This window comes from Tiliqua scincoides, chromosome 1, assembly GCF_035046505.1.
Source record: "Tiliqua scincoides isolate rTilSci1 chromosome 1, rTilSci1.hap2, whole genome shotgun sequence".
In the NCBI taxonomy this organism is placed as follows: domain Eukaryota; kingdom Metazoa; phylum Chordata; class Lepidosauria; order Squamata; family Scincidae; genus Tiliqua; species Tiliqua scincoides.
This window is the reverse complement of record NC_089821.1, coordinates 277,586,294-277,832,639: the sequence shown is the minus strand read 5'-3', so window position 1 is coordinate 277,832,639 and position 246,346 is coordinate 277,586,294. Positions and strand designations below refer to the sequence as shown.

General features: G+C 45.9%; 1 protein-coding gene across 2 annotated transcripts; it reads right to left on the bottom strand.

Moving 5' to 3' along the window:
• Nucleotides 1-30,135: 30,135 nt before the first annotated feature.
• XKR6 (XK related 6) lies at nt 30,136-181,625 on the bottom strand. Of its 2 annotated transcripts, XM_066611953.1 has the most exons (4): nt 181,305-181,625; nt 180,859-181,241; nt 33,463-33,659; nt 30,136-31,100 (listed from the first exon to the last, which is right to left on the bottom strand). In XM_066611953.1, exons 1-4 carry the CDS (start codon nt 181,623-181,625, stop codon nt 30,136-30,138), a joined length of 1,866 nt encoding a protein of 621 aa, XP_066468050.1. The 2 variants fall into 2 exon arrangements, with proteins under 2 accessions (XP_066468050.1, XP_066468049.1); XM_066611952.1 differs by having other exon boundaries at nt 180,859-181,625.
• Between the last annotated feature and the right edge of the window lie 64,721 nt (nt 181,626-246,346).

The window sequence follows — 246,346 nt, the reverse complement described above, 5'->3', positions numbered from 1 at the left end:
TAAAAAGTAGCCATGTTGACAAGATGGGTTCTAGTCTGTCCCTTTTCTGACATACTGTATAGTTTTTGGTGTGTGTGTGGGGGGGGGGGGGAATATGCATTCTTCCACATGTCTTCTTTAGTAATATAGTCCCAAGAAATTTATACTTAACTTTTTTTTAACCTGTAGGTAATTGTAGCTTTACACCCTAATTCAAAGCATATTTTTCTTGGAAGCAAGTCCCACTGACTACATGCAAGAAAAGGGCTTTCAATCAGTAGCCCGACACTAAGGTTTTTTCCCCCCTCTTGTATATAATTACTGTAGTTTACAGTTCCAATGGATTGCATCTGGGCTGCTTAAGAGGTCCAGGGAATGTTCACCAGGTGATCAGGACAGCAAAATCATTTCCTTTCAATTTCACAACTTCAATTTACATCAGGAAATAAAAGCACCTTTTTGAAAACATAGTTGAGCTCCCCCCTCCCTCCCTCTGGCCCCACAAATAATCTGGGAACTCTGGTGTCTATCCAACATCCCTAAAATGTAATATCATTTTGACAGAGGAATGATACTGACAGAGTGAGGAAAAAACAAGGATATTGACTCTGGTGTACAAGAAAGAAAACACAGCATTCAGATAGGTCTTTACAACAAAGTGGGCTACCACAACAATAAAGGTTATGACATCTAATGAATATTTCTGTGTTATAGCTTTGAGTTTTATTGCAAAGCAAAAAATATATATTTGTATATATATATTTTATATATATATATATTTTATATCTACAGGTCACCTTCAACATTTTACGCCACACAAACGCACAGGGAAACCAAAGAAATCATAATGAGGTAGATACATAACATTGGGATGTCAGAAACCCTTGGCACAAAAGTTGGCTTAACACAATTGGCTTTCAGCGTACCTCTAAGTACATGGAGAAGCAAGACTGGAATCACAGCCTCCCTCAGTGGTTCTCAGGCGTCTCTGCCTTGATGGAATGCTTTCTGTGTCAGCATGTCTGCTGAGGAACCCTGGCAAGCTTGCCAGGGGATTTCTGTGCCTTTCCGAGGATCCTGAGGGAATTATTCTAGAGCTCAGATCACTTACACTAGGTTGGCAAGACTTCTTGGGTCTCTATCCACTGCTGAACAGGAAATGAGAGTGCACCCTTGAACATATCCTTCTATGGCCATGCATTTGTGGAGAACATCTGTATTACTGGGTTAGCAGGCAGGGATGCTTGTAAGCTATTATTGATCTTCTCATTGACAAGCCCCTGATTGGAATCTCTGAGTTCCTTGGAATGCAGGTTGAAAACCACTGGCTGACCTTAGTGAAATCAGTGAACAGCTACTACCTACCAATTTATTTTATTTATTTAAATCAGGATCTGATTAGATGGCAACTTTCTATAAGTTTGGGTGGGCATTATAGGGTAGTCTGGGAAGTTTCTTGGAAAATGGTAAGTACCTCTTTCCTTAAGCACATTATATCAGCCAATGTGTCAGCAATGCAGAGTGATAGCCCAATCCTATCCAAGCTATCATAGAAGTAAGCCCCACTGACTCTAATGGGACTTACTTTTGAATAGACATGAATAGGATTGGGCTCTGAGGGAGTAGAATTCTGGACTTTACCACTTCAGATAGCACGTGAGTCTCTGTGTCACAATTTTAAAAACACTACTTCCTGCAGATATAAAACTAGCCAATCAGGGATATGGCAATGCTAAAGTGTTCTCTTTCATGTGCTAACATGTGAAGTTTTATTCTTTTTAATGTGGAGCATTACCCCTCTTCCCCCCCTCACCACAAGAGTACACAATTCTGTCACATCTGTCTACCATCCTATTCTATGTAATGGGTAGATGGCTATTCCAGTCAATCTGTTGAGTCATCTGTGGGGAGGAGTGCAGAGCTTCTCAGTGTCTCTGTCTACCAATGACCCAGAATAGTAATAAATGACTCCCCCAGGTCTGGATATAGGGTTTAAAAAGACTGTAACAGCGGTTCAGTGCTGAAGCCATCAGAGACTGCTGGATGAATTAAGACAGTTCAACGGCAATAGGCAAACCAAGTTTGGGGGAATATATTTTTTTCCCCCAGTGGGTTTATCCTATGAAGCTGCATAACATTCCCTCATACTTACAAGTTTTAGTCTTGAAAAGCTGAGAACTGAAATGATTTGGGGGTGGATGGGCTGGGGGAAAAATATAAAGCATATTCTTTTAACTTGAAAGCACATGCAACTAGCCATTAGTTATTTGATTTTCTTCAACTGCTTTGTGAACCTGTGTTGAAAAGCGATATGTAAACACATATTAAATTAAATAAATAAATAATAAATTAAATAAATAAATTCTCCCACTGGATTTTTGTATAGCCTCTTCATCTATGGACACCTGTCAAATCTGGAGGTTTTCAGAGCAATAATATGTCTAACTGGATTTAGTTAATTAAGACTTTCATGTTATTGCTTCCAAACGTTTATCAATAAAGACCTATTTTTTTCGCAGAAATGTTTCTTGACATTACATTTAATCATTCAATTGAAATTTCTTTTAAAAAAAAAATCAGCTCAATTTCAAATGTGGGCAAAATTTCATTCCAGAACTTGAGAACACTCTGTGGAATCAATGTGTCTCAATGCACACTGGCATCCAATCAGAGAAGAGAGAGGCAGGATCTGGCAGTTGTTTATCACGTTATATAAGTTGCATAGCTGGCTGCTGTCAGTGCAGGGCCAAGCAGGCCTGGGTCCCACCACTTCTTGCAGCCATTTTCAGAGTGAAAAGGGGTCGCCATCAGGCCTGCAACCACCTTCATGCAGGGCCACTGAGAGCTGGCATTGTGCCTGGGTCAAGATGCCTAACTGGCTTCCCCCTTCCTAAATTTCCCTACAAACTAGATGCAACTATGTTTTTTAAACAGATTTTTAAATGACAGTTTTAACTTAGCATGTGCAAGATTGATACTAAATGAAAACATTTCTCTGAATGGGATAATTTCCTTACTTTGAGTAGTGCTACTGTGTTTCTTCTTCCTCAGCAAAGCCCTCTTCATTTGCTTTTTCTTCTTCTAATAATGTACGGGCTTCCAAGGACTGGCTTTCACTGTCTTCCTCATTACTATGTGAAGTTTTTGAAACAAAGGCCAGTCTTTTGCCTGGCCTTGTTTTGATTTTTCATTTTTTCTCTCCCTTCTGTGCTCCAGATTTATGTTTGTAATCCATACTGTTAATTTCACCTTCAAACAATGCCAAAACATACATAGACTTGATCCAAGGCCATGTGTTCTAGAGACACATACTAAACTAGAACAAGGGGTGGAGCTGACTATTGGGACCTGGGAATTCTGTGAACTGAACAGGGTGACCTACTGCTGGAGCTTAGCAATTCTGGTCTGAAGATGTAAGTTTCACTTTCCATGTTTGAATTGTACTTAATACAAGTTGGTGCTTATAGAGAGGACCTGGGTTGCATTTCCACTGCAGCTTTAACCCTTCACTTAGGTTTGGCCCCTTACAGGGTGGGGGCAGGGGGACTGCAGTAACACGATCCCCAGGGAGAGAACTGGGGAGAACTACTGCTGCTGGAGAAAAAGGAGGGATGTTCCTAGGTTACCTGAAGCCAGCGATGGGTCGGGGGGGGTGCAGGGAGCCTCGCAGACACCTCTGCAGAGCTCCTGAAGCCTTGAAAATTAAAAAAAAAATGATTGGAAGTCACTTCTGGTTTCATGATCGGAAACTGGAAGTGGCTTCCAATCACATTTTAAAATTTTTTTCCAGGCCTGTGGAGCCCTGTGGAGGTACCTCCCGGACCCCGTCACTGGCTTCAGGTAAGCCAGGAACCTCCCTCCCTTTCCCCCAGCAGCAGCACAACTGTGGGGATTGTGTTACTGCAATCCCCTTGCCTAAGTGCAATCCCCCAAACCTAAGCGCTTCCTTGGCTGGTGTGTCACAACTCACCTGTTTGGGAACCACTGTTATAAGTGCATTACAGCTGAAATACATAACGAATGACAGTAAAACTCCAGTAGTTTGGCACTTTGTGAGCCCAGGTGGTCCTGAATCATTGGGTAAGTGCACGATCAGGAAGTGCTATCTTGCCCTTGATGATCACTGGATCTAGCATCCCTATGGCTAGTGTCAGGGTCACTACTTACATTTACTGCCAAGCCATTTGGCTTTTCCCTGAGGGGCGTCTGTAGCCTGTCTTGGCGACATCATCGCTGAGCCAGACATGACTGCACCTGTGCAGGGGCCAGTATGGTTGAGAGTCTGCTCCTGAGCTGGGAATGCTCCCAGACAATTTTGACGCCATGCCAGACAATTGGAGCTTTACTGTAGCATAAGCACAAATGTGATAAATTAATAACAAGCCAGATGGAAACGTATTAGAGAGATTAGGTATTTTAACCATTAGCTGCCTTGACCCAAGGAGCCCTTGAAAGAGAAAGAAATAATAGTAATAAAGGAAGCAGGAAAATGATAACATTTACATGAATGAGGGAAATTAGGAACATGGCATAGTTCCAGGCACAACAGGCTCACAAAAAGAATGAACTGGCAAGAAAAAGGAAGTTCTCCAAGATCACCCCTTTTTAGTCATTCAAGTCAGTGTTTGCCTGTCTATTGCTTTCAATGAGTTTTAGATTAAAATCCTTAGAGGTAATGCTCATAATTAGCAGTTTAAATGTGCTTTTGATATATCCAGGGATCTTATCCTTGTAGATTTGTCTGGATATTTTTGATATATCGTAAGGCCATTTTTTCTGCCGTGCAATAAAGAAATATTGATTAATTGATTGATGGATGGAACCCTACCTAGTAGAGCCTCAGCAGAATATGATATGAGGGACACAGTGCTAATTCACAAGATGCAATTGATATGTCAGGTTATGGGCGGTGCAGCTTTGCATCACAGCTTTGAGCACGCTTGTGTGATTGGTTCAGTGCGCACTCAACCCCCAGACTCAACCCACGCGTTCATGCTCCATCACAAAGCCTTCAAAAAATGAATTGGTGGTGGTGGTTTGAGGGTGGTGAATACCAAAGCAGTTGCATGTGAGCACATCATGACCTGAGCAGCTGCAACATTGATGCCCTCAACCTACATCTCAACGTGTTGATGTGCTCTTACGAATTGGCTGTCAGGTCCTCGGAGGCAGCTTTGGGACTAAGGTCATGTAGGTGATAAATTTGTTGGACATGCTCAACTATGGATTGATTGCTGCTTTGCATTTCTCTTTCAAACAGAGAAGGCAAATTATATATTTTATAAAGAAATAATATAAAGATACCCTCTACAGTTTATAATTTAGAGACATTTCCTTATGAAAAAAATAATAATTTGGGGATATGCCTTAAGATTGCATGGAATTGTTAGAGCAGAGGAAGGCTATACAAATTTTGGAGTCACTCACTATGCAGAGTAAATTTTTTTTTTTAATGCCAGACCTGATTCCTGCTGTGTGCACTTCTAAACACCAAAACAGTATATTCTCTATATGAGCTTCCTCTTTTTAGCAGTTATTGTAGATGAATATTGGAGAGCAGAATGCTTGACAAATGCAACTCCCCCATTTCAGAAATGGGTCAGAAATTATCTTTCTTAATTGGAGAGTTAAAAGGTTTAGGTCAAAACTGCCCTGTGGCTTCTTTCATTCACACTGAAAGCAGCAAAAGCATTAAAAAAAGAAAAAAAAAAAGAGGCTCTCAGTTTTCCTTAAGGCTTAAGTGGCAAATTGCTAACTGGAGCGCAGGCAGTTTAATATCTGTTTCAGAGGGACACTCCCTGAATCCACTGGCAATGGGGCTGAAAGGAAGAGTGGAAGAGATGTCACTACACTATAAAGAGCAGGGCTGGATTTATAGTACCCAACTAAACCAAGGCAAGATGAACAAGCAAAGACCCATCAGGAATAATGGCATGGTGTGACTCTTAAAGTTATGTTCCAAAAGCAATGACCTGGCCTTGGTTTTGGAAATGGCTCATGATTTGGGATGCTTTATCCTTTTTGACAGCCTCAACTGAAGCAATTTATGGGATCAAATGTGAATGCCCAATAAAATCAGCATCTTTTCAAGGTTGAAACCCAAAGGTCACAGCACAATTTTGAATGGCGAACATTCAAAGATCAGTCGTTGGCATCTCCAGTTAAAGGATTGCTGGCCTTTCTGATAACTGTCTGGATAAAGGAGCTTAGGCAGCACTGCTGGGACTTGAAGTGCCCATGGCCAGTGAGAGTAGATAATCCAGCTCTAGACAGACCAATAGTATAAGGAACATATTATAGGAGCCCGGTGGGTGAGCACATGCTTTGCCTGCAGAAAGTCCAAGATACAGGCCTTGGCATTTCCAGTTAAAAGGATCTTAGATAGCAAGGCCTCTGCCTGCCGCCTTGGAGAGCTGCTACCAGTCAAAAGAGATCAATACCCTCCTTCAGTATAAGGCAGCTTCATAGGTACAATATCTAAAAATAGGGCTCCTGAAGCAGAGACAGTAGGATACAGGACTCACACATCCTGTTTGTGCGCTTCTTGGAATGATAGTACTCTGGGAATTTGGCAGTTCCTCACGTGCCGCAGGCATTTTCCACAGTGTGCAGCTGTAGACCTAAAATGTGCAGGCACCACTTCATCCTGGGATTGGGGGGGGGGGGGTGACAACAGGGCCTGAACAACACATGCTGACTCTGTTTGCTCTTGGTCTTGATGGCTGTGTGCAAAACCTGGGAGACCACTGTGGGCTGAAGCTCTGTAGTGTGTGTGTGAATTATACAGGCCGCCTGCAGAGAAATGACTGGGTGAATTTATATGCCTCATGTGTACTATGGAGCTTAAAAACCTAAAATTACTATACCAGCCGCCTGTGAGGCACCCTGAGCGATTCCCCTGAAATATGTTAGTGTCACCTAGGCTGTTGATGCTGACCCAGTAAGAGCCACTAAACACAGAACTGCTGAGTGCACCTACTTATGATGGCTGTCTCTTTTTGGAGTGTGGCTAACTGGCCGATTGCTCATTTTTTCTGGGCCAAAATAAGAGAAAACATAGTGGCGGTTTAATAATCATAACAACTGGTGGTTCTCCTTTGAGGGCAGGCTGATGTGGAGAACACATGCTAGGATGCAGAAAATGGCTGCTGTCTTTTCTCAGATCTGAGCCATTATGCAGAGAGTGAGAGAGAGAGAGAGAGAGAGAGAGAGAGAGAGAGAGAGCAGTTGTTTAGCAATGGGGCCCTTCTTTTGCTATATAGCCAGGCTGTGTTTGAAGAAAACACCTGGGAAAGGAGTAGAATAGACAGGGATACAGAGGGAAAAAACCTGGCAGGTCAGTAAAGGGAGATAGGAGACCATCCAACAGGAAAATACAAAGGTGACCTGCACAGGGGTATCTGCATGCCCATAGCCCATTCAAAGCTAACCAATCTTTGACAATAAGCACAGGGCATTCATGTCTCCATACCTTTAAAAGCAAGAAACTGTATTCATAACCAATCTAGAGTGTGTAGTTTAAAAGCCAAATTGAGTCTTAAATGATACATACACAATTGAGGACAACAGATAGCCCAGCATGAAAAGAGAAAGACTATCTGAAGAATAAAAGATAAAGCAAGACTCAAGCCGTGGTCTGCCAGAAAAGAAGCTATCTAATAATAATAATAATAATAATAATAATAATAATAATAATAATAATAATAATAATAATAATATGGCGATGCTTGGAACAGCAAGAATCCTATGGCAATATCTCTGTGACACCCAGGAACTTGGCTAGATCCCAAATTGCACAATAAAACCAATCCAGCATAATAATAAAAATAGCAACAACAACAAAGAGGCTGATGATGGGTCTTTACAAAAAGGAAGAGCTAGAGAATGTTACTGACATGCACCTAGAAAGCTGAAAACATTTGTGCTAACCCAGGTTAGCAATTAATGAAGAAAATTGTCATCAAAGAAGCTTAATGTTCTTTAAGCTGTCACTGGGAAGATGAATTCTTTGCCCACATGGATGTAGGAAACATGATCCCTATGCACAGAGCTACATATACAGTATGCATAAACACAGATCCACTGCACTATGTTGCAGATCTCTGATTTGTTTAGGTGTTGAAGATCTAATGAGGAGCCTTCCCATCAGCAAGAGCACTTCCATTCCAGTCAATGGAATGAGTGACTTCCACTGGGGTATATTGAATACTCCTTGAATACACAGGAGCGGTACATGCAGGAGTAGACAAGGAACTTCAGATCTAGGAGCAGATTATTATTGTTGTTGATGATGATGTTATAAATTATTTCATTTATATCCCATCTTTTAACAAAAAAGCACACAACAGCTTACATAAACATCAATATAATATGTAGATAAAACTGAAAAAAGAAGCTAATAAAATCAGACAGACATTTAAATCAGCAGGAGAATGCTTGTTAAAATCAAGATTCTAAGAACGTTGGTTTAATAAAACCATTTTGCACTGCCCACCTGAAAGTAGGCAGTGAAGGGGCCATACCTCTTTTGGGAGGCCAATCCACTTACTGGGTGCCACAACAGAGAAGGACAAGACCGTCTCTGGGATACCCACCCATCTCAGATGACAGTAAGACCTTAAGGAGAGTCTCCAAAACAGAACAAAGGATCTTGACTGGTTCATATGTGGGCTGTGATTCCTGAGATATTCTGGTCCCAAACTCTTTAGGGATGTCAAGGTCCAAGCTAGCACCTTGAATTGAGATCAGAAGCAAACCGGGAACCAGTGAAGCAGGCGGAGAACTGAGCTAATGCGGTCTGAACAGACAGCTCCCATCAGAACCCTCACAAATGTTATTTTTTGACACGCCACACAGCAGATCTTCCAATAACTGAGATCCACTTAGCAGAAAAATCTTACATGGAGGTCAGCTAATATATCTACAGGGAGGCATTTCTTATGTAGGCAATTTATAAAGTGTAGGCTGTAAAGTGCATTTTAAAGGGTGTAAAATATCTTAGTAGCTATGAAATACACACATACATTATGGCATTGGAAGTTAAGCCAAATTTTGCCCAAGTTTTCACATCCCCAATACCTACAATACAAAACCAGATTTTTGTTGTTTAAAAAAAATATTTTTCAAAAACCAAAATGAGAAGAAAAAAAAGAATGGCACAAAATAAAAAATATTTTTTTAAAAAACACTCAACAGAAACTTGAGAACATCAAACAGAACATAAAGAGAAGCACTTCAAATCTCATTTTTTCCTCTTTAAAATATACAACAGAAAAAAAATCCTTTTGTTTTGTCTGTTTAGTTGTTAGCTCTTATAATTTGAGAAAAATCACTGTAGCACTCTCTCACCTTGAACCAGCGCTGGGAAGTTTTTTGTGTTTTGTTTGTACAAAAAGAAAAAAAAGTTTTGTATTTTTTTTGTTTTTTTAAATATGGAAAATTGTTTGGAGAGTTGCAGTTGGAGAGAGAAAAGAGAGACGGAAAGATTGCATAGTTGCGAACAGTGGCTTTTCATCAAGGTGAAAAAGTGCATCGTCTGATAAAATAGCTTCGGAATTTCCTTTTGTCGTTGTTCGGTTCCACACACACACATATATCTATATATCTATACTTTTTTTTGTTTCTTCAGTCAACTGCTACATGTCACACATGAGAAGATATTTACAACATCACATACCCACACGCACACCCACACATGCTCCATAGTTAACCCCTGACAATAATAAAAGCCATTCGTATATGTTCCATCGTGGGATTGTTTTCCCCCATGCAATTCTGGATTCTTTTAAATACATTTGTGTTTTGCTACTTTCTAAGACCTTAAAAATCTCATCTAACCCAGCTTTTGTAGTTTTGATTTTTAGCAACATAAAGACCAAAAAAAAAAAAAAAAAAGTGTGTTGGTGAGGGATGAGGGAGTAAGCACCAGAAATAGTTTGGTTTGGTCACCAAACCTTGAATTATTGTTATTATATCTCCCTTGTTCATTCACGGTGTTGTTTCAATCATTTTTCAGAAATGGGAGGAGGGGGGAGAGAGAGCACAAAGGAACAGATTTGTTTTTTGTTTTTTTTAAATAAAAATATCGCTTTTTTGAGGTAAGAGTTACATGAGAAACACCCATGGCAGACAACAAGGCTTTTTAAAGCAATTGAGAAACGACAGTGCAAAGAGAGCTGATCACAATTCAATCCTTGCAAATATATTAAATATATTAATGTATTTTGCAATCCTTGCAAAACAGTTTGAAAAAGAAAGGTTTCCCTCCCTCGCTGCGTCCCCTCCCTGGTAGCTGAGCCTTGCTTTCCTTCATCTGTCAGAATGGAATAAAGCAGAACAGATACAGTATATCCCACTCCACTAAAAAGATAATTGTTGTGTTTGAAAAATAACAGATGCTTCAGAATCGTCTCATGCTTTGCTGTCTGCCTTGAGCACCTTTAAACACATGTCCAATCATTTACAAGTATATAGGAAAGTTCTCATTTGTTACATTTTCTTAACAGGAGTTCTGCATTTTTTGATCTTTTGTTTTTCAAACTTTTTTGTAATTTTTTAAAATGTGTTCATTTTGGGACAAACACTTGGTTATAACAATCTACAATAAGGCTGCACAGGAACAATTCTGTGTAATTTTTTTTTGTCTCTACAAACCAAAGTATATAAAATGAGATTTGATTCTAGCACCTTGTATACAGAATAATTATTGGTGGTCTTCTCATTAATATAAAATAGCATTTATTCAACACTGTTTCCCCCCCACCTCAGACTCCATTTCGTCAGAATTGTTAGCATAGGTGTCATGACCTTGGAAGGTATTGGTGGGGTAGGATGGGGTAGAGACACAAGCTCAAAAAGGGGAGGGAAGGATGAACCCAGTCATATCCTGTAACTTTACAATGAATAACATGTAGATCAGAGGTGAGGTGGTTGGACTTCCGCTCTGAGGAAAGCCAAACCAGATTCACCTTTTGCAGAACAGAAAATAGAACACTGAAACTGAAGAGTTATCAAAAGCTGTTGTATCCAGTATAGGATTGGTGCCAGGTGAAACAGCTGCATTCTGCAGATCGAACAAAGGCGAAAAGGTCAGCCACATAAAGGCTCGACGGTCAACTGCCATGTTCATCACAGACCCTCTCATATGACAAAATATATTACATCATTTATATCAATGTTATTATTACAGAACATATCCTCACTAGGGGCTAGAATCTTGGAATTTGAGCCGTAAACACCCAACTTTAAATCCCCTCACCCATAAACACTGGATGGCCTTGGGTAAGTCAATGGTTTGTCAGGCTCAATTCCCTGCCACATGGGAAGTCATAGGGACCTTACCTCACAGGGTTGGTGTGAGGCTGTCATGATAAAGACTCTAAAACACTTTTAGAATTAGAAATAATTAAAAGTGCCATTATATTATTATAATTAGTAGTAGTAGTAGTATTCATTAAGCAAGTATTCTCACTAACCCCTGCTGAATTCACTTTGAAATAAACAAAAACACCTTTACATAACAACACAAAACTGGGTTTCGTCTTTTAATTGTATTCTGGCAATGTACAGAAAACCCCAATGGCAAGCTTCAGAAAGCATCTTTGCAGATGAGGCACCCTTCAGACAATGTGCTGGTTGTGGCTTCTTCCCCACAGCACCACAGGAGTAGAAGGAGGATCAAGAATCCTTGACACCCTCACAAAACTAGTTCCCAGCATCTCTTGAGGAGAAGCCTTGGCGGTTTCAGCTCTTTCCTTTTGCACTGCACTTCAAAGAAGGTTTATGTGAGGGAGAAAGTGATGCATTAAAGAGAAGGGTCAACACTGGCCCTCTCACTATGTGGAGGCCTAAGGATCCAGAATGTTCTCCTTCCTGTCGCTTTTGGAGTTGTGCCTCAGTTCATGCCTCTGGCACCTCCTTTCCCAATCAGAGAGACCTTTCCCGACAGAGTACTGCATTCTCTTAGAGATAATGGCAATCAACAGTACTTCACCAGAGAGAATGAATCAAATGTTCAGAGGGAGCACTACAGGATGGGGCACACACCAGTGATTGGCTTTGCCCTTTTGTAGCTCTTTCCGCCAACTGGTGGCATTGTTTTTGGGATGAAACAACAACTCTCCAAAACAGCACTTCCGTGTTGGAGAGGAAGTGGGGATCAGAGCAGAGAGACCCAACCCCAAAAGGTGGTGGGCTTGATTACTGTATTTTCCATTCCTCAGGATGTCAAATACAGCCATGAGCTGGAATCACAGCCGTGAGAAATGGAATCACATTTCTGCAGCCTGAAGGACCCCTGTCCTTCATGGCTGCAATGGAGGCTCACTTGTCCAGGGAGGAAAAAAAAAATAGCTTCCTTCTGTTTGGATCTATTTATATGAATTACATCTATATATGTACATAGTATCATCAATATAGCGCTGGCACACTGGGGAAATACTGGCATCTACTGTTTGTCTCAGCAAGTAGTTGATCAGGGAGCACCATGAGAAAAGGCACCAAGGGATTTTGTGAAGCAAAGTTTCCTTGGCATCATCAGTCCTCTCTGGCAATGATAATTCACCCCCTTCCCCAAACTTACAATAACATAAAAACAAGACCTCCATTGGGGTGGGATGAGGATACCCAACAAAATTATATTCAGGGTAATAAGACCAAGAATGCACTCAGACCTTGCTGTGAGACAAGCATTATAACATGCCACAGTCTGTGCATTGTGGTCATATATGTGAATATACATCTCATTCTCTACAAATAGCTGGTTTCTTTTGTGTAAGGTAATTGCATTATGATTAAAAATTAAAAAAAAAAATAAATTAAGAAAGATACAGGCACCATTTTGCCAAGTTAATAGCACCAATTGTTTGTAGGCATTGGTGTTCATTAGCCTATCCCCTCCAAACAACTTAAGACCTTGGAAAATTTGGCTCAGATTAAAGATATCCCTCTCTCCTTTTAGTTGAATACTCTCCAGGGAGCACTGTCTGAATTCTACAAAACCAGCAGGGTAGCACACTGCAACTGGTGAGGTGATCATATTTTAGAATAGATGCTGGGCTAGCTCAAACCCAAGCAGAAGTGATCACTGATGAAAGCTTCCTCAAGCACCAGAAGTTATGTGTGAGACAGAAAGACAGACAGACACAGAGTGTACAGATGGATCTGAAAGGCCAACATGACAGTACAGTATCTAAGGTGGGCTTGTATTTTGATTTGGCCTTTTATCAGAAGTTGGGTTGACTTTGTGTTGAACCCAGTTCAGGCCTCCATATCTACTGAAGTTCTCCAGAATGCTTCTTACATAATAAAATACAATGCAATGAAGAAAGGAAGTTATCAAACTGGAAGAAAGAATGGAGCAGAAGAAAATAAAGTCTGCTGAAGGCCAAGAGCCTCTTGACACATGATAAATTTTCAACACTGGTATCACTTCTGAGTAGAAAAGTGCATGTTCCTGATGTGTACATCACTCCATGAAGCTATCTGCACCTGCAGACATTATGGGAGCTCACTAGCAACTGGAGCTTCGGACTGTGTGACGCAAGACACATTAGCTTGTCATGCATAATGCTGTGCATGTAAGTTTCTGAAGTGGAAGTCATATATGGATAGAAAATTTGCCATATATGAAGTAGGAAGCACCCCCAAGAGAACTAGATACATAACATGCCTGAAGCTCATTCCCTATCAATACTGACCTGGGGTTACTTTAGTACCTGTCCTTTGGGAACCACTAGGTAGAAACTTGAATTCCTACAAGAAGTCCAGACATGACTTCTGAGTAAAGTGGATAACCCCACACTCGCTCAAGGGAATGCTGATGGCCTAATAAGCCTCTCCCATAAGCTCTTAGAAGATGTTTATTCTACATTTCAGTTATCCCAATTACAATATTCAACTACCCAGGGCCCAATCCTAAGGGTCCTCAGTGCATGTCCTGGGTGTCATAAATGTGCCATAAAACACATTTACGGCACCCTCCAGAGCTGGATGGATGACACCTGGAGCAAGGGAAGAGCTCTGGGCGGCTGTAAGGAATCGAGGTGGAAGGGGTGGGACCAGTGGGACCATGCTCCGCCATATCCTATTCCCTGTGTCGGACTGAAAAGCTAGACCTGGAGGCTCCTAATTCTACACCAGCAAAATAGCTGGCACAGACTTGAGAAGCCCCATTACAAAAATTCCCTTTCCCTGAGGAGAACTCCAGCAGCCCTCGGCGGTGCCACTGGATGCAGCAGCAGCCATTTTGGTGCCATTGCACCCAGCAGCACCGCCAGGGACAGGGTTGGGCTGTAAGACTTTATTGGTCCTAAGCTCTGAAAAGATTATGGTGCCCCCGTATATATGTAATTCAAAACAAAAATAATACCAAACCGTAAAATGAAATTGTAAAATCTTTAAATTTAGAAGGACCTGAACTTTAGCTCACAATTAAATTGTTTTAAAGATTGAATGATATTTTAATTTAAATTCTTATATTTCCTTAAGCCACTTGGTGCTTCAAAACAGAATTTAGTAAAAAAGATAAATCACCCCCCCCAAGAAACTCTGTGGTGCCCCCCTTCCCTTGATGTCCCAAGCATGTGCTTATTTTGCGGGCAGCCCAATCCAAACTGCAACTTGAGCTGGCACAGGCCTCCCTGGCTGGTGCGGATGCGAGAAGCCCCATATGGATGGCTGGAGTGTTACACAGGGTAGGGGGAAATATATCGCCTTATCCCAGTAGTTCCCAAACTTTCTTGACTGGTAGCTCCCTTGACCTACTGGGCCATTGGCCAAGGCTCCCCTTTAGGGCTACTATCCTATATGTTGTATCAGGCAGTGAGAATTCCACGGATCCCTTGGCTGTTTTTCTGCGGCTCCCCAGGGAGTCATGGCTCACCATTGTCTTACCCCTAAGTGTCCTCCAGCCACCTCCTAACCTGTGTTGGATATAGCACAGGCCATGTGGCCTGGCTATACCAGTACAGGGTTAGGATTGCGCTGTTAATGGTTAATCCAGGGCTGGATCTACGCCATCAGTGCACAAAGGGACTGGGACAGAAAACAATGATGTGTAAAGGGGGGAAAATCTTCACTGAAGTTTGGAATGGGTTACAGACTGTTCTGGGGAACACTTGTGGCTCTTGATTTTTCCCATTTTCATACTATTCAAATTCATATCATCAAGCTCCATCATGCTGCCTTGCATATTAGCATTTCAGATCCAAAATGTTTGTGCTGACAAAAGGCACAATCTACTATGGAGGTCTCCTGCACGAGCTGTAGTGAAATGAATGCAGTATTCATTTCAGTGGTGCTGGCATGCATTTCATGGTGGATCATGCCTTGCAGTATAAAACTATCCTTCCTCCCACCTCTCGCCCCCTTTTTATTTTTGCACTTTAAAAACCAAAGCTATTAAAACAATGAGAACAGCAGAGACTGATGAAAAACAAAGCAATCCTAAGACAGTTTTTGTGTGACGGTTTGTTCTATTTTGTAACATGCAAAGCAGTGGTTCAGCAACTGTGGTAGTGATGGATGTTGGTGGTCCTAATGTGCTTTCATTTGGTCCCCAAAGAAAATAAAAGAGAAACTACTGAAGAGTCAGGGGTTTCTTTGATGTTTCCACCATGTACAGAAGAGGCAAGCCATTTCTCTGTTCAAATTTGAAAAGAAACTTGCCTGTTCAGCAGTGCAAACAGGGGCAGCGGAAAATACACTATAAAGAAGCCACCTGATCGTCTTTCCACATTGTGTCAGTAAGAAAAGCAAACATGGTAGTCCATAAAAAAACAAGCAGACCAGAGTACTGGTGGCCATCAGTGTGACACATTTGGGGGGGAAACATTTCCCCAGAGATCTCAGTGAGGAAACAGGAAATAAATACCGAGCTGCCCTACAGATGACATTTTGTTCTAGCTTCTTCTATTCTGAAATTTGCTTTTCTTGGGTTCACACTGTCTCCATTTGGAATCTACACAACTCCCCCTCTCTTTTCTAGGTCATCAAACCCCTTGTAAGGCCAGCATCCCAGGTAAGCATCCAGAATAAGCCAATTCATATACTCTTCTCTACAAATAATTTTCCTCTGGCCTCAGTGAGGTGGTCAGTGTTACTGAGTTGTACCACTTTAGATTGCAGGTAGAAGCACACATGTGTGCATCAGTCCTTCCAGGTAGAAAACTAGCACATCAGGAAAATAGGTTCTATTCTAGAAATCCCATGAAATTCTAGTTTCATATGTAGTTTCATATGTACAAGGAATATTTTTGTATGAAGGAGCATTCCTCACCTGCAGTCTGAACTGGTACAGCCCTGACACACATTTACAACCTTACTGAGAACTAGGTCTTCAGTGAGGATTCCTACAAGGAGACTTTAAGGCAGATAGCATTTAGACTTGTGTTTCCTTTACTTGATCCCTGAAAAGTTTACCATTTCAGTGCCATACCTTGCACCTCAAACTCTCAACTCAAAGTCACGCCTTTTAAAGGCACAGATGGTCAACAAGAATAGTGAGTTAGAGAGGAACAAGGTACTTGCTGGGATTCTGCAAATCACTCTAAAGCGGTATCATGGAGTACCTGTCTCAGACATGTCTGCACTAGCACATACAAGCACAAGCCAATTGCACATGACGTGCACTAATGCTCCATGAGTTGCACTGTGGAGAGGTGCAATGGCTGCTGTGATTGGCTGCATTTGCATCTGCACACCATCAGCTGTAGGGTAAAAAGAGGGATCTGACACATACTCTTTCAACAGGTATATTCTATTAGGGGGTGGTCATTTTGTGAAAGCACTGAAGTAGGCACTAATGAGGACACTGGAGCACTGAAACAGATTCCTGTCATGCTTAACTGTAACCTTAGCATTAGTCAGTCACCACCTTTGACAGAAACAGAACAGAGCAGGAAATTGGGGGGACCGTTGGGACATTCATAGGGTGGCTGCAAAAAAAATAGGGTTCCGTCTCCTGCACTAAGGGAACTTCTCTCTTTTTGGAGGCGGACACTCTTTAAGATGAGTGAATTTTTTTTTTAACCACAATGTGTGTATATTCTCATCTGTAGCACACACTCAGAGATGCTGAATCAAGGGAATAAAGGTTTCCACCCACCCTCCCCACATGACAATCTTCTTTGGAACAACCCTGCCAAGTTCCTGCTCCTCTTCAAGAAAGAATCTCTTGGGACCTCTCTCAGGTTCTGAACCATTAGGATTTGTCTTGACTGGGTGACCAGATGCAGTAGAGTACAGGGCTTCTGTATCTTTAGAAGAGGGAATTTTGGAAAGTGCAGCTTCTCTTGCACTTTAGCACTATGCCAAGGAAAGCTGTAACTCCTTTTCTTAGGTATCATTTTTTTTTTACCCAAAGAGGTCAGGGCAGTGTACAAAATGTTCTCTCCCTCACCAGTGTTACCCTCACCACCCTGTGAGGTAGGTTAGCCTGAGAGATAGTGACCAGCCCAAGGTCACTCAGTGAGTGGGGATCTGAACACAGGTCTCTCTGGTCCTAGCCCAATACTCTAACCAAGGTCTAGGAGAGGGGGGGGTAAAGGGGATAATTTGTACCCGGGCCCAGGGTCTAAAGTGGGCCCAGAAGCCAAAGGAGGGGGCCCAGAAATTTCCTGGAATCTGACATTTTCCTATCTACTCAGACTTCCAGCCCATACAGGATGCTGGGGACACTACCGATGCCAGATGGGTGGGTAGACCTGGGCTCTTAAGACTTTTCCAGCTGTCTCTACCCTCCCTTCACCCTGCTTCGTCCCTCCCCGCTCCTATTCTGCTCACCCTTCACCACCCTTCCCTACTCTGTTTCACCCCTCCCCCTTTGCAAAGGGGCCCAAAAGAAACTTTGTGCCCCCTGATAAAATTCCTCCAAGAAGCCCTGACTCTAACCACAGCATCACCACAGCATCACACTGGTGATAGCTCCTTTTAGAACAGACACATGCTCAAGAAGGTCATGGATTCAGACCCTGGTAAAACAAGGATTCAGACCCTGTTATCTCCCAGTAAAACATCTTAAATACAGGACCTCTGCTTGAAGCCTTGCAAAACCTCTTCCAATGGAGATAGGAGCCACTGACCTGAGCTTTTCAGACAGCTCCTGAAGGTTCAGGGGTCCTGGACTCTGTCAGATATGGTCACCCTGCTCTTGGGACAGCTGACTGATGCTTGGTTCGAATAAAACATCCAGGAATTAGACCCCCTCCTCCCTTTAATGTCTCCATCCTCTGGTCATCAAGGTTCAGCCCCTTCCTGCTCATTCATCGCACCAGGTTGCAATAGATAAATGGGGGGGGGGGAATTATAGCTAGAAATGAAATAATTGGTTTTTGAAGAGATATTTTGAATTTGTTTTTGAAACAATTGATTTTTTTGCGGTGACATCTTTCCCCCCTCCCCAATATCCTTCTTCCTCAGTTCTAGCCAGACTTATAACAATTATTAAAGAGAATTCACAGCATTGTCTCCAGAGATTAAGGATAAAAACTTCACAATACTCAGTTATAACAATTTGATAGGATGATCTAAGGCTGTTCACCACATCCACCCAACATGACCATCATGCATGGCCTGTATTTATCTAAACATTGACAGAAGCTGGATGGCAACCAGAGTTGATTGGGCTTTGCAACAAAGAATCATTTTCCCCTCCCACCCCCTTATTCACAAAGGCCTGGATCCAAAGAGCCCCAAAGCTGCTCCCGGTACATGTTTTGCATTTCTCTCTTTTGAACAGCAGACCTTTCCACATTATACTGAAAAATGATTTGGAGTCTCTGTGATTTCAAATGTGATCTGTTGCAGTGTGGAGAGGTATACCTGTCCAAAAGCTCCTCTGAGTGCATGAAACTAGTTGCAGAATTTATCAAATCTTGGGAAAAATTGCATACACAAGGTGGGGATTGGCCAATCGGATTAGATGTCTCATTTACTTGTTCATGGCCCTCACCCCCCCCATCTAAAATAATATAATTAAACTCATAGTAATAATAACAAAGATAATAACAAATAGAAAAAACAGTTTCATATACATAAATTCAACTGCAATTTGTATACTAGGCAGTTAGGAAACATAAAGGCAATCAAATGAACCCATTTAAGTCAAGCAAAGAGGGCTTCCCTCCCCGCTCCCTCAATGTACCACAGTAAGCTCTGTTTCTCCCACCACACCCTTGAATCAAGGCTATTCCCAAAAGTATGAGCAAGCATTTCACCATGTTCAACAGAAAGATGGCAACTGTAAGAATTAACACAACAGTCATCAAGTATTGGTTAGCAAGCTGCACAGGTTGGAAATAAAGTTCATTTCAGTCACAACTTTTCCATGGTAAGAGAGAAAGTCACTTTTTAAAAGTTCTAGAAAATGGCATGCAGTAAACTGAAAGGCATTATGCAAGAAAGGTGAAAGCACAGAAACCGGTTTTCTGAGATTGAACTAGTGCTCAGTTCACCCACACATCTTCACTACAACAGACACACGCTGAATAAAGGCTTGTGAGGGTGGATCTGGGCCATCTTGGATCAAACACCACAGATAAAACTTTCACATCACCTCTAATGCAAGACTTTTCAATGGAGCTAGTTCACACATGGTGGGGAGTCATCCGGTCAACAAGTGATTACATGCCCGTGTGAATGAGCCTTACAGTAGCATTGTACTTTGACTTTATATGATGGGAGACCATTTGTCAGACCCAGACAGAGAACAGATCGCCCTCTGCAACCATTTCATTTCTAGTTTCAGCCGAACAAAGCACTTCTATAGGAAGTGGTGATACAAAATTTTAAAAAAAGACAACAAATGCTTTTACCATTTAGCACCTTTCATCCACATGCTTGGCAGGTGGTCAGCTGAGCCTCACAACACCCCTGTGAGGTAGGTCATGTTTATCACAACTCATTTACAGGTGGGTACACTGAAGACACAGAGAGCTTAAAGAACAGACTCTGGATCTCACAAAGACCCCACAACATAGCTAGGAAGAGAACCTACAGTTTCTGAATCATAAATATTACAGTGTGTTTGCTCACAACCAAAGCAATATCTTAGCATGGCAGCCAACACAGCCTCCGATCCATATATGAACCCCTAAAAGGATACTGGTAAGTCCTTTGAGGTTCCTGACTTTGCAGTGTGTGTTCCAAAAGGATTCAGTGTAACACATTTTTAAAAGCTGTTTACAAATAAAAAAATAATCCCTCATATTAAACTCATTCTATTAACCTTTTGGGAATGCAGATTCTGCCATACTTGGGGAGCAAGAAAGAGTAAGAGTAGTTTCAAGACTAGATGGCTCCCATTCTATGGATGTTTTTCTTTTTCAGTCTATAAAGGAACCCCTGGGCTGGTTCACCATTGGACACAAGTCATCATTTGACTGCAATATCAAATGATGATTTGTCTATGTCAATGAGTTATCACATATGTAAGACCACATACAGACATTTCATATTTCCCAATGTCACACCAAACACAATGCTTTTATGGAAGTCAGTTTCACACATTCAGCTCAAAGGTGACCTGCATACCGCAAACAAGAGCAGAACCAGCAAGTGATCTATGTCCAGGTATGAACCAGTCCACAGTTCAAAAACCCAGTGGGAACATATCTGGTTGTCATTTCCTCTGCCTAGCGCTATTGTTAGGTTCAATCGACTCTCCTACTGCAATGACCTTGGCACTTGGTCAACATTTGGCAATGCTGCATAGGCTCCCTTTGTCCCTACCAGCCTTTCTAGAAGGCCAAAAAAAAAAAAAAAAAACAACCAGTGCTAGCATCCTCACCATTCGGTGTCAGAACTGAACAAGCAAAGGAAACAATACCAAAAAACTTGTGGTAGAACGCATCAATGAAACATTTGCCCACATTTCTTTGGGGGTAGCCTTGATATCTCTTAACAATTAGCTGAGGTTCTCAGCACCAGAATATACCTGAGACATGAAGAAGAATATTAACCCTCATCCCTCCCCCCCCCAGCACCCTAGTTGAACAGTCATAGCCCATTCCCAAGAACCTCTAGGGTAGTGGACAACAGTGGAAACATCCTCACACAACCTTCAGAAAGGGGAAATGCTGTTCCTTCTCATTGTGTGAAACAGGAAGCACCTGAAACAGGCAGCCCTCGATCTAATATGTGAAATCTGAGAGTTGTGGGAAGGGGCAGAATAACTTGTCTCCACTATTTTTCACTGACTAGGTTCTTGGAATCTCCTGCCACAAGGGCACAGCAAAACAGGCACTAGAAGGTTTTTGCAGGTGTACAGTGGTTGCAAGCCTGCCAAATCATTTGCTCCAAAGTCAGCGTGCACAGGAGGAACCCCACTGTGCATTCTTTGGGGTTGGCAGCCTTAAGTGGTTTATTTCATTCAAAGCATCTCTGGACTTCTGCTGAGATATGTCAGGAGAACGTTGGCCAACCATCCAAATCTTCAAACCAAACAAACTTTTGCCACAGTCAGTCTCCTGATGGCTGGGGAAAGACCAGAGGGTTTGTTTGTTCTTCCTTCTAGAATGTTAAATGTGGCATGTTACTGCCTAATAGTATAGATGCCATCTCATAAACTCTGTGTATTACACTCAGGGTGTTTTCAAAGGGCTTTGCATACATTCCCTCAGAGATCCCTGCAAGTTTGAAAGGCTCCCTCCATACTGCAGATGGGGGGGAAGGATTGAGATTGAGAGATCTTGGCATGCCTGAGACCATAAACTATATCGTTTATCGCCCAAGCAGGTTTGGAACTGAGGCTTTAGTTTTAGTCTTTTGCAGTACAATTCTGTGCATGTTTCCTTGGAAATAAGTCCTACCATCTTCCATGGGGAATGCAAATTTCCTTATGATTTGAGCCTCACAGTGCAAGGCTTGGCACATTACTTCAGTTAGTTCTATGGTTCTCACACATTTAGCACTGGGACCCACTTTTTAGAATGTGAATCTCTCAGGACCCACTGGAAGTGATGTCATGTCCAGAAGTGACATCATCAAGCAGGAAAATTTTTTGCCAACTTAGACTGCAATCCTACCCACACCTACCCAGGAATAAGTCCCATTGAATATCATTGTTAAAAGAATAAACATAGTAGCTTGTTAAAAGTACAGGTCTGTAACATTTCCCCAAATGCAGTCACATTCCATGGTAGCCTCAAGTCTAATATATTAAAAATAAAATATTGAGACGAATGGGGATCCACCTGAAATTGGCTCACAACCCACCTAGTGGGTCCCGACTCACAGGTTGAGAAACACTGTTCTATTCTATTCAGTTGGACTTCCTGCCAGATCAGGACTGCAACCTTGGCCACAATGCTATCATGGTAGGTCCTCCTCTTGTGCAGGTAACAAGTGCATGTAACAAAGCCCTTACTGGTTTTCTCCTATTTTCCATGCAAAATCATACTCCCAACTTCTTTCCATCTTTCAAGTTCCATCCCATCCTCCAGCAATCAGTGGATACCTGAACAACTGCTGGTATGCTCATTCTCTTCACCATGGGTGAAGTAGGTCACTGAGAAAGAGATAACCAAGGCAATGTGGCAGAGGAAGCCCTGGGCTTGGGTGCAGGAGGGCACTTTCAAACTCCACTCATCCAAGAATGACTGTGGGGGGGGGGGGCATGGACTGGTTATTAACAGTATTTATTAACAGTATTTATATACCGCTTTTCAACTAAAAGTTCACAAAGCTGTTTACAGAGAAAAATCAAATAACTAAATGGTTACTCTCTCCCTCAACCAAAAGTACTTCACAGGGTTGTTGTGAAGACAAAGTGAAAGAAAAACAGCAAACTACTCAATGTAATGAAAAAATGTGCTTACAGAAATAGCACATCATTAAACACACAAAGGGAAACTATGTATTCAATGTCCAAGAGCAGAATGTCAGGAATCCAGATGGGATAAGTTGTTCCCCGCTGGCACCAAGCACCATTGATCAAGACAAGGGGAGGGGACAGTGTGGCGTAACTGCCTGAGTTAAAAAGCAAAGTCATCTTATGTGTGCGAATGAATGATGACCTATTTATGTAGTGTTTAGTCTGCTCCCATCCCGAAGGCTTAAAACAGACCACTCAAATTCAACTGAAAAGTCTAACAAAAAGGCTCCTTATTTGTTGATTACATTAATATCTCTCCCTTCCTCCAGGGCCTTTCCTACTATTTCATCTCCCAACAGCTCTGTGTTAAAGACTGAGAGACAGTGACTGGTCCAAGACCACCCAGTAAGCAAAGTGGGGATTTGAACTCATCCATTTTATCTATGATGAAGAAATTCCATGACTGAAGTTTAATCATAGGAACAACCAAGGTCAACCCAGTGTGTGGTGGCTGTGAAGAAGACTAATTCCAGGCTCGGGGTAATTAAAAAAGGGATTGAGGATAAAGCTGCCAATATTAGAATGCCATTGTACAAACTGATGGCAAGGCCACTTCTGGAGTATTGCCTTGAATTCTGGTTGCCACATCTCAAAAAAGATATAGTGGAACTGGAGAAGGTGCAGAAGAGAATGACAAAAAAGATTACTGGGCTGGGGTCCTCCCTTTTGAGGAAAGGCTACAGTGTTCGGGGCTGTTCAGTCTACAAAGAATGTGCCTGAAGGGGGACATGACTGAGAGCACAATGCTAGCTTGCACTGGAACAGCCACGCAACATGGCCTGCGCTTATCAAGCACATGTTAGGTGCTGGCTGGAGGACGTTTCCCCTTACCCTGAGTAAAGCTCCAGCCATCCCTATGGGATGACACCTGCGGTTTTCAAACTCTCCCAGAGTTTGAAACCTGCAGTAAGTCCTTGCGGGGGCGGGGGGAAGGCAGCGACGCAATCCCCAGGATCGCACTGCTCAGGAGGGCTGCAGGGAATGGGATGCACTCACCAGTCCCTGCAGCAGCTGTCCTGGGATGCTGGGAGCCCTGTGCGAGCGTCTGCAGAGCTCCCCAGGTTGTCAAAAGTGAAAGTGGAGCGATCACACTCCACTTCTTGTTTTGCGGAAGTGGAGCACGATCGCTCCACTTTCACTTCTAAAGCATTGGGGAGCCCTGCAGACACTTGCACAGGGCTCCTCGCACTCCCGGGAGGCTGCCGGAGGCTCTGGTAAGTGCACCCAAGCCCCTGCAGCCCCCTGAGCAACGTGATCCTAGGGATTGTGCCGCTGCCTCCTCCCTGCCTCCTGGCTGCCCCCGCCCTTAAGGGGGCAGAGGCCAGGACCCACAGGCTGGGGTGTTGTGACGCCCCAATCTGAAAACCTCTGGGCTACACGGATCTGTGCCAACAATTTCGCTGGCACAAATCCAAGCAACCTGTTTACATCTGCAAGGCCCAAGACTGGGAGTTAGGATCTGGTGTGTGCTGCTGTGGCTGATTCCACCCCCCCAGTCCAATTTGCCTCTTGTTCCACCCCCCCACCCAAAACGCCTCCTCACTGCCCTTTTTCTGCCCTCCTGCCACCTTCTCCCACCCCCTGATCCAGCCTGCCCCAGCCAGCGCAAATGTACCCTGTCCAGGGTTGGATTAGGTCTTCATGAGCTGGATGGAGCCTGCACCAGCTCAAGCCTCCATTTGGATTGCTCTGTGAGACATGGAAAATTTTGCAAGGGATGGACAGAGGGAAGTTTTTTTCTTTTCTCTCCCCCACAATACCAGAACATGGGAAACTTGACTAAATTTGAGTGTCAGGACAGTTAGAACAGACAAAAAGAAATATTTGTTTTCCCAGCAAGCGATTAATCTATGGAACTCCTTGCAACAAGATGTTATGATGGCATCTGACGTAGCTGCTTTAAAAAGGAAATTGAATACATTTGTGGAGGAAAAAATCCATCACAGGTTACAAGCCATGATGACTATATGCAACCTCCGGGTTTTAGAGGTACCCTATCTCTGAATACCAGATGCAAGGGAGTGGCAACAGGATACTAGTATCTTGTTGTCTTGAGTACTCCCTGAGGCATCTGGTGGGCCACTGTGAGAGACAGGAAGCTAGTCTAGATGTGCCCTTAGCCTGATCCAGCAGGACTCTTCTTAAGTTCTTATGGTTTAGCCTTGATGATCAGCTGCCAAGAAGTGTTAAATTAGTTTTGCTCTCTGACTGTTGACTTGGTCACTGTGTCTCCAAGTGAGTTGCACTGTCTGCCAGTGAACGTCTGAGCTCAGTCTGAGGTTGTTGTTTTTAACCTTTCAAGTCCTGAATGGCCTCATGCCATCCAGCATTCCTTCGGAAATGATTCAGGTGTAGAAGCATGATTTTTAGGTGATAATGGAATAAAAACACACAAAACCACTTTCTGCACTTCTCATTTCCGTAAAAAACAACAACAAACAAAAAACGCCAACAAAGGCCGCCCTCATTATCCATGAGGCTTCCGTTTCAGGACCCCCGCGGAGAGGGAAACCCACAGATAATAAAATCTGTGGGTTTGTGGGCCCTGTAATCCTCTGGAGGGTCTTTTGAGCGCCGGGGATGCTTTTTAAGGCCTCTGGGAACACGCTTCTCTGTGCATCTATTTGCCTCTACTGCTCACCTTCTCCTTCCATTTGCTGGATTGGAAAAGGGACAGAGAGGAAGAGGAAATTGGAGGGGAGGAGAGTGCTGAGCTAGAGCATTAGAGAGTGGGAGAAACAGAGACTGGCACATCATTGGGTAAGGTGGGAATGCTGCCTCAGGCATTAGAATGTCTTGGGTCAGCCCTGGACACTAAAGTCATCTTCAGAGGCCAGCCTTGGATTGCCTCACTAGCTGAACTGAAGCAAGTCGTGATTTGGGAAGGGGCATTTTCCATTGAGGAGCCTCACCTATAAAATGCTCTCCTAGGAAAGCTTATATATATTTAATCCAGCACATCAAGGAGAAAGAAATTAGCTCAGTCCCTCTCCCTGCTGTTCCAGTGTTCTCCTTCTAAAATGTTTTTTCTATGGAGAAGCACTGAAAACAAATAAGAAAGAATCCTAAGAGCCGCAAGGCAAAAAGAGATAGATATCTGAAGCCTTACAGGCCAGCAGCTGCCAAGTTCAAGAGCCCTTTGTGAGTAAAATGGCTCACAGTGGGGAGGGGCTGAATGTGAACTTTTATCCCTGGTGTGCTAGCTTTCAACTTGCATGGTGGTGCTTTTTTTTTTGTCTTTTGATGGAGGAAAATTTTTTAAAAAGTTGATCTATCTGCAGTCAGATCCCCCTCAGGACTCAAGCACCTTATTTTACTATATGAGCAGATTCATCCACGGCTGTTTTATTATATTTGCTGTAAAGCAGGGTTTGGGCTGGGGAAGCTGGAAAGAAAGCAGCGCTCTGTCAGAAAAAGACTAGAGGCCGAAAAAGGCTAGAGTTACATGCAGCATTGCACATACTGCCAGCATACACTGAATGCCAACATTGGCCATTGGGCTGCCAAGTAGTCTCACTCTACCATGCTCTGGAGTCACGATGTATCCACACCCCTGCCCCCACTCAAACCCAGGAGAGAGTATTTGAAACTTGAATTTTGGAGACGTGTACAAATGGACACACTGTGAAGAGCATACCCCTAATATTTTCCTAAAGTCAAAGTAGGGACACTGTCTTCTCAAAGATCAAGACCAGAAAACAGAGACTACCTCCAGTAAATATAAAGCTGAGCCTAATCAAACCTTCATATCACTATCCCATTCACAAATGGTGAAATGAAGGAAGCATTTTGGCCAGCAGGCCAGGGAGCAGTGGAAGAAGTGGGGGAACAAAACATACCCAGTGGCAGCAGTACTTCTCCTAATGGCTCCTAACTTGGAACCAGAGTGCCCTTTGGAATGATGCAGCTTCCTTCCGAGGGGAATCTTGGGGGGAATTGTGGCCACTGGTCTATGGGTGTCAAAAAGAACGTTGCAGTTATCGCTGCTAACAGACATGGTGGTGGCAAAAAGGAGGTGATAAAAGAACATCAGTTTTGGCTCCACCTTCCAGCCCCCCCCCCCCCCCGTCCCATTATCAAATTTGCTTAGAGAAATTTTGGCCCAGATACAAATGGCATGAATAACCATAGAAGAGAATTATCGGAAACTAAATTTATAAATACATGTACTACCACCCTTGTGAAAATGCGGTGACTGGGTAAACTGCAAATCACAGCAGGAAGCCCAGAGATGCTAAATGTAAGAGTTATTCATTGCCCTGAGTCTACAGTACCAGCAACAATTTGGCTTCTTGTTTTCCGTTTAGGACCTTTGATTGTGCATCTGGAGTTTGGTGACAGTAAATATTCAACCCGTTTTTGAAGCACACTGAGAAATATTTAAATAATAATAATAATAATAATAATAATAATAATAATAATAATCTAATAACTATAAGAATATTGCCCAAACTGCAACAAAGCATGTCTCTTTGCAAAAGTTAATTCTCCATTCAGGTATATTCAGGTGAAGAAAACTTACAGCTTTAAAAAAAAAAATACAATATCAGTGTGATTGTTTTTGAATACCTTGGCAAATTAAAAAGTATTTGCACATGTCCAACCACTACAGCCCCCTTCCTGCACCCACCCCAGGATGATTTTGTTTTGAGACCAGATTGAAGAGGTGGGTTTTGCAACTTTAGACATTTTACAGTATATCTGATTTTATAAAAATTGCACCTACATACAGAAATACATTAGTTTTTATTGAATTAAAACAAGCTTTTGTGGGTTTGCTTGTTTCCCCTTCTCCCCTCCGTCTAGGAGGCTGGGGACTGAAAAATATGCTGTAAATGAGAAAAATATCCCTTTGAATAGAACTACTGTATGCACAGCCTGCCATTCCAACTCAGACACAGCAAAGAAAGCAACCAAATGTAAACCTTTGGATACCCAATATGTTTAACATGAAGAGTCAAGCTGGTTAGTATTCCTGCGAGCAGAGGCAGAGACGCTGAAGCCGGAACACTACACTAAGTTGCGTTGTTGCCGACCGAGTCGTTGCGATGCTTGTCTCCTTTATATGAACATACAGCGGAGGGCACCACACCTAAAACAGTTTGTATCCTCTGCGCCCCAGCAAGCCCAGTGAGCAGAGTCGAATTATTCTTGGCTAAACCGTCACAACAAGAAACAACAGAAATAGAAAGCACCAAATTGTGGCCAGGTACGCACCAGTGACGAGTGACTCCCATTGAAAAAGGTTCAATCCTCCATTTTTTGTTTTGTTTCTGTTTTCCTTTTTTTCTTTAGAAAATAGGAAAACATAGACAAATGACAGAATGCCATAAGATCACTTTAAGGCTCACACAAAAATGAGATGCGTTGTTACAGATTCAATTCACAGCATTTTCACAGCCTTAAAATGATGCCTGCAGGTCAAAGCTCAATTACCAGTCGAAGCTTTAAAACTGTGCCTTTAAATTGACTCTCTTTTTGCTACTATGCTGAGTTTTATTAAGACTGAAAATGAAGGGGGTGGAGGAGAAGAATCATTATGGAACTTAAAAAAAAATTTTTTTTAAGGTCCTTGTTCTTTTTGGTACATTTTTAAAAAGTTAAAAGCTATCTAAACATTTGTTTCTGGGAATCAAACTGACAAGTTTTTGTTCTTATGGTTATTGATCCCAATAAGAATGACAAAGAAAACCAAAGAAATATGCAGTTTGGGGGGATGGAAGCCCCAATGTCACAATTTCCCACAGGCATGAAAGTACTGATGTGCAGACGGCCATGGAATCCCCATTTGCTTTAATGGATGAGGCAGGTTTGGATGTTTAATTCACCAATTGATTTACAGTATATGTGCATGACTCTTTTCCAAAACCAAGTTGAGCTCAAAGCCGCTGTTTCAGGCACAGTGTGCAGGACTTCCTCCATTTAAATCACTGGTTCCCAACCTGTGGTCCGCGAGACTCTGAGAACTGATCTGAGAGGTCTCAGGAAAGAAAATCACCTTTGCTTGCATGGCGAGACACTGGAAGTGATTAATCTCCCATGGACCACCAAAGAGGGTGGAGAATGGACTCCCCACAGCCACAGCCACTGAAGTGTCAGCTGTGGCTGTGAGCAAGCCATTCTCCATCCTCTCTGATAGTCCATGAGGGAGCACTTGGGAGACGGACCACCAGAGAGGGTGGAGACTAGACTCTCCACAGCCACAAGTGGTCCATAACAATTCCAATTTTTGCCTCAGTGGTCCGTGAGCTTCTAAACGTTGGAAACTACTGATTTAAATGAACTGGGTCACCTGTGCACAAAAAAGATCCCTGTGTAGATCTGAGGGCATGATGATCACTCGGTCATGGTACAAAGATGCCCGCCGACAGCTGGGTTTTCATTGACTTGGAACAAATTGGACTGTCCCCTGAGATTCAAGCTCAGAACAAAGAACCACCCGCTTTCTGCATCAGGGCACCACATTATAACACAATTCAGTTCAGACCGGCCTGTGGAAAAATGGCATATACATGTCAAATGAATATAACCTCCGTGCCAAATTATAATACAGCCATTATCTCTCTTCAAGTTTAGCTTGGTTCTTTTTCTGGTCACGGGTAATTCTTTTGACCATTTTCCTGCCAATCTAATCAGAGCAATGGTATTTCTTTTCATTGGATTTTTTAATATGCTTCATATCTATATATCCATGTATTTATATATTGATATATAGAGATAGCTAGATAGATGGATCGATATAGATATATATATATGTCGTTAAAATCACCAAAGAGTTTTGCATGTGGGAGGTGACAGTACGTAATGAAACTCAGCACCTAAGGGCATAAGGCAGTTGTAGGTTTGTTTGTTTTCTTTTATTATTAGTATTAGTAGTATTTTCAATCAGCACCAATCCCTATGATAATGTCTTACACTTGGTGTAAGGTATAAAACTCAGAGGCGGAGGAGCTTCACTGTTTTCTCCGACCCCCGAAGTGTGGAAGTTTGAAATACTGGTTGGTTTTTTTCTCCTGTGCGTAAAAAACAAAAGAAAGGTTTTTCTTTTTGTTTTTACTTACAAAATGTAAAGGATCTCTCTTTTTTTCTTCTTTTTTCTTTTTAAAATACATCTACCACCAGAAAGAAAACTTATTGGAAGGTTAGTTTCATGAGCTGTGTTGACCGTAAACAATTAACCCCCCCTTCCCACCCCCAAATTCCCTCCATTATTTTTGTTGCTTGTTTGTGACCGTGTGTGTGTGTGTTATGTGTGTGTATGTGTTTGTGTGTGTGTCAAGGAGCTTTTAAAGTGAAGATTCATACTGTAGCAATTCATACAAGAGAGGTCCATCTCGATACCTAATTCCTACAGCGGTGGGGGTGACGTACTGGAGAATGTTTATAGTCCTTCTTAACCTCCTGTCTACAAAATGGGCATCCCATGCCGGGTACCTCTTTCTTGGGATGTCTATCTTAATGAGAGGCCCTTCTGGGTGGTAGGGTCGCCCAGACGGAGTTGATGGCACCATGGCTCTCACTTGGAAAACTGGTAAGCAAGTGTCAGCCGTGAGTTCCTCCTGCTGCTCCGTGGCTGCTCTGGTTGGCGTAGCCTGGGCCGCCCTGTACCCAGGGGTTTGGGGCGCCATGGGTTCAACATCAGGGGGCAAAGGAATGCCCCAGAGCAGCTCGGCGCAACAGGAGCTGGCAAAAATCTTAGCTCTTGGCCCCATGGGATGCAGGACGCCGTAATATAAGAGCATCAGTGCGATCCCAGCAGCGAAGCTAAGAAAAACGCAGCAGAGTGCTGGCACAGCGTATGAGTCAGTGGTGTCGGGATCTCTGTAACAATACCAAAGGAGCGTCAAGGCAGCATTCTCTGTCAAGACTATGGTGTAATAGGCAAACATGCGGTATCGGGTCCGCCCTTCCTTGACATTAAACCAGCAAAAAATGTACACGATCCCTACCACCATGTTGAAGAGAATCTCCTCCCATTTAGACATGCAGAAGTCTGTCCCACCATGGATGATCCAGAAGGCCATGGCGCACCAGTGGACCACGACAAAGATCCCAAAATAGAGCTGGAAGATGGAAGCAAAGAGGGCAAAAGAGATAACTCTGGATGAGATGGTGAAGAGGCGCCAGAAGAGATGGATAAGGGCCCCTCTGTAGCTCATGCTCTTCTTGTCATCCCTAGAGTCCCGAAGAAGCTTGTGATAGGAGGCTAGCACCCAAGCCAGGGACATCAGGGAGGCCACAGAGGAAACACCTGCCGGAAGAACACACACAAATCCACAGAGTTAATCAGGAGGCAGAGTACAGAGAACGTGGTCGGTTACATTCTCCTCCTGGAGGGCAGATGTGGAGCAAGTTTAAATGCAGATCAGGCTAGCCAAAAAGATCTAGAGGAGGAAGAGAGAAAAAATGAGTGGAAGCATCAAGACTCAAACTTCATGTTCATCTGTACTACACCCAGGCCAAAATCTGAGTGATCACCTACAGGAACTGCAAGCGTACGTCGTTGTAGACATCATAATGGATCATGATGAGCCTTGTCGTTGTAACCAATTCTTGATGTGATTTAATTTAACAAAACTTCATTCTTCAGCAGGTGTGTCAAACATAAGGACGCAGGCTGGGTGCAGCCCCTGGAAGCTCTTCATCTGGCCCCCATTATAATTGGGCTCTCCCAGAGCCACCCTTTCAGCAGTTCTGCTTCTACTGAGGATCTGGGAGAGATGGAAGGAGGCAAGGAACGCCACATGGTAGGGGGGCAGACCAAGAGGGGTGAGAGAGGAAGACACTGCCAAGGTGCTGAGAGAGCCCTATTATCACATGGGACACCTTTTAAGCAGCACTGCTTCTGCTGAGGAATCATCTCACAGACCACCTCTCAGCTGCTAAGGCATGAAGTGACTGCAGCAGAAGTGGGGCTGCTGAAAGGGTGGCCTGCATGACGACTGGGCTCTCATATCTTGAAAATATGATCAAGATTTGCACATTTTCTTTTCTGTCATTTGCAACTAATGAGTTTCTATATAACAACTATCATTTGCTTAATGACATTGCTTTCTGCTTAAAGATTTAACTTCCGGCCCTCAGCAGGTGCCATGAATGCTATTTGGCCCGCTGGATGAAACAAGTTTGATACTTCTGGTCTTCAGTTTCTGGTTTGAAGTTCATCTCAGTCCTCCTTAATTGTCTAGGGCAGGCCTGCTGTTGTAAAAGAGCAGCTAAGGGTGCAATCCTAACCAACTTTCCAGCACTGGCAAAGCTGTACCAGTGGGGCATGTGCTGCAATCTTCCATTGGGGGGGGGGGAGGCACGCTGCGGGGAGCCTCCCTGCAAAATTTAGCGCTCTGCCCCCTCTAGTTACACCAGTGCCTGGAGGGGGGCAAGATGCTAAATTTCTTCTGGCTCTGGCTGTGGGTGTACAGTGGCCACTCCCCCTTGCATTCATAGCCAGTCACAGCTGCAAAAGCTTTACACTGGCAGCTAGGAACCTGAAGAAACGTAGTGTCGTTGTCCCCCCCCCCCCCAGGAAAGCCATTGCTGTGACATGAAAGTTCTTCCCACTTTCCTGAAATATTGCAGGTTCTGACCTTCTTCCTACTGAGGCAGCAGCATTGTCTGGGAGCCTGTGTTCTTGAAAGCTCCTCTATATGACTCTCCAGATAGAAATGTAGCACGTAAGGGAGAAAGTTTCTCCTAGCCTTCTCCTTGATATAAAGTTTTGTTTTTGCAAGTACACAAGTGTTCGTGTGAGCTTCCACTTGCAGATGGAAATGTACACCTAAAACAGATTTGCTGTCTCTGGACACGTGGCATGAATGTTTCACACCTCAGTCATCTACAGGCATGCCCACTGCAGCACTGATTTGTGGGCCTCATTAGACACCACCCATGTTTCCACCATTTCCCCTGTGCTGAGGACTAGAGCCTTGCTTCTCTCTCTCTCTCTCTCTCTCACTGGCATTCCTGGAGGAGGGAGTGAAATGCTAAGCTTCTTCAGGTGCCTGGCCATTGGGGTAAAGCAGTCCCTCCTCCACGCCTTCATCCAAACGATGAAGGGGGACGAAGGACCTTACGGACCATAGCATGCTTTAAGGCTCATAAGGGATGTACCCTAAGGATCAATAACAGGGTGATATTCCTCTGACCCTTCTTGAAAACTAAACAAACATGGGTGGAGAAATTCAGGCCTGGTCTACAGCTGGGGCCAGGGCTGGCTCCTCCTAGCACCTGCGTTGGGGCAGCTTCACGGACCTTTGCCTCAGAGGTCTGCCACTGGGGGCAAATAGCTGATTGGGAGGAGGTGTTTCATCAGGGAGAAAACAGTACAAGGGGAGATAATCTTCTCCTTCCCTTCCCCCACAACTGCCTTTAATTTTAAAAAAAAGGCACTGATGCATTTTTCTTAACAACATGTTTAGCAGGCTGTGCAGTTTGGCCCTGAAAGGGAGGATGGATGAGAAGTCTGTCGTCATCTCAGGCCTCTCTGAGGAGGCCTGTCTCTCAGACCGACAGCACTGGCGGGGCAGAGCAAGCCTTGCCCCCAAAAGACACATTCTAGGACACGGAGATGAATCCAGGGAAGTACCCACTGGAGACCCAAGACCAGACTCACTTACATGGTAAGGTTTCTGCACGGTTCTTTTGGATCATTATGCAGAGCTGTAGCACCAATTGGGGGGCGCTCTCAAGGAAGGTCTCCAAGAGACGCAGCATGTTGACGTCTGCATACTCGTACATCATAGCCCAGTAAAAGCGCCGCTGGTGTTCCTTTTGCCTCTGGCTTTGAATCCCCAGGTACATGGTTCGGATATACCTGCAGACAAACAAGGAGAAAAATTAAGAGAAGATGAGCTGATGACAGGGCTGGATGGAAGGACATTCCTTCACCTGAATCCATCTACTGCTTCCCCTTGACTATAGCTATGCATTAGGGTGGTTTATTCAATATGGCTGCCAACAGCACCTCAGCACCCACAACCTTTATCCCTTTATTTGAAAACTTCATTGGACAGTTCTAAAATATTTCTGTTCTTCCTTTTCACGGTTAGTTCCCCACACGGCTTGCCACAAATAGCAGTCAGTTGCCAGAGCACACTGGGCACAGCTTGCACCATGCCACTGACACAGGTGAGATGATTGTCTTATATTGTGGTCTAGTATCAGCACTGATGCAGGGGGCCAAGGCGGAGCCAGAGCCAGAGAACAACCCAAGAACCAGGAAAGGTTATAATTACCTCAGGGAAGTCCTAGCTGAAAAGGAAACCTTGATGGCCTCCTCTGTGGAGAGTCAATGGCCAACTTGGTACTCAGTACCTGAGAACTCTTTGCTACCTAAGTAGATGAAGCCAGCTGTAGCCATGGTGGCTAATCATACAGGAAAACCATGCACAGAGCTCCGAGTTCCTAGCTCTAGCTCTGGCAGCTACTCACACCAGCCAATGGCTTGACAATCTCCTCCTGGAAGGCACCGAACCCGGACTTGCCATGACAAGCCTCTGGCACATTACCTCCTGAGCCCTACTCCTCTGCCCCTGGTTCTTCTACAGGCCTTATAGTTTAAGCCTCTGTGGAAAAAGGACACCCTCTAGGCTAGTGAAGACTCCTTGGCCCCATGAGAATGCAGGAAGACCTGCATGTATTCCTTAGAAATATCAATGTCTTTCCACTTGATATTGAGATGCTCAAGGCAAGCTCACACTGTGAGGTAAAATGTATGAACATGTCACATCAAAACAGAAATTATGATGCCTCTGACTCCAAAGCAGCCCAACAGTCTGAGTAGGTACCCAACTGCCAGTATGGATATGAGTATGTTTTCCCGAGTGGAGCAAACATGGTCTCTCTCTCTCTCTCTCTCTCTCTCTCTGTGTGTGTGTGTGTGTGTGTGTGTGTGTGTGTGTGAGAGAGAGAGAGAGAGAGAGAGAGAGAGAGAATTTATGGGGAAACAACATGTGGGAAAGGACTAACCCCCCCCATGCTCCCCAGAAAGACTAGCTCCATCCAAATCAGCCACTCCCTGCTCCCTCTCTTTGCTCTTTTAGCAACAGCACACTATCAGCTTTTAGTTTTAACCAGACACTATCTGCCCCAAGAAGGCCCTTTTTCTTGGTCACCACTCACTGACCCTTGTCATCTGAGGTACTGCTTAGGACAAAGAACTTGACCCTCTCAGTTGCTGTGTCCTGCTTATAGAAAGCCCTCCTCTGAGAGGCCTGCTCGCCTCCTTCACTGCCCATTTCTAAGAGGCCCCATTAAGGTATTTCTTTTTAATTTGGCATTTTGTTAGCGCGATTGCCGATCTCCCTGCTTACAGTATAGTTATATGGTTGATGCATTGATGTACCCTATTTTGAATTTGCTTTGAAGGATTTGTTGCTTTTTAATGTTTTGTTTCTATTGTTAGTTGTAAGCCACTTTGATGACCCCTTTAATGGGATTGAAAAGCAGCAAATAATGATTCCAAATAAATAATAAATAAACCACTGAAGGAAAAGGCACTGGAGAAGGACGTTAGAAGCAGACACGAAGACCTTCTGCTTGCACGGGTGTTCCATCAAGGAAATGCACAGCTGAGGGGAGGGCAGTGCAAACTGGCACTGGGCTCAGGGCAAGATGCCTGATTGGGTTTCCCCTTCCTAAGTTTTCCTACAAACCAGGTTACTAATTTTTAAACGAATTTTTAGATTCATTTTTGAAAACAAGAAGAATGGGTAGAACTTACTCTTGGGGCCTAGGAATTCTGTGAACTGAACTGGGCGACCTACTACCAGGGCCTAGTAGTTCTGGTCTGAAGATGTATAGGTGGGGCCTTTGTGTCTGCGCATTTTGCATCTGCAGATCTGGCTCCACGTGGTTCTCCCGGACCCACACTAAGTAAGTCTTGGCCCCACCTGAGCCCTCCACAGGTGATTGGAGCTGGGCTCTGATCACCTCCAGAGGGCTTTCTGAAGCCCGCAAAGGAAGCGTGCATCTGTCTGCTGCCTCTGCTGGCTTCAGAATGGCCATTTCTGGTAAAAAAAAAAAAAAATGCTACTTCTGGTTTCCCAAGGGAACCATATGCCATATAAGGCATTTTATGCCTTATAAGGCATTCTGAGGCCCAAGGAAGCCCCTGGAGGGCTTATGGGACCAAAAATCATGGATTTGATTATCCACAATTTTCTGTATCCGCAGTGGGTCATCCTCTGTAGATACCAAGGCCACACTTGTAAGTTTCACTTTCCCATGTTTGTATTGTACTAACACATGTTGGTGCTTATGGAGAAGACCTGGGCTGCATTTCCACAGCTTTAATCCACTTTCAGTGCACTCAGGGGGGGCTGTTAGGAATCAGAGAGCTGTTAGAACTACCCTTAACAACCAGTCTCCCAAATACATTGGGGGAATAGCTGCACATTGAAAGTGAATTAAAGCTGTACTGAAAACGCAGCCCTAGAGAGGCTTAGATTGAGGTACCCAAATTTATTTTGTAATTTGCCTTCCGTTGTATTGTTATGTCATGGCCCAGGCCCCTGGAAACCTGGGCCTGAGGATTTTGCCCCCTGTTGCCCCTCTCCTCTGGCCTCTAAACACATAAAAGAGGAACTATTTTCATAGCCAATCATTCATCAGGCACTTCAATAATTTCTTCAGCTAATATATTTTGAGGTTCAATGGTTGTGCATCATCCCTGCTACACCATCCCAGTGGCAAATCTGGCATGCTGATCTCAGTTCCAGGTTGTTTTGATCAAATCCAGAACCAATATTTGGGTACCAAATCTTTTCCTTCCTGCCAGTCCCACACCTTATCAGAAAAGCAATGGAGTTAGCAAGTATGGACTGAAGGAGCCTGTAGAGCAATGGAGTCAGCAAACATTACTTTTTGAGGGCCCAATCCTATCCAATTTTCCAGCACTGGTGCAGCTGCAATGAAGCCCCAAGGTAAGGGAACAAATGTTCCCATATCTCAAGGAGGCCTCTGTGACCGCTGCCCCACCACAAGGTGCAGCGCATGCCCCATTGGCACAGATGCACCGGCACTAGAAAATTGGATAGGATTGGGCCCCGAGTCAGTTGTGGAAATTCAGCTGTTTTAATTGAATTGCCTTGGTTCTGTGATGATAATTAGACTGTTACACTTTCTTGAGAGAGAGAGAGAGAGAGAGAGAGAGAGAGAGAGAGAGAGAGAGAGAGAGAGTGCGTGTTTTAAGAAAACTCTAATGATCAGTTTATCAATGCATCCAGCTTCAGAAGCCAGTACTGTACAGATGATTGCAAGTAAATGTGTACAACATACAAGGGAGCACCCTTCAGCATTGAACCGCAGTGAGAAAATAGGGGTGTGACAAGAGCTTCGCTGTTTCCATCTGTAAAACTTTGGAGAGTATGTATCACATGTTTCAGGTTTGAATTCCTGATGCTGAAAACAGGTCTTGTTTTAAATGCATGCATCTCTGTCTTGATGTTTTGTACAAAAATGCCCAGGGGCTACTGGGTGGGAAAAAAGAACTGGATGTTGGAAGCTCCCCTGCAAGAGTAAGCAGAAAATAATCTGGATCCACCACAAGATGGCAGGCTGATCTAATGAGACAACACTTCAAAATTCAGGTAGGGAAACATTCTTCATTTTCCCATTCCACTTTCATGGAGCACTGAATTTTTGTGAGAATTGATTCAGCTGGGAAAGTTTCAGGAAGAGAAAGTGTGATGAGACTGCCTGGTTTTCCCCAGTTTCTGTCACTCCCCTGTTTTGGACCTTCCTATCACTTAGACGACTTGTGGGATGCTTCAGCATCTGGAAGAGGCAGCTGAGTCATTCGGATGCAGTGGCCATGTTTCCCTTATTGTTGTTTATTGCTTGCCCTTCTTCTTCCCCAAGTGACTGGCAAACCAAGGCTTTGGCTCTCGGCCAGCTCATTAGACCGTGAACCTCACCTCATTTCCAGAATGTCAAAGGCTCAGGTGACCCCTCCCCAGTATCAAATTCCACAGGTAAAGCCTGGTTAATGGCTACAGGTTATAAAAAGCAGGGTCTTGCAAACCCCTCCCTTCCAATTGCCCTTTTCACCTTGCTGCCTATACTGTTATCTACTTCTCAACTTGTTATCTCCTTTTAATTCTCCATCCATTTTTTGACAATATTTAAACCCCAGTTAACAAACTTCCTTTATTTTACTTGCTCTCAGTTCACTCAGAAGGAAGCTAGTTGCCCCATCTTCTCAGACCACCTGCTAGCGCAGTGGTATTCAAACTGGGGCGTCGCGATGCCCCAGCCTGTGGGTCCTGGCCTCTACCCAATTAAGGGGCAGTGGCAGCCAGGAGACAGGATCACACTGCTCAGGGGGCCTGCAGGGGTTTTGGTTGCACTTGCCCAAGCCTCCTGCAGCTTCCCGGTGGTGCAGGGAGCCCTGCGCAACGTTCGGCAGGGCTCCCCAGGTCAGGAAAAGTGAAAGCGGAGCAATCGCGCCCCGCTCCGCAAAACCGGAAGCGGAGCACGATTGCTCCGCTTTCCCTTCTGACGGGGCTACAGAGACTGGGGTGCACTCTCCAGTCACTGCAGCAGCCGTCCCTGTGCGGGGAGCCCTGCGCGAGCACCAGCAGGGCGCCCCAGATCAGGGAAAGGGAGAGTGGGGCGATTGCGCTCCGCTTCTGCTTTTGCGGAGGCAGAGCAGATCACTCCACTCTCCCTTTCCCTGACCAGGGGCGCCCTGCACGCACTTGCGCAGGGCACCCCGCACATAGGGATGGCTGCTGCAGGGACTGGTGAGTGCATCCCAGTCCCTGCAATCCCCTGAGTGATGTGATCCTGGGGATCACGTTGCTGCCTTCCCCCTGCCCCTGCTCCTCCCCCCCCGCCCCTGCAAAGACTTACTGCCGGTTTCAAACTCCCGGAGAGTTTGAAAACCACAGTGCTAGTGTCTGATGTGAAGGGGAATTCCAGGTTTTGGGGCTCTCTAGTAATCTGGGTGGGACGTTTTCTCAAGGCTGCCTCCTACTGTCTGGACTCTCTAGCTGTGGGTGACAGCAGCAAGAACCACTGTCCCAGTTAATTCCATTCCAAAACAAATTCAAAAGGTGAAGTTGAAGCAAAGAATTACTGGCAAAATTCTCACAATTTTCCATTCTTTTGCACATTTTTTGTCCCCTCCTTACTACGACTTTCATTTTAAAATGAAAGGACTTTTCCATTGCATGATCCCTGCCAATAAAGATCACATAGTGAATATGATGACTTCCTGCTGCCCCAGAGGCTATGTGATGACATTACTGAGGCCACCAAAGCCTTCTTATTACCCTCACCCTGAATAGGGAGAAGGAATGTATCCCACTACTCGAGTAAACAGAGCAGTATTTGCTGACTAATCACACTGGTGGTCACACGTGGATCTGGCTCTATTTGTGTGTGTCGCTAGTTGGGGCTGCATCTGGATAGAGCAGAGCATCCAGATGCAAATCCCACTGAAAGCGATGCAGTGTGGATGGATGACATTTACATTTGGATGCATATCCAGATAAAGAGGCAGTGTTTTCATGTTTAATACTTTGTCTCCATTGGACAGAGATGTCCACTGGAACAAGCATCCCAATCTTCATTTTACTCCAACTCATCAGCTATACCCGATTGGAACAGGGCCAGGGAGTGTTGGCCTGGTCGCTTCAGCAACTGAGATTCATTTCCTCTTCCTTCCCAAGGTTGGCCCTCTTGCCAACAAGTCTGCACCCTTTTGCTAAGGGGTATGATGTGCTTCACGGAGAACAACCCTGCTCATGAACTGCAACCCCTATTTGGCTTAGCATTCACTTGCCGCTCCCTTTGGAGCGCAATTACCCTGGGTTTGCAAGAAGGACGCCCATTATAATAACCAGGTGCCAATGAATGCCAGATTTATGACCTCTGAACAAATTCACTTTGGTCTCTCCTCATACCGTTGAAGTATAAATCAAATGTTATAAAGATAATGATATTTGCAGAGCCGTCTCCTGGATTTAATGGTGCACCATGGTTGCTTGAGCAGGAATGGAGAGGGAGTGCGACAGGTCTTGGGTGCCCAGGGAGCCTTTCTCCGAATGCAGTCAGTTGCTGGAGGACATTGAGAGTCAGGAAGGGGACGACAAGTCCAGAATGTGAATGGACTCATGGGGGCTGGGAATCTTTATGGGATATGAGTGCTCTACACAGAAATCCAGTATGCAGGGATTCGACCTGTGAGCCCTGGCATGGATAGAACCTGAGCTGCGTGCAGCAATGGGGCAGGAAGATCAGCTTGGCGACCAGGGTCTGAGTGAGAAATCCACCTGAAAAGGTGGTCTTCAGAGAGAAGAGTGGCTAGCGACAGAATGGAGGTTGAAGTGGAGGTCAGAGAGGTGGAATGAAAAAGGAAGACCAGACAAGGAGATGTGCATGTAGTTAAATAAGCAAAGCTAGAAAGAGAGACAAGAAAAATGTTCAGACAGGAGAGATCAGGATGAATCAAGGGTTGCCTCTGGGATGGAACTATGCAGGGGCCTGGGGGAATAACATTTCTTCTTCTTCCTGCCTCTGCTGCACTTAGCAGCTCAGCATCAGGATCCACCAGTGCACAGACTTGAAGGCTGAGCCCTAGATGAGCTGGACATTAGAGACTAGAATTGGCAGAATCAGGTTCAGGATAAGCCAGAACTAAGCAAATAGGCAGGGAGTAAGATGATGAGATGATCATGCAAATTTATACTGCACATTTCATAGAATCATCAAATCACAGAATAGTAGAGTCGGAAGGGGTCTTCCACCTGCTATAGCTGCCTGAGCTGAGAGTGTGTTGGACTGGAAGACCTCCTTCTGGAAGACCTCCTTCTAGTCCAACCCCCCGCTCAGCTCAGGCAACTATAGCATCCCTGACAGGTGACCATCAAGTCTCTGCTGGAAAACCTCCAGTAATGGAGAACTCAAGAATCTCTTACCCTTAAGAAATTCTTCCTCATGTCCAGTGTAAATCTACTTCCCAGTAATTTCAACTCATTGCTTCTAGTCCTGCCCTCAGGAAGCACAGAAAGCAAGCCCTCCTTCTATGTGACAGTCCTTCAGATACTAAAAGACAGCTGTTGTGTCTCCTCTTAGTCTTCTTTTCTTCAGGTTAAACACACCAAGCTCTTTTACTCATTTTTCATAGAACTTGGTTTCCAGATCCTCCACCATCCTAGTTGCCCTTCTCTGAAACGGCTCCAGTTTATCAATGTCCTTCTTAAAAGGTGATGCCCAATGCCGGATACAGTATTGCAAGGGAGGAGGTTTGGCAAGTGCAGTACAGAAAGGAATTACTACTTCTTGTGATCTGGACTCTTTACTTCTGCTAATGCAGCCCAGGAATGCATTCACCTGTTGTGCAGCTACATCACATTGCTGGCTCATGTGTCTAGAGTGTTCCCAGAAGTATTTGGTGGGCCACTGTGAGATACAGGAAGCTGGACTAGATGGGCCTTTGGCCTGATCCAGCAGGGCCCTTCTTATGTTCTTAGTCAAGATTTGCATATTTTATCTTCTGTCATGTGCAACTAATGAGTTCCTATGGGAGAACAAAGTGCTTACTTTGTTACTAGTGCAGAGTGCCTGGTCAATGACATCACTTTTTGTTTAATGATGTCACTTCCAGCTCTCAGCTGGTGCCATGAATACTATTTGGCCCACTGTATGAAATGAATTTGGCACGACAGAGCTAGGCTCGCTTGCTGCCAGTTCCCCCCTCCACAAGGTCAAGTTGGTTTGGGAAAGAGGAAGGGGACTGACTTGGAGAGGTTTGCTCTTCCTGAACTTCTTCAACCAACTTCCTGTGAGAGTTTTCCATGACAGCTCAGAAAAATCAAGTTATGAGGTGAGCTGTGGGGAGCTTGCACGTCATTGGTCTCTTAGCAACAATATTACCATAACCCTCAAACAAACAAGCCAAGTGGGGAACACGAATTTTGAGAAAATAAGATTGGCTCATAGAAGGTGTAAGACAAAGAGAATTGGACACCTGGAGCTTTACGGGACAGTAACTACTGGGTTGGAGGATCTTTTTTGAGCAGCGTTGCCACAGAAGGGAGAGGGCTGGGTTGATGTGTTATTTTTCTGCTTGCAGGGATCTTTCATATAGAGGAGCTTCAAACATTTGATTCTCCCCACTTGAGGTTTTAAGGTTGGAGCCACACATTCCCATCTGATGCTGCTACTTGTGAAGATCCACCCTACAGCTCTCTATGAGAAGATTCTTTTGCCTCCATTTGCACTTGGGTTAATTAATGGCCGATTAACTCAAGTTAGCTAACGTGATTCTAAATGTTAGCTAACCTTGTTCCTCAGCACTTTGCAGTAAATGGCAAATGTTCGTGTCCGGAACAAATGTTTGCGGAGTGTCTAGACTCGGCTTGACAAATGTGTTGGTAAACTCAAGTGGATTGGTTGGCAATCAATGAAAGAGGAAAAACAGCAGCAAAGGTTTGAGCGAGGCATGAAGGAGAAACAGAACTCTCTCCCAATATCCAGAAAACTAAGTTTAATTCTAGCAGACCTGTTTCATTCTTCACTGTGTGTTTGCCACCTGTGGTTTACAAAATTGGTGACATCTTGACCTGAGTGCCTCTGAGCACAAGTAGAATTCCTCTCCCCCCTGCAAGAAACTCAGGGGGCTATCTGGGACTGAGAGAATCAAACAGCAACACCTTTCTTAGATGTAAAGAAATGAGTGAGTGAATGTTTTTATAAATGAATATGATTCAGCTGTAGAGAAGAAACCCATTTTGCTAACTGACTTCTTGACAAAGTATATCTACCCTCCTGTGCCTTGGTCCTGCAAGCAGAGACTTTTGAAACCTTGGAAATTCAGGAGTCTATGCTCAGTTTTCCAAGGAAAAGCTTTCAATGCTCTTCCAAGTCCCTTGCCTACACCATAGTACTCTGGCATAGTTTATTCTTGCTGTGATTCTTTGTTCCAAGTTGGCATCTTTTCAGCTTACTCTCCCTTAAAAGAGGAACACATGCTATGAAACTTGGAAAAAAGTATGTAATTGGCAAAACAATCATATTCGTGCTACTTATCGGCCAATCAGAAACACTGGATTTTTTTATTTTTTTTTTTGGCTTACAAATGCAGGGTGCCTGGCCCCCAAATATGGATTGCTTTAGTGAACATGTCTCTGTTGAAAGTGGATCAGCTGCTATTTGAGATGAAGGGAAGTAAATGGACAGAATCCAGGCAACCTGGTATTAGGTCACTGCTGAACTCTTATTGGATTGAAGTGCTTCCTTATTGTCCATTAGAGGGCAGCGGAGAACATCCTTGCCCGTCATATCCTCTCTCCCCTCTCCAGCAGAGGTTTCAAGCAGAGTTCAGGAAAGGCCCCCCCCCCCCCAGAGTTCAAAGGCCTACAGGAGTCCTGCTGTGCGTTCATCATGCCACAGATACTGACATACTGGGGAATCCTTGCCACCAGGTGTCTGCCTAGGATGCTACTTTTGCTGCTGCGGTGGTGGCAGCGTTTAAAGGAGGCCAAGAGATCCAAGCAGGGTTTGGAATAACTTTTCAGCAGCCCAGTGGATGTTGGGGAAATGAATCTGCTTGCTGATTGTTTCCAGAGTGAAGTATGGGGAGTTTGCTTATTCCTGTTTATTGGTCTTGTTGATTTTTTTTAACTGTATATATCAATTTTTTAAAATTTCATAAAGTCTTGTTTTAGATGGCTAAATTTGGAAACTGACATGGGCATTTTTTTCATGGAGGAGTTGTACATTCCAATAAACAATGTAGGAAGATAAACACTATTTAAGATGAACTTGTGTGTGATCTTGACTGTGTACATGTGTACATCAAATCTGAAGAATAAGAGCAGTTCTTTTTTAAAACAGAGCAGAGGACTGACGCAGAGCTTGCCCACGAATCATCCACTGTACATCTGAACAAGTATTTGAACACAGTTCTTTCCTAAGCCCTGCACACATATGAGGTTGTATGTGCATTCACACTGCAGGTATTCAGAGAACCCGCCTCATGCTCTTACTGAACACATAAGGGAGAATTGAAACTGTGATTGCTGGCCACACCTGACAAATATATATTCATTCTTGGTTAGGAAGGGCCCAACACACACACACACACACACACACACACACACACACAGGGTCCAGTCCTTCCACACTTAGGGTCCAATCCTATCCAATTTTCCAGAGCCAATGCAACCACAATTCAGCCCTTGAGGAGGCCTCCACAACCACCCTCTCCACCGCACGATGCAGCACATGTTCCATTGGCATGGCTACATCAGTGCTGAAAAATTCGATAGGATTGGGCTCTTAGGCTGCAAACCTATGCACTCTTTTGTGAGAGTAAGCCCCACTGAACACAGTGGGACTCACCTATTCAGAGGGAGGGCAGTGTTGATCCAGGAAGTATTGCCCTTGCTCCAAACTGGCTTTGCAAATATCCCTTAGCCCAGAGTTTCCCAAACTGTGGGTCAGGACCCAGTGGTGAGTCGCAATCTAATTTTTGGTGGGTCACGCAGTGCTGAGCAGAGCTTCCAATGTAAACACAGGTGATGGCGAGATCAGATAACTAATCAGTTAACTAATACACTGTTGCTATTCAAAAACCAGATAGCTGGTAATTGCAAACAGCTCAGCTCCTCGTGTTTGCAAGATAACTGCTAATTGCTCTGTAAAAGAGCTCAGTAGATGTTTTGCAAACTGCAGCAGCTGGGTTCACTGCAGAGCAATTAGCAATTATGGGGAGGGGGCATATCTGTGGATCCTGTATCTGCAGATTCACTTATCTGCGGATTGGGTCTGGGGCCCCCAGTGCATGCCCCCCTGTGTGCACCCCATCACCTCTGAAGGGGAATCTGAGCCCCCCAGAGACTGGGGACATCTGTCCCCGGCCTCTTCTGGGCTCAGACTGAGCTTGGAAGCTGAAATAATGTGACTTCTGGTTTCTCATTGGAAGTCATGTTATTTCAGCTGCCAAACTCAGTTTGAGCCTGGCAGAGGCCAGGGAAGGATGTCCTCAGCCTCTGCTGGGCTCAGAAGCCTCTCTGGAGGTGAGGGGGGTGGCCCCCAGACCTCGGGAACAGGCATTTGCCCATATCTGCGATTTCAGCTATCTGCGGGGGGTTCCAAAATGGAACCCCCACAGATATGGGGGCACACCTGTATCCTGCAAACTGCAGGAGATAACTGCCCTACAAAGAGCTCAGCTTCTGCAATTTGCAAGGAGTGAGCTCCTGCATTTTGCAAGCATGTGTAAATACAGTAATGAGAGATAAATATGTCTTATCTGTTGGCTCCTAATAAAGCATTAAAAAACCCCCAGAAGATCCTCCCCCCCCCCCCAGAAATGGAAAAGGAAGGAAAGCATTCATTAAAGTTCATGAGGGCGGCCTCATTAAAAGAAATTGATAAATTTTTTGTAAATAAATAATTTCTAGATTTTTAAATGTCTCATAAAGTTAGGTGTGTCCTGATAGAGTGTTGTTTTAAAAAGTGGGTCCCGGTACTAAAAAGTTTGGGAACCACTGCCATAGCCTGATTTGTTACATAGCAAAATGATGTCATAATGCACAGTGAGTGATCCCTGACTGACTACCCATGAAGGACAAGATCCAGTTTTAAGAAATGGTAACAGAGCAGTAGCTGGTTGAAGATTAAATGTTAAGGAAAAAAGATAAGAAAGGAACAGAGGGAGGATTAAGGGAAGATTTTGACCCCTGTAATGCCCCAAATGCCTGAATGTTTGGTATAATTTGCCCTTCTTTTAGGACAGGGGAAAAACTGAGAAATCTAAGGGAAGAGAATGGCCAGAAAGAAATGAAAGTACATGGCTAGGCACATAGTTGCCTTTTTCAAGAGCAACAAGTTGATTCAGAAAACCCAACTCAGTCTCTTCTAAAAGCTGTGAATGTGGTATTGCTCTTCTGAATCCCTCCAGAGTGCATGTGAGTATTCTCTGCCAGCCTCAGTCACTTGGATCTCGTGGCTTTCTAACTGGGCTGGGATCTAGAAGGCCTGGGTTCAAGGTCTACTTCAGCAGTGCATGCCTTGTGTCACTTTCAGAGTCAGTTTGGCAAAGAAAGAAAACATGCTGTATAACCACTTTGGTACTGTTCCACTTCAAATACAGGGCTGATCTGTCTGCTCCCTTGGATGAAAAACTCTCTGCATGCGGAAGGTGAAAACAAAAGGGGGAAGCCAGAATCATCTTGGTTATATGGTAACTTTTCACATACAGGCAGTTTTTGTCATGTGAGAGCATTCCAACATGCAGTCTCTCTGCAGACTGACTTTCCAAAGAGAGGTAATTCATGAAAACTGTTTCATATGAACTAAATTGGTTTTCACTTTCTTCTCCAGTGGGATCTGCTTCACAAGATTGTTGTGATCAAAGCGAAGACCTGAGTATAATTTAGGAGTAGAGCAAACTGTAAGCCCAAGAATATTTTTTTTTAAGGAACCAGACCTGCACTTAAGCCCCTCTCCCACCAATAAAATTAATGCTGCGATACACACAGAAATATCCGTCTTGGAAGCGACGGTGTGAAATCTGGACAGTGCAGCCTCTGATCACTGCTATTTTTAGCTCCTCAGGAGCACTGTATCTATTAGCAAGGGGCCGCCTTCTCCTTCTGGATTCATGGAGCACAGCTAGCAAGCATCAAACAGCAGCATTTCCAGAGGACCTGAAAGGAGGGCTCTTGTCACACACACACAAAATAACTTCCAAGCCGGGTCTGAGAAAATGGCTGCACAAGTGGGGAAGGGGGGTGGAGGTGGGTGAGTCAGAAAGAGTTGATGCTTACATATGCAACTTGAAATTGTTGTCACAACCCCCCCCCCATCCTGATCCTCAGTTTTGTGAATGTGGAGTACAAATACACCAGCATGTTACAAAAAAAGTGGGGGCACTAAACTTGGAGATCTACCTACCTACCTAGTTGTGTTTGCTCACTGGTCAGTCAGTCCTGTCTTTGCATACTCAGGAGCACACCTACTTGTGTTGATTCGTAAGTACCTAAAAGCCCTGCTGGATCAGGCTTGAGGCCTATCTAGTCCAGTAACCTGTTTCCACAGTGGTGAAGTCCACAGGCAGGAAATGAAGGCAACAACCCTCTCTTGGCTGTCATTTTCTCCAGCAGCTGATGTCCCAAAGCACACAGAATGGATGAATATCCAGGTCAGCTGCAGACATCGATCTCCAAACAGGCCAGATTTATATCAACTTCATCATCACCTCGTTTCTCATAGAGGCCAAGCATCTGCCTTGAGGATGCCCACAAGCAGGGCTGGAAGCGAAGGGCCTACCCCTGATGTTTCTCAACCATAGAACTAGTATTCAGAGGTAAACTGCATCTGAATATGGAGGATCCATACCACCAGCATGGCCAGCAAGTGGAGACAGATCTCTGTTCCTCCATGAATTCGGTGAATCTCCTTTTGAGATTGTCTAAACCAGGGGTCTCCAAACCCCAGCCTGGGGGCCAGATGCGGCCTGCAGCAAGTCTCTTTCCGGCCTGCAGCCAACCTCTTGTCCCCTGAAAGCCTCTGGCCCACTCAACTGAACATGACCAGAACTGTGCTCTGATTGTGTCTGGAGGTTGTTCTGAGGGCCAGAGAGATTGAATGAATGAGCATATTTATTCATTTATTCACTCATCTAAATTCCATCTCTAATTTATTTATTTAAATTTTATATTTAAATTGTTTTTCCGGCCCTCCACACCACGCCAGATATTTGATGCGGCCCTCTGGCCAAAATGTTTGGAGGCCCCTGGTCTAAACTAATGTTAGCTAAGCTAAACAAAGATTGTTTCATATGAAAATTGCAGCAGAAACTTCCTCTGAACACACACAGAATGCTTTCTCTCACCACACAGTAAGTGCATCAATGCTGCAGCCTGAGCAACCAGGATGAGAAGGTCAAAAGGTTTGTACCCCTTAGCGAACTTCCTCCCAGTGGGACCTGCCACATTAGAAGCCCAGCTTTCGACTTCTGCCAATACACGTTGCACAGTGGCAGATATTTCAGCCCTGCGCCCAGTGATGGGATTGCAGGGCCATCACTCGACTTCTTGCATGCAGAAGTTTCCAGGGTCACTTCTTAGCATCTCTGGACTGCTTGAGAGCTGCTGCCAGTCAGCGCTGAAGACAGTTCCGAGCTAGATAGACAAGGGTCTGACTCAGGTGTAGGCAGCTTCAGAAAAAGCTGCTGCTTGTTAATTCACTTTCTTCGATCAAAGTGCAACCTGGGGGTTAAAGACCCAGGCTGCAATCCTAAACACATTTTCCTGAGAGTAATCCTTGAGTAGCATAGAGCTTGTGTAGGATTGTGCTGTGAATTGCTACTCAGGAAGCCATGCATTTGAATCTCAGGAGTGTTGTAAGGTGCTACTGTATGGAAAGAGCTCACAGAAACACAAATGCACAGGCACACACACACAAAAGAATGTTTGTCAGCTCCATTACCTAGGCAGTGCATAATATTTTCACAGCTCTTTAATATTTATTGCTTCTGCTGCTTCGTATTAGTCACTGGTTATTCCTGGTCAGAGTAGGTATAGTTTAGGATCTCAAAGCATTTGTAAACAAATCTGCGTGTGTACATGCTGTTCGTTGATGTGCATACAGGTTAAACAATGGTCATAAGAACATAAGAACAGCCCCACTGGATCAGGCCATAGGCCCATCTAGTCCAGCTTCCTGTATCTCACAGCGGCCCCATCAAATACCCCAGGGAGCACATCTGATAACAAGAGACCTGCATCCTGGTGCCCTCCCTTGCATCTGACATAGCCCATTTCTAAAATCAGGAGGTTGCACATACACATCATGGCTTGTAACCCGTAATGGACTTTTCCTCCAGAAACTTGTCCAATCCCTTTTTAAAGGCATCCAGGCCAGACATCATCACGACATCCTGTGGCAAGCAGTTCCACAGACCAACCGCATGCTGATTAAATAAATATTTTCTTTTGTCTGTCCTAACTCTCCCGACACTCAATTTTAGTAGATGTCCTCTGGTTCTGGTGTTATGTGAGAGCGTAAAGAGCATCTCTCTATCCACTTTATCCTTCCCATGCATAATTTTGTATGTCTCAATCATGTCCCCCCTCAGGCGTCTCTTTTCTGGGCTGAAGAGGCCCAAACGCTGTAGCCTTTCCTCATAAGGAAGGTGTCCCAGCCCAGTAATCATCTTAGTCACTCTCTTTTGCACCTTTTCCATTTCCACTATGTCTTTTTTGAGATGTGGTGACCAAAACTGGACACAATACTCCAGGTATGGCCTTACAATCGATTTGTACAACAGCATTATAATATTAGCTGTTTTGTTCTCAATAGCTTTTCTAATGATCCCAAGCATAGAATTGGCCTTCTTTACTGCTGCCGCACATTGAGTGGACACTTTCATTGACCTGTCCACTCCCACCCCAAGATCTCTCTCCTAATCTGTCACAGACAGATCAGAACCCATTAGCCTATATGTGAAGTTTTGATTTTTTGCCCCAATGTGCATGACTTTACACTTACTTATATTGAAACGTATCTGCCATTTTGCTGCCCATTCTGCCAGTTTGGAGAGATCCTTCTGGAGCTCCTCACAATCACTTCTTGTCTTCACTACTCAGAAATGTTTGGTGTCATCCGCAAACTTAGTCACCTCACTGCTCAACCCTGTCTCCAGGTCATTCATGAAGAGGTTGAAGAGCACTGGTCCGAAGACAAGATCCTTGGGGCACACCGCTTTTCACCTCTCTCCATTGTGAAAATTGCCCATTGACACCCACTCTCTGTTTCCTGGTCCAACCAGGTCTCAATCCATGAGAGGACCTGCCCTCTAATTCCCTGACTGTGGAGTTTTTTCAGTAGCCTTTGGAGAGGGACCGTGTCGAATGCCTTCTGAAAGTCCGGATATATAATGTCCATGGGTTCTCCTGCATCCACATGCCTGTTGACCTTTTCAAAGAATTCTAAAAGGTTTGTGAGGCAAGACTTACCCTTATAGAAGCCATGCTGATTCTCTACTTTGCTGGATTCTATCCCTTCCTTAACATAAATGGCCACCCCACCTCCAACCCGCCCCTCCCTGTCCCTCCTGTAGAGTTTATAGCCTGGGATTGCGGTATCCCACTGATTCTCCGCATTCCACCAGGTCCATATAAGGGACATAAGGGTCCATAATGGTCCATATAAGGGACATCCAGTTCCCCACCACCACCCCACGTTGGCTGTTATGGCCTAGATTTAAAGAGCAGGTCCTTACTGCAAACATTAACTGGGTTAACTATCACAGATTCTGGTAACATTTAGGAGTCCACTCAGTTGTCCTGAAGCCATGTTTTGTGGTAGATCACAATACCAGAATACCAGGTACACCAGAATACACAGGAGTTTCAACCTAGCTTATACTGATTACCAGCTCTCTGCACAAACTGGAATTATCCATGTAGCTATGTGACATTCTGATCTTTTATTAAAGCCAGACTTGTGATTACGTTTCTGCATTGTCCTGTACAGCAAGGGTCCCCAACCCCCAGGCCATGGACTGGTACTGGCCTGTTAGGAACCGGGCCACACACCAGGAGTGAGCCATGGGCGAGTGAGCGAAGCTGTCGGGGTGCGGGTGAAGCCCAAGATTGACCTCAGCAGAGGAGACACAGTGGGAAGAGGGTGAGAGAGTACAGGGGGCAGCTGTCAGGGAGCAAGCGTCTGGCCTCCCTACACCTCGCCTGGCCCCACTGCCCTGGTGGGGAAGTGCTGGGGAACTCTGGGGCCTTCTGGGGTGTCTCTGGCTGAGGACACTGGAGGCGAGTGAGGCGGCACTGGGTGCAGATGCATGGCCCCCAGCTATTCCCACCAGGGGGAGATCAGCTTGGGGACCTGCCATCTGTGGGCGACATAAGGTGGGAAGCCTCCCGACGCTGCAGACAGTGGAAGGCACACCCCAGCAAGGAGGAAGTAAGTTGATTGGGGGGGAGACAGGCTGCGAGGGAGGAGGGAGACGCTGCTAGCCACCAGGGAAAGACGGGAAAGGGAGCTGGGGCCCCTTTATGACCCCACCAGAGAGGAAGGGGTGGGGCCAAGGGAGGCTGACCAGTCCCATAAAGCTGGGGGGGCAGTGATGAGCAGGCAGTATGGTGAGGCAGGAGGCTGTGAAGCTAACAACAACCTGCCTAGGACCCATTTCAGGGCTGTAACCCTCGGAGGGATGAAAGCAGGGTGATGTACTCTCTTTCCCCCGAAGCCTAGTCTGAGGCCCCCTGCACCTCATCCCACCAAGGTCCCCCTGGAGAGGACTCGGGAAACCCCCTTCTTCCCAGTCATTAGCCCAATGATCCCCTTTCTTCCCCCAGTCTGTGGAAAAATTGTTTTTCACGAAACCAGTCCCTGGTGCCAAAGAAGGGTCCAATCCTATCCAACTTTCCAGCACTGGTGCAGTCACAGTGCAGCTCCGAGGTGAGGGAACAAATGCTCCCTGACCTTGAGGAGGTTTCTGTTACTGCCTCCCCACCACAGGATGCAATGCACACCCCTTTGGCACAGCTGCACCTGCACTGGAAAATTGGATAGGATTGGGCCCAAAGTTGGGGACCGCTGCTATACAGTATGTAGAATGTATCTTACATATCCTTCCAAAGATTTCTGGGTATTGTAGTTCTTTAAAGGGGCTAAGGATATCTATTTTTTATTTTAAGAATTTAAATCTTTCAGAATTGTACAATATTTTTGTGCAATAACTATAACAATATAGTTATAGCATAAAAGGTGAGGAGTTAAATGCAGCATTCAAACCTCCTAACAACAGTATACTGCAGAAACATTAGCAGGAACAACAAACATACTGTCTTCTGAAATAAAAAGGTTTTCAATCCCCACTGAAATCCCAATGAAAAGATGTCCTTAGTGCAAATGAGAGAAAATTCCAGAGAAACGGTGCCACCACAGAGAAGACACAGTTTCTAGCCACCATACCTGAACCAGAGTCCCTGAGAGGTATTTTATCAGGGAATTCTTTTGAGCCCCTTCCCTTCTCCCTTCAAATGTGAATTTGATTCCCAGGCCATGGTTTGCAGAGCTTCATGTGCAAGGATAAGTTCCTGCTCTTGCTTTGAACCTTAACTCTGCTCATCCTCACGTGAACACCTCAGCACTTCACCAGTCCAATATATTTCTAACTGAAATGAAAGGGAAATAAATGAGGCTTGTGAAAATTCCCTAACTGAAGTGTCATCAGACAGGAATGGCCTGTGAGCTCTGGAGGCCTAAGGCAACCTCCGGGAGGCTGTTGGGAGACACTTTGCATGGGGGCTGACTCCTGTGTAATGATGTCATTGTCAATTGTTGTTGCTCAGAGAGAGACACTGTCAGCTGCTCAATCTCTCATCAGGGGCTATGCAGCTGGTACTTGCTCTTTAAAAGGTCTAGGAGTGAGGCAGTAAGGGGGAGGGAGGGGGGAGAGAGGGGGGAACAGGGACATGTGAAGGAAGAGAGGTGTAAGAGGCAAACAAAGGAGGAGGGAAACCAGAGGAGGACTACTAAGCCAAGGGGGAAATGGAGAAGGGATCCCTAGCCTCTGTAGAGAAATATGAGGGAAACAAAAGGGGAAGGAATGAAGAGCCCAGTAGGGAAAAAGGGGGAGCCCAGCTAGAAGAATGGGATCAAGGAGAAGGGGAACTCAGAGGGAAGCTACTGTAGGTAATTCCATAGAAGAGTGTGACTGGTACTCTACCTGACCACCAAGGCAGATCCAACAGGTCTTCCTGCACACTCCTCCCATAGGGTGGACTGACCCTGCCAGTTAAGTCGGGTGGGTCTTAAGGTATCCTCACTTGCTGATCCTCATCTTAACAGACAGCCAAGCTGGGACTTTAGGAAAGCAAACACCAGATGCCCTGATGATGCCTCTCAGATGAAGCAGCCTGGTTTCTTTGTTAACCCTTCCTAAATAAACCCCAAGAGCATTTCTACGAGTGTCCTGGAATTGATGTGGTTGCCCTGGTGCCCTCTGGAGGTGGAACTCCTGCCCTGGAATGAAATGGAGGAGGCAGCAGTGCCCGCAGGCTCCCAGAAAATACTTGCTCAGCTCCAGAGTTAAGAGGAAGGACAGAAGAGAGGCAGAAAGAAAGGAGGTCTGTCACGCATGGTCCTCATTCTAGCACTCACATTTCCCCCCGATTCCAGTCTGTGCCACTGGGACTCTTTTTTTCTTGCCGGAAGAATCAAAGGTGAACCCGTTTCCCTGTGTAACAAGAAAATTATAAAGCGCCCCGCATCTGTATGCCAGAGCTGGGAGTCATTAGGAAGTTCCAGCTTCCAGTTCCACTTTAATGAGCGGCTTGCGAACTGTATTTTTGGCACACAAAAGTGAGATGAAACCCTTCCATTCAAGGGGGAAACTCTCTCTCTCTCCCTCTCCTGGAGTGCTTGCTGCCTCGATCAAAATGCTTGGCGGCAGAGCTGAACCCAAATAAAATGACAAGGTGAGGCAAACTCCAGCTCGCGGCCAGCTCACGCGGTGCCCAAGTGATGCAAATGCAGAGCTGCAAGAAGAGAAAGACTTGGCGTGCGTGTGTGTGACTGTTTCATCTACCCCGACAGTTATCGTAGAATTGCAAAGTGAGAGTCGGCCTGCATGGCAAGTAATCCGGTATGTGAACCTAGCCTCCTGGGCTACTCGGGCCTCAGAGTCTAGAAGGACATGGGTGCCTACAAGCACAGTTCTTGTCCTGGCAGGGAGTGTAAAGGAGGACTCCATGACAGTGCCTTACTCCCAATGTGGCCGTCCTGTTTTTAGGCAGTGAAACTAGAAGGGTCTCCCTCCATTCTGTCTGAGGGAGATGTGTTATGAAGCATTACTGGGAAGAGTTTATTTCCCAGAAATCCCACTGAAACAACACTGCGTGATGACAGAGCACCATTCCCAAGGGACTGCTGGGAAAGAAGCACTGTGGTCACTGGTTAGCCAGCAGAGTGCTACTGATAAGAGCCCCCCATTTTATCCTTCTAATCCCCATCCTGCTCTGACCATTGCCTCACACTACACGGCAGAAATTTAGCAACAGTGGAAGTGGCCCTCTCAGGGCAAACTCTCTCTCACACCTAGTGGTGGTCTTAGAGGTTTTACCCCCAGAACCCCCCCCCATTTGCCGCCCCCAACGCAGAAGTAATTGGGGTGATGGCAGTAATTGCAGTGCCACCCCTCCAGCGCCTAAATGCACAGCACCAGGGGCATTTGCACCCCTTGCCCCGCATATGCTGCTGCTCACACCTCTGAACTCTCTCCAGAACGCCCCTCCCTCTTTCTGTGGCCAAAGCCTGGGCTCCAAGAACTGCAGCTTTCTTTGGAGTCAGGCCTTTCCTCCAGCTAGTCAGTGCTGTCTACTCTGACTGGTAATGATTTCAGCAGTGATCTCTCCCAGCCTTACTAGAGATGCCGCCAGGATTCAACCCGGGGCTCTCTTACTGCAAAACAGGGGTCTTGTCTCTGAGCCACACTCCCTAGGTGTGTGGGCAAAATACAGACCATGCAGTCAGCAAACCATTGCAGTGGGGAATAATTTGGCCTCAGAGATAACAGGGGAGCCTTGTTGAATGTGACTCCACAGGATCATCTGGGACAGCATACTATGCCCAGGAGTGGGCTGACAGATACAGTTTGCTCTGACAAGCATGACTCTGGAAAGAAAAGGGATGGCAGAAGGGGTGGAGGGGGAAAGAGAGTAGGCAAAGGATGGAAAAATGCAAGAATCAGAACGCTTCTAATCCTATCTGCCAACGTTGTTTGCTCACATGTAATAAAATCATCCAACAGTAGGGAGGGGGTGCTGCCTGCCACCCACTGGCCAGCACTTTTGCTGGAGTAGCCCTGGTAGCCTTCGCTTTGTCCTTGGTCAAGGCCTGCGCATATCTCTTTCCTTTGCTCTTAGTTTATTAGTTCATGAGTTGAAAAGGAGTCTTCCCACTTAGAAGGATCCTAAGCAGCTGATCTGGGAAAGACCTCTCATGCCCTAAGATCTTGGAATGCTGCTGCCAGACCAGGTATCACTGGGCTTGGTGGACTCGGTGGAAGTGAGACTAACTAGAAGGTAGCATCTTGCAGGTTCACACCAGCCTAATGTCTTGTTTGGTGGGAGCCGGCACTGTGGTGGAGACCACATGTGGCAGGCAGAAGGCCCCAGGTTGTGCCAGTCACAGTGGATTGCTCTGGGATAGTTGGACCAGTGGAGTGACTAAGGGCATGGTAAATATATATGCTTGCAGTAGAAAACACAGAAATAACCCAGTGTGGTAGGCAGGGCTAGCCCAAACGTGAGGCCCACTGAGGTGCTTGCATCAGGCTTCAGATTGGTGGGGGGAGGGGGTGTCCACCTCTCTTTGCCCACCTACCTCCACTGCTCCTCCTTCTTGTACCAGGATTGGAAAAGGAAGAGGAGATAGAGGAGGAGGAGGACAAAGTAGAAGAGGAAGTCTGGTGGAGAGAAGAGCTTCCAATACCGTAGCCAGCCACTCTGCTCTCCTTTACTGCTCCATTCCCCTCTTCCTTTCTCCTCCTAATCCAAGGAGTAGGAGGAATGAGACTGGTACCGCACCAGATAAGGGGGGCAGTATTTGGCATGCTGTTCAGATGCTGGGAGATCTTTGGCTGGTCCTTATGGCAGGAAGGTTTTCACGAAACTTGTTGACAGCTACAGGCCTTTGCCACACTTTGAATATCTGTACAAACTTTCAGCTTTGTGTAGCTGTGCAAGCAGACAGTGACCCCATGGTGGAGATGCGGGGCTGGCTAAGCAGTCTAGATGTGGAAAGAATTCCCTGCCTTAAAGGAACAAAAGAATCTCCCGGCCCTACTTCAACACATCCTCCTCCTTTTTCTAGCTTTACACATGGCTTTTTGTTGTCTACATGATGAAGTAGATTAAAAAGGCTTTCTGCAGGCGAATGTTGTTTTAACAGTCATATAGATTGCGAAGTGAAATGTTTGCAGGGAGGGGCTGGGGAGGCAAGCAAGAGCTCAGTTCGCACCCTCTTGTAGTCGGCAAACAAAGGGAACACTGTGAACCAAACCTTACAGAAAAGCTTCAAGTGCTAAGTGGGAGGATCGAGTGCGAAGGTGGCCCGCGGCAGGCTCGCACTTCAGTTCTGAGAGAGAGAGAGAGAGAGAGAGAGATAGTTGCATTTCTGAATGACATATTTCCATTGAACCAGCTCTGGTGTGGTTTCACTTGGAGATGTTCTTTGGTTGGTCATTTTTACTCTGCATCTCATCAACAGGAATTGTTACCAAGATAAAAAGGAAGAACCCCCACATATACTGCCCTGAGCCCCATAAAGGAAGGGTGTAGGGTGGAGAGTTTCCTTGTTACTGCAATTTATTGTCGGCTGCAATGAGGATCATTTGAGCAAAAGGCAGGATATCAGGATTCAAAATTCAAAAATAACTCAACAAATTTAAATACCAGTGAAACAAAAATTATGACTGCTATCCAGAACAGTTGAAGACTGGGGACCCAATTCTATTCAACTTTACAGCACTGATGCAGTTGCAATGCAGCCCCCGGGTAAGTGAACAAACGTTACCTTAAATTGAGGAGGCCTCCATGACTGTTCCCACAATGCAAGATGCAGTGCTTGCCCCATTGGCACAGCTGCATCATTGCTCGTAAATTGTATAGGATTGGGCCCTCAGAGGGACACTGCTAGAAAGGGAATTGCAAATTGTGTCCTCTTCAGCATAAAGTCCCATTTTACAACTGGGGAGCACTGAGGTTCAGTCATAAAATTTGCCCATGGTTCAGGCAAGTAACAAGCTCTTGCTGTCAATTCCAGGAGAATTCAGCCAGAGATTTAGTCGTAGATCCTGATCCTTCCCTTACCCATCTCTGAGTTGTGATTAAAATGTTCTACCCTGCCTTTCCATGTTAAAAGAAGCACAAAGAAGCACAAATGTTCACAAGGAGCAAACATGTCAGCAATTTTCAACCTTTTTAATCTCATGGCATATTGGCAAGGTGCTAAAACTGTCAAGACACACCATCAATTTTTTGACAATGGAGAAGGCACATCATGCTGCTGGTGGGGGGCTCACATCCCTCAATGACCTTACTAATAAATGACCCTCCCTTAAACACCCATGGCACACCTGCAAAACATTTGCAGCGTATCAGTGTGCTGTGGTTGAAAACTGCTGAATTATGTTATAGTACCGATTCTCCAGACCTTCTTCCTACTATAGCTCTTCCTTCTGGGACTTTAGGAAGAAAGGGACAGTTTTTCTGTTTAGATCAGCTTCTGGACTGTGAGCTCAGTATCTGCTTGTCACCTAAGATAATACATTTTAGATTTGTCATGACTTTGTGGTTTAATGTGGTCTAATAATATTTTAATGATATTTTCACTAGGGCTGCACTGCACTCAGTGCATTGCATTTTCAAGGAGAAAAGTGGAATTTCAAGGGTGTGAAAACCCACTTTGTGGCCTTTTGTATCTTTTCCCCACCTCCTTGTAGCCTCGATGTGCTGCTATTTCAATGGCATTTTAAAATCTTTTTTTCTTCCCTGAGTAATCAGCCAATCAGGGATTATGCACTTAATCTGATGCTATGGCACTCCATAGCTAATCAGATGCCGCTGTATGATATCTCTGAGGGCTAAAAACACCCTTACATTGTCCCCACTTTGAATTGGAGAGGGGAGGGAAGTAACACATTCCAGTTCCCAAGGCACCCAAGCTGACTCTCCCCTACCTAGTGCACTGTGCTGGCTGCTTCATTGCCGGCCAAAGCGTCATGACCTCGCTGGGTGGTCTGAGTCACATTCTTTCCCAGGCTTAGCTTTCTATCTGTAATATGGGAAAATAATGCTGATCTACTCTACAGGGTTGTTATAAAGATGATGGGGATAATGTATGCAAAATACTTTGCACACACTCAAGGTAACTCAGTGAGGTTAAGTTGTTTAATAGGCTAGGAATTGGCTTTGACTCATTGCTAGCACAGTAATACTGCATATTGATAGATGAGACAATGTCTGTTAATTGTTCAGTTTTTTGATAATTATTCGTTAGTGTTTTTTAAATAATAAAAACCACCTTTGCCTCTTCTGGAGAATAATGACTACCTGAATAATCTCCTTTGGGTCTGGCAGTTGAAGCTATGAAAGAATTAAGACCCCAGGCAGCTGACACCTACCAGCAAGTAACATCTGGTAAGCAATCTTAGGAAAGTATTAGCTTTACAAATGAAATACTTCACCTCTTTAATCTTACAAGAGGAGAGGAGAGGAGGAAGAAGATGGAGGGCTGGTGCTCAGTGCTTTGCTTTCGCTAAGGAGATTGTCCTGTCAAACTTTCTGGCAAAGCCCATTCGGTAGTGTTAAGCCAAGCATTAAATGAGGTAATTGGCTGGAAAGTGAGCATTGCCACATGCAGTGAAGTTGCTGTCTGGGGTCCTGTGACAACAGAAAACGCAGCAGCTCAGCAAAGCCTGGCCTTCCTGATCTGCTGCCTTTTAATCCTGGGCCTTACTTTCAAATTGGACCAGATTTAAGCTTGACCACAGAGGTGCAAACACCTGCAAAACCTTAGAGCCCCCTGAACGGATGGAGGGAGGAGTGATGGACTCCTGAGGCTACCAATGTGCAGAGTGTGCTTGTACTTGCTGAGCATTCCAATGTGTCCCTCTTCTACTTTAGAGTTCTGCAGCTTCAGAATCTCGGCTAATAGGTGAATGGCTCAACTCTAGAAGTTTCCTCTTAATACCAGATGGTTTTCTTGGGACCTGGGTACGTGAAGAAACAACTCTGTGTGCCCATGCTGACTAAAGTTTGGTGGGTTTCTGCTAGGGCCTTTTCTGTGCTGGTGCCAACTTTGTGGAATGCTTTCATATGAGAGTTGCCAACAGGGATATAGCTGATGGGGAGCAGAGCTCTGGGACTTCTTCCACAGCAGGAGTGGTGATGTCCTCAGAAGGTGCTGCTTTTGAAATGTTTTCAAAGAACCCTATTGAACAGAAGCATTCGGCTCAGCAGGAGACAAACTGAGAAATGTGCCTAGAGGTGCCTGTTAACATCTAGGGCCATCATCTTTCCCAAGAGTAGCATGATAATATCTGGGATATTTTTAAATCCCATTTCAAATTCTGTATACATTTGTTTTAAACTGTTGCCACGCACTCCGAGAGTTGAAATCAAATGTTCTAGATCTCTAAGTGAAGTATAATGCATTTTAAAGTAAGAATATGCTGCAAGTACAGAAAGCACCCTAATGAAAAAAATTCAAAGACTCCAGAAGGGTTGGCAACCTTCCTTTAGACACCTGACTGAGGGCCCAATCCTAAACAGTGCACGCCGGCTCACCACTGGCATGAACTGTTGCAAACATGTCATAAAGCATGCTTGCGGGCCCTCATGCTTGCGGGAGGGGAGAAGGTGGGTCAGCTGGCGCTGGGCTAGCACCAGTGGAACTCCGGTGCCCTGCTGCTCAGTGGTCGCCCAAACTGCGGGGGGGGTGAAGAGGTAGGTGGGGGTGGGGGGGAGATAGGAGGGGGCAGGACTGGTGGAGCTCAGCTCCACTGGATCCTGGGCTCTGTGTCAGGTCATGCGGAATATCAGATTCTGTGTCAGAACTGCCGCAGAATCGACTAGTTCCATTGTGGAACTACTTTCCTTACCTGAAGGAAGGGGACGAATGTCCCCTTCCCCCCCAAGGAGCTGCTGGCAGCTGCCCTGTTGCGTTCAGAATGCTGCGACAGCCATTTTCTGCGCTGCAGCAGCCCCAAACTCCAGGCAGCTCAGGATTGGGCTGTGAGACCTGGCTTTTAAAGCCAGCTTTCAGCCCTGACTGATTTGAATTTTTGTTGGACTTTCACTTGTCTCCTGCTGATTTTCTATGATTTTTAGTAGCTATGTATGTTTATTTTCAAGGTATACTGAATTTTTTTTTAAATGTTGGTTTTTATAAGCTGCTTCAAGTTATTTGGTTAAGGGAGGAGGGTTATAAATAAAGATCATAAGAATGCCTTTAAGCATATGCAGAGTGCTGTTTTCTCATCACTGGGTAACTGCAGTGAACAGCCATTCACTGGAGAGAGGAAAGTCAAAGGCTGCAGTCCTAATCACACTTTCTTGAGAGTAAGCCCCATTGAACAAAATAGGATTTACTTCTGAATAGACCTGGTTAGGATTGTGCCCAAAGGCTATAACTGCCAGGCAGACTTGAGCTCTGGTACCTCTCAGAAATCGGGGACAGCACTCTGCATATACTCAAGACTTTCTCTTCCTTTGTTCATTCTACCCTTTGCCTTTTCTTCATGTCACACTTTGTTCATATTCCTTTTCTTTCCCATGGAATTCACCTATCACTGTTTCTAGGCTGATTAAATGACTGACAGCTTCATATAATGCAAAGGCTTGTGAACATTGCTAGATCTTAATGATATATTTCCAGCCCTGTGAGTTTTGTTCTAATAGACCAATGCATCTACCTGGTTTTGATACCCAGAGGGAATTTCTCCCTGCCCTTCAGCTGTGACTAAGAAAGCCTCTGTGTCTTAAAAAAAAAAAAAATCAATTATTACTCTCACCATGATCATACCTCCAGGGCCGTCAGAGTGGGAAGCTAACGTGAAGTGATGGCTTCTTGCTCTGGACAGTACAAGATCACTGGGCATCCTAATATCTGGAGAACAGAAGTCCCACAGCTGAAGGCCAAGTACTGAAAAGGACTGACCTCATTTGTACTTGAGGAGCTCTCTGTGGGCAGAAAGAGCTGCAGCCTCCTTAAGGAATGCAGCTGTCTTGGTAGATAACCATAATGGAGATGTGACTGTATGATCCAGCAGATCTGAGCAGCTTTCATGGCTGGCTGTACTGCAGAATTTCTGCTACGTTGCATGATGTCCTGGCATGTAAGCCTTCAGTCAGGATGCTGAGGATGTCTTAGGGCATAGACTGCAAGGCCTCTCTGAAAGCACTGTCCACCAGACCACTGGGGCTACAGCCATCCTACTCAGGGGCTTATCAGGTCACACTGTTGTTCTGATCCCTGTATCTCAAGAGGAATATGCAGATCGGAAAAAAAAGGCGCTTTTAGGACCATCATACATACTACATACTGCGCTGATACCTAGTTGATATTTCCTCAGGCTGAGGCTTGTATCAGTTGCTCAATACCAGTTTACAACTGTGTTTCATGTAATTTTTTATTATTATTATTATTATTATTATTATTATTATTATTATGGCTATATGGTATTTCTAAGCTCAGAGGCAGGACACCACTAAACACTAGTTGCTGAGGTTAGTTGCAGTTTAGAAACACACTTCTGCAGTACATATTTACACACTTGTGTGAGTTAGCATCTGTTCCCTACTATGACTAAGCTCAAGGATGTGAAACTGAAAGAAGCACACACACTTCCCTGTTCAGCCTGCCTCCATCCTCTTCCTCTGTTGTCTCTCTTTTGTCAATTTCTAGATCGTAAGCCCCTTCAGTAAGGGACTGAACTTTTTTTAATTCTATGCAAAGCACCAAATATGTTGGTGCTTGACATGAAATAAACACATTTCAGCTACATAAATGCAGCTGGCAATAGCTGTCTCTGAAGTCTTTCTCACACTTGCTTCCTTTGAGATCCTTTAAGAGAAGGTACCAGGGCCTGAACCCGAAACATCCATTGTGCAAAGCATGTACTCTGTCACAGAGTTATGGCCACCCCCCTGCATTGTGCAGCCTCTCATTCACTATGAGAATGAGTCACTATGAGAATGACTATCCTATTCTCCTATTGAAGGGAGAGTACAGTAGTGTGCCAGTTAACAGGGATTGGGATCGCGATCTCCATCGTCAAGTGGCGCTTGACACTATCTGAACCCTCCACAGGGAAGGGGATGCTCCGTTCCCCTCCCCTCCCCTCCAAAGGGTTGTCTAAGCCTCCCAGAGGTAGCGCATGTCTAAGTGCTGCCTCTGTGAGGCTCAGACTGAGGGAAATCGTGCCTCTCATGCAACTTCCCATTTCATGGAGGAAGCCGGAAATCTCATGAGAGGCGCAATTTCCCTCAGTCTGAGCCTTGTAGGGGCAGTGTGCGAACATGCGCTGCCTCAGGGATGCTCAAACAGCTCTCTGGAAGGGAGCTGAGCTCCCCTCGCTTTCGGAGGGTTGGGGTGTGCTGCCCGACAACCACGTGACCAGATGTGGTAGTTGCATATGCAATCCCAGCCGGTAGGTCACTTGTATATTATAAAACAAATTGAATGAAATGTATTCTGTCATGAGACATTTTAGAGACCCCGTCATGAACTGTAGTATGTGTTGAAACTTTACCAAAAGGGCAAAGGGCTGGGAAGCAGGATAACCCCTTGTTCCTCCTCTGTCTTCCAGAGAAGGGTAAGTAAGTAAATTAAGGAATGATTCCTGCTGCCTCAGGAGCAAACACAAACAGCGAGCAGACAACGGAGAATTAAGGGAAGAGCTTTGTGTTGCAAGAACATCAGGGGCTGCAAGAAGGAACGTGCTAAGTTCATCAAACAGTTAAGTGGGAGCATCAACTGATTTTAGGTATTGTTCCTGGAAGACCTCAGAAGGACCCCAGGGAAATGAGATATGGAGATAGTATTAACCTACCAAGGAATACACAAGGGATAACCTATAATCCCTCTTCCTGGAAGGAAGTAAAATAAATGACATGTTTACTAGTGTCGGGGTTCCCCTCTTCCCACAGGTCCCCAACTTACCCAGGGAGAAGACTTCTGGGCCAGAGGATCAGGGAGAAAGCCGGTGGAACATGGGGCCACCTCCCAATATGCTGCCTGGGCACTCCTGTGGGCAGCAAAGTGCAGCAGAGGAACACTGCGCGCTGAACCCCCTGCTTCTCCCTCCGCCTTGGAGGAGTGAGGGGGGAAGACAGGACGCAGGCCATTCGGCTGCTGGGCAGCCACCCCTCCCGCACCTTGGGGGAGGAGGGGAGCACTCCCTTGCCCAGCCAGCCAGGACCTGCCTTGCCGGGCACGGCACCTGGCTATGACATCGGGAGCCCACAGCTGGACCTCCCACAGTCGTCTGCAGAGCTACAGGACCCAGGGGGGCAGGGGCAGCCCACCCCCCAAAGGCAGAGACCAGAGCAGAGGCAGCAGCCTTCCCAGCCCTCTCAGGAACAACCCTGGCAGCTCCAGGTGAGAGGAGGTGGGAGGGAAACAGAGAGAGGAAGGGGAGGAGTTGTGGTAATCCCAGGGGAGGGCAGGCCCAGAGACAGGCCCTTTTTGTACCATCCCTGTGAGGGAAGGGGAGGGGCCAAAGGGGAGGGTTCTGCCCTACATAAACCTGGAGGCCAGGGATGACAAGGCAGTTGGGAGTCAGAAGAGCAGGCAGGAGGATCTGCTGACAGCAGCCCCTGCGCCTGACTCTGGCAAATGCTGTCAACCCAAAGAGGGGGAGCTGGCTGACACAACCCCCCCTTCTTCTGGTGAACTAGTCTGAGGCCTCCACAAGGGGGTCCCCCTCGGAAAGGCCAGGCGGGCCCTCCCCTCCCCCCACAGGGAGGCCTCACAACTAGTAATAAGCAACTCTGTACAAACAACACTTTAAGAATGTGCTGCATGGACTTTTTGAATGAATAAAAAGCTGGTGAAAGTGATGGTTGGTACGCAAGCTTTTTAGGTACCCACAGACTTGCGTCCTTGTATTATAAGATTTTAAAAACCCAGTGCTGGTATTTTTATTTCTTTCTGCACACTGGGCAGAATCCTCAACCTTCTAGGTCCCTCGGTTTCCTTGCACAACACTATCAGAGCCTTGTGCTGCCAGAACTAGTATTCTGGTAGTGCAAGGCCCTTTATGGTGGCACAAAAGTTGGGCCACCGTTATGTACTCCTGGGGCATTGCTGCAAATGGGTAATGGTATGGTGCATGCAATGGTGGCTCCAGAGGTCCCTGTCAAGACCAGTAAGTTGGTGGCAGAGGCCTGTTGTGTGCAGGAAGGAGGGCAAGGGGCAAAGGGTAGGGAGGGGCAAAATGGCTGGTGTGGGTCTGAGATGACCCATAGATGGTCAGGTGTATTTTGAGGATACGTCAAAAACACTGGCTGTCCAGTTGCCCTCTCACCATTGGATGCAGCATGTACTTTACCAGTGTGGCTGCATCAGTGACAATGATGGGGGAATAGGACTGAGGAGTATGGGCCCAATCCTATCCAACTTTCCAGCACTAATGCATCTGCAGTTCAGATGCACAGGTGGCCTCTGTGATGGCCCCTACCCCACATGATGCAGTGCATACCCCACTGGCATGACTACATTGGTGTTGGAAAATTGGATAGGATTGGGCCCTAAGTCACATATGTAGGCTCTCGAGCAGGACTCATTACTCTATGACGGGGTGCTCAATAGGTGGATCGCGATCTACCAGTAGATCGCAAGGCAAAATGAGTAGATCGCGGAGTGCCGACCCCCCCCCTTCAGGTGCCCCTGGGAGGAAACGCCAGGAGTAAGGCCCATTGTACTCAATGGGGCTTACTCCCAGGTAAGTGTGGCTAGGATTGCAGCCTCACAGCCTAATCCTAGGCATGTCTACTCAGGAGTAAGTCCTGTTATACTCAGTGGGGCTCAAGGTACACCAACATACATTGCACACATAAATGTTATATGTTATGATGGCGCGAACATTGTAAAAAAAAAAACTCTGGTAGATCTCTGGGCCTTGCTGGGTTTCAAAGTAGCTCTCAAGCCAAAAAAGTGTGAGCACCCCTGCTCTATGACATAGGGATGGCTACTTTATGTATGTATGTATGCATGTATGTATGTATGTAGGTTTTTATGGCCAGCAATGAGCCAACAATTTAACATATCCAGGCGGGAAGACCATGGTTGTGTTAAAAGATTAAAATCCATGTGGTTAAAAAAGTCCAATGTTTCGTTCTGTAACTTTTTCAGAATTTCTTCAGGGAAACAAGCCTGGATGTCTTATCGTGTCCTATCCAGGCTCGTTTCCCTGACAAAGTTCTGAAAAAGTTATAGAACAAAAAGTTGGACTTTTTTAACCACATGGATTTTAATCTTTTAACACAACCATGGTCTTCCCACCTGAATATGTTAAATTGTATTCATTTATATCCTACCTTTTTACCGGTGAGGGCAACCAAGACACCTTACAATATTAAAACCATAATAAAACATTAAAAAAAACTTTAAAAAAACAATAAAATACAGAACAAGTCCCAAGGATCACAGAAAAACAATTAAAATTGTGTTGGTTAAAAACACCAGCTTATCATGTCTGCTATTCAGCTACCACGTTTTCCAGACTCACAAAGAGAGTCTGGTCCAACAAGAAGCTGACGGAACATACCAAGATCCAGGTCTACAGAGCTTGCGTCCTGAGTACACTTCTGTACTGCAGCGAGTCATGGACTCCTCGCTCACAACAGGAGAGGAAACTGAATGCTTTCCACATGCGCTGCCTCCGACGCATTCTCGGCATCACCTGGCAGGACAAAGTTCCAAACAACACAGTCCTGGAACGTGCTGGAATCCCTAGCATGTATGCACTGCTGAAACAGAGACGCCTGCGTTGGCTCGGTCATGTCGTGAGAATGGATGATGGCCGGATCCCAAAGGATCTCCTCTATGGAGAACTCGTGCAAGGAAAGTGCCCTACAGGTAGACCACAGCTGCGATACAAGGACATCTGCAAGAGGGATCTGAAGGCCTTAGGAATGGACCTCAACAAGTGGGAAACCCTGGCCTCTGAGTGGCCCGCTTGGAGGCAGGCTGTGCAGCATGGCCTTTCCCAGTTTGAAGAGACACTTGGCCAACAGTCTGAGGCTAAGAGGCAAAGAAGGAAGGCCCATAGCCAGGGAGACAGACCAGGGGCAGACTGCACTTGCTCCCGGTGTGGAAGGGATTGTCACTCCCGAATTGGCCTTTTCAGCCACACTAGACGCTGTTCCAGAGCCACCTTTCAGAGCGCGATACCATAGTCTTTCGAGACTGAAGGTTGCCAACCGAGGTCTTCCCACCTGAATATGTTAAATTGTATTCATTTCGTATATCCTACCTTTTTACCAGTGAGGGCAACCAAGACACCTTACAATATTAAAACCATAATAAAACATTACAAAACTTTAAAAAATAAAATAAAATACAGAACAAGTCCCAAGGACTTGTTCCCAAACCCCTGCTAACTGGGTAAGAGGCACTTTTTCAAGTGGGTGCTCCTCTTTTTAGCAGGGGGAGAGTAACTGGCCCACCTCACCCAAGCAGTGTCTTTTCTAGTGGCTGTCTGTTGGTGTTCTTTTGCATCTTTTTAAATTGTGAGCCCTTTTGGGACAGGGAGCCATTAGTTATTTGATTTTTCTCTGTAAACCGCTTTGTGAACTTTAGTTGAAAAGCGGTATATAAATACTGTTAATAATAGTTGATAATAATAATAAGGATCACAGAAAAACAATTAAAATTGTGTTGGTTAAAAACACCAGCTTATCACGTCTGCCATTCAGATGGCTTTAACAAAAGCCATTTTTGATGGAAAGGTCTATGATGTTCGATGATGGCTACTAACTACAACAGCTACATGGAAACTCCATGTTCGGAGGCAGAATATCCTTAAGCAGCAGAAACTGGGGACAAACAGGAAGGGAAGGCCTTCACTGTGCTGCCCTACATATCAGCATTCCAGAGGAATCAGACTGACCTCCATTGGAAAAAGGTTCCTGGGTTAAACTGAGTTTTGATATGAACAGCATCACTATCTAATGTACTTGACCAAGTGGGGCTCACAATACTTGCCCTGCCACATTTTATGCAGCATTTGACACAGAATTTTCTGTACTATATCAGAAGGAAGACTTGCAGTTTTGCTGGAACTATATATTAGGGGTTGATGGCAGTGAAAATCCAACACACTCAGCCACAAATGAGGAACAGGAGATTTCCTTTGTGCAAAGAAATGATTGTGTGGAAAAGGCCCCAAGCCAGGGTAGCTAAACTAGAGGCAAAATGCGGTTAGGGAAAATGAGAGAAACCCCTGATGGGAGGTTAACAAGGCTGACAATAAACCCAACAAACAAGATTATCTATTACACAATTAGCTGCCCAATTGCATGCTGTGAGCAGTCAGTTAACAGCTGAAGGGAGGATGATGGAATCAGAGTGGAGTAGGAATGTGGGGTTTTAGGAGGCTCTTTTGGGCCAAACTAGATGTTCACCAACAGATCTAGACCACTCCAAGTGGTGGGGTGAGGGGGTGATGTGTAGCAGAGAAACACTGGGTGAGAAGGGGTGTTTAACCCTTTCTCATTACCACTTTCTTCCCACCTCCTTCCCCAGATACGTTTTCACATGTGACATGGCAAATAAGTGCTTAGAACCCCAGAGGTCTGGCAGGGGTCACTTATGGGTAGAGACTGTGGAGTGGGGAGGGGATGCAGAAGGCAGGGAAAAGACTTTTGGCGGTGATTATCTTAGATGACCTTAAAAGAGAATTAGGGCACAATCCTAACCAGGTCTACTCAGAAGTAAGTCCTATTTTGTTCAATGGGGCTTACTCTCAGGAAAATGTGGTTAAAAAAATTCATAGGTCTATCAATGGATGCTACTCATGATAGCTCTCTGTTTCCTCCAAGTCCATAGGCAGTCTACTTCTGAATACAAACTGCTGGGGAGAAACCACAGAAGAAGGATGTTGCCTCCATCAGCACTGCCGCATCTGTGCCCCAGTTGTAGGGGATAAGATGGAGCAGTAAGTGTTGGAAGTTGCCTTCATAGTCTCCTCAATGGGACCAGCCACCTAAAAGGGTTTTTAAATAAGAATAAATATCTTTTTACCAGGTACAGAGGAGTTATTGGGAGGCACTGCAGTTGTAGTAAAGCTTCCCAGTTTCCTTGTTAGCTGCCCCACTACTGTAGCACTCCTTTTCCCATTAAAGGCTCATTCTTACTGAGTGCATAAGGCACGTTTGCGGGCATTAGTGCCAGCCCAGTGCCAGAGCCAGCCCAGTGTCGATCCGCTGCCTGGTGGTCACACAGAGTCCCGGGCGGCGGAAAGGTAAGTAAGAGGGATGTGGCAGGCTTGCAGTTGAAATGGAGAAAGAAAACAATTGATTCTCTAAGTAGTAATTCTGTAGCCAGCTTGAAATGCAAACATGCACACACGAGGACACGCACAGTATATTATATCTATCTTTTCCACACACACATAATCTGCAGCCAATTTCCTTACTCAGCCATGAGTATTTTGGAAGCAGATGCAGTGGGGGGAAATCACCCTCCACCAAGTGTTTCCTCGGCACTGGGCCACTTGTGCCATTTGTAGAATGGCAGCTTTGCAAAAGCAGCAGCCGCCTGAGCACAGTCGAATGGGAGCACAGCCAAGGCTCAAGCACTGCATCCTTATTTAAGCTCCCTCCTCCACCGGAGTGTGGCTGCACATTGGAAAACAGAGAATCCCCCCTGCAATTGGCTTCATGGCTGTCAGGAATGCTCAGGGCCTGAACACATGAAGTTGCCTTATACTGAGTTAGACCAGTGGATCATCAAGTCAATTATTATCCAATCTGATTGGCAGTGGCTCTCCAGGTCTTCCCCATCACCTTTTGCCTGATTTGGGACACCAGGGATTGCTTCAGCAGGGCTCTCTGCATGTACTGATGGTCCCTCCCTGAAGTTAAATGTGCAGCCTCCTTTTCCCATCTGGGACTTAGCCCAGCAGTTGGTGCAACTTGAAAAGTCTGTATTGCCTAAACCTCCACTCATTTAGGTGCCTGGTGCTGTGGTTGAGGAATCTAGCAGGCCATGAGGAGAGACCATGATGGGACTTACTGCAACATTTATATTCCACTTTTTGACTTGAGATACAATGATAAGCGCAGAACATAAAAACCAAGAAACAGCTAGCAGCAATCCTAAGAAGCAGGTATTACACTGCTCCACAGCACATCCCTAAAAAGCTTAGGAGAACAAGAGTTTCTGGTGGGCATAGAAAAAGACAGAGAGGGCTCGCTAGATCTCCCAGGTGCTGCAAGGCATTCTGTGATCTGGCATCACAACTCAGAAGCCCTGCCAGAGGTCATCCTGGTGTCTTCTGCTGGCTACACCACTGCACTATGATCCTTCACAATTCTGCCCTCTCTATGGTTGAGCGTAAGCCTCAAGGGGCAGAGATGGGGTCATAGCTATGTGGTGTTCAAAAAAAGCTCAGTAGTACAGTAGTAGTAGGAGTGGAATCAAAGGAATGCTAAGACAAAACCAGCATCCAAGAACTCTGAAGCTCAAAAGCACAGGCTTGATGAATCTCTGTATTCAACCTCAGAGTTAAATTTGGATACAACCATATGGTTAACTTCAAACAATATGGCTTACAGATTCTTGTAACTCTGTTGCACTTTCCTTGAGATTCCCAGTGAATGTGAAAAGACCATGATACAGAGTCTCCTCCATAAGCATTAACCCTGTAAGAACCCTCCAATGCCACCTAACTCTTCTTTTCACCCACAGATCAATTTGCACATGACAGTTAGAGGTACCCAGTTAAGAAGTTCCCACTATGAATCTCACTTTGAAACTCATTAGCTGGCCTCAGGAATCTCTTGCTCATTCCCTTAGTCGGCAATATATTTACTTAACTAAAATATTTATACCCTACCCTTTAGGACAAGCCCTCTAAGAGGGGTCAACAACAATGAAATGCGACAATTAAAAATATGAAACCAACATCTTAAAAAACAGACAAAAGAGTAACACAATAGCCAATCAAAGAGATCAGTTAAAATGAGCAGTTAAACATGGTGATGTTTTTACTAACTGGCTAAAAACAGAGAGGGGAGGGATTTGACAGATATCCCTGGAAAGTTCCAAAGGTGAGGCACCACTACCAAAAAGCTCTGCTGCTGATGAATGCCAAGCAAATAGGTATCAAAGGTCGGCCAGAAGTCAAGGCACAAGAGGTTGATTGCTTGTGCCTAGGAGCAATAATACTGATCTGCTTTAAATTTGATGCTGTAAGGATTGCTGAGCTCATTTATGAGAGACCCTCTGAACATTTTAATGTGCAATGTCAATGCAAAGTGCTATCTTCATCACTCCAATCTATCAAATGGAGGAATTTGCCACATCTGGACAGGAAGGGAACATCAGATACACTTTCTCAGTGGTTGCCCTGCAGACACAGGTGATGGAGAACCAAGGGTGGCACTGCAGGGTGCGTTCCCAGGTGCAAGTCTGGACAAGTTGGCTTTTGACAGGGTTTAGAACTTGCTTATTTCTGGCCTGTTTTGGATGTGGTGCAAAACCAGCATGGCAGGCAAGGTTCATCCTGGGAAGATCATGCACCCTGCCTAGCACCAGGGGTCTTGACATGAGAGGACTAGCAAGAACTAGTATGCCCACGGCTGTGCTAGGGGGCGCTGTTCATGCTCCAAAGTGCATCAAGTAACTGGTGACATCATGACATGCCATGATATGCTGGGCTCATCCCTATTTACATACACAGCCTTTTCAGAGCCTAAGGGAGCAATCCTAACCAGCACTTATGCTGGTATAGGAGCCCCTGAGGAGTTGCAAACGCACCGTAAAGCACATTTGCACCTCCTCAGGTGGGAGCCATGTCGGTGCATCCAGATGCGCCGACGCACGGACAGAAGCAGGAGACTCTGCTGCGGCTCCCATGCTATCGCTTGTGCCAGCGCGAATGCGCCGGCACAAGTGGCAAAGGTAGGCATGGGGAAGTGTGGGGAGGGGGGACCTGTGGGCGGGCATGCGGGGAGCTGGGGGTAGGTCTGGGACCCGGCATTTAGGCTGGATCCCAACCCCCATCCCTGGGGTGAGCGGAGTGGCTTCAAGCCGCTCCACTCTCCTCGGACTTGTGCCACCTCCGGATGGGGTGCGGGTCCGAGGAGACCCATAGGGGCATGCAGCCCTTACCCACAGGTAAGGGGGAGAGCTTCCCTTTGCCTGTGGCTGAGCCGCTGCCTGCTGCAATCCCGCGTTGGATGCAGCACAAGCCTTTTGGCTTGCCTACTCCAGCGCAGGTTAGGATTGCGCCCTAAACTGGATTATCTAGTGCCTCCTGTTGGATGAGCCTGTTCAGGCTGCAGGCCCAATCCTGTCCAACTTTCTAGCACCGGTGCAGCCACAATGCAGCTCTGAGGTAATAGAACAAATGTTACCATACCTTGAGAAGGCCTTTGTGATTGCCCCACCTTCACAGGATGCAGCGCATGCCCCATTGGCACGGTTACACTGGCACTGGAAAATTGGCTAGGATTGGGCCCTGTGTCATTGGAGCTTTTCCATGTAAGAACATCAGAAGAACCCTACAGGATTAGATCAAAAGTCCTTCTAGATCACCATTTTGTTTCCCACAATGGCCAACTAGGTGCCTCTATGAGCAGCCCACAAGCAGGTTATGAAGGCAGTGCTGCCTCTGATGGCCCCTGGCAACCAGTATTCAGAGGTAAACTGACTCTGAACATGGAAGTTCCAAAAAGCCATCATAGCTAATATCCACTAAGAGACCAATTTTCATCAGTGAATTTGTCTAATTTCCTTTCAAAGTCATGTATGCCTATGGCAATCACCCCATTTTGGAGCACTGAAGCCCCAAAATTAAGTCTTCTCTGAGGAAGCTCTTTCTTTAGCCTGCCCTGAATCTACTGCCCATCCAATACATTTGGGTGACATAGAGTTCTAAGCTCTTAAGCATCTGAACCATACCTCCATTCCTGGACTGCACCCCTTCCTTTCCTCTGAAATCAATGGAACACATGCTCTTCCAGGTAATGTCTTTGGAACTGGAATGCCAAGAATTTGAGAGGCTAATTACTTGACATGCCTGTTTAATGAAGCTTGGAGATCGCTCAGTAAATACACAAGCATTAGCAGCATTTAATATTAAGCATTAATTAATAATCCCTTTAAGGAAGTCAGACATTGGGAGATTCAAGAACGCAAAGTCACACTTGGTACAGTTGCGCTACATTAACATTTGAAGTTGTTTGCCTTACCAAGTCGAATCTCTGGTCCACCTAGATCGTTAATGCCTGCTCAGACTGGCAGCAGCCCTTCAGGGTTTTCAGCAGGTCTCTTTCTCAGTCCTAGCTGGAGCTGCCAAGGATTGAACAGAAGCCCTTCTGTATACAATGCATGTGTTTGGTTATGGAGTTACCACCTGATCCTCATATGTAGCGTCCAAGACTGATATAGTCTGAACAAATGGAAGAAAGAATGCAGAGCTCTCTTTTTTAATTAAAAAGAAAAGAAAAGAAAGGGAGACCATTTAGGGAAGTATGTGTGTTAGGTGTGTTACTTCCATTTAGGGTGGGCCAGGAATTAGCCAGCATAATGTGAAGCATGCTGGGGCGTTACCCAGCAAGTGCCGCCACCAACTCAACCAGGCATGGAGGCTTCCAGCAGCATTAGGTGCCAAGAGGGCCAGAAGCGAGTACCTAGTGCTTTGCCACTGTGCCATGGGGCCAGCTAGTACAGTACAGGGGACCTCTCCCTTGGACCAGCTACGGGGCAGGTGATGGATGGGAGTGGGAGGGTGATTGGAGGGTGAGAGACAGGGGTAGGGCTTCTCTGTGGTCAGGGAGATGGCCAAGCAAAATCAGACAAGATTATCTAATTCAAAGTGTTTCATAATTCCCTAGACTCAGCATATTGATGGGTCATAGCAAATTTTGTGATTTTTGGCTCAAAACCTACCCTCAACTTATCTATGAGATCAACTAATAGACAAAAATATATGAGTAAATATATTTTACTTTCCTCCCGGTAGGCCACCTGATTGCCAATGGGTCTTCTTGGGCAAACACTAATTTTGCTGGCATAAGTCTAAGGAGAGTAAGGGGGCAAGAGAGTTTTGAACTGCGAACACCTCCTTGAGGTAAGGGAACATTTGCCATGGGGTAAGCCTTCGCTGCCCTGCTGAGTCTACTTGAATCGGTGCCATCAATTTTGCTAGTGCAATCTGAGTGGACATGGGTAGGTGGATTGAGAGCAGGAAGGGGATAGGATATCTGCAGCTCTGCTACTGCCAATATTGCCCCCGTCCCTGCCCTGGTCTCCATCCCATTTTTGTTTGCATATCTGAGAAAAATCCATGATGTTTCCTCTATATTTTGCAAAGTTTTCTCTACTTTTAGGTCTTTTAACGCCCCTCCCCAAGGTTTCTGGGATGCCACAGCATCATAAACTGGGATGACCAAACCCATTGTAGGTCATCCATCATAGCAACCAAGGCAATTTCAGTCCCAGATACACCTTGCCCAAGAACAGCAGATGGGAAACCAATAGCTGTCAAATATGGTAGGATGCAAGGAGGATATTTTAATAATGACTAGACCACTGCCATTTTAAGGCAGGATGAAACCATCCCCTCAGCCAATGGGCCATTGTTTACATTCCCAGCCCACTCAGCCAGCTCCCTAAGAAGCCTGGACAGGCAAAGGTTGAGAATGCAAATAGATGAGCACATGTTTCCAAGGATGTTATCCTTGTCCTCAAGTGAAACAAACTGCAAACTGAGAAGAATCCCAAAGTACAGGATAAACGGTTGCTGGAAGAATATCCTTAAGGCTATGAGAGCCAGCATACTCATGTGAAAGACATGAAGACATGAGTGATTTTATCTGCAAAGTACCTTGCATATTGGTCATAGCAGGCAACTGTGTGGTCCTCTTCAGCCCCTTGAGGGCCCAGTCAAAATAGGCCCAAGACCACACAGAACAATTCAGCTGACCAACACTGAGAAGATGTGATGGTAGCCAAGAAGTTAGATTCCTTCAGTGTCACCACACCCAGGTGGCAGGCCCAAAAGTGGGATCTTACCAGTATTGAATCATGTTGTCATGAGCTGCCTGCCACTTGTATCTAGCAATCTGCTTTGCCATTTCATCACATGAAGCTTCACAGAAAGCCACCTTGGCTCCATGGGGGGTAGGGGGTGGCAGCATTTGGAAGCAATCAAGATAAGAGCCCTTGTCATCTCTAGATTCCAGAGACCAACCTAGAGCCTCAACATTGTCCACAGCAGAAGTGGTAGGAAACTCCCCCAGAGCCATCAGGAATGCATCGAAATACCTAAGCACCTAGGCTGGAATTTCCTCATTCATTCATGCACTTACTTAGGGCACAATCATAACCCCTTATGTCAGCGCTTTCCAGCACTGACATAAGGGCAATGAAGCACCAAGCTAAGGGAACAAATATTCCCTTACTTTGAGGAGGCCTCTGTGAGTGACACCCAACTGCAGGATGCAGCACATGTCCCACTGGCACCGCTATGCCAGTGCTGGAAAGCACTGACATAAGGGGTTAGGATTGCACCCTTACTTACTTAGGGCACAATCCTAATCAACTTTCCAGCACCAAGGTAAGGGCAATGCAACTCTGAGGTAAGGGAACAAACATTGCCTTACCTTGAGGAGGCCTCTACCTTGAGGAGGGCTATAAACTCTACAGGAGGGACAGGCAGGGGCGTGTTGGAGGTGGGGTGGCCCTTTATGTTAAGGAAGGGATAGAATCCAGCAAAGTAGAGATTGAAGGTGGGTCCGACTCCACCGTAGAATCTCTGTGGGTTAAATTACCAGGCTTGTGCAGCGATGTAATACTGGGGGCGTGCTATCATCCTCCAGACCAGAAATCGGAAGGGGACCTTGAAATGAGGAAACAGATCAGGGAGGTGACAAGGAGGGACAGGGTTGTAATCATGGGGGACTTTCCTGGGTCAATTTGTGTTCTGGTCACGGTAAGGAAACCGGATTTCTTGACGTGCTAAATGACTGTGGCTTAGAGCAGCTAGTCACGGAGCCCACCAGAGGACAGGTGACTCTGGATTTAATATTGTGCGGTACGCAGGACCTGGTTAGAGATGTAAACGTTACTGAGCCATTGGGGAACAGTGATCATGCTGCGATCCGTTTTGACGTGCATGTTGGGGGAAGAATACCAGGCAAATCTCTAACAAAAACCCTTGACTTCCAACGGGCAGACTTCCCTCAAATGAGGAGGCTGGTTAGAAGGAGGTTGAAAGGGAGGGTAAAAAGAGTCCAATCTCTCCAGAGTGCATGGAGGCTGCTTAAAACAACAGTAATAGAGGCCCAGCAGAGGTGTATACCGCAAAGAAAGAAGGGTTCCACTAAATCCAGGAGGGTGCCCGCATGGCTAACCAGCCAAGTTAGAGAGACTGTGAAGGGCAAGGAAGCTTCCTTCCGTAAATGGAAGTTTTGCCCTAATGAGGAGAGTAAAAAGGAACACAACTGTGGCAAAAGAAATGTAAGAAGGTGATATGGGAGGCCAAGAGAGACTATGAGGAACGCATGGCCAGCAACATTAAGGGGAATAATAAAAGCTTCTTCAAATATGTTAGAAGCAGGAAACCCGCCCTAGAAGCGGTTGGCCCTCTGGATGGTGAGGGAGGGAAAGGGGAGATAAAAGGAGACTTAGAGATGGCAGAGAAATTAAATGAGTTCTTTGCATCTGTCTTCACGGTAGAAGACCTCGGGCAGATACCGCTGCCCGAACGGCCCCTCCTGACCGAGGAGTTAAGTCAGATAGAGGTTAAAAGAGAAGATGTTTCAGACCTCATTGATAAATTAAAGATCAATAAGTCACCGGGCCCTGACGGCATCCACCCAAGGGTTATTAAGGAATTGAAGAATGAAGTTGCAGACCTCTTGACTAAGGTATGCAACTTGTCCCTCAAAACGGCCACGGTACCAGAAGATTGGAGGATAGCAAATGCCACGCCTATTTTTAAAAAGGGAAAGAGGGGGGACCTGGGAAACTATAGGCCGGTCAGCCTAACATCCATACCGGGTAAGATGGTGGAATGCCTCATCAAAGATAGGATCTCAAAACACATAGACGAACAGGCCTTGCTGAGGGAGAGTCAGCATGGCTTCTGTAAGGGTAAGTCTTGCCTCACGAACCTTATAGAATTCTTTGAAAAGGTCAACAGGCATGTGGATGCGGGAGAACCCGTGGACATTTTATATCTGGACTTCCAGAAGGCGTTTGACACGGTCCCTCACCAAAGGCTACTGAAAAAACTCCACAATCAGGGAATTAGAGGACAGGTCCTCTTGTGGATTGAGAACTGGTTGGAGGCCAGGAAGCAAAGAGTGGGTGTCAATGGGCAATTTTCACAATGGAGAGAGGTGAAAAGCGGTGTGCCCCAAGGATCTGTCCTGGGACCGGTGCTTTTCAACCTCTTCATAAATGACCTGGAGACAGGGTTGAGCAGTGAAGTGGCTAAGTTTGCAGACGACACCAAACTTTTCTGAGTGGTGAAGACCAGAAGTGATTGTGAGGAGCTCCAGAAGGATCTCTCCAGACTGGCAGAATGGGCAGCAAAATGGCAGATGCGCTTCAATGTCAGTAAGTGTAAAGTCATGCACATTGGGGCAAAAAATCAAAACTTTAGATTTAGGCTGATGGGTTCTGAGCTGTCTGTGACAGATCAGGAGAGAGATCTTGGGGTGGTGGTGGACAGGTCGATGAAAGTGTCGACCCAATGTGCGGCGGCAGTGAAGAAGGCCAATTCTATGCTTGGGATCATTAGGAAGGGTATTGAGAACAAAACGGCTAGTATTATAATGCCGTTGTACAAATCTATGGTAAGGCCACACCTGGAGTATTGTGTCCAGTTCTGGTCGCCGCATCTCAAAAAAGACATAGTGGAAATGGAAAAGGTGCAAAAGAGAGCGACTAAGATGATTACGGGGCTGGGGCACCTTCCTTATGAGGAAAGGCTACGGCGTTTGGGCCTCTTCAGCCTAGAAAAGAGACGCTTGAGGGGGGACATGATTGAGACATACAAAATTATGCAGGGAATGGACAGAGTGGATAGGGAGATGCTCTTTACACTCTCACATAATACCAGAACCAGGGGACATCCACTAAAATTGAGTGTTGGGCGGGTTAGGACAGACAAAAGAAAATATTTCTTTATTCAGCGTGTGGTCGGTCTGTGGAACTGGCATCACGCCTAGACGCCTTTAAAAGGGGATTGGACAAGTTTCTGGAGGAAAAATCCATTATGGGGTACAAGCCATGATGTGTATGCGCAACCTCCTGATTTTAGAAATGGGTTAAGTCAGAATGCCAGATGTAGGGGAGGGCACCAGGATGAGGTCTCTTGTTATCTGGTGTGCTCCCTGGGGCATTTGGTGGGCCGCTGTGAGATACAGGAAGCTGGACTAGATGGGCCTATGGCCTGATCCAGTGGGGCTGTTCTTATGTTCTTATAATAATAATAATAACTTTATTTCTACCCCGCCTTTCTCCCCGAAGGGACTTCTTATATTCTTATGTTCTCTGTAACTGCCTGCTAACTGCAAGGTGCAGCACATGACCCACTGGCACAGCTATGCCAGTGCTGGAAAGTTGGTTAGGATTGCACCCTTACTTACTTACTTTCTTACTTACTTACTGTATTTATACCCTGACTTTATCCCTGAAGAATAAAGTCCTGCAGATTTTGCAATGAAGCAAAATCTTGCCATTGTCATCTGTCCATGACAATGGAGTGATGGTGATCTCCACCAACAGATCACTAGACAACTGCTAGGGTGGACGGGACAAATCCAAGTCCAGTGCATGACCAACCTAACGTGTGAGGGCAGATATCACCTGAGGGCTCAATCCTATCCAATTTTCTAGTATCGGTGCAGCCGTGCCAAAGGGGTATTCGCTGCATCCTATTGTGGGGAGGCAGTCACAGAGCCCTCCTTAAAACAGGAACATTTGTTCCCTTTCCCTGGGGCTGCATTGCGGCTGCACTGGTGCTGGAAAATTGGATAGGATTGGGCCCTGAGACAGCCCGTGGTTGTCATGGCAGCCATGAAATCTTGAGCCACACCATTACCAAAGGTTTGGCATGGGTTAAAATCCCAGGGATGCCAGCGCTGCCTCTCAGATCACCTCAACCAGTGCATACATGGAGACTGTTGGGCAGCAGCACAGGTGGTTCACTAACAGAAGCCCTATTCTGTCTCTGCCCCCCAGCCCTGGGAGAAAACTATCCAAACCCGATGATCTTTGGGTAAGGCACCCAAATAGGAAAATGGAATCATGCTGGATCACTACATGCCCTCTTCCCATCCCCAAAGACTGAGCTGTTGCTGTACCCTGAAACCTGGAGGGCAGAGCTGGGAGAAGTTCACCCCTTCCCATTTTGTCTAAGCAGGTTTCTGTAACGCAAGCCAGGTTGGTACCTTCACCCAGGATCAAATCATGGATGATGGTGATCTTCTCTTTGGCCAGCTTGGCTCAGCAACCAAAGAGAGTCTCAAACTAAAGGGACTGCCACCCACATCACCTGGATCCTATTGGCAGGGACAAGGACTTTACATGTAGTCATTACAGTCATTACAGTTACAGAAAGTAAGAATAAGTATCCCCATATTGCAGATGGGGAGTTGAGTCTGGCCTAAGGTCACCTAATGGTTTCATGGCAGATATGAGATTCCAACAGGGAATGCTCTGATTGGCAGCCCAGTCACTTTGTAGCCACAATGCCTCACCAGCTCACATGGGGGGTAATGGAATGAATCTGTGCATTTCTGTGGATGCATTATTTGTATGATGGAAAGGGGGGGGATAATCTTCTAGGTTTCTATAAGAAGCTTGAATTCAGTTTCACACTTTCATAGTTGGTTGTTTTCCAAGCGATCTTCTGGCCTTTCCTTTTTTTGGTTTTGCTTTTTCCTCTCAAGGAAAGTCCCTGGAATGAATGAGTGGCTCATAGGCATTGCAGGAGAGTAATTGTTTCTGACATGATGTCTGCTTCCTTTGATCCTGGAAACCTTTAACATCTGCTCCCTAGAGAAACGCAACAAGCACCTTTTTTTCAATGCATAGTTGGCTCACCAAATGAAATTTGCTGCAGGATTCTAAATGGCTGGGCAAGAAATCTGGGGTGGGCTCAGGTCGCCTTATAGAAAGGGCACCAAGTAGAAATTTTTCAACCTGTGTCCTGCTAGTCCTTTTGGGTTACAAAAGGGGGAAGGGAGGAAGGGAGGAGATGGAATTACAACAGCTCCAAACTGTAATACCGTCTTGCCATCCAACAATGCAAGATCTGAATTTCACAACTTTAGGAAATCAAAACTTCAGCAAATTAATAAGCTTGCCTCCATTCTGTGGTGAGCCTTATGGCCTCGTAATTTCTATTAGAAATCCTAACTCCCACCCTATCTACTCACATGTCTCTCTCTCAATATCCCTGGTTGCCATGGCAGTGGACAGTCCCCAGGGCTGGCCTTAAGAGCTGTGGGACTCAATTGGAAACATTTTTTGTGGGGCCCCAAGTTCACAGTCAAGGTCTGCAGAATCTTACAGCACTATCCTAACTTGCACTGGAACAGTCAGGCCAGCAGGTCTGCGCTGTATCCAGCACAAGTTTTGGGCGCTTTGTGACTCAGCCTGGGGCAAGAGGAATTGCTTCCCCTTACCCTGGGGAGAGCCACTGCAGCCCCAATGGGGTTATTTGGATCTGCGCCACCTTCAGAGGTAGTGCAAATCCTAGCAGCTCAGGGCTGGCCCGGGCTGCCTGGGAACAAGGTTAGGATCTGGCAAAAAGGCTGGATCCTGGCCCCAACTCCTGCTCCCCGCCTGCCCCTGGGACCACCCACTGCCCACCCTTCCCCTGCCCCAAAACGCCTTCCTCCTGCCTTCTCCCCAGATCCCACGCCACTCGGCCAGTTCCCTCACCTTCCCCAGGGCCCGCAACGGCATGGGGAGGCTGGTGCAAATCCCTTGCACCTGCCTAATTGCCTCCAGAGTGTCGTGAAAGTGCTTTACAGCACTTTCACGACACTCCTGGACCAGCGCAAGGGACTTTGTGCCGGCCTAACATCATGTAGGACTGTGCCCTTAGAGATATAAATCAAATTTTATTATAGACTTTATATCTCTATGATAGAATGGAAAGCAATCAAAACATATGCCTAAAATGTCCATAATGGACCAAATGATAAGCACATTTTAATATAAAATTGTATGCAAAACTAGATTACTCTAGTGTGATGCCCCCTTAGGCACAGGGCTCATTGGGAACAAAAGGTCCAATTGGCTTAAAGCCAGCCCTGCAGGTCACTTCCTTCCCTCTCTCACTACTAGGACCCCAGACATCCCAGGAAATTCTGTTTTCCTTTTGCACCTGCTGCAGCAGCCTGGTAAGGGTATGTGGAGAGTGAGGGAGGAAGCAGTAGCAGTGGGAGGCAGCCTGGGAATGATGCCCACCCTGAATATGCAAGCAAAATCCATCCCTTATGGTTGGCAACCTTCAGTCTCGAAAGACTATGGTATAAGCCTACAGCACCTGGTATTCCCATGTGGTCTCCCATCCAAATACTGACCAGGCCTGACCCTGCTTAGCTTCCAAGATCAGACAAGATCAGGCATGTGCAGGGTAACAGTTACCATCCACTTGCTTGTTGTTCCCAGGACAGGAGGGATTTCACTGGGCTTACCCATAGTGGTGGTTTACCTCTGGGAAGCCAGAAGGAGAAAGACATTCTTGGCCTTCGTCCCTTGAGATGGGTGGTGGGGTGACATAGGGGACCATGGTTATTGGATTTGGGTGACTGACCTGAAGACCTCCAAAGCCCAGGTGTGAGCTGGGTAGTGAGGTAGAATTTTTGTATAGAAGAGCCCACATGCATCATTTCCTTTACTGTTGTTTCTAGTGGATGCGAGGAGGAGGTAACACTCCTGTTCTGGGGATGTGTGTGTATGGAGTGACTGCTATGATTGTTGTGTTGTGGGTGATCAGGTTCTATCTGGACAGTGGTTTAAACATGTGTCTGTTTGGGGCCAGAGGAAATGAGGGACCTGGAGATGCTCCATTAATAGTGTGATGGGCAATGCGAGGCATGGTGTATATGTGTGTGTGTGGGGGGGGGGGGAGGGAGATGAACTGTTAAACTTATTCAGTGAGTCCAATTACACCCTTAAGACAAACTGAAATGATTTTACTGAAAGAGTACCAGCTCTTTCAGGATATTTTTTGTCTAGGATCCAATGAAGTAGTTAACGCCTGCAAAAGCTCATACTCTTTCAATAAAATCATTGCAGTTCTTCTTCAAGGTGCTACTAGATTATTTTAATTACTGTCAGGCATGATACACCTATGGCTTTCACACTTTGTTCTGGGGAACACCCAGTTCTTTGAAAGTTATTGGGAAATCCTCAATGAAAAGCTCAGGAAACATCAAAGCACAACCTCAAGGCAGTCTTGGGAATGTGTCTCAGGGTACATACTCTCTCAGTGGGCAATGGCAAGGCTTAAGAATGCCCCAACTAGACATGTTCTCCTGAATATGGGTGGGCATAAAGTGGACCACTGGTCCATTTCTGGTGGCTCATTCGGTATCAGCTTGTTCTAGGGATTCATGCAAAGAATCCTTTACTAAGATGGACCTTGGTTTCATCCAGCATGGCACTTCTTATTCTCTTAAAGAAGAGCTGCACGCTCAGGGTCTCTTAGTGCTGCGTAGTGGTAGTTTAACTGTTAAGAGTGCCTGATTGTGCCCTCTTGCTATTCAGTTTAAAAACACGTTGTTGGATCACAGGGATTCTCAGGAAAAATAAGTAGTTGACACAAGGTTGACGTCAGCTCATCCCTGCCCTAGGACATGCCTCGAGAATCCTCTGCACTGGGCGAAAGTTCCTTGGCAAACAAATGTAGAAAGCGTGAAACCAACTGTGACACACCATTGACAATACTGCTGCCAAATGCTAAAGACCCTGTATGTCTGCTGTCAAATGCTGTCATATATCAGTTGTCAGATGTCAGATATGGGAACGTCACTGGGTGTCAAATACAGATATTGAGTGAACAAATATTCAAGTCTCTGAAGAAAAGTTTTTCAGAAATATTCAACATCAGAATTTGCAGAGGAGAATTTTAGGTCACAAAGTCATTCCTGCACTTTGAGGGATGAGAGCACCTTTTGGAGGGAGGAGAGCACCTTTGCTGGAACCTGGTTTGAGAAAGTGCAGCTCTCCTTGCTCTCTCCAGACTGGCAAAGAGGGCTCCAGGTTGCAGAGCTCCCCTTCTGGTCCAAAAGGAGACTACACAAAGGGAAGAACTGAAAGCTTCCTTGAACTGCTGCAAGGGCAGCCTTCCTCTATAGGGGTCTGCCGGTGCTGTGTTCAGCAGTGGAAGCCCCACTGATGGTCCCTCTGCTGTCTAGTACTGCTGGTAGGGATGCAAGATAGGCCTTATTGACCACAACACCATGAAATATCCTTCCTGAACAGTTGCATGTGTCTGCTGCTCACTTTTTAGTGAGCAGACAAAACTAGGCTTCTTAAGAAAACTTTGGTGAAATTAATTGTGGTGCTGTCAGGCTTCTGGCTGTAGTGATCGGTTCTCTTGTTGGCTGTTTCCATTCTGTTATTTTTAGTTTTTGGTTTTGATTTTTTAAAAAAAGCTCTGCAACAGTGAGCTGACTTGAGAGTTGCCAGTAGAAAGGGAGAACGTACACCTTTTAATATATTATTGAAATACATTTAACAAATATGATTGGCCAGGAAATTGGTTCCGATTGGCTTTCTGCCTCACCTTCTAATTGGCCAGCAAACTCTGGTCAGAATTCAGTCCTGGAAATCAGAATCCGGGACCCACATTCTAAGGACTGCTGTTTCCCTATAACTTCCAAAAGGGTGTGTGGACAACAGGATTGGGGGGGGGGGTAACTTTCTTGTCTAGACAACACCCAGAAGCCTTTGCAATATCAGAGGGTAGGGGAAAGACTTCACAAGGAAGGAAATAGCACAAAACAAAATGGGACTTACTTCTGAGTAGAACTGAACTGGATTGGGCTGTAAGTGATGAAAGGGAGAAGGGAGGGGAAAGGCAGAAGAGGGAGGTTGCTATTTTAAGGACAAGCTGCACTAGTATGGAAATCATCTTCCGAGCAAAGCTATTTTCTGGCTTTGTGCCCCCAAGCCAGCCAGGAGCTGCTGTGTTTTCTATTCTGGTCACACCAGATGCTTCTTACCAATCTATCCATCTTAATCAGAGGCCACCATTTCTCTCTGCACCATCCCAGCCTTGGAAGCAGTGTACCGGGGGGGGGGGGGGGGAAGAGAGCACATGTTTGAGGACTGAGACTGGGAAGGGGAGCATGTTGACTACAAAAAGGAACCAGAAACTGCTATTCCGATCAGAAAGGATTAAGACATGCACACTTGTGCCAAAGACCCCAATTATGAGTAAAGGATTCTCATCATGATGGGCAAAGATGCGAAAGGGTTGGTTTTGTAAAGCAATGTCAAGTTGCTACCAAGAAGTGGAGACATTGGGGGACACACTCCAAGGGGCAATGGACTGTAATGGGATGCAGCAGCAGCCAACTCTTTATGCAAAGTCTAGTGGTCTCCAGAGAGAAGCATTTCTGGTGTGCTCATCTGACTGGCTCCGTTCAGCCACATTAGCATAAGAACAGCCCCACTGGATCAGGCCATAGGCCCATCTAGTCCAGCTTCCTGTATCTCACAGCGGCCCACCAAATGCCCCAGGGAGCGCACCAGATAACAAGAGACCTCATCCTGGTGCCCTCCCCTGCATCTCGCATTCTGACATAACCCATTTCTAAAATCAGGAGGTTGCGCATACACATCATGGCTTGTACCCCATAATGGATTTTTCCTCCAGAAACTTGTCCAATCCCTTTTTAAAGGCGTCTAGGCTAGACGCCAGCACCACATCCTGTGGCAAGGAGTTCCACAGACCGACCACACGCTGAGTAAAGAAATATTTTCTTTTGTCTGTCCTAACCCGCCCAACATTCAATTTTAGTGGATGTCCCCTGTTTCTGGTATTATGTGAGAGTGTAAAGAGCATCTCCCTATCCACTCTGTCCATTCCCTGCATAATTTTGTATGTCTCAATCACGTCCCCCCTCAGGCGTCTCTTTTCTAGGCTGAAGAGGCCCCAACGCTGTAGCCTTTCCTCATACGGAAGGTGCCCCAGCCCCGTAATCATCTTGGTCGCTCTCTTTTGCACCTTTTCCATTTCCACTATGTCTTTTTTGAGATGCGGCGACCAGAACTGGACACAATACTCCAGGTGCGGCCTTACCATAGATTTGTACAACGGCATTATAATACTAGCCGTTTTGTTCTCAATACCCTTCCTAATGATCCCAAGCATAAAATTGGCCTTCTTCACTGCCGCCGCACATTGGGTCGACACTTTCATTGACCTGTCCACCACCACCCCAAGATCTCTCTCCTGATCTGTCACAGACAGCTCAGAACCCATCAGCCTATATCTAAAGTTTTGATTTTTTGCCCACATTGTCCCTGCTCCTGCCGCAGTTGGAGAAGATGCCTGCTATGTAATTCATTGCCTTGGCTTCTTGGTTTTTGTTGCTCTCCTCATCCCTGTACTGCTTTTTCCCTGAAACACATCGCCCTTGATTGACAGGTGAGTGACAGGTCTCCTATGGAACTCAGGGGCCTACTTTAGGCAATGAAGATGTCTTTTGGGCATGACATTCATGCCCAATCCTATCCAACTTTCCAGTGCCAATGCAGGCACAATGCAGTCCCTAAGTAAGGAAACAATCATTCCCTTACCTTGAGGCTGCCTCCGTGACTGCCCCCTTCCTCAGGATGCAGCCCACACCCCGTGGGCACAGCTGCATCAGTGCTGGAAAATTGGATCGAATTGGGCCCTCATTCATGCATTTCATTGTGGCAAAAGTAGCCCTGAGAAGGAACATGTTGTCACATTTCTGTCTTTTACAAACTTCTAAAAGAGCCGCTTCAGCAGCCTTGATCCAGATCAGGACCATATGAGAGAAGGGAAGGGTTTGTCCTTCGCCCATACTGTTTTTTGAGATGAAAATTGCATTGCCCCCAGCTTCTGTCTGCTCTGAAAGAAAAACTGCATCCCAAAGCTGTTACATCTACGTCATTTTCATCAGGAAAACATGAGAGAAAGGGTTAAACCCACCCTTTCCACACTGTGGTTCAGATATGGATTGCTTCCATCCCCCAAGGTTTTAAAAAAAGGTTTAGAAAGACAGAAATGTGACAATGTATTTCTCAGGCTGTCATTTGGCCCAACCAGAAGGCCAGCGAGTGAGGGGATGTGTGCAATTAGGCATAGGGCACTGTGGGTGCTTCACCACTCTCCATCTTGTTCCAGTGGGGCAAGGGGCTGTTTTCTAAGTCGTAGGGCATGGGAAATGCCATTTCAAGGGAAGGCCAAGCAAAAAGAGATGCAGAGTATTGGAACTGATAAAGATAAAGGGGCTTATTGGGCAGACTTACAGGGGATCTTGTTTGTACTGGGAGAGGATCCCTGTCCAGGGGCTGGCTGCCTATATCATTGCTGTTTTCATGCAGTGAGACAAGGGCAGTGTCTCCCAAAGTGCATCTTTGATGAAATGGATGCCCTTCGCCTGCTCTCTGTCCAGCTCCCAAGGTTGTCTTTCCTGGGGGTTGCTCAAATGTCCTAGGAGCTGAAGTCCAGGTGGGGGCTGGCTCAGGGGACTGATCAAGCTGCCCTTTGGGCACTAATGGTAATAGGCTCTCCTTTACACCTCTTCCTCAACTACACCTCTTTGCTCTCCAGCTTCCAGCTCTGCCTCCTCCATCTTTCTTGCCAGACTCCTTCCAACCCTTCCTCACTCCCTGCCTGAGCCTTTTGCTTCTCCTTCTAAACCTCCCCACTCCCTGCCTTCCTCCCAACCAGTGAGATCCCTTTTGAGATGCCTTGCAAGCCTTTGTTGCCTGGCCACCTTTCTTTCCAACTTCTCCAGTGCTGCAGGCCACAGATACCCATGACATGGCCTTTTGCCAGCTCAGCCCATTGGTCCATCAAGCAGCTCTTATTACCTAAACTGACTGGCAACAGCCTTCCAGGGTCACAAGCAGGGTAGCTTGATGAGTGTATTGAGCACCACCACCCTCAGAGCTACAATTTCCAAGGTTCCCAGGGGAGAGGGAATGACTCATTAACATGTTTGTTTATGCTATAGATATAACAAGGTCCAGCCCATCAATTGGGCACCAAATTCCTCTGCCAGTGCTACTGCTGCTTTACTTCCTCTACTGCTGCTCCTGCGGCTTCTTGTAAATGGGTTGGGTGAGGAGGATTCTGGGAATGGAATTTCTCTGGTCCCAGCCTCCTCCCACCTGGCCAGTCTACAAGAAGCTGCAGAGGAGGCAAGGAAGAGCAGAGTAGCAGAGGACGTGGCAGTGGTGCCTGCCATCTCTTCCAGCTTCACTGCTATAACCCTCAGCAGTGCTGACAGAGGAGGAAGAGATAAGCTGTGCTCACTCTCCAAGGAGAGCAAACAAGGAGAAGATGGGGCAGCAGCTTGGGGAGGTGGTGAGCTGAGGGAAGTGGTGGGCTGGCACTAGATGCAGGGCACCCCCTCCCCGTGAGTTTGCTGCCTCCTCTAGGCAACCATGTGAAGCAGGAAATTCAGCAAGACTCATGGATGGTTCACTAGTGAGAAACACCACAAACAGTACTAAAACTGGGGAGGCAGACACCGCATCTTCTTTGTCAAGAGCAGAAATGAATTTGAGCGGAAACCGTTTTCATGAGAAATGCTTCAGACTCAAACCCACAAACCTTACAATTTAAACGGCAGGTTGCCAGAAGGTTTTTTGTTCCATTTTGCCAAGCCTCTGATTTTTTCTCCTTTGCTCTGCTCACCTTGTAGGCACAGACTTCTTGTGCTGCTGCTTTATTTCTGCTGTTGTATTATTTGAACGGTATTTATTGATTTTTGATGTGCTGTATTGTTTTGGTTTTTTTTAATGTACACCGCCTTGAGCTGGGTTGGAAAGTTGGGGCATAAATATTCGTAATAAATAAATATAACATCTTGACTTTCCAAATTTAATTTGTGCATAATAAAAAAAAATGATGCTGTGATTGCCTTCTCCCCTCCCAAATGCTGCACAATCATTTACCTTAATGTTGTATTCAAGGATGTTTTTCCAAAAGGGTCTTCCTTTAGGATCCTCAAAATCAATAATGTTTACACACTCATCTATTTTACAAGCACAGTGAGTTGCAGAGGGGGTAGTACATGATTAATGCAATATATTACTGTCTGGGACAGACGTTCCCTCTCCAGAAGTAATGTCTGGATACTGGTGTTGGGTGTAAGAAGGGTGTAAGCAGTGGGGATGCTCTGTAGAAATCAGGGTACAAAGGGCAGGAGAAGCCAAGTATAGTCAGCAACACAGGTGGGGGCGAGGCCAGAGCGCTCCAGTCCAGCAGAACTGTATTTAGGCAGGTGTAAGGCTTGGGCCTTTTCTTAGGAAAGTAAATTTTAGCGAGCCATTGGGGAACAGTGACCAAACATGTAGGGGGAAGACTGCCAAGCAAATCTGACTCAGAAACCCTTGACTTCAAAGGGGCAGACTACCCTCAGATAAGGAGACTAGTCAGAAGAAGGTAAAAGGGAGGTAATGCATGGAGGAGGTCCCTATGTCAGTGGAAACCATGGCCCATACAGAGGATGTGCTGCTGGATTATCTGCCAACAGTTGCTCCTTTGAGGGTGAGGCAGCCTGTTTTCATATTGATTGCCTGCCCTCCCACACTGAAATCTCACCTCCTGACTTTGTTTTTCAGCACATTTGCTTTAAAGGGCTGCAGGATACTCCAAGGAAAGGGCGCCACTATGATGATCCCCCATAAGAGCTGGCAAGCAGAGGGACGAAGTGTGGGCACTGAGACGTCCTTGATCCAAATCCTGCCCTCTGCCACAAGCTCACCGAGTGGTCCTGTGTCAGCCACTATCCTTCAGCCCCAGCTTCATTCACCTGCATCCTGGGCATAATACTGACCTTCCCGGTAGGTGTGTTGTTAAGAATTGCTGAGGTTATGTGTGTGTGTGTGTGTGTGTGTGTGTGTGTGTGTGTGCAGGGGTGGGGGGATGTGCTTTCAACAACCGAAATATATGACAGCTGCAATTCTTTCCATAGTGGGTGAAAGGAGAGTGTGATCCTCCTTTAGGGTAGAAATTTGAGCCTAGAACAGCACGCTTGTATCTGAACATAAGATGGGTCACACCAGCAGCCAGGTGAGTCACACATGAGGGAAGGGCCATTGTTCAGTGGGAGAAGGTCCCAGGTTCACTCATTATTTCCACATTAATTTCCACATTTAAAAAGATGCTAGGTAACAGGTCACCAGCCTGAAGCCTTGGACCAGTAGCGTAGCCAGAGGGGGGCCAGTGCGGTGAGTACTTCACACACTGCAACATGCTGTGTAAGCGGCCCCTCCCACTCACTGTCGGAGCCATTTGGGGCAGCGACAGCAACGAGCAAGTGCTCACGGATCAGCAAGCACTTGTGTGCTGCCATTGCTACCCTGAACAGCTCCGAAAGTGAGTGAGAGGGGGCGGTTACACAACGTGTTGTGGTGCATGCAATACTTACCATGCCACGCCCTCTGGCTATGCTACTGCCTTGGAGAGCTGCTGCCAGCCAGCCAGCCAGAATGGACAACAGAACATGAACTGGGGCAGTGTCCAACTTGGTACAAGGCTATTTCATCTGTTCTACCACAGCATCACTTCCTTTTGGACATGTTTTTTAAACAAGAAAGGAGAGAGAAAAGAGGGAGGGAAGAAGGCAAACAGAGGGAGATGAGCATACATGACAATAAATGTGAAAGTGAATCCCAAGCTGCAGGTCAGGTTTGAAAGCCACAGGTGGCTGAGCTCGATGAGAGGCTGGGACTATAGACCGACACTAATGTACTGTAGATGCACCAATGTGGCAAAAGGGTATTGTTCTTTGACAACTGCAAAGCCTCTGATGCCTTCTGAAGACAACGTGTCAGTTCAGTGCTGCAGTTTTTCCTAAGCCTGACTGAAAATGGCAGGTGCCAAAAAAATTGCCAGAAAGGAAATGGGGGGTGTGGGCAGGAAGGAGAACACAAAACTGGTGCATGAAGCATGGCAGGCGTGATTGTTATGGCTCTATCCTTTCCCCACAACAGGATACAATTTAGTGGCATGGATGGACTTGGGTCTTGCCTCCAGGAGTTCACTGGGGCAGATCGTGCCTGCCAAAATACATTGTTGGTCATGTGGCTGGCAGCCTGGCAGCTGAGAAGTGGAAGGCACCTGAGGATGTAAAGGTAGTCCTTGACTTTAAGGAAGTCCCAATTTAGAGACAGCCATTTGGCACTTTTGCATAGGCTCACTGTCAGCACTGACATTTTTGTGCAGGTCAATAGCATAGGTTTTGGAGATGGATAGAGACGCTGGTTTGTGAGAGGGAGAGAGACACACTGCATTTTGGAGAGGCAGGAGTAGAGGGCAAAGGAGAGCCAGTACTGTGCTTCATAAACTGTACTCATGTTCCTCTCCAACTAATACAAATGCATATTGTTAATATGTTGTAAAATGCAAAATACAACTTGTAAAGTGCAATGAATACAAATGTAGCCCCCATCAAGTGCATTTTGTACATTACACAACCAAAAAAAAAAACAACAACCAACAACACACTATGTTACTACAGTGGGTACATTCACTAGGGAGTAAATTATCATCATTTATTTATAAAAATAAATATTTCTATACTGCTTTTCAGTCACTACAGAACTTTGTTCACAATTTTGTATATGTCACGCGAGTAAGTAACTAAGTAATATTTCAAGTATAGAATGCTGGAACCTCAGTTGGACTTCAGTAGGGGGCTACTTGTACACAGAATCAAGGAAGAACTGAGCAATAGAAAGGGATACCATCCTATGATACCAGAGTGGAAGTCGACTGAACACAGAAGTAGCTTCTAGTGGTTTCCTTAAAGCATTCCGAGGCCTGTGGAAGCCAATGGAGTGGGTCGCAGGCCCAGGACAACCCGGAAGATGACATAGGACATAATCACCAAGTGTCTGCAGTTGTGCAGTCATGGAAAGGCTTCTTGCAGAAGCACAAACAATAAGGGGGAGCACTGTCCTCAGTGCTTCCTCCAAGGTTCTGTTCCTTCTATTTTCAAATTTATACTTCATTTAAGGACCTGTCTCATTCCAAACTCTTGGAGTGGGTCTGTTTTAAATAGTTTTAAAACAAAGGTATAAAAACCAAAAAATGGGTTTTAAAGAAACTCCAAATAAAGGGCTAGTTTATGCATGCTTACTCAGAAGTGAGACTGTGTTGAGTAGAACTGACACAGGATTGTAGCCTTAATGTAACTTGAGATACTTACTACTTTTCAGGAAACCCTTGGGAAAGACTTCAACCTAAATGCATATGCCCCTGGGGCAAATTTTCCAATTTGCCTCTTCCTGCTGAGCCTTTTACTTCTTTCTTCTTCTCTCTGAGCCTTTGAAAAAGGTTTCAAAGGTAGCACCTGATTGCTGCTGCTTAAGACATTCTGGGAGTATGAGAAATCCACACCCTCTGCTTCCCCTTGTCTATGCCATCACACACGCAGTGCTTGTGAGCGGCTAGCAGGTGCAGTCCATGCATTCAGTGTATGTACCCTGCACATGCTAAGCAGGGTCAGGCCTGGTCAGTACTTGGATGGGGGACTGCCTGGGAATACCGGGTGCTGTAGGCTTGTATCATAGTCTTTCGAGACTGCAGGTTGCCAACCGTGTGTGTACACGCGCATGTGTGTTCAAGTACAAGGTTTAAGTACATAGAACATAATTTGGAATTGGGTATCAGACATATAATGTTATTCTTTGTGATAATTCCTGAGGTGCTTATTTTTTCAAAATGCTACATTTCTAGTCCTTTCTGTGAAGCTGAGGTTCAGTTGGCGAAGTCCCTTCCCATTTGACTCTGGGAGATCATTATTCTACCTCTACACACCAACAACGCTTCATATTCCTCCTATAACCTTCCAGTTTTCTAAAAATCAAAATGATCCATTTGAGGTTTCAAAGCATGCACACTGAGCAGTTATATGTATGAACAAATGTATGTTTTGAGCCTAGAAGTTGCGTTTTCATGAAGTGCAATGTGGGTCACTTTGGTTCCTCAGTATGCCAGCTAGTGGGTTGCAGAAGGCATCAGCATCAGCTCAATACCAAATGGCACGAGAAGCTAAGGAAAGGACTAGAACACGCCAAAGCATGTCGCAGGCTCTGTACACACCACAGGGAATAATGTGTACCGCTGCAATTAAAAATGAAGAACAAACTCTTTTCCCACCCACCCCTCATGCACACCCCCACACTCTTGCATCCTCCATCAATGTGGCTGCACAGTTGCCGTGGCAACTAATGCACTGAGAGGGCCTCAGGATACAAAGCAGTCCTTTTCACCCAGCCCAGAAGGATATCTGGGGAGCCTTTTGCAGCTTGCTGTAGTGTCTAACAAGAAAAACTGACACCTGCTGAAAAGACCGCCTTTGATCTCCAAGTCCCAGGGCTGGAAGAGACTAAACATGCAACTCCCTGAGCATCAGCATTTGTGGGAAGAGTCACCTGCCCTCCATTGCATCTCTCCATGTGTCACTGATCTGGGCATGCCACATTTCAGAAAGGGCAAACCCAGAGTGCAGTCAATCTGCAGAAACTCAAGGGTGTGTGGGCTCTTGTTAGGGTAGGTCATTTTTTTCTTATGAGTGCATTCTTTTTGAACGAATGGAAAAACTAACAGAGCCATTTTTCATTCATTCTGAGAGGAATGTAGAAAGGCCATGAATGGAAAGAATGGTATGTGTGCCAGCTGTGGTGTTATATCTATTTGTGATTCTGTTTGTCTTTCAGCCCAATCCTAACCTGCACTGGAACAGGCAGACCAGTGCAGGGTTGGGGCTGGCTGTGACTCAGCCAGGGGCAAGGGGAACTGATTCCCCTTACCCCAGTTAACTTGGCAGCAGTCCCAACGGGGTTACTTGGATCTGTGCCACCTAAAGAGGTGGCACAGATCTGAGCAGCCTGGTGCTGTGCCAGGTCACCCGGGAGTGTGATTAGGATCCAGCTTAAATGCCGGATCCTGGCTCCACCTCCCTCTCGGCCCTAGGCCACCCACAGGTCTGCTCACTGCCCTTCCTCCCCCAACCCTGGAACGCCTCCGTTTCACCCTCTCCTTGCCCTATCCAGATCCCTGTGCTGGTTGGACACAGCCAGCAAAAACTTCGGTGCAACAGCTCCAGAGATGGCCTTATTGCACTTTATTGAGAGTATTGCACTTTTGCAACACCTCTGGGTCATCCCTTGCACCAGCCCAAGGGAGGGTGAGGATTGCTATCTCAGTTTTCAGGCAGGCTTACCTTGTAGTGTGATAGAATGATAGACTCCACCCTTTTTTCCTTTAACCATTCAAATGGAAAAGGGGCCTTTGGTGGAGTCCCAGGACATGTGGTGGTGGGGGGAGAGATCATGGCTGCTGCCAAAAGGAGCTCTGCTGGCCTCTATCAACATGAAAAGGGGGGAACCCTGCTGCTCTGCCACACTACAATGTAAGTCCTCCCACCTCCCCCCAAATGAATGCAACACAGCTTTCATTCAGAAAAAAAGAGCCCAGCTATCAGAAGTTTGGGATACACTGGATTCAAGCTGTCCTCATTGAGCCTGAATCACTCCTGCACTGTGACATCAATGAGATGTGGGAAATTTGAATGGGGAAACGTGGTGTGCAGTGGATAATGGGGAACTTGACAGCAAGGCATGGGGTGGGAGAGTATTTTGAAACAGAAATGTGCTTAAGATGGGTTGAGGTTTTGAGAGCCTGCATTCGCCTTACAAGCAGAGCCCTAGAGCCATTTCTGTGTTTTAGGATGAGTCTATATGTGATATATAATTGATAATAGTTATTCCTGGTACACCCTTCTCTGTAATGCAGTTTTAATGAGAACGAAAAGTGGCAGGAACACACATGGGGGGGAAGGTCTTTATTTTACATCTCGCTCTCTCTATAAATACACTGCATTATTAAATGCTGACATTTCCTGGCACTTGGCTCTGACCAGGGACAAAAGTTGGACTTTTCAATGAGCTCCTCCGCACTGTGGTTTGCCATGCTGCTTGCTCAGCACAGCTGTACCAACTGGAGGCTCTGGGAAGAACTGGTAACTGTTCTCCCAACTGTCATGGTCCCAGCCATTAACTGAGAAGATACTGCTGCTGCTATCACTTCCCTAGCCTGGAGCTTTGACCCAGGCACATAAGAACAACCCCACTGGATCAGGCCATAGGCCCACCTAGTCCAGCTTCCTGTATCTCACAGCGGCCCACCAAATGCCCCAGGGAGCACACCAGATAACAAGAGACCAGCATCCTGGTGCCCTCCCTTGCACCTGGCATTCTGACATAGCCCATTTCAGGGCTATGCCCTGGTAGGCGCACAGACTAAGACTCATGGGATCATGGGAGGAACAGATGATGGGCTCCAGTGCAGAAGTGGACTCTGTGATCAAACACCCAGAGGGAGAATCTCAGCTCACTGAGGAGTCATCTTACCAATTATCCAAAACTCCACATTCATCTGCACTCCCACTAGCAAAAATCCTAATGAATCCATTGAGCCCAGTGGTTGAGGAGGCTGGTACTGTGCTTGGACAACTCTCAGATGTGTGTGCACATCCCCCCCACCCCCTTAAGGGTTACAAATACAAGATGCGGGGGAAGGGATCCATGCTTTTAGTGTATGGAACACTCCAATCAAGCTGGGGGTCATGTGTGTGTGCAGCCTCCTCTCCTTTAGTGCCTTGATCCCAATCTGAACTGGGCACACATCCCTGTGGCTATAAACATTTTAAAACAACAGACTATGTATGGATCTCCCACATCATCTGGAAATTAGCCTTGGGGGACATCATTTCATCTACACACTTCCAAACATATGTATTCCCCCAAACCCTGCCCCCTAGTAATGTCACCCATACTTTGGACTATTCTGTAGGATTTTGTGCAGTGTTTCTGCTGCAGATTCTTTGAGACGCACATGCATCAGAGCTTGAGTCAGAGCTTGCCTCACATAATCCACACAGGTGGGCTTGCCGCACTGCCTCCCACCCCCAGTAACTTTCTTTAAAGGTCTCCCTACGACAAATTTCTCAAGCCCTCCTTTGCAGAGCTAAGATTTCCCTCCCTCCTGATTGAAGCCTAGCAATATGAGATAATGACAGGCTCACTATGTTGTAATAGCGGGGGTTGGAGGGGTTGTGTGACTCAAATCTTAATGTTTGCGTGGTGATGCGTTAATCAAATTAGCATCCCAGGCTGGATGATGTAACAGCTTGCTGAAAAGCCCAATGCACACTTAGTAAGAGTAAAGAGGGTGAGTCACTAGAGGAGAAGCAGCTTGTAAGTGTGTTGTGTGCGTTTTGTTGTGGGAATCAGAGGAGTGTTGCTCTGTGTGTTTCAGAAGAAGGAAAGGAGAGAGAATAGCAAAGGCATCCAGCAGAGGCCTGCGTAGTTTGAGAGCAACACACACACTTGCCCTAAGGAGGAGGTTGAGAGAAAGCCCTGGCTAAATGGGTTTCTTGTAGGCCTTCTTTCTTTTATTTTACCTCTAGCAAGGGTGGGACAGAAGGATGACCTGTAAGAAAAGGAATCATATGAGAAAAGGTTGTAGAAACTGGGTTTGCTTTGCTGAAGAAGGGAAAAGGTGTCCCTGAGGGCACTGCCTTGCCCTTTGGTGCCTTAGGGTTCAATCCTATCCAATTTTTCAGTGCCAGTGCAGCTGTGCCAATGGGACATGCACTGTATCTTGTGGTGGGGCAGACAAAATGGGCAGGACTATGTTTGATGGGCTTGAGTTACAGGAAAGCTGAACATTAGGAGCAACTTCTTAATGGGAAGAGGAGTTTGGCAATGGAACCAATTCCCTGGGGAGGGTGGATGCTCCTCCACTGGAGGTCTTCAGATAAAAGTTGGGCAGCCATCTGTTGAGGATGATCTAGTTCTGCATTTTCTGCATCAAGCATTGGGTTGGATTAGATGGCCTTCAAGGCGCCTTCCAGATCTTCAGTTCAGCAAAAACGGAGGACTCAAGAGTCAATGGCTTGACTCTTTTTGTTCAAGAGGCAAGGAAGTCTAACCCCAAATATATCGAATGCATGCCTCTGAAAAATGTAACATGAGCCGCCCAATCCCACACTCTAAATATGCCAGCATATCTCTACATACACTGGTGCAAGAAGAATCCTACAGGATTACTTACCAATGGATATGCCATAGGCACTAGCACAACACTGGAAAAGACCACTTGGACAAAAAAAGTGAAAAAAATGTCACTTGGATGCTGAGGCAATAACATGGGGCATAACATGGAGAGACATATGAAGGACATGGGAGTGATGAAGAAAAGTTGCCATATGCCATATCCTATCTCCCTTTCAGAAAATGAACACACCTCTGACTCTGGAAAAATGCTACACCAACAACACAGCTGGTATAGATAGGAATAACCCCGTAAGAAGTAATAAAGAGGAATGGAAAACAGCAGAAAATTGCATCTCCTTCCACTCCCTGACCCACTCACATTCCTACCACAGAGCATAGGTTACAGACTACATTTGGCAGCCAATCGTAACACATCACCCCATATACTAAAGCCCTTGCCAGCTCAGATGATCATATGTGCAGCATCTGGGAACTCAAATGGGAACATGTGATGGAAACCATGATGAAAGAGCACTTCATGCACAAGAGAGTTCTTTGTAGAAACATTCTTCTATCCTTCACAGCATGTTTGGTAGCATATTTTGTTAATTTTTGACTTTTCAGAAACCTTATTGCAGGTATTCACCCCAAGGACGTCTCTATACACAAACCTGATAGGATCCTCTACCTTACCAGCCCAACAGGGGATGGACAATATAGTACACAGGTAAGCAATGGCAGAGGGGAGGGAATTCCATGCAGCAATCTACTGATGCTGATTTCCCTCTCTTGTCTCTACTCCCTCCATTCTGACCCTTCAGGATTATCACATGTCTCTCCTATCAACTGCATTGCCCAGCCCTCCCTTCTTTTTGCAACAGCTAAGAGCAGAAGCTGAGTTGGGGGGAGGCAGAGACACAGTAAATATGGCAAGCTCCACAATGCGCTGGGTAAGCGGCCCCTTCCCCTTGGAATCAGGGTCATTTGGAGCAGCGATGACAATGTACCATTGCTGCTCTGAATAGGTCCAATGTTGAGGGGGAGGGACTTGCTTACACAGTGCTTTGCGGAGAGTACAGTACTTACAGCCCACCCCCCAGCTCTCCTTCTAGCTAAGAGCAAGGAATACCTGCTCCTTTTTGATGGATGTGCCCTCTCTGGTAGGTCCACATTCTGTAGCCTAGCAAGCACTGAGGCATTTCTGTGTCCCCTATAGCCACAGCCCACTGAAAGTCAGGCAGCTGTATTCTAGGGCAACTGCAGGGGACTCTTTTGTTTCCCAAAATGATAGCACATCAACACATAGAATCATTTCAAGGGAACTTCCCTGGACACAGTGGTAGCCACTGGCCATTCATAAAAACACCACTTGATAATGCAGGTAAAAAAGGTGAGCTGGTTGGAAGAGCCAGGGTTAAAACAACTGAACCTAAACATGAGAATGCAAAGCAAAGTTGAGGGGTAGAATGAACCTCTGTTGAGGGGGAGAATGAACAGATCCAAGAAAGGGATGGAAAAAGCAGAGAGGATAAGGAACTACTGTCAACACTGGGAAGATTTTTTTTATATATATTGGAACTGATACTCTAACAAAAATGTTGAAATTATTACTCTGAAGTGCATGTATTAGGTACATTTAGATCCAAAGAGATTCTCAGTGGTGTCTACATCAGGACAGGGTGAGAAGATTTCATGCTTATGGGACGTACTTTTTTACTGGAAGTGTGGTGGGGTAAACCTTAACCAACCAGAGCCAGGTGCAAAACAGGGACTTGGAAGAAGGGTGGCACTAGCTGCAAAGTGGTGGCTCAGGGACCAAGGCCAATGAATTCCTGCATGGAGTCCATGAGTCACACAATCAGATCACCTGCTTCTACTAACATAAATCTGCATCTGAGTTACTTTAGATCAAAGATTCTAAAACTAAACTCCAAAACTGGCCAGCAAAGCTGCACAAAGGCCTGGATAGGGCTGGGGAGGGTTCACCAAATCCGGACCCCCTTCCCAGGCTGATATCACTGGCACAGTTCCAAGTTGCCCCATAGTGGTTGCTTACCCTGGGGCAATGGGACAAATGTCTCCTTACCCCAAGACCTCCAGCAGCCAAAAATTCCATGTGAGTTGCAGTGGAAGCAATGCCGCATGGGAATTAGGTAGGATTGGGCTGCCCTTCAGAAAGTAAACATGTGGTTTTTCTGTTATGCGACTGGAGGGGCTGAGGCTGTCTTTGTTGTTATTATGCTGCAATTGCTCATTTCTATGCTATTGGGGTTTAGGGTTGCTTGGTTCTTTTGTGCTGTTCTTGCCACCTTCCTTTTGTATACGATGATGTTTCTCAGTTATGAGAGTATGTCTTATCCATTGTTGTAAGCTGATGTGGGTTGCCTTGGCAAGAAAGAATATAAATATTTAAAATAATAAGAAGAATATAAATATTTAAAAGGAACAAATACGTATACGTTTAAAAGGACACAATTTTTTAAAAGTGAACTTAGAGTGTAATTTGGGGACAACTTCCTCCTCCCAATTTCACAACAAAAGTTCTTATGGGAGAGCCTGCATCTCAGTTCAAATTGCAAGGACAATTCAGTGAAGAAGATGAAATACGATAAAGCGCTTTTGTGTGCGCTTGCCAGACAGTGTTGTTGGGTGGAGGTGCTACCACGGAGCCTGTGGATAGGTGTGTGGTTGGCTTGTGACTTCCCTGCTGCCTGCCGAATACAGGTGAAGGCATCAGCAACCTCTGAGCCAGTGACCTCTACAGTCCAAGGTATTAAGCAGCAGTAACAGGACCTCCCTGTGACTCATCATTGCTACTGATCCGACAAACTGTTGATTTCATTGATAAAAGCTTTTAGGCACTCAGCCAAATCCGTTTGCTTCATTCATAGAAAGCAGGGCTGGGGAAAAAGAAATCGACTGGGCAGCATTCCAGGAAACCGAATCCTTGCCAGTCTCCGGCGACCAGACAAAGCTCTTGGTTATCCAGGGAGGAATCCAAATAGGTTGTTGGCAGTGCAGTAGTAGAATATGAGCCTTGTATGTTGAAGGTGCCAAATTCAGTCCCTGCCTCTCCAGGTAAGAGAGAGGTCAGACTGGAGGATACTGGAGGATGCTCTTTCTGAGAGCTTAGAGAGCCGCTGCCAGTCAGTGAAGGCAATGAGGGGTTCTGGGCTGACTCTACCTTCACCAAGAGGCAGTGTCTCAGGAACCCCAAGTTAAGCCCAAGGCAGAGTAGGAGAAAAAAGGATCACTATTTTTATGATATTGACTGCTTCTTAGGGGTGTTGGATGAATTACTGATATAATCTAGGTGAGGCCCTCTATGATATATTATTACTTCAATGAAGAGTGCCTTTATTTTGGGGAAAATGTTTGTCAAAACAAATCCAGCAAGTGTTTATGGGATAAAAGCCAGGGAGGGGGGGAGGCAACCAGGTGGCCCAGGAAAGGTATGTAAAAATATGTTTTACTTACCTCTCTGTAGCTTGCCTGGCCTCTAAAGATCTCCTTGGACCCATACCAACTATTTAGCTGGCATAAGCCTGAGAAGAATCGGGGGGGGGGGGTCTGTCAGGCTGGGAAAAGGGGGAAAGGATACTTGCACGCGCTATTGCAGCCAAGATCTTTTCCCTCTTGCCTCTGAAGCTCCCCCAGTTCAGCCTGATCCCTGCCCTGAATTACCCACAATCCCCTCCTGTTCTGACCCTACCTGCTGACTTACTGACAGCAGCATGGGGCACAGGAAGTTCAGTGGGATGTTGTCATCCATGAGCGGCCACTGGCCATTGCTCTTATGACTGTGGCCCACAGAACTACTTTCATGCCATTGTTCTGGGACTTGTGCTGACAGATCACAGGATGTGTAAGAGCAAGCCCTGTGTAGGACTGGTCAAGTGAGTGAAAACTCAGAGTCTTTCCTTTTTTGTGGAATGCAACTGCTAGTATGTTTTCCCTGACATGCTGTTTTAAACTGTCTTTTGAGCTGTTGGTTTATTGTGATTGTTTGCGATTTCTGTAAGCCACCCTGAGAGGAGCAACCGTTATGGGTGGGATATTATTTATTTCTCCAATCAATGAATACAATAAAGGAAGGAAGACAAGAAGGGGGCTGACTTCAGAGGAACTGAGATTCCACGTGTAGGAAAGAGCAGAAGGAAGCAAGTTGAAGCAAGGCATGGGCAGAGTCCTGTATTCAGTGCTGAGACCCATGAGGAGAAGCTGCCCAGTTGCAAACGTAGAGCTGTGTACTCAAGTCTCAGCAGTATCTGGGTTCTGCTTGGCAGGCAAACAGCAAAGGAGAGCATCCAGTGAACAGTCAGGACCATGGACAGAGCACAGTTTGATGCTGTTTGATGAGTTTGATGCTAGTCTGTGGCCAGCACAGCAGCAGTTGACTTAAGTTTAGAGAACTGCTTCAGATTGATCAGAAGTTTTAAAGACCAAGGTTGAAATCAGACACAACCCAAGACTCTTAAGTGTCTCCATAATGATTGTTACAAGGATGAACCAGAGGAGGTGCAGTATTTGATGTTTAGGGAAACAGTTCCATGGATCGGGGCAGCAAGGAAGATGGGGCAGGATGAGAGAGAGAGAGAGAGAGAGAGAGAGAGAGAGAGAGAGTGTACCATGTGGAGAAGAGGCACACCTTGTCAAGTACCCCCTGCAGAAGTACCAAATACCAACTTTGTACTTTTTGAATGTGCCCCGAGAGTCAACACCTGGTCTCGGGAGAATTCTGACTTGGCATGAGCGGCAGCTCTTACCTTCTTAAGTTCTTAAAAGAGTCTTTCCCTAAGTGGGAAATCTGCATAGGATTTCTTTTCAGGCCCTGACACAACAGCTAATGGAATTTCAGCTTCTCAGCCTGAGATTAGACACTGGTGATCCTCCTCCTCATAAAGCAGCCAGCCCTCAGCGCCAGCAGTTTACGAGTTAAACCCGAGAGGAGGTCGCACCTCCATTAATAATGGATTCTGACAAGCCGTTGGGAGCCGTCCTGCTGCTACCCTGCCTGCCGCCTGCTACTAGGTGCAGACTAAGCCGTGCCTGATTAAAACTCTTAACAGCTTGTCCTCTGTTACTTATTTATTTCACACACTCTGCAGAAGGATCGATCTTGCAGTGGGATCTCGCTCCAAGTGGCTCAAGCAACAGAAGCATGGCCTAAGCATTCTTAGCTAAAGCAAAGAACCACAGGTCTTGTTTAAAGATTAGCAATGGGTAGGCCCAGGGTCACAGTCCCCTCCTGTAAGAGTCTCACCAATCACCCATCTTCAGTTACCAATCCAGTGACAAAAGAGGTGTGTGGACAGAGAAGCATCCATGACAAAAGGGAATGTCAGCAGGCTAGATGTCCTGAGCACACAATTCCAGGTAGCAAACATCTCAGACACAAGCTATCTCCAGGAAAATGGAAAAGGAGGACTCTTCAGCAACACCCAATATTCTCTCCTTGGTTGTGGCAGCAGCAGTTGTTGTGGGGAAGGTCAGGATGAATGTCATACTGCATAATCCTAACCATTGCACAAACCATTGCACAATGCAGCTCTGAGGTAAGGGAACAAACATTCCCTTACTTTGAGGAGGCCCCCGTGAGTACCACCCAACTGCAGGAAGCTGCACATGTCCCATTAGCACCGCTATGTCAGTGCTCGAAAGCACTGACATAAGGGGTTAGGATTGTGCCCTTTATCTAACTAGCTCACTACACTTTAAGATCATAAAAGAGCCCTGCTGGATCAAGTCAAAGTCCCATCTAGTCCCACAATGGTCCCACAATTTTCTCTGGGAAGTCCACAAACAGGAAAGAAAAGTAAGTTTCACTCCCATCACTGCTTCCCTACAATGGGTATTCAGAGGCAAACTACTGCTGCTGTACATTACCATCATGTCTAGTAGTAACTGATAGACTGGTCACACATGAATTTGTCTAGTCCCCTTTTAAAGCCATACAAGCTAGTCACATCAACACAACCTGTGGCAGTGAATTCCATAAACTAATTGTGAGCTACATGAAGGCACACCTATTTTAATCTATCCAAAATCTGCAATCATTTTCAGTGGAAGACTCCTGATTATTGCATGAGAAGGAGAAAAACCTGAATCCACTCTCTTCACACCAAACATAGTTTTATAGGCCTCAGGCTTGTCCCTCCTTATCACATTTTTCCCCTAATAAAGCTCCGACTCCTACAGCCTTACCTCATAAAGGAAGTGGTCCAGCTCTCGGATCATTTTGGTTGCCCTCTTTAGCCCCTTTTCCAGCTCTACAACACCCTTCTTGAGATGGGGAAACCAGAACTGTACATAGGATTCCAAACATGGCTGCACCATAGATTGATACAGGGACTGAATTATTGGGCAGGAGGTCTGGTCTAGAGGGTTAAGCCTCCGTTTGCCTGAAGATAACATCTGAAAGTCGCCAGTTCGAGGCCACTGGCACCGTGAACGGCGAGACCTTGAAGCAGCTGACAAGCCCAGCCGACTTACTCTACCTGCTCTTGGAGAGATGAAGGAGCTGCCTGTCAGCCTGCATGAGAGGAATCCGCAGGCCAGAAAGTGATAACAGACCATAAAAGATCCATCTGAAATGTTGTGGTTCTTGAAAGATAGAATCTTTCTTCAATTGTAAAAATCCCTACGGGGATTTAGAACAGCCTGCCCATGTAAACCGCCTTGAATTAAAGTCTGAGGAGAAATCTGACGACCAAGAAAGGTGGTATATAAATGCCAGTATTATTATTATTATTATTATTATTATTATTATTGATATAGGGACTGACTATGTTATTAGCAGTCTTATTCTCAATCCTATCTCCACTGCTGCCGCACATTGGGTTAATGTTTTTACTGAGCTCTCCACCATGATCCCAACATTACCCCAAATGGGGTGCCATTCACCACATGATTATTGTCTGGCTTGGATTATAATTGGATCTGGGGAAGAATGTTTCCTTCTCCCTCCTACCTTCTAGCTAACTAGACTGCATTGGTGGAAGGGAAGGAGGGAGGGAAATCTTGTTCTCCACCCAGTGACAAGGACACTGCTATATCAGCATCTACTTCTCTCCAAGTCCCTGTGTCAAGGGCATGGCTATAGCCTTGATCCAGGTGCCAGGGATGTAGGTAGTGTGTGGCCTCAATTCCTGCCAGTTACAAGGAAGCTTACAGCCCAATCCTACGCTTGTCTACTCAGAAGTAAGTTCCAATGTATTCAATGGGGACTACACCCAGGGAAATATGGGTAGGATTGTAGCCTAAAAGTCCAGTCCAATCATGCACTATTGACAGCAGGTCACCTTCCACAGAGGAGTGGGGACTCACAAGGTGTGAGTGTTGGGCCAATTGTACTCCTGATGTTATCCTTGTGAGCATGATGGGTTCTGAATTAGGCTTGGGATAAACCAAGCTATTTTCCAAAGTTCTGAGAAAGCAGCTCAGTCTGGGGAGCCTAATTCAGAATTGAGTGGGGGTGCGTGTAATTTGCCCCTCACAGCCAGTCGTTACTTAGGGTCATTTTCTTTATGTTAGACACCTTTTGCCAATACAAAGGAGAATTAAGTATCATACTAATAGGTAATACAACTACCTGAGCAGGCAGTTGGATTATACATGCCAATGGGTATGTGGCCAGCGCCGTGTTTCGATCTGGCTCCTTTTCGTGGCTCCCTAGCCCAGCCGCTGCCTGTCAGTGGCAATGTTCCTTGTCACACTATCTTCATATAATGTTATAGTTAAAAAAGGGAATGCTATAGAAAAACATAACAAGGACCTGTCATCATAGGGAAGGTTTGTAATGGTGAGGGGGAAGAGGCAGCTGCATTAGCCATCTGCCAGGCTGTTGTACTCACTAAAGAACCTGTTTACAACACTGAGTGGGTTGTGATAGCCAAAACATAGACAGCTGGTCCAGAGGGAACAGCCTGAGAGATGCCAACATGGAGAATCTAGAAAGGGGGAAGCCAAGGACCTCTTTGGGGCAAACTGAACTAGATCCTTCACTCTCAGGATTAGTGGCTGGACGTTCACAGGAACTGTGAACTTGGGCATCTTGGAAGCATCTAACTAGAGATGTTTGTGAAATCTCCTTGTGCTGTATTCTGCCCCAAAGTCAAGAATACATTCTTATCCTTGCATGAGGATGTGGTGATGGTAGCTGGCCTAGATGCCTTTAAAGAGCGATTGGACACATTTATGGAGGAAAAGTTACAAGCCATGATGGGTATGTGCAACCTCCTGGTCTCAGAAGTAGGCTACCTAAGAATGCCAGATGCAAGAGAGTGGCAACAGGATGCAGGTTGTCTTGTGTGCTCCCTGAGGCATCTGGTGGGTCACTGTAAGATACAGGAAGCTGGACTATGGCTTGATCCAGCAGGGCTATTCTTATGTTTTTATGATACATCTTTGTGTTGAGGTTCTACTTAACCATCATACATTGAGCAGGAGGCTGAACTACACGGCTGCATAACCCCATCCAGCCCTGCAATTCCGTGATTCTGTTTTGTGCAGAACTCAAAATGATGGGATCCATAATTCTTCTAAAGATGTTGTGCTGAAATTTTGCAAGGAATTTAAACCCAATAAAAATAGTTTGTGGAAAAGTGATAAACTACTTTAAATAGTTATTCAAAGACATTCCAAATAGTTTGATGTATTTAAAATTGCTGTTCTGGAGCAATTGTGGAAAGAAGTTCTTGAAAAAAAATAATTTTCTATATTAAAAAACATACATACATACATACATACTTCAAATTTAAATATGTAAGGAAGTGGCAACAGGATACAGGCATATAATAGGCCACTGTGAGATCGAGGATGCTGAATTAGATGGGCCTTTGGCCTGATCCAGCAGGGCCCATCTCATGTTCACAGAACAACTGTGCCTTGCAGAGGATTCTGGGCAGTGTTATAGAGTAATTCATACAAGGTGTTTGTCAGACTAGGCTTTGCTTTGTGTGAACTGAGAGTGAGTCCTAGATGATTTTTCTGTGGCTGAACTTTAGAAGGAAGGATTAGTGGTAGCAGACAAGATGTTTTTCAGGGGATCCAGCCTGCTCTTATTGAGGAAAAACAACTGAGGAGATTCCCCATGATTTTCCAAGATACAGTTTAAGGGTGCAATCCTAACCAACTTTCCAGCACTGACCTAGCCGCAATGTAGCTTCAAAGTAAGGTAACATTTAAACCTCTATGGTCTTCTAGTCTGAACTGTTAGGTGAAAATCCCCCTTTTTTTCTTTTAGTTGTAATTTTATATCTGGTTATGTTACTATGGACTAAAATATCACGCAGGCCAAACTTCTCACACAGGCCCAATTTCCAAAATCCTGGTCAAGTCACAAGCTCATGGTTATACAACCTCTACCTCCCTGTGATCACTGTATTCATTGTATTGTTCTAATCCAATCACTGTTTATGCAAACACATTATAGGAGAAAGTCTGGTATCTTAAATCCACCTCCTTAGGAAGAAGTCTGGTATCTTAAATCCACCTCCCTATGGTTATCATCGTTGAAGTGTCTCCTGCATTATTGTTTTAACCCAGTCTCCTACATTACTGTATTCATTGTATTGTTTTAGCCCAATCACTGCTTAAGTACTGTATGCAAATCTGAACTGCCTTCTGTGTGTTGCTGACTCTTTGTATTGTTTAAGTTCCCCCATCTAGGAAGCCAGCCATTAGACCCCATTGAATTTTGCTGATAATCCTTTCACACACTCCCAAGTACCCTGCTGGTGGTAAGCAAGCTACCATACAGCTCAGCTCTTTCTGAATAAGAGAGGGCTTCCCCTCACTCTCTCTCTGGCTCCCCCTCCAAGGACACAACACATCTGTGTTGTGTCAGAGGGTCCCCTACACAGGACTCCCTCCCCCCCATCCAACTGCTCTATAGACAGGTAACTATCTGGTGCCTGAAACTCTTTCCCTTCTTCCCCCGCTTTTCTCCCCTTCTCTCCCCATCTTTAGTTAGCAACTGGGTTTGGCAGACCAGGGACCCCTAAAATCCTTCCCTACAACCTTTCCTTTTTCTAATTTCCTCGGATGCACCAAATACTCTCCACACACCACCACCATAAAAGCTAGGTACATTGGATTCAAGTATTAGAACCAAGAAACATACATTTATCGTATCTCCATGTGCTTTATGTTTACCTTTGTGCTTTTTGTAATAAAACTATAATCTTTTATTAAAAGTTATCTTTCTCCCAGTCTCCTCTTTACGCTAAAGGGAATTTCTCTACATTATGCCGTCTTGTTATCTAGCCTGCGATCCTGAGGTTCCAGTAAGGGTAGTGTAATAATTCCCCTATACAAAACAGCCCTTTTGGTAACAGAACTGGTGAACACATCTTTGATTTCAGTATGGTAACCAAGGTCATGCTTTCAGTATGGCAACCCAGCATGACCTGCCCGCACAAACATTTTAGATTTATGCTGCCTTTAAACAGTTCAGGCCTGAACCAGAAAAGGAAACATTAATAGATTTATGTGTTCTACTTTTATCAGCTATGTATTCTATTGTTTTAAACTATTTGTTTGATAGGCATCATGGAGTGATAATTGTTGTTTGTTCTTTATTTGAGTTTCTGTCCAAATCTGACAAGGCCTCAAGATAAATAATATCTTGAGGCCTTGTCAGATTTGGACAGAAACTCAAATAAAGAACAAACAACAATTATCACTCCATGATGCCTATCAAACAAATTAGAATAACAGGATGTTAGCACTGGAAGGGGTCTCAGAGGTCATCTAGTCCAACCCCCTGCTAAGTACAGGCAACTATTACAGCAATTATCTACCATTGTTTTTGAACACCTATTAAGTCTGAACTGTTTGTAATGCCATAACCTTTTTATGAAAACAAAGCAATTAGAAAACATCAACAAATTCTGACAGTTTCTGGAAGCCTGGTGATAATAAATGATTGCAGCCAATTGGGCTTCAGTGTCAATACATGTAAATATGTACAAATCTAAATACAATTTTAAAGACTCGCTATTGACTCCTGCATAATTATGCCTTTCTTTCAACATCTGTAGAACAAGTGGACTAGTTAGACATTAAATATGCCTGTGTCAATAGATGTGAGTAATTTGGGCTTTCACATTTTTAATGTGCAGTACTATAGTCAGGTCTAAAGCCCTGGAGCCTGCAGGCAATGCATGGATCATTATTCCTAAATAAATAATCACATTTTTACATATGAGGAAACTGTATCTGACTGAACCCAAGTGCTCCCTGAACCATTGCATATCTTCAGACAGAACTCTTGGTGAAATGAGAAGACTAGAGATACAGTAACCTACCTCACGTTGCCCTGAGCAACCCTGAAGAAGGGGAGTGTATAAATGTGACAAAATAAATAAGTAAATAAATAAAACTATAAGATTAGCAATATAATCATTACACTGTGGGGATGCCCTCGAACCTTGTTCAGGAGCTTCCACTAATGCAGGATCCAGCAGCCTACCTACAGATGTGTCAAGACTAACATCCCTATGGTACTGATCTTGAGCTGATTGTACTGACTACCCATTGATTTTGGGACCCAAAGTGTTGCTTTGACCCTGAAAGCTCTTACAGGTTGGGTCCAGGATCCAGACTATCTGCATTCTCCTCTTGTATTAACTCTCCAGAGAATTATAACCTTCTGAAGAGGCCTTCCTTCAAGTTCCATCTTACGTGGTGGCTAGGTTAGCCTCTCAATAAGGAGCAGGGGCTTCTCCATTACAAGCCTAAAACTGGAGGAAGAGATGGGATGCTGTTACCTCAATTCTATTCCTGCTTACTTTCAATAGACAAAAAGCAGTTAGGAGAGTGAACTGAAGTGGGGGGGGGGGAGCCAGAATGTGTGGCAGGCAGATGTGGGGTGCAGAGTACTCCTTGTCAGCTTGCCACTTCCCGCAACCCACTGTTCCAAGTAGCTGCTTTAGTCAGGGCCAGTCCTGTTAGTGATAAGGTAATATTATCTGGCAACAATAAACATAAGATAAGCCACCACAACTGATGAATAAGCCATTTCTGCCCAACTTTGCATTTACGCCACAGGAATCAAATGTGTACACCTGTGGGCTGGGCAGAAATGGGTTAAAGGCAGTCTTCATGGATCACACAAAACATCCTGTGTGATCCTGAAACCCAAGGTTCATTGCCTGCGATGATATTTCATTAAATCATAAATAGCAGGGTTTACGTCTTCCTCCGCATTCCACCTGTAAAACAGGAATAATGATATTCTATCTCAAATCATTGTTAGGGTAAAGCATGAAAGGGAGCAAAATTGGACCCCACTGTGTGCTGCCATTAGGTTAAGCCATCAGCTGTGTGATGGGTTCTAATCCCAACCTCTCCAGGAGGCTTCCAAGTCCCTCCCTCCCACCTGCTGAAGCCTCCTCTCTCCTGCTTGCCCGGCTGCCAGCTCCAGCAGCAGCAAGGACAAGAGAGAGGACTCCCCCTCACTCTGGCAGTGTGCCAGGTGCAAGAAATGTAGCATCCCCAAGGGTTACTGCAGATGTCAGCAGACCAACATCAACTGTGGAGTCAGAGTGGATTAAAATCTGAGAGGAAGAACTGGGGGTCCTAATGCTCACTTTGTATTTGAAATGAGTCCTCTGAGCCTCTAAACTTTAAATTTCCATGCAATTCAATTTGATTTTCCATGACATCACTAAACACTGATGTACGCAGTAAAAAGTATAGTAGGAATGCTTTCAACTAGGGCTTCAAATAGCCCCACGCTCATCTTCACCCCCATTTCACAGCTCCATTCATGAGTTGTAAAAGGGAGAAGGTGGTTCAGGGATTTTGAAAGCAGGAGAAAAATTTGATAAGGGGGGTGGACTCCTTGCTTCTGCTACAAGAGTTTCTCCTGGCGGTCTCCAGTTTGCAGATACCATTCTCCCCCTAGAGCCCCAGAATAACACTGTGTGATAGTGCAGCGCCATTCTGAGGTGGCTTGTGGGGAAAATGGTTCAGAATGGTAGCTGCCATTTTTCTTGGGAGTACCTGCCCAAGCAATTCTGCATCATCATTCAACTCCCAGACCCCCCCCCCCCCCAAAATTAACAAGGGTTTTGCTCCCTTCAATTTGAGTTGAAAAGTATCTTTGGAGAACTTTCTGCTCAGCCTTCAGTTCTGAACACACATTCACTGCCCTGAAAGTGCAATACTCAGAAAGCAGCAAATGTGTGTTCACACCATTTCCACCACATTTACAGAGCAAACCTAATGAGCTGGAACAGGCATGTCCTGTGCTGTATCCAGTGCAAGTTTGAGGCTGGCTGAGGTTCAGCCTTAGGCAAGGGGGAAAAATTACCCTTACTCCAGGGAGAGCCGAAGCGGCCCCAACAGAAGCCAGTCCATGCCACTTGGGAATAGGTCGGATCCGGCCAGATCCTGGCCCTGCCTGGCCAGATCCTGGTTCCTGCCACCCACAGGAACTCCTCCCTCCCAGAAACACCTCCTCTCCGCCCTCCCCACACACCCCCAGAGCCTCGCACTGGCGAAGTTCAGCTGGTGCAGTCCTACCTGTCCTCATTGGCACAGAGGCTGGATCTGGCCAGCGCGCATCTCTGTGCCGACCCAGCCAAAACACGAGGAAGCATAAACGTGCATTATGGCTCGCTTGCGGTTTTCCCAGACTGGAACAAGAGACTTGTGACAGCCGAGCGCTCCTTTAGGATTGCGCTCTCAAAGTGCTACATCTGTCTTCACCTTATAGAAATTAGAAAGCATGAAAATATTTACAGTTTTAAAGTGAGACACTGGGAATGCCTCTGCTGCTAATGTAAGCCAGACCTGTTTAACTGTTGTAGTTTCCAATTAAAAACACCTATGTAAAATGGCCAGATATCTCTAACAAAGAACAATTAGCACTCTTGTAAAATAGAATTTCTGGGTGTTTCTGAGAACAGCGATGACAATTCAACTGGCCTGCAACTGCAAACACAAATACACAAGTAATATAGAGGATGCAATGACAAGTGTTCAATTACAGGATCTCAGCTTCTCATGATTCAAACAGCTCATTTCTCCTTTTCTTGCCCTTCAAAATCTTTCTTGCCTCCATTTCAATAGATTTGGCAGAGGCAGGAGGATTGTCCAAATCCACATCATACAGTACTGGGGAGAGGTGCGGGTCAAATCCATAAATAGTCACAAATGTTTCAGATGTCCCTGAGCAAAATTACACCCTCTGGTCCTCATTTGGATGAACGGAATAAATTGGGCCTACCTCACAGGGCTGTTGTGAAATCAAGTAAGGTTAAATACTTTTCAGTAGAAAAAAATGCAATGGGCATTATTAAGAAAAGCCTCTTCTGAAACTTCAGACTGGATTCATTTTCCCTGCTTTTTAATTTCTTCTTGCTAAACCATGGCTCTCACCCTGATCGTTGCTAGATGTTATTTATTGAAATAGCATGGGGGTGGGGCCATGATCAAGGTGAGAACCATGGTGGGGACAAAGAGCTAAGGACTGGGCTGTGATAGTACTTCCCTAACAAAAAGGCCCTAGATTTTTCTTGAACATTGGAAGTTGCAGTCTACTAAGTCAGACCATTGGTCTAGCTGGCTCAGTGTTGTCTGCACTGATTGGCAGTGACTCTCCAGGCTTCAGCTCTACCTAAAAGTCCTGGGGATTGAACCTGGGACCTTTTGCATGCACAGCAACTACTTACAATATTCCTACCCTACTCTTTTAAAGAGGGCCTCCCACTTTGCCATCCAAATTCATCGTGGAAGTGCCATCGTGAACTTTTCCTCTAGGCAGACAAATCCCCACTAACCAGCCCACTGTTTTCATGAAATATGAACAACAAAGATAATACTAAAGATCACCAGTAATCTCCCACAAACTCATGATACAAGTCACAGGCCTGTTTTGAAGCAAAGTCTGGAATCAGTGCCCCTGGCTGGTTTTTATCCCTGTCTGAAGAGGATACCCCCCTCCCATGTGATGTGTGAATAAATGTTCATTTCAGAAGGAAGAGGGGATCCAGAATCCACTAGTGAGATATGGAAACACACCAACAGTAAAAATGCCTGGCTGGAATGGGATCTTAGGGAGAGAGATTCTGAAGGGGCATTTTTCATCTCTCCCCTCAGTTCAACCTTTCATCTCCAGTCTTAAGTGTGTCAAGATCTGACTGGCATCTGCTAACCAAAGTTTAGTACTGCTCTGATTGATGAGGGAGAGGGAGGCCAGCAGCTTACCAAATGCATAGAAGAGCACAAAAGAATGAGGAAGTGTCCAAGGCTAGAGCAGCAGAATTGGGACTTGGGGAGAACCTGACCCATAGAGCCAGGATGCTAAAAAGCCAGGATGGCATCCGGGTTAGAGTGTAGGACTTGGGTTCAAATGTGCTTCTCAGCCATGAAGATCTCTCACTGAATAACCTTGGACCAGTCACACAGTCTCTCCTTCAGCCAAACCAACCTCCCAAAAAGCTGCCATTTTCTTTCCCAGAGAGCCTGGCGAATACTACTATGTAATGGCCTCTCTAGGGCTTTGAATCTTATCAAATTCCAGAACACTGTTTGATCTCAGCAATGACGTGGCTGTTGTTATTGAACAGTCACAACTCAGACACATTGAACAGAATTGTTTCACAATTACCATCAGGATAGGCAGGGACAGGTGTGATGAGAGATTCAAGGGCCACAAGTGTGCACAGCTGTGCCCTCTGTTTTTTAAAGGCACCCCTCCCAAATCTGATAAACAGGGACAGCTGCAATGCATGGACTCATCTGAGGCCTTTATCTTGCACCCTGGAGCCTCTCAGAGGCCTTAAATCAAATCTAAGGACATGTTTATTTGGTTCGGCTTTTCACGTCTTATTTTTAACCTCACTTCATTTGATTGTAAAGGGCTTGAGACTGTAAGCAAGAAAGAAGCTATTTAAAGTGTGAAGCAGATTAGCCTACATAAAATTAGCATTTTTACAGAGCTGTCGTGGGCCAGCCACTCAACGGTACATGTCCTCAGAGCCCTGATTTTCAGCACCAGGGGTTGGCAAGCTCCAGCATCAAAATACGCAGGAAGGAGGCAGCAAAAGCAAAGTGCCAGGAGGCTGGATTGGAAAGCAGCTCTCCAAGCTAGACTTCCAAACTTCTCTGCTTTGGAATCTAGTTTAGGTTTAGTGAGAATGGGCCTGTGGCTGGACAAGACATCTGCTAATGTGTAAAGGAGAAAAAGCTCACAACAACCCTGCTGCAGGGTTTGGGGATCCCTTTAACCTGGAAGAGAAGGGCCAAGCAAACTAATTATTCTGGGTAGGACTTGTGCTGCATGTGGCTGACTGATAACCACTTCCTTCTGTTCCATGAAAAGGAAGAAACAAACTCTAATGCTCTGGCCCCCTCTCTGCTTTCCTCCACCCTTCCACTTCTATTCCGTGCCCGTCTTCTTTTTCCAATCAAGGGAACGGGATAAGCAGAGAATGGCACATCATCAGGGATGGGGGGCAGCATTTGGCTCATTGCCTCTAGGGGCAGGAAGATTTAGGCCACCGTGCTGTTTGCATCCACCCCATGAAAACTCATACAAAGTGGGATCTCTTGTGTGGATGAGGCCTCCCTTGCTACCTATCTGTGAAGAGCAATACTTGAAAGGGGTTCATTGAAGTACTGCCAGTCCCAGAATGGTCATCCAGAGCAACATGTATCTTCTGACCATGTGCCATCAAGGGGAACAGGAGCACTTTTAAAATGGAGACAAGACTGCCAGTCACAATTACAGAAGAAAATTCTGACTTCCTCAGTGTCAGTACAACAACTAGGCAGCACGACCCACAAACCAATTAAGCCAAAGCTCTTGGTTTTAATCCTTCCCTGATCCCATCAAAGCCACTAGCCCAGCTGAACACTCAGCAGCCATTAAATGTGTCCAGTTTGAACACTGAAAGGAGCGCTTGGCATTCCAGTGTGTGCACTGCAAAGCTTTGTGAAATTAATTGAATTTGAAGTTCACTGCGAATACTCAGTTCATCTCTAAGAATGAAAGCTCGTGCAATTTAAAGCTGCAGGGGAGAAAAGGAGAAAATCCATGTCGGAAGAGAAAAAGACTCTTCAGAAGTAAATCATCAGGGACTGAACCGGGAAGCAAAACGCTAACCCAGAAACAGCATCAGCAGACACATCAATCACTCAGCTCTGCCAGCAATGTAAGGTGGCGAAATAAAAGTTTTTAATTATGGCCTTGTGTTTGAGCACACTTGACCTTAAAGTGTCCAATATGTTATACAAAAGGGCTTAATTTGCAGAATGTCCCCCCCCAAGAGACCATGTGTCATCACCCATCACAGCTAGCTTTGGATGTAAGTGCTATAGGTGGCTGCCAAGGGTTCCACTAGGAAATGGGACCCCCTTGTTGAGGCTCTGAATCAGGTCCATAGAATGGGGGCCTGACTGTCCACTGATGACAGAGAGATGATGGATTTGGGCCTCTGAAGTCTATGCTTTTTCAGTGAAAGACTGTCGTCCCGTCCCGTCCCGTCCCGTCCCCCCCCCCCGCATCCAGGGGGCTGACCTTATGTCCAGGCACACTACAGGTCCATTGAGCTCAACATCAGAAGCACTGAGCACTCTTCAAGGTTTCAGACAAAAATTTTTCCCCCTCTGCCCTACCTGGAGATTGAACATGGGGCTTCCTGTGTGCAAAGCAAGGACTCTACTACTGAGTTACACTCCCTAAAAATACTGGCTAAAGACTAAACCATTTGCAAAATAGTGGCTCAAGGGGTGGAACCAATTCACAACTACACCCCATAAGCCACACAATGGGGAAAGATTGTGTAAAAAGGTAGCAATGTGAATTACTACAAAGCAGGGATTTGTGACACAACACTTCAAAATTGGCAGCAGTCAGGAGACTGGCACAAAGAACTGGTCCAAGGCAAATATAATTAATGCTCTGATTTTACAGGGGAGAAACACTGAGGCTGAAAGAGAAGCCATTAGCACAAGGCCAGCCATGCCAGGGAATTCTGATGTATAAGCAATTTTACTTGTTAAACTAACAAGAAGCAAAGCCCCTTTGCTGATCTATTACAAATCACCCAGAGATCTTCCAGTAGACTCTGATGTCTCTTCCGCCTCTTCAATGTATAAGGCCTTAAAAGACAGCAGGCATTGGGAGTCATTTGCAGAACAAATCAAACTGGATGAGAATGGGGTCTGCTCAAATGGGGTTCCATTCATTCTGAAATTAAAGGGAACTAATGGAGGTGAATTTTCAGAACCAAGATTCACTTGAATTTTTGAAAAGCAACAGTCTTACTGGAACCACTGGGCTCTGCCCAAGCCTCTGAAGCGTAGCCACTGCCTGGCACTGGCTATTCCTTTTCACCCACATTAGCCCAGGACACATTACCCCAGGAAGCAGTCAATCTCTTGACTAAAATATGCAACTTGTCCCTTAAAACGGCCACGGTACCAGAGGATTGAAGGATAGCAAATGTCACACTATCTTTAAAAAGGGAAGGAGAGGGAACCTGGGAAACTATAGGCTGGTCAGCCGAATGTCTGTTCCAGGTAAGATGGCGGAATGCCTCATCAAAGATAAAATCTCAAAACACATACGGCGCAATCCTAACCCACTTTCCAGCACCAACATAAAGGCAATGCAGCTCCAAGGTAAGGGAACAAACATTCCCTACTTTGAGAAGGCCTCCTTGAGTGCCACCCAACTGCAGGATGCAGCACACGTCCCATTGGCACAGCTAAACCAGTGCTAGAAAGTTGGTTAGGATTTAGGCCATAGACAAACAAGCCTTGCTGAGGGAGAATCAGCATGGCTTCTGTAAAGGTAAGTCTTGCCTCGCAAACCTTTCAGAATTCTTTGAAAAGGTCAACAGGCATGTGGATGCAGGAGAACCTGTGGATACTATATATCTGGACTTTCAGAAGGCACTTGATACAGTCCCTAACCAAAGGAAACTCCACCGTCAAGGAACTAGAGGGCAGGTTATTATTATTATTATTATTATTATTATTATTATTATTATTATTATTATTATTAACAGTATTTATATACTGCTTTTCAACTAAAAGTTCACAAAGCGGTTTACAGAGAAATATCAAATAACTAATGGCTCCCTGTCCCAAAAGGGCTCAAAATATAAAAAGATGCAAAAAAAAACACACCAGCAGACAGCCACTAGAAAAGACACTGCTGGGGTGAGGTGGGCCAGTTACTCTCCCCCTGCTAAAAAGAGGAGCACCCACTTGAAAAAGTGCCTCTTACCCAATTAGCAGGGGTTAGCAGTTTCTCTCATGCTTTAGGAACTGGTTGAGGACTAGGAAGCAAAGAGTGGGTGTCAATGGGCAATTTTCACAATGGAGAGAGGTGAAAAGTGGTGTGCCCCAAGGATCTGTCCTGGGACCGGTGCTTTTCAACATAAATGGAGACTGGGTTGAGCAGCAATGTGGCCAAGTTCGCAGACAACACCAAACTTTTCCAAACGGTGAAGACCAGAAGAGATTGTGAAGAGCTCCAGAAGGATCTCTCCAAACTGGGAGACTGGGCAGCAAAATGGCAGATGCGTTTCAATGTGAGTAAATGTAAAGTAATGCACATTGGGGCAAAGAATCAAAACTTTACAAATAGGCTAATGGATTCTGAGCCATGCTGGCCTGACTACTACCTGATGACACACTGCATGCAACCACAGCCATTGGTATTGCAGGTTCAGGTATCGGCCTGAGGCGCCTCTGATGAGCATGAACCCTCAGCTTATACCAACTGAGCCGACCCTGTTGCCATCCCAGGGGTTGTGAGACACGATGGGGCAGCCATGATAGTGGTTCACATAATTTATTTTATTTTTAATTTTTCACAACTTTTCCAAACAGTGAACAGTCATTTTTCACAACTAGACCCAAGGAAGGCTGCTTATAAGTGATTATGCCCCATTCAGGTGTTAAGAGAGTGCGGTCTGAACTTTTCATCAGAGGGGACTTGATGGTGAGAGGTGCTGAGTCTTCCCTCTCCTTTTTTCCCCATGCTCCATTGTTTTTCTTCCAGCCCGGCTGGCTCCGAAACCAAAACTGAGTCAGAACTAAGTGAGAAAGACCTGAAATTACAGAGGTAAAAAGGAGAGAGAAAGCTCAGCTTCCTTACCCATGCACCTCTTTTGTAGTTAAAAGAAACCTCCTCCTTTGCATAAATGGGGCACAGGCATGAACAAATATAGGAGTTCCCATCATACCTGGCTCATACATACAGGTGCAGCCTATTCATACACGAATTTGACTCAACGCGAATGGCCACTGTAAATGAGAAGGAATGTGCTGATCCCTGGAGAAGGGGAAAAATGCATCCCTTTCAAATCAGTTTAAAAAACTGAACAGTCCTTTAGCAATAGCCTCCTTAATGAGGGGGGGGGGCAGCTGGCTGACAATCCATCAGTCCTTCTCTCTACAGCGGACCCCTCCCTTCCCCCCTGAAAGAAAGGTTATCACTTTGCATTGGTGAAGGGATGGGCTGAGTGAAGCGTCTTTCTAAGCGTTTGGAGGACCACTGATTGATGGATTGTCTTCTTAAGGACTCATCTTACATCACAAAGGTCAGCAAGGCTGTTTTTAAATCACCGAAGCAAAGAAACTTTGTTTTTTAAATTGATTTGCTATAGGGCGTTTTTTGCCATCCACTTGAGTGCTTGGAATGGAACCCATGCAAATAATGAGGCTCAACCTGTAGTTTGAAATCCAGTCAAATGCTGGATTGGTAAAGCGCTTCCCATGCAAAGAGGATGTCAGCTCCCAGTTTTGTGTCGATTCCCCCTCCTCTGCATCAGAAAGGTGGACCAGACTTCCTAATTGCTTTAAATAGTGCACACACATTAAATGCAGATACACAAATCCTTTCCTTACCCACCCACCCTGCAGTTCACAAACATAAGAACATAAGAAGAGCCCTGTTGGATCAGGCCAAGGGCCCATCTAGTCCAGCTTCATGTATCTTCCTGTATTCCACCAAATGCCCCAGGGAACACATAAGAAAACAGGCACAACCTATGTCCCATCCCGGTGCCCTCCCCGGCTTCTGACAAACAGAGGCAGCCTGCCTCTAAAACAAAGAGCTTGCACATGCCTACTATGATTTACAACCCGTAACCCGTGAACTTTCCTCCAGAAATTTGTCCAATTCCCTCTTAAAGTCAACCAGGCCAGATGCCATCACTACTTCCTGTGGCAAAGAGTTCCGCAAACTAATTGTTGGCATCCTTCAGTCTCGGAAGACTATGGTATCGCGCTCTGAATAGTCGTTCTGGAACAGTGTCCTCTCCAGTGCGCGAAGCCTGGGCAAAGTAGATATGGAGGATAGGCTGTTACCCATGCAGCAAATCCCCCCTCTCCACGTCGCTGAAATGGTCCAATGGAAAGGCAGAAGCCAATACGTTTGGTTCCAGCGGCGTCGCAGGAGTTGGCAGAACGTGACTGTGTTCAGCCGCGAACTGCCTCAGGGACTCCGGCTCCGGATTTTGCCTCAAGGTTGACTCCTGAAGCCTTTTCCATAACTGGATGTAGCTGCAAGGCAGTGGAGGTTTGGGATCAGAGTTTTCCTTCTCTCAGATGAGCTGCCTTCCCAGGCTAATGAGTCCCATCTACCCGGTGGCTGTTTAGTCGCCTCTTACGACAAGTACAGCCAAACTGAGAGCCTATTCTTATCCCCAGCCCCAGCCCCGCAAACTAATTACATGCTGGGTAAAGAAATATTTTCTTCTGTCTGTCCTAACTCTCCCAGCACTCAACTTTCGTGGATGTTCCCTGGTTCTGGTGTCATGTGAGAGGGAAAAGAGCATCTCTCTATCCATCCCCTGCATGATTTTGCATGTCTCAATCATGTCCCCCCTCAGGTGCCTCTTTTCTAGACTGAAGAGGTCCAAACGCTGTAGCCTTTCCTCATAGGGAAGGTGCCCCAGCCCAGTAATCATCTTAGTCACTCTCTTTTGCACCTTTTCCATCTCCACTATATCCTTTTTGAGATGTGGTGACCAGAACTGGACACAATACACCAGGTGTGGCCTTACCATCGATTTGTACAACGGCATTACAATGTTAGCTGTTTTTTTCTCGATGCCTTTCCTAATGATCCCAAGCCTGGAATTAGCTCTCTTCTCTGCTGCCGCACATTAGGGCGACACTTTCATCGAGCTGTCCACAAGGACCCCAAGATCTCTCTCCTGATCTGTCTCAGACAGCTCAGAACCCATTAGCCCATATGTAAAGTTTTGACTCCTTGCCCCAATGTGTCTCAACTTTACACTTACACATTTCAAATAGTTGCAAAACTTCTCTGGAGAATCAGGAAGGAAGGTTACTGGTGTCTTGATAGGCACCTGTCAGTCATTTCTCAGGTTCAGACTGAACCACACTGAAAAACTCTAGTGTGGTTCTGTTTTACATGTGTTTGCAGGGCATTGACAGTGCAATGGAATGAGCCACACCATCTTCCAATTTGACATCTGTCTTTTTCCTCCCTCTGTGCAGCTGGAGGCCTTTGAGGAGAGGCAGAGTTGGGAGCACAGGGGGAGGGAAGGCTGAGATTGGATAGCCCTGATCATCCTCTCCAGAGAGTAAGGAAGAATCCAGCAGGCTCTTCTGAAATTAGATACTCGACAGTGAACACGTTTCTCACACAACTCACCCAGCTTGGTTACCATGGAGATGGCTACAAATGTGTGTCAGCTGCAATGCGCTCTGAAGTCACTACAATGAAAGGGGGAAGGAGGGAAACCCTCTTGCTCCTTTGCTGCTCAGCTATGTTTTTAGGGCACAAGGGAGCTCGAACGGCATAAGAGATGAACGCGGCAAATGGCAGCTCCGCAAAGCTGTCGTGCGCCAGGCCACGGCATAACACATACGTGCAGCGGCCTCCTCTTAAGCACTGATTTATGCATGCATGCCAAATTCACTTGATGACCACAATATCCAGTGGTGGCTTGCATATGAATTGGGCAATCACAGAGATGGAGCTTTCATTTCGTTTCAAATACTGTGTTGTTCAAAGAACTGAAGCCCACAGGTCAAACAGACCTGGTTCACACACACTCACTCACTCACCACTTCAAAACTGCACTATCAGGTGAGGACTGGAATGGATGAGTTGGCCATAGTACCACAGGTGCACCTCAGCTCTTTGCACCATATGAAACACAGTGGCCCTGTTTTCATGCTCCCCATGAGTTCAATCAATGTGTGCTGACTACTCCCATGAACATGTGGGTACCAACACCACCACCTGGCCTCTGCATCTTGGATAGAAGCTACATACTACATACTGCTGACATACATAAGGCTGGTACATGCAATCAGGAACCCTGGCACAATTAGGGTTCCTGACTGTGCATACTGGCCCAACCTTCATGTAGCTGCACATGGATAGTCTGTTTTTATGCTATGTTACAGTAAGGAAAATGAAACAGAACCCCAGGATGGGAGGAAACTGGACAGACAGAGTGAAAGAAGGCAAGAGGAGGCAGAGGGAGGAGAAAGCTGAGTAAAGAAGAGCAGGAAGGAATGTGGAATTCTGACGTGGAGAGAAGTTGTAGGCTGGTGGGGGAAGAAAGGAAGGGGTGCCAAGGGAGGTGCCACTTCCCAGTGTAAGGCAATACTGAAGGAGGAGCAATAACCCAGCCAGGTGGGGTGAGGACTGCATTCTCACAATAAACTGAAGAATTCACGAGAACACTGATCTGACTCATTCTTTAAGGCAAGTGACACTGGGAAGGAAGAATGTCAGCCCCTAACCCCTTTGATGCACAGGCACTCCACTGAAATGACCCCTCAGAGGCTGGGGTGGTTGCAGTGAACAAACAAGAACTCAGTTGTAGGAACAAAATTTGCAAATGCCACAAAACCACACAGTGTCACAGGTACACCAAAATTCAGTGTCATTCCTTGAGGCAGACAGAACGAGTTCAGAGACAAGGTACATATATGAAAGGATCACATCTGCTGAAGACAGTTTGCTCACTGCTATCCTGCATGGGAACATTCTATTTTCCTTATGCAATGGAGTCCTTCTCTGAACTCCAGGGGGATTGTATTATTATTAACAGTATTTATATACCGCTTTTCAACTAAAAGGTCACAAAGCGGTTTACAGAGAAAAATCAAATAACTAAATGGCTCCCTGTCCCAAAAGGGCACACAATCTAAAAAGATGCAAAAGAATACCAGCAAACAGCCACCAGAACAGACACTGCTGGGGTGAGATGGGCCAGTTACTCTCCCCCTGCTAAAAAAAAAGGAGCACCCACTTGAAAAAGTGCCTATTACCCAATTAGCAGGGGTCAATACTGCTAATTAATACTGTTAATAATAATAAATTGTAGTGGTACCTCAGCTGGGCACCTCTCAGGCTCCCATCTGCTCAAGTGGTGTTAAATCAGGTACGTCCAGGCCTCAGCCCAAGAATAGCTCTGCTGGATCATACCACAGGCCCATTCCAACCCCCCACAGCAGAAAATTAGAGCTTTCTGGAAGTGCACAAGCAGGGCTTGAATGTCAAGCCTCCCCTCCCCTCCACTCCTTCCCTTGGGAATTGGCATTCAGAGGCAGGGAGATTTCATAGGACCATCATGATTAATAGCTAGTGACATATCTCTATCTTCCATCATCATCATCATCATCATCATCAGAAGAAGAAGAAGAAGAAGAAGAAGAAGAAAGATGAAACAGTTGACAATCTGGTCAGTGCCTGTAGTAAGATCACCCAAATGGAACTTCATGATAGGGTTGCAGCCGTGATTCACTGGAATTTTTGCAAACAAAATTTGCCTACACACCAAAATTCCTGGGATCATCAACCTGATAAAATCACTGAGAACAACCAAGCAGAGATTTTTTGGAACTTCAGATTACAGACAGGCAAACAACTAAAACACAACACTCTATAGTTATAGAGTAGTTATACTGAAGACAGAATAGTTATACTACAATAAACCAGTAATTCTAGTAGAAAAATCAAGTTTGGATAATTGATATTGCAATCCCTGGTGACATTAGAATTGAAAATAAGGAATGTGAGATTACAAGATATCCAAGACCTGCAAGTAGAACTTGGGCATCTCTGGGAGAAGAAGGTCAATATTTTGCCAAGTGTCACTGGAGCCCTTGGAATAGTGACTAGAAGAAACTCTGCCTTGAATAAATTACATTTAAGAAAACAGCATTGCTTAGAACAGAACATAAGAACAGTCCTGCTGGATCAGGCCATAGGTCCATCTAGTCCAGCTTCCTGTATCTCACAGTAGCCCACCAAACAGCAAGAATCCTTGAAGATATCTCTGCAATTCCCAGGATCTTGGCTAGATTCCAAAGTGCAGAATATAATCAGTGCAGCATAGGTCGTAATGAAGTATAATAATAATAATAATATTTATCAAACTGTCTGCTCTGCCCAGGTGGCAGAAAGGAATGGTAAAATCCTGAGATGGTGGACTAGACTGTTGTTGTGAGATGCCAGTTTTGAATGTTCTCCCTGGAAAAGAAAACTCCCTGCAAGTAAAACACCTAGCATATCAGGGGAAATCTTTTTAGCCCAGCCCTTTCCCTACTGTGACAGTTTCTTACCATTCTACTTGAAGAGTCGTCTTCTTCAGCACAGGACTACTGTCTATTTTACCACCTCAGGTCTCGACCACCTCATTCCCATCTCATTTTGCTCCACATGTAGACCCGGCTTCAGCCCAACAGTTAGCAGCACACGCACGTCCTCACTGACCAAAGATGCCTGCAACCCAGGGGAACTGCAATGGAAGCACTGCCACGGAAACACTAGCTATCAGCCTGGCCTTAATCTTAAAAAGAGACATCTCTTGTGAGCTTGCTGCCCCGATTAGTTCATTCATTTCAAGCAGCTCAGCAATAAATCATCCTTAGATGTGCAGTGGGAGCAAAGGACAATATAAATCAAAGAGGCTGCGCTGGAGATTGAAGGACTAGGCCGCCATCCGTCCGCAACTCGTTCTAGCAATCTGTTCCCTCCAGAGCAGGGCTGGGAAACTTCAGGGTCATGCCGGCAATGTGTCATGAACGGAGGCTGATTTGCACCTTTTATTTGCATGTTAATTGGTGCATTTTCAAACCACTTGGCGCAGATGGCAGATTACAACAGGTGGATCTAGTGAACTTATTCTACAGAATGTTTTGGGAGATCTTGCTCAAGATGAGAGTCACAGAGACAGTAAACGAATTATTTTACTGAAAAGAAACAAGGCTCATAATCAGGTGGGCAGATGTCTGAATTGCACAGAATGCTTCTTCAAGCTGGGTGGTTAAAAAAAAAGTCACTAAAGGAGGAATAGTTTGCAATGGTGCTCAGCAGTCTGCAAAGCATTATCTTAAGAAAACAATAACAGCCAAGGCTTGACCTAAGTGTCAGGCTGCACAGGGACATGTTGAGAAATGGTCCCCTTTCCAAGACAAACCAGCAGTTCTCCAATGAGTCCCAAGACCTAGGAGGAACTGGTATGTAGAGCAGAGAATGTTAGGAAAATGCAGCAGTTCCTTTATTGGTAAAGGTGGGTTAGTTACAGAGCATGAATGCTGCCTATTCTCCATGCTCAAGCAAAACACAGTACGATGCTGGATCAAAGGCCTCTCCGTTGGTGCCATTAAGTTGGTGGTAGAGGTGTGTTGTGGATGGGGAGATAGGGGCAGCTCAAGGAGGGGGCAGGGGACAGGGAATGGTGGATCTCAACAACACTGGCATGCATCAGATCCTATCACCTCTTTCCCAGGCCTCTCTACCCCTTTTTTCTCCTTGGATGTATGCCAGCAAAATGGCTGGTGAAGGTTCGAGGAGACCCATAGGCAACTGGTCAGCCTACCAAAGGGTAAGTAAAAAAAATTTACTGATTACCTGTTGGCTGTCTGATCAGCCTCCTGACCATTGGCCAATTAAAGGGGATGTGTGTTGGTGTGGTTGCATTGGTGGAAGGGGACTTAGTTTGGATCCAAGTGTTATTCATCTTTAAGAGTAGCACCACTTAAAACACATTGCAGTAGTCAGTGGACTGCTGACAAATTTGGTCTAGCTGCACCAAAAGAAGAGCATTTTGAAAGGTCACTTTTGTGACTTTCAGCCACAGGGATAATAAAATTAGGGGCGGCCCTTGGTTTGCTGCAGGTTCTGCTCTTTCAACAAGAAAATCCATCACATCGAAGGGCAGCAGAAGCAGCGTCCCCAATCCCTGCTTGTCTGGCTCTTGCAGGTGCTGTTTTTGGTTCTGAACTGCACTGGAGCATCATACAGCACCACACAAGTAAGTAATCCCCCCAAACTGATAACTGTCCTGGGTTTACCCATAAAAGTGAGAGAGGTTGACGTCCACCCCAAAAAACCAAAAACAGTATCAAAAAATGGTCAAAAATGCTGGGGCTGAAAATTTGGGCTCAGCATGAATTTAAACAGTTGGTTTAGGGAGGACCAGTTTAGCTGTTCCTACCAGATTACTTCTCAAACTGTGGGTTGGGACCCACTAGATGGGTCACAAGTCAATTTCAGGTGGGTCCCCATTCATTTCAGTGTTTTATTTTTCATATATTAGACTTGATGTTACTGTGGTATGTGACTACATTTGGGGAAATGTTACACATGTGTACTTTTAACAGGCTACTATGCATATGCTTCTAACAATGATAGTAAATGGGACTTACTCCTGGGTAAGTGTGGGGAGGACTGCAGCCTACAATTGTTAAAAAATTTCCTGCTTGATGATGTCACTGCCAGATATGACATCACTTCTGGTGGGTCTTGACAGATTCTCATTCTAAAAAGTGCTAAAGGTTTGAGAATCACTGTCCTGCCACATGTGATAATGCAAGGCTCGGGCCAATAATGCCAGGTGTGCTTTTAAATCTGTGTAACATGCGCATACAGTGGAAAACTACTTTATGTATTGGAATCTTGCGCAAGAGCTGAGATGTTGCAATCTCTCTTTGGCAGGCTGCAGGAACTAGAGGAGAGAGGGTGATCCCCGTCTCAGACAGGATCTACTGAATTTTCACCCTCCCCAAACTCTCCCTGACATTCCTATTGCCCAGGACTCCAACACATCACTACACATCCAACTCACTGCTAAGTCTAATAATCTGTGTTTGCAAGATATGTAGCTGCTTGGGTCCCTTGCAAACCGCAACAGAGGTTCTGATGCACTCTGGCAGAATGCTGGGGGTCTTCACTTCCTGGAATTACAAGGTAGGCTGTTTTTTTTTCTGCCACTAAAAACAGTCCCCTGTCCCCCATCTCCTGTCTTGATTAGTTCAAAGGAAACAGGCCAGGGCATTTTCCCATCATTTTCTTCCTTCATTATGCTTCAGTTGAAGAATTATGATGATGATATGTAAATATATAGTATATAGCATGTACAGGCACCACCCATATCTATGGAGATTCTGTTCCGCTCCCCCCCCCCCCGAAGATACAGAAAACATGGATATGGAAACCCTATATAAGGTACAATACTTCAAACTTTTCCCCCTCCTGCACACATTACGTTCGGTTTTCTTTACTAGCAGTGGAAGCATGCATTTTCTTGCTCAACAGAGCAACAGTTTCTTGCTTAACTGATGACTGTGACATGTAAACAGGCAGCTTGTATGCTAGAGGGGGGAGACAAACCGACCATTAACAGGAAACAGGAACCTTCCTGCTTCCTATTAATATTCTGCTGTGTCCTTCTATCACTCTCTGTGTGTTCTGCTCTTCCTGTTGGTTTAAAGAGTGGTGTCCAAAGATTTTGGCAGGAGGGCCACATCCTCTCTCTGACACTGTGTTGGGGGCAGGGGGGAAAAAGAATTTACATTTAAAATTTGAATAAATTTACATAAGTTTACATAAATGAATGTATTAAAGATGAACTTAAATGAATGAATGAAGGTCTTGCAATAGCTCAAGGCATCGGGCCAGTGACTCACTGGAGACTCAATCTCAGGAGGACCAGAGGCTCATTGGAGACTGGGGACTCCTTGAGGGCTGCATTGATAGGCCTCAAGGGCCGCATGTGGCCCCAGGGCCGGGGTTTGGGCACCCCTGGTTTAAAGGGTCCATGTAAGGAAAGAGCAAGGTGGAGGTGGCAAGATTACTGTGTTCGGATCCTTGTGGATGGAGCATGGCATTCTGCTCCCATGGACTCTCACCTTGTTCCTTCCTTTATATGGGCCCTTTAAACAAAGCAAGACACGCAGAATATGTCCGGGTCGCTCCCAGCATGCCAGGCCTTTCTTGCTTTTTCTAAAGAGCCCATGTGGAGGAAGGAGCGAGGAAATGGGGCCTGCTCCATTGGCAGCAGACTGGAGGGAGGCAGCAGGCATGTCTTTGCTGCTCCCCCCCCATCTGCCACTCAAACCAAATGGCATGGATAGGCTGGCTGTGGAAGAGAAGAACATGACATAAGGTTGCCTTTGTCACACAGGGCAGACCTGCCTTTTTGAAAGAACATGTTGAGTCGTTTGTCTGCAATTCGTACATTTGACCCGACCATTGAAAGTTTTCCTGCCACAGCCAGCGATATGGAGTGGGGGCAGGGAAAGGCACGGTGTAGTGATGTCAGGATGTAAGGGATGTTGTCCTATAGACCTGTTCAGCCAGTCCTCTCCATGCATACGGGGAATACAAGGGGAAAGTGGGACCGAGTGTGCCAAAGACCAACATTAGCACAGCCAGAGGCATCACTCCTGATAGCAGCGCGTCTATAGGTTGTGACCTTGACTTTCGTGCATTCTGCTTGACTGGCTTCCACTCATTCACAACCATTGCATGATTAATTTTTCAAATAGCATTCAGCTGAATACCTGCAACGGCCCTTTCCATGCATTCAGATGACCATACAGAGGTTGAGATGTGGCCAGAGGAGCCAGTCCTGTGACGCCTGAACAGTTCTTACACGTTCCTGGGTGGAAGGAGCTGGGGGGCTGCCATTTTGTTTCCTATCATGAGCAATTCCGGCTGAAGAGTATTTAGGGTCATCGTGGCATTAATTGCTCTCTCGTAAAGAATGGGAGATGCACTCAACTGTTGGCGAAGCTGCCCTAGAGGAGTTCCCAATGGACTGTACTATATTTAGAAAAAATGCATTAAATAATAAAGGCAGGAGATGGAATCTCTTAGCCAGTAGCCCCCAACAGCAAAGCTCAAGAACACGGTAACTGAAAGGGAGAAAAAGAAGCATCCTTTGAAATAAATTTCAATTCTACAAAGTCATCACTTTTATCTTGGTAATTCCCTTCTGGTGACGACAAGAACTAGCATTGCAAGGCATGCATCTGCCTGAGATTTAGTCTGGATGCTTTGCAAGGTAACACATCCTAAAGGACAATTGGTGTGTAAAAGAGAGAAACCTCCAAGAAACACAGAGCTACTATGTATGGTCTTTGCCTCATCTGCCCACACAAACAACTTCATAGTGTAGCTAAAGGGAAGCAGAATAATGTCTGGATTTGATCCATTCTAGATCTGAGAGAGGACTGGGGCCCTAAATCCTAGCAGACCAGTTAAAAATGTATGAATTGTTTTACAATGGTTATTGTTATACCAAGTGCTTAAGGCTCTGCACTGCAAAATATCAAAGCACAATCGAAAATCATTCTTAAAATCACATTAACAAACACAGGCCGGTAGCATAGATTCTGGCTGCCAGTTCCTTGAAAACCCCTTCGCTCCTTTGTCTCAGTCATGCTTCCAAAAAAGGAAGGACCACTGAGTCTTGATGGTTCACCACCCATTGCCAGTGGGCGGTGCTCAGTTTGGAGTGTCCAAAGTTTCTGATACAACTTCTTAGACCCCCTCACCCTACTGTAATTGAGCCATTTCTGCCCAACGTTGCACATACGCCACAGGGACCAAATGTGTACACCTGTGAGCCAGGCAAAAATGGGTTAAGCCTAAACACAAGTAGCTGAAATAAGTGGCTATTCTTCCCAATCCATGCATTTTTCTCCCCTCCTTTTTTGCTTCTCTGTGTTGAGGTTTAAATTGTAAGCTCCTCGCAGCAAAGATCTGACCTGTTGTACTTTGTAAAATGCTATACATGTTAAATGCACATGTTATATACATGGTGCTATCTAGCTAGATTAGGGGTCTCCAAACTTTTTGGCCAGAGGGCCATATCAGATAACCGGCATGGGTTAGAGGGGCGGAAAAAAAATTTAAATATAAAATTTAAATAAATAAATTAGAGATGGAACTCAGAGGAGTGAATGAATGACTGAATGAATGGGCTCATTCATTCAACCTCTCTGGCCCTCAGGACACCCTCCAGACACAATCAGAGCACAGTTCTGGTCATGCTCAGTTGAGTGGGCCAGAGGCTTTCAGGGGACAAGAGGTTGGCCACGGGCTGGATAGAGGCTTGCCGCGGGCCGCATCTGGCCCCCGGGATGGGGTTTGGAGATCCCTGATCTAAACAACAGTCTGTAATTTAGGTATGCTATGCAGACTTGCACTGCAACAAGAAGAAGCACTAGTTATTAAAAGCTGGAGTTGATTTTAGAGAAAGCAGCAGGAACCCAGCCTGGAAGTCCTAGCTCAATTCTGAATTTGAGAGCAGAACTGAAGGTTGTCCATGACTCTGTGTACTGTGGCTCAACAATCTCCGACACTCTTTCTCTCGATACCGAGCTAAACAGACGCATCGGCAAAGCAGCCAACACGCTTTCCAGGCTCACAAAGAGAGTCTGGTCCAACAAGAAGCTGACGGAACATACCAAGATCCAGGTCTACAGAGCTTGCATCCTGAGTACACTTCTGTACTGCAGCGAGACATGGACTCTTCGCTCACAACAGGAGAGGAAACTGAGCGCTTTCCACAGGCGCTGCCTCCGACGCATCCTCGGCATCACCTGGCAGGACAAAGTTCCAAACACAGTCCTGGAACGTGCTGGAATCCCTAGCATGTATGTACTGCTGAAACAGAGACGCCTGCGTTGGCTCGGTCATGTGGTGAGAATGGATGATGGCCGGATCCCAAAGGATCTCCTCTATGGAGAACTCGTGCAAGGAAAGCGCCCTACAGGTAGACCACAGCTGCGATACAAGGACATCTGCAAGAGGGATCTGAAGGCCTTAGGGATGGACCTCAACAAGTGGGAAACCCTGGCCTCTGAGTGGCCTGCTTGGAGGCAGGCTGTGCAGCATGGCCTTTCCCAGTTTGAAGAGACACTTTGCCAACAGTCTGAGGCTAAGAGGCAAAGAAGGAAGGCCCATAGCCAGGGAGACAGACCAGGGACAGACTGCACTTGCTCCCGGTGTGGAAGGGATTGTCACTCCCGGATTGGCCTTTTCAGTCACACTAGACGCTGTGCCAGAACCACCTTTCAGAGCGCGATACCATAGTCTTTCGAGACTGAAGGTTGCCAATACAATGTGTCTATTTTGCAAACATGCTCCAACACCAGTTATGCAAATGTCCTAGAAAACATCCTGTCTTTTTCAGCTGTGTTTAGGCTGACTGAGCAGATTTTTGAGCTGCTGTAGGGCAACAGCTACAAGCATCAGCTACAAGCCAGGAAGTTTCTGGTTCATATCTCGCTCATGAACTTCTTGGCTTGCTCTTATCCCACTATAGAGATGCAAAATCATCATGGCCCAAATTGTTGCCAGGTTACAGTTACAAGAGATCTTTGTGAATGCCTAGAAAGTTCTCTTTCCCCCCCCCCCTTTTCCCCAAGGGTTCTAATTTTGTTCACATGTGTACTTTCATACTGCCATGTGGTTTCCTCTTATCCAAGGTGAGGTTTTACTTACATGTCAGGAGTTCTGGAGCTCTGAGAAAGGTGCTTGGGCAGAATCTGACCAGCAAACCTAATCCACAGTCCTCTCACCTCTACCACAAAAAATACAAAATCCATACACTGAATAAAGGCAACATGGCTGGAAGCTCATTAGAACCAAGCTTATGACAGAAGAAAAAAGATGATTTCTGAGGCCAAGCGATGGGTTAAAGTCATCAAGTTCTGAGCATGGGTGATCACTGGCTCCCACCTTGCACTGATGCACAAGGAACCCACTGGTATGAAGACTCATCATTCTTTATGACCAAAGCAAGAATTTCTGAGTAAGGGTGTCGTAAAAGGAAGTGCTATGAGCAATGAAAATTTCCATTATGAGTCCATCATTCACAAACTTCTTTAGCATCCCAGCTGGCAACTTATCACTCATCCTCCATATCCCCACCCATCAATCAATCAATCAATCAATCAATCAATCAATCAATCAATCAATCAATCAATCAATCAATATCACTCAGAGACGTCAGGCTGAGTTCAGCCTCTGACTCCAGTTTAGGCCACAGATGATCAACAGCCCAGTCATATTGAGAATTGGGTTACCAGACAGAGCATGTTATGACAGAAGAAGTCACTTCTGCTGTCACAAAACGGTTGCAGATGGTGCATGCAAAGCTCCATCGGTGACTAGTAGCAGCAGCAAGTGTCAGGAGCACTGCAATGCTGTCACCAGTTCCTGCCGCACCCCCTGAGCCAGGTAAGATAACAGTGAGGATGGGAGACAGGGAGGGGGAAGGACCAGGGGTGCGAAGGCAGTTGAAGGGGGGGATCAGGTGGCAATGACATGTGCCAGATGTTATCCCCTCCATTTAGAGGCTCTCTGCCCCTTTCTTTTCCTTGGACTTGTGTCAGCTAAAGAGCTGGTACACTGGTGAGTGAGAGGAAATTCCCCTTCCACTCCAAAGCCTCCCAGTTGCCGCCCTCACTGGATATATCATGCACCTTTTTGACACGGCTGAATTGGCAAAGGTGGAGGATAGCTCTATAAAGCAAATATTTGAGCAAACTGGAGGAAGCCCAACAGCACATGTGGACTTATTTGCAAGGTAGCAATGCAGGACTACCTTCCAGGAGCATTAAAAGAATCAACAAGAGAATCTATGCAAGGGGAAGGGTGGAGTTCAATTGATTGGCTCTGCCATTTATTTGGTTTTTCTTCAGTTCATTGTTAGCAGGGATATTGTAGCCTCTGGAGTCTAATTAACTTCCATGATTATTCCTTCTGTGCAGGCCAATTTATTTGAAGGATAACAAGTTAACTCACCCCACAGGGGGCGTCCTTTGAGAAACTGTGGCCAGTCTGTCTGCAAGGAAGGCTAATGCCACAGAGAGGATAAGTTAAAAAAAAATACATATAGAAAAGAAGCACATTCAGCAACTCCTGGATTAATCCTCGTTCGAGAGTCTGGGTAATTACAGCCGGGAGGAATGAAAGCAACCTATAAATATAGGTTAACGCATAAGCGATCCCGTTTGCAAGGGGGTTTATCCATCAAGTTGCTCACAAGCAGATTTCTACATTTCATTATGGAAAGATTACAAAGCAGGTAATACCCTAAAGGATCATGGAAATCATTTTATTTTAAGGGCAAGTACAAAAGAAAGCAAGCACGAAAGAAAGACAACCCCTCTCCCCGCTAACCACTATGTAGGAGCAAAGAGTCCATCTGTTTTTATTTGAATATCTGTACACATTTCAATGATTCAGGGTGTCATTATAAAATGAAGCAGATTCTGTGTGTGTGTGTGTGTGAATGAATGACAGTTATCTTCGAAGTTGACCATTCCTGAAGCTTAAGCCCTGATAGGAAACTACCACTATGTGTTAAAACATAATTTTTAAATTTATACTTCTGTGCTGCCTGTCTTCCCATCCAGGAAGACTCCACATAGCATAAACAAAGCAAGATACAACAACCAACATAACAGATTACAAAGAAAACTTAAAATAACCAAATGCCTGATGAAATGAAAATTGTCTTCACTTTTATAAGAAAGTGAAGGGTAGAGGTGGTATAAATCCTTTATTTAAGGGCACAATCCTAACCAGGTCTACTTAGAAGTAAGTCCTATTTTGTTCAATGGGGCTTACTCTCAGGAAAGTGTATGGTTAGGATTGTAGCCTAAATCAGTGTTTCTCAAACTGTGGGTAGGGACCCACTAGGTGGGTTGTGAGCCAATTTCAGGTGGGTCCCCATTCATTTCGATATTGTATTTTTAATATTTAGACTTGATGCTACCATGGTATGTGACTGCCTTTGGGGAAATGTTACAGATATGTACTTTTAACAAGCTACTATGTATATTCTTTTAATAATGATAGTAAATGGGACTTACTCCTGGGTAAGTGTGGGTAGGATTGCAGCCTAGGATTGTTAAAAATTGTCCTGCTTGATGATGTCACTTCTGGACATGACATCACTTCCAGTGGGTCCTGACAGATTCTCATTCTAATAAGTGGGTCCCTTAATAAATGTGTGAGAACCACTGATTTAAATTATTCATATCCTGCCTTTCCCTCTAAATAAATGAAGGATAGCTTCCTTCAGGGCATGCCATAAGCTGCGACACTATTACAGAGAAGGCCCTCCCATGGTCACCACCAGTCATACAGTTAAAATGATGGCATATGCAGAAGAGTTTTTCAGATGATCTCAGGGGATGGGCAGACTCATATGGGTCAAGACAGTTCTTTAAAGCCCATAAGGAGCATTAAAAGTAATCACCAGCACCTTGACTTGTATCAAAAAATGAACTGGCAACCAGTGCAGATGATATAGCAGGGGTAAGACATGATCATGTGACCATGAGCTCCAGTCAGTGACCTGGTATTTGTATTTTGAACCAACTGAAGCTTCCAAGCTGTTTTCATGGGCAGCTTCATGGACAGCATGATACAGCAATCTAATCTTGAGATGACCAACCCATGGATAACTGTAGCCAGGCCTGGATGATCCAGGAATGGATGCAACTGGTGCACCAGCCACAATACTGGTGGAAGTGGAAGTCCCCTGGTTCTGGTGTTATGTGAGAGGGAAAAGAGCATCTCTCTATCCACTTTTTCCTTCCCATGCATAATTTTGTATGTCTCAATCATGTCCCCTCTCAGGCGCCTCTTTTCTAGGCTGAAGAGGCCCAAACGCCGTAGCCTTTCCTCATAAGGAAGGTGCCCCAGCCCAGTAATCATCTTAGTCGCTCTCTTTTGCACCTTTTCCATTTCCACTATGTCCTTTTGAGATGCAGCAATCAGAACTGGACACAATACTCCAGGTGTGGCCTTACCATTTATTTGTACAACGGCATTATAATATTAGCCGTTCTGTTCTCAATACCTTTTCTAATGATCCCAAGCATAGAATTGGCCTTCTTTGCTACCGCCGCACATTGGGTCGACACTTTCATCGACCTGTCCACCACCACCCCAAGATCTCTCTCCTGATCTGTCACAGACAGTTCAGAACCCATTAGCCTATATGTGAAGTTTTGATTTTTTGCCGCAATGTGCATGACTTTACACTTACTTACGTTGGCATCTGCCATTTTGCTACCCATTCTGCCAGTTTGGAGAGATCCTTCTGGAGCTCCTCACAATCACTTCTGGTCTTCACCACTCGGCTCAGTCTCTAATGGCACTCGGCTCAGTCTCTAAATAACTAATGGCTCAGTCTCAAAAGGACTCACAATCTAAGAAGATGCAAAAGAACACCAGCAGACAGCCACTAGAAAAGACAGTGCTAGGGTTAGGAGAGCCAGTTGCTCTCCCCCTGCTAAATAAAAGAGGAGGGAAGGGAAAGAAGGGGGAAATGGACAGTGCTCAGTTTCTAAGAAGATTGGACATTTGGCCTGAATGGGGGTGGGGAAACCTTCCCCACAGTCACTTTTCCACTCATTGCTGCCCTCAGTTTCACAGCAGTGTGCTACTCTGGGTGCCTCCAAACTGCCACCCCACAAACTCCCTTGAGAATCATGCTTTATCATTGAAAGCTCTTTCGGACAACATCTCTGTGCATTCACTGAATACATGGAGGGGGAAAGGGCTACAGGATCACACTGGCTGGATGGACCCCATACAACAACTGGCCACTTTCCCTATATCCATGCGTTCAGCAGACTGTACATATGTACAGCTGTAAGCATAGAGGCGTCCATATGTTTGAGCACCCCAATCACACTTGGTTCCCAATTATGCGGAAGGCTCACATGCTGAAATCAAACTAGACTTAACATTAAATGCATCATTGCCCTAACATGTTCTAATATTCTTTGATAAACAGCAGTTGGATCAGGCTCCACAGGAGCATGAAGAGGCAGAGGTGCTTTAACTTTGCCCTAGAATTCTCCCCCCCCCCATGTGTGCTATTTGTCAAAGAAATAAAACTTCAACTGGCACCAGTGCAAATCCACTATAACAGGGGTGTCCAAACTTTTTGGCAGGAGGGCCACATCATCTCTCTGACTGCATCAGGGGCTGGGGGAAAAAGAATTAATTTACATTTAAAAATTGAATGAATTTACATAAATGAATATATTCGAGATGGATCTTATATGAATGAATGAAGGTCTTACAATAGCTCAAGGCCTACAAAAGGCACCCTTAACCTAACAGTTCTGTTTCTGTTCGTATGAGCAGGAAAAGTCTGTGCTTACAGAGAGGAGCTCTTACAAGGAAGCTCCTACAAGGAACTCTGTTTCTATCTAGCAGTTGAGCTCTTGCAGATCTTACATTGCTGCTTTTTAATATAATTTAACTAATAATAATAACAATAAGAACAACAAAATTACAGAGGAGAAACATCCATGCGGCCTCAAATGCTTCTTTGGTATTAGGCAGATGTAGAGCTTTATTTATTCACTTATTTATCCCATCTTACCCTGAGGCTCAGGATAAATTACAATTACAAATTTACATTAAAAATAAGAACTCGGGGTGTGCAAGAATGTTGTTTTCATTTGGTTATTCCATTCATTTTTGTTATTTAAAATCTGATTTGTTTAATTATTGACTCTGTTCTGCTCATATTTGGTTCATACCAAACACAAGCAATTTTCATTACTCCCATTCGCTTTCCTAATGCAGCGGGGGAGGGGGAGTCTTACTTGTAGTGTAGCAGCAGCAATGAGCTTTTCTCTCTTTTTGAAAGCTATTTAAACTTTTGAAAGGCAGTGCAGAGTGCTTCTTGGCAGCTGCCAGCTGGCAGACGCTATTTTGTTCTCCCACATTGCCCTGGGTGTTGCATGGTCTGAGGCACTATAGGAAAAATGGCAACCACCATAAAAACAAAGTGACCTAAATTGGTAGACACCATGTTTTCCCACAAGGTCCTGCAGTAAAGCAATATTTTGGGCATTGCCAGAACACCAAATATCAGCATGCCTTCTTGGAGGTGCTCCACCTCTCCTTGTCAACTTAAAGCCATTTTAAACAAGCGAGTCCATCATTCCTTCTGTGCTACACGTAAGCTCCCATTACAAAAACAAATAGCAGTACCAAATAAATATCAATATAAAAACGAGCATGGATTTATCTGGAGCTCTCTGTCATTTATCTTGTAATGCTTGAAAAAGGAACCAAGTTGGCCCAATTTGATGAGCAGTTCAGTCCTAAGAGGACATGCCTGCATGGGCAGGGAAGTGGCCAGAGGTCTCCTTGAGGTAAGGAAACATTTGTTCCCTTACCCCATGTTGAGCCCCAGCCTGCCCAATGACGCTACTCAGACCTGAACCAGCTCAATCACTGGTGCAGAATCAAGTAGGGTTTTCAGGTTCAAGACAGGGGATAGGATCTGGCAGCAGCATCTGCCCCTGCCCCCCTCCCAGGCCCTCCCCTGCCCAATTTCATCCCTCCTTGCCTTCTCCCTGTCCTTCCCCTGCCCTGGAACACCCCTGCACCACTTGGTGGCAGACTCACAGCTAACGGCACCTGGGGTCTGTCTAACCAGCACAGAGGCCCAGTGCCCACCCACACTGGTCTCAGAACTGGTGCCTCTCACCTTCTGGCTGCCATGAAGTGCTTTACGGCACTTTCACATTGGCCACCTCCCCGGCAGCGCATGCAAGACCAGCACTGCCAAAGAGCAGGATTAGGCTGTTATTGTTTTATTTGTTCTGAAATTATTGCAGCCACAAAGAACTCAAGCAGATTTCTCCTAATAGGTTCATTAAATGTTTCAAAATTACCAGAGTCTCTTGCAGCAACAACCTTAACTTACTTTTAAAACACTTCAAGCAGTATGATTAAAACTTTGTTCTCTGTCTTAAAGAAAGATGACTTTTGAAACCACAGGATACTGCAGTTATAGTGAAGCTGTCTGAAGAAACTATCTGTCCTGACACACTTCTGTGCCATCACCTCTGTGCAGATCTCTGCTGCCAAAAAGGTTAAGTTCTCCTTTCTCTCAGATGATGCGACACCTCTCCTCAGATCTCAATCCCAGCTTTGAACTGGCCTTTCTTGCTTACCATAACAGCACTCCATGGCTTTAGCTGACCTCATCCATGCACTGGTACCATTATTTCCATGATGCTTCTCTGCCCCTTTGGTGAGCCACTCAAAAGCCGCTTCCCAGTTGCAGGGGAGCAATGATGATTCATCATCCACCTGTGGCCTACCCAGAGGCAAAAGTTGGGCACTGTGGGAAACTGGAAGCTGGGGTAGGTGAGCTTTTGGCTTGATCCAGCTGTCCTTCTTATGTTCTTATAAAAATCACGCCCCTTTTAGGAATGATTTTCTCCTATTTCCCTGGGTGGAAGAAACTAGCAGCAGGAGATAGGAAGAAACATGGAGATCTTTTCCATAGAGCCCTTTGACATGTTCAATAAACTACTGCGCAGCTAAGGTCTTGTAAAACAGAATTCAGCATGGCCAGCCTAAATGAATGCTCATTTTACAAGAACTTTTATTAACTCTTAGTTACAAACTGCCCCAGATGGTAAGCCCATCTCTCCCTCTCTCTCTCTCTCTCCAGGAGTTGTAAGGCAGCATCAGCTTCTAAGTACTGTGCATGCACAGAGATTCAGATGTGAAGAGATGGGCAAGAGCAGGGAGGCCACTTTTCCAGAGACAACCGGAGGAGAAGCCACCTGGAGTGAACACATTTTGATGGCAACAGGCCAGGTGGCCCCAAGCTACAATCCTATCTACACTTTCCTGGGAGTAAGCCCCATTGACTATAATAGGGTTCACTTCTGAGTAGACAAGCACAGGCTTGGGCTCTCTCAGCTTCTCATCAGTAATTGAGAGAAAAGTATGGGGCAAGCAAGCAAAGCAGGAAGGAGAGAAGTCACAGAAGCTGGTGGGGAGAAGGACTAGAGAGACTAGAGGGCAAAAATGTGCAAAGTGGAGAGATGATTCAAGATGAAGGAGGAAGGATTCTCCTCCCCCCCCCCTTCCTTTCTCTACTGGAAGGTGCTGTTCAAACAGCCTGGGATCTTTCTTTCTTTCCCTTCCCAGGTGGGGAGCTGCCATGACTGGGCTCTGATGAAGTGGGAGTGAAGGTGGGGAGTGCAGCTGCGGGGGGGGGGCATGAACAGGAGCAGACAACAAACGAATTCAAGCTGTACCTGCCTTGGACAAGGAAGGAGGGGCTGCTGTAGCGTGGAGGCTCCTTTAAACTGTTGAGTGCAGCTTGCCTGCCTGGCTGAGTGAGACTGGAGGGGTGGGCTCTGGAGCCAGGCAAGCCACATGTGCACCCTTTAGCTTCGCAGGCGGGCACACGCAGAGTCTGTGGTATAATGCTGAACCAAGATTACTGTACAATCTCAACCCCCACCCTTCTCTTTCTTACTGTAAAGATTACTGTATACTTTGAACCATTAAAGGAGCTACATAAACTCCAAGCATGATTACTACTTGAATTTAGAGCCTAATTCTCACTGAGGTTGTCACCTGCATCTGGCCTGTATCACTTCAGGCAGCAGTTGTGAGTTTGTGCGATAGAATTACCCTCCAAACCCCATGCCACACACAAATCTCTTCACAACCAACATGTCTGGTAGCAGGTGAACCTGGAGCCCTTTCGTCTGACAGGCGAGTGACAGGTCTTCAGAATCAGCTGACAATGCTCAGGTAGAATGTTAGCTGGCACCCTGATATCAGTGGTATTGCTACAGGGTACAGGCTGCCCAGGTGATGTGTCAAGGGGGGTGACTCGTAAAGAGGGGTGACACCACTAGTGACTGAAATTGGTAAAATCATGGTTTCTAGGAACAACACCATCAGGTTATACACCATTTGATGCGTAATTTACAGCAGATGCAATGGAAAAAGCCAGAGTGAAATATCTCCATTCTATCATGGTCAAAATATCGTCTTATGTAACTGTAACAAAAATCCAACTGTCTTATGTAACAAAAAAGTATGTTTCCTTAATTCAAAATGGACCAATGAGACTGATTGTTTGAAGAGCCAACGAAGATGTTACTATGACACAGCAAGGAACCAATAAGGTGTTAGTAAGGTGACACCCTCGGAGGGATTTTAGTGACCAAAATAGCTAAAATCATGGTTTGCAGGAATAATACCATCATGTTATATATCAGTCGATTCGTAATTTCATGCAATGAAACAAATTGCGTTGAAATACCTGTGTTCTATCAAGAGGTATAGAAAAAAACCAGCAGGAGCAGGGCGATGGTAAATCACCACGCCTACCAACTGGGTCATTGCCCCACCCACTGCATGGGAGAAGGTCCATCATGGGGCATGATGCATTGGCCTCCTGCAATGGGTGACACAAACCCTAGTGATGCCACTGCCTGAAATACAGGGTACAACATACCTGGGGGGACTGTGCAGCCCCCTGGAGGCTCAGAGCCTCCCCTCCACTGCAGTGAGCTCTAATCTGCAGACGGAGCCCACTTCCAGTTTGCGTCAGAGCTCCAAAGCACAGAGTTTCCGAAACCGGAAGTGGGTTCCAACTGCAGATAGGAGGCCACTGTAGAGGAGGGGAGGCTCGCGGAGGGAGCCGTGCACCTCCAGGACCCTCCAGGAAGCTACACAGTCCCCCTACGTATGTTGAAATACGCTTGGGTGCCTGCGGTGCCACAATCACTTTCCTTAAGGGGAAAGTGACCCATTTAGGTTCCAATGGTGGGTTGTGACCCACCATTTTGAGAACCACTGTTTTATGCTATTCTGAATGATATTTTAAAACTGTGGTTACAAAATTAGATTTTTAAAAAATTATTTTCTCGTTGCCTTTAAAGAATAGTGTGCAAGTCAAGAATTTTTCAGATACATGTGACCATTTTCATCTGAATATCTTTTTGGAAAAGAAAAGAAAAAATCTTTGCATTTTTGTTTGTTTGTTTTACATTTGGAATTCTAGATTTTAGTCCCTCAGGCTGATAAGGCCATTTGTGTCGTGTAGACTACAACACCCAAACAATCTCAGAAGTTACAAGTGGAGAGCCAGAGCAGAACTCCCATTCATCAGGGGACATTCTCTGCTCTGCAAACACCTTTGCCTTCCTCATACTGCCCCAATTCTAGCTGAGACAGGATTATTCATATGTTGATAATTTCCATAACGAATAGGTCAGAGAATTCAGCTCTTCTTGACTCAGGGCGCAATCTTAACCCCTTATGGCAGTGCTTTCCAGCACTGGTGTAGCGGTGCCAATGGGCCATGTGCTGCATCCTGCAGTTGGGTGTCACTCATGGAGGTCTCCTCAAACTAAGGGAATATTTGTTCTCTTACCTCAGAGCTGCATCGCCCTTACGTCAGTGCTGAAGAGCACTGACATAAGGGGTTAGGATTGTGCTCTCAGAATATTAGTGCAGCAGAACTGCCTTGCTGGACCACACCAAGTTGGCGATGGCCACTACAAGATGACAAGTGAATTTGACAGAGAGTACCTCTATCAATAGCTATTGGCCACTGAACCTTCAAGAATGAAAGCAATGAACCTCTGAATATGTTTTTGTATCTCAGTTAATGCCTCCTGCAAATAAACAGATTTTCACAGAAATGCTGTTAACTCCCCTGTGTTCTCTCTCATATCTGCGGGAAACTAACCCTGCTAAGAACATCCCCACCATTCAGGGAAAAGAGTTTGGGAAATATCCAGTTGTTGTGAAAAATAAAAAAGAGATGCAAACTCCCCATCACAACAGATCAGCCTGGTTTTCACAGCTAAATCAATTACTATCTAGAAGTGGAAAATTTGCTAGGACTGTAATAGCTAGGGACAGTTACAGACAATTTCAGATGAGTCTGGACTAACACAGAATGGCTTTCAGGTACATGAATGAGCCATGAGGAGCCTTGGGTTAATGTGCAGCCTGCCTCCCTCCCCGAGTCTCACAACTTTCGGTCCTCTCTTGCAGCAAACTACAAACCTCCCCCACAGAAACATGGGGGAGGGAGTCTGGGCTTTCCCAGGTTCATGTATGGTTTGCTACATCTGAATATGGCCTACTCTGTCAAATTTAGGCATTGGACAGGAGACTGACTGAAAACTAGATACCATTTGTTTATTTGAAGCAAAAGTGATAATGCATCTTTTGACCTGTGGGGTTTCTTGGCTATTTATACGATTGATCACCAATTAGGTAACAGAAGTCAGTTGATGCCATGGTGCTAGTTTTTGCCCTGAATCTCATATTATAAATCTAGATGTTCTGATACATAAATAATAAACAGATTGAAACACAAACTATATTTCTGCAAAGCTGAGGAACGCTGCCTAAGCCTTCTTCTCAATGTCAACAGGCTGCCCTGCATTCATCAGACAGGACACTGTCGCTATCGGCTGAACGTGTCACTTCTGACGGGAGAGTGTAAAGCAACAAAGAGTCCTGTGGCACCATAAAGGCTAACAAATAGGTTGTGGCATTAGTTTCTGTGGGGCGAGAGCCTGCCGTGTTCAATGCTAGGCCTGCTATGGTGACAGACAGAGAAGTTTACGCAGTTGTGGTGCCAAAGGCCAAGCAACGCAAGACACTGCAGTACAGGGACAGAATTCCTTGGCTTATGTAAAAATAGAAGCACAGACTCCTAGCATCCCTGTTTACACAGATGACCAGAAAGCAAGCATGACAGCAATCAAACACATGAGGCCCCAGTTACAGTTGGAAATAGTATGGCCTAGGCACTGGAAGGTTGAGCTCTGACTGTGGGTTGAGTCAAGAAGTGCAGTGGTGAAAGAGAATGCTGGGGCAACGAAGGGGCAAAAGACAGGCTCCATTTCCCCTGATGATGGAGCAATATCTCAGTGACATACAAAAATATAGTGACAATGAAAAAGTTATAATCAGAAATTGGACGCCCTGCATTACCAACTGGCCAACAGAGGATCTGAACACTCATCTGGGACACCTCCTTGTGTTATTTCATGGCAGATCACTGAGCAGTCTATTATCAAAGTTTTTTTGTCTCCCCTCAAACCCTTTCGCTCCTGCTCTTAGTTTTGTAGCTCCTTCCTTTCTTATGCATCGGGCTTGGGATGTGGGTTATTTTTGGAAATGAAAGACATCTTGTGAATCCTGGAAAATATCATACAAGGCAGAGTACCTTATGCATGTTTTGTTTTGAACTCTGTGTTCTTTAAGTGGAAGAAACCCACCTTCAACTTCATTAAACTCCAGCTCATTCACTGCTATCCAAACCTTCCAGCAATAGTAACTTCCTTTGAAAAGAGATGGGTTGAAGAGGTTTGTTTGCTTCTCATCACCAAGGATCCCTGAGGATGGGCCACCAGATGGGAGGCAGGCATTTTGTCAAGGGTTATGTGGTGGGTTTTAGAGCAGGGCAAAAGGTTATCAGTCAAAAGAATTGCTCTTCCACCCAGGCTACTTGCAAACCAAGGCACCAAAAAAAAAAAAAAAAAAAATTGGCCAAAGGTTAAGTTTGAAAGGAGGTTTACTTACAATTTGATGTAAGCTCATACAAACATGAAGGGTTTCAGCACTGAACTACTAGGAGCCCTAAGTAGCTGCCCTTGGATGCATGCAGGTACAATAAAACCAATAACTAAAACCAGAGACTAAGAAACACACATCTGTAGTACATCAAAGGTCAGTTAAAAACAAGCTATATAAACACAAAAAGGAAGTCGGCAGAGGACACACCCTTTACAATGACCATTAAAGGGACCAGATACAATATTACTTCAAAGAACTAAATGCTCCCTCTACTTGTGGATACTACTCAGTGTTGCTATTCCTCAAAAGTGGGGAGGTCCAGAGGCATCCTCTAGAGAAGGGTGGGGGTTAAGACTGTTCTTCTCTGTCTTCAGGTGGCTTCTCTGGACTTAACCTCTTGAGGGGCCAGTACCCTTGGCCTTCTGCCTACCTCATCACTGGCTTTGAAATGAGCTTTTAAAACAATCAAATCTGTTTCTGCAATGCCCAGTTCCTCCCCTTCCTGCACTACACTCTGGATCAGATTTCCCTGTTGCCAATTGAAACTCCCACGCAAGGAGGAAGAACCTGTGATGACTCGCAGTGACAGTAGTTCTTGGTGGCGCATCTTTTGGTCCATGGCCTCCCACACAGGGTGCTCTGAGTTAGGTGGCTCCATCTCTCAGGGCAAACCCAGGCAAGGGGTTACAAGATAGACAATGGGTAAACCTGGGCAAGGAAGAACAGAAAATAACCCTCAAATAAATGAGCTAATAAGGAAACTTTATGATTGCCGTTCTGCTTAATACAGAGCCATGCTGACATGCTTCTGAGATAGGAAGAGACAGTCCCGTCCCCCCCATAAGAAATGCAGAACTGTGTGACAACTGTGTGCAACCACCTGCTCCAAAAATAGAAGGAAGAAATTTGGAACAGAAGACTAGAAAGAAGTCCCCAAAAATCAGAGATGGGAGTTGTTGCATGACATTTTGGTGTCTGGGGGAGTAAATTCAAATGGCACCCTGTTCTGTGGTGGTAAAAAATATTAACAAACTGAATAAAGGACCTTGAATGGTTTCCCATGAGGCCACCTCATCATGTCTCATAGTACATCCTGGTCTTGGCTGTTTACTTCCAAAATGGGCAGTAAACTCTCCCCATAGTAGCAAGGTCTCTGGGGCTTCCCACAGCAATGGGATCTACATTAAACGTTCGTTAAACAAAATGGAGATTTATGGCATAATCCTATTCTTCCCTAGTGCCCAGATAGCACAATCCTAACTTCCGCTGAACAGGCAGGCTGGTGGGCCTGTGCTGTATCCAGTGCAAGTTTGGGGCTGGCTGCAGGCCAGCCTGGGGCAAGGCCGCAAGAGGAAAAAAGGTAACACTGCAGCAGCCCAAATGGAGCCATTTGGATCTGCGCCACCTACTGAGGTAGCACAATCCGAGCAGCCTGGTTCAGCCCAGGCTACCAACTAATGGGGCTAGGACCCAGCATAATTGCCGGATCCTGGCCCTGCTTCCCGTTCCCTGCCTGCCCACCCACAGGCCCGCCTGCCACCCTCCTTCCCTCTGCCCTGAAATGCCCTTCACACCTTCTCCCCACCTTCCCCACGCCACCTCCAGATGCCCGCACCAGCCAAGTTTGGCCGGCGCATACTTACCCATCCTTGTCAGCGCGGAGGCTGGATGGGGCCTCTGCAGGCCAGCACGCATCCCTATGTTGGCCTAGCTGACTCCCATGGAGGTCCATATATGCTTTACGGTATGTTTGCAACCCTCCCAGGCTGGCACAAAGGACTTGCGCCAGACGTGGGCACAGTTTGGATTGCGCTCAAACCTGCCATAAAGCATGTTTGCAGCGCCTTGGGAGTAAGCAGCACCAGCGGGAAGGCCTATACTGTTCTGCTGGCACCAGATTCAGAGCAGCACCCAACGAGGTAGGCCAGAGCTCCTCCAAGCAGTGGGGGGGGGGAGGGCGGGAAATGGTAGAACACATGCCATGATGAATGAAATTGGAGTTTCTTGGCCAGTCTCTAACATTTCACAGATGAAATCATTTGAGACACCAACACTCTAACCATTACACACTGCTAGTTTATTAAACTAGAGAACTGTTATAGGTATTACATTCCCTGACACATGTTTTAAAAAAATACATGTGTAGAACAGTAAATGTCCCAATACCTGTACTTCTGAAATACGGAATGCTCCCGTGAGCAGTGGAGTTGCATGAAATGCAAAAAAAGGTTCAGGGACATTTTGACAATGTTACCATCCAGTTCACATCTGATCATGCTAAACCAGTCAATCAAGGGGTTATCATCATCTTTCTACAAAGATGTTTCTGGGCAGCCATAGCTACTTCCCTGACAAAAGAATTTCCATACATAGTAGATGGACATCTTGCAAATTTCGTATCGCATATAGCGGTAATTTTAAATTGCCCAAACACTGGCCACACCTAGCCTATACAGTGTTTTAAACAATAGGAATTCTGTCTATTAGAACTGATGCAGCTTTGCTGATGGGCCCCATTTGTCTTCCCCTCTTAACAAAGGGATTCAGACATCTTAACTGGGGAAACTTGGTGTGTTCTTAAATACGGAACTGCTAACGATGTCTTCCTAGAATTCTCCAGGGACCAACTCAATATCAATATCACATATTTCTCCTGGGTGATGAAAGCACATTACAGGCTGATAAAAGGCAATCGCTGTTCATTTTTACAAGCCTCTGCAGATGAGCGATTTATTAGATGCTCCGGAAAAGTGGAGGAAAAGGCAGCAGCTGCACACTCCATCAAGGAGCCATGCCGGATTCACCTTCTGTTCCGCCAATTACCGGGGTTTGTCCTACGCAGTTATGCTGTGCTAATTGGCATGCCTTTCCATTCACAAGAAGAAAACAGTAATGCTGCTGCTCAGCAAAGATTTATTGCACTTGGTGACTGCTAGATCCATGGGGTGGGGAACTAGCCAGGGGTACCAGATGAATCAGGGAGCCTGCAGAATGGATAGTGCTGCTATTCAACAGCCTGGGACTGAGGTACCTCCAGGAATGCCTCCTCCTATGATGTACTTTCCAAACTCAGAACAACCTCTTAGGCTGATTTCTTGATCATCTACAGAAAGGGGACACACAGCCCAGCCCTATGCATACCTGCCCAGCAGTAAATCCTGCTGAGTTCAAAGGAACTTACTCTTAAGTAGGAGTGCAAAAGTTGCACTTTACAGGCAGGCCTATGAAATCATCATCATACCACTTGAAAAGTTCACAAAGTGGTTTACATAGCCAAATAAGGGCCCAATCCTATCCAATTTTCCAGTGCTGGCGCAGTTGTGCCAATGGGGCATGCGCTGTATCTTGTGGTGGGGCAACAATCACAGAGGCCTCCTTAAGGTATGGGAACAATTGTTCCCTTACATTGGGGCTGCATTGCAGCTGCACCAGTGCTGGAAAACTGGATAGGATTGGGCCCTAAATCAAGAAATGTTTCCCCATTCTCAAAGGGCTCACCACCTAAGAAAAACAAAGCAGAAGAAGCGCCAGCCATTGGAAAGATGCCATCCTGGGGTAAAGAGGGACAGCTGCTCTCCCCCTGCTCAATATAAGAGAACATCTTCTTAAACAGGCTGGACTTTACAGTGTGTTTTCTCTCTGCTTTTTAAAGATATCCCTGGCCTTGCTAGTCCTGTCTTTTGACTCTTGTTTCTCATTATGTTCCTGCCTGTGATCTTTGCTCCTCCTGATCTACAACTCTCAAACAGCCCAAGGCCTCCTGTGCCCTTAAGCAACAACTCTCCTTTTCCCTTCCTGATACCTATGGGTGGAACACTCTTCCCGATGGCATAATGCCATCTCTTCCTCTCTCCCTTCAAATCCCTCCTCAACTTCCGTGAGTTCAGGACGTATGCAGTCTTTAGTGCATTCCCTTAAACCTCATCACCAATTATAACCTGTTTGAGGCACATGTACCCACATTTACTCATCTTCTTCCTTCCTTATTTGTGTCTCTGCTGCCTCCTTCTGTTTTTTCTTCATTTGTCTATTCTTGACTGTGAGATCCATGGAGGTAGAGACCTATCTATTTTTCCTATGTTACTTTGTAAGGCCCCATGTACAAACTTGTGAATTCAATAATACGAAATTAATTTATAATATATTTTGTTTTAGGATTGTTTGTACATAAGCCACCTTGAGTTCCCTTATATGGGCAACAGAAGCAATACATTTTCAAAAGAACAAATACATGTTACCATACTTCCCAGATATCTAGATGTAAAACCAAACTGGAGACTGTGGGCCCAATCCTATCCAACTTTCCAGCACCGGTGCAACCTCAATGCAGCCCTGAGGTAAGGGAACAAATGTTCCCATACCTTGAGGAGGCCTCTGTGACCACCTCCCCAACACAGGAAGCAGTACATACCGCACTGGCACAGCATCACTGGCACTGGAAAATTGAATAGGATTGGGCTCTGTGAGAGTAACTATGTTCTTTTCTTTATTTTTGGTATGATTTATTTGTTTAAAAGATTGCAGTGATGCCTTTTGGTCCCATCAAAGCAGTTTATAGATTAAAATTCACAATAAAACCAATCCAACAAAATTTGAGCAACATATATGCTGTCAATCACAATGTTCTAATAACAAATGCAGAGTATGAGAAGTTTCATGCAGGAGACCTCACTTTCCTGGGAGTAAGTCCCACTGAACACAAGAGGACTTACTTCTGAGTAAACCTGGTTAGGATTGTGCCCTAAGTAATCTAGAACCAAGAACTGGGCTCAGAAGCATACCAGAAGCCAAGGCAGCTCATAGAAAACAGGTGAACTGTGTTCTGATCATTGGGTGTCATCAAGATCATTGGGTGCCATTGGCTGCTACATCTGGCACCAGTTGAAGTTTCAGATCAGCTTCAAGGGCAGCCCCAAGTAGAGTGCATTGCTGTAGTCTGCCTTGCCACTCAGATAGTCAGGAGACCCTACGCTGCCTCAAGCAACCCCATTGGGTAAGGATCTAGCAGGCAAGTGGTTGACCTCACATTCTCAAGCAGCCTGTCAACAGAATACTGTACATTTAAGCATATCAATTCAGGGCAAGCAGCTGCTTCAGGAACAGCTGAGTCCATCTGCAGGGAGGAGTTCAAGTCAAATTTATCAGTGTCTTGCAAACTGTTCGCAGCTAAGAATCATGTTTCAATTCCATGGATTTCAGGAGGAGGATTTAAGCACCTGAATCATTTGCTAACTGAAATCAATGGAGCTCAAATGCTCCTTCCTTTGCCTGGGTCATACAGTGATGGTGAGACCTCATCAGGACTTGAAAATGTACACAATTCCAAGCAGCCAGTCAGCCATGTGCGGAAGTGAAAAAAGATCCATTCTAGATCAAGTAACTAGCTACACAAGTGAAGTGATCAGCTACCTAGGATGTTCCCAGTCCTGGGTTCCAATTCTGGTGCAGATGTCCATGATGACCTATTGTATTGTATTGTATTGTATTGGCAACCTTCAGTCTCGAAAGACTATGGTATCGCGCTCTGAAAGGTGGTTCTGGCACAGCATCTAGTGTGGCTGAAAAGGCCAATCCGGGAGTGACAATCCCTTCCACACCAGGAGCAAGTGCAGTCTGTCCTTGGTCTGTCTCCCTGGCTATGGGCCTTCCTTCTTTGCCTCTTAGCCTCAGACTGCTGGCCAAGTGTCTCTTCAAACTGGGAAAGGCCATGTTGCACAGCCTGCCTCCAAGCGGGCCGCTCAGAGGCCAGGGTTTCCCACTTGTTGAGGTCCATCCCTAAGGCCTTCAGATCCCTCTTGCAGATGTCCTTGTATCACAGCTGTGGTCTACCTGTAGGGCGCTTTCCTTGCACGAGTTCTCCATTGAGAAGATCCTTTGGGATCCGGCCATCATCCATTCTCACGACATGACCGAGCCAACGCAGGCGTCTCTGTTTCAGCAGTGAATACATGCTAGGGATTCCAGCACGTTCCAGGACTGTGTTTGGAACTTTGTCCTGCCAGTTGATGCCGAGGATGCGTCGGAGGCAGCGCATGTGGAAAGCGCTCAGTTTCCTCTCCTGTTGTGAGCGAAGAGTCCATGTCTCGCTGCAGTACAGAAGTGTACTCAGGACACAAGCTCTGTAGACCTGGATCTGACCTGAGGGCCATGGGCCCTGACCTGAGGGCCATGGGGTACCAGAAGCATGATCTGTGTGGGCTCAGACTCTACCTGGGCAGTTCATAAATAAGTGCTCTTCTGATGTCTGTGCTCTTCTCTGACATCCGTGTTCCACAGTCTGATCCAAAATGATTTATTAGCATTGCAGTGACTCCTTTTCTGTCTAGGTCAGCTCAGTCTCTCGGTGTTATTTTGTTCTTAAAGGAACAACCTGCAGTACTAGCAAGCAAATGAGGAAAGCCCCAAAGTCTCAGGGTGACCAGAGGACAGAGTGCCTATACCTTTAACCATTGCATAGAAGAGGGAATTTGGGCAGGTTCAGCTTATTAAAGCCTTCCATGTTCAGCTGCACCTGCCCAAATTCCCTCTTCTATGCAATGGTTAAACGTATAGGCACCCAGTCCATCTGGACACCCTGTATGGGCTCTGCTCTCTGTCCTACTTCAGTGACTGCATGTGCCCCAAGAACTGACAAGGTGTGCTGCCCCAGTGCTTGAATTATGGGGGAAAGAAGGTAGTGGAGCTCTTAATGAAACCCACAAACCTCATTCTCTGAACCCCATTCTAGCCAAATCCTGGCTGCTCCATATCCTCCCAAATGCCAAGAGGTGGACCTCACAAGAGTCCAAGGCCAGGTCCTACTGCTCCTCTGTATCTTCAGCAATACTCTATCCTCGGTTCCAAGCAATGGCTGACTGTGGCATGGAGGATGCAACAGAGATTGACAGAACTCACCACTGTGGCTGAAGCTCCGTGAAGGACCTCCGTGCTGAAGGTCCCGAGTTCAATCTCCAGGTAGGGCTGGGAAAGACCCTAAGCATGAAAGCCTGTGGCTGAGTCACTGACAGACCAGGATGGGCCAATGGTCTGAGCCAGACCAATGTAACTTCCTATATTCACTATCCATGCTAGAGAGACCCTCTCCTGCCCCCCCCCCCAGAAAGTGCCACAATCTCAAGAAGTCTCACTGACATTACAGAATCCAGGGATTGGCACTCAGAAAGATACCCATGCAAACCTGAGCCAAAAGTTGTCAAGTGAGAACTTCTGTTCAAAGCCTTGGGGTGGGGGTGGGGGGGGGTGGGGTGCAGATAAAGTGGCTGAAGCCAACTGTCAGCTAACCTTATTCCACACAACCATCATTTCACAGTGGTGGCTGCAATCCTCCCACTGAGGGATCCATCATTCCCCCCCCCCCAGAAGCCCCTCAGAATGAACCTGCTTGAAATGATTGTGTCAAGATGGTATTGTGGGTGGGTGGCTGGGATGGTAACCACCCGCAGAAGTGCCAGCTGCCAATGTTTGCACTACCAATTTCATACCCCCAACCCTTCCAAAATACTGCCAAGGTCCCCATTTTCTTTCCCTTCAAATGGGTCACAAAAACTGCAGGGGGAGGGTCTTTCAAGGCAGCACCACAAAGTAAGTATTTCCTTCTTCCATCCTTCTCAAGAATATCCTTGAACAGGAGCTAATGCAGCATAGTGGGCTCAGAGATTGTGCCACAAATCAGGAATTCCTAGCTTGGATGATGGATTTCATCTCTGCTATGCACTTACTAGATAGACTTGCCACTATCACTTAGCCTCCAGTTCCATCTGCAAGAGGGGGATGATCAGAACGCTAGTCATCCTTGCAGACTTCCATTACACAGGCCTACAAAATTGAGGGTCAGAAAAGTTTTTCCCAGACTTTATGGTGGTTTGATATGAATTTGGGGTGCCTTTTCCAAAAATGGAATCCATTTTGCCCTATCACGTCTAGTTTTGGAGATGTAGTATAGCCTCATTTGTGAATGGTTCAAGCAGCTTCCTCATGAGGAATTGGCCTCACTCCCGAATTGGCCTTTTCAGCCACACTAGACGCTGTTCCAGAACCACCTTTCAGAGCGCGATACCATAGTCTTTCGAGACTGAAGGTTGCCAACTGAGACGTGACAGGGCAAAATGGATGCCATTTTTGGAATCAGCACCCCAAATATACCCAGGAATTGGTGTAATGTTTAAGGAAGCAAAATGTGTGTTGGCCTGTGTTATCAATGTGAAATATTTTTTTCTGATTACACCGTTAACGTCAAAGCACCTTTGTGTTCTTTTCATTATTTGGCATAAAATAGGACGTCCTCACTAAGTTCTTAAGGAACCCTGGGAATGGGGTTAAGGGGATTGAATGAAGGAATGGAAAGGGTGAAAAGGATATGGAGAATACAGGTAAGTCTATTACCACAGGCAGTAGTCATCAGGGATGAGGATCCTGGAGAAGGACAATGTATCTTTGTGCATGTATGTATGGGCGCACACAAGTCCAAGACACTAACAATGCCCTACAAACAAAAAACCAGCGCAACAGGCCAAGATCTAGGGGAGCATAGACTATTCTAATTTTTTAGACTGTGCTAATTTTCTAGATTCAGCCTGCTTTTTCACTTGAGAGTGGCTTCAAAAGAGGTCTCAGGAAACCTGAAGTGGTACTCTGCATTCTACCATCTCATTCTGGGGCAGGTGTTGATCCAGCAAGCCACAGCTACAGTAAGGGTGCTTTTGAGGCACAAACCTGGCTTAGGTGGAGATTGTTCCCATAATAGCAATACTTTGCCATCTTCAGAGCAAATGTAGGAAAGACCCACCAGCCTCTCCGAGGAATGTGATCTGCTACCATGGAGAGCTGCTCATCCCTGATTTTAATGCCGTGCAAATTACATTTGCCTCGGCAATCAAATCTCCTTTTCATTACCTCACTACTGCCAGACTTCTGATATAATTGACATGATCGCTAGTAGCACGGAGTCCAATTTTAAAAATAGCCTCACACCTCCTCCTCTCTTGCTCTTTTTTGGTTGCTAAGGCAAGCTGTCCACAACTAGAACATACCCAATAGATTGCTATCCAGCCTTCACACAAACACCAGCGATGAAGAGCCAACCACCTTCTGGTCCACAGCCAACAGTACATACTGTCAGGGAGATCCTCTGACCTAACATTTAATCAAAATCTCCCTCACTACAATTTAAAACCATTTGACCTGGTTCTACCCTCCCTCTTCCACATGACACCTGCTCAGAGATTTATAGATAGTGATAGCCAACTCTTTTCCAAGCTAAACATGCCCATCTCATTCAACCTATCCTCACAGGACATGGTCTCCAGCCCCCTCACGATCCTAGTTGCCCTCCTCTGGACCCGCTCTACTTTATCAACATCCTTCTTAAACTGCAGCGTACAGAACTGGTCACAACATTCCAGGTGGGGTCTGGCTACAGCAGAATACAAAGAATACTGCTCTTGATCTTGATACTGTATTTCTCTTGATGCAAACTAGAATCACGTGTGCTGCTGCCTTCGCTGCCATGCCACACTGCCAGCTCATGTCATCTATAAAAAGCCCAGATCTTTTCCATCACAGTACTGTCCAACTCACAAGTATCCCCAATCTCATATATTTGCCTCTGGGTTTTTTTTTTTTCTGCTCAAATGAAGAACATTACGTTTATCTCTTCATTTTGTTTGCACTTGTCCAGGTTGCCATACTGCCAAATTCGTCTTGGATCCTGTTCCTGTTCTCTAGGGCAGGGATTCTTAATTGGGGGGTATCCATACTCCTTGGAGGTATGGGAACCAAATGATGGGGTATGGAACTTGATCTCTGAACCATTTTTTAAAATGTTGTTACTAACTATTACCATTAGTTACCATCAATATGGATTGAGGCGATCCTAGATATCCATATGTAAAACCAAGCTACTGACACATTTTGAAGTCATACTGGTATCTAATTGGACTGATGATTATGATTTGAATGTCTGGCAAAGGGGGTATGGGGAAATATTGGGCAATTCATTGGGGGTCTGTAATCATAAAAAAAGCCGAACCCCTGTTGTGGATTTAGCTACTCCTCCCAGTTTGGTGAAATCTGCAGATATGATTAACAATCCCCCCCCCCCCCGCCTTCATCCAAGTTATTTATAAAGGGTACTAGGGCACATGCATTCTGGACAATTGTGTTCAGGTCAAATGTGTCCTGGTCATTCGCATCCCGGGACATTTGAATCTGTTTTTTGTGTGTCCTGGTTTTATTTGCATCCCTCTATAACTGGACATCCAGTTATGGAAAAGGCTTCAGGAGTCAACCTCGAGGCAAAATCTGGAGTGGGAGTCCCTGAGGCAGTTCATGGCTGAACACAGTCACGTTCTGGCAACTCCTGTGACGCCGCTGGAACCAACCGTATTGGACTCTGCCTTTCCATTGGACCATTTCAGCGACGTGGAGAGGGGAGATTTGCTGCATGGGTAACAGTCTATCCTCCATATCTACTTTACCCAGGCTTTGAGTACTGGAGAGGACACTCTGTTCCAGAACCACTATTCAGAGCGCGATACCATAGTCTTCCGAGACTGAGGGATGCCAACAAGCAAACCCCATGTCATATATCCTAAGCCACATGTCCCAGCCCTAACCCTACATTTTAAAAATAAAAAGTACATCTAATACAAATATACATATATTGGGACACAAGTGTCTTGGATGCAAAAAGAATGAATGCAGATATCCAAACTGGGATGCATTTGACCAAGGCACAGTTGTCCAGTACACAATGGTCCCGTCACATTTATAAAGATACTGAACTGAAAAAGCACATGGTGTTTTCTTCATCTTTGCTCAGTGCTTCCCTCACCTTTCCAACATCTGCTTTCCTAAAGTCCAGGGTGAACGTCCAACTCTGCTCAGTTTTCCCCTCTCTCCTCATGGTCACTCACTCCTCAGGTGCCCTCTGCCTTCATCTCATCAACCAGTTCCTCCCCATTGGTGAGCAGGAGTCTAAGAAAGCTGGGCTCTGGGTTCTCTCTTCTATGAGCCTTTGGGTTCCAGTGAAGCTACCTTATAATGAGCCACAGTCAGGTTCATCCAATTCAGTATTGTCAATGCTGGCTGGCAGCAACACTCCAGAGTTTCAGGTACAAATTCTTCTTTGCCTTTCTGGTGATGCTGCTACGGATTGAACCTGGAATCTCTTGCAGGTAACTGACTTACCCCTCACTGTAATGTACTCTGCAACCTGAACATGCATCTTTTCTATATATTTGCAAAATAATAGGCAGATACAATGTGCCAACTGTCACTGCCATTGAATATGACCTGGCAAGTGACCAGTGAAAGGGTATGTTTGGGTGGCTTTGGCTTTCTCTCCCCAGGATGAGTCACCTGTCATTGAGCCTGGGGTTCTGCAGGTGCCACCCCTTTTCTATCTGCTGAGTTTTAACTGTTCTGTGCCTCCTCTCCTTGCTGTGTTTTTAATTTGTGGTTACTGTTTCATTGTTTTATTGATTGGATTGCACTTTTATTGTAAGTGGCTGTGACAATTCATTGTATTGAGGAGCGGGGTGTAAATGCAAACAATCAACAAATGAAAATTGGTCTATTGTATCTGTTTTTAATGATGAGGTTTTAAAAATTATTCTCATTGTACTTTTCACACATCCTTGTTTTGGACATCACACTGTATGTGCCTGGGAGAAAAAGAAAGCCCTCGAACAAATTTGCTGCAGTTATAACTTGAAGTTCTCTAAAATTATGATCAAAGCAGCTCACTGATTGGTGGACACTAATTAATCCATTTCTGCCCAGCCCACAGGCATACCCATTTGAGCCCTATTGCGTATATGCAACACTGGACAGAAATGGCTTAAGTGTCACCAGTTTTAGCAGGATCAATTCTTAAGCAAGTGTGAACTGAACGGAATGCTTTTCACAAACACACACACTTGGTTGCATGGATGGTGCTATGATTCTTCGGCCATTGGCTGGGCGACACAATTAATCAGATTTAAAAACAACAAGGAACCATTCCTGGCTTGGGCATATGGAGGTATTTGGGCTCAGAGGACAGCCAAGACTACATATGGTTCTCAGGAAAGTCTCAACTGAGGCAGACATCCAAGGCTGCCTTTCTCTGCCAGCCTTCAGCATGTCAGAACACTCTCTCTGCCAGCTGAATTTCCTAGAGTCCCGACACTTTACAGGCCTCCCTCTCAGCATTCTGTGGAGCGCTGCAGGGATTCTATGGGCTGCAGACGAGTCCCAAGGGCCTCATGCTTGGCATCTCTGGTGTAAGGCAACCGGTTACAAGGTTTTCCTCCAGTACAGACTATCCTCAAGTTTCCAAAACTATCAGAAATCAAGTGGCAGTTCTTCAACAATGAATGGCGCCTGGGGTTAGTGAGTCTGCTTGCCTTCCTGGACCTGGCAGCTTCTGGTGAGATTTCCCACAAACACATAAAAAGGGAAATCACAAATATCTCATTACTGAACAATGCAAAGCCAAGAGGCAACAGTGAACCACTGGCCAGAGCAACACTCTCCAGATCTGAACACCAAATATGTATCGTAGGATTTTATGCATTATATGATGGACATATCAGTAGTTTTGCCCACAACAGCAGAAATATTTGGAGGTTAGAAGGGACAGCAAACATAGAACTGAATGCAATGAAGAAATGAAATGTTTTAAAGCTTTCATACAAGTAGAAACAACACACATTCAACCTCACTTCTGCCTATCCAGAGAAACCCAGTTGGCCACTGCGGGAAATGGAATGCTAGAAGGATCTTGACCGGGTAATGCCCTTCTTAGGTTCGGCGCTGGGTAAATAGCAAAATGGCACCACCATTTACAGAAGTAGTACAGTTTTTGAGTACCAGATGTTGGGAACAAGCAACAGGGAATGGACAACACCTTCATACCTTGCTGATGAGTTTCTTGGAAGTATCTGACTAGAAATTAGGGATGCAGGATGAGTTGGGCCTTCTGGGAAACTCAGGTCATGAAAGCAATGGTCCTGTTCTACCATTTGCTCCCAACCCCATGCATCTCATAGTCTTCTTGGTCTGACTCAGTGGTTTTTAAGGAGACCAAACCAGAGCAGAACTTTTGCTCCCTGCCAAAGAGAAGTGATGATCCAGCAGCAAATTTTCCAGGTGGAAAAAAGCTTGGGGATGGCGCTGCAGCTCAATGTTAGAGCACACGGCTTGCATGCAAGAAGCTCCCAAATTCAATTCCTGGCAGCATCTCAAGGGTGAGCCAGAAAAGGCCCCTGACAAAATCCTGGAGAGCTGCTACTAGTCAATGTTGACACGATTGACCTAGATCACTCGTCTTTCTATAGAAGGCAGATTCATGTGATCAGTACTGTGGCAGAGAAACAGTCAACTGTGCCATCTATTTCAATGGCTGCCTAAAGCTCATCCCCCAACCCAGCTAAGATGCTTACACATTCCTTGGCCCATCTGTTTGGCTTTGCTTCTTTCTCCTAATGCATCCAGTGCCTACTTCCAGTGGCAGCTCAACATTTTAATCACAGTGATTAAAAACACTGAACAAGAACAAAAGCAACAAAAAAAATTTGTTAATCAGAGGCTATTAGTAACGTCGGGGAGCATCGAGCCGCCCCATCCTTATTCATGGGAGATAGGTAATGATTATCTCCCTCGCCCAAGCAGGGATGCACCAGCTTCCTGTGCCAGCAATTTGGTTTGTCATAATCACACATTGTGCTTTCACACACTTGGCAGAGGAGGCTGGAATACTCTCCCATTACATGGAACCATGCTGAGCCGAATGCAGTCAAGTGCGCTGGGAACCACAGTGGAAGTCCCCTTAAAAGCAAGGCCAGAGTTGACTTGCCCAAAAATGGGGAGGCGAGGAGGATACAGGTTGACAATAAGTCAAGTGAATAGCTGGCCAGTGGTTCTACTCAGCTCTTCCCTGGGGCAGTGTGACCAGAGAAACCACCCAATGATGTCCTGGATCTGCTGCTGCCTCTCCTGCCATTTTATGCTAAAAATAAAAGCCCCTTACCATGCACTGTTTGTGCACACTGGGTAGTGTGGGGCTAGCAATTTTAAGGGACTGCATGAATAAAGGAGCTCCTTTTTTTTGTTTGTTTTATGGTCTCTTTAAATAACACTGGAAGTCCTGCACTTCCTGGTTTGGAAAAACTATGCGATGGAGCATGTCAAGGGAATGGATCAATGCCATTCACAACAGTGGAGGGCTGGAGGAGGGAGTGGAGGGAGTGAGTTGTTGATTTGTGGTGAAGAACACCCCAAATTGACCATCCCCTGGCCAGTATTTCCTCTAATATTCCCATCCGCATACACTGTGTGGACCCCTTCATTTGCTGTGCAGCAGCCCAGTGGTGCTTTCAGGTGCACAGTGATGACCTGTGTGGAGCACCAGAATCTCTCCCCTCCGCTCTACACTGACCCTTCCTAAACTGCAAAAGGAAAATGGGTTATGAGGTTCGTAACACACATTTGTGTGTAAAATTTCACTGGCGATGGTCCTCCCATGAACTGCTGCTGATGAGCCTTGTAAGAAATGTGCTTTTGGACTGTGCTCCAGTGGAAGAGTCTCTGTACTTTAACTGGGATGAGATTCACCATTTCCAACAGTACAAAATGCATGAGTACTATAAAATATTATTTTAACTGTAATCTAGGCAGATATTTATTCCTGATTATTCCCGAAAAGGGTATAATGCATGGTGTTGAATAAATGGGGAGAGATATGTCTCTCTCACATCTAGACACCTTTGGGAAGGATGTAGCCAGAACTGTTTTTAGTTTAAGGATGCAACCCGATATGAACTTGTTATGGAGTAGGTCCCACTGAGCTCAGCAGGACTCCCACCTCCATAAAGATGCTGAGGATTGAAGTGGAACTTACGAAAATGGTTGATCCCCGGCTCCCTCACCAAGATCTCAAGAAGTTAAATCGCTATCTCCTTCAGCTTTGCCAGTTTCCACCGCTGCTTCTAATAGTTTTTGGTTGGTCTGTATATGTGAAAAGCGTTTGGGTTTTGTGTTTTATATTAATAAAATACAGCTATGTTATTAGCTGCAATTACAGGAAAGGTGGATCCTTGAATGAATATATTTGCCTTGGGCATCCCAACATCAGGAGGAAAGGGGGAATAGGAATGTTTTAAATAAAGGAATAAATCTTGGGCTAGGTTCATGTATGGATTCACTTTAATTTTAATGCACTGACATGCAAATGCACAGGCACTGAGGCAAAGGTGGCCTGTACTGTAAATCCTGCCATTGCACAGGTTGGGGAGGCAGATTCAGAATGGTTGATAATATAGACCTCCTTGGCTTTTCCAAAAGAGCAGGACAGGGTAATTGCAAAGAAAATGGACACAGCAGGCGGAGTAGAGCCTTCAGCAATGCCTATGGGGAGGCCATTCAGCAGTGAGTATGAGAAGAGGGGTGTGTGATTACCAGCCACGTTCCTATTTTCCATCTGTGAAATGCTGGAAGAGATGCAGATCCAAAGGAACAAGAGAACTGCAAGCCTGCCACACCACAGGTTGCAGTGGGGAACTTTGGAGAACCCATTGTAGCACAACCATTTATGTTCATCAGCCCCTAATTCAAAGAAGATACAACCCCCTAACTTTTATATCAGTGCTAGACAGGCTACTGCAATCATGTCAGACTGCAGCAGTCAGCAAAGTCGTGGAGCAAGGCTCAGCCACAGTCCTGTGTACACGAGTGGTATTTCTCCTGTGGAACGTTGGCCCTCATGCAACCCTCTGCCCCCCCAACTGCCCCATGCCACCACAACAGAATGACCCCCATTTGTTATTTTACGTGCAGTCTCTCTTGCCCCTTCACTGCAGCTTCCACAATAATGAGACAATCAGACACCACTGCAGCAAATCTCCACATTATTAATTGAAATGAACTGATTGCCTCCACTCTGATTGCCTCTGCATGGACTGAGCTTCTCACCTCTTCCATTTTGCCTGCAATCACTTTTATTAATTTCCCTGCTTGTTGGGGGACAGCTTAACCCATAATGCATCATTTTGGGAGCAGCCTGAACACTAGGGATCTTCACAACGAAGGGCCAGTGGACGCAATCATCCAAATGTGGAGCCCAGACTGTTGGCCTAATCCTAAGGGTGCATTAGGCCCTTAGGAATACATGTTTCTCCTCAATTCAATTATCTCCTGGAATGGCCATATTATTATTATATACTACTTATCAATATGAGTAGTTCACAAAGCAGTTTACATAGTAAATTAAATCAAACAACGGTTTTGTCCCCCAAAGACAAAAGGGCGCCTTGGGTGCCCTTCGGGGAGAAAGGCGGATTATAAGTCCAATAAATAATAAATAAATAATAAAGAGCTCACAATCTAAAAAAAAAATTACAGAAGAGACGCCAGCAACAGCCACTGGAAAAGACACCATGCTGGGGTGAAGAGGGATAGCGGCTCTCCCCCCTGCTAAATTTAAGATGCCTTTTTGCCCAGTTAGCAGTGTTATTTTGGTGGTGTGATTGATTCATAGCTTTTCCATTTTTCAGTGGTTAGTACGTGAGGTCGTCACTTCTTCTTTCATACAGATTTGCAGTTATTTTGTTCCAATTACCACAAGCTTCTTTATTCATGTGAATAATCATAATTGCATCTGCTTACAGACTGTAAATAAAAAATTAGGTTGGAAAAATAAATGTTTTGGTCAGGTTTGCTACGTGTTAATGAGGACTAGAGGCAGAGAGCCCAAATCTTCCCCATTCTCACAATGAGAGCTGGCAGCCTGAGCAAAAGCACCAACCATATGGTCTATAGTTTGGGTAATACCTACATCCTGAGCCTGGACAAAGAGCAATAAGAAAATCTAATACTGATGAATTTGCAGTGGGGCAGTTCCTATCTTATTGAAATGATGCAGCTCTGCAGAAGTGGATGGGAGAAAGCACAGATTTCTTGAGGAGCCAGTTGCAGTGTAAACACCTAATGGCAGAATTCACAAATTTTTACAACACTCAGATTGCTCCTCCAAACACCATCGTTCTATTCTGGGGAACCAACAGATGTTTTCACTAAGGATTGAGGATTGAAAGAATATAAATGCAATGATAATGACTGCCTAATGAAATTAGTCTGCAATTAATTCACATATCCAATTAATACTATTCCCAGAGGACAATCTATTACCAATACAGGAAACATTCTGTTGATCATAAGGGTCACTGTCAGGCAAAGGATCCCAATATCAGCCATGTATGTTTAATTTTCTTGGGCTCCTAACAGAAGTTTAATGAGGATTCCATATGAATCCCAAACTAGCAGAAGTGGAGCTAGAGGGGGGCAGAATGGTAAGTACAGCACACTCCACAACACGCCATGTAAGCACCCCTCCCCTCGGTGTCAAAGCCATTTGGGGCAGCAACCGAAAAGTACCATTATGGTTACCACTCCTATTATTGCTGTTACTCCATCACTGTTACCACCAACAGCAAAGTTACCACTCCACCCCCCCTCCCCAGTTTCACTTCTGCAGACGTGAAGCTATTCATTCTCCATGTCAAGGAAACCCAAATTCTGTTTAAAAAAGAAATGATAAATACTCTCCACTACGGCCCATCACAGTGCAAGCCAAACACCAATGCAAGCATGAAATTATCAAGCAAAAATGGATCAGACGAAGGTTAACTAGCTTGCATTTTCTCTCTAAAGCAGCGAGGTTCAGAAGGGCTTATAAATGGCTGGGTTTCTCACAAATTTGTTAGATATTCTTAACAGTAGTTTTCAAACTGTGGGTCGCAATCCAATTTCTGCATGTTGCACCCCAGAATGACTTGCAGCGATGCATTCTGGGGCGCAACCAGAAGCCGCAAGGCATTTGGGGGCACAGTGCGGCTGCTGACGAATTGAGTTGCAGTGGTAAAACATTTGAGAATTTTTGCTCTCGATCTAGAAGGCAAATTTCATAAACTGCAGTCATGCGGTAAGAACATGCAGCAGCTAGCAGCAGGAAAACATCATGAGGAGATGGTGTGGTGGACTTGTGGATTTTACACAATAGTTTTAGTTTATTCAGATAATGAATGTGACAAGACTCTAGGTATAAATACCAAGTATTGTTATTACATTATTTAATCTCAACAAGAAGAAGTTTCCCTTCACCCTTGCTTAGAAATTGACTGTCAAGCTCTTAAATCACAGGATTTAAGTTCTCACCTATTGAGAACTTCAGACTTAAGTTTGTCAGGGGAACATAAGCTTCTTTGCTGGGTCTTGCTGTTGCCGGTTTAGTGACAGCAGCACCAGCTGTGCTCACTGTGGCCATTTTTTTCCTTCCAGTCTCTCCTGGGAAAAATGCTACCTGATGATGGGAGAAAAAATATACAGCCAGCAGCTGGTGTCTCCTGTTGGGTTGCTCCTGTTGCTCCCACTGCCGGTAGTAAGACCCCTTTTATTCTCTGCCATGATGCCTCCCTCCAATATGAATGGGGGGAGGCTGCTGGCATCTCTGGGCAGTAGAGTGGCATATGAAGGAGTCAGCTGGGAAAAAAAATGGGTATAACACCCATGTGAAGCTGGTCTGACGCTGCCTGCAAGAATTAGCAAAGTGCAAGAGCCAGCAGCCAAGATGATGACTGCACTATGAAGAGAAGCATTTCCTGGAGAGGTTCTAGAGATGGTTTCAAAGAATAATACAGTGGGCCCTCCTGATCCGTGGGCTCAACATCTGTGGATCTGAGTATCTGCTGAGCCTATGGCTGGAGGTCATGGACTCTTCGCTCACAACAGGAGAGGAAACTGAACACTTTCCACATGCGCTGCCTCTGACGCATTCTCGGCATCACCTGGCAGGACAAAGTTCCAAACAACACAGTCCTGGAACGTGCTGGAATCCCTAGCACGTATGCACTGCTGAAACAGAGACGGCTGCGTTGGCTCGGTCATGTCGTGAGAATGGATGATGGCCGGATCCCAAAGGATCTCCTCTATGGAGAACTCATGCAAGGAAAGTGCCCTACAGGTAGACCACAGCTGCGATACAAGGACATCTGCAAGAGGGATCTGAAGGCCTTAGGAGTGGACCTCAACAAGTGGGAAACCCTGGCCTCTGAGCGGCCCGCTTGGAGGCAGGCTGTGCAGCATGGCCTTTCCCAGTTTGAAAAGACACTTGGCCAACAGACTGAGGCAAAGAGGCAAAGAGGCAAAGAAGGAAGGCCCATAGCCATGGAGACAGACCAGGGACAGACTGCACTTGCTCCCAGTGTGGAAGAGATTGTCACTCCCGAATTGGCCTTTTCAGCCACACTAGACGCTGTTACAGAACCACCATTCAGAGCGCGATACCATAGTCTTTCGAGACTGAAGGTTGCCAACAAAATATGGCTGAAGGGCCACAGAAGGTCTCTCACACATGACTGGAAGACACTTCCAGTTTGCTGGCGCATACTAGAAGTGCCTTCCAGTCACATCCGGGAGGCTTCTGAGGAGGTCGGAAGGTCGCACGCAACCTCTGGAGGGCCAGGGACTGTGCACACGCTGGTTTCGGATACCAAAAGCATAATCCCAGTTCTCCTGCCCTGGATGCAGCCCAAGCCCTCCAGCAATTGCCCTGTCATCTGACCTCTGAGAACATGAAAAGCCAATGCTTTTATAGACGTTCATTGTGAAGCAGTTGCATACAGGAAGCAACCCTTCAGTGGCACACCAGAAGCCTTGTATGTGTATGTTCCCAGGTTGCCCATGGCATCTCCAATTCGAAGGAGCTCAGGTAACAGGGCTAGGAAGGAACTCTGCTTGAGACCCAGGGCAGCCACTGTGAATCAAAGAAGACAGCAAAGAAGTCAATAGACTGAGCCTGACTCAGTTTTAAATGGCTTCAAAATGGTCTGTTCTTGACATTGGCACTGTACAGTCAACATAAGACTCGACGCAACAACCAGAGGAGCAGCAGTCGCTTTGCCATCTCCACTTCTGATTAATCGCCATAAGCTGCCCACATCTGCGTGCCTTCGGTCAACAGTACAATCAAAGCTAGATGAAGAAAGGACAGCTGGAAGAGACAAGCTCTTCATTGGAGAGAGAGAAGGGAAGATTCTCTCAGTAGGGCACTGATAGCATCCTGTCACTAGGGCAGTGTTTCTCAAACTGTGGGTCGGAACTCACAAGTGGGTTGCGAGCCGATTTCAGGTGAGTCCCCACTCATTTCAACATTTTATTTTGAATACATTAGACTTGATGCTACCATGGTATGTGACTGCATTTGAGGAAATGTTATAGAACTGTATTTTCAACAAGCTACTAGGTATATTCTTTTAATAACGAAAGTAAAAGGGAGTTACTCCTGGGTAAGTGTGGATAGGATTGCAGCCTAGGATTGTTAAAAATTGTCCTACTTGATTGTGTTACTTCCAATCATGACATCACTTCCGGTGGGCCCTGACAGATTCTCATTCTAAAAAGTGGGTCCCGGTGCTAAATGCATGAGAACCACTGCACTAGGGTATATGGGCAGCAAAAAGCTGTAAATCATTATCCCTTGTATCTTGGGTTTCTAAAGGGACTACAGACAGTCACAATGCAATTCTTCTGTTAATTTATCTGTCATCTGGCCTCCTGGGAGCTGAAAGTGTGAACTTGCCATTTAAAAAGCTCACAACTTCACACTATTGGAAATGGTTCATTAGAAGTGTTATTTATTTATTTTATATTCCTCCTTTGACATTCTATTTTAAATTATATTTTAAGACAGTATCCATAGCCATTTGCAAAGAACCCTGGGGGGAGACATGATTGAGACATACAAAATTATGCAAGAGATGGATAGAGTGGACACGGAGATGCTCTTTTCTCTCTCACACAACACCAAAACCAGGGGATATCCACTAAAATTGAGTGTTGGGAGAGTTATGACAGACAAAAAAAATTTCTTTACTCAGCATGTAGTTAGTCTGTGGAACTCCTTGCCAAAGGATGTGGTGATGACATCTGGCCTAGATGCCTTTAAGAGGGGACTGGACAAATTTCTGGAGGAAAAGTTCATCACAGGTTACAAGTCATGATGGGTATGTGCAAGCTCCTGATTTTAGAGGTGAACTATCTCAGAATGCCTGATGCAAGGGAGGGCACCAGGACGCACGCTGTATCTTACTGTCTTGCGTGCTCCCTAAAGCATTTGGTGGGCCACTGTGAGATACAGGAAGCTTGACTAGATGGGCCTATGGCCTGATCCAAAGGGGCTCTTCTTATGCTCTTATTAACCCTGAAGCTCCTTTTAAAAAGCCCAGTAGTAAAACAATAAAAATACATTACAATCCAGCAAATGGTATAAAGGCAACAAGACCATAATAAAAAAAAAAATCCACATTTCCTACTTTTGGGGGTGTTGCACAGAAAAATGAAAACTAATGATATAAATATGAAAAGTTTTGCAAAAGAACAGAATCAGGAGACAATCTCTGGTAACCAAAAACCAGCATATTCTTGAAAGTAAACCTTGCTATTAGCAGCAGTGAGCATCTTCAGATGGATTATTGGGAACTTGGCCATCACTGACAAACTGGCTTTAAAGTGGCATTTGTGCTTCTTGCTTGGTTTGTTTTGAGTCATAAATGTGCAATATGGAGAGCACTGGGTGCACTCTGCTGAACCACTGAAGAAGCAAATCACTGTTTGCAACATGCTGCATGACTGGAGGTGGTAGTATTTTGAGGCAGATGTGGACTCTTCCACCTTTTCAGAAGCCTGATTAACAGAGGGCATTTTCATACTTTGTACCTGACTTGAAGCAAATGTTTATTCTGCAAGTAATGTGGGGAGGGAGGAGGGGAAGAGAACAATATGCACATGGGACCAGACTTCACATGAAAGCTACAATAAAAATCCTTAAGCACAATTTATAAGAAAGGGTCAGCAGAAAGTGGGGTGGAAATAAGGCCTTAAGCGATTGGGAATCAGAGCCATCACCCAGCCTAAGATGTCCAATGAGACACTTTTTCTGAACTGAAAAGCGGAACACAGGTGTGACTGTGGGGAGAGTTATACCTCTGCTACCATATATATTTGCATATGATCAAACTATTAGGGTTTTAACTTATGCTAGCATACAGTCATGCCATTGGGCATCCAAGTCTCCAGTGCTGCCTCCCACCCTCCCATTCCAAGGCAAACCTCTCAGATGTGGGGAGAAGAGGCACTAGCAGAGGCTTGGGTGCTATGGGGCACTGTGAGAGTGAGCCTTCCAATCGCTTGCAAATCCTCCTTTCAGATCAAGCCAAGGGATGCTCATCCATCCCTACAAAGAAGCAGGCTTGCCTTGGAAACTGTTCAGGTGCATGATTTACTCTGGCCTGTTAGGTAGGTGGGTCGCATTTAGGTTTGCCTGGTTCTCCTGCAATACATCCAACAGCAGTGCTGAGGCAGCAACTGTTACCCTGCAGGTACCTGATCTTGTCTGATCTTGGAAGCTAAGCAAGGTCAGGCCTGGTTAGTACTTGGATGGGAGACTGCCTGGGAATACCAGGGGCTGTAGGCTTATACCATAGTCTTTCGAGACTGAAGGTTGCCAACCACCAGTGCTGAGGCAGAGCCTTGACATCCCCCAAAGATCCCCCCCCCACATTTCACTGATGACAACAGGGTTATGCCTCTGGCATCCCTATTTTCAGACTACGGAGCACTGTCCAAGGCCTTCCCTCCCAACATTCCTACCTGCTGCAATCATTCATGCTGCAACGGTTCAGAATTCATAAACCAAGAGGGCATTTGGCTGAAAGATATGCGAAAAACCCAGAATTGTTGTACAAAGAAAGTATCCAAAATTCAACACATCTCAGCAGCTGAAGGGTGGGAAACGGCAGGCTGTGCACTCTGTGATGCCTTATTTCAGTGCGTTTACATGCAACTGCATTAGAGATGAGAAGTATCCACCACCACCTCTCACAATGTAAACTGTTGAGAGATCATCAGAAGGACCTGAACCCTAAAGAAGGACAACTCTAGCAACTCAACAAAAGTGTAAAAAGGCTGCAATCCTACACACATTTTCCAGAGAGTAAGCCCCAATGAACACAGTCAGACTTACTTCTGAGTAGACAAGCATAGAATTGCATTGTAAGGCACCTACAGCTGCCAAAAGTAGAGAGAAAAGGTAGGTTGATTTACCAGGAGCAGTGACCAGAAAATAGACATTGCCCTGGTAGCTAGACCAGGTGGAGAGCATATCAAAGTCTCTGATTCCAGTTCTGCTCTCCTAGAAGATTTCAATGACAAGGCCTGCACAGGCACAACTTGCTGAGATCCACAGAGGCCACAAAGAGGAAGCACTAATAACTCTTACCGTGGCCTTCAGAGGACAAGAGGATAAGAACATAAGAACAGTCCCACTGGATCAGGCCATAGGCCCATCTAGTCCAGCTTCCTGTATCTCACAGCGGCCCACCAAATGCCCCAGGGAGCACGCCAGATAACAAGAGACCTGCATCCTGGTGCCCTCCCTTGCATTGGCATTCTGACATAGCCCATTTCTAAAATCAGGAGGTTGCGCATACACATCATGGCTTGTAACCCGTAATGGATTTTTCCTCCAGAAACTTGTCCAATCCCCTTTTAAAGGCGTCCAGGCCAGATGCCGTCACCACATCCTGCGGCAATGAGTTCCACAGACCAACCACATGCTGAGTAAATAAATATTTTCTTTTGTCTGTCCTAACCCTCCCAACATTCAATTTTAGTGGATGTCCCCTGGTTCTGGTGTTATGTGAGAGTGTAAAGAGCATCTCTCTATCAACTTTATCCTTCTCATGCATAGTTTTGCATGTCTCAATCATGTCCCCCCCTCAGGCATCTCTTTTCTAGGCTGAAGAGGCCCAAACGCCGTAGCCTTTCCTCATAAGGAAGGTGCCCCAGTCCAGTAATCATTTTAGTCGCTCTCTTTGGTACCTTTTCCATTACCACTATGTCTTTTTTGAGATGCGGTGACCAGAACTGGACACAATACTCCAGGTGTGGCCTTACCATCGATTTGTACAATGGCAGTATAATATTAGCCATTTTGTTCTCAATACCTTTTCTAATGATCCCAAGCATAGAATTGGCCTTCTTCACTGCCACCGCACATTGGGTTGACACTTTCATCGACTTGTCTACCACCACCCCAAGATCTCTCTCCTGATCTGTCACAGACAGCTCAGAACCCATTAGCCTATATGTGAAGTTTTTGCTTTTTTGCCCCAATGTGCATGACTTTACACTTACTGACATTGAAGCGCATCTGCCATTTTGTTGCCCATTCTGCCAGTCTGGAGAGATCCTTCTGGAGCTCCTCACAATCTGCTCTGTTTAAGCGAAGTGGTTGGGAATACTCCTCCTCCAACAAGAAGCAGCAGATACCTCAGCCTCACTGAACCACTGTGATGACAGACATGCGTGAGCATGGGTGTGCGTGTGTGCCATCTCCCTGTCCTTTCCCAAGTGTAATCTACATGGTTTGAAATCAATGGACTCCATCTACCCGCAACAAACACAGCTTGGGGAATAAATAAATGGCTGCAGCTGTCGATTACCATCCCGGTGCGGACAATAAATTAATTAAAAAAATACCTGGCAAAAGCCATGTCCAGCCCACATACAGTGAGTGAAAGCTTTTAATCTGGAGCACAGCCTCTCCACTTTATGCCAGATGGCCGGCAGTCTGATGCAGCACAAGGCGAGAAATGAGAGTTAAGCATCTCTCCCCCACCCCCACCGCACTCATTTTATCATCCTCCACTTTCAGGAGCCATTGACCTAGGAATTCACTGCTCAAAGCCAAGATAAGGAAAATGGAATTACAGGGGGGACAAAACCATTTTACATCCTATGAAACTGTTTTACACAGAGTCAAACCATTGGTTCACCAAGCCCAGCACTGTCTATTGTGCCTGTCGGTTGCTCACCAAGGCCTCCTACCCCAAATCTATAGAGGGCAGAAAGATCAATGCTGCCACTGATCAGCTGATCAGCGGAGCAGCAGTCATGCTGGAACAGGCCCTGTGGCCTCCCAGTAAGCGGAGGAGGCCCCTCCAAGGAGACCCCACAGTGGGCATCCTGGCGTGGCAAGTCCTTGTTTTCTGCCTTAAAACTTGTCATGTTGAGCATCATGTTTTGTGGTTGTGGTTTTCGGAATGCTCTGGATTTCAGAATTCCGGACAAGGCGTGCCCAACCTGTAATGGGGATTTCAGGGCACCTCTAGTAAAAAGAGGCAGGATGATGGAGTTGCCACTGCTTTGCCTCTCTTTGCTCTCTCTTCCTTGCTACATGCAGTCTAACACAAGATGTAACACTGAATCGTCACACTGTGTGTCACTCCCTCCTGTCTCACAACACTGGCTGTTTGGGGTGGGGAGATGTACCAGAAGTGTGACTTCACACAATGCTTTGTGTTACATTCAATGAAAAGAGACCCAGAGTGACAGAATCCTGCCGCACAATGGGTAAAATCATAATTTAGGCCTACCTTACAGGGCTGTTGGAAGGATTGCGGAGATCATCTTCAAGAAATACTCTGAATGCTCACAAACCCTATCTTCATGTTTAGTATTCTTGATTCACTATACTCAGAAACAGTAATTCTGCCACCCGCAAAAGCCAAACTGAGCCAGTTTTTCCCATTGCAGAATACAGTTTGCAAACTAGACAAAAGTTTAACCCCTGCTAATTGGGTAAGAGGCACTTTTTCAAGCGGGTGCTCCTTTTTTTAGCAGGGGGAGAGTAACTGGCCCACCTCCCCCCCAGCAGTGTCTGTTCTAGTGGCTGTCTGCTGGTATTCCCTGGCATCTTTTTAGATTGTGAGCCCTTTTGGGACAGGGAGCCATTTAGTTATTTGATTTTTCTCTGTAAACCGCTTTGTGAACTTTTAGTTGAAAAGCAGTATATAAATACTGTTAATAATAGAATAATAATAAAAGTGCATGCACAATCTGTTCTATCACTTCAACCATTTCCAAAGTGACCTTGCCTTCAAGAGCCTGCCCTTGCCTTCTGGAACCGTCAGAAATCAAAGTGTCTTGTCTTGTGCAACGTCCCAGAGTCTGCAGGAAGGGAGCTCTTGCTTTCAAGTGAAGTCCATAGCTCTGTGGTAGACCACTTTCTCCTTTGCCAATGCAGAAGGTCCCAGGGTCAGTTTGCAGCCTCTCCTCTCAAAGGATCTTAAGTTGCAGAGCTCCAAAGGCCTCTGTCTCTGAAGTACCGGGGAGCCTCCTAGCAGCGTGAGAGTGCTGGGCTAGTTGGGCTGATGGTCTCACGCAACAGAAGACAGTTTAATGTGTTCAAGTGAAATAGATTCAGGAACTGAAGTGCCAATTGATTTTCTCTGCTTTGGACTCTCTCTTTTTAAAAGTTAGGTTTTATTCCTGGAACGACTCCCACCTCTCTGTTTGCGTCAGACTGTGCACACTTTGTCAAATGCCTTCTGTTTATAAACAATCTGTTGAGTGTTTCCTCGACTTAGATAGAACTGGGACGGCTTCCAATCCAAGCCTAACACTGGTGGTAGCTCCGTGTGGCTGCCACACTGTGCGCTGATGGTGCTTCCGGTGCTGCCAGCTAGTTTGACAGAGGTGCTAGAAAGGGCATGTTTGACTGCCTTCCATTCACAGCAGTGGGTGCCAGACACAGGCGCATAAACCCCAACTGCTAAAATCTACGATCACTTAAACCAAGGTTTCTGGAACTTCTGTCAGTCAAGGCAGTCTTCTCCCAGAATTAAAGTCGGGCATTCATTTTACATGCACACCCCAGAGGTTTACTTTATGGATTGCATGAGAAAAAGACTCATCTGTCCTCCGAAGAGCTAACTACTCATGTCTCTGCAGGAGCCACTGCTTTATGGGATTGGAAGGAGGGAAACCTTGGGCAGGACCTCAAAGAGACAGGAAAAGGCAGCCTCTTCTGGGGACAGGCAAGGTTTGCTGCCACATCTCTGTACTGGGAAGAACGTAAGAACATAAGAAGAGCCCCGCTGGATTAGGTCAAAGGTCCATCTAGTCCAGCTTCCTCTGTCTCAGAGTGTCCCACCAAATGCTTCAGGAGCACACAAGACAACAAGACACAACCTGCATCCTGGTGCCCTACCCTGCATCTGGCACTCTGAGGTAGCCTACCTTTAAAACCAGGAGCTTGCACGTACCTATCATGACTTGTAACCTGCGATGGACTTTTCTTCCATAAATTTGTCCAGTCTCCTCTTTAAGGCATCTAGGTGAGATGCCACCACCACTTCCTGTGGTAAGGAGTTCCACAGACTAATTACATGCTATGTAAAGAAATATTGAATCCTCCCAATTCAATTTTAGCAGATGTCCCCTGGTTCTGGTGTTATGTGAGAGGGGAAAGAGCGTCTTCCTATCCACCCTATCCACCCCTGCATAATTTTGTATGTCTCAATCATGTCCTCCTTCAGACACCTCTTTTCTAGACTGAAGAGGCCCAAATGCTGTAGCCTCATAAAGAAGGTGCTCCCTTTCCTCGTGAGGGAGGGGTCCCAGCCCAGTAGTCATTTTGGTTGCTCTCTTCTGCACCTTTTCCACTTCCAATATATCCTTTCTGAGCTGCGGCAACCAGAACTGGACACAATACTCCAGGTGTGGCCTTACCATCAATTTGTACAACAGACTTAATAATATTAGCTGTCTTATTCTCTATGTCTTTCCTAATGATCCCAAGCATGGAATTAGCCCTCCTCACTGCCGCCGCACATTGGGTCGACACTTTCATCGAGCTGCCCACCAGCACCCCAAGATCTCTCTCCTGATCTGTCACAAACAGCTCAGAACGCATTAGCCTGATGCAGAGATGGGACTGATATGTGTTTGTTTGTTTGTTTATGCCCTGCCTTTCCACCCCACTTAAGGCCCCTCAAGGCGGCTTGAGGTTATAGCGTATGTAATTTTTATTAGCACTGTTAATTGTTTATTTTATTAGCATTGTTTATTACGAGGAGCACCAGAAGCACTTATATCCACTTTTCTACTTTTAAGAAAGGGCCCAAAGCAATTTATATCAATTTAAACAAGGCTGAAACATTGGGGTGCCTGAGTAGATTGTACTGGACTAGATGGATTAGCAGCTCAATCTTCCAGGGCTGCAACAGTGCACAGCCCTGGCATCAGCTGTCACAAAAGTATCATAAAGCAGTTCACAGAGGCCTGGAGATCATCTCTAAGGAATGACGAACAAGATCTTCCATACACTTAGCTACATCACAACTTCTTCTCATACAGAGAGACTCACTGGTAAGATTATGGGAAGAGCTACATACTGTACATCCGACCTCTTTGCAGGTTCAGAACCATAATACTGCACCAGCCAAGAATTTGAGAGTCCCTAATGTAATAGAAATTGAGTTTCTAGTCTTCAAGAATTTGCACATTTTAATATGGCCTGATTTAGAGAATTATAGGATACATAGTTTCAGCATTCTTGGTTCAGAATCTGAAGCTTATTATAGGGAAGGAGCACAAAGTTTACAGTCCCATTAAATTTCACAGCAATTAGCATTACACCAGGGATGCCAATAGACAAGGCCACTTCGTAAAGACAGTTCCTTGCAAAGAACACCCAAAGCATCCCAGTGCAGACATCAACATGAAGACATATATGTGTGCATTCCCTGTTTGTGTTATAAGCTGCAGGTGTCTTTTGACATGAGCTACAACTGTCTATAAAATGTGGCATGAAAATCAACCCTGAGCCACAGATTGTAAGGTAATATGAGGGAGTGGGGTGGAGAGAAAAACCAGGGTGAAATGGAAGTTCAGATGTTCCTGAAGCATTTCAATACTCCAGGACAGAAATGAATGGTTAGATTGTCTCTTTTCTCTCTTCCCTGCAGTGCCAAGAGTGATGATCGATGGGTTGTGGTCTTAAGCATATATGTAACAACCACTGAGATCAACCAAAGGAGGGAATGCAGAAGATGCCTTGAGAACGGCATCACCTATGGGCTTTTATGCACTGTATATGGTGTGACAGACATAGGAGATTCACAGATGGATTCTTCCTGCTACCCCTGACATCAGACAGGCACCATGTGCAGTGATGACCCACACCTTGGATCCTTTCAATAATGAAAGGATTATTGATAATGACAATAATGAAAGGATTACCCAGGGCAAAAGGGACCAACTTTGGAAATTCCACAGCACTCAAATGCACCCGAGATAGACTCTAAAAAGAATCTGTGTAATCCTTGCTAAGCTGGTTAATCAATGAACCTATGATGGGTGGCTTCAAGTGAAGCAATGGGATGCTGTTTCAACAGCCCACCAAACACCTCATGTTGTCCACACCTCATGAGCTCCCCAGCTGAGGAGGCAGCAGGCACAATCTGAGACCATCCCATGACACTGCAGGTCACAAATGCAAGCCAGAGCACTTAAGAACGTAAGAACAGCCCTGCTGGGTCAGGCCTAACACCCATCTGTATCAGCTTCTGTATCTCACAGTGGCCTATTAGATGCTTCTGGGAACGCATAGGGCAAAAGATACCTGTATCTTGTTGCCACTCCCTTGCATCTGGCATTCAGAGATAGCTTACTTCTAAAACCAGGAGGTTGCATATATCCATCATGGCTTGTAACCTGTGATGGACTTTTCCTCCAGAGATCTGTCTAATCCCCTTTTCAAGGCATCTAGGCTAGGTGCCATCACCACATGCTGTAGCAAGGAGTTCCATAGATTAATTAGACACTGGGTAAAGAAAGCAGTGGTCTAGAGCAGGGGTGCCCAAACCCCAGCCCTGGGGCCACTTGTGGCCCTTGAGGACTCCCAATGTGGCCCTCAGGGAGCACCCAGTCTCCAATGAGCCTCTGGCCCTCCGGAGACTTGCTGGAGCCCGCACTGGCCCAACGCAATTGCTCTCAGTGTGAGGGTGAATTTGAACTCTCATGTGAGCTGTGGGATGAGGGCTCCCTCCACTGCTTGCTGTTTCACATCTATGACGCAGTAGAAGCAGCAAAGGAAAGGCCAGCCTTGCTTTGTACAAGGCCTTTTATAGGCCTTGAGCTATTGCAAGACCTTCATTCATTCATATAAGTTCATCTTTAATATATTCATTTATGTAAACGTATTCATTTTTAAATGTAAATTGCTTCTTTTTTCCCCCGGCCCCCGACACAATGTCAGAGAGATTATGTGGCCCTCCTGCCAAAAACTTTGGACACCCCTGGTCTAGAGACCATGGACAGATGGAGCTTGGTGCCCCGGCAACTCTACTGTCTGAGAGCCCAATCGTATTCAATTTTCCAGTGCCAGTGCAGCTGTAATAATGGGGCATGCACTGCATCCTGTGGTGTGGAGGCAGTCAAAGAAACCTCCCCAACAAATGTTCCCATACCTTGGGGCTGCATTGCAGCTGCAACAATGCTGGAAAGTTGGATAGGATTGGTGCCCCCGGTCAACCACCTCAGTTGGCTTCATGGATGAGCTGGCCCTAGTAGCAACCTCTCATTTTAAGTCATGATGAAAAAGACCGGTGTGATGGCTGTTTCCTAGCCCTTTCAGAGGCAAAGCCAGCATCATAGCAAAGGTTTTGCTGCTAGCCAGAACTGCAGGCATCTCCAAACAGGAACAGATCACAAGCCGTATTAGCAGCACTAGACACTCTAGGAAACCATCCAGGACTCCATCTTGCTTATTGCTGCAATCATGGAGCTGTTTCCCTGTTATCTGGTCCTTGCTCTGTAAAGCTTCTAAGAGGAACTGGAGTCAAGTCTAGAAACTTTTAAAATGTTGCTTTCATTGTTTCACAGGAACAGCAAAGTCCTTTGTTTCAGTAACTAATATAAATAGCAAACATATTGATGATTAAAACATTTTTGTTGTTTCAATAAAACTAATTATTTAAAAATATTTGACCAATAACTGACTGGTCAGTTGCCCAAATCGTTTTTGAACAATCAGATGTTTGGCCTTGCTTCAGATCAATGGTCTGTCCAACTCCGGATTCTGTCCTCCAACAGTGGCCAGTCAAATGCCATACAGAAGTTCACAAGCAGCGTATGATGGCAGCTGCCCATGTCACAAATCCAGAGCATTTGGCAGTCTGAGGTCTATAGTCTCCCAACAGGAAGGTTGCATTTCTGCCCATTGTGTAGGTCATCAATTAGCCGGCTGATGTTCTGTTTTGTTTTTTGCATAGCTATGGATACTATTGGCCATGGCCACTCCATAGACTAACTGTGCAACATGAGAAGAAAGAAACACTTTTTCTGTGGTTCATCCACTGCCTCTCTACTGAAGTGAGTGCCCCATATGGCCCTATTTGAAGAGTTACCATTTTTTCCCTATTCACTCCTCTCCAAACCACTTAAAATGTTATAAACCTCTTCCACATACCCTTTCAGTTTTTCCTTCCAATAAGCCACTCACATCCTTCTGACCTTGCCCATTGTGGCTACTTTCTCCCTTCTTCCTCCACCAGCCAGCACTAATGGTAATTCCTGAATTGATTATCAATGAACTGGACTACTGCTCTATGTAGGGGCTGCCCTTGAAGACAACTTGAAAACTTCAGCTGAGAATTTTTCAGCATACTGAGAAACCCATAAACAACACAGATTACGTGATACCAATCCTGACTCATTTGCGTTGCTTTCCAATTTATCTCTTGGCCCAATCTGAAGTGCTGATTATTACTTTAAGCCCCAAATGACCCATATCCTGCATAATTTAAGGAACATCTTCTCCCACCTAGATTTCCCCATTTAGCTGATATGGCCTTGGTCCATGTTCTTTCATTTACAGACTTTAGATCAGCAGTATATTTTATATAATAGTTTAACACTGTTTTCTATTCTTTATTATAGAATGAGGAGTAAATAGAAAACAATAGAAAAATTGTAAATAAACAATATGTACATATTGTTAGACCACCAAAAAGAAAAAAAAGAAGAAAGTCCACATAAGACATATAAGAACAAATGTGTGGAAAGCTTCTGTGCATGGTCTCCTGCAGCCAATTCTTAATTCACCATAGGTGAACATAAGAAAAGCCCACCTGCATCAGACCAAAAGTTCATCTATCCACACCCTACTTTCCAAAGTAGCCAATCAGATGCATCACAACACCCACAAACAGGGTATGAGGGCAACAGCCCTTCTCAGTTGCTTGCCTCTCCACCACTGCTGGCAACTGATATTCAGAGATACCCTGCCTCTGAACATGGAGGTGCCATATCATGGAGGTGTCACTCCATGTGGCAGTGAATTCCACAGATTCCCATGTGTTGTGTGAAGAAGTACATTAATTAGAAGCACAGCTAAAGAGTCATCCAAAAAGGAAAAATAGCATGATGAGAAAATACAGAAAACAACTCTGAGATCCCCCAACAAGACTGCACTGGAGCATTTTTCTATACAGAAAAAGTGATGTATTTATTACTACATGTAAATCACCATTCAGCAAAAGAGACAAGACAGCCCCATGATGGCTTTTGAGCACACAAACTATATCCAAACTTGAACCCTACTGCCTTTGGACAGGAATCAAATGTGTTTCTCTTCTGTTTTGTCCACCAGAGGGACAACTGAGAATCCACATTGTCCCTGGTACGCCGGCCTGCAATCCACTGCTGACTAAAGAGGGATTAAATTATGCTGCTTCGGTTGCAAGCTAAACTTCTTAGGTTTTCAGGACAGCAAATTATGACCCACTAACCTACTTGCAACCACAGCTTAAACAAAAGATGTGCCCAGTACAGAAATGAAATTGTCTTTTTTATTTTTTTTATTTTGCACAATGGAGCTAGCTAGCTAATCCATGGCCCAGTCTGGGTCTCTTTGGCTCAGCAAACATAAAAAACTGGGGTGCTAAAATAAAGTGTTATGAGATTAGAAGGGCAGCTTTTTGCTTTCTGGGAGCAATCGTGGCTGCACAAGATGGAGAGAGTGGATAAAGGGAAGTTCTTTTCTCTCTCACACAACACCAGAATCAGGAGACATCCACTAAAATCAACTGGCAGGAGAGTTAGAACAGACAAAAGGAAATATTACCCAGTGCGTAATTAATTTGTGGAACTCCTTGCCACAGGGTGTTGTGATGGCACTTGGCGTAGACGCCTTGAAAAGGGGATTGGACGGATTTATGGAGAAAGAGTCCATCACAGATTACAAACCATGATGACTATATGCAGCCTCCTGGTTTTAGAGGTAACCTGAATGCCAGATATAAGAAAGTGTCAACAGGATACAGGTATCTCACTGTTATGAATGCTCCCAGACCAATGTGGACCAATGTGAGGCATAGAAGCTGGACTAGATGGGCCCTTGGCCTGATCCGGCAAGGCTCTTCATATGTTCTTACCACACAGAGCTGCAACAAAAAAGTAAAAAGGCTAAAAGCAGTTTCATGGCAATGGAAAAAAGTGGAACCAAAGAGTTCCAATTTGGAAATTTTTCACTTTGGGGGCTTTTTAAATTTAGACAAATGGTGGCTAAGTGGTTTATAAAATAATGCACATTGTGGAAGGAATGGATAGGCAGAAGCTTTCCTCCCTTTCTCAAGACAAGGTTAGTGAATTAATCAATTTAAACTGATTGGCAGGTGATTCAGGACATTCAAGAGAAAGTGTTTTTTTAATTTTTACATAACTCAGAGCTAATTTATCAAATGCACAACCAAATGATGTGGTGATCATTTGGCCATGATCATGTGGTGATCATGATGGCCTTTAGCTTAGAAAGATGACTCTGAAAGATTAGACAAATTCAAGGAGGAGAGATCTATCAACAGCTACTAGCCATAATGGCGAAATGGCAGCTCCAGATTCAGAGGCAGTCTACCTCTGTTTACTAGCTTATTGGGAGCACTAACAGGAAAGGGCTTTTGTTAGAATCTGGTGGCCCACTGTGAGAAACAGGATGCTGGATGCTTTGTGGTCTGCGCCCACAAAACTTCTCCCCCGCACCAACTCCATGGAAAATCCTGGGACAATCTAGAGATTGCTTGTGTGGATTAGATAAATCATTGGAGGGCAACCATATTGGTGATTATTAGCTGTGGAAAAAATTCCATGTTCAAAAAACAATCTACTTTTGAATATGGGATACAGGGGATAAACCACTGGGAAGGGCTGTATTGCTTCAGTCGCCACTTGTGGACTTCCAGGATACATCTGACTGACTCCACTGAGAAGCAGGGATGCTGGACTAGATGGGCCCTCAACCTGATCCAGCAGGGCTTGAATGTTCTTATGGAAGGGGCACCTGGCAAGCCTTTGCCTTCTTAACTTGGAGGTGCCCGAGGTCAACAATCTCCCCAGACTCACCTGCATTCAGCTTCCCAGCTGTCTTTAGCTCCTGCCTCCCAACAGGCCTGGGTTCAGGAACCCTATCCCTACAAAAGGAAAGCAGGAAAAGGTTGCAGAGAGGCTGGCCAACAGCTCCAGCAGAACTCCTTGAAGTCTCTATTTTTGCCTCTTCGGACTCTGATTTTTCCTGAACCCAGACCTTAACCCCATCTGGTCTGTGTTCCCTGGCTAGTTTATCTTAGGTTTTCTTGATTCTACTTCAGTCTACCCAATGAATCCTACTAAGTAACTTCCCACTTTGCCTTGCTGTATATTATATTCAGGGGCCCCACTACTGCAAAGAGAACTTAACAGGCGTCCTGCTGGATCAGACCAAAGGTCCATCTCATTCATCATCCTGCTTCTTAGAGCAGATGACCAGGCACTTCCAGGAAGACATGAAGAAAACCCTTCTCTTCTGCTGTCACTCCCTATCAAGTGGTCTTCAGTAGGATGCTGTGAATATGGAGATTACATATCATTTTTAAGGAGAATAACCACTGATTTACCTTTCCACTTTCACAGTTTTGACATGATCACTTTGGGAGCTGGAAGAGTAGCTCCCTAAGCCAAAATCAGTATATGTTCTGGCCCCATGTAACCTTCTATGCAACTCCTTGTTTTGCTCCTCACAATAGGTGATTGGCCACAGCTGACTCTTGGCCCTACAATAACATCCTCTTCCTACATGGTGGTCCAGAGTATATCTCTCCCAGAGTCCATGAGTCTCCAAAATAGCTCTGGTCCTGATGGATACATGTCAATCAAATAGATGCAAGGGTCCATATTATCCCACAATGCAGAAGGATTTGACCACTTGTCTGAATGATGCCTTACACTGAGCTGCAAATGGCCCGTTAACAAAGCTTTTGGACACACAATTGGCTCTGCCCCTACCTAGTGCTTTTCTCTAAAATAAAATTCACAAAGAAAGACTTCAGTGGCAACCAGAAATTTAATTGTGGTAACCACCAGGGAATCCTCCGTTTGCCATGCGAGTTGTTTCTTCCAAAATAGTGCCAGACTGAGGGCCCAAACCTATTCAACTTTTCAGTGCTGGTACTGCTGGTATGCATTGCATCCTGTGGTGGGGAGGCATTCACAGAGGCCTCCTCAAGGTATGGGAACATTTGTTCCCTTACCTCAGGGCTTCATTGCAGTTGCACTGGTGTTGGAAAGTTGAATACGATAGGGCCCACAGTCTTGTGATTCACAGTACCAGTGGCACAGAACTGACGGGAAGGCAGGCTTGCTATATTCAAACTCACATGCCTCCTGCCACTCTCCCCTCTAAAACCTTCTCAGTGGGCAGTGGTACAAAAAGGACACCATTACTTTGCTGCTGTGAAACAGAACAAAGTGCACAGAAGACAAGAGAATCATAAAGGCAGAAGGAGACCCAAATTATTCAAATTCAACAAGGCTAAAATGTGGGAAGGCTTGTACTGGTCCATTCAGTGGCTTCCACGAACTGAACCAGAATAGTTCCCAAGGAATTCCAACAAGTACCCTGCCTGATGATTGCAAGTGTGTTGTCTGTCCCAGGAATGTCCAGAATGTGGACACCTGCACATATCAACATTTGCCTGCACCCCACTCCCAAGTTCCTCCTGACTGGTCTCACCTGAGGTTGTGGCCAAGCTTTCACCTAAATTGCTCAGATCCTTGCTGAAAGGTGAAGTTGGGTTTTATGCCCTTTGAACCTTAGTTCCTAGGCCCCTGTTCTACCGCTCCCTGGGGTTCCAAGTAAAAACCTGCAGGAATGCTTAGTTATCCCAAAATTGGGGTGGTGGTGGTAATACTTCCTTCTGAAAAATTAGCATCTAGAGAACTTCCATTTTTCATCCAATAGTAGCTAAAAAGAAATGTTGGGAGAGGGGAAGAAAGAGTTTCAGCTAAACCTAGCAGTTTGCACTCTACATAACAACTCACCAAGAGCAGCACAGAATAAGTCTACCTGTGGTTAAGTATCCCTAAGACAAAACGCAACTGCTCAAGCACTTTGGTCCTTCTCTCAAGTCTCCCTAAATAATATTTCACATAGGCCCAAATCCTAATCCACTTTCCGGCACTGGCATAGCTGTGCCAATGGGATGTGTGCTGCATCCTGCAGTTGGGGGAGGGCACTCACAGAGGCCTCCTCAAAGTAAGGGAATGTTTGTTTCCTTACCTAGGAGCTGCATTGCCCTTATGCCAGTGCTGGAAAGTGGGTTAGGATTGCGCCCATACTGTGCTTCATTCAGCCATGGTCCTATATCCACAGTGGGAGATTGCTAGAAACTTTCAGGTATTCCCCCGTCTTTCCAGATCTTCCCACAAGAGAGGCCTCACATAACCAACCCTGGAAAGTTGGACATTATAAAATGATTTTCCTACCACTCTCCTACTCATACCGTATCAGAAGGTTCAATGAGTACAATTTTAACACTGACCAACCTCCAAAGTGCCACATATATTGTATGTTCCCTTTTTAAAAAAGCCTTGTATATTGACATACAGGGTCCTGAGTTTCCAAGTATATTATCACCTTTCATCTCCATCATCATGAAGGTAAGTGAACTTGAGACTAATCTACCACACCTTGCCAGTTTGAAATGAGTCATTTCCCACCCCCCTTCAACAAATCCCTCCAAGGAGTCACATTCTCCTGGTCCAGCATGCAACAATTTGCTGCTGGCAAAGACAGCTTAAAGCGGTGTCTTCCCGGATTAGTCCCTCCAGAGCATCTAGGAGTAATTCAAATGATGGTCACAACAGCCAGAGAAGAAATGCTCAAACCTCCGAATATACAAAATGACACCTGAAAAAGGGTTGATGACAGCAACCTTTAAAGATTCATTCAACGGGCATTTGGGCAGTCCAGGGTTCCAAGCGGAGGTGCTTGCAAAGAAAGATATGACATATTCCAGTTTTAACACCAATTCTCAGCAAGCTGGGAAAAACCTTTCTTGGTAAGTTCCACTTGGCTGCAAGATGTAACCTTAGCAATGAACATTCACAGCTTCAGATACTATACTAGCAACCTGGAGACTCAACCCCACCTTCTTACACTAAAAACACACAGTCCAGCATCCTTAATCCAGTTATTTGCTTCTCCAGTCCATGATTAGAATCCACCCCCCCCCCCCCACACACACACACTTCCACTTCAGTATGCTGCAGAATTTTTTTTTTTTTTTTTGGAGGGGTAGTGGTGAAGCTGAGATCAGTCCCTGGAAAATGCACCATCATTTCCTTCCCCCCCCCATCACTCACACACAGCTTCTAAAAGAACCCCTTAATTTGGCAGACCAACACATGTTGTTCCAGTTACTACTTGGTTTGATGTGGTTGGTACTTAGGTACCCTGAAGGAGAAAGAGGGAGGAACAATCTGGGCACAGATCCATCTTTCTCATGGTACAAGCAAAACAGAAAACGTTCTGAAAAACCTTGCCTGGCTTGCACACATCATGTTCCATTAACGTGAAAAAAACACATGCCGCACAAAGGAATCTGCTTTGCATAAAGAGGTGGCAAATGACATTAGGAAAAAAGCAAGAAATATATTCGGTTGCAGTGCATGATTTCACCAGCATCTTTCCCAGGTAGCAATTTCATATGAGCTACCCACACATACTCAAGCGTGCACTTCTTCCCCCCCCCCCCAGATCTTTACTGTGCAGCCTCCATTTTTCCTTGAACGGTTTCTCCCCCAACCAGCACCAATCTGGCTTCTCCCCACCCTTCCAAATAGGTTGCCTCCATTTTAAATTGGTTCAAAGTAAATCCAGAGAATTCTACTGAAGCTGTCTTAACCTGAGTATCATCTTCCATCAGACTGCTCCTTGCTTTTCTCCCACCACTTCAGAGATCCCAAACTGCTCCAATCCATCTGATATCCGTTCACCTCCCTCTTTATTTTACCACCAAGACATTAAATGAACACCCTCCATGACAGTTCCTGACAGCCCACCCAAAGCCATTCCATTCTGACTTCATCTTTCACATCATTCCCCCCCCCCACAATAATTTCAAGAAAGAGGGGACCAATTTATTCCTGTTGCTAATTTCATACACACACTCCTAATTTATGTGTACCCTGCCATCTCCCAGAAAACTCTGGAATCCTGCTATGACCATTTTTGCTAAATCCTCTGTGTGTGTGTGTGTGTGTGTGTGACAGAGATGCATGGCAGCAGGCCTAGGTCATTAGAAAGCCTCCCCCAGCTCCATCCATCTTCTCCCTGCAAAGGTTTTCTCTCTTAGCAAAAGGTCTCTCCAGGACACCCTCTGCATCTTTTCCCACAGTTCCTCTCTAAAAGGCTGAGTTGCCCTACAGCTCCCCCTCTGCTTGGTACAGGCATAGACTGTCTCTTCTTTACTCTTCCTTCACGTAGCCAAACCATGTGGATGGATGGGGGGGGGAGAGCAGAGAAGGGAGGAGGGAGTCTAGCTCCACATTCACAAATTCTCAAGTCAACTTTACACGTGACAGTTTTTCTTCAGGAAAAGCCACGTACAGCATCATGCGTGAGGCATGACACCAATGCTCTTCTGGCCACAGGTACACTGAGTCAGGAAGTTGGTGGATGCATCAATTTTCATACTGGGGAGAAGGCCTGGCCCTGAAGGCCTCTATTGCACTTTGTACAGTATAAGAGCTCTGGAAATGATCTCTCTTTGGGGGTGACCCTCTCTAGATCTTTTCAATTTTTTTCATAGGACACCCCGATCTCTCAGCTATATGTCTGGGGCAGGAGGGAGAAATTTCCATCCTTTCTGCCATACTTAGAGCCCAATCCTATGCAAGTCTACTCAAAAGTAAGTCCCATTCTGGTCAATGGGGTTTACTCCCAGGTAAGTGTGGAATGGAATGCAGCCCCAATGCGCATAGCTGTAAGTGTAGATCATTAATTTGTGCACCTCAGGTTGTTCTTTCTTTCCCTCTCTCTCCCCAGTGTGAGAAGGCTGGCACTGCCATCTTCTGGGCCCTAGGATCATGGGTCATGGAGTATCTTTCTCTTTATATTTCAGACTGTTGTCCCCATTTACTCAGAAGTAATTCCCACTGAGTTCAAGGGGGCTTACTTCTAAAGAAGCACATTGCTTTCTGGGTGAAGAGGGAAAGGGGAAGGCTGACCCTTCCACCTCTGCTGGGAGAGGCCTTAACAATCCATGTATGTGTCAAAGGGCTACCAAGAATGTATCCAGAGGCTACCTTCACCTATGATTTTGAGAGGGCACTTTTTAAAAGCATTTCATTCTGCACCATCCTCCAGATTTTAGAGAAGCCTCCAACCCCTTCTCTAAGGGGGGGTTGCTTTTGTTAATGGGACAATCTCTACTTCTGCCTACCAAACTGTACAAGATTACTCCCCTCATATCCAATGTTGCTTAAGAGGAGGTCTATACCATCAGCTCTTCCTAGAATGCATCTATAAAAGGGGGTATCCATAAAGGTATCTAGAACCCTTGGCCAAAGACCTTCTGAGATCATCCTCCTTCTGGCTATCTTTTTCAGGGGAACCTTCAGGCCCCTTAGCTTTCTTTAGAGCAGTCTTCATCGCTCTACTGCAGTCTAAGGGCTCCTCTCCTTAATGTTTGTCTACAGGTTGCCTCTCATGGAGTGACCTCAAGCTTTTGGAGAGTGTTCCTACATCACCCCAATATCTTTAAAGTCCATTTAGAGATACAGCATTGGCTTCCTTCTTTAAATGTCCCAGTTGTACCAGTACCTTCTGGGAGGTAACCTCTTTCTGCTTTCTTCTGAAGTGAGCAAAGGTCTATTGGCCTGGGAGAAGTAAACTATCAACCTCAGTATAGTTTAAAATGAGGGGTCCCCTTCTGCTGCATCCTGTTGGGGAGGTAATTTTGGGCCCCCTAACAGCTGTTCCCTAACAGCCCTCTAGGAGGTGACTCCATGCTGTTCAAGATGCCCATTCGAACTGTTTTTCTTCAGTGTGTGCACAGGAAATATTGGGGGGGGGGGGTGATCTGTGATTTTTAAAGGCACCTTTTCCTTTCTGCCTTCCTCCACCAGTCTTGGAGGTGACGAATGCTCATTGGGGGGAGGGGAAATCCCCAATGTGCATACGTCTTTTATAAGAGCCTGCAATTACCTATCCCTACCTGTGATTCAGGAAAGGGGCTGATTGTCCCCTCTACCTCCTTCCCAGCTCCCCAAAGTGTGCATAAGTCTAGGCAGAGGGGCTGCAGCTGCCCCAAACCTGTTTCTGTCTCCCCACTAAGAATCCTTCACCTCCTTAGCACACCCAAGTGCGCACACCTGGGAGCTCACCTTTCTCTACCTGTGAGCAGGAAGCTTTGAGCTCTCCTCAAAGATCTCCTCCCATGCAATGTGCAGAAATCTTCCTTGGGTGATGGAGGTGGGGGTGACCCTTCCCTACCTGTGACAGGGGGAGGATGTCTCCTTTTCCACCACCATCACCCCCCACCTCCTCAGGTCTGCACATCCTTCTAAGGACATGCATCTCTGCTTGTGACTGGGGGTCAGACAAGCTCCCATAGAGCAGTCCCCCCTCTGCTGACCTATTAATGAACTGTGAGCCCAAAACTATGCATGTCTACTCAGAAGAAAGTTCCATTAGAGTTATTGGGGCTTACTCCCAGGTAAGTGTGGGTAGGATTGCATCCTTGCAGCCCAATTCTATGCATATCTACTCAGAAGTAAGTCCCATTAGAGTCAGTGGGACTTACTCCCAAGTAAGTGTGGATAGGATTGCAGCTCTTGAGCCCATCCTATGTGTGTCTATTCAGAAGTCCTATTACAGTCAATGGGGCCTACATTCTGGTTAGTGTGGATAGGACTGCAGCCCTGGAATATGTCTACTCAGAAGCAAGCCCCATTAGAGTCAGTGGGCCTTACTCCCGGCTAAGTGTGGCTAGGACTGCAACCTTGGAGCCCAATGCTATGCATGTCTACTCAGAAGTGAGTCCCTTTAGAGTCAGTGGGCTTACTCGCGGGTAAGTGGCCAGGACGGCCGCCTGGGTGCCCCTTCCTGGGCAGGCGCTGCGGGGCTTCCCCCCCTTACCTCCAGACCTGTCCCATCTGCAGCAGGTGGATGACGGACTGCCAGATCCAGACGGAGAGCCTGCAGAGGCGCTGCGCGCCGGGGGTGCCGGCGCGGTGTCCCGGGGCGGCGCGGCGGCCGGCGACGGAGCCCATCATGGGAGGGCCGCGGCTGGTGAGGCCCTGCACGGCGCCCAGGCCGCCGCCGGTGTAGTCCTGCACGAACCAGCGGAAGCTGAGGATCTGCACCAGCACGGAGGGCAGCAGCACGAAGGCGAGCGTGAGGGCGCACCACAGGTAGTCCCGCCGGCCGTAGTGGTCCAGCGCCAGCCAGAGGTCGGTGCCCACGTCGCCCAGCAGCACCAGCAGCGCCAGCACGATCCACAGGCAGTCCAGCCACGGCCGCTCCGGCGCCGCCGCCGACACCGGCGCCGCCGCCCCCGAGGGCGAGCCGGGCTGCCCGTCCGCGGGCGCCAGCGGGTCCGTGCCCCCGCCCGCCCCCCCGCCGCCCGCCGCGCGGCCCAGCAGGCTCCGCAGGCAGGCGCTCCGGCAGCCCCAGTAGCAGGACGACGTGTTGCAGCAGTGGCAGATGTGCACCGAGCTGCTGCCGCCGGCCTCGTCCTCCGGCCCGCCCCCGCCGCCCCCGCCGCCGCACTCGCCCCGGCCCGCAGCGGTGGCGGCGGCCGCGGCGGCGGACGGGTGGCGGAGGTGGCGGCGCGGCTGCTGCTGCTGCGGGTCGTCCAGGTTGCGCAGCTGGGCGAAGCCGATGCCGTCCGACTTGGCCGCCATCGCCGCCTCCTCCTCCGGCCGCCTCCGCCGCCGCCGCCGCCGCCACCGGGCGCCCCCCCGCCGCCCGGCCCGGCAGCCCGGCCCCTCCCGCTCGCGCCCGCCCGCCCGCCGCCTCCCGGCCCCTCCGGCCGCAGGGCTCGGGACGCCCCACCACCCACGGCCTCCGCCTCCTCCTCCTCCTGCGCGCCCTCCGCTTCCGGGGGAGGAGGGAGGCGCCAAGGACCGAGCGGCCCCGTCCCTCCTCCCGCCTCTCCCACCCGCAAGCAGCAGCAGCAGCAGCAGCAGCCGCTTCCGCACAGGAAGGACGGGCTGGGGGACCCCTAGCGCCGGCGCCGGGGAAGAGCCGGCCTCCGGCCCAGGAGCAGGAGGAGGAGACCACCGCTGTACGCCCAGCCTGGCACGGGGCGCCTTCCTCCCCCTGCCTCGCTGCCACGCAACGGGGGCGTCCAGGCAAGGGCCACGGCCAAGGGGGGCACCCCCTCCCCACTGGCGCCCAGTCCAGCTTGGGCACCACCACTACCCGCCATGGCAGCCAAGATGCCACCCGACCAGGAGGCCTGGCACGGTCCTGGCATGTTTTGCAGTGGTCACCTCCCCAACCATTTTCTTGGCAAAAGCCACCACCCTAGACTGGAAAAAGGGCTGCAAGAGAAACGCCCCCCCCCGAATACCCCCCATGTAGGGCACCAGTGCAACTGCAGGACTCCAGTCCTGTGCCACCTGCCTGCCCTTGTCTACAGTCTTCACAGCAATAGGATGCTCTCTCTCTCTCTCTCTCTCACACACACACACACAGGCGCGCGCGCAAACACACACACACACACACACACACACACACACACACACCATCCCAGCACCTCACTCCCTGCACCCATCAGCCCAAATCAATGCAGACCGAGGAATCCAGGAATCTGGAGAGGAAACCATGAGATCTGAACAGAAAGCATTTTATTTCTACGAGGCTTTCAGAGACTGGGGGCTGGGGATAAGAATAGGCCCTCAGTTTGGCTGTGCTTGTCATAAGAGGCGACTAAACAGCCACCTGGTAGATGGGACTCCTCAGCCTGGGAAGGCAGCTCATCTAAGAGAAGGAAAACTCTGATCTCAAACCTCCACTGCCTTGTGGCTACATCCAGTTATGGAAAAGGCTTCAGGAGTCAACCTCGAGGCAAAATCCGGAGCCGGAGTCCCTGAGGCAGTTCGTGGCTGAACACAGTCACGTTCTGGCAGCTCCTGCGACGCCGCTGGAACCAACCGTATTGGCCTCTGCCTTTCCATTGGACCATTTCAGCGACGTGGAGAGGGGGGATTTGCTGCATGGGTAACAGCCTATCCTCCATACCTACTTTACCCAGGCTTCGCGCACTGGAGAGGACACTGTTCCAGAACCACCATTCAGAGCGTGACACCATAGTCTTCCGAGACTAAAGGATGCCAACATGGTTTCAGAGACTGAGCGCTTTGCATAAAGCAAAAACAAAACACAGTAAAAGACACGGGCTTCCAATGCGAGTAAGATGAGACACTCAAGGGAGGGGGAGCGAGGAAAAAAAAAGTCGAGGTGCCAGATCAATTAGCAAATGTTAGTGTGAAGGGATGAGTTTTTATGCCGAGTTTAAAATACACCAGCGAAAGGAGCCAGACAGGGGCCAGGGGTTGGACGCGTAGGAGGCAGCAAGGGAGGACAGATGGAGCCGGGGAATGCAGGATGTAATCTTGGGTTTACAAAGGATTAGGGTACCAGAGGAGCAAGGGGAGTACAGAGGGGGAAGAAAAAGAGCAGAGAGAGGGGTGAAAGTGGGAGAGTGAAGTCATTAGAAAGGACATTTACGATAATATGGCCAGTCTTTCCTGAGGGTGCCCCATTTGTTCCCCTGGATGCTGCTCCCACCCTCATTTCCCCCTGTACTCAGCCCAGCCACTTGAAGCAGAAGCGCCCCCCATCTCACCTTCTTGCTCCATAAAGTATCACCTTCCTGTACTCTTGACCCTGCGCCACTGCAGAACATACCCAGGCTTCGCATCCCCTTCACGATATGCAGCCCACTTCAACCGTACTAGCCTAACTCTGGGTCTTTTGTAAGGATGCCTTGGCTCTTTCCCCTGGACTCCTCCACCTTCCATTTTAGAGCTTGATGTTTTCTGCTGCAATAGCAAAAATGCATGATGGGCCTCATGAACCAGCCATGACTGCCCTCCCCTCAAGCAGGTACCAGCTCCCCCTGCAAGAGAATATCTCACCTTGCTATACTCATTGATTTTGTTCCAGCCTTATTACTGTGGGAGCTCCATTTACCATTCCAAGCCAACCTCCTCCTACCTTAGCCTATATGATTTTGTCTGTAAACCGCTTTGTGAACTTCTTTTTCTTGAAAAGCATACCGTAAATACTGTCAATAATGATATAGCAAGCTAGAGTTAATTGCGGATTTCAAAGCCCTTCTTTGCCGGCCCTAGTCCTGTATTGAGGCGACTTGAGCGCTGTCCATGGTGCTGAAGGTTTGCTCCGCTGTCCTGGCTTAGTACTGTATACTCAGGTTTCACTTTCCTCAGTCTGCCTACCTCCAGGACCATGGACAGCGCGTGAGCGGACAACTATACTTCCCTGAGACTTGGAATAAAATTCCTGGCCATCTGCCCTTAAAAAGGTCATAGCATAGCACTGAAATGTGTCTGAATCCTTGGGGAGTTACCAGTCAGAATAGACCAAACTGGAAATGCTGGATCAATAAGTTGACTCCATACAAGGCAGCTTTGTGTGTTTTCATACATGTCTTCTACAAGAGTTCCCATACAAATTCAATAGCCTCTCATAACACAGATTCCTGGCTTAAATCCCGCCCTATGGAACAAAGAGGGGAAAAAAAACATTTCAAGTCAAAGCTAGTGAGGGAACAATACAAAGCACAGAGCAGTGTTCAGGAGCAACCGCATCTGAACTGAAAAGAATGGTGGCCTTTTACAAACGGTTTGAAGGGAGTTCAAAAGTTCTGTGAAGTTCTGAAAAAAGAAGCTGCTCTTTAAATACTCAACTTTCCTGTGCCTTGACTGATAGTCCTAGAAAGGGGAAGTCAAAGCAAAAGCAAAAGACTTCGGTATTGGCTGGGCAGACTGTTTCTGATGAACAGACTGCATGTGGCCAGACCGAAGATGACTACTCAGGGAGTCCACTGAAACAGGTTTATATCTGAGTTCAGTAGGTCATTTGTTTTTGGTTGCCTGATTATCAAGCAATTTTTGGGCAATTTTTTTAAGGCCACTGGGGAGGGGCAGTTGTGTCTCAACATCCTTTGCCACACTGGAAGGTATCCTGGGGCAAACATCTCACATCTGGAGATGGAGGCAGCAGCTATGGCATTATTGTCATGAGATGGGGTTGAAAAGATGAAGTACATTCTGTGCACTGATGGCACACTGACGGGAACAAGGAATGAAAAATCTATCCCCCTTCCTCTGTGAACAGTCCTTCCCAGTGCCCAACCCATGGCATCATCTACAGCTGAAGCTATCCAGATACTCCTGACATTTATGTAAATTACTTTGAAGAATGTATTGAAAGTCAAATGTCATGAAATTATAAGCAGTCAGGTAGGAAGTAAGAGTCAGGCTACATATGATGTAGGAGCCCTGTGTTTGAAATACCAATTACTTTTTCTTTCTGAGGGACTGAGGGATGGGTGATTGGAATCATGGCCACTGTGAGTGTGTAGAAGAGGCTCTCCGCATGCCATAGGGCATGCCATAGGGCAAATCCTTACCTTAAGTAGCTATTAGCTTTGGAGGGGAAAGCTTACAGACACAGAATAGCTAGTTTTGCATCACTACCTTCCTGGTTGCTGTCCGTAGTACTGAATCTAGTTCTCCTGTTTTCTATCTGTGATAAGAACATAAGAACATAACAAGAGCCCCGCTGGATCATGCCAAAGGCCCATCTAGTCCAGCTTCCTGTATCTCACAGAGGCCCACCAAATGCCCCAGGGGAGAACACAAGACAACAGACACAACCTGCATCCTGGTGCCCTCCCCTGGATCTGGCAATCAGAGGCAGCCTGCCTCTAAAACCAATAGCTTGCACATACCTACTATGACTTGTAACCTGTAATGAACTTCTCCTCCAGAAATTTGTCCAATCCCCTCTTAAAGGAATGCCATAACTACTTCTTGTGGCAAAGAGTTCCACAAAACTGATTCTGATGCTGATGCTTTCATGGTGTATATAGAATTATACTTGGTTGTGGCCACAATCCCATCCACACTTTCCTGGGAGTAAGCACTATTGACTTTAATGAAACTTACTTCTGAGTAGACACCAGTGATTAGGCAGACACGGGTCTGTGTCACCCCATTGTGGCTGCTTTGATTTTGTATTTGTATTGGCAACCTTCAGTCTCGAAAGACTATGGTATCGCGCTCTGAAAAATCTATGCTTTGATTTATCCTAGGGCAAAGGGACAAATGTCCCCTTACCCCAAGGAGACCTCCAGCAGCTGAAATTCCCATGCTGAATGTAGTGGAGTCTGTGCTGACACCGCTGCATCTCTGCACAGAAATTTAGTTAGGATTGGGCTTTAAATCATGCTATCCAGTTCTATCTGGGCATTACAATGGCAGATCTTGTGATCTGCTACCAGGAGGCCAGGTCTGCTGGTGTGGCAAGTGCTCTGCTCTTCTGCAGGCTGCTGCCACCAATACAAATCCCTGGAGGCTGCACATAGGTGACACTGGGTGACACCTCTGCCACTGCTGGTAAGTCAATGGGGGGGGCCAATGAGGGGAGCATTGAGACAGTTTGTGGCAGGGAGAGGGCCAGGCCAAGGGTGAAGGGGGATGAGACAGGGGATGAACTCAGTGGCAGCCTTGCACACCAGATCCTATCCCCCCCTTCCTGGCCTGGACCTGCCCTCTGACTCTCCTCAGACTTATGCAACTAAAAAGCAGGTGCAGGTCAGAGGATACCCACTGGAGACCAGGTGGCCTACTGGAAAGTAAGTAAAAATGCTTTTTACTTACCTCTCCTGGGCTGTCTGGCCTCCTGCCAGCATGCAGCGTGTGCTCTATGGAGGTAGCAGCATAGCACGCTGTGAGTCAGCAGGGGATAGGATTGGGCTTTAGGAGTATTCCACTACTCTTTTCTTTCCACTTATGCATATGACCCCCCCCCCATCCACAAATTATGAGAATATCCTAGTGTTCGCTCATTTTTTTTTTTTTTTTTTGCAAGAAAAAGTAAAGACTGCTCTGTCAGTCAAGAAAGCAACCACATGATCAGTGGTGAGTCTAGAAAAGAGGACTGCAAGCCATTGGTCATAGAGATCAGAAAGATCCCAGCTCGGCTTGTTGCAAACACAGGGGAAAGATTCTTTTGGGATAACCGTTCGAGGGTGACTGAGCAAGCTGCCATCCATGACTGCCATCCATGACTGCAATCACTTGGGGCCCACAGGAACAAGAAAAAGATGGTGCAAATACTGCTAACAGCTGTGAAACACTTATTTTATTTCAAGAGTGTGCCAGTCACTAGTGAAATTTTATCCTAGTCATGCTTGACCCAGTGGGCAAGCAGGCACATACGAAGGTGCCAGAAATCCTGAACAATCTAAGGATAAACTCTTTTGGAGTCAAATTTTATATTGGATTACTGAATTTATTGAACTCACTTGGATCCCTGCTTTGTTTCTGTTAATCCAGCTGAGAATTTTCCAGCTGAAAATCGAGTTTAAAAATTCTCTATTATTCCATATGAAGATGGCAGCAACACTGAAAAGAACAAACTAAGGCTGCAACCCCCTTACCAAAACCGAGATAACAGCTTGTTAGTTTTTGGATCTGATGACAATGAACAAATTAATTTGGCTCATCTGAGCCAACAATAATGTTGTTTCAGTTAATGGATATAGGGAGGGATGAGTAGATTTTAGGATGCATTTGAATTCTAAGCAAAACATGTTACAGAAAACCCATTCTTTCTTCTTTGATTAGGCTACCAGTGTGCAAGATTATTTTAATTGTCTTGAGTTTGTAGGATGCTTCAGTTATATTCACTTCTCCTTTTGTGTTCCTTGCATAGTCTATCTATGTAAATTAATACGTTATCATATAACATCATGTTAATATATTAATAGTAGCTAATGTACATGTATATAGGCATGTATATAACCCTCTGCTAACTGGGCAAAGAGGCACATTTAGCAAGGAGAGAGCAACTGTCCCTTCCCATCCCCCCACTTCACCCTAGCATGGCATCTTTCCATGGGGGCCCAGGAGGGGGGCGGAGACATCAGCAGGCTATGCCACCATATCCCAGTCCCTCTCCTGGGCTGGGAAACCCGACATGGGTCTACTGGGTTCTGTGCCAGCTCAATAGCAGGCACAGATTCAAGGAAACCCATTGGGGCCTCCTGGGTGTTACATGAGGAAAAGGAGCAATTGTTCCCTTACCCTGAGGAGAGCTGGCACTGCTTCCCTACCCCATAAGATACAGCAGTTGCCATTTTGGTGGGTCTGTAACCCTGCGGCTAGGGAAGCTTAGGTTTGGGCTGTTAAAGTTGTCAATAGACTCTTGGAAACTTCAACTTCAATTTATAATGAGACCAACTTTACCATAGGCTAACTGATATGCATAGGCAAGAGTTACATTCTTACAGCATATTTCTGGTTACAAAAACATAACCTACTTCTAAATCAGGGGTGTCAAACTTGTTTCACATCGAGGGGCTGAACAGCATTCATGATGCCTGCTAAGGGACGGAAGTGATGTCATTAGGCAGGAAGTGATGTCATTAAACAGGTCATAACCAAAAATAAGCACGTTTTCTCACTTAGGAACTGGATGGTGAGGGAGGGAAAGGGGAGATAAAAGGAGACTTAGAGATGGCAGAGAAATTAAATGAGTTCTTTGCATCTGTCTTCATGGCAGAAGACCTCGGGCAGATACCGCTGCCCGAACGGCCCCTCCTAACCGAGGAGTTAAGTCAGATAGAGGTTAAAAGAGAAGATGTTTCAGACCTCATTGATAAATTAAAGATCAATAAGTCACCGGGCCCTGATGGCATACACCCAAGGGTTATTAAGGAATTGAAGAATGAAGTTGCAGATCTCTTGACTAAGGTATGCAACTTGTCCCTCAAAACGGCCACGGTACCAGAAGATTGGAGGATAGCAAATGTCACACCTATTTTTAAAAAGGGAAAGAGGGGGGACCCGGGAAACTATAGGCCGGTCAGCCTAACATCTATACCGGGTAAGATGGTGGAATGCCTCATCAAAGATAGGATCTCAAAACACATAGACGAACAGGCCTTGCTGAGGGAGAGTCAGCATGGCTTCTGTAAGGGTAAGTCTTGCCTCACAAACCTTATAGAATTCTTTGAAAAGGTCAACAGGCATGTGGATGCGGGAGAACCCGTGGACATTATATATCTGGACTTTCAGAAGGCGTTTGACACGGTCCCTCACCAAAGGCTACTGAAAAAACTCCACAGTCAGGGAATTAGAGGACAGGTCCTCTCCTGGATTGAGAACTGGTTGGAGGCCAGGAAGCAGAGAGTGGGTGTCAATGGGCAATTTTCACAATGGAGAGAGGTGAAAAGCGGTGTGCCCCAAGGATCTGTCCTGGGACCGGTGCTTTTCAACCTCTTCATAAATGACCTGGAGACAGGGTTGAGCAGTGAAGTGGCTAAGTTTGCAGATGACACCAAACTTTTCCGAGTGGTAAAGACCAGAAGTGATTGTGAGGAGCTCCAGAAGGATCTCTCCAGACTGGCAGAATGGGCAGCAAAATGGCAGATGCGCTTCAATGTCAGTAAGTGTAAAGTCATGCACATTGGGGCAAAAAATCAAACCTTTAGATATAGGCTGATGGGTTCTGAGCTGTCTGTGACAGATCAGGAGAGAGATCTTGGGGTGGTGGTGGACAGGTCGATGAAAGTGTCGACCCAATGTGCGGCAGCAGTGAAGAAGGCCAATTCTATGCTTGGGATCATTAGGAAGGGTATTGAGAACAAAACGGTTAGTATTATAATGCCGTTGTACAAATCGATGGTAAGGCCACACCTGGAGTATTGTGTCCAGTTCTGGTCGCCGCATCTCAAAAAAGACATAGTGGAAATGGAAAAGGTGCAAAAGAGAGCGACTAAGATGATTACGGGGCTGGGGCACCTTCCTTATGAGGAAAGGCTATGGCGTTTGGGCCTCTTCAGCCTAGAAAAGAGACGCTTGAGGGGGGACATGATTGAGACATACAAAATTATGCAGGGGATGGACAGAGTGGATAGGGAGATGCTCTTTACACTCTCACATAATACCAGAACCAGGGGACATCCACTAAAATTGAGTGTTGGGCGGGTTAGGACAGACAAAAGAAAATATTTCTTTACTCAGCGCGTGGTCGGTCTGTGGAACTCCTTGCCACAGGATGTGGTGCTGGCGTCTAGCCTAGACGCCTTTAAAAGGGGATTGGACGAGTTTCTGGAGGCAAAATCCATTATGGGGTACAAGCCATGATGTGTATGCGCAACCTCCTGATTTTAGGAATGGGTTAAGTCAGAATGCCAGATGTAGGGGAGAGCACCAGGATGAGGTCTCTTGTTATCTGGTGTGCTCCCTGGGGCATTTGGTGGGCCGCTGTGAGATACAGGAAGCTGGACTAGATGGGCCTATGGCCTGATCCAGAGGGGCTGTTCTTATGTTCTTATGTTCTTATGAACTCATTAGCTGCAAATGACAGAAGAAAAAATACACAAATCTTGATCATATTTCAAGATGTGGGAGAGCCCAATTTTCATGTGGGCTACCCTTACAGCAGTAATACCTCAGCACTGCTCAGCAGCTGAGAGCCTGACGGCCAGATAAAAAACTTCCATAGGCCACATCCGGCCCCTGGGCCTTATGTTTGACAACCCTGTTCTAAATGAAGAGCGAGAACACTTCTAATATTAATCAATGAAATAAATGTGAGCTTTACAGGCTGGAGAAAACCCATGCAGACAAGGGGATAACATGCAAACTCCATACAGTCAGTGGCCCTGGCCAGGACTTGATTTTTTTCTCATCAACTTTATAACAAAATGACTTTGAGCAAAATGACTTTAAGTGAGGACTTGCTGTACATTTTTTTTTAAACCTTAAACACACCACTAAGATTCTTGTGCAGCCATCCCAGCTTTTTGAGGTGTTGCCCCCTTTTCTTTCTCATAGAAATTGTTTTTGACTGCACCTGTAGTTGCTTCTTTAGACGCTCCCATCTGTTTTGGGTCCCTTTTCCCATTAGTTCATCTACCCATGAAATCCTACCTATCTTTTCTCTGTGTATCAAAATCAGCCTTCCTGAAATCCAGAGTACAGATTTTGTTGCTCATTCTCTTTGTTTCCTGTAAGATTGAAAATTCTAGGAGTCCATGATCACTTTCCTCTAAAGTTCCTACTACTTTGACCTCGTTGACCAATTCTTCCCTTGCGGTTCATATCAAGTCAAGGATGGACCCTCCCCCATTCCTTCTTCCACAACAGGAATTTACTGGAGATCCCATGCTTTGCTGAGAAGCAGCCCATTCCTAGGCCAGACTGGGCTGCCGGCCATAGTGCTTTGCAACAGTGGAATGGAGTTCTGTTGTTGCAAAATGGTTGCTGACAAAGCTGGGAGTTGGGAACACATTCTGGGAATGCCACAAGAGGGTGCAGTGCTCCTCAGATGTCACCGGACCTCCTCATGTCTGCCAGAGAGGGTAAGGCAGCAGCTGGGGTGAGAAGGGGGCAAAATGGAATGGGGAGTGGTGGTGGTGGTAGACCTGGTTGTGATGGCAGGTGCCTGATCCTCTCCCATGTATCCACAGACTTCCCACCCTTTCTTCAGACAGAGCTGGCACAGGTCTGAGCAGACCCATTGTGAAGCATGAAATTATGGAGGAGTAGGGGAATTTAAATATCCTTTCCCCGCCAAAACCTCCTGATCCACCCTCTTGCTGGATATGGTGTGTTCCTTTTTGGTGAGGCTATACCGGCTGTGGGGGAAAAGTTAGTATTGGGCCCTTTGTCACTCAGTAGATATCAGGACAGTTAAAGATAGTTAAAGCATCTTTTCTGGAGTTCTCTGGCTCCTTCCTTTTCACATTCCTTGGATAGGTAGAAGGGCTGGTCAGCTGTTGTGCCCTTCCAGCATTACAGCCAAATGCCTTCCCATATTACAGCCAAATACCACTGGCCTTAACTATTGTCACACAGGGATGTGGGATAAAAATATTTTAATAACTAAAAGCAAAATAAATGGCATGACCATAAACCCTTCACTCTGTTTCATACCTTCAAAAAGTGATCATGTGTACAAAAGTGGAATTGCTCTTTCTAGAGCAGCCATTTTCAACCACTGTGCCGTGGCGTACTGGTGTGCCGTGAGTGGTCTGCAGGTGTGCTGTGGGAGTTTGGGAGAAGGTCATTTATTAGTAGGGCCATTGGGGAATGTGAACCCCCCACCAATAGCATGGTGAGCCTTGTCAACTGTCAAAACACTGATGGTGTGCCTTGACAATTTTAGTAACTTATCAGTGTGCCGTGAGACAAAAAAGGTTAAAAATCACTGTTCTAGAGGGTAGAGTCCTCTGGCTCCTTAGACACACACTGTGACCTGTATAGTAGATCAGCATAGGAATATTTTTAAAAATGGTTGTTATCAAAGGACAGCCTCTAAATTCTTATATTGCAAATTAATCCCAGGTGTAGGAAGCTGTGGTAAGGAAGCTGCAGTATGGCTGGAATGCAGCCCCAAATCAGAACAATGAGTTTTAAATGAGTTTAACGTGAGTTTTAAATTTAGAAATCCAAACTCTGGATTTTGTCATTCATTGAGTTCATGGAAACAGTCACAGACAATTAAGAGAATCCCACCTGAGAATCCCATCCCCTCCAACTTCACTTCAGTGTGGATAAACCCTCTTTAGCATTGTGGTTACTTATGCTTTGAACCCTTCTTAGAGTCCAATCCTATCCAACTCTCCAGCACTGATGCAGCCTTGAGGCAAGGGAGCAAATATTCCTTTACCTTGAAGAGGCCTCCATGACTGCCCCCCCCCCATCACAGGATGCAGCACATGCCGCATTGGCATGGCTGCATCAGCGCTGGAAAATTGGATAGAATTGGGCCCCTAGACATTTTTGTAAGACAGAGATGTTCATTAAATCCAAGACCTTTTTCATCAAATGCAATCGGGTTGGAATCTAGTGCTAATCCTACCTATTTAGCTTCCCCTTTGAAAACAATTAAAAAAAAAAAAAAAGCCCAAGAATTCAGATATTATTATGATGTTATATTTATCACAAACATGCTACTTTGTCACTTTTGTCTCTGCATCAAAAGACCCACCTCCACTGGCCCCAGAACATACTAGGACCATAAGGAGTTGAAGCAACCTGAGGAACATCCCAAGGGTACCATCCTGGAAGACACCACTCCATGGGAGGCCAGTAGATCAAGGGGTTAAGTGTTTCCTGACTGGACATGCATCCCCAGTGTCAGACCCTCTTCCATCACCCTGAAGACCCAGGGGCAGAGATGTAAAAGAGTCAGGCAGCCCAATTCTGAATTTCCCTGAACCCGCTGGAACAGCAGTGCCAAAGTGGCTACTGCTGTATCCAGCAGGTATTGGGAAGCAGATGCAGGTCTCCTCGGGGGAAGCCCCAAGCCCTGCATTGGGGCTTCTCAAGTCTGCACCAGTTATTTTACTGACACAGACTTGACAGACTCTGTGTTGGGCTTTCTGGCCCAACATAGAGTTCAGGATAAGGTGGAACAGAGCTCCACCAATCCTGCCCCCTTCCTGTCCTGCTTCCTTCTCCACCCTGCCCTCCCCCTTCCTCATTCTGCTCTCCCCCACCCCCAGAGGCTGCACTGCTGCCCAGTGGCCACACTTTCCCCCAGTGGTGGCACATCCTTCTTCTGCTGGCATTAGGCCCAGTGCCAGACTGGTGCAGGCCCATTGCTGGTGCTACCTACTCTAAGGGTGCCATAATGTTGGCATGTTTACAGCACACAGAACTAGCTCTAGGGCTTGGCGCCAGTTCTGGGCCACTTTAGGTTTGGGCCCTAAGGCCCCAATCTGATCCCCCACCATCCTACATGTTGCAGCTGCACTGCCAGAACTCATATTGCATCCAATGGTGAGGTGGGGATGGTAAGATAACCTGAGAGAGGTAAGTAATTTTTTTCAGTTACATCTCCATAGGTCGCCTGAATACCAATGGGTCTCCTTAGATCTATGCCAGCTCTTTTATTGGCATAAGTCCAAGGAGAGTCAGGGGTCTGGGCTGGGAAGGGGCATAGGATCTTGGCATGCACTGCTGCTAAGATCCACCCCTCACTCTCCTGAACCACTCTGCCCTCCCTGCTCCATGCCTCGATCCTCCCTGATCCTCCCCCATCTGACCCTGCCACCTCCTTTCCTGTACCTTGGTGTCTCACACAGCCTGGGTGGGTCATTGGTGGGCACATGGAGGAGTTGGCCATTTGCTCCAGTGGCTCTAGAGCACACCCCAGCTGTGCACCTTTTGGACCACCATAACAAGATTTACAGTGGTGGATTGGGAGATTCACTGCTACGAGCCCTCGATAAGATTGGGCTGTAAGTGTAAGCCCAGAACAGAATGGTACTCATCTGATAGCGTGAGATAACCTGAGCCCTACTCTGAAGGAGGGGGAAAGAACTGGCTTATGCACCAGATCAGGTCCCTACTGGTTCCCCAGGAAGGTGTGGAACAACAGGGCCAGGCATAAAACGGTTCAGTTGTGGCTTGGGTGTTGCTAATGCAACTTCTTCTTATGCCCAGCTCCTTGGCTAGACAGCTCCCCTGCAGATTTTGCACCCTGGCCTAGGCTCTGCTTCTGCTCTCTTTTCATGCCAGAAAGCTCTCCAGCCTTGCATGTTCAAAGAGTTCCTCCACACAGAAGCACCATTTAGTTGCAGGTTAACTCTCCAATAGGCTTGCAGGTTAATTAAAGAGAATTGAAGTCCTTCCAGGCTCCACTCTTGGCACAACGGAAAAAGGGGGAGGAGGCAATGCATATCAAGACACATACGTATGGATGACAAGTTTATAAACTCACTCCTGCCTCTGTGAACCCCGTAATTAAAAACTGCTGCTAATTAGTCAGTTGTTAAAAAGAGGGGCTGGCTGTTTTTGTGCTACGATGACAGTAACCAATTTCATGTCTGTTCAGTGCTAATTTGGGTGTCTTCAGCATTTTAAAGAATCTGGTTTGTTTGTTAAAGCAGTGGTTGCAAAAGGGTTTATTTAAATGCATTTATCAATTTTAGAAACATACGGCAGGCAGTGGTGCCCAAATCAACTGACAGCCATTTTTCTGTTTTTGTTTTTGTTTGTTTTACTACGTTAGGTGCAAAAAAAAAATGTTGTGCTATAAAACTGCCAACTTGGCAGCATGGCAGGAAGGAGGGAGGAGAGAGAGAGAGAGAGAGAGAGAGAGAGAGAGAGAGAGAGAGAGAGAGAGAGAGAGAGAGAGAGAGAGAGCGCGAGCGCGAGCGTGAGCGAGAGAGAGGCTTTTCTCATCCACAGATTTCCAGCAAAATAAACCCTTTGCCATTAAAAAAAATGTTTGCAAAATCCATGGGAGTGACAGATGTGCTACAGAATGGGACAGATGTTCCAGGAGTTGCCCATGTATTTTCTAAATAGGCAGGGATTACCACAGCCTTTACATATAATCCTTTACTAACCTGAAATGTCAAAGACAATGCAAAAATATAAAATAAATGGAAATGTCTTAATGCGCTTATTACGAATAATTTGGCTAAACCAGTTCTCAAGAATGTGTCTTTTTTTCTTCTCTCTCTCTCTCTCTCTCTCTCTCTCTCTCTCTCTCTCTCTCTCTCTCTCTCTCTCTTCAAAAAATGGAATGAACAGCTCTCAGTCTCTCAAACAAATCAGTTAGAAAAATTCTTTTTCCTATGATTTAACTTCGGTTCCTGAAAGCCTTCCCTTACCTAAGCAGGATGGATGAGCTGGGTGTTGAGTAACAGTTGAAAAGGAAGTTTTGAATGGGGAATACACAGATGCATTCATGTGCATAACCTCTGATTTAAGCACAAGACGATGACAGTTTACTAGAGTCCACCTGAGCTTTTGATTTTGAATCCCCCTATGGAGTGGATGGAAGCACAGGGCCCCATCCACCCCCTTGCAGTGTCTGCCTTTAATGCCCTTAAAACATTTCTCAGTCTTTCCTTAGTCCCTTCAATTTAGATGTGTGAAGACAAAGCAATATAATAACAGCAAGGCATAAAGAAGGGGGAGGGGAAGACTCAGGCTCATCCTGTCAATCACAGGAAAATCTTTTGATCCACTTAAGTTGCTGGCCAGATGTTGAATTTGATCCACTTAAGTTGCTGGCCTTGAATATCATAAAAACATAAGAACAGCCCCACTGGATCAGGCCATAGGCCCATCAAGTCCAGCTTCCTGTATCTCACAGTGGCCCACCAAATGCGCCAGGGAGCACACCAGATAACAAGAGACCTGCATCCTGGTGCCCTTGCATTGGCATTCTGACATAGCCCATTTCTAAAATCAGGAGGTTGCACATACACATCATGGCTTGTAACCCGTAATGGATTTTTCCTCCAGAAACTTGTCCAATTCCGTTTTAAAGGCGTCCAGGCCAGATGCCGTCACCACATCCTGCGGCAATGAGTTCCACAGACCAACCACATGCTGAGTAAATATTTTCTTTTGTCTGTCCTAACCCTCCCAACATTCAATTTTAGTGGATGTCCCCTGGTTCTGGTGTTATGTGAGAGTGTAAAGAGCATCTCTCTATCCACTTTATCCTTCTCATGCATATTTTTGCATGTCTCAATCATGTCCCCCCCTCAGGCATCTCTTTTCTAGGCTGAAGAGGCCCAAAAGCCATAGCCTTTCCTCATAAGGAAGGTGTCCCAGCCCAGTAATCATCTTAGTCACTCTCTTTTGCACCTTTTCCATTTCCACTATGTCCTTTTTGAGATGTGGCGACCAGAACTGGACACAATACTCCAGTTCAATATCGGACAAAGAGGGACTTTGGCTGGTGAAGCAAAACACAATTCTACTGTCTTTCTTGACTCATTTTCCTCAGTCATGGGTCCTCTCTTGTCATAAATTGTAAACTCCTTCAAACAGTGATCCTGCCCATAGATTTTTACTTCTTTTTTTCTAAAAAAAATAAAAATGAATATCCTGTCCTTGAATTAGGACCCCCAGCTTACAATTATTGGATAAAACAAGAGCTATAGCTCTCTCATGAAATATTTATTTTGCCACATTTTTATACCACCTTTCCTCCAAGGAGCTCAGAGTGATATATATATAGTTCCTCCCCTCCTTTTGTCCTCACAACAACCTTGTAAAGTAGGTGAGGCTGAAAGATAATGATTGGCCCACGATCACTCCAGAAGCTTCCTGGTTAAGCAGGGATTTGAACATGGATCTTTCAGGTTTAAGTTGAACTCCTGAACCACTAAATCACCCTGGCTCTATTAATATCAATTTAAAATCAAAAGCAATTTTCACAACAACAAAAACCCCTTTATGCTTGTATTATTATGCCAAGTAAAGGCAAAATTCCTGCAGCCCTGTGTGAGGCTTCCCAGGAAAAGTCTTTGGGAACTTCAGCTTGTACAAAATATTTCTACTGCCAGGATGCCAACTGAACTCCAATTTTTGTCCAACCTTCATCAGCTTCCTGTCTCAGACATACACTTGAATTTGAATGCAATTTAAATTGGGGAATCAGCATCAGGGAGGAAATTAATGTCCCTCTTCCTTGCGCACAGTCCTGATCCAAATTGTCCCACAGCTTAGCTGATTTTTCACCACATACAGGAAACACTTTGAAAGACACATTCACTCATCGCCAACGTCACATCTAATTTGATATCTCAGAGTAAATTCGTACAGTAGACAGCAGTGATGAACAGGCGAGCTAGCCTCAGTCAGTAATCCTTGGTGTGGAAATAGGGGAGTTACAAATATAGAAAACACTGGATGGGATGGAAGCCTGGACCTATGGAAGAATGCTCCAGCTGAGACGAGGCTGGTCCACCACTGATTAACTGGTGATCCCGGCACATTGCTAAGGGGGACAGTAGTGGGAGACTCTGCAGGGGGCTGCCTCTTCTGGAGTGATGGTCACTTTGATGAGGTTTGAAGAGTTAGGTGGAGGGAGTCATGGAAGAGGAAAATGCTGGCACGAATTCAAAGAGGGGAGAGAAGTATTCAGTGTCCTCCAGCTACAGGCCCCCGTATAATGCTCAGGTTCAAAGATCTGAGAGGATAACAATGGTTGGCAGTTTCAGGCCAAAAAAAAAAGGGAAACGGCTTAAATGACAAAAGGAAAAGGAAGATGGCCGAAGAGCCAAATATCAGGGCTAATTATAGTGGGAAAATATACCTCTGACCTACTCACAAAGAAAAGTTGTCCCAGGAAAGACTAGCTATGAAAGAGCTTGTTCAGAGCATTAGCTGAGATCCCAGAGAGTTCTGAAGCACTTGTGTTCATTCTCTTAACATGCATTTCGCATACTATTGCGTTTGGGACTGGGAATGGCACTTGGGGGAAAATCCAGTGATGTTGTTTTCCAGCTTCCTTCTCCAGTATGACCCTTATATGAAAACAAACACAAAAACATTGTTTATCGTTAAGTTGCGGCCCAATCCAATGGGTCAATTATGGCAATGGATCTAGCAATTCGCTGCCGTTCGTCTGTTGTGTGCTACAGAACCACTGGCGGGAGTGGCCAGAGGCTCCTTGCATGTGGCAGAACCACCCAGACACACTGCCAGTGCAGGTATGGTGGCAGAAGGGGCAATTTGTAGGCAGTTTAGGGGAGGATCAGGGTGGGGAGTGGGCCAAACTGGAGGGTCATTCAGGAATGGGAGGGGATGGATCTCAGTGGCAGCTGTGAATGGATCCTATCCCCCTTTCCTAGCTAATACACACCCCCTTCCTCTTCTCAGAGTGACTCCAGCAAAAGAGTTGACATACGTATGTCTGAAGAGACTCAAGAGTATCCAGGTGCCCGCTTGTTGGTCATCTGATAAGCCTCTCTCACCATTGCATGTGGTACATGCTCAGTGTGGCTGCATGGCTGAAGATGGTGAGAAGAAGGATTGGCCATTGGTATACTACGTATCCCTCTGTTTTGTCCATGGCACATTCAGAATGGCTACTGAATGGGCACTAACTACTGAGTCCTGCCACCATGACAGAGAGGAATAGTTTTCCTTCCTTGCAAAACATCCAGGAGGATTTGGAGCCTTATCATGAACCTGGGCCACCTTCCTGTCTCCACGGCTAGCAACACATTCAGCATGGGAGCAGAAAAGAGTGGGTTGGCATGTGGGTAGTGTTAAGTTTTGAAACTCAGTCAGAGGCAGCCATATGTTAGTCAGCAAATTATTTTTATCTAAAGCAGAAGAAAAACATATTTCTCAGAAACCAAAGCAAAGCACATTCAGAATTTACATCTGTCGCATCTTTAAGGTTCCACACAAAGTTAATATTCTTTGAAGGATGGAGCATCTACTTTGTAGGTTGAAGGTGCATATCAGACAGCAGGATCAGTTCAGATCTCTGAGTCTTCCCCACTCTTGAGCTCAATGCACTAACTCAGGATAAAGTCACTTCATATGTTTATATACTACTATACTATACTATATATGTTATATCCCGCTTTCCTCCCATCATAGAACTCATCCCATCATAGAACTCAAGATAGTGTGTACAGGATTCCCAGGTCAGGTCTAGTCCTGTTGCTTGGGGGGGGGGGGCAGATCAGATCACATGTTTTGCATATAGTAATTCTAGGTTCAGTCCCTGGCATCTCCAGGTAGGGCTGGGAGGCTGCTGACAGGTAATGTAGATAAAGCTGAGATAGATACCCAATGATCTGGCTGTATAAGTCAGCTTCAGATGATTGGATGGTCTCCTCTCCAGGTCCTAATCAAATTCAGACCTGCTTAGCTACTGAAATGTTCTTACATCATGTAGCTTCAGACCACACCCTGACACAGTTCATCTCTGAGGTCAATTATACTGTAGTTGCCTCTCTGTGCTTTTTTGTTGCCTGGAAGTCATCTCTAGCGTAGCTTTGCTCACATGCTGGTGGAGAAGTAGGTGGAAGGGACCTAAATAATGCCTCTCCTTTGTTTGGCATTCAGATGCCCCCTACTTCACGCAAAGGTGACTCAGAAATTTGAAGCTGCTCTGGCAGAAGGTAACTTACGAATGCGTAAATGTGGTGCCTACTCAGGTTCTGGCTGTCATCCGCAGTAATGGAGCATAGAGCATGTCCTCTCTGGCAGCACCCAAATCTAATTTCAGATCAAACCAAGAGCGGCCAAATAGCAATCCAGTCTTTTGGCCCAAGTTTTCACATTATTTTCCATATATACCAGTGTGTATGGATATCTGCCCGTGAAAGTGATGGCCTCTAGTTCACCAAAGCTTTTACTGCAATAAATCTATTCCAATGTTCTGTTTCCATGCTACAGAACATGGGTCATGAGATCTCCACTTTAAAGTCTTGAGAAATACCAAATTCAGACTGAGAAGAAGGGACCGCAGAAGCAACCTGGGCAGAACGTGCAACCTCTGGAGAAGAAAGGGGGTAGGACTGATTCTGCGTCCAGTGCTTCCCAGGCCCCAGACCTGAGCATCTCTGAAGTTTAAGCTAAGAATATGTAATTAACGTATGGACGTTTTCCAAAGTTCATGTGCCCAGCTGGCAGCTAAGAGATGGGAGTTTATGTAATGAGGACTAATTAATACAGTCTCTCATTACTTGGCCATACTGCAGACAAAGCCATTCATTACCATCAAGAATACTGCAAGGGGCTCTGTTGTACAAGAAAAGTTTCTAGGTGCAGAAAGGTGGCCAAAGCTACCCACCAGGAGAAGCAGCATTGCTACCACCATGAAACAGGCAGTAGCTGCAAAACAGATGAGTGCAGATGTTTAACTCCCCCCTCCCCCAATTCCTCCCAGATTATGATCATAAATTACCCATGGAGAACTTCTGATTCAGTCCTATGTCAAATATTTCCAAATCCTGTCTGCTGCTGCAAAATCTTTGGACACCAATTGCTGATTCTGTATATCAAACATTTATGATTTGTACAGCCAGAATTGAAACAATATGAATCGTCAAAATTCAGAGAGGAGAATTTTGAGGACTTGGGGTTCCATTTGAGCTCTAAATTAACAAGGAGATTCATGGAGAATCCAGTTTGCCCTCTAGTTGCTAGATTCCATATTCGCAGTGTGTATGCTTGAGAAATGCCTCACACTGGCTGACGTTCTCGAAGCAAAGTGTATTCGTGACCTCTGTTTATCAGCCTGCCAGCACCTATCACCAGTGAGAAAGGCTGTGATGGTGTCTGACACTCTGGGGGCGCATTGACCTAGGTTGACACTGTTGTTTTCCAGGTGCAGCTTCTCCTCCTGAAGTTCATCTTTGTGACGCCCTGACTGAAGTGACACTGGTGTGAAAATCTTCCCTGTTGCATATAGCATGTGTCAGTGCCTTCTGGGTGCCCATCAGCTTCACACTCATTTTCAGGGGTACACCTTTCACGTAGCTTTGTTGTGGCCTCTGTAGAATGGTGATGGCAGTGATGCAGAAAGTCTTGGGGCTTAAAATGAGACTTTTGATGAAGCTCACACTTTTATTTTTAATTAATTTTATTGATAGGATCTCTTTCAATAAGGATGGTTCTCAGGGTAGGTTACAATAAAATTAAAATCTATAACAACAAAACTGATAAAACACCAAAACAATACAGAGAAACTAGCAGAGTAGCCAACAGTTGAACCAACAAGGTAAAAATCAAGAGTCCTAAAGAGCTAGGGAAATATCATGGTTTTCATCTGGTGCGGGAAAGACATTAAGCTCAGCTCCAGATAGGCCTCCATGGGCTAGGGCACTACCACAAAAAAGGCCCTGTTTCCTATCTCCATTCACTTCACTGGTAGTAGGGCATCAAAGGGTCTCTTAATGTAACATTTTGTGTAAAGATGGTCTTTAAGGTGCCCAGGTCCTGTGCTATTTGGGACTTCAAAGATTAACAGCCTAATCCTACCCCCTCCCCATTGATGACGAAGCATCTGCACTGACGAAGTGTATGCTGTATTCCACTGGTGGTGGTGGGTGACTAGAAAGCCATTCCGTTAAAACAATATTTTTTACTTACCTCTGGGTAGGGATTGGGGTCACCTATATCATTGGTCTTCTTGGACGCATGCCAGCTATGCAGCTGACACAAGTCTGAGGAAAGGGGTGGGGAGGGCTGAAAAATGGTTAATAGGATTTGGCATACACATCTTCTGCCAAGACCCACCCCTTCTGGCGTGCTCACCATCACCTATCCCCCCCTCTCCCCACCTCAGAATTCACCTGAACCTCCCCATCCCTGCTCCACAGCCAACATATTAAGACCGGCACAGCCACCTGGACGCAGGCAACAGTGGCCTGGCTTTTCAGAGTTCCAGCAGTGCAAGGCCCAGATAGAATTGGGCCATAAAACCAGTACTAGCTGTGGGATTTCATGGCCTCCAATCACTGCTGTTCTACAAGCAACAATCCTGTGTTAAAGACAGTGAGTTCTCACGCACCAATGCACAGACAGACCTGCTGAGGGAGGCTGGGAAGTTGCTTCTTTGGCCCCCCCACCTCCATTTGCCCCCCCCAAACTCCACAGTCAGGGAATTAGAAGACAGGTCCTTTCATGGATTGAGAACTGGTTGGAGGCCAGGAAGCAGAGAGTGGGTGTCAATGGGCAATTTTCACAATGGAGAGAGGTGAAAAGCGGTGTGCCCCAAGGATCTGTCCTGGGACCGGTGCTTTTCAACCTCTTCATAAATGACCTGGAGACAGGGTTGAGCAGTGAAGTGGCTAAGTTTGCAGACGACACCAAACTTTTCCAAGTGGTAAAGACCAGAAGTGATTGTGAGGAGCTCCAGAAGGATCTCTCCAGACTGGCAGAATGGGCAGCAAAATGGCAGATGCGCTTCAATGTCAGTAAGTGTAAAGTCATGCACATTGGGGCAAAAAATCAAAACTTTAGATATAGGCTGATGGGTTCTGAGCTGTCTGTGACAGATCAGGAGAGAGATCTTGGGGTGGTGGTGGACAGGTCGATGAAAGTGTCGACCCAATGTGCGGTGGCAGTGAAGAAGGCCAATTCTATGCTTGGGATCATTAGGAAGGGTATTGAGAACAAAACGGCTAGTATTATAATGCTGTTGTACAAATCTATGGTAAGGCCACACCTGGAGTATTGTGTCCAGTTCTGGTCGCCGCATCTCAAAAAAGACATAGTGGAAATGGAAAAGGTGCAAAAGAGAGCGACTAAGATGATTACGGGGCTGGGGCACCTTCCTTATGAGGAAAGGCTGTGGCGTTTGGGCCTCTTCAGCCTAGAAAAGAGACGCCTGAGGGGGGACATGATTGAGACATACAAAATTATGCAGGGGATGGACAGAGTGGATAGGGAGATGCTCTTTACACTCTCACATAATACCAGAACCAGGGGACAGCCACTAAAATTGAATGTTGGGCGGGTTAGGACAGACAAAATAAAATATTTCTTTACTCAGCGTGTGGTTGGTCTGTGGAACTCCTTGCCACAGGATGTGGTGCTGGCGTCTAGCCTAGACGCCTTTAAAAGGGGATTGGACAAGTTGGAAAAATCCATTATGGGGTACAAGCCATGATGTGTATGTGCAACCTCCTGATTTTAGAAATGGGTTATGTCAGAATGCCAGATGTAGGGGAGGGCACCAGGATGAGGTCTCTTGTTATCTGGTGTGCTCCCTGGGGCATTTGGTGGGCCGCTGTGAGATACAGGAAGCTGGACTAGATGGGCCTATGGCCTGATCCAGTGGGGCTGTTCTTATGTTCTTATTTGCCCTCCCCCACCTGCCTTCTGAAGCACCAAATTGTGTTACTAGAAAGGTGATGCTTTGTGGAGAGAGTGTGCCTGGATTCCTCGCAGACTGGCCACCGCTGCAGGGAGGCTGGAGGCTTTGACAAGGACTTGCTCTAATCTGCTCTGGCAATTGCTACGTCAGAGCTGGGGAAATCACAAAAGAGGGAAGCATGCAATTAACTGTGCTAGGCAAACCATTTTCCTGCTGTGCTCCAAAAAGAATTGTGCAGTTGAGGAAACAGCCCAGGAGGCAAACCTCAAAGAGAAGCACAGATGCAAGGAAAGGGATGCCAGGGCAATGAAGCTACTACAAGCCATCAACACACAAAGTAGACTAAGGCTGGTGTGCACATGGGGCAAACGGAGGCGGAGGTGAGAAGCTGGACTTGATAGAAGCCCTCCTTGCATTATCCCAGCTTTCTCACAGACATACAAGTTTATTCCTTGGCATCCCTACCGCGGAACGCACCTGGGGTGGCAGCATTCCACTGATTTGGGGGTGATGTGATGATGCAATCACATCGACCCTGACCTTCCAGGCTCTTGCACTGATTTAAATGCATAAAGCCTGCCTCCCTTTGGTAATCTTCAGGCTGCTTCTGGTCCAGCCATCTCACACTCTTGCCAGCAAGTGACAAAAACACAATCGACAGCAAAAGCGCATGGTAGCCAAACCCAACGTGCCCAAAGATTGCCAAAATGAGGCTCGAGCAGCGTGGTGATCTGCCCCCTTGAGCCTCACACCTGGGGCAGCCTGCCCCCCTACCCTGGCCTAGAGCACCACTGATTCCTTGATTAATATTTCTTTATCCAGGGTGTAATTAGTCTGTGGAAGTCCTTGCCACAGAAAGTGATGATGGCATCTTGCCTAGATGCCTTTAAGAGGGGATTGAACAAATTTCTGGAGGAAAAGTCCATAATGGGTTATAAGTCATGATAGGTATGTGCAAGCTCCCAGTTTTAGAAGTCGGCTACCTCAGAATGCCAGATGCAGGGGAGGGTACCAGGATGCAGGTTGCGTCTTGTTGTCTTATATGCTCCCTGGGGCATTTGGTGGGCCACTGTGAGATACAGGAAGCTGGACTAGATGGGCCTCTGGCCTGATTCAGCAGAGTTCATCTTATGTTCTTACTAATACTATAGGGTTATCAACTCTGACTGAAGCTGTTCCTGGAGATTTTTTCCCCACAAGATGTAATCAGGGACAGTCCAACTGGGTCTGCTGCCCAGTGCCTCTGTCAGATGACACCTTTGACACTCCACTGTCACCTTCACAGACACCCCCACTCCAAAAATCTCCTTACTTCTGCGCCACACTCCATCCTTGCATTGGCTGAAAAGGGGACATGTCAAAATGCTACACAAGGAAGGAGCACTTTGCTACCCTCTCCTTACTCTGTCCTCATAAGGGGTTGAAAGTTTATGTGTCCCTTTAAACCCTACATGAGGACAAAGTGTGGGAGGGAGGCAGATGATCCAATTCCCACTCTCGTTTAGCAAGCACAGAGTAGATCAAGGTGGCTCTTGACTACCACTGTATGGAGGGAGGGGGTAGCAGGGTGACGGACACCCCAAATCCACTGCCTCCTCACCCCCCACCATCCACCACTGCTGCAAGCCTCATCAGCTCACTTAATGGCTGGGCCATGAGTTACTGGATCACCTGATGCCTACAGCACCTCTTTCTGGCCATCTGTCACAGTGTGCCCAAGACCAGAATCCTCACAAAAGGAATATAATCCATTGTTCCATCACTTGCCCATGGAGCCTCCCTCCCGTGTACACTCTGGTTAGAGAATGCAGAGGCTGTAATCAAAGGTTCATATTGGCCAGGATTGTATCACTTCAGTGATACAGTGGCACTTCACTTCAGTGGCACAACGGAGAAGGGCTGCATACTTGCTCTCTCTTAGCCATCAGTGTTCAGTAATAATTGTTTTTATATGAGGGAACGTATGAACGTGTGATTATTACCTCACTTGTGTTCCAAAATGGCATAATCTCAAGGTGGGCTATGTCACATGGTGGTTGGGAACACATTATTAGCTCTTCAGGCTTCCAGTTCCGTCTAGCCATAAGCTTGGGTAGTCTTGGGAGGGTGTTTGCATTAATGGCCAGCATCACTGAACTGCTGTTCGCACAGATGAGATCATTGCCAACATTGTTACATCTGGACCCTTCAGGCACTTCAGTTAGTACTAAATGCTGCTGTAAGAGCTTTGACAAGTGCCAAGGGGAGAATATTGTCCCATTTCTGTAGCAGCTGATCTGGTGCGGGCTCATTTCTAGGCACAATTCAAGGTGCTAGTTCTTATTTTAAAACCCAGGATTGCTTAGGACCATAATCCTTAGATGGCTGCCACCTCTCATGTGAATGTGCTTATCCAAAGGACATCTGAGGAGGCTCTTCTGTGTGTTCCATAGCCTTCTGAGATACAACAGACAGACACTGAGGGGTGAAAGGGTCTTCTCTGCTGTGGGCTCCAGGTATGAAACCCCCTACCCCAGGGAGTTCTATTTTTTTTTAAACTCCTCTTTAGTGACACTGCAGAAAAGAACCACCAAAGTGATCAGTGGCCTGGAGCACCTTCCTTACAAATGATGTAATTTGTGGCTTTGCCTGCTCCAGTCCTAAAGGTTAATGCTGCCCAGTGAGTGTTCTGGCGGCACTAGGTGCTTTCCGGCTATCACAAAACTTGACAAAACTGCAAGTGATGAGTGGCCAGCTCCTCCTGCTTGTGGCCACCAGTCACCCACCAGCACCGGTAAGTGTGCACAAGAGGTGGGAGGGAGGTGGGGGTGAGCAGAATTGAGGAAAGGGTGGGCGGGATGGGGCAGCAATGGGGCAGGGAGGAGGGTGGATTGGAATCAGGGTGGGTTAAGCAGCAGTGACGTCTGCCAAACTCTAGCCCCCTTCCCAGCTTTGACGTTCCAACCCTGGTCCAAGCACACTTGTGTCACCTATAGAGCTAGGTGCAAGTCCAAGTAAACCTGGCAGCCCAGCATAGGCTTACCCCAGGGTAAGGGAACAAATATTCCCTTACCAAGTGAGGCCCCTGGAGGCTGAAACTCCCCTGTGGGATACACCAGTTGCCATACTGGTGCTGTTGCATCACTGTGCTGGGAGTAAGGATTGGGCTGTTTTGTTTAAAAAGAAAGGTAATGAAGAAGGAACATGATTGAGATATCTCAGTGGTTACTACTCCTGGTGGCTCTGCACTCACTGGGATATACAGAAACTCAAAGTGTTGCAATCCAACAATAACTCCGAAAAATGAAACAAGATTCATCATCATTAATTCTGCAAATTTTTTAATTTAATATGAAGAAGCAAACAAACTGCTTTTTCAGTACTGAAGAGAAGACTCTTGAACCTGACGCATCTCTTCTTAGGCCATGGGGGCTATCAGACTTTGTAGTGCTGTCTCCAATGTGGTGGTAGTGGTGGAGGAGGAGGGGGAGGAGGAGGGGGAGGAGGAAGGTACCACTGAGGAAGAGGTGGTGGTGGTGTTGGAGGAGGAGGCGGTGGAGGAGGTGGTGGTGGTGGAGGCAGAGACGGTGGTGGAGGTGGTGGTGCAGGTCTGCAGCAGTAACCTGGGCTTGACCCTCTCCGGCAGGCACAGTTCAATGTTGCAATCTCTCCATATGCACAGCGTTTAATAGAACAGCGGCCAAAACAGTGGTCAAAACAAGTCCATCTTCGGCCTGCATAAAAGAAAATCTAGTGTTACTCAATGACGATGCTGTCTCAGACTCTGGAAGTAGAGTTGCAAGCATTAATGAAGGCATCTGTTAGATGGCTCCAGCAATTATGTTCCTAAATAGTAATTCTAGGGCAGAGAAGACCTCCTCAGATACGGTCTAAGAAGAGATTGCTGAAGGAATCCCGCAGTTCCAAGTGGTGCTCAGCAATGAACCACTGCTCCAAAATAGGGTTCTGCCCCTCTTAATACCCACTAGCTCTCAGCTAGGGTGGGCTTGGAGCACTCAGCAATCCTGCTTGATTATTTAGGATCATTTACATGACTGATCTACAGGTGAAGCAGAATGAGGCAAGAAAGGGGGGGGGCATTCTTCTTAGAGGCCAAAATTGACTGGATCACTTCAAATTGCAATCAAATAACTTGCATGTCTGAATGCTCCCTGATGTAGAAAATTCCCTGAAAGCTGAAATGAGTAAAACAGGGTTTTAACATGGGGGGAGCATTCAAGATGCTCCTATCTGTTTTTTGCATCTAGTTGTGCTGCATGTATAGAACAGACTTCCGCTGAGCTCCCACAGCTATCAAAGCAAAGATCCTGTGTCCCAGGTCCTTCAGAACCCAACTCTGCACTACTACCTGGGTCGAGCCCCTGAAGACTAGTGCTGGACAGCTCCAGCACAGACCCATCCCAAACCTCCCCCAACACCCATCTAGCTCTTTGCCCAGTCAGAACTTCATATTACTTAGAACCTTAACTGTCACAGAAAATCTGCCCCTTCCCAATTGATCAGTGGGTCAGACAAGCCCCAGAGAGTTGGGCCTCTCTGACCTAAAATTTAAACAGCCTCTCATTGTGTATGTTTAAAGGTTGCAAATGAAATAAATGGGTTTGGGGGGTAGAAGTTTCAAGGAAAAGCTCCTAGATAAAATGTACAGCCAATTTATATTCTCATTTGTTCTCCCACCCCAGCATTTCCAATTGTGGGTGCCACCGAATCAAGAGATTCTTGCAGTGTAGCAGAAAAGCTTTCAAAAGACCAAATTTTGCAAGTTGATATTTCATATTATTATATTAAAATAGTCAACACATTGGTTAAAGCATTTTTTTTTTTAAAAAAAGGACATTTTCCCTCAAAATCTAATTTGAAAAAGTTTGGATTTAAGAATTCTCTGTTTCAGATCTTCAGCCACTCCCCAGACTTCCTTGGGAAAGAGTAGCTATGCCTGGATTGCTCTGCAAGTATTTGCCATAATTATAGTGTCACGGGCACCTTTTGACTAGTACTTGTGCCGTCACTGAGAAAATGTCATAAACTCTTTTCCTCTGTGCATAGCATGGTTTCAGAACTCTTTCAAAAGTTTACTGGCAGAGGGAGAACAAACCCACTTGCACCATGATGCCCTACCATTTCATTTCATTTATCTTTGGAGACTTACCACTCCCTTTCCAATATTCCCTTTCCAAGCCTTTCCCTCCACACCAAAGACACAAACTAGCTGCAGCAACTCTCTCCCCTTTTTCAATAGCAATCACCCGACTTTGACAGGATTGTAGCAAAGAGTACAGTGGTAGTGGCAGTACTGTAGCGTTGCAGGACTATGGGGCAAGTCCTTCCAATACCCCAAAGAAGTATTCAGGAAATGGTAGCATGGGTCAGTGGTGGAACACTTGACATTGTATACCAAAAGTCTCTGGTTCATTCTCTGGCTTCTCTATATAACACAGGGAAAACCTGTTCAAGAGATAGTGCTAAGTCAAGTGGACCAATGTGCAAATCAATAGACGTTTGCTTCAGTACATATGGTCCTCTCACCATGAGTTTTTCACTGCAAGCAATCTCAGGAACCAGCTACTCTGACCCTACTACCTTCTGCAGACACATCAGTGAATACCCCCAAATATTTACCTTCAGTTACCACAACCAGCAGCAGGATCACTGCGAAGGAAAGGAAAAGGATCCTCATAGTGACTGCCTGGTTCCAATCTCACGTTGTGAGTCCAGGAGGCAGATGATCCGATGAAGGAGCCGATCGGATGAGGTCAGAAGCCCTGATATTTATGGAGAGTTGGATGAATCAAGAGGGAGGAACTTGGAGATGGATCTTGTCTGAATTGTTCTCTTGGAACACCTCTGCGTCATCATGACCTTAACAGGCCCTCCTAGATATGCCCTCTCCTAATATTAGCTTATATCAGCAGTGTATATAATAAGAAAGGGTGACTGCCTATTTGTTAGCACCTTCTTCCTGGACTTTGGTGCCAGGTACCAGAATTCCCCATCCTCTTGATCCGGCTCTCCGGGTTCAAAAAGATGAAATTGATAAGCAGTGTCTGAACAGACAATGAAAGAAAAAAATGTCAAGAACAGGTCAAAAGAGAATAGAAGGAGAGAAAAGATAAAAATCTAGATTAAGCTCTTTGAAGGAGATTGCAGAGCCAGAAAGACCTACACAACAACGTCAGGTGAGACAACCAAAGTTGTTGTTATACTGACTAATTATGACAGAAGGATGACTGCGTGTCCCTTGGACTGCAGAGCTGAAATGCTGGGCAGCCGTCAAATAGTGAATCAGAATGGAACTTTGGTGGCAAAATTTGTGCACTAAAAAAATGAAATCATGTTTTTATTTCAAATTTTACTTTTAAAGTTGAATTTGGTATATGGAGTTATTTGTTTCAGAAAGTTGAAATCACAAAAATTGGAGAATTGATCACATACATCAAACAGGTTTGCTAGAATTAGAAATAGAATAATTCCTCAATTTAAAGAGAGTTAAGCCACTTGAAATTTTTCTGATGAGCAGATCGTTGCTTCTTTACATATAATGAAAAAGTTGGAGTTATTTTGTTGAATTCCAAGCTAGTTCCTCCAAAGATTGAAGCAACCGGCTTTGCAAATCTCATAGCTGTTTAGAGTTGGATTTCTCAAAGAGTAGCACTTTGTGGCAGGGTAATTGGTTCGAAACAGAAAGGCTTTCAAAAACATTTTGGAACATGGCATGGAGGTCCAAAGTGGGAGAGGGAGACCAAAAACCTACTGGACATGCCTAAGAACTTCCCTTCCACCATGGAATGAATACAGTGGGTTTTGGTATGGGCCACAACTTTGTCATCTTATGACATGCATGTCTGATATGCAACATTCTCACTGATTTAAGTGCCAGCTTTCCCTTTGCTTAGCCTGGGTGTGCCTCCAGGTGCTGTTCCAGGTGCTTATGGACATCATCTTCCACTTCTCACCTTGGCAGTTGATCCCACCCCGGTTCCAAACGTCAGGTAATATAAACAGACTTTGATTTTCAGCCTTGCTTTAAGGTGTGCTGATTGGCCTTTGGCAATACCCTTTAGTGAAAGCTTCAGTCCAGTCATTGGGGCAGTCCTCAGCCACAAGGAACTCTTTACTCTATTTCTTTACTCAGTGTGGCCCGCTTGGAGGCAGGCTGTGCAGCATAGCCTTTCCCAGTTTGAAGAGACACTTGGCCAACAGTCTGAGGCTGAGGCAAAGAAGGAAGGCCCATAGCCAGGGAGACAGACCAGGGACAGACTGCACTTGCTCCCGTTGTGGAAGGGATTGTCACTCCCGAATTGGCCTTTTCAGCCACATTAGACGATGTTCCAAAACCACCTTTCAGAGCGCGATACCATAGTCTCTCGAGACTGAAGGTTGCCAACAGGTTGGTCTGTGGATCTCCTTGCCACAGGATGTGGACAACATCTGGCCTGGATGCCTTTAAAAGGGGATTGGACAAGTTTGTGGAGGAAAAATCCATCATGGGTTACAAGCCATGATGTGCATGTGCAACCTCCTGATTTTAGAAATGGGCTATGTCAGAATGCCAGATGCAAGGGAAGGCACCAGAATGAGGTTATCTGGTGTGCTCCCTGGGGCATTTGGTAGGCCGCTGTGAGATACAGGAAGCTGGACTAGATGGGCCTATGGCCTGATCCAGTGGGGCTGTTCTTATGTTCACAGAGGCCAAGGTTGAACCAGGAGCCCAGGTTTACCCACCAGAAAGAGATGGCTCCAGAGGGCAGTCAGAATGGGAGTCCAGGTCTACCCAGCAGGTAGATCAGGAGTCGAAATCCAGGTGGGAGCTCAAGTCTACCTGCCCATCAAATCTTAGCCAGAGAGGCTGAAGTTTAACTGGGAGCCCAGGTCTACCCACCTGGTTGACCTGGGTTCTGGAGAAGAGTGCTCATATGTGCCCCCAGACATGTGAATCTGTTCCTGACTCCATGACATACTGCCCCTCCATTTGGAGGTTCAATACAAACATCATGGTTAATAACCACTAATAGACTATATAGACCATCGTGAATCCACTTTAAAATTCTTTAGAATCCACTTTAAAAGTCATCTAAGCCAGCCAACATCCAACCTTCTCAGCAGTGACATCACTAGGGTTGGTGTCACCCAGTCTGGTAACTCATGGTGTCACCCCCATTTATTTATTTGCTTGTTTGTTTGTTTTACTATAGAACAATACATACCCCTAGGGGCTGGGGATAAGAATAGGCCCTCAGTTTGGCTGTACTTGTCGTAAGAGGTGACTAAACAGCCACCGGGTAGATGGGACTTGTTAGCCTGGGAAGGCAGCTCATCTGAGAGAAGGAAAACTCTGATCCCAAACCTCCACTGCCTTGTGGCTACATCCAGTTATGGAAAAGGCTTCAGGAGTCAACCTCGAGGCAAAATCCGGAGCCGGAGTCCCTGAGGCAGTTCATGGCTGAACACAGTCACGTTCTGGCAGCTCCTGCGACGCCGCTGGAACCAACCGTATTGGCTTCTGCCTTTCCATTGGTGATCACTTTCCTCCAGTGATGTGGAGGGGGGATTTGCTGAATGGGTAACAGTCTATCTTCCATATCTACTTTACCCAGACTTCGCGCACTGGAGAGGACACTCTGTTCCAGAACCACTATTCAGAGCACGATACCATAGTCTTCCGAGACTGAAGGATGTCAACATGATGAGAACAATACAGGTTACCAAGCCAATCAGTAACCAACCCCCACCCCCCAAATAAAAACAGTGGCCATTTTGATGAAACTCACACAATGAATACAAGTTTGAGTATTACCTCTGATACATGGAAAAAGGAGCTGACTCAAGATAACATCTTATTGCTTCCATGCTGTGTCATAATAACACCTTGTTAACACTCAGGCTCATTGGTCAGGTTTGAGTTATGGAAATCCACTTTTTGTGACACAAGGCAATTGTGTTTCCTTTTCTGGTTAATTGGCTATAGCTTTTGATAGAACACAGCTAATTCCATGTGGTTTGTTTCATTGCATTATGCTGTAAATTACACATTCAATTGTATATAACATGATGGTATTATTCCTAAAAACCACAATTTCCACAGTTTTGGTCACTAGTGGTGTCATCCCACCCCTGAGGGTGTCACCTTAACACCTTATTGGCTCCATGCTGTGTCATAATAACATCTCATTGGCTCTTCGAATAATCAGTTTCATTGGTTCATTTTGAGTTAAGGAATTCTACTTCTTGTTACATAAGACCATTGTATTTTTGTTTTCTGATTTTTTTGGCCATAACTTTTGATAGAATTGAGATATTTCAGTCTGGTTTTTGTTCATTGCATTCTGCTGTAAATTACATATTGAATGGTATATAACATGATGGTATTATTCCTAATAACTGTGATTTTAGTGATTTTGGTCACTAGTGGTGTCACCTCCTGCAGCTTGGCACCCAGAGCCTGTGGCTCCCTCAGCCCCCCTTTTGTACGCCCCTGGCAAGATGAAAAAAATAACAGAGCAATCTGTCACCAGAGTATCTCTACCTTTGAAAGGATTCTCCTTTTGTACCTTAAATTATCATTCAAGTGAGGTAGCCACCCACCTAACCCCTTAATTTGGTTATACATTTCCCAAGCAAGCAAACTGGTTCAGCAGGATAAAAAAAATACCTAACACAATGATTACCAGAATGTGGATGAAGTGATAGGAAATCTTGACAACATGTTCCAAATGAAGCTTGCAAGACCTCTCCCCAGTTCTTAATCACAAATCTTTCAACCACAACTTCTCCTGTTGGCATCCACAGCATCAGGGGACTTGCATACCCTGGGTGTTAAGAAGTTCTGTCTGGGGCTCTGGTGATGAAGGGGCTTGGCTAGTGCTTGGCCTTAAAAGCCAGGTAGTTAATCAAATCCTGGTAATTTCTGTGATTTCCAAGAGAACAAAATGATTACTGGGCTGGGGCACCTTCCCTATGAGGAAAGGCTACAGTGTTTGGGCCTCTTCAGTCTGGAAAAGAGGCGCCTGAGGGGGGACATGAGGGGGGACATTCAAAATTATGCAGGGGATGCACAGAGTAGATAGAGAGATGCTCTTTTCCCTCTCACATAACACCAGAACCAGGAGACATCCACTAAAATTGAGTGTTGGGAGAGTTAGGACAGACAGAAGAAAATTAGTCTGTGGAACTCCTTGCCACAGGATGTAGTGATAGTGATGGCATCCCACCTGGATGCCTTTAAGAGGGGATTGGACAAACTTCTGGAGGAAAGTTCACAAGTTACAGGTTACAGGTTACAAGGGTGGTGTAGTGGTTTGGGAGGTGGACTCAGACCTGGAAGATCAGGTTCAAATCCCCCCTCAGTCACAAAGCTTCCTGAGTGACCTTAGGCCAGTCACTTTCTATCAGCCTCACCTACCTCACAGGGTTGTTGTGAGGAAAAAAGGAGGGGAGCAGTCATGTACACTGCCCTGAGCTCTTTGGAGGAAGGGCAGTATAAAAATGTAATAAATAAATAAATAGATGGGCCTTTGGCCTGATTCAGCAGGGCTCTTCATATGTTCGTAGAACTCACAGAGAGAGAGAGAGAGAGAGAGAGAGAAAGAGAGATTCTCTGAACCAGGCAGAGCAAAGCATTTAGGCAGAAACTATTTTGAGTTTGCTTTTCAGCTATGTAGTGGGCGTATGTGGGCAACTCTTTTCAAGCAGAAGCAGGTTACATGGGCAAGGCAGGGTGAAAAGGTGAGCAAACAACTTCTCAACTCCACTTATGACAAAAACAGTCTCTTCTGGTCTATAGGTGCCCCTGTACATGTGGATTGTCTCCTACATCAAAGGGGCAGCTTGTCAAGCCGTGTGGACTTATTTGCCCTGCATGCAAGTCACAGTTAGGAGGTATGAGAGAGAGAGAGAGAGAGAGAGAGAGAGAGAGAGAGAGAGAGAGAGAGAGAGAAGAATTAATCAGGGAAGAGTTTTATGAAAGGGTTATGAAAGGGTCAGCAGGCCTAATTTTCCCATAGCCCAGGATTTCTCTCATGGTTCAGGATTATCCTTCACTACTGAAACCATCTTGTGCACTGTAGGAAAGGGAATTAGTTAACCTCCTGCCATGACTCACCCCAGCCCTGTCTCCAGTGGCGTCACTAGAGTTTGTGTCACGCGGTGCGGGATACCAGCGCATCACCAGAATGCCTGTCTCACCTTCAGGCTAAGATCTGGATCTCAAGCAGGCCAGATTTCTTCCTCACTTTTTACTTCTTCTTTAAGATGATAGCCTCAACGTTCTGTAAGTCCTGGAAGGCACTGAGCATTGGTCTTTGACAGGCTGCGTTCTCTTTTAAGGTGGTTCTGGAGAATGAGTCCCTTCCTTCCTTTAGAAACATGCTTGAACAGTGAAGGAAAAGAGCTTTTTTAACTTACGGCCATGCATTTATCCTCCCCAGCCCCATCCTCTACACAGGATACTTGGTATAAATGGATGCAGGCCAAAACACTTTTTCATTCTGTCTTCCATTTTCCTTTAAAAATAAAGTTGCAGACACCCTGATCTGCTGTTCTCAGAGCAGATAGATAGGTAGGGGAAAGCTAGGATACAATATTCCAGTGGTATTCAGACTGGAATATTCTGAATAAGTAGTTCTGGTTCTGGTGTTAGGTGAGAGGGAAAAGAGCATCTCTCTATCCACTCTATCCATTCCATGCATAATTTTGTATGTCATCATGTTCCCTCCTTAGGTGCATCTTTAGTAGGTTGAAGAGCCCCAAACACTGTAGCCTTTCCTCATAAGGAAGGTGCCCCAGACCAGTAATCTTTTTGGTCAGTCTCTTCTGCATCTTTTCCATTTCCATGATATCCTTTTTGAGATGTGGCGACCAGAACTGGACACAATACTCCAGGTGTGGCCTTACCATCAATTTGTGCAACGGCATTATAATATTAGCCGTCTTATTCTCAATAAGAGAATAAGATCTTTTCTAATGATCTCCAACATGGAATGAGCCTTCTTCACCGCTGCTGCACGTTGGGTCGATACTTTCATTGAGCTGTCCACCACTACCCCAAGATCTCTCTCCTGATCTGTCACAGACAGCTCTGAACCCATTAGCCTATATGTAAAGTTTTGATTCTTTACTTATGTGGAAACGCATCTGCCATTTTGCAGCCCATTCTCCCAATTTGGAGAGATCCTTCTGGAGATTTTACAATCTCTTCTTGTCTTCACCACTTGGAAAAGTTTTGTGTCATCCGCAAACTTAGCCACCTCACTGCTTAACCCTGTTTCCAGGTCATTTATGAACAGGTTGAGAAGCACTGGTCCCAGGACAGATCCTTGGGGCACATTGCTTTTCACCTCTCTCCATTGTGAAAATTGTCCATTGACACCTACTCTCTGCTTCCTAGTCCTCAACCAGTTTCTAATTCATGAGAGAACCTTCCCTCTAATTCCCTGACTGTGGAGTTTCCTCAGCAGCCTTTGGTGAGGGACCATATCAAACGCTTTCTGAAAGTCCAGATAATATAATATCCACAGGTTCTCCTTAATCCACATACCTGTTGACATTTGCAAAAACTTCTAAAAGGTTTGTGAGGCAAGACTTATCCTTACAGAAGCCATGCTGATTCTCCGTTAGCAAGTCTGGTTCACCTATGTGTTTTATCCTTGATGAGGCATTCCACCATCTTACCTGGAACAGATATTAGGTTGACCCGCCTACAGTTTCCTGGGTCCACCTCCTTCTTTTAAAAAAAATTGGTGTGACATTTGCTATCCTCCAATCCTCTGGCAGTGTGGTCCATATTTTAGTTGCATATTTTAGTCAAGAGGTTGGCTACTTCATTCTTCAGTTCCTTAATTCTTCTTTTAGTTCTGGTCGCCGCATCTCAAAAAAGACATAGTGGAAATGGAAAAGGTGCAAAAGAGAGCGACTAAGATAATTACGGGGCTGGGGCACCTTCCTTATGAGGAAAGGCTACGGCGTTTGGGCCTCTTCAGCCTAGAAAAGAGACGCCTGAGGGGGGACATGATTGAGACATACAAAATTATGCAGGGGATGGACAGAGTGGATAGGGAGATGCTCTTTACACTCTCACATAATACCAGAACCAGGGGACATCCACTAAAATTGAGTGTTGGGCGGGTTAGGACAGACAAAAGAAAATATTTCTTTACTCAGCGCGTGGTCGGTCTGTGGAACTCCTTGCCACAGGATGTGGTGCTGGCGTCTAGCCTAGACGCCTTTAAAAGGGGATTGGACGAGTTTCTGGAGGAAAAATCCATTATGGGGTACAAGCCATGATGAGTATGCGCAACCTCCTGATTTTAGGAATGGGTTAAGTCAGAATGCCAGATGCAAGGGAGGGCACCAGGATGAGGTCTCTTGTTATCTGGTGTGCTCCCTGGGGCATTTGGTGGGCCGCTGTGAGATACAGGAAGCTGGACTAGATGGGCCTATGGCCTGATCCAGTGGGGCTGTTCTTATGTTCTTATGTTCTTAATAACTCTTGGGTGGATACCATCTGGTGACTTATTTATCTTTAATTTGTCAATTAGGTCTGAAATGTCTTCTGTTTTAACCTCTATGTGACTTAGTGCGCAATCCTATCTCAGGCTGAAACAGGCAGGCCAGGAGGCCTGCGCTGTATCCAGAGCAAGATAGGGCCCTGAAGTGGCTCAGCCAGGAGAAATTCTTCCCCTTACCCCCAGGTAAGCCATTGCAGCCCAAATGGGTCTCCTTGAACTTGCACCACCTCCTGAGGTGGCGTCAGTCCGAGGGGAGCGGAGCGGCTTGAAGCTTCTTAGGAATGGGGATTGCGATCCGGCATAAGAGCCGGATCCCAGCCTTACCTCCTGCTCCCTGCGTGTCCTCCCCTGGAACTGCCCTCTGTCTGCCCTCCAATGCAGGGCTCCCTAGCAGAGTCGGCATGGAGGCTGGATTCAGCCTCTGCAGGCTGGTGTGCATCCTTGTGCTGACCCAGCCGACTCATGAGGAGGTGCAAATGTGCTTTACGGCATGTTTGCAACCTTCCTGGGCCAGTCCAAGGGACTTGTGCTGGCCCAAGGGAGCTTCAGGATTGCTCCCTTAATTCCTTAGTCAAGAGAGGCCGTTCAGGCAGCGGTATCTGCCCAAGGTCTTCTGCCATGAAGACAGATACAAAGAATTCATTTAATTTCTCTGCCATCTCCCCTTTTCCTCCCTCACCATCCAGAGGGCCAACCGCTTCTCTGGCGGGTTTCCTGCTTCTAACATATTTGAAGAAGCTTTTATTATTCCCCTTAATGTTGCTGGCCATGTGTTCCTCATAGTCTCTTTTGGCCTCCAGTGTCACCTTCTTACATTTCTTTTGCCAAAGTTTATGTTCCTTTTTATTCTCCTCATTAGGGCAAGATTTCCATTTATGGAAGGAAGCCCTGAACAGCCTCTTTAACTTGGCTTGTTAGCCATTCTGGTAACTTCCTAGACTTAGTTGAACCTTTCCTCCTTTGCAGTACATACTTCCACTGGGCCTCTGTTACCTTTGTTTTAAACTGCCTCCATGCACTCTGGAGAGATTGAACCCTCTTTCTCTTTCAACTTCTTCCATTTGAGGGAAGTCCGCCCTTCGAAAGTCAAGGGTTTTTGTGTCAGATTTGATTGGCACTCTTCCCCCGACATGCATGGTGAAACTAATTGCAGCATGGTCACTGTTCCCCAATGGCTCAGAAACATTTACATGTCTAACCAAGTCCTGAGTACTGCACAATATTAAATCCAGAGTCACCTGTCCTCTGGTGGGCTCCATGACTAGCTGCTCTAAGGCACAGTCATTTAACATGTCAAGAAATCTGGTCTCTTTTTCATGACCAGAACACAAATTGACCCAGTTGATGTGAGGATTATTGAAGTTCCCCATTATTACAACCCTGTCCCTCCTTGTCACCTCCCTGATCTATTTCCTCATTTCAAGATCTCCTTCAAGTTTCTGGTCTGGAGGATGATAGCATGCTTTGAGTATTACATTCTTAAACCTGGTAATTTAACCCATACTGATTCTATGGTGGAGTCGGACCCGTCTTCAATCTCTACTTTGCTGGATTCCACCCATTCTTTAACATAGATGGCCACCCCACCTCCAGCACGCCCCTCCCTGTCCCTCCTATAGGATTTATAGCCTGGGATTGTGGTATCTTACTGGTTCTCCACATTCCACCATGTTTCCATTATGCCCACTCTATCAATGTTTTCCCTAGTCACCAAACATTCCAGATTTCCCATTTTTCATTGGAGATGCTCTGCTACCTTTTAAACTGATCCCTAGGGGAAAGCTGACAGGAGCCGAGGGGCATCTGGTTCAGGATTCCTCAGCCCTATGGAATGAGGACGGGGAGATTAGAGAACAACAAGGCAGGGACAGAGTGGGAATTGGGAGTGAAAGCATGATGGGATGTCATAGCCCATCCAGTAAAACAAGATACTGCAAGGATAAAGGAGCAAAAAACCAGCCCATCTTGGGGGACTTCATAAACAAGTGTTTTTATGCTAATGCCCAAAGTCTCCGAGCAAAGATGGGAGATCTGGAATGTTTGGTGGCTAGGGAAAACATTGATTTAGTGGGCATAATGGAATATATGTAGTGGGCATAATGGAATATAAGTAGTGGGCACAATGGAAAAATGGTGGAATGTGGAGAACCAGTGTGATGTGTCTTTTGATTATATAGAACTCACTATCTTATGCCTGTTTTTCACTTCCAAACTGCCAGGCACTGGACCACTGGAGTTTGCTATCAGAGAGAACAAGTGGGGGCTGCAAAGGAATTCACCAATTCTAAAATCCACAGTTGGTGTACTATAAGTTATAAGGATTCTAGCAGGCTAAATCCACCCACAAAGCCAATGTTTTCTCCCCCACCCCTATGGACACCTTCAGCTTTCTATGGCTCTTGGAAGCCACTGAGCATGTTCAGTCTACATCAGGCTTTTTTCTTCTTCACTTTTCCTTTCAGTTTACAAACTTCTTTGTACCTAGGAAATCCCCCTTGTACACAGAGACCATTATCTTGGCTGAGGACTGTTGGGTTGGTCGACCTGGGCTCCCACCCAGACTTGAAGCCCAAATTAATTAATTTTGCTGTATGGAGTGGGGATGTCAAAAATTTATGGGCCCTGGGTGCCTTCCTACATCACTGGTGGTCTGGAGGTTGAGCTGTTGCCTAGCCTGAGAAAGCTAAACAGGATCAGCTACCTTCAATGGGAGACCAAAGCCACTGGTTGATTGCTGTGGAGGAGTGTGGAGGAGTCCGCTGGCAAGAAATGGATAACATCTTGAGAACTGGTCTGAGGTGTGATTTACTGCTGCCTGCAAAAGCTTGGAAAGCGCAAGAGGTGGCAGCCAGGATGAGAACTGTACTATGAAGGGAAATGCCTTCACTCATTATGAAGGGGAAAATCGAGGGTAAAAAAATGCAGAAAAGGGGGTTTATGGTTCAGCTGCTTATGTAAACCACCTTGAACCTATGAAAAAGATGATATAAAAATACTGTAACTAACTAACTAACTAACTAACTAACTAACTAACTAACTAACTAACTAAATAAATAAATAAATAAATAAATAAATAAATAAATAATTTGTGAACAGAGCTAGAGATGGAGGAAAATTTGCCCCTTGCTAGCTGCAGTAAGAGTTTTGAGGGCTGACAGATTTAGGGAGCACCAGTACTAGTTGCCAGTTTATTTCTGGATGCAATTTAATGCTGTGGCAGCACTTTTAAAACTCTAAGGGCACTTCTGTATGTCTACTCAGAAGTAAGTCGTATTGTGTTCAGTGGGGCTTACTCCCAGGAAAGTGTTTATAGGATTGCAGCCTGAATTATTGAAGACCATATGACAGTGACATCAGAAATGTATTGGGGGGGGGGTGCACCAAAGAAGCCAAGTGCATTTCTGAGGAGGCAACATTATTTCTTATGGGGATTGTTGAAGGGGAAATAATGGCACATTATTGCACATTAATGGTTCCATCTTAAACACTATTTAAGTTCTTTCCAAGATGTGTACCCCAGCTTTCAGACAAGTAGCCTTCAAAGCAGCAGTGGAAATAAGAGTTTCGAAACTGAAAAAAAGACCCCATGCATTCAGAACTCAACAGCTCTTGGCAGCTGGCCCCATGGCTGATGGCAGAGGCTAGAAGGGGCTCCCTAAGGCTAGCTCAACCATGAAACCAACTGAGGCAGTTGCAGTTAGCATCTACTTCCTTCTACCCACAGTTTCTCTACTGCATGCTATATTTCTGGTTTTGATTTTATTGTTCTACTCTTGATTCACTTTAATGTACATAAACCTCCTTAAGAGTCTCTGCTTTGGAGGTGGAATGGTGAGGCACAAATCCCTTCAAAATACATGACACTAGTGGAGTGTTTTGGAGAGGTGGCTGTAATTTGAGTGAGAGATATCAGGATTTTTTGTCTTTGTGAAAGAGACAGACTAGAACAAATGAAGAAGTGGGTGATATGAAGAAGCCGATCACCAGGGCACTTGGGCACCAAAGCTGCCTACTATGGTTGTAACCTGCTAATGCTTCTATGGTCTTTATGGCTGCTACTCAACTCCCTCCCAAATGTTCGACCTGAAAATAAAGCAAATATAATAAAGACACTGTAAGACTTTGGTGATCTTTCCTCCAAAGGGAGCCAGAACCCGGGTAGTGCCATATCCCTGGAATTTCTTTCACTGCATGGGGAAGTGGGGTGCAAGCATGGAACATTGCAAGAGTGGAAAAGATTAATAAAAGTCAGTGATGTAGAGAAACCCAAAGGGTCTGCAATTCAGCTACAGCATGGAAGAATGAAACACAGTTCACAGCCATTAATTAAGAAGCTTCTTTTGTATTAATTTAATTATATGCCAATAAAGGTATTATTGTATTGTATTGTATTAATTTAATAATGTTATACATTGTATATTTATTGTGGAACTTGTAAGCACCTTGGGCATTTGCTTCAGCATGCGAAAGGTGGGATATACATTTTTCAAATTATAAAAAACAATCATAATAATAAAGAGGAAGCACAGAACAGCTTTTGCAAGCAAAGAAGAGACGGCTCTTGACCTGAAGCTTCTGGTCATAGGCCAAGCAGGTTTCTCACTCTTTGTAGTGTGATCTCCACTCTGGTGATGGAGGGGGAGCAGGGAAGGGAGCAGGAACTGGTCATGGCTGTGGCCACTTAATGTGAGGGGTGGGCGAGGAGCATCTGGTTGTGGCAGTGGCCACCTAATGTGAGCAGGAGAGGGTTGTGGAGGGGGAATTGGTTGTGACAGTGGCCACTTAATGTGATGGGGTGGAAGGGGTGGAGAAGGGGGAACTGGACGTGGCCGTGGCCACCTAAGGTATGAGGGTGGAGGGGGTGGTGGAGGTGGAGCGGTTGGAGGAGGGGGAACTGGTCTTGGCTGTGTTCCATGTGAGGGGGAGAAGGGGTTGGGGAGGGGGAACTGGTTGTGGCAACGGCCACCTAAAGTATGAGGGTGCAGAGGGTGGAGGAGGTGCGGGGGGTTGAGGAGGGGGAATTGGTCGTGGCAGTGGCCAATTGATGTGAGGGGGAGAGGGTGGAGAAAGGGGTCGGGGAGGGGGAATTGGTCGTGGAAGTGGCCACTTAACATGAGGGGGACATGCGGGTGGAGAGGGAAGGGGCAGTGGTCCTGGGGTGCAGCAATAGGTCCCACTCGACACTGATCCGCAGGCACAGTTGTATGTAGGAATCGCGCCCAATTGGCAACTTTTGGCGCAATGCCCATAACAGTAGCTGTCACAATATCTGGGGAAGCCTGCAGAAGAGAAAGTCTAGGCTTAATTCAATTAGGACAACACTATTGAGACATTTGGAAATTTGGAGGCAGCAGTGAACCAGTAGGGTGCAGTGGTTACAAAGTCAGACTGGGGAGACCTGGGTCCCATGGTACACTAGGCCACAAAGTCTTGCAGAAATGGGCATCAAATCGGGCTTTGATGCTGTGATAAAACCTGCCCCGTGTTCAATTGATTAACAAGTCAGACAAATCCTGGAGCCTCTATGATTTAAGATTACTGATTGACCATGCAAGCTTGAAAGTTCACAAATGAAATAACTGGGGGGCGGGATAGTAATTCTTAACCATAATCTCCAAGATCAGATTTTCTGGCAAATATGTCAATTTCTATTCCCATGTCAGAACAGGGGGCAGTATTCAGAGTTTAGGGAGGTCGCAGGAAAACATTCAAAGGATTAACCATTTTCAAATTGATATTTCAAAGTATTGTTCTAGATCGTTTTTTGTTTCTTTTTTTTGTTTGTTTGTTTTTGGCAAGGAAACTTTATCTCAAAGCTAAAATTGAAAATGCTTGGATTTAAGGCAAAATGTCTCTTAAAAATTCCTGGTGCTCTGTTCACAGTACTGTGTCTCCCAAGGAACCCAGGGAAATAATGACTAATGAAGCAGTTAGTGTGCAATCCTAACCCACTTTCCAGCACCAGCATAAAGGAAATGTAGCTCCATGATTGCCACCCAACTGTGGGATGCAGCACACGTCCCATTGGCACAGCTATGACAGTGCTGGAAAGTGGGTTAGGATTTGGACCTTAGTTCTGTAGTGTGAGAATGCCCTTCAACCTGAACAGATTTGCTTGCATTGCCACTGATCCACTGGCTGTTGGCTAGTGCCCAAGACACCTGCTTGGAATAAATAACACCCTTCTCTCTTCCCCATGCCCAGCAGGGTTTTAGAATTCTTTTTTTAAAAGTTATAGGTGGAGAGCTACAGGGGGGTGGCTTATCCTCTGAAAAGAGCCACCCTGTTCCCATTTCCATTCCACAGGTGAGTGATCATCTGCACCCAGCTCAAGGCCTGGAAGGGCTCACCAGAGTCCTCTAGTTCAAGCCCACTTCCTTCCAAACTATTCATAGATAATACTGATGAATTTCCCTTTTATTACCTTCAGAGGCTACAGCAAACAGCAGGAGCACAAGGGCAAGGAGATGGACCCTCATGGTGAGAGGCTGGCTCCAGTCTCACGTCGTGAGTCAACGTGGTAGAGGATTCAGTGAAGGAGAGGATGTGGAGTGTGGCCTCGTGCCCTGGTATTTATAGATAGTTGAATGAATTCAGGGGGAGGAGCCCCTGAGGTAGGTCATGAGTATCCTGTTCTTCTGGAACACTATTGTGTCATCCTGACCACAATTTAATATGCTTATATCCCATTTTAAAATCTTTTTAAAGTAGCTTTATGGATTAGAAACATAAAACAAGTACACCAAAATCCAAGGAAACAGTAGACATGCAAGACAAGAATCAACAGCGTAAAAACCAATAGTGCAGATGAGAAAACCATTAAGCAGCAGCAAATGGAACAACCAAAATCAATTAGAAGTCGGTACAAGGGTATTTGTGTCCTGGACATTGGCATCCTTGGTCACTGGCGTTGGATTTTTTGTGTCCTAATTATTTGCATCCCATTATAACTGGGCAATAAACAAACTATAACTGGGAAACAAAACCCCATGTTATATATCCTAAGCCTCTTATCCCATCACCTTTGTGTTTTAAAAATAAAAAAAATACATCTAATATAAATATACATATATTGGGACACAAATGCCTGGGATGAAAAGAATATCAGGTGAAAATGTCCAGTGGCACCAATGACTGGTACGCATTTGGCCGGGACAAAATTGTCTAGAACACAATGGTCTTGTCACTTTAAAAGCCATGTTTTTAGCGTCCACTAAGAAGCAGTGTGAATGCCTGATGCTTCCTCAGTCACTGCTACCAGAGAAGCAGCTCTGGACCCTAGCAACTATATTTGCATAAGTGACAGACTAGGGCACAAGGCCTGAGAAGAGTACTTTAGGGCCATGTAGGTGCACGCAGCACAAGCAATCCTTAAGGTACCTAGGCTTGAAGACTTTAAAAGAGATAATCAGCACATTGAAACAGTAGCATATCTCCCACTGAATGAACTTGGTAAATGCCCTGTGTGTGGAGCCTCGTGTGCTTCTAGGACTGTGTGGGAAGCCTTCTAAGGCTCCTGACGTGGTTGGAAACTGTGCTTCTTGTTTCCCAGAGGAACAGTTTCAGAGCCCAGGGAAGCTTCAGTAGGCTTCCCTGGTGCGTCTTGGAGCAAGGCTCTGTGTGCTTCAGTAAGTGGGGGGGGGGGTGGATTTGCACACGGGGTGTTGGTAGCATCCCATGGGGAGGGTGCCATCATGGACCTTTGCCCCAGAGCAAGGAGCAGGGAAGGTCCACCACTGCCTTGAATTAGGCCCAGAAATGCACTGGCAACCAATGTGACTGCTACAATGCAGCTGTGATACTCTCAGAGTGCCTCATTCCCATTAGCAGCCAAACAGTTGCATTGACTAGTAGTTGAAGTTTCCAAAGTGTTTTCAAGGGCAACCTCATGAAAAAAGGATTGCAGTAATCAAGCTTGGATATAACCAGCTCATGGATAACTAAAACATGCCCTGTTGGCACAACTGCAGCAGCACTGGAAAGCGGAATAGGATTTGGCCTGCAATTTCTCCAGGTAGGATGACATCAAGCTCTGCAAACCTTACAGAATTATGACCAAATGGCACCACTGTCATTTCTGGATTATATTTCGGTTTGTTCACTGTCATACAGATCAGAACGTCCTCCAAATGCCATTTCAGGGTTGTCACATGGTCCAATCCTAACAGGGCAGGGTGCCAGCACAACGTGTGCTGCTCTGGCAACAACAGTTTCATCATGGCAGTCACAAAGCAGACTCTGCTGGCAGGTGCTGATGGGCCACTGATAGGGAGGCTGGAGCATGGGCTGGAGCATGGAGGGTGGGGTTGGGCAGAAGCGGATGATGATGGGAGCAGGGAGGAGGGCAGATCAGGCCCAGGAAGGGGGCAGGTTCATTGGTGATGGCACATGCCGAATCCTTATCCCTTACCGGAGCCTGATCCACTTTCACGGATCAACTTGGAAGCTACTGAGCTGACACAGGTCCGGGTTGACCCGCTGGGCCTGCAGGGGTTTATCCAGGGCAAGGCAACAAATGTTCTCTTACCCCAGGAGGCCTCTGGAGGTTGAAACCCCTCTGCAGGATGCAGTGGAGGCCACACCGGCACCATTGTATTACCACACAGGGAGATACTATGGGTTGGGCTGACTCCCTGGAACTAGTGGATGGAACTGCACCTCAAACCTCTAGACCTTTCCCAGTTGTTTCCTGCAGATGTTAAATAGCATGGGGGATAAAATAGACCCCTGTATTATATCATAAGCTAAAAGGCATGGAGCAGAAACAAATTCTCAATACCACCTTCTGGGTTCAATTTACCAGAAAGTACCAGAGCCTCTGAACCCCACCCCAACAAGCTGATTCAGAGGAATACTCTGCTTGATGGTCCTAAAGGTTGCAAAGAAGTCTCAGGGAAACAAAAGGAGCTATGTCCCCTTATCTATCTCCTGGTACGGGTCACTCACAATAGTGAGTAAGGTAGTATGGGTCCCATACAGAGGTTAGACTGAAAAGCATCCAAATAATGGGACACAGGTCCTTCTAGACATGTATGCTGTCTGAGGATACTGTAAGAAACATTTCTTGCACATCACTCAGCACCTTCCACCTGGACCCTTGTTGGTGCCAAGTACCGGAATTTTCCACCCTCAGAATCCGGTTCTGTGGGTTCAAAAAGATGAAACTGATAAGTGGTGCCTTAGGAGACAATGAGAGAGAAAAGGTCACGCAAACCTCAAAAGGGAATAATAGGAGAGAAAACATCAAGATCTAGATTAAGGTTGTTGAAGGAGAGCATGGAGCCAGATTGACCTGGACAAAATTTTCAGGTGAGTCAATCAAGGGCGTCTTTTTAATGCCTAATTATTACAGATGGGTGACTGCTGTAGTCGGTATCAATCCCAGCATGCTGTGTAGCCATCAAAAGCTCAGTTGGGATTAACTTTTTGATAAAAGTATGCACATATTCGGCATATGTGCAAAAATGTAATATTCAGAAATTAAATCAAATCAACATTTTGATTTCCCAACATAATCATATTGTGCTTTTCTACTTTGAATTCAAGGGATACTCTTTTATTTCAGAAAGTACAAACATCATATAAACAGAACAAATAGATATTTATCAAATGCAGCCGAAGGAGTTTCACCAGTCAGAATGCACCCGAACGCTGTAGAGATTTGAGGTGGGGGTTCCCTTTGCCCAGTCCCACCTTGCATGAGGCAAGAGCAGGAAAGCTGGACTGCTGATGGATCTGGGGATAATGGCCAGGGTGGAGCCATGACAGCACCTGGAGCGTGGCTAACCAGGTTTGTTATGCCCAAGGGGGGAAACCACAATGACATCTGCCTCCTCCAGGATAGATGCTCATACTAAAGAGGGGAGGAGTCGTGCTGAGTTAGGATCTGATGCAGGATATTTTCCATTACTAATTGAAATTTATAAAGTGGCCCAATTCATACCAAAGTTGACTTTGTCTCTTGCCATCTATGGTGAGTAGCTGGGCAAATAAAAGAAATAACATATTGTAAATTGAAGAGAATTAAGGGCACAATCCAAAAGCGCCCTTGGGCCGATGCAAGTCCCTTGTGCCGGCTCAGGAGGGTCACAAATGTGCTGTAAGGCACATTTGCACCTCCTTGAGAGGAAGCCGGGCAAGCGCTCTGAGAAGCACGGGCCTGCGGAGGCTGACGGAAGCTTCTGTGCCGGCTTCCTCCTTGAGTCGTGCATTGGCCTGGTTGGGCCGATGCAGGGAGAAAAGGTAGGTGGGGGGAGGCAGGGAGGAGGTGGGAGGGAGACATTCCTGGGCAGGGGGAGGGCGGGCGGTGGGTGGCCCTGGGGCTGGGCAGGCGGGAGCGGGAATCCCATCCCCCGTCGCTGGGGAGAATGGAGCAGCTCTGAGCAGCTCTGCTCTTCTCTGACTTGTGCCACTTCAAGAGATGGTGCAAGTCTGAGGAGACCCATAGGGGCCAGCGGCCCTTACCCAGGGGTAAGGGGAAAAGTTTCCCCTTGCCTCTGGCTGAGCCATTTATGGCCACTATCCTGCGCTGGATACAGCACAAGCCTCCTGATTTGCCTGTTCCAGCACAGGATAGGATTATGCCCTATGCCACTCAAAATTATCTTGAGGAGCAGATGATTCCTTATTTAAAATAAAACAAAAACTTGCATTGTTATCCTAATAAATTCCAAGGTAATTCATCCAAAGACTGGGGTAACTAGTTCAACGTGCCCCACAGAGATTCTATGATCAGAAAACCTCCAGTTTAAGGGAGTAGTTTAGGTATTTACAAATGCACCCATGTACCAAAAAGCAGGGAAATTGTATGTCTAGTTTAAGGTGCCCCATGTGAACTGCTTCCCAATGACCTATCAAGGAATATTGTGAATATTGTGAACCATCCCTTGGCAGCTTTCTAGTCACACAGTCACAACCTTGTAATGTTATTCAGGACTTGGGCAGGGATGGAGTGGGGGTTGGAGAAAGTTTCTGGAAGGAGGAAAGAGGGGAAAAGCACCTTTTCGCTTCCCACTCTTCAGAAACTTCCCCCTCCTGTTACCAATGACCACCTTTTCCAAATGTCTCCCCTAACTCTATCTTGGTTTCCTGAAAGCTATTTCAGAAAGATCTCCAGGGCTTCTTCTTGGAACGAGTGAGACATGTTTTTCCTAATCCTGATCATGCTAACTAAGGGCCATTGATCAGAACAGATGGCTGAATCCATGTGGGGCACCTGTCTGTCATCCCACTCTTGCAAATTTGTGCTCCTCACCTTGACATAATCTCATTTGCAAACACATGTCTTCCTGAATAATAAAGTAAACCTAACTACCCAGTGGTCAGGTTAGCTGAACAGTCTTTTCAAGCCCCTTACTGGAATGTCTCCCCAACAACGTCTCTCCACCCTTTTCAGAGACCTCTCATATTGGGGTGCCCTCCTGAAAGGGCACCCCTTAAAGAAGCTCCTTTAAACCCCTAGCTGCACATGCAGGAGATCTTCCCAGATACCATTATATTCCCAGGAATGCTTTTGCAGTCTTTGTTTTGACCCCTATAACTACCCCTGCTCTGGAAGCAGAACTTTGTTGTTTTCTTTCCACTGAAAGTGTCTAAGTGGCCCGTTTTGGTAGTTTCTCTCCAATGGAGACTTCCATTCTGACTGTATCAGGAAGGCTTTTCTCTCCAGTCACAGTAACTGCCTCCACCTCTGGAAGAATAGTCAACCTTGTCTGTCAAGAGGCACTTTTTGTGTGTTGCATTTTTTCCATTTTCTCAGGAACTGATGCTGTGCAGCCAGTCCTAACTTCCCAGAAGGATGGCACACTCAAGTCTACCCAGCAGACCAAAGATACATAATTTTGCTTCCCTCTCCTTTCTATAATTTCTAAAACTGAGAACATAAGAACTTAAGAACATAAGAACAGCCCCACTGGATCAGGCCAAGGGCCCATCTAGTCCAGCTTCCTGTATCTCCCAGTGGCCCACCAAATGCCCCAGGGAGCATACAAGACAACAGACACAACCTGCGTCCCGGTGCCCTCCCCTGCATCTGGCAATCAGAGGCAGCTTATCTCTAAAACCAAGAGCTTACACATACCTGTTATGACTTGTAACCCATATTGAACTTTTCCTCCAGAAATTTGTCTAATTCCCTTCCCTCTTAAAGGCATCCAGGCAAGATGCCATCGCGACATCCTGTTGCAAGGAGTTCCACAAACTAATTACACGCTGGGTAAAGAAATATTTTCTTCTGTTTGTCCTAACTCTCCCAACACTCAACTTCAACGGATGTCCCCTGGTTCTGGTGTTATGTAAGAGGGAAAAGAGCATCTCTCTATCCACTCTGTCCATCCCCTGCATGATTTTGTACGTTTCAATCATGTCCCCCCTCAGGTGCCTCTTTTCTAGACTGAAGAGACCCAAACTTTGTTCTCATGTCTAGAGAACAATGGGGTTGATTTCTGGTGATGGGGGTATCAACAGCAGCAGCTAGTTATATGGGATATGGCTGGGCACAAGTTTGGGACACCAATTGTGTCCAGCCAGACACCACTTAGGACACTGCTCCTGTGAAGTCTCAGTATGTGATACTGAACATACCACCTGTTTGCATGTTCTTCTCCTATTCTCCTTGGTCCCTGAAGGTTAGGTAAGGGAGCAGGGTGGGCCTACTCCATCTCGCTGTGCTCCACCTCCCCTCCCCTCTCCTGGCTGTGGGGCAGATGAGGGTTGGTTGGTTGATTGATTGTTTGAGGGTACAAACAATTGTTTGGGGGGCAGGAGGTCTGCTCTAGAGGATAGAGCCTCCCTTAGCCCAAAGATAACACCTGAAGGTCGCCAGTTCGAGGTCACTGGCAGCTCCGTGAATGGCGAGATCTTGAAGCAGCTGACAAGCTGAGCTGAGTAATAACTACTCTTTGGTGTGAGCGAAGAAGTGTCTTGGCTGCCCTTCAAGTGAGAGATGAAGGAGCTGCTTGTCAGCCAGAGTGGGAGTCAACTGGGGGCCAGAAGTGATACCAGACCATGAAAGATCCACCTGAAATGTTGTGCGGTTCTTGAAAGATAGAACCTTTCTGTTATTGTAAAAATCCCCTTGGGGTTTAGAGATAGCCTGCCTATGTGAACAGCCTTGAATAAAGTCAGAGGAGTAATCTGATGACCAGAAAGGCATTAGGCATTATATAAATACTATTATTATTATTATTATTATTATTATTATTATTATTATTATTATTATTATTATTATTATTATATTGGCAACCTTCAGTCTCGAAAGACTATGGTATCGCGCTCTGAAAGGTGGTTCTGCACAGCATCTAGTGTGGCTGAAAAGGCCAATCCGGGAGTGACAATCCCTTCCACACCGGGAGCAAGTGCAGTCTGTCCCTGGTCTGTCTCCCTGGCTATGGGCCTTCCTTCTTTGCCTCTTAGCCTCAGACTGTTGGCAAAGTGTCTCTTCAAACTGGGAAAGGCCATGCTGCACAGTCTGCCTCCAAGCGGGCCGCTCAGAGGCCAGGGTTTCCCACTTGTTGAGGTCCATCCCTAAGGCCTTCAGATCCCTCTTGCAGATGTCCTTGTATCGCAGCTGTGGTCTACCTGCAGGGCGCTTTCCTTGCACGAGTTCTCCATAGAGGAGATCCTTTGGGATCCGGCCATCATCCATTCTCACGACATCATCATCATTATTATTATTATTATTATTATTATTATTATTATTATTATTATTATTATTATATGCTGGCAAGGGTGGCAGATCTGCCCCAATTCAGGCAGCAGGTTCACTTGAGCATCTCCTGTAAATCACCCATCTCCAGGTTCCTCCCCCTCAATTCTCTTTGCAAGGTGAGAGGCCCTCAGTTAGCCTCATGGGTGGAGCGGCCCTGAGAGGAGCCATGCTATGAAGAACACTCCTTGAACTCCTGCATGGAGCCTGAGGCTTCTGCTGGGACTCTGCTTCTGGATCCCAGAGAGATATTGCCCCTCTGCCAGTGCTGCAGATGCCAGCCTGAACATAACACCAGCAGATGTATCTTTTGGCAAATGCCAAGACACAATTCCCTTTCTCCAGTTAAGATTATCTGCAATCTTAAACAATTTTTTCCTGGGAACAAGTCCCAGTAAATTCACTGGAACAAATATAGGATTTAAATGCTACACTGTCCAAGTACAGTGGGCCCTCTATATCCACTGGTTTGAATATGGGACGCTGAGCCCATGACTGGAGGGACTCAGACAGCCTACCAGATGTGACTTCCGGTTGCATCTGGGAAGTGTTCTGACTAGCACAGGGAAGCTGCATGCTGCCTCCCTACACCTCAGAAGGTCTCCCAGAAGTGACTGGAAGGCACTTCTAGTTTGCTGGCACAAAGTCCCTTCCAGTCATATCTGGGAGGCTTCTGAGGAGGCTGGAAGGCTGTGTGTGACCTCTGGAGGGCTGGGCATAGCCCCCAGATGAATAACTGTGGTGCCCCAGATGAATAACACACCCCTGCGGATTTCATTAGCCTCAGAATTCAGTGTCTGTGGGGGTGGGGGTCCCAGAATGGATCCCCTGTGAATACTGAGGGCCCACTGTATTTGGCAAACTGAATGAACTTCTGTCATTTAATTCTGACAATCTCTTGGAAGCTTTTGTTCAGTCACCACGGTTGGTCTTGTGCATTCTTAACAAGACGATATGCTGTGTGTGCTGTAGTTTTGCCCTTATGGAAGCTTCCGAACTATTTTCAAAGGTAGCCACACATTTTCAACAGGTTGCTTGATTTTTGCATACTTAACATTTGTGACACATTTTGAGCTTGTGCAAAATGTCCCACTGATTGGCTGGCTGATGGCTGCAAAGCATTCTGTGGGTTGCAGATATCAAATCACAGTCAATCATGGCTGTAGTGGCACTTTCTGCATTTTGCATGAAAAACATTGGTTCGGGTCTTTCTGACTTTGACCTCAATGGGAACATGAGATCTTTTTGCTCTGAGTCTTCTCTTTGGTGGTATGTTTGGTGGTTGTCTCTCTTTGGTTAAGATGCTGCTTTCCTCTCTCATCATTCCGAACCCAGAAAGCCAGATCAAGGGGGTAGAAAGTGGAGGCCCTTGGCATCTGTGAATGCCCCAAGGAAGGTGGGCAGTGAGCCATTCTTACTGTGTATGGAGACAGCATACAATAATGCAAGGAGGAGGGCCTGGCAGGGTTATGATGACATGATGGTGCTCCAAGGGAACAATACATGCAGCACCCATCCCCAGCTCCTCCCCTTCAATTCATCGAACCTGCCATAAATATCAGGGATCTAGTCTTCACTCCTCATCCCAGGAGCTTGTCCTGCATCAGATTGAGTGGCATCTGGTCTCACTGAGAAACCAACTTCTCACCATGAGGGCCTTTCTCCTTTTCTTTGCCGTGCTCATGGTGTTTACTGTGGCCACTGAAGGTAACTATGGAGGGGATCAGATGTGTTGAGTGGGGGGAATAGTGCTAGATGCTTGGGAAGTTCCCTTCTATGTTTTCCCTTGCCTCTGGCTGAGCCGCCTTGGGCCCCTATCCTGCGCTGGATACAGCACTAGCCTCTTGGCTTGCCTGTTCCAACGCATGGTAGGATTGTGCCCTCAGTTTCATAACTTTCAAGAAGCTTTCTTAAATCATGCTGAATGAGGGGAAGAGAGAAGTCTGTGGTAGAGTCTTAGTGGCAACACGGGCGCTAACCAATAGGTGCCCTTAACAATGGGACAATGGCAACACACAGGCACATCTGCTCAGTTTGCTGGCCTTTATTTGCTTGACTATGAAGGCCACAGCTGTAGGCCACCGGACTTGTTTGGGAACTGAAGACCTGAAAAGAGTGCTGTTAGGGATCTTTATAGTTCTTAAATTTCAATATCCTCAATTTTTGATTTTTGAAATAGATTTTGTGGTTTTTTATGGTTTTCAGAAAAACTACACTGACAGGTTGTTGGATTTTTAAGTTTAAATGAACATTTGTCTATTATTTCAAGACACTAATGTGAAATACAGTGATTTGAATGCTGCGTCCCACCCCCAAACTCTGAACTTAAGAGCCCCAAGGGAAATATAATGGAACAAGTTAGGAGATATATTGGTGTGAGGTTGAATTCTGCAGGACCAAGGGAAGTGCACTTCAGCATCCCTGGGTAGGTTCCAAGTATGCCCCTTGCTCCCTATGTCAGACCTTTCAGAGACAAGATTGTCTTCTGGCAGTTGTTAACATACAACACAATCCTATCTGGTGCTGCAACAGGCAAGCCAGGAGGCTTGCGCTGTATCCAGTGCAAGATAGGGCTGCAAAGTGGCTCAGCTGGAGGTAAGGGGAAACTCACCAGGTAAGTCACTGCAGCCCCTATGGGTCTCCTTGGACTTGTGCCACCTCCTGAAGTGGCGCAAGTCTGAGGAGAATGGAGCAGCTTGAAGCCGCTCCACACTGCTCAGGGAACGGGGTTGGGATCCGGCATAACTGCCAGGTCCCAGCCTCACCTCCAGCTCCCTGCCTGCCTGCCTGCACTGCCCCCCTCCCTGCCCCAGAACACCTCCCTCCTGCCTCCTCCCCACCCACCCCAGAGCCTTGCATTGGCCAAGTTCGGCTGAAGCAAGGCTCGTTCCCTCCATTGGCGTGGAGGCTGAATTCAGTCTCCGCAGGCCGACACACCCCCGCGCGCCGGCCTAGCCAACTCACGTGCCTCACGGGACATTTGTGGCCCTCCTAGGCCAGTCCCAGGGACTTGCACTGGCCCAAGGGTGACCTAGGATTGTGCCCATAGTGAAACAAGGGATTCTATTCCTTGCTTGAGGACTCTGATCTCCAGCCTTAAGACAGAGTCAGCCATCTGGTCCTCTGGGTAGCCAGCAGAAATTTACGAGTGCAATACACATTTCTCTGGAAGTAAGTCCTGTTGAACTCAGCGGGACTTACTTCTGAGTAAACAGGCATAGGATTGTTCTGTTACTCTCAGGCTAGGCTTTGGGCTGCTATGAGCCGGAAATCTGTGGAGAAGCTGCCTGTCTCAGAATCACTGCAGATGTAGGGACAGTGAGTTGCCTCAGTAGTGGATCCATGAGAGGTCACAGCTTGTTTTCCCAGCTTTTTGTCTGTGTCCTTATTGCCTAACTTTCGACTTCCTTTTCTGCAGGTCTCAGACGAACTTGCTACGAAACATGTCCAGGTTATTGTTCTAGAACTGGGAAGTGTCATCATCGCTATGAGCGTACTGTCCCTAACTGTGCCTGTGCTGGCATGATGGGCACTGGGTATTGCTGTGTTCGAATCCCAGTCTACAAAGGGTACCCACACTAAAGAACCTGAGAGGCCACCGAGCCTCAGAAGAGGAGCTGTACATGGAAGATCCATCTCTCCAGGGCTTGCAAAAGGGCTTGCCATTTGATTTGCTTCCTCTCATGAAATAAAGCATAAGGCCAGACCTTGACAATGAGTCCTGTTTTCGTTTCTTCTTCTGAGTTGCTGCAGGATTGCAGGCTTTCTGGCTTGCCCAGGCTGTAATTTTACTACAGGACATCTTTTCCTGTATTTTATTATAATTTCTGTGGCACATATATAATCTTCATTTATTTTTTTTAAAGTCCACTTTCCAAATGGTTCAAAGTGCTTGGCACTAGGTTGTTGGAGGCCCTGGGGCAGGCCTTGCACTGCCCCCCCCCCCATGAAACCCTTCTACATATTATGAGATGTGCAACAGTTTTCTGTACTACTGACAGCTTTTAACTTGCCTTCAAGGGCCACTCCATAGAGAGCACATCATAATAATCAAGCCTCAAGCCTCAAGCATCATAATAATCAAGCACTTTGAAGCTATGGAAGCACAGATTAGTGTAGCAAGGTCCAACTAATCAAAGGGAAGAGATTCAGAGGCCATTTAATTCAGTAATTTGCCCTGACTGGCAGGGACTGGAGGAATAGCTGGAGGAGATGGGGGCAGGAGCGCCTAGTGGTTAACGAAGGCCCCTTTCCCCTTCCACTCTATTCCACAGTCATGAGGGTGTGTGTGTGAGTTATTCTGGAGATAGAGCCTCTAACAACAGCTGGAGGCATGAGCAGGGATGTTGTCAAAGTCTGAAGAGGAAGGCTTTACATGTGGACTTCCCCAGCTCTGAAAAGGATGCCTCTGCCTCACCACCACATGCGGCAAATGCATAGGGGTAACGGGAGTATACTACCTAGTGACACCCCCACATCAAAATGTGCTCATGGGCTACAAGGGTGTCTTCTCGATGTATTCAGCTCTTCCCTACAGAGGAGAACTAACAAAGCTGGGCCGACGCAAGTCAAGCCGAGGAAGCCAGTGCGGAGGCTTGTGTTAGCCTCCTCAGACCAACCCTTAGTGATTGTGGGTGGAGGCTATTTTAAGAGTAATTCTGTCTGGGTCAGAGAGAGAGAGAGAGTTTAGTTGGCCAGATAGGCTGAATTTCCTCAGCCCCAGATCAGTCAAGTCAGGGAGGGGAGAAGAAGCCTGGTGAGATGTTGAAAGCAGGCATCGGGGCGAGAGAGGGAGGCAAGACAAGAGCTTTTAAGATTCAGAGCTGTAGGTGAGGGTTATTGGTGTTTTTAATGGTAATTTTAGGAAGTAGGGAGAGCTCCAGAAAGATCTCTCCAGACTGGGCAGCAGAATGACAGATGCGTTTCAATGTAAGTAAGTGTCAAGTCATGCACATTGGGGCAAAAAATCAAAACTTCACATATAGGCTAACGGGTTCTGAGCTGTCTGTGACAGATCAGGAGAGAAATCTTGGGGTGGTGGTGGACAGGTCAATGAAAGTGTCAACCCAATGTGTGGCTGCAGTGAAGAAGGCCAATTCTATGCTTGGGATCATTAGAAAAGGTATTGAGGGCAGGAGGTCTGGTCTAGAGGGTAGAGCCTCCGTTAGTCTGAAAATAACATCAGAAGGTCGCCAGTTCGAGGACACCGGCAGCTCCCTGAACAGCTGAGAATGGCAAGACCTTGAAGCAGCTGACAAGCCGAGCTGAGCTATTCCACCTGCTCTTGGTGTGAGCAAGAAGCGTCTTGGCTGCCCTCCATGTGAGAGATGGAACTGCTTGCCAGCCTGCGTGGGAGAACTGGAGGCCAGAAGTGAGACCAAACCAGGAAGATCCATTCTGAAATGTTGTTGGTTCTTGAAAGAGAGAACCTCTATGATTGTAAAAATCCCCTTGGGATTTAGAAATGCCTGCCTATGTAAACCACCTTGAAGGAGTAATCCAATGACCAGAAAGGCGGTATATAAATACCTAGTTTTTTGTGTTTTTTTAAACAGCTAATATTATAATGCCATTGTACAAATCGATGGTAAGGCCACACCTGGAGTATTGTGTCCAGTTCTGGTCGCCACATCTCAAAAAAGACATAGTGGAAATAGAAAAGGTGCAAAAGAGAGCGACTAAGAGTGCAATCCTAACCCATTTTCCAGCACTGACATAAGGGCAATGCAGCTTCCAGGTAAGGGAACAAACATTTCCTTACGCTGAGGAGGTCTCCTGGAGCGCCACCCAACTGCCAGATGCAGCACATCCCCATTGGCACCGCTATGCCAGTGCTGGAAAGTTGGTTAGGATATGAGCCTAAGGGTGCAATCCTAACCCCTTATGTCAGTGCTTTCCAGTACTGGAATAGTGGTACCAATGGGACATGTGCTGCATCCTGCAGTTGGGTGTCACTCACAGAGGCCTCCTCAAAGTAAGGGAATGTTTGTTCCCTTGTCTCAGAGCTGCATTGCCCTTAAGTCAGCGCTTATGTCAGGGGTTAGGATTGCGCCCTAAGATGATTACGGGGCTGGGGCACCTTCCTTATGAGGAAAGGCTACGGTGTTTGGGCCTCTTCAGCCTCGAAAAGAGACGCCTGAGGGGGGACATGATTGAGACATACAAAATTATGCAGGGGAAGGATAAAGTGGATAGAGAGATGCTCTTTACACTCTCACATAACACCAGAACCAGAGGACATCCACTAAAATTGAGTGTTGAGAGAGTTAGAACAGACGAAAGAAAATATTTCTTTACTCAGCATGTGGTTGGTCTGTGGAACTCCTTACCACAGACTCCTTACCATCTCCTTACCATCTGGCCTAGATGCCTTTAAAAGGGAATTGGGCAGGTTTCTGGAGGAAAAATCTGTTACAGGTTACAAGCCATGACGTGTATGTGCAACCTCCTGATTTTAGAAATGGGCTATGACAATGCCGGATGCAAGGGAGGGCAACAGGATGCAGGTCTCTTGTTATCTGGTGTCTCCCTGGGGCATTTGGTGGGCCGCTGTGAGATACAGGAAGCTGGACTTGATGGGCCTATGGCCTTATCCAGTGGGGCTGTTCTTATGTTATGTTCTTGTGTGTGTGTGTGTGTGTGTGTGTGTGTGTGTGTGTGTGTGTGTGTGGTGGTGTTAGCACAACGTCCCGGCTGTGGTCTAATTCCAGTTGCAGTACCCTTGCATGCATAGGCTTCACTGGGGGAGACAACGACACCCTTCTATTGAAAGCCATTGGAAGGGTATTTTTCAATAAAAACAGAGTATAAGTCCTAAATCCCCTGCTCCCTACCACTTTCATCCCTGTTCATTCCCCCCATGCTAGTAATGAAAGAAATTAAAAGGTCACCAGGCCCTGTTACATATTTCGCAAATTGTGTGGTTTGGCCGTAAGGAAGAACTGGCACCTTCCCAGAGGCTTGCTGGAGATACCTGCTGTTTCTGTCCCTCTCGAGACTTCAAGAGAAATCAGACCTGCAAGGAGAATCTGTTTGTTACTTTGTGCCTTGCTCACTGGAGATACATGCCCCTGATGAGTTGGTAACTGGATTTGTGGACAGCCAGCACTTCTGCAAGCAACACAGGGGGAGCACCTGGTATGTGAGTAGGAATTATGGGAGGAGGTTTAAGTAAAATCAGTTCCAACTGTTTCAGATGGCCCTTGGCATTTGAGGGGGTATCGTGGTTGTTCTCAGCCTAATGTACAAAAAAGTTAGAGGAGAGAATGGGAGAGGGTCTCCATTTGTATTGCCCTGATCAACTTGGAAAAAGGGGGGCATAACATGTAAACAACATTCCCTACCATCTCCAATGTCCCACTTGCCCTCCTCCTTTTGTTATCAGTGCATTCTCTCCTCCCACCACCTTGTTTTTTTCTCCCGCCCTTTTTATCTGTCCATTTATTATAGCCATTGGGCACCCTCCAGGAGCAAGTCATTCTGTTGTTTCATTCAGTGCTAATAGGAAGATCTCCTTTAAGAATTTTGTGCAGTGGTATAGTCATACACTCATGTGCATTGCTAATCCATACAGCAAAAATAGGGGGGGAGGTAAACTATCACAAACGGTGACACACAGCAGCCTGAAAAAAATCCAGAAATCAAAAACAGAACAATGACAGGCAGCTACTACATTGGTTCAGCCCTGCAAACAAGACCAGATTGTTCTGCAGCCTGAACTCCAAGGAGAAATTCAGATAGAATTTCTTAAGCATCCTGATAGGACAACCCACACAGGAAAAGGCCCATATCACCTTGTGCCTCTCCTCCCTGATATTGCTTCCTGCATGTTCTCTGCAGGAATAACAAGGGAAAGTGATAAATAGGGATTCAGAAGAGAGCTGCCAGAATGAGAAAGAGCCAAAGAAGTTGTCCTAAGGGGAATGATGGTAGGAACGAGATGTGTTTAGCCAACAGAAAATAAGATTGGAGAGGAAGTCATCTTGATGTATTCCACACAGCAACAGGCGAAAGATGCATCCAGATTCTTTTGTTTCAATTTGCAGCTTTCAACCCGTGTCCTGGCATCTGGAGAGACTTTGGAAGCTTACAAGGTATTCCTCAGTCAGAGGTAGGGTTGTCCATGCCCTGAGTCTCCATGGTTCGGCACCAATCTCCAGCAAAATGAAACATTTTGGAGGGGAAAAAAACCCTCCAGGAACGCTCACCCAAATCAGAGGAGTATTGTGCAAAGGAGCCCCCTGGCTACCTGGAAAGGAGAGTCTTCTTATGCCAATGGGCAGGAAGGGGAATGTGTTCAATGTAAAATATGTTCCTTTTGAACCACACGTGTCCCATTCAGTTCCGTGTTTTGTCTGTTGGCAGTGAATGCAGGCTCCTCTTCAGCATGTCTCTTCTATTGGTGAGTGATCCTCCAAAAAGGAGCACAATCTCTCTGGGACCCCAGTTGGTTGCAGTATTGCCCAGGCCCAGATTAACCTCCATGAGAAAGTGAAGCGAGGCAGGAGAATTTGGGGGAACAGAAGGCCGATTCGGCAGCTGCCTTCTGCTCCAAAGGGAGCTGTTGGAGTGATGGAGCTTCCTTCCTTGCTTCAGTGAAGCTGAAAGAGCCATGGCTGAGTGAGAGCTTACTCAGAGGGGAAAGGATCTAGGGCCACTGAGCTTTTCTATAATCATGCCTTACAGAAAGGCAGGTCTCCGATGAGATGGAGAACAGAGGAAATCTGTGTGGACAGGGGCTGAAGGGAAAACCACTCTGAAGTTTCTTGGGAATGTGTTTAAATCTATGATAGTATTTTACTCTGTTTTCTACCTAGAAAACATTTTTTCTGGACCATATTTTTATCAGTACATTTCCATATTTGGATTTTGTACAGTGATCAGCAATTGTCTAGTTCTCATTGAGGCAGTAAATGAGTCTGAACTGAAGCACTTCAGCTGCAGAATCATATGTTTGAGCATGTCCCTGGCATACCAGTTTTCTGTGTGTTGGGTTACTTCATGAACAGGGATGTGCCGGAGTCACTGTGCCTGAGTTGCGAGTCGAGTCATGAGTGTCCGCACCCTTTGACTCGACTCACTAGTGAGTCATAACAGGTGGCTGTTGCAATTCATCCTGAGCCTTTTTAAGAGTAATATTGACTCAAGTCCAAGTCTTTACCAGAAGTGAGTCAAGGTGCAAGTCAAGCACAATCCCGCAGAGAAAACGGATGTGCTGGTGGGGTGTGTGTGTCGGAGTTTTCATTTAACGCTGCCCTGATCTTTCCATTCCATCAGCAGTCAGCAATGTGTTGAAGTCCTTCATTTCAACCACCATTTTCATTTCATTTATGTAAACCGAAGCTGTGCTGTTATTTATGTGAGCACAGCAGTGCAGAAAGTAATCGGTTCCTTACAAACTCCAGCAGTGACCCCCCTCCTTTCGCATCATGACTCCCAATTCTGTCTTCAGAGTGCCAAGCAGCAAGCTTGGAGCGACTAACAGAGAGGAACGGGATGGGACGGACAGTGTGAAGGGACAGAAGCAGCAGGTGGGAGGGAGGTTTGCCCACAGCAGCTGGGAGGCTTATGACCCAGTCCTTTGCAGGTCTACTCAGAAGTCTCACTGTGGTCAATGGAGCTTCCTTCCTTATCTTCTGTTGCAAGGAAATGCTTCCCCCCTGGTTTGGCCACCTCCTTTGCCCCCTCCCTGGGCTTGTATCTAGCCAGCCATTTGTTCCTATCACAACAACCCCTCCCTTCTCCATTGGGCTCCTCCTTCTTCCCTCCTTTATTCAGAAAAAAAATCAGGTCATCCATCCTTCGTCCAACGGAACATTCGTTCCTCCCTAAATGAACAAGAGAGCCCACTCTCTCCCCCCGTGACCTGGCTGCTGTCGCCTTCTTCTGGTTCCTCCTCCCCTCCACCCCCAGCCCCACCTCATGGTACCAATCTACCCTCCTTCCACCACATTTGCTACTTGTGCTGGTCTGAATGACGGCTTCCAGATAGCCCCATAAAGTCTCTGTGTGATGCAGAGGTGGTGAAAAAAATAGTAAGCAAGCACACACAAACGCAAAATTGAGTCACAGGCACAGAAAACACAAGTCATTATTCAAGTCTATACGAGTTACCGAGTCACCGTCATGAGTCACGAATTTCCGAGTCACCATCATGAGTCACGAATCAGGGTCTGAGTCAGTGATACATATGACTCAAGTTCCCATGAGTCACAGAAAATGCATATTTTTGTGAGTTGAGTCGGGCCGACGGGACTCACGTGCTTATCCCTGTTCATGAGAGACATTCTGCCATTCGTGCCTCTGCCTGCACAATCTAGATTTAGGTTCTCCACTTTCTCAGAGGTCCCTGTGCACAAGCACCACTGAAGGAAGTGAGAGCTGAACCACCCTTCCTTTTATTTCTCTTAGCAGCCAAGAATGGTGCAAGATGACACAGATGGGTACTTGCTTCCCTTGTGCTTCTGAGAGGAGAGGTGCCCAACCTCTTCCTATTTTGCTTTTCTTAGCTGCCTGAAATGGGGATGGGGATGGATAGGTAAATGTGCGCTTCCCTCAGTAATGACCAGAGAAGATCATGTGCTCCAACTCCTGTGAGGGTAATTTATTTGTCCACTGGAGAGGGGGTTCAGAGCACACCATGAGGAGCCCAGTGCAGGGTTTTCCATCAGGGCCCACCACTACCTACCATGAATTTTGATATCACCAATGGTTAGCTGAGCAGCTGGGGAGGCTGCAATGCTCGATCTTTGATGCTGGAAGGAAAGCGACTCTGGCTGTTGCAGGATCTTTTCCTTACCTGGGGCCTCACCCCCCCCCCATATGCCTTGCATCTCCTCCCACAGTGGCCCAGCCCACAGTTTGAGGGCCACTGTCTCTTAAACAATCTTGTGGTTTCTTCTGACTATAATTCTGTGCAGCTTAAGTCCATCAGGGTTACAATAACCTACGCTCATTTGGATCTCCTGTCTCAGGAAACTGTAATAAAATCTTTATGCCTTCCTGATCTTACTGCAAATGTTTTGTCACAGTGTCCCAGCCACCAGGAGATTCCAGACTGGCGCCAGCTATAAGGGTTGCATCTCCCTCCTCTGGCATCTTCTTTATAAATACCCTGGCAATTCCAGGTAGAGAGGTACAGAGTTGCTGTTGTTTGGTTGAATATATGATTAGTTGTGTTGCTGGAGCCCCCATTCTCAGAAGCAGCAGCACAGAGCTTGGCTTGAAAGGCAAAGCCTCCCACCCAATTTGCCGTATGCTGGACAGGGAACGACACAGCTGCCTGCCAGGCTAATGGAGTTCCTGTGCCACACAGCTGCTCTGCCATTCTCTATCTGATGCACAGCTAATTGGGCCGGGGGCATCATCTCTAAAGCCAGACTCTGCCCAGACTGGATGACTTTGGGTGGTGAGCTGGATCCCTCCCGTGACTGTAGGTTGCTGACCCCTGCTCTATGTGACTAGGGATCCTGCAGCATACCTAATCATAGAGATAATCTTGGGATGGAGCTTCAGAGTCTGGTAGTGGAGGCAAAGTTAGAAAGCTTGCTCACAGATGCTATGTAAGTATGGAAGCTCTCCATGATTACATAATGCAAAAAAGGACTCCTGTGTATGGTATATACTGTACAATACATGTTTGTTGATCTGTACATAGCAATTAGTAATGTATGGCTGTGAGAGCTGGACCATAAGGAGAACTGAGTGTCGAAGAATATATGCTTTTGAATTATGGTGTTGGAGAAGACTTTTGAGAGTCTCCTGGACTGCACAGAGATCAAATCATTCAATCCTACAGGAAATCAACCCTGACTATTCATTGGAAGGACAGATGATGAAGCTTAAATACTTTGGTCATGTCATGAGAAGGGAGAACTCTTTAGAAAAGACCCTGATGCTGGGAATAATCAAAGACAAAAGGAGATGGGGATGGCAGAGGATGAGATGGCTAGATAGCGTCACGGAGGCAATGAACATGAATTCGGACAAACTCCAGAAGTTAGTGGTAGACGGGGAGCCTGGTGTAGTGTGGTCCATGGGGTCACGAAGAGTTGGACACGATTTAACGACTCAACAACAACAGCAACACATAACAATTGCTCTGTACACAGGTGCAAGCACTGTGTCCACACATCATGTGCAGTGCATGCAAAGCAGTACATATAATCTGAACTGTTGAGGGGTCCAATTCCAGTATTAATATTTAAAATGAACACATATTCAGTCATTAACACAAAAATGGGTATGGGTGAACAGACACCTCTACATGCGTATAATCTTCATTCTCCAGGAAGAGCACTCTATGAATACCGAGAGGGGCCTATTTATGTAGAAAGATATGTGCATAAGGACTTATTAGCATCTCAGGATATTGGCGAGGGGGCACTCCTTGGGTGCATTTGTACCTGACAGCCAGACCTCTGGCATTTCATACAGATAGTCTTGCTCGCCCAGCCAGCTCAGTGCTTTCCTTTGGTCATTTGCAAATCCACTCATTGACATGGCAGACAGCAAAGCCTGCAGGCAAATGAGCAGGAAAAATGTGATCTCTCTGTCAGTGCAGTTTTATGGTCATTCAGAACGTCAAGCCTTTTGTAAAACTTTATTCTTAAACCTGCAGGGCAGTGTGCAGGATCCTGACCCACTCCAGTGCATTTCAATGGCCATTCAGACACCAACACATTAATCTCATTTAATTTCTGTCTTTGCAAGATTCCAACACTGGGTTATACAGTATTTCATTCCAACTAATATGGGACATTGTATATACAGGGGATGTAATTAAATGGTCATTTGGAAGGGCAGATTTATGCGAGGGGTGGTCCCTGAAAACCACTGAGTAAACAAGCTATCACCCTGACTTTAATGCAGTTCAAAGGCTATTTGCCCATTTAGTGCACTGCTCTGATTGTTCACTCCCCTCTTCAGCCACAAGGGGTTGGGGCAAAAGCTTCTTTAGCAGAAGATCTTCACTGATGGGGAGGGTTATCACTCCCCCCATATTTGCACCATCATCCCAGCCTCATTTGGGAAGAACAGCAGCTTTCTTTATTCTCCAGTGTATGGTTTTAGGAGGGTATCCTCTCCTACCCCCTTTCTAATTCCAATGTTAGGTTAATGTGATCTTTGCATACAGCAGCAGGTTGCGTGCCTACAGTCGCACACACATTTTTCTGCACACTCTGCTGTGTGACAGAGACAGGATTCGCGGTGGGAAAAATCTAGTTTAAACAAATTTCTCAGGGAGCAGAGAACTAGAGTAAAACTATTGAGAAACACACAACTTCAGGTCCCTTTTCTTTGAGCAACTTCTTTCAAAGGGGATTCTATACATTCCCAGGTGCCAGGGGTTTTTGTGTTGTTTTTTTTAAATGAAAAGTGGTAATCTGGAGTAGTTTACCCAACAAATATTGTTGAATGCGATAGAGTGGACTTGTGAGCCTCCTGACCATCTGTAGAACAGCAAACTGCTTCCCTCTAGTGTCCAGATCCACAAAAACTACCAGGGCCTATTAGTTGCTTCCCAACTCTTCCTTCTCAATTTGAATGTATTGTATTCACAGAGCAACTTCAGGACAGAGAGAAGGGATCCCCTTCCTCAAGTTTTCAAGTCTCCAGTTGAAGTTTTAGGCTGCAAACTTAACCACACTTTCCTGAGAGTAAGCCCCATTGAACAAAATAGGACTTCTGAGTAGACCTAGTTAGGATTATGCCCTTAATCTCTTTTCAGTCCAATCTTATGCATGTCTACTCAGAAGTAAGTATAATTATAGTAAATGGGGCTTACTCCCAGATAAGTGTGAAGAGGATTGCAGCCTTAGAGCCCAATCCTATCCAACTTTTCAGCACTGGTGCAGACATGCCAATGGGGCATGCACTGCAACCTATGGTGGAGAGGCAGTCACGGAGGCCTCTCCATGGGAACAAACATTCCCTTACTTCAGGTCTGCATTGCAGCTGTATCAGGGCTAAAAAGTTAAGAAGGATTGGGCCCTGAGTCTATGATTCAGCCCTAATCAGCCACCTTCCCCCCACCCACACTAACAGATCTCCTGAGCCACTAATGACAGAATAGAAAATACGCAAATCTTGATCATCTTTTCAAGATATGGGAGAGCCCAATTTTCATGTGGGCTTTCATCAGTAACACCACAGCACCGCTCAGCAGATGAGAGCCTGAGGGCCAGGTAAAAAGCTTCTGTGGGGCCGCATCTGGCCCCTGGGCCTTATGTTTGACACCCCTGATTTAAACAGGGGTGATTTGACACCCTGATTTAAGCCCCTGAGTCAACAGGCATGTGGATGCGGGAGAACCCGTGAACATTATATATGTGGACTTTCAGAAAGCGTTTGACACGGTCCCTCACCAAAGGCTACTGAGAAAACTCCACAGTCAGGGAATTAAAGGGCAGGTCCTCTCCTGGATTGAGACTCCAGAGACGTGATTGAAGACCAGGAAACAGAGAGTGGGTATCAATGGGCAATTTTCACAATGGAGAGAGGTGAAAAGCAGTGTGCCCCAAGGATCTGTCCTGAGATCGGTGCTTTTCAACCTCTTCATAAATGACCTGGAGATGGGTGAGCAGCGAGGTGGCAAAGTTTGCAGATGACACCAAACTTTTCTGAGTGGTGAAGACCAGAAGTGATTGTGAGGAGCTCCAGAAGGATCCCTCCAAACTGGCAGAATGGGCAGCAAAATGGCAGATGCGTTTCAATGTAAGTAAGTGTCAAGTCATGCACATTGGGGCAAAAAATCAAAACTTCACATATGGGCTAATGGGTTCTGAGCTGTCTGTGACAGATCAGGAGAGAGATCTTGGGGGGGGGGGTGGACAGGTCGATGAAAGTGTCAGCCCAATGTGCGGCGGCAGTAAAGAAGGCCAATTCTATGCTTGGGATCATTAGAAAAGGTATTGAGAACAAATGTCTAATATTATAATGCCGTTGTACAAATCGATGGTAAGGCCACACCTGGAGTATTGTGTCCAGTTCTGGTTGCCATATCTCAAAAAGGACATAGTGGAAATGGAAAAGGTGCAAAAGAGAGCAACTAAGATGATTACTGGGCTGGGGCACCTTCCTTATGAGGAAAGGCTACGGCATTTGGGCCTCTTCAGCCTAGAAAAGAGACACCTGAGGGGGGACATGATTGAGACATACAAAATTATGCAGGAGAGAGATGTTCTTTACACTCTCACATAACACCAGAACCAGGGGACATCCACTAAAATTGAGTGTTGGGAGGCTTAGGACAGACAAATGAAAATATTTATTTACCCAGTGTGTGGTCAGTCTGTGGAACTCCTTGCCGCAGGATGTGGTGACGGTGTTGCATACCCTGCATCATCGGCATCTGGCCTGGATGCTTTTAAAAGGCCAAAGGCCCATCTAGCCCAGCTTCCTTACAGTGGCCCACCAGATCCCTCAGGGAGCACACAAGACAGCCTATATCCTGGTGCCCTCTCTTGCACCTGGCGTTCTGAGGTGGCCTGCTTCGAAAACCAGGAGGTTGCACAGACCCATCATGGCTTGCAACCTGTGAGCAATTTGTCTA

Excerpts from the sequence above, each read along its gene's own strand:
- XKR6 (XM_066611952.1), bottom strand. The coding sequence starts at position 181,625 with ATGGCGGCCAAGTCGGACGGCATCGGCTTCGCCCAGCTGCGCAACCTG. Across the intron at positions 33,660-180,858 it reads CAGATGGGACAGGTCTGGAG|GTATATCCGAACCATGTACC; the intron begins GTAAGGGGGGGA and ends GTTTGTCTGCAG. Across the intron at positions 31,101-33,462 it reads CCGTGCAGAAACCTTACCAT|GTGTTTCCTCTGTGGCCTCC; the intron begins GTAAGTGAGTCT and ends TTCTTCCGGCAG.